The sequence below is a fragment of the Thunnus maccoyii genome, chromosome 8 (genome assembly GCF_910596095.1).
Source record: "Thunnus maccoyii chromosome 8, fThuMac1.1, whole genome shotgun sequence".
NCBI classification, from domain to species: domain Eukaryota; kingdom Metazoa; phylum Chordata; class Actinopteri; order Scombriformes; family Scombridae; genus Thunnus; species Thunnus maccoyii.
In genome coordinates this window covers 27,666,186-27,954,543 of record NC_056540.1, presented here as the reverse complement: position 1 = coordinate 27,954,543, position 288,358 = coordinate 27,666,186, and the positions used below count along the sequence as shown (strand labels likewise).

General features: G+C 39.1%; 8 protein-coding genes across 24 annotated transcripts; 6 read left to right on the top strand and 2 right to left on the bottom strand.

Moving 5' to 3' along the window:
* Window positions 1-66,131: 66,131 nt before the first annotated feature.
* LOC121901315 (transmembrane O-methyltransferase homolog) lies at window positions 66,132-73,409 on the bottom strand. Of its 3 annotated transcripts, none has more exons than XM_042418030.1 (5): window positions 73,274-73,407; window positions 70,767-70,883; window positions 68,627-68,921; window positions 66,750-66,946; window positions 66,132-66,640 (listed from the first exon to the last, which is right to left on the bottom strand). In XM_042418030.1, the coding sequence occupies exons 3-5, from the start codon at window positions 68,880-68,882 to the stop codon at window positions 66,296-66,298; spliced, it is 798 nt and encodes a 265-aa protein (XP_042273964.1). In that variant the 5' UTR covers window positions 68,883-68,921; window positions 70,767-70,883; window positions 73,274-73,407; the 3' UTR covers window positions 66,132-66,295. The 3 variants fall into 3 exon arrangements, with proteins under 3 accessions (XP_042273964.1, XP_042273965.1, XP_042273966.1); XM_042418031.1 differs by having other exon boundaries at window positions 70,767-70,804; XM_042418032.1 differs by lacking the exon at window positions 70,767-70,883 and having other exon boundaries at window positions 73,274-73,409.
* A 227-nt stretch (window positions 73,410-73,636) lies between these two features.
* Window positions 73,637-179,229, top strand: LOC121901312 (LIM and calponin homology domains-containing protein 1-like). Of its 10 annotated transcripts, none has more exons than XM_042418018.1 (28): window positions 73,637-74,222; window positions 113,011-113,081; window positions 117,520-117,589; window positions 125,558-125,664; window positions 131,990-132,020; window positions 135,559-135,669; window positions 138,010-138,208; window positions 144,651-144,909; window positions 146,734-146,991; window positions 148,964-149,353; window positions 150,675-150,710; window positions 152,893-153,019; window positions 153,332-153,489; window positions 153,797-154,277; window positions 155,818-156,132; window positions 156,939-157,041; window positions 157,204-157,298; window positions 157,398-157,497; window positions 158,964-158,992; window positions 159,988-160,101; window positions 162,379-162,471; window positions 162,675-162,839; window positions 162,995-163,089; window positions 163,997-164,158; window positions 164,948-165,043; window positions 165,763-165,871; window positions 166,672-166,774; window positions 178,781-179,229. In XM_042418018.1, the coding sequence occupies exons 1-28, from the start codon at window positions 74,121-74,123 to the stop codon at window positions 178,861-178,863; spliced, it is 4,062 nt and encodes a 1,353-aa protein (XP_042273952.1). In that variant the 5' UTR covers window positions 73,637-74,120; the 3' UTR covers window positions 178,864-179,229. The 10 variants fall into 10 exon arrangements, with proteins under 10 accessions (XP_042273952.1, XP_042273954.1, XP_042273953.1 ...); XM_042418020.1 differs by lacking the exon at window positions 178,781-179,229 and adding an exon at window positions 167,686-169,868; XM_042418019.1 differs by lacking the exon at window positions 150,675-150,710 and having other exon boundaries at window positions 178,781-179,228.
* phox2bb (paired like homeobox 2Bb) lies at window positions 172,273-174,262 on the bottom strand. The gene is made up of 3 exons (XM_042418028.1): window positions 174,022-174,262; window positions 173,186-173,373; window positions 172,273-172,725 (listed from the first exon to the last, which is right to left on the bottom strand). Exons 1-3 carry the CDS (start codon window positions 174,260-174,262, stop codon window positions 172,297-172,299), a joined length of 858 nt encoding a protein of 285 aa, XP_042273962.1. The 3' UTR covers window positions 172,273-172,296.
* A 38,305-nt stretch (window positions 179,230-217,534) lies between the features above and the next one.
* tmem33 (transmembrane protein 33) lies at window positions 217,535-225,133 on the top strand. Its single transcript, XM_042419896.1, has 8 exons — window positions 217,535-217,628; window positions 219,551-219,618; window positions 220,829-220,923; window positions 221,071-221,258; window positions 221,827-221,894; window positions 222,200-222,333; window positions 222,708-222,791; window positions 223,908-225,133. The coding sequence occupies exons 2-8, from the start codon at window positions 219,571-219,573 to the stop codon at window positions 224,035-224,037; spliced, it is 747 nt and encodes a 248-aa protein (XP_042275830.1). The 5' UTR covers window positions 217,535-217,628; window positions 219,551-219,570; the 3' UTR covers window positions 224,038-225,133.
* Window positions 225,134-225,594: 461 nt separating this feature from the next.
* On the top strand, window positions 225,595-233,511 carry LOC121901926 (Bardet-Biedl syndrome 7 protein-like). Of its 3 annotated transcripts, XM_042419027.1 has the most exons (20): window positions 225,595-225,737; window positions 225,909-226,107; window positions 226,292-226,357; window positions 226,511-226,573; window positions 226,674-226,849; window positions 226,979-227,165; window positions 227,264-227,336; window positions 227,653-227,760; window positions 228,039-228,169; window positions 229,279-229,363; window positions 229,619-229,721; window positions 229,827-230,019; window positions 230,145-230,219; window positions 230,313-230,381; window positions 230,640-230,779; window positions 231,026-231,190; window positions 232,012-232,121; window positions 232,241-232,344; window positions 232,500-232,623; window positions 232,881-233,511. In XM_042419027.1, the coding sequence occupies exons 2-20, from the start codon at window positions 226,072-226,074 to the stop codon at window positions 233,012-233,014; spliced, it is 2,142 nt and encodes a 713-aa protein (XP_042274961.1). In that variant the 5' UTR covers window positions 225,595-225,737; window positions 225,909-226,071; the 3' UTR covers window positions 233,015-233,511. The 3 variants fall into 3 exon arrangements, with proteins under 3 accessions (XP_042274961.1, XP_042274962.1, XP_042274960.1); XM_042419028.1 differs by having other exon boundaries at window positions 225,595-226,107; window positions 230,316-230,381; XM_042419026.1 differs by having other exon boundaries at window positions 225,595-226,107.
* Window positions 233,512-234,507: 996 nt separating this feature from the next.
* Window positions 234,508-242,326, top strand: LOC121901927 (Bardet-Biedl syndrome 7 protein-like). 2 transcript variants are annotated; one of them, XM_042419029.1, is made up of 19 exons: window positions 234,508-234,854; window positions 236,789-236,854; window positions 237,008-237,070; window positions 237,171-237,346; window positions 237,476-237,662; window positions 237,756-237,828; window positions 237,945-238,052; window positions 238,319-238,449; window positions 239,172-239,256; window positions 239,415-239,517; window positions 239,623-239,800; window positions 239,931-240,005; window positions 240,102-240,158; window positions 240,398-240,537; window positions 240,883-241,047; window positions 241,172-241,281; window positions 241,401-241,504; window positions 241,660-241,783; window positions 242,055-242,326. In XM_042419029.1, exons 1-19 carry the CDS (start codon window positions 234,819-234,821, stop codon window positions 242,186-242,188), a joined length of 2,115 nt encoding a protein of 704 aa, XP_042274963.1. In that variant the 5' UTR covers window positions 234,508-234,818; the 3' UTR covers window positions 242,189-242,326. The 2 variants fall into 2 exon arrangements, with proteins under 2 accessions (XP_042274963.1, XP_042274964.1); XM_042419030.1 differs by lacking the exon at window positions 234,508-234,854 and adding an exon at window positions 235,008-236,218.
* A 678-nt stretch (window positions 242,327-243,004) lies between these two features.
* On the top strand, window positions 243,005-247,209 carry ccna2 (cyclin A2). 2 transcript variants are annotated; one of them, XM_042419681.1, is made up of 9 exons: window positions 243,005-243,112; window positions 243,232-243,670; window positions 244,532-244,796; window positions 244,968-245,074; window positions 245,205-245,428; window positions 245,703-245,907; window positions 246,075-246,188; window positions 246,338-246,471; window positions 246,630-247,209. In XM_042419681.1, exons 2-9 carry the CDS (start codon window positions 243,455-243,457, stop codon window positions 246,679-246,681), a joined length of 1,317 nt encoding a protein of 438 aa, XP_042275615.1. In that variant the 5' UTR covers window positions 243,005-243,112; window positions 243,232-243,454; the 3' UTR covers window positions 246,682-247,209. The 2 variants fall into 2 exon arrangements, with proteins under 2 accessions (XP_042275615.1, XP_042275616.1); XM_042419682.1 differs by having other exon boundaries at window positions 243,015-243,112; window positions 243,392-243,670.
* Window positions 247,210-250,186: 2,977 nt separating this feature from the next.
* anxa5a (annexin A5a) lies at window positions 250,187-283,280 on the top strand. 2 transcript variants are annotated; one of them, XM_042419041.1, is made up of 14 exons: window positions 250,187-250,340; window positions 257,209-257,426; window positions 257,580-257,614; window positions 262,345-262,429; window positions 265,052-265,146; window positions 268,537-268,650; window positions 272,183-272,273; window positions 273,869-273,948; window positions 274,355-274,405; window positions 275,896-275,989; window positions 277,761-277,856; window positions 278,058-278,116; window positions 279,699-279,821; window positions 281,787-283,280. In XM_042419041.1, the coding sequence occupies exons 3-14, from the start codon at window positions 257,612-257,614 to the stop codon at window positions 281,844-281,846; spliced, it is 951 nt and encodes a 316-aa protein (XP_042274975.1). In that variant the 5' UTR covers window positions 250,187-250,340; window positions 257,209-257,426; window positions 257,580-257,611; the 3' UTR covers window positions 281,847-283,280. The 2 variants fall into 2 exon arrangements, with proteins under 2 accessions (XP_042274975.1, XP_042274977.1); XM_042419043.1 differs by lacking the exons at window positions 250,187-250,340; window positions 257,209-257,426; window positions 257,580-257,614 and adding an exon at window positions 260,136-260,255.
* Window positions 283,281-288,358: the final 5,078 nt, after the last annotated feature.

The window sequence follows — 288,358 nt, the reverse complement described above, 5'->3', positions numbered from 1 at the left end:
TTTAGTCTGACTTTGTGCTCATGCTGATCCAAACTAACTACTGTCTATTGTCCAGTCTCAAAAACAAAACTGTAGTACAAGAAGAAAAGCCACTTGGATTATTTACACACCAAATGTAATTTAGAGATTTCGATCACACTACTTGCTGTAAGACAAATGGTTGTCACATCTCAAGAAAAAAAAAAAAAAAAGCATACTTACACTCCATAAAAGACACACTGCGAGCTTGACGCCGCTATCATTGAAGAGCGCTGCAAGTGATGCAGCGTTATCATAACCTGCTCACAGCTGCTTTACAAGGAAGACAAATGAGGTATGCTAAAGCTTATATTGCAGTCTGCCAAGTGAACAGATGACTAATGTTAATGTTCACTGTCTGTGACAACGACGTATCACTGTGAATTCCCTCGACTCATGAGCTCTCTCTGAGCACCGCAGTCAGGTAGACGGCGGACAGGGTTAGGGCTTTATGCACGGCTTTACGGCTTTATAGCGAGTATCTGCTCATTGTTCAGCTGTCCATCTGCAACTTCCCTGTTCTGGTTCACTCTCAACGCTCTCATAGTGTGGTTTTCGGCCACGGCAGTAGCTGTTTTTCAGAGAAAAAGCTGTGAAAACCCAAAGCACACTACCTGCTCAGCATCGAACGGCAAACACTGCTGGGTGTGTAAATAAGTAACTGTTTGCTAAAAAGTTCAACAACAACAAAAGTTATGCCTTCAGTGTTGTGTTCAAACTTTTTTCGGCTGCCCCCAAATGGCCAAAAAAATCAGTTGAGTCAGTAAAGTGTTACTAATGGCAGTTATGGCCTCTAGAAGCTGGATCCAAATAAATCCAGACCATGAAGTGGCAAAAGGAAAAACATGTCTTCATCTATAGGTCGAGTGTGGCATTTAATAGATACATTTCCAGGCACTCAAGAAGATTGTAGAAATGAAAAGCCTTTATTTAATACAGGCTGATACATCATGAAAATACACCAACATGTTTTGGTCCACTCATGTTCATCACAGTGTCTAGAGGACAGAAGAAGAGCTCCTGATCTTTTTCTACTTATATAGTTTTCCCCAATAGCCACATTCACGACCTGTTAAATGCGTATTAGTGGCACTTGTAAAAGTATTGTGTCATGTAATAATATACCAGGACAAACACTTGAAACAGCACGATAGTATCATAATATGAAGTATAGCAGCTTCTTTCTCCAGTAAAGTGGTCCAGTATTTATTGACATCATCAAAGTGTGAATCTGTGTAACCTTGTAAGTGTAGAGCAGAGCTGCTGGAAAGAAGTGCGTCTGCTTAGTAGACGGAAATGAAGGCTAAAACTGAAACAAACATTAATTAAATTTTTCTCTACATGCAGGTGGAGAGAGAGTGGACTAGAGGGAAGCAACCAAAAGGGATTTCATCTTTTAATCATTGAAGACGCCAGGCCTGCAAGGATATAGGCTATTCGATGAGTTTTTAAAGGCCACGTTATCTAAGTATAATGAGCGAGTTAAAACTGGACACAGGTTTGTTTGGGAAAAGTTTTTTTACTGTATTGTAGGCTTGTTCTTGGAAATGGCTGTTCATTAACGTATAATCACTGTAAAGCTATTCTACTGAGACAAATGATCAGGAGTTCAAACTTTTATTGCCACACAAGCGAAATAAATTGCTTTGACATTTAGGGTAATAATCTGACACATTTTCATGTAAAAATGTTGGTTTTTCTTCTTACTGTGACTGATCGGTCTAACACAACAGTAAATTGAATCTACAACAAGCTCACTAAAGCCTTTAGTGTCAGACTACAATCACTGCATCATTTAAGGTCGGAGGAAATTGCAACAGAATGACCAAATACCAATCTGCTTACTGTGTGCGTTGAGCTGAAAGTTGCCTAAAGCTCTGGTTAGACAAATAAAACCTTTGCACCAATCAAGATCCAATCTGAGTAAATTACAAGTAAATCTTATGTTGCTTCTTGTAACTGCACAGAGTATAAAGTCTCTAAATGATCACATAAAGACTTTCCTTAAACAGTTCGTCTTTTCAGAATAACTGCTATTAGCCCTGCAGCACACAGGAAAATAAGGCAGTAAGGAGGATATAGATCAGAAAACGCACTATACATGATCCGTTATTTAACTTTAATTAGGCTTTATACTAAATTTGTGAACCACAAATGTATTTTTCATTCAATAATATCTTATCGGTCATTAATAAATGGGTGATTAATCCTTAAATAAGCTTTAAGACAGCAGAGAGAGTGTATTAGGCGTATTAGATATTACATTGTTTGTTTATAGAGAAAAAATGACATTCACAATCATATTATATTACCGTCCAATGTTACCTAACACAGGAGAACATAACAACCATCATGGTTTCAAAGAACATTGTTGAATGTGAAGAATGCAACAATATTTTTTAATGGTTATTTTTGAATTTTTCAATAAATACAGGTCAAATTTAACCCAGAACACCCTCTCTGCACAAAAATATCCGCTGCACAAAAGTTTAAAATATTTCTATTTTTGTATTTTCTGGGTCACTTTTGAAAAAAGTCATAAAATTTCAGGTTTAAAAATAGTGTTAAGGGTATTTTTACTGCTCTCAACTGTAAAAATTGGTCAAATTTGTAAGGTTAAAGGAACAGTTCAGCATTTTGGGAAATATGTTTATTTGCTTTCTCACTGAGATTTTGACAAGAAGATTGATAATAATTTCATATCTTCAATTCAATATGAAACAGTCGATTATCTTGGCTTAGAATACACATTGAGTCTCTGTTGGTTACCTGGCAGTCACTGGAAGTCACTGCTCCCCTGTAAAACCGCAACTTGTCAATTTTACACTATTAGTGAGCTTTAGAGTTGCTGGTAGCTTCGTAGCTAATGTACAGAAATGACACTGGTATCAATCTTCTCATCTAACTCCAGCAAGAAAACAAATATTTCTTTAATAGTGAACAGTTACCAGGCTTGGTGGAGTTGTGCAGACTGGCTTCTCAATATAATAAGGGATGAATCTGCTGGTGCACAAGATTTTTTATTTATATTCCAGCAAGAGCAATGTTTGTTTGAGATACACAGCAGATAAATCGAAGAATAATTGGAGACTTTCATGTCTCAAAAGACAAACAAAAGTTCCATTTACAAAAAAAAAACCCAAACATCTATTTTTGTAAAGAGCAGATTTGAAGAGAAAGACATCCTAGAGTTGGACACATTCTTTGACTGACACAGGGTTTCTGGGAGGTGCAGTGCAAAAAGACCACAACATGTCAGCTGAGTAAGACGTCGCCAGAATGAAAAGAGACTTTCTAGAGTGCTGTTTTAAAACTTCAGACTAGAAATGAAAGTCAAAGAGAACATTTCTGACTGCTGTAATGCACAGCTACGGAACAATGACTTCCAGGTAAAGACATTTACTACAGAGAAAAAAAAGAGTCTTTAGGAGTGCTGCTTGTAAAATTCAGCATTTTAAATTGCCTCCTGTTGATTTGATCCAAACTCCCTCTCTGCCCCTCTGCTGTTGTCTCCCCCCTTCACTGAATAACTTGCATTCCCCAGTCGCTGCATTGCGGCGTATTATGTAGCATGAGCACAGGCAAAGGCCTGGCAGTGCATGAATAGGGTCAGTTAGATTTCAAACCTCTCCCGATGAAAAGAGCCCTGGCTGCGGTTGGAGACACTGGAGCTGCTCCCAGCAGCTCCACAAAGGCTAGCTTTCAAAAAAGAAAGGAGATGAGGGAAGGGTTCGAAGGGTTTTTTTTTTTTTTCTTCTTCTTCTTTCTTTTACTTCATCTTCCATACAACCAAGGATAGAGGAGTTGTTGGAGAGTGGGAGAAAGAGAGAGAGTAGTGCGAAGAAAGAGGATGTGAGTGCCAGAGAGAACCACAAAGAGAAAGAGAGGATCAGCATATTGCTAGAGAGGGACAGAAAAGATTTGAAGGTGATGTTAGAATTAACGTACATAAAGGGAGTAGTAATTAGAGAAAAGGGGTAAAGGTTGAAGAGATACAGAGGAACATTATATGGCCAAAAGTATGTGGACATGTGTGTCTTTGTGGCTGAGGAGGGTCTTTTTCTTGTTTCAACATGACAAAACCCCCATGCAAAAAGAGATGAACTTGACAGGTCTGTACAGAGCTCTGCCCCATCTAACACCTTGGGGGAGAAACAGAATGTGATCTGCGAACTAGTTCCTGTTGTCCAACGAGACTGTCCTCACAAGAAAGATGAAAGTGTTCGTCGTTTGTTCAAATGCCTAAAATAATGCGTAGGTTTACATTTGCGTGACCTCTAGCAGCCGTGTGAATTGTGACTCCTGCCAGTCAGAAAACAAAGGCAGAAGTAGTCTTGTTATTAGCACCCCAATGTTTTGTGGTGAGGATGTCGGGGTGGATGGATAGGTCAACAAATCGTGTGTGGCTTGGACGCAGGAGGCTGTCGCTCATCTCCAGTCAACGCTGTTTTCTTTCAATAATCATCTCTAACCTTAAAGATATATAAGATCTTATAAGATAAGTCTGTCTTAACACCATATTCAGACCGCTGAAGCCTCATATTACCTTCAAATAAACATTTACATACATTTTTGCACAAAATGAGGACTGCATTTTGTCCCCCATCACTTACATTGTAAGTACATTTGGAGGGGATCTTTTAATGGCCAGTATTAGCTAAAGGAATTATTACAGAAAGCAAAAACTCTTTTAGTGTTCATTTGGGCACCTGAATGTTGTTTTACGACAGACTTAACAAAATTGTGAACCTATCCTTTAACCAAGTAGTTTTGCCTGATCCTAACCAGGCTTAATAAAAGCTGTAGAAGATCACAAAACAGTATTATGAATAGTTTTGTAAGAGTAATTTATAAGGATTTTGGAGGGCAGTTACAAACAATTACGTCCTCTCAAAAAGGGACATCAGATCAAAAAAAGCTAACGTGTCATTTTCAAAGGCAACGACAAACTGTATATTTTATTTAACTTAATGATCCAACAGCAAACTGCCCGACCTCACTAATGGTCTTGTGGCTGAATTGGAGGTTTTTATGGCAACAGATTAACATCCATGGCTTTGGAATGAGAAGTTCAGCTATTATATATGGGCGTCATGTTTGTGTCTGTCCACACACTTTCGCCCATGAAGAGTAAATTAAAACCACAAAGAGAGGATTCATTAGGGAGCAGGAATACCAAAGACAGGAGGGCGAAAAAGAGGAAGCGACTAACAAAAAGAGGAGATACTGTAAATGAGGAGATCTGAGTGGCAGAGAGAGAGGCACAAAGAGGGCTTTTGCAAGACAGCGGGAGATATGCAAGGAAGGAAATGAGGATTCAAAGAGAAAGAGTAATGAGTATTGAGTCAGGTATTGTTGTGAGAGTGGGAGTACTAAAAAGAAAAGAGAGAAACTAAAAGAGACGAAGAGATGTGAAGGGAAGATGGGAGATGTGGTAAATTGAGCTGGAGAGAAGGGGAAGAGAGAGAGAGAGACAGTGAGATGACAATAGCGAGTAAAAGGAAAAGGGCCAGCGTAAGAGAAGGAGGGAGCAGGGGTGACGACATGTAAAAGGGAAGACGAGGGAGAGAGAGAGAGAGGGAGAGAGAGAGAGAGAGGGAGAGGGAACCAAATGAGAGGGTTGAGAGAGTGAGAGCGAGGGGAGAGGCTCCACTGCATGTCTGAGAAACCCTGCTGTAAAATGCCAGCTCACACAAAAGAACAGGTGTTTGGCGGTTTAAGGTTTCAGGCAGAGGGAACTGATGGGATAACAGGGATGTTGACATTCACGGATGACAAAGGAGGGCCTGTTCATGGACGTTATGTTGTTTTAAGGGAAAATATGCATAAAAGATTAAGGCATTATGAGCCATATGACGATGACAACTATGAAATGTTATTCACTGGATATCTCGGGCTAGATCTTTATTACAGTCTGACAAATCCTGACATATAAGGGCCTTATATAAGCATACAGAGAGTACAAAAAGGCTGATGCGTGTCTCATTCAGTAACTGTGTTATTTGCATCCATCAGCTCGAGCCCAAAAGTGCTGCAGAAACAATGCAAGTGGGTTTTCTGGCTTCACATTGAGCTGCCTTTTAGAGGTATTGCTTTCTGTCTAGGTGATAGTTGAATAATCTTGGGTCCAGAGGGAAATTCAATACCTTGAATAGTACAGCCCCCGAGGGGAACAAATTACTGTTTTAAGTGTCACATGCTGACAGGTGAGAGGCCCGGCCTTCACAGCTCATTTATTGCAGCTCTTTGTCAAATGTTATTGTCCATTTTGCGAGCCGAGGGCACCGTGTGTTCTTGCTTTTGCTGCTGATGTGTGCAATAATGTTTGTTTGTGTATTCCTTGCATAACGATGATACTGTTACAGTATGACCATACAGTATATAAGGATGATAATCATAAACACATCAGGGATGGGGTTAAGTGCTTCACTTGGGATGGGACAATGCATCCAACACTCTTAGTTGCAAGCTTACGCTCTTTTTTTAACTTTTGCAAACTCACCGCAGGTTCCATTACCGAGGTGAATGTCAACCTCAATAACAAAATACATCCATCTGTCGAAGAAATGAAGAAAACGAACCGCCGGATGATTTTTCTCATTAAAAACATCTTCAAGTTGTGTCTTTTCATTGACGCCTTTATGTTTGTTGTCTCCATCTGCTCGCAGTGACCTGAAACGGAGCTTAATGTCAGCGAGCTGAGAAAGGCTAAGCTGAGAAATATGAACTTTGAAATATGATTCTTGTCATTTCTGGTAATGATATATGCCAGAGTGTATCATTGTCTATGTTAAGGTAAGGCATTAGCCTGAAGTCGCTTGATGCATCAGAATCAGAATCAATTTAATTGCCCTTTACAAAATGGGAAGAGATTTGCTCCAAATGTTAGTCCATAACTATCCACGAGATAATCAAGAATGTGAAAAATTAGTGACACACACTCCTTCCATCCCACTGACATCTATATGTATAAAGATAGATGACATAATATAGAGGTAAATTACTGTGTAGTGATATTGAATTTGATAGCAATCCGACTTTCTTACATATCGATCGTACTTATGAGACAAGATGGGGAATAATGACTGTAAGCTTCTGATTTTTTGTTGTTGTTTTGCTCGTTTCTGAAATATAATGTTTTGGAAAAGAACTGACAGCGCACACAATGTCATAAAATGCAATAAAGCCAAACAAACAGCGTAAATATACAATAAAAGACACCCAATGGATACTAGATTCAATTTAATAAACATACCATATATCAACCAATATCAAGCAAAGACAAATCCGGTTACTTCACTGACATGGTGTGCTTGTCTTTGTGTCAGTTCGCCTGGTTCCTGCCTATTCGAAAACATAAAGATATGAGTGGTTTTATTACCACATACTTAATTTTCTACAACAAACTACAATTCATTGTAAAGCTGAAAGAATTCCTGAATCAAAAAACTAGGAACAACTCTGACAGTTGATTAATCATTTAAAAGATTTATTACAGATTATCTAATATCAATTTGGTAAGGAAATTGCTAATCTTTGAGTTTGGGAGTTTTGACAAAACACATTATTTAAAGACATTATCTTCATCTCAAAGAATTTCAACAGGCTTTTGTTCACTATTGTCTGACATTTCATAGATTAAATTAATCATACTCTGTTGAAAAAGTTTTTCTGAGACCAAGAAGACGATAGACAGTACTGGTTCTATTCATCATACAAAAGTTATGTCTAGTCCTTGAATATGCATAGTACAAGTTCTACTTTTTCAAACATAACATCCAGAAAAACATCTCACAGTAATAAGGCACATGGTTAATGGTTATTTTAGTCTTGAGCATGACTTGATTCAGTCTGGTCTCTGGCTGACCTTGGATCCAACCCACTTTGGGCCTGATCTGGCCTGGATCAGGTAGTTCTACTTCTAACTTCAACTCAACTAAGGTGGCTGCAGTCCCAGCTACCTGAGCAGGAGGCACAGCCAGTTTACCCCATGGACTTCGGCCCTGCAGTCTAAATTTCTACCAAATCATGTGGCCTGGCCTAGATACACATGAAATGTAACGGCCTGAGGCTCCTATTTTGTACCATTCTCTTGCCTAACCATATTTCAGGCTTATTCTCACAAGGGCAAGATATGTCCCTCCCAGGCACAAAGCAGCAAAGTGGTGTAGACGGAGGGTACCCAGCAGAGTCGGCTGTCAGGTGCGACAAATTAATGGCAAATCTAACTCGGCGCTGCTGCCAGGCAGGCAGGGGTGGCAGCTGTTCGACGAGAGACTCACTCTCACTGCAACACACATTAATGTGGCATGGAAACTTGTTTCAGGCATCACTGAGACGATGTTTACGAGCTCTGATTTCTCCTGAAAGGTGAAGCATGGACGCAGGGGGAGCAGAGACCAGCTGTCGGTGATGCCCGATGGATTTGAGTCAGCAAAGAGTCTCGGCTGTTAATGATTGCTCTCAAGGATGGTTTCACACCTCAAAAGGTGACAATCCATGGTTACAACATATGGCCTCAAGTAAAAAATATAAACTCTGAAGTTGTTTTTTTTTAATATGACAATCTTGTCAGGTATTTTTGAGTCAAAGCAACCACGACTTTGATTTGAAATATCTTTTTTGGTGATAACAATCTAAAATGCCTTCAAATGTCATGGTTTTCCCCCTACTCTTGCCATTTATATCCCTTTGCTCTCTGACTTTCATTCATCCAACCACAGTTTACAGAGACAAACCACTGAAACAGTGAGCGTTGTCGTCATAAGTTCACTGAGTTTGAAATCGTACCCGGGCGCCCGCCCCCTTCCTCTGTCTCTGCGCCACTGCCACTGAAATGTGTTTGTCTGATTGCTTCTGAAAGCCTGCACTGACCTGAAAACAACTTCCAAAATTATAAATAACCCCCCCTCCCCTCCTTTAATCCAGTGGATGCATGATGGGAAAGTGGCCCCCTCGTTCACACATCCAATCAAAGTCTTTAGAAAGATCAAAGGTGTCTCTGGACACTAATGCAAATCTCTAAAGATTAACACCGGATGAAACCACTGTGGAATTTTCAGCAACTCCGAGTTAAACCCTGAAACCTACTGACAAGAAAAAGAGAAGTCAATAGCAGCAACAGAGCCCAACTTGAAATGATAGACCCTTTCCAGTGCTAAACTAAATAGCCACTATCCCTTTACTTAATGCTGTTTCATGTTTCAAAGGCATTTAGCTGCACTTCCATTCGGCATTTTCATTCATTTCATGTCTGCGCTTCCTGAAACATTTGCTCATTTTCTGTATTCCGACATTATTCGCTTTTATAAACTACTGTTTTATGTATAACTTCGCTTTTGTCTTGAACTTTAATAAAACATCAGTCGTCACGTAAAAAAAAAAAAAACTTTTATGATGCTCTTATTAATCCGGTAGTTTATGATGAATAATAAAGAGCAGAACCACTGAACATAATGAGATGCATCAAGTCAACATTGACTTTCAGATGGCTAAAAATGACTGAAAAAAACAATTTTAATTTCTCTAAAGTTGCCACGACTGTAATAGAATCTATTAAACATTAATTATAATGTGTAACACTCACATAATTGTAGGAGCCGTGACTGGATTTATTGTGAATGTACAATGAATTATAAGTGGGTAATGTTGTGATGGTTTATATTTTGGTTATTTTGGTTGTTTACTTGTTATTGCAAAATCAGGATAACTGATGTAATCAGGTCACATGGATATGGGCAGTGATATTCATATAATTAATATAAGCACCTGTTCACCTGCATGGCGGCTGGTAAGGAAGAGAAGGAAGGAGTTGGTCGCCGTATTTTTTTGTTTATCACTGTTTTTGCTTACATATTTTTGTTATCTCAGCCCGTCTTTTTGGTAACGCACAAATAAGACCCTCCCTCAGCCTCTCAGCAACTTTTTTACTTTGTTTCCAGTAGTCGCTACAATAATGTTAATGAAAAGATCAGTAAACCGTGACCATTTGGATCTAAATTCACATTATTGAGACTTTGACAGACAGATAATCTACTGTAATAAGTTGGTTATATTCTATTTACAGATATAACTGACATAAAGCCTCATAACTCTAGTTTTACATTCAGATAGTGTCGGTTTTTGTGTGCAGACTTCACAGTTTTAAACATTTTAAATGAACAAAAGTAATCAAATCACCAGGTTCTGAAAGCCTCGTGTGTTCCTTGTTCTTGGGAAACCATGATTTCTCTTTTCATTGTTGAAAATTGGACCTTTGTTCTCATCTTTCTTCATCACACCTCTGCTTTTGTAAGTGTCGTTTCTAATTCTGGGTTCTTTTTTCTTCTGTCCGACCCTCTACAGGGTTCTGAATCCATTCAAAACACAGCAGGATGTGACGTAGCTATATTTAGAAACAAAATCCTCGGCTAATGGATTTCAGGACTGCATTCAAAAAGTTATACCTCTGATGTAGCACTTGATCAATCTATTGCTGAATTCTATCCAGCCTCCTTTCAAACCTCATTATGTTATACAAAATGCAACATCTGAACTCTTCAGAGGTGTAAGTGTGCCTGTTTGTGCACATTTGAAGCTCAGTAAATGCATGCAGCAGTGATTCCCCTGCAGTGTCCTGACCGGTGCAATTTCCAAAAGGCCCGGGTGAGAGAGTTGTGCACTCACTCATCCGTTAAGTGAACACCCAATCGCGGGTCTGAACTGGTGCACTAGCTAAGTTACAAGTTGTGACAAGCTCAGATGGCTCCCTGACTCTCAGGCCACGGTATTTATTAAAGTCTATTCAGCTCTGTGTCTTGCAAAAATAAACAGAGTGCCAGGCTGCTGGAGAAAGTGCTGACAGTGAGCATACTTTATCCAGGTTGGAATAGAATGGGGCTGAGGCTTATAGCCCCTAGGATACCGAGCCAGCGGGGGGAAGAGCGAAGCACTACTGACTCTGCAGACGGAGCCCTAGCGGTCCGACTACGTGAGCAGACCTTCTCCTTTCCAGTTGACTTCAGGGGCAGTCATTTGCAGAATGAAATGGTTGTGTTGCTGGAGAGAGAAAGAGCGAGAGGGAATGTGGGGGGGGGGGAGATTATGAGATAGAAAAAGGGAGAGAGAGTTGAAGAGCACCGTGCTCTCCTGCCAAAGAGGGTAATGAGGAGAGGAGCCGCAGAGAGCGGAGAGTTACTGAGCGGTTCATTGACATGCTAAAAGTCAAAGGTGAAGTAAAAATCTCTTGTTAAGCCTGTGGCTCGCCTTTTTAAGCACAGTGGTGTAATGATGTGAACCCTTGCATCAAACCTCACTGCTACTGCTTGTCCTCCGCCATGACTCGGGTAAATCCAGGAGGGAATATTGAGTATCACGAAGAAAGCTGAAAACAAACAGCTAGTCCCTTTAGCCTCAAAGTTCAAATTCAAAGAGCTTTCAGAGAGCAACAGCAACTGATATTTGCAAGATTAAACAAGGCCAAGGTGCATTGTGGGCCTTCATATCACATACACATGCTAAATTGATATCTTGATAATATTCACAAAATACAGGATAATATACATGAGCATAAGCATGTGTTTGCATTTCTTTTCATGCTAATGTGCTATTTCGTTATTGTCCTTCCTTTCACAATCAACCATTGACATGAGTCGCCATGCCGAATTTCATAACACACGGAGAAACAAGTGGTTCACTTCGGTTCATGTTAACCAAATTGTAGGTCATGAACTGAGTTCCCGGTCTAATAATCTTAACTGCAGGGAATCGACATTTTTGGCATGTGTTCCTCTGTATCTGTGTTTGCATTTGCTGAAGACTACAGTATGTGTGTATACATACTGAATCGAAGCCACCCACTTCCCTTTTCCACAACAAGATCGAACAACAACATCGAGATTAAAGGTCGACTCCATCTGCATTTTTTTCCGGGTTGTTCAAATGGAAATACCGTTAGCAAAAAGCAGCGACGTGAGTTACAGCGCCAATGCCCCGACCCCCCCACACACACACACACAAGCAGTTCACTGACAGTGTCATCCTAACTTACTCACTCGCTGTATGTTAGAACACGAAAAATTGTCCAAATATACTACGAGCAATGCCGAGCGTGTGAGATGTTTATAAATGCGCAGGACAGAGCAGAGTGACAGACAGCTGCCGAGGCGGGAGCTCTGGAGAAGAGAGCAGAGAGCAGAGCCGGAGCTTCGGGACGAATAACACCCGCAAGTCACTCTGGATTCTGCTCTGATCTGGAGCCATTTACTGGCGAGAGGAGAGCTCAGAGTTTATTTTTAAATTTTGAGCAGCAGCAAATGTGAGTGCTCGGTCCATCTCTGTAGCTAGCGGCTAGGGGGGCTAGAGGGGTTTATATGTAGAAACATCATCATGCAGAATCCTACATCAAATCACGTGGGAAAAAGTTTTCAGAAGGGCTTGGGACATATGTACCAGAATTTCTGACCAGATTTGAATATGTATGGGACACTACTGGGAAGCTACAGAATGATTAAAAAACAAAAACTCAAAAAAAATAAATAGATAAAATGGTGGATGTACCCTTGAAGTTTTTAAGATGATAAAATTGGCTAAACTTTTCAGCCAGCAACTAAAGAAGTTAAAAGGATGGGGTCAGGGCGGGGGGGTTAAGAGTGAGAAACACGGGACTGTCTCACTAGAAACAGGTTTGTGTCCTGTGTCAGACATTTGTTAGGTTTAGGTTACTAAAACACTTGTTAATCTTGCAGTAATTACGTTTTTTGTCACTCGGGGAAACAGAAAGAAGCTGTAAACGCAACTTAAACATATCATTTTTATAAGATGATGTGGCAAACTTGTTAGCAAACTTATTACTCACTGAGCAGACACAGAGCACGTTCATTTGGAGTCGTGTCTCAGTCCACCTGATAGATGTAAGTCCAACTAAATTTGTCTGCAGTTTGGTGCTGGGCAGTTAGCATACCATCTTTTTTTTTAGAGCTTTTTCTCTGAAAACCACTGCCCTCTGCATCAGGAAATGATGCTGACGAGAGCGGTGAGAGTAAACCACAACTATAGGCTAAAGTTGCAGACGAGAAAACCCAAAACAATGAGCTGAAAGAGGCTAAAACACTGAAGATGTAAATTATCTTCCTATCACTATTTTTTTTTTTTTAAATATTGCTTATAGAAACTTTAAGCAAATACTTTGAGCTTCCTAAAAAGAACAATAGCAATGTTTATCATGCTTTAGTTGTCATGACTGGATTTGGAAGGAGAAGCAAACGAAAAAGATTAACAGTGAATGTTGTGCAACTATGTTCAGTATGAAAACAATTTCTGCTGGCAAAGAACTGTGTGCAGATATGTTGACTATAAAAGAGCCCTTGTTATGTTAATAATAAAAAGAATTTGGGCAGCATTGCATTTCCTGTTAAATGTATTGGCTAATAGAAATTGGAATGTGCACATAACTTTAAGGTGCAGGGTGATGTTGTTGCTATCAAACACATGCAGTTATGTCAGTTTTAAATGTATAAATCTGTCCATTATGATTTAGTCATCACTTGTCTTTTCAAAGACTCTGCATCACCTCCTTTGCCCACCAGAGATTTTCACTATAGGTCAAAATATGCTCAAGGGTGCTGCTTGAAGCAAACACTTCTGCTGCATCTGCTTTGTCGTGTTCATTCTGGCATGTGGTACTTCACGCTTGGCATCCGGCGTTTTTGGGGCTGTGGTGAACACCAAACTGATGTACGCATTTCTTCACTCGCTCCACTGGCTGGGTTGCCTCATCTGGCAGATTTAACCAACAAACATCTGCCTCGCTCTACCCCTGAAAATGAATGACAGCCAGCAAATGTGCTGCTTTGTCTGCAAACCACCTTAAGATTCACTGTTGCTGGTTCAAATCCAAAACCGGAATCTAAATTAGGTGCTGGAACTGGAGCTTGGCCGCTGCTGGTTTCATTTCGGAAATTATTAAATTGCCTTTGAGCTTAAATTAAATTGCAGTTGAGCTGTTGTTCAAAACACCAGAAACATTGACTTGCAAATAAGTTATTTGATTCACTGCTGGGTTTGGTTTGGTGAAGATTTTAGGCTGTGAAGAGTGATTTACATTAAGGAATAATCAAAAAATGTGGATCCTTGCTCAGACAAAAAAAGAAAACAGAAAAAACCTTTACAAAACTTTCAGCATTTTCACAAGCCAAAAAGTATCAAATTCAGTTGTAATTAAATTTTAGATGAAACTGAGAAGTTAGAAGCTGCAGTGTTGATCTGTTGCAGAGTGTGTGGGTGGGAGACCCTGAGGGAAGAGGATTTACACGGGGGAAACCAGAATCATCGGAATTCAATTTCAAGATCAGGGGGTGATGACCCCACTTTTAGGGAGAGCCTCAGGAGAAGGGCTTAGAGATTGGCTGCCCACACTCGACTCCCACCAGCTTTCCTCCCAACACACACACACACGTGTGTGTACTCATCATCCTGTGGTATCTGTGGAGGGTTAATCACTTCCTGAGACCTTGGGCTGTGGGGCTGACTCGGGCCAAGATTGTGCTCCAGCATTTAAAACAACATCTCTGTCTATTCATCTCAATCTATTTGTATTTGTCTGTGTCTGTCTTCCTGTCTTCCTCCTTTTTAATCCTCAAGCCAAGACTCCCAGTTCTGCGTTTACGTAACTGAAAGGCCAGTCTTTCACATTTTATGTTTTGTATTCACAGGAAAGGAGGAAACTTCAGCCAAAAGATAACTGCCATTGCTGAAAGCACAGATAGGGAGTTAGATGACCCAGCCAGGCTCAATGCCCCACTGTATTCCTGTACTGTGTTGTATTCTTTCTCTCTCTCACTTTCCTCCTCTCCCTAGTGGCCTCCTCCACTCAGGTTGTGAATACTGATGCAGGCTGTGTGGGCATGATGGGAAATGTCAATTGGAGAAAACTGGCGAGCCTGCTTGTGGCGGCTGAGGCCATTCCTCTGCAGACCTCGCTGTTTGCACTGCCCTCAAGAGGATCAAGGCGACTCTGCAAAGCATCGTCCTGCCACAAGAGCAAAGGTTACAGCCAGACAGGAAGTGAATGACTTCCCTTTGACATTGCAGCTCAAAAATGCTTAAAATAAACTGATCAGGTGAAGCTGGGTCAAAATCCCTCATGAAGACAAAACAGCAAAGTATGCAAAACAGACTTATAAACCTTGGACTGGATTGTACAAAAAGGGGTAGAACTTAAAATTAGCAACGTATTGCAAAGGTAGAACCTCTGGCTCTTGATTTGATAGTTTTAAGGAAAAATTACTGAGTCCATATGTGACATGCAATAATGGTTGTCTTGTTGTTTTGTGTGTGTTTTGAGCCTCTTGTGTTGGCTTATAACACCAACTTCTGTTGTCTTTTGAATGTGTTGTTCCATCAGCTGTTGTAGCTTGTCATAAATATCATGTATGGTTTTATATAATTGATTTATAACTTTCTCATAATCAGAATAAGAACACAAGGTGATAGAAATTTGTGAAATTTACATTTGTAATTGGCACGGCTCTCAAGCAAGTAGAAACACGTGATAGGCTACACACACTAAAAACATGAATTAAATTGGATTTTATGGCCTTGTAAGAAGTAGCACTGTTTGGTGATAATGTTTATGCAGCTAAGACAAATAAAGCAGCTGAAACAAATTATTTTTTAATGATATTTGTCTTGGCCAGAGATAGTTTGCAATATATAGACATTTTTTATAGGTTGTTTTTGCGTTTATGCTGTATCCTGCTGAGACTGTCCTCCTGAGTAAAATGACAGCATCAGTTGTTTGTTAAATGTCACCTGTTTTTTTTGGCTAAGAACATATGTGTACATTTAACTGACAAATACCTTTAGCAGCCATGTAAATTATAACTCTACTGTCTAGTGCAATGGTGGAATTAGCGTGATGTTTTTGCACAGACGAGACAAGATTTCATACTCTAGAGAAGAGATCAAACTGGATGGATAACACAAGACACCGCTGTTGGCTTCCCATTTTCCCACCAATGGTTAACCTTAGTTTTTTTTTAACCATGACCATCTTTCCCTACAGATATTTTTGTGCTTAAACCTAACCAAATATTTACGATAGCGGTAGCGGATGAGAAAATGCTAATGTGAATCTTTCGTAACAGTTTTGTCGAGAAATAATTGCAATAAATCTTGTATTATGTAAATTGTTTTGGATGGCAGTCACAGATTACATATTTTGAAGTGCAGTTTGGAGTACTTGTTGATGTTGAGTCATTTAGCTAAATCTCGAACATTTATATCATCATGTCACTATCTGTGTACTGTCTCTGATAAATGTAGAAACAAATGAAAGTAACGTAAAGAAATATTTGGAACAATCTAGATTATACAGAAGTGACAGAGGAACCTTTTAAATGACCGTGTTTGAAGTAAATGTTTCTGAGGGCATTTCAATGTGCGCGTCTTCACATTCACTGCAGTAAACAATCAAAACCAGGTCACAGTTTGACCACATATTTAGGGTAATTTTAAAAGAGGAAGAACATCAGTTACACTATCGTTTATGCGCGGCTGAAGAAAGTACTTTGGCAAAACCACAAACAAACACACTGCAAAAGAGCGAATGGATTTCATTGTGAAATCCAAAACATGAGCCTGTCACCGGCTGTACGGACTTGGGAGCGATTGAAGCTTATTCATTCATAAATCTTGAAAGGAAAGCATGCACACACAACATATGGAAGTGTTTTTCCTGAACCAGGTCCACATGGTAGCACTATTATCCACGGCAGCATGACATGCTTAAAGCTGGGAGAGGCAGGAGGCTTTGGGTCTCTGCGCTCAACAGAAATGATTTTTTAGACACTGGTATCTGATGGAGGGAGAGGAACCCAGCACCACAGCTATCTCAAGAGCCCCTCCACATATGGAGGCAATTATATAAAATGGTGTTCTCCGGCAATTCCCCTCAGTTGAAAAGAAATCACTGAAATTCTTCTCCCGGTCTCTCTCCTCTGTCCGTTCTCCTACTATTAGCCCAGACATGCAGCGGTACACCGTCCTCATGTCTGCAGAGCCTCTTCTTGATCATTATTTCTTTCTCTGCAGCAGTGCCCAGCTCATAATTAGAGGTTCTCAAGGTCTTATTTCAAATTTTAAGACAAAAAACTTGTACCCTGGTGGTACAGTATATCTGCAAGGCTTCGACTTTCAAATACCCTTGTCTACCACTGCCGAATTAATTATCCTGCCCTCCGTTTAAAATTTATTATTCACATGAAGCCATGACAAGGTATCAGTTCACTTAGATTAGTATTTCATTATACTGTATTTGATTTCAGACATTGAATGTTTACAGTAGGTAAGTGATGGGTCTATCGATATTGCAATAACTGCATTTTTTATGTAGAATTTACAGTGACCTGAGATAAAAACACAACATTTCACAAAATGGAAAAGGTAGGGACAACAACTGTTTGTGACTGGACCGAACCCAAGTAAACTCATGGTACAATCAAAGTTGGTCAGTGATACTATACAGAGGTAAACTCTATAGTATCACTGACCAATCTTGATTCCATAAACTCTGAATTAACTTGGGTTCAGTCCATTCACAAACAAGAATCTTTGTCCCTACCTTTTCTGTTGTGTTGAACCTATAGTTCATTTGCTCTGTTCTGAATCAGTGGATGAGTTGGTAAACTTGGTGTATTTCCCCCTTGGTTCAGTTTCTTTTCACACAGAAACAAATTCAAACGAACTAAAATACATCACTTCGAGCCATGTGAGAAGGTTTACCCCACTCATTGGTTAGTTGTGTCTGTGGTGGGAAGGAAGACACAGGAAGAAGGTCTCATCTGCTAAATGTCAAAAATGCAATGCTCAAACTTGTAGGGTAAGCCTTATAGTTGGGTCAAATTGAGGTTGGATCACATTCCCATTTCCCCAACAAAGCACTCCAGAGTTTCTTTGGGACTGGACCAAGACCACATCCTCAAAGGGTCTCAGTGCAATTGTTGTTCTGTCCAAACAAATTGCATCAAGGAGGAAAACAAACCAGAGTCCGATCCAACCAGACTAAATAACACAGGTTTGAAAACACCCCAAGACACTGTTATGTTTTGTCCAATATTGTGCTTTGTACCTCAGGGCCACTGTAAGACCTGGTGTATGTGTAGAATTGATAATAGCTAAATATAAACAAGAAAACAGAAACGCATGTTCTTCTTCCGTTTACTGTTACACTGGGACCATAGCATTATCACCATCTACTGCCAAAAAGGAGATTAGCTGTCCATTCCATAGCCCTCAACTTCCACAGTGGCAGTTTGGTCATTTATTTTGCCTGTTAATACACCATAAATGTGTTTAAACATAGAGTTAATCAGGAGAATGAGCAAACAGCTGCAAGAGAAAAAGATGAAGAGAGCATTCAAGTATGCAGAGTCTCTGTGAGGAAGTACTGCATCAGCCTACCGTGCAGTATGTGAAAGGATATTGCTGTTTTGTCATTAACATGAATTATTTATTACTACTATAATGATCAGCCAGTATGCCATGCAGCTCCTAAATTCTTCTGTTATGTAATCCAAGGTGTATTTTCTGTAAATTCTATGAAAATCTTTTTTATCAATAAAATATAATGGTTTAATCTATACTAGATCAGTGGTACCAGTATAAGAATCCATTCTACTGGACCAGATTTCTTAGTTTTAAAAGACTACACAGTCATATTGAGAAGCCTCCTGTGTTTTAATTTGGATGCTCTGTGGCTGAACTATCACCGTCAGAGGAAAATACTGAATCAAAGAAGACGGGATTGAAAATAAAATGGAGTCATGACTTCATCCTTGCTGCAGTGTGACCCTGTGACTTGCCTCAAAAGCGATGGAGGCAGAACATAATACATCTGATTGAAATTACAGGTGTGAGACTCACTCTCAGTCACCTCACAGTAAGACTTCACTTTCATCATGCTGCTCATACTGTATAAGAAGAGGGGGAAAAAAAGCTGTGTGGGGAAGATGTCACCGCCTCACAGGTCAACAAACAGTTGAACTACATTCTGCAGCAGTTTAGTGGAGGTTCAATGAATCCGTGTTAACTCTTGGTATAGATCGACTATGATGGAAATGGAATAGACGTGTGTGGAATACTTCATTTTTCAAATATAGTCCATTACAGATCCCAGATTTTTAAATTTTGTTTGGCTAAAAATACAATCTGATGCATATTTGGCCAAATTAATGTAATTAATCTAATACAATCTATCTATACATGTATGTTTTCAACCCTGCAAGTTCCACCTCACATGTTCTTATGTTAACAATGGACTGAATAACTATTAAGCACTCTGAGCACTTTAAACCGACAGAGAATAACCACTCAACTCTGCAGCTCTGTGCAGCATTTTAGCCTCTTTTAGCTCATTGTTTTGGTTGTACAGCCCATAAAGTTTGTTTTCATCAACCTCATTTATTTACTTCAGTTAAATCTAGTGACCAGCTGGTGAAGAAAGACGATCACGCTAAAGATAGAGGTGTTTTTGTCAGAAGTTGGTGGAGAAAAACAAAACACAACAAGAAACAGAGGAGTAGAAACACAATTCCAAATGAATGATAATGTTGCTGGATGTGTAAATATATGACATTATGCTAACACAGCTATACCAACTTTAAAGGGTTATTGAGCTGTATGTTTTTCAGCTTGCTTTTGCCCCAAACTGCCAAAAAACAGTAAAGTAATGCAACTTTAAATATACTGTTCTCTTTTTACTACTGAGATGAGCTGACTTTACCTTCCACTTCATTTTCTACCTCCCTGAAGCTTTAGAAGCTAATATTGCCAAGGATTTTTGAAAATTGTCTGAATAGATTCAATAGAGTAAAGAAAATTTGACCTCATGTAAGGAAGATAGTCATTTTAAAATTAATTTCAAGGTTATTGTTGGTATTAATTTTAAGAATACAACCTGTGCATCTTCTCTCCATGCTGTCGTGACTATTTTGAGCCGCACAAAGCCAGACAACCGCAGTTCCTCTGGACATTAATATTCACCAGTATCTGCTTCAAAGAAAATCCCTTTACAAATCCAGGAATGTATCTCATGTGGATTTCAGGCTTTGACATTTCACCAATGTGAATGTCCCCCTGGCTTAACGGCTTGAAAAGTGCATCTTCAGCGCTTCATAGTATGTATTATTCCCCCTTATTTGCCAAGTGAAGTCTGTATAGGTTATATATAATTCATTTTTGTTCTCCAGCTAAGGCAAGGTCAGATCTATTTGGATAGCATTTCAACAGCAACTAATATAAATATGTATTATTGAGGCGAGCTTTTCAGAATTCCGCTTTTCCTTTTTTACTGTACACACATGTCAATCATATAGTATGGTGGTTAAAAAAACAAGCAATATTCACTGACTGCATAATGAGTTTCACCTCTAGAACTAAGCAGCATTGGTGCTCGAATCGTGTTTGTTTATTATGCATTTGTAGATGTTTTTCCTCTGACAGAAATATATTTAATGCACTTAGTAAATGAAGTGATTCTGAGTCTGAATTGTTGAAATAACCATTTAACTCCACTGCAAATTAGATACCAAGGTCACGAATGAATAACAGGTTCGGGTGTGATTAAAATTAAGAAATAATTGGATGCATGTTGACTCCTGGGTCAACCCATTTGCTATTATAAGAGGTGTATTTACATTTGCTCTTTGCTTCAGTGATATCAAACAGTCAAGGCCCCTCTGGGTGAACCCACTCCACCACCACTATAATCTATAATCTGCTTTTCCAGTGTCTGACACATTTTCTATCCTAAGGACTTCCTGTTAGAAAAAAAAAAATCTAAACAAAGGCAATGAAACCCCCAGCCCCATCATTGTATTTACCCTTTTCTTCTTTTTTTTTTTGCAAGACCTAAGCCTATGTCCCACTTTGGCTACCCTACAGGGCTAGTGTGAAAAAAGAAAAAAACTCCCATCGATCACTGGGCACACGTGTCAAGATTGCCCTAATAAAATCGAGGTGTAAATAATGTAGGGAGCAGATATGGCGCGCAGCACCATTTGCTGTGTGGAGATATAGGCTATAAAAACACAGCAGCACTGTTTGTCTCAATGTGAGTTGCTTTACTTTCCTGATTGCCACCGCGCCATCATTTCAGCAAAATTCCACTCTGAAATCCAGATTTTCAATGTGTTGAGATGAGATGTTTCGTTAACATTCGATGACAGTTTTTGCCCAATATTTTCATATTAGGTAAAGGAGACTTACAGTATGTGAGACTTGTGCATGCTTTTAATGCTGCTTTGTCCACAATAATAAATAATAAACACATTTCAATCGAATCTAAACAGATGCGAGTGCAGAGTAAAATAGATTTCAGTTAGCCATGCAATTTCAGAAAGTCTAGGTATTCATCATTGCATGTTTCCTTTAAAAGCCTGTTTATTCAGTAAGGAAAAGGAGTTAATAGGAAAATACCTTGATGAAGTGTAAGTAGAAAAATCAGTAATGCATTTTCTTGCCGTACTGTTTACATTCTTTTCACAACTATGATCCTCTCAGCACTAATATAGTCACTGAGGTATTAAACTTCTGCAGAGCTCAAGGCCTCTGCAACCTTTGACACAAATACTGCCTGACCCCAGAAGCCAATGAAAATCACAAACACTCTCAGAAAAAAAGCCTGTTACTTTCCATCTCATTGTTTCTAACCAGTGAACCTGATGGGATGGACATTGTGATATGCAGAGTAGGTGCTTTGATATATGTCTCCCTGTCAAAATTCATACCCTTCAGAATGCTGTCTGCACTGCGCTGCGTGAGTGTTTTCTCCGAGCACAATGGAGATGTCACACAGGGATATGTGGAAAGCTACGGCCCCCGTTCTCTGCCCCTGGAGCCCCTGGAGAACACAGGAGGAAACCCCTCACTGATAAAAAACAATACCTCCCCTTCCCCTCCACTACTGTGAAGTGCGCTCTTGTGGGTGCCTACTGTATGTGATGATAATGAGAGCAGGAAGGAAGGCAATGACTTTGTAAGTGACTAGGAACTGATATACGAGGGCCTGGTTAATTGGTGACTTTTATGAGGTGATGCATATCGTGTTGCCCTGTTACATGAGGTCTGACTGAGTTCCAGTCGCCCCCGTTCACATGATGTATTTATGACTAAACGTAATTTTCTCTATGACATATTTATGATAGTAACTTTAGTTACTTAGTTCATGTACACATGGGTCTGCAGAGTCCTGTTCCTGTGGGAGCTGTGCTTTGCCTTTCAGCGTTTAGGACAGAAAGACAGAGGGGCCATCATAAATCACACAGCATGACAGCATGACATTCAAATAATTACATTAATCTATAATGCAATTAATTCAGGAGGTGAATGCCAAACTGGGATTTCTACCAATTTGGTAGTTGTCAACCAAACACGTACTCCTGTCATAAAAGTAAAATGTGAAATTAATAAAGAGATAAAGCATATTTATTGTTTAATACAACATATTTTTGTATTTTTGGCCATTGTTTTTATTTGTTCTATCATAAAACTGTATTCACCCAGTTCATTGCTGATATCTGCATGTTGACATCTCTGCAACAAAGTCCAACAGAAACATGAGTCCACAGTTCAGCCAAATTATCTAAACCACTGTATTTGGAAGTAAAACTTAACCCTTCCAAAATGTTGGAAATAATTCCTCATTGCACAGGACGACTTAGTGCACAATTTTGGCAAATATGGTACATCAAAGTTGAACCAGGACACTGGTCTGAAAACTGTGATTTTTGGGTAATAATTTTACCGTTCAGTTTTTCCTCCGAATAACTTTGGCTAACCTGGAGGCTATTTTTAAGATCTATATCATTGTGTGACTACTTGTGTTTGTTGACTGGTCTGTCTGACTTCCTGTTAGCCATGTTCTTAGATGATCATCATCTAAGATCATCATCCAAGAACATGTCTCAGATCTCAATGTTTAATGTTGTTATTACTGCCAATAGGACAAGTCATGCAAATTAAATGATCACATAGGTTGTTTGTACCTGCACTCCAGAACAACCCATTGGAGCATAAAATGCCGCTTTCCAAAAATGTTACTAATCACTGTTAAAAAATAATTATGTTTTATGGTGTTACAACACTGTGGTTTAAGTCTGGTTCGGTTTAGGCACAAAAACCACTTGGTTAGGGTTAGAGAAAGATCATGGTTTGTGTTAAAATGTTCGCTTGAAATGTGGTCACTACCTCCTTAAAGTTAGGTAGTTCATCATCATGGCAACGGTAAACACAACGTTATGTTTTTTTTAAAAATATCCTGACTCACGGTTGGAAACAGGAAGTGTACAGCGGTCTCCTGAAGCTACGGCTGCTAGATGGCGTCTGTCACTCAAACGTAACTATAGGTCATATATTTTGGCAACTAAATTTACAAACTACAGGGTCGTTTTTCTTGGGAGGACAGGCTCAAATAGGAATAATGGCAAAAATTAAAACACAAGTTGTCATGAAGACAACTTCAGAAATTTTAAATTACTTAAGATAGTGAAACATTTCACATTTAGAGGGTGTAATCTTGCATATTTGAGAAGAAATGTGGATATTTTCTTCACTCTTCTTTCAGTGAGCAAGAAAACTTTGACAAACTGAAGCTAAAACAGACAGAATGTTCTACGTTAGTATCATAAAATACTGCTGTGAGACCATTGACTCTGGATTACCAACCAGGAAAAAATGGCAGCTGCCCAGAGCCCCAGATCTTCGTGGGTCCCGAAAAGCTCTAGACTTACTAAGTATTAACTGGTTTTGCTAATTTAATTGAAGTCGGTCATGGCTATAAGACAGAAAATCCTCCCTTAGTTCTCGGTTTTCCATCATTGACAAAAAAAAATACTGTATGTGTGGGCAAAATCAAAATGGGCGACGGAACAGTTGGCTACAGTTTATGTAGAAGCATGAATCATACAACATGTTGCTGTCGATCTTCCTCTACAGTACACAGCTAAGGCACATAGTCTCATCAACACAACTCAAATTAAAAAAGACTGACACTCTTTTCAGACACGATGCCATGAATCAGAGAGCAAATAGAACCGGCACAACCAAACGAGCCTCTCTTGTGCTCTCTATTTCTTTGCCAAAGAAAATAAACGTCCTATAAAAATTCAAAGCATCACTGGAGGAGCTGCTCTCTATCATCATTTGGGGAAGAGGTAGTAGCAGCCAACAAGAGCTGTATGATGCCTTTGAGTCTGTTGCTCTCCTGCAACCTCAGGGCCAAAGAAAACTCCCAGGTAACAGCCTGTGGATTGTACCTTCACCTGGCTGAGGATATAACATGTACATTCATGAAGCTGAACAGCTCATACCTGACTGCTCAGACAAGGCACTCTTTCACCCCACTGCTTGTTTCCTCGACCAGAAAACTCCCACTGGAGAGATCGTTAGATGAGTCAAGGTCATTTTTAGGAGGACCATGAAAAGTCAGTTGGTTTGTATAATTTATAGTTTCATGCTATTCTGCTTTGGCTCCTCTGCTTCTAATTGTTGCTGAATACTATAAATCAATCATATAAAAAAAAGTTATGTTAGTATACTTCTTTAAAATCCAATGTAAGAGAGATTTACTGTAGTTTTGTTGTTAGTAGAGTTTTTTCTATGTGAAATATTGCCAATTCCCAGCCGTTATACAAGTGCATGACTGGCAACCTGCACAGGAATTTTTCAAGAATCAATGACCCTGGGCTGAAGTGAGTGAAAAGAGTGAATAATATAGAAATGTGAATAAATATACTTTCTGTTGCTTGCTTGCACCTACAGGTATACTTAACTCACAACTCACAATAAATGTTTTTTTTTTGGTCAACTAGAGACAGTGGAAACAAGCTGTAAACACAACACTGAATCACCTGAAAAAAGCTGATATGGCGAACACGTTAGGAAAAACAATCTATTTACACATCGGGAGCAAGTAGCAACATCAGAATTAATTTGAAGTTGTGTTTCTGGCCACCTGATGAATTAAAGTCCAACACTCCCTACATACCACACCCTAGTTTCAGCTCTGTTTCCTCTTCCTCTCTCTGAGCTACTGTATGCTCCTCTACATTCACCAGCTAGACTCTAACATTGTCTGCCACATGGTGTTGGACATTTGGTTTTCATAGTTGTTTTTTTTTTGCTTAAAACAGTGAGTGAATCAAAAGAGTAAGGTCCATAAAACCAATAACAATGCTCTGTGAAGAGATTATGCATAGTCATTTGATCCATTATTAATATTATAGTAATTATTATAGAAGGTTTAAATAAATTATTGGTATTTATGTTAAAGGTAAATATACTAAAACTATACAAAAACAATCCTTAACTGTAACTACCAAATTAGTACTAAGACTGGCAGTGTGCTCAATTTATACTCCTACATTGCTAAAAAGTGAACCAATTTATTCACAACTAGTAATATATTGGGCTGAAAGTAAACTTAGTACAGTTTACTTTTTTCCATGAATTTCTCTGTTAATGGATCCTGAATCAACCCCCTGTGAAATCAATAACACTCAGCAGGATATCATTAAAAATTAATTTGTTCTCAGATTTTTTTCTGAATGCACCATAAACAAGCCACTTTAAAAAAAAATAAAAAAACTCACAGTGACTCATCTGATGTTGCCCGGTCGAGATGTTGTATAGAGCTCAGAGTCTAAAAACACTTCCTTGGCAACCTTAGAGCACAAGGTTTGCCCAATACGACCGTGAATATTTTAGGAATCACCGCTGCTGGAAAATAACACCGAGACATAAAGATGTCTCTTTCAGAATGTTATTTTGCTGCATGCTGGGAAATATGGAAAGTCGGTCGACAGGGTGCCAGCGAGAGAAAATCTCAAAGCAACAGGATTGAAGGCAGCATGTAATCACAAATTTGATGTGTATAAAACCTTGTGGAGTTGATCGTGTTGGTGTAAGAAGCAGCAAAATCTAACTCAACACAAATTGGGCAACATGCAGAATCATAAACAATTCGCCATGTGAAGGTAAACACGAAAGTTCACGACTTTACTATCACAATGCATTGTAAGACGGCTTTGTGAGGGCAAACTACGTGACCCCCGCACAATGAGATGTGACACAACAGCGCCGTCAATCATAAGGCGAAATGTTTCACTGCAGTCCATTGGTGGTCTGCCGGGTAGGCATTGGGGTAACAGGCTCCTGCGTGGACGCCAAAGTCGTTTGTGTCGAGCAGGCGCCAGCTGGTCGTGACTACTGTAATCTCTGCCATTGATTAAATGGGTTCCCAAGTCTTAGGGGGTATCCGCCTCCTGATGAACTAAGACCACAGTGGAGAGGCCTGGCAAATGGATGAAGGCTAACACGTCCAGGCTGCTTTCTAATGTTGTCTGGTGGGGCTGTTGGTGTGAAAGACATTGGCGCTGGCAGCCCCAGTGAGATATTACCTGCTGTGTGGGTCTATAGGACAGGGGGATTTCTAAAGACAGCAGCTGGATGGGTAGTATGAAAAGAGGTTTAGAGAAATACTGACAAAGCATAAGAACGGACAAGGAGCAACTGCTGGGTGCCGCCTTTCTGCAGAGCCATTAAGGAATATTTCAAATTCCTTTGAATACCTAGACTGGTATTGACAGATGAGCAAAGAAAAGAGAGAAAAGCGAGCAGATCTCTTATCCATCGTCAATGCAAGAATGAAATGACAAATCAAATATCTAAGTCTAAAAACAAATGTAGAGCAGTGATTCTGAACCTGCAAGATGGGACCACCGCAAGGGGTCACACGGTAAATCTGAGGGATTGTGAGGGAAAGTAAAAATAAAATACATTTCTGCTACACAGAATAATAGCTTTTTTCTGACTTTTCTCAAATCTTTATTTTGAAAAGAGAGAGTTTATTCTCTAAACATAATAAAAATGAATCAATTGGATTAAGGAATATCACTCTTTGGCTGATAGACATATGCAGCTTATGAAAAGGGGTCACATTGCTTGCTATAAAAGGTTGGGAACCATATAGAGGATGTCCTCAAAGCAAAATGAAGTTGGTGAAATAGTGGCACTAAAGGAGAGGTTCACATTTTCTCAAGTATAGCTTAAAACAATACTCACATGCCAATATGTACACTAAAATAGCTCGCTGTAATCATTCCTCTTCTCCTTACAGAGAACTTTTTCTATGTACATATGGGGACTTGAGTATACTCTTCCTCTTTCTCACCTCTGAAAAAACTAAACTACAGAGCTACAACACTTAACAGTCAAACAATTTCTCTGAAAGTCTAACAGTAAAGTCTACCGAATTGCAAAAATCATTACACTTTAAGGGGCATTTTGTAATCTATAACCTCTATCAAATGTTAATAACAATGACAGAACATTTCGACTCCTAGACAAGTCTCTTTTCCAGCCCCCACACTCCTTGCATACCCTTGAGCTATAATGGCCTGTAATTGATGCACATTATAAAGTCATATTTTCACAACAGAGGGGTAAGCTAATTACAAGCTGAAGTCCAACATAAACGTCTAGTGAAAAGGTAATATGTCACCATGAAAAATAGAGTAATAATAACACTGCCATGTGTTTTGACTTTCTTTTTTTTGTTGTTTGTAGCTAAAATGTTTGTCATTTCACTGAGCCTGTGCAAGTGCAGAAAGGTTATGAGTTTGCTTTAGGTCTTTCTCTGATCGCCAGAAATAATCTAGCGGGCAAAGTAATTGTTAAAGGTGCAGTGTGTAGAATCAAGTGGCATCTCGTGGAATGGACTTGGCAGAAATGGAATATAATATTCATAAGCATGTTTAAATCAGTGTATAATCACCTGAAAGTAAGAATCGTTGTGTTTTGTCATTGAATGAGCTTACCTTTAGAATGAGCCCTTTATTTCTACATGGGGAATGGGTTCTCTTCCACGGAGGCCACCATGTTGCACCGCCATGTTTCTACAGTAGCCCAGAACAAACAAACCAAACACTGGCTCTAGAGAGGGCCTTTTGCATTTCCCACAAGTTTTGTGGCCACCATAGGTTCTACACATTTGGAGGGAGGGGGGGGGGGGGGGGGGTATTCAGTTTATTGCAATCTGCAACTTCACCACTAGATGCCACTGAATCCTACACACTGCACCTTTAAGCCGTCTGTATTGATCGAAATCCCTATCAAACCCCGTAGAGATAAATAGTTGTTTTCTTTTGCTTTTCTTTTTTTTTGCTCTGCAGCAATAAAAACATTGCTTATTGTCCCCTTAAAAAATTGCAGTACACTACACTACAGTATGGTTTGATGTCCTAATTCACACAGCTATGGCACTGAGCGGCCATACAATTTCTTCTGAAGAGTACACCGGTGAGAGCCAATACATCACACCAGCCTGCTGACTTGAAATTCGAGTGATGGCGAGGGCTGATGTGCCTGGGGAGGAGGGGAAGGAAGGGGGGGGGGACAGTTTTCCTCAGGGCTTACCTGAACCGTCAGATGCAGCGGACGACAGGCTTCTCCATCTAACAGCCTCTCGCTCTAATAACTGCAAGTCCCATCTCAGTGAAAGCCCGCCGCGTGACTGATCAATGTCGACAGGTAGTTTCAAGGCCGATGCTCATATTGCCCAGAACAGGGAGCAGCACATTTTCCTGAGGGCTCAGCTGTATCTGCCTGTTACATTATATAATAAACTTTTTTTTTGTGTAGCACTTTTCCAAACGCAATTTCAAAGTGCTTTATAGACAATAAAGCCAGGGGGGGTATTAGGTAAAATACAGATGTATGCGCTTTTGGATATATTAATGCAGATCAAATCTTTTAAAACTGCCACAGCACTTTTCAAATCATAAAACTAAACATTTCAACTGTAACTTTAGCTTGAAGTTATGGTTATTATCAAAGATTATGACAGCAGCTACATATTAAAATATAACTCTGGATGTATTTGGTGTCTAAACAAACTCATAACTTAAACCTGAGCAAGTACAACCAAAAAGCAAACATCTTCAGCCTGTGCAAGATGAGTAAAAATAATCCTCTGGTCATGCACTTTTCCTGGTTCCCACTTTCTTTGCTATGAAAATTATGGGCAGACACTCAGGCTGCCAACTTCAATACCCATCTCAATAAGCAACACGTCATACGGTCAGGCAGAAAACACCCACCATTGGCTGGCCACAGTTTCCATGGAGACCACAGTCTCCTTTCCCTCCTGAGAAAGCGTAAACAGTGAGTGAACATGAGACGATTCATATAAATTGTTTCCTAATCTTGTTATTTCTCATTTCCATGCTGTAATGGATATTGGATTACAAGTATGGTGGGAGTGCAGGGAGGAAGGGCTGCAAAAAACGAGAAGTTTTCATAATTTGACATGATTTCACTGGAGTGCATGGTATGCTGCAGTATGGTCTGTCATATACTGCTGATTTGTTGTGAAGTGCTTACATATACAGTAGTTTAGTGAACACATGAGGCTTATACAGACAACAGATCATAACTGTTATGAATTAATTATAGATTAAGAGTAACCTCATTATTATATTTTTGAAGCCAGCGATATTTTTTTAGAGCAGCTGTCAGTTTCTCATTAGGCTCAGATTATGCATTGAAGAGACACTTAGAGTATATCATCTAAAATGTGGTGATTAAATATATACCAAACCTGTCTCCCTTGAAATGACAATCATATACTACAACTTTGCAACAGAAAATACATTTTGAAAGTAACATAATACTGCCAAATTTATTTTTCTATCAATATAATGTAGAAATGTTTTTACTGAACATATCTGTAAAGTTGAAAAACGCTCATACGCAGAACGCAGATATTTGATTTGTTTTCCCACAATATCCATTCACGGCAACTACAGTGTGATTAACATTTTTATGGTTATGTTTAGGCATTCACAGTTTGGTTAAGGCTAAGGAAAGATCGTGGTCTTGGTTAAATATTGAAAAAGTCAACAGTGACTTGAAGCGTGAGACTAAACATAGCACTTCTTTCACCTGAAAAAACGTGTTTGAACACAAACAGCCAATTACATTTCCTTGAAAATGTAATGGGCAAAGCAAATAAGTAGGATATAAACATCATTTTTTATACAGTATCTACATCAAAGCCTCTAATTCTGAAAGTCAAATCATTCTTTTTTTCCCCTCAGTGAACTCCTTTTTATAGGTCCTATGTAATATCATATAAATCACCTTGGTTTGCGGGGGGTTGAGGATGAGATATGGATTCCCAACACTCCTGCTTCTGTCAAGCAAGCTTGACCTATTTGGACCACAGTAATCTCGGACTCTTTTGTGTCGCTTTTGATGACACTTTACCTACAAACCCTTTTTTTCTGAACTGAAACACAAGACAGAGGGGTTAGCCGCTTCACGGCTCCTGCATTTGCTGGTCTGCTGGATTTCAAAAGGAAGAGCTATCTTTGCACTCCAGAAGCAAAACGTCCCCAGGTCAGGGCTCTATATCATGTCTAGATATGAAAAGACTGTCAGTGGGGTAGGGGCCCATGAAATAAACACCTCTTGACCACTGGCACCCTTTGCATTCATTATGATTCTGTGACATGCACACTGGCTCTGTCATATGAGAAAGCACATACAGTATTAATTAATGGAATTACAACACACTGTAAGCTGGACACATCCTCCTAATGCTAAAGCTAATTTTCAAAGTGCTGGGCTAAGCTTGTTTTCTGCTTATGCAGGTGGTGAAATGATGCCACTTATAGACTACAGTACCATTCATCATGCTTTGCACTCCCGTGTTAGGGAGAGGGGTTTTCCTGCTGGGAGAAAGCAGAGGTTATATTGGTGGTTCATGGTGTGCATTCACATAACACCGAAAGCCACTACAGCTCAGTGAACTAGAAACTACTGTATTTTACTGCTCCCACTGCATGCTCACATTTCCATTTGTTTCCTGATGTTCTGTTGGTGCAGATTAAGCTGCATGGTATGACTATGTTAATCCTCAGCATTACATCATCTTGTTTGTGTTGAGAGTAATGTGTCTGACTTGATGAAGTGAATCCAATCTTTTGTGCTTCTGCAGAATAAAAACAGCAGCGATGGATTTTACAAATCCAATTAGTAGTTTCTGCCTGGCTCTCACTGCTGATTGTAAGAGCTCGCTTTTGTATATTAATGGCACAAAGTAATTAGTGAAGTGAAGACAGTCCATTACAATCATTATTGTTATCATCTAATCAGGGATATTACTTATAGAGGGAAGAGGCTAACTGTTCCTCAAGGACATGTGTGGATCATTAATAAGATCAGGGGCGGATCAGCTTGTCCTATCTGACTTTTGGTACTTTCAACAAAATCCAATGGAACAGGGAAGTTAAATTTAATTCTCCTCACTTTTTGTGTATAGAAATATATAAGATAAGATTCAAGATTCAGTAACATATTGGACCATTTAAATGAAATGTAGGGGGCGTTGTCACTGCAGTTAAATAAAGAAAACCTTTTTTTTTTCATAATTTTGTCCAAAATCAAAATAAACACTAAAAATACACATACAGAGATCTTAATTCAATTGATTCAAGTTGTCAGAAAGTTCTTAAATTGTGCTTGTATAGGCCATATCACTCATCTGGTGCTCCAAGTCAGAATTTCCTCTACAATTTATCTGCAAGTCCCTCTTCACCAGGGTCCAGTAATAGCATCAAATTAGCAAACAGATAAGCAGGAGAGGAGATACAACAGCACCTAAAATGCATAAGCTCACCCACACAATCACACCTCCTCCACTTTGTTTACAGTTTTTTTTTTTTTTTGCTCCACTCCATCCCTTCACAGTTTAATCCCACTGCCTGTCTCATTGATTTATGTTTATTACGTTAGTGGCAACTGGGTTGCAGAGTGGAAGAGGTCTGGGATTAACGAGACCAGTGATAAGAGTGCAACAGAACCTGCGTCTCTGTATTTAATAGCTCCTGCAATGGGGTGCTACAGCTTGTGGAGCCCTTGGGATTTCATTACACAAAGACAAATGGATGATCCACAGCTGAATTTTGGGAGTGGGGAGGGCAAGATGGGAGTGTGGGGGGGGGAGGGGGGCAGGCAATTAGCCTAATCAGTGGTAGCATGTCTCAAGTGGCGTGGAAGCATTCAATGAAGCGACCTAGTGAGAGGCGGCACACAACAAAGGAAATGGCACATTTGTCCTCCTCTGGTAACTGCAAACTATGGCAAAAGATCAGAGCGGGGAAAGTGAATTTTTCATCGGTGCGACCACAATGGCTGGTGGAGGCCACAATACAACAGAGGCTGTCTCTTTTTTCCCAGCCACATGTGAGTTTTGGCAAGGAGACAGAAGCAAGACTGGGTCAAAACCTAGTAAATGGCTGTAACCGTGTATGGTCAATGTGTAAAACTGTGGTCAATTTTTTTACAGGGATAGTCAGTGGTAGTGTCTATAATGTGAATTCCTGGATATTAAATGTTCATCAGCAAGTTTCTGTAGTGGTTCCAGTAATATTTGTGGTTAAAGTGTACTGAAGTGGCATATCACATGACATGGTTAAGCAACATTTGAGTAAAGAAAAAGGTTACAAATGCAGTTGCAAGAACAGTGCTTTCCACTCGTATCGTGGGGTGTTTGATTTAAACAAGAACTTATTCTAATTTTTATTATAACTATTCTAATTAACTGTAAAAATATGGTCTCAATCATATGTTTACATAGGATTAGCATGCCAGGCTAACAGTCCATCAGCAGCCTCTTAAAACAAACCACAGATTCAGCAAATCTGATGGAATTAGAAAGACTGTTCCAAAGTTTAAGAACTACAGTACAATCACAAAAGCATGGTCACCTCTGGATTTAAAATGGGTACAGGGAACAACAATTCTACCATATATTCAGGGGCCAGGCCATGCAAGGACTTGTACGTACAGTAATTAGTAAAATTTTGAAGTCAGTTCTGTGTTTTACTGGAAGCTAATGAAGAGAAGCAAGAATTGGGTTGATGTGGGACCGACGACTAGTTTTTGTTAACAGCATCGCCGCTGCATTTTGCACGATTTTGCAGATGCCGGGCTCATCCTGTACTCATGAGGAGGTTTCAGAAATATGGTAATTGCTCCCTCAAAGCGTACTATGGCATTAAAATGAAAACAACTCAAACAGCATTGAATTACTAATCAGAGCTTTATGGGGGGAATGTAAACTCTATGGCTGGCAGGGCAAATTGGAAACATTTCTACTTTTAGATTTTAAACATTTGTCATAAAAATAGTCTAATAAAGGAACTGTGATTTATTTTTTAACCACACAATTACAAGCAGGCAGTAGTAAGAGATACAAAGACCGTCAGAATTACGATTTATGAGCATTTTTGGAGAGGTTTTAGAGAGAAAAACAGTCTACAGGCTTGTAGGAATGCACAATCCATATCTTGCTAAATTACATATAATCCACATGTATGAGAAAACTTTGCCAGAAGTTCTGTGAGGGAACTGCTCTGACTTCATAGGTCTCCTTTTCATATTTTGTACACACTTACCAGCAAGTGTTGCTCTCAGCTGTTGAATCTCTTTAGAATTAAAATGTTGATTTTTCAAGGTTTTTTTTCCCCATGTTCTTTGATAACACTAAAGACCAAACCAATATTGTGCATAGCGGAGAAGAAAAGAAAAACCTCTCTGTTGTGTAAGAGCCATGGTCGAAGCACATCTCACTGTGTTATATTTGAGCTCAGCCTTTGAAGTCATAAGTCTGCTAATGCTTCCTGTTGGACCAGAGCTTCAAGAGCTTGTTTTAATTGCTCCCAGAGAAAGAGGTTAATGGTTAAGGAGTAACAGATTCTATGTAAAGGGGATTACAGTTATCAGAATACAAAATATTGGCAGCTGTATTCTGTTAGGGACTGTAAGAAATTCTTTCTCTTACTCATCTCTTATGTCCTGGGCTAGCATGTGCTGTTTTAAGTCTGTATCCTTTGGGATCTGCAGGCCAAGAATTTGACTAAAAGTAATCAGATTGTGTTACTGAGTTTGTTTTCAGCAGCCCATTAGTTTAGCATCGCTAATTTTACCCATATGTAAGAATACAAGGGCTTGTAACCAGTTTGAATGACCAGAGCAGCTGAAAAAATCTAAACTGGATAAGATGCAACACATACTGACAATAACAACCATCAAGTACCCTCAAACAAGGCACCTTTTTCCCAGTTTCTCAATGACCAGGAATGGATCTTCTTGTTCAGATAATGAATGAATATAAACTAAAAATATACATCGGTTACAGGAATGAAAAAGTGCATACAGTATATGTTCAGCAAACAATGTCTGGAATTAATAAAAGTTAAAATAATCATGCTGCATTTATTTGGCAGGTTCAAAAAATGTGTTACTTTTTATTGTACATGCAACTTATGTACTTATTGAACATTCAAAACAAATCAATATTACAATCAAAGCATCAGCAGTGGTAAAAGATTCCACCATTAAAAGGTTTTATGGAAATACATAGAATGGCAAGCATAAAATCAATAAGTGCACACATGCACTCACCACAGGGAGTCATTAGGAGCATCTGAACTGAATTCCCTCACACACATCAAGCGTGCTGAAACACAATAGACTTTAAATCCTGTTTTTGAACAGCTGACTTGACATGGGGCGGCTTATTGCCATTGTGTTGACACAAATTTACTTCAACAGTAGAGCTGAGGGGAGATCAAATGTAGTCCCCTCCTAATCATACGTTATCCTGCTAGCTTAATGACCTGTGTAACGTGACATTACGACCATGAGTATTGACAACGAGGAGCACTCTTAATCTCATTTTTCACTCAGACACAAGCATGGACACCAATAGGATGCAGCTGGTGTTGAGGAATTGCCCTTCGAGCAGAATCCAATATGAGTAACATTATGAATAACATTATTATGTTTTATGTTGTGCACAGAGCACTACAAAAAGCCGAGTCAATTTTCAGTTGACTCCAACTTGAGGACTCCATCTTCAATCTGGCTCATGATGGATTTGATCTTAAAGTTAAGGCCTGTCATTCCACTCATGGTTTAGACTAGAATTCAACTGTAAACTGAAGGAATGCATTACATGTTGTGTTTGTATCTCCAAAATGTGATTCTTTCACATAATTTAACTATTTTCCCATTCAGATCCAGCAGATTACTAAACTTCTAGATGTCTAAAAACATAAATCTCCTGCACAAACAAAGCCAGTGATGGGATGAATGTCTTACAGTAGAGAATAGTCATAATGCTATTACAGATTGGTATAGCGTGGAAATTTGATGATGAAAAAGTGTCCTAAACACTCTATTTGAATGCTGTTCCTATCCTTTCCTGTGCACAATTTTTTCAGCTGACAAGGAATTGCATAATGCGCAGAGAAAGCATGACCAGACAGTTGCATCTTGTTAGTGCTGCTCCAAACATGTGAACTTCCCCACCATGCCAGATGTTAATTAGATAATCAATCTCCACTAAGCTGTAGCGGTCTAAGGCCTTGGTGGAGTATTTTTTTTTTATTTTTTATCATTGGCACTATGTCAGCAGCAGCTATCCTGTCCTCATTTCCTCCCTTCAGTAAGCTGCAAAGTTCAGGGAGTTACAGTGGAGGATTTATCTGTGTGAATCTCTCAGGCTCGCAATAGGAAAGGAAAAAAAAAAAACCCAGTAAAGGCTCAGAGATGGACAGATACAAATGGGTGGCAGCACCTTTCCCAGTGATTTATATATCTTTACAGGACAGTTCACTGGGGGAATGCACCTCTTCTGATATCTGCTACCTTTGACCCTCAGCCAAGGTTTTACAAGTTATCTTGTCAGGAACCCTGGGAGACTTTTATCCTGCCCTCCGCAGCCTAAACTCTAATGGCAGATGTTTATGAAACAGGCTTGCTTCCCCCCACTCAGCTGCCCTGATGGAATTCAGGTGGCAGGAGCTAACAACATATGGAAAGCCCATTAGAGACTGCATTAGAAACGACCTTTTAAGCCCTGTGTGTGCGCTATATTTCATCATTTGGACATTACCTGCATAGAAGCATTGGACTCGGTTTGAGCCTGACTGGATTAGCATGTCTATTGATGTCTGAATTCGAAGGAAAACTCAGACGTGTTGTCTGTCCCATGTTGAAGAGATAAAAAGAAACACATTATGTTTGTAATTGTGTGAGAAACGGGTTAAGTTCTGAAGTCATAGAGAGCAGAGTTTAGGTTGAAGGAAGGGCTTGTGTCCATATACGTACTTTTTTTTATTAGTCTTTATTAAACAAGGACCATGCACAAAAACATCAATCTCAAAATGATAAGAGATGATTTATGCCAGATTTAGCTATTAGCTAATTTCCATCTGCGTTCCCTGGGCAGGTATACACAGAACAATCACCAGACACTAAAAACATTCATTTACATGCAACACTATTACATAGTCTCTATCACACTAACAATTATACAGACAAATTTACAAGCACACACAACCAGCACATTCATCCAGTACAACAATTACATTACAATTCATTTCAACTAAAACAGCATTTTAAATTGCAGATACAGGCTTTTGTGAGTTTTAAGTTTGGGGATGATTCATTACATCCAAGCTACACAGTTTCTGGGAAAAGGTGGTCAGATTTTTGGAACGAGTCAATATAAATTCAACCAAAAAGTACCTTTTACTTTTATAGCAATTGCTTTTATTCTATTTTTTCTCAAATAAATCAAACTTGTAAGAAGCAACAGTGTTTTTTTCTGTAGCACTTGAGTTTGAGAGAAACAATGACCCTGCTGAATTAATATTACATTTTCTAGATAGCTGTGCAACATTCAGCAGAAAACAAAACTGAACAAAGCATCTGTACTTCTATAAACCAGCAGACCTCTTTTAACACAAATCAGATTACCCCTGCATGTGCTTTCATTTTTGGACTCTTATACAGAGACTCATTTGCATCTGCAGGCCAAACATGAATGTCAAACTGAACTCTCTGGCTCATTAATAATAAAATGGAACATCTAGATCCCAAAGCTTGTGTGGCATTTTTGGCAATTAACGGACTGACTGTTGTAATTTCAAATGCTGCCCTTAGGGGTCCAATATGCATATGATAAATATTTAAATGAAACTGCAGTCAACAATCAGCCTGGGAGAGCCAGATTTAGGCAGAAGCTATTTAGCCAGTGTCAGTCACTATGAATCTTTAACTGTGAACCTGGTTACCCTGTAGCCAAGCAAGATTCATAAATGTGTAGAAGTACTCTCATCAGCATATTCTAGTGCAATAGAATATATGCAGGATAGGAGTTTTAAATTAATTGTGGCCTTGGTTTCACTGGAAAGTGTAACTGCACTTTATTACATTTTATTTAATCTTTATTTGTCCATAGTGTTTTTTCCTTTAGCAGGTTCACCTTCACAGAGTTACACACCTTCATTCTGTGAGTAACCACATGCTTACTGTACTTACTGCTGTATTGCAGCTGCTGAGGGTAACATACTGTGTCAACAGCCTCTTGAGCAAGGCGTGTTTAAGGATTTAAACAAGCAGCGTTTTGTGTCCCACAGTGCATGTTATATTTTACTATAGATATATATCTAATGTAATGGTTTATATGATTAATTGATGGTAATTTGCTCATTATGTTGCTGTAAATTAACACCAGTATGTTTATTGAACCTGTGAATTCTGTTTTACCACCTTTACCATAATAATGTTTATATTATTCATATTGGTGCTTATTGTCTGTTTAGTTTTTCTGTTTATACTGTAGTTTCTCTGTGTAATTGTCTTTACTTTCTTTGCTAATGTGATTACTATTAACCATGCAGAACAAACTTCTGTACTGTCTTACTATTTACTGAGTGCTCTTTAGGCATACTTTGCAAGTGTACAGGTCCTGAAACATGGAAACGAAAATGAAACATTTCACCAGTAAATTGCATGGAGCAGGCGTTTAGCAACTATCACACCGAAGGACACCAAAGTAATAAGACAGCAGATCTAACAGCCAGATTTCATTTCATTTTGGGGTTGACTGGGGAGTGATGCTTTTCTCTATTGCAGCCTCTCTTTAGAAAGATCATTCTTAGATGTAAACCTTTCTTATAGTGCAATTTTAAATAAACAGCAGACTGACTTTCTCTCAACAAAACATCAAAGTCCTCATATATGCATGTGTGTGTTTATACCTCCCTCCCAGTGGAGCTATTCCTCCAGGCTGCTGCTGCTGCTGCAAATAAGACGATGTTCTTAAGTCAACCTGCCTGGTTGAACAACGGTTAGAATTTAAAACACTACTTACATCTGTTGTCTGACATTCAGCATATAGTGATAGCAATATGCCTGCAGGCCATACCCAACAGTGCAGTTGGCTTTATTTTACAGAACTGGAACTCCCCCATTTAGAATTTCTAAGCACTATAAATGCTTAGTAGCATGCTAAAAGGTACTTATAAACATATTTGAGGAAACAGTGTTTTAAAGGGGACCTAACATGCTTTGCATGATTTTCTGTTATTTCTATACTGTTAAGATGCCCGGTTCCAAAACTAGAGGTGAACGAATGTAAAAATGCTCCCTAAATGCTCCCTAAAAGTCATGGCGGTCCGTTCCATAGCCTTTATTGCTATGGCTTTTCCACAGGTTGTTCATGTTGTCCACTTGCATATTTCGGATGGGATTCGGGCCAAAAATGTACAGACGTATTTGAGAAGTTTTCATTTCAAGTAAAGAACGGGAAAAATAAGTCAAATCCTACTACTGTCTGTTTACGTAACCTCTAGAGCCGCGGGGCAGCTTCAGGGACCTAACCAATCAGAACAGAGTGGGCTCTTCGGGAGGGGAGCCTTAAAGAGACAAGAGCTGAAACATACTGTTTTAGACAGAGGCAGAGGATTTTTTGAACTGTAAATCATGCATAGATATACCAGTAGACCCCAGAATATAAATATAGACCTGGAAATGTGCATGATACGTCCCCTGAGACATGCATTAACAATTAAAAAATACTTAAAAACATAGTCATAATTTAATATAGTTAACAGTTAACAGAGTCACGTGTTGAAACAGTGACAGTTATGAATATACTTAATGTTACAATGTAAAATTGTTGTAAGGAATCATTTGATTAATTATTCATACATTTACTAAAAGGACATTTTTCCATCTTCAGCAACTATGAATTACTTTTCAGGCTTGTGTTGTTGAAAAAATCTGTTTTCATACAACAATGTCAGTGAACACGAACATTTACAAATAATTCATATTTCTACTGCTGTCAAGTATTAAAATTAAACATTTATTACAGCATGTATTCTCTAATGGTCTTCCATATATTAATTCAAAGTCATTACACACTTTGTGTGAAGTGTTCATGTCCTCTCTCTCTTCTGGTCAGTAAGTAGCACCTTTTTTTCCAGGATAAATGTTATTGTAAACCTTGTTGCCTAGCAAACGTAACTCCTGGTTCTTCAAAGGGCTTCATACTATTAATATTACATTCAATAAAGTAGTGTTGACCATAATATTAACATATATTGCTATTTCTACTGGAGAGACATTGATGTTGACAATGATAAGCATCAGCTTAGCTTAGCATAAAGATTGGAAGAAAGGGTAGCTAGCCTGATTTTCTCCAAAGTTCGAAAACAGATGTACCAGCACCGCTAAAGCTCACTAAGTGACAAATTGTATCTGCAATTTGTTGTTATTTGGTGTAACAAGTTGAGCTTTAACAGGGAGTATTATGCTGTAACTATTTCTTTGCAGAGAAATAGGTACAGGCTTTATGGGAAATGTGGTCTCATCATGGTTCTTTAAGTTCCAAAAATTAAAAAAAGATGAGAACTAAAATATTTCCAGCTATTTCTGTGATGTGCAGTATACTTATTATCATAGGAAGTGATTACATATGAATCTTTCATTAGGAAGTAGTTTTAAAAAAATGCAATTTTTTTCCTCGACTTGCAATTATTGCAAATACCTTCAATTTTACTGCAAAAAAATCACATAAAACTTTGCAAATTGCATCACAATTTTTGAGTAAAGCGGCTGCAAAATCAAGCATTTTTGATTCCAACTATCACAAAAACACTCATAAGGCAAAGATAATGATTGTTATATCAATAAAGTGGTATCAATATTCTCAACTAACTCTAACTCTAACTAATTTACCAGAATAGTGAATTACTCCTTTCATCTAAACAGGTATAGGACAATCCTCTAACACCATGTATGTAATTTTAGATTGAAAATTGGTGTCTTGCAATTATTTTCTCTGGAAAATCAAATGAGAAACTATTTATGGATAAAATAAGAGGGGAATGAAGCCTGTTTTAAGTTAACTGCTCATGCACTTGTTGAGATCACAGATACGAAGCAAAGATCACACATCAACAGTAATTCTCATGGATTAAATCATCCACCTTTTTTTACTCCATTTGTTTTGCTTTTTGCTTATTTGATTCAGAGAAATGAAAATAAACAAAACCAGGAATCAGATATCACCGCAGTGCAACAGTATTTCCCAAATGTGACACCATCTGTTTGGCTAGCTCCCTGTAAATGATCATTTCACTGGACTGTCAACAAACTAAGAAAATATCTTGTTTCCTCTGCTTAGACACACCAAGGGGTGAGTGGTGAGCTTGTTATCTGTGGCACAACAACTTCAATCTATTCGAACTGTGTCTTGTGTGTTCCTGTACTCCTGGCTGTTGAAAAAAACATGATGATATTGCTTAAGAAAGACGCAGGCTCGTCCTCCCTGGGGTTACTGGTGTCTAGATATTATCCATGTTTCCCTCTCTGTCAATGCAGCTTCCATTGTTTACCAGGAGAGCGTAACACAAAGCACAGTATGAGGCAGTGTACCCGTTCAAAAGATGGGCGAGGAAGTCAGTACCAACTGTGCAGTGAATGCCATTATCTATGGTCTGCATATTGAGAGGCACCAAGGGCATCAACAAGAGCGTGTTGTGTGTTTTGCCATGCTGTGAGCTGCCTTTCAACGCATTTCCAAGGGCAGCGTTGGAAATGCTCTATAGGGGCCCAGAGATAGAAAACAATATTCTCAATAGGCCATCAGCTCATGTTCTTTTCTCAGTAGTGAGAGAGAGTGATAGAGAAAGAGAGAGAGAAAGACAGACAGAGAGAGAGAGAGAGAGAGAGAGAGAGAGAGAGAGAGAGAGAGTGAAACTGCCATGACCTTTAAAATTCACAGAGGAGAGGAGCTCCCCTTGGGGCTCTCAAGAGCGTTACAGCCTGAGGACAATATCCAATTCCAGTGTAGTTTAACCGTGTCAAGGGAGGCCTTGAGTGCGTAATATCTGGTATTACTCCCACTGAACTTGAACAAAGAGGTGTTTTGTGTCATAAACAAACTCAATGCTTTGTGTCACAAACAACCTCAATGATAGTGTTTACAAAAAAAGATAAGAGATAGACCAAAGTTATTTTAAAAATGAATCAGTAGTAACAATGAAACTGGATTTACAAATGTGTAGCCTATGTGTCAAATTAGTCTTTTTTTTTTTTTTCCCTGAAATGTTACCAGGTCTTGAGGTGGGCAATTGGCAGTACAGATTTTCCAAAAAAAATCAATCCCTGCTCCCATTCACATGACCCCATGCAGAGAATGTTCCTTCCTATTTAGACTGCATGTGTGAAAGGGGCTCTAGTAACATTTCAAGGAAAATGGAAAGGAAATGGCTGTGTTGTGAATGAAAGCAGTAACATTGCAGGGACAAGCATCTGAGCATCTGTCTGACGAGAGACACTTTCACGTGGCGCGAGCGAACTGATCACAAGACATGACGTGTGGATGACATACTGCGAGTTGGGCTGTGCTTGGTTTTGGCTCATCTGTTTTCAACATGGCGGCCGTGTTACAAACCTTCTCATATTACAGCTAAACAGTATACTAAAATATGTTTCTGGAAACATTTGAAGCAAGAAATAGGCAATGCGGTAACAGAATTTTGATTCATATTTGATCAGGACTGCCTACTTTGACAGTTTGATCTGAGTTTCTTGAGTTTCGCCCTCTTCTTCTGTTGAGTTTTATGATGGTTGGCATCCATAAGTGTTGCATTACCGCCATCTGCTGGACTTCCTTGCCCATCTATTCTGGCATTGCCATATTATGTGTGAAAAGGCGCAAGACGGAAATGTTCCTGAATATTAACTACATGTGTGAATAGTGAAAGTCACTAGCATTGCCTGAAAGGTTATCCCAGTAATTTACCGGGACTTATGCGTGAAAGAGGCTTAAGTATGTTGAGTCTACAAGTGTAGTGTCTACTATAGTGTTTATCAGTAGAATAAGACAGGATCAGGTAGGATGGTTACTGATTTTAATAGCGGTAGTAAGGCACCTGCTCCGTCATGGCATACAGGCAATTCCAACAATACAAGTCACTTCCTGCCTTTTTCCTATAGTGCATTAGCCCACAGCACTACCTAGTGCTTATGTCTTCCTATAACCACCCTCCGCTTCACGTCGGGTGGTTCCTCGCCTACACGTCGTGCCTTAAAACCATTTAACACACACCTACTCATTGATTATCCCTTACTTAATGCAGAAATGTATTGCACTATGGATTCCTGGGCTCCCTTGACTCTTTTTCTGAAAACATGGTGCTATACATCCACATTCACTGTGGGCGTGAAGTGTTGGCAGCAATAGCTGATGCTAGGTTATCACCTGTGTCTGGCAGAGTATAAAAGATCTGCTGTCCTTCTGAGCCCAGCAATGAAGTAATAGTGCTTGTCTCCTTGCCTCTGGCCATGCATTTCCACTTGCACCAATAACAAGAAGGCATTCTCAAACATCCTCACCTGCAATTCTTGAAAGGAATTGCTGGCTCTCCCAGGCATGGCAGGAAAAGGTCTGGAAATGGTGCATTCACGGCCATTGTCACTTAAAACTTTTGCTAGTCCATCTCATTGCCAGTTTGTAGTGTTTATCAGTGGAATAAGACAGGATCAGATAGGACGGTTACTGATTTTAATAACAATAGCAAGGCACATGCTCCATCATGGCGTACAGGCAACTGGAACAACAGAAGTCACTTCCTGCCTTTTTCCTTATAGTGAATTAGCCCACAGCACTGCCTTATGGTATAATGTAGAATACAGCAATTACTCGCTGAACACATCTACCGCCAGAGCTCCAGTCGTCACAGACCAGATGTTCAGTCGTATGGTTTATGCTCTTTCCTGACTATCAAAAAGAAAAAAAAAACTATGCAAGTTGGTGGAAACAATCTTTAGCTAACAATGTAACAAAGTTTAGCTGCCATGTAACTGAGACAGTAAGGGTTGCTATAGTAACAGGGTGTTAAACTGAAACCAACAGCTTATCAACCAGTTTAATCTACATAAGGTGATCAGAAGATCAATTATTTTTTTTCTCAAACATCAAGTAGTGTTTTGTTTTACAGCCAGCAGTTTTCACCTTTTTTATCTTTCTTGTATTAAATGGATCAATGTCAATGTGCTCAGTGTCAGAAAAACTCCATCAGATAGGCCATTAGAAAGGTTGAGCTCACTTTCCACTCTGTGCAGTACATCTAATTCAATGTTTCAACACATTTAAAATATGTGACATTTGACGGACAAAATGATGGATAGCATTAAGCGGTAACACAAGTGTTTTTGTAAGTCTGCACCAATCATTTATGCTGTCCTTCAGCATAGTTTGTTTCCTCCCTGCAGAAGAGGCTGTTAGCTGCCATTCATTCTTGTGCAATATGAAAAACAGTTTCCACAAAGTGAGATGATTCATCACAGGAAACATTAAGCTGTAATTTGCGTCAGGTCAGAGTTCCTGTTTTGTTGTTATTTGATTATGAGACCGTTGACTGTTTTCATATGAGTGCTGCATTAAATCCTTGTTCACTTACTGTCAATCAAAAAGCACACACAGTAAGACCAGGAAATAAGCCCTTAAAAACATGCTGTTGCCTTACATACCTGACTTTATAACAAAATTAACATGCAAAACTATGACTGTTTAGAATATAGTGAGCATACAAATGGACAGCAGAGATGTGCCACGCTGCATGGGTGTTTTAGGCTTTTGTATATGTTTTGTTATAAGGCTTTTTAGGGGGTGAAAACATGTCACAATTGGAATCCATTGTAAGTGATACTATTTCAGGGTGACTACAATTGCTGTAGTCTATGAAGGTCCAGATTCTCCACTTCTAACAGCCCCCATTTTAAGCCTAAAGGAGCTGGGTGTTTGTTTGGATGAAGCATCACATTATGAGGGCTTATGAGAGATAAAATAATCACAATTCTAATGATAACCCTAATGTGTATGGTGACGTATGTATTGTTATTAACATAATGCTGAAAACAAAGAGAAGGGCAGCATTACTGTGTGCAATTCTGCTTTGACTGGAAAGTAAGATGAAGAAAGAAGAATATAGGGGCTACAGATGGCTGGGAAGAGACCATAATCTCAGCAAAGTCTCAGTGAAGACTGCTGCAATATGTAAAATACTGTTCTAATAAGGGTGAAACAAGTTCACAACAGTTTATAACAAATATTTTGACAGCAGCCATGTAGGAACTGCTCTGACTCCAAGACCGCCAAATTTCTAACATGCCAGAAATCCAAACAATCCATACAACAGCCATTTGAGCAATTAGGTGTCGCAACCTCCTTAAAACTGAACCCATGGCCCATGAATATAGCCTTTATCGTGCCAAGGAAGATTTGTTTTCACAGCCTGTACAGAAACATACAGATATCAACACAACAACATACCAATACACACAATACATAAACACATACTACTCCTGCCTGGATCCCAAGCCATACCCAGATACTGTATATATACACACATGGTTGTATAGTCTGCATCTATCGAGGCAGTTTGTTCAGGACGGCTTTGGAAGAAGGGACTTATGCCAAAACAAGCTCTTTTCCATTTCAGAGTCCTGCATCCACAAGCAGGCGACAGCAGTGTGATCTGTGGATTGAGGGGGTGATCAGGATCATTTGCTATTATGAGAGTGCAATGGTTCTGTTGTTCATGTCTGAGAGATTCGGGGTTGGGAGGCAGATGATTTTGGAGGTTTTTGCTGGAGATAGTTCAGGGTTGAATATGGGAATAATCCATACAGTGTCTGCCTAGCTTTACACATTAGCCATATGTTAGAATACAGAAATACTTTTCCAATATTGTGTAAATGTGTTTGCAAATATTTTGCTCCACAGTACATCGCCTTCATTAAAATGACTGTACACTTACACAAACATTCATTTTATTCATATCCTCGTGTTCTTTCCTTGTCAGCAGTGCACAGAGAGGTGACCCTGCCTTGTCCCTTTGCAAGCTATGGATATCTGAAAGTAATTACAAGCAGCAGAACTAGTAGTGACTACACATGGAAGACAAAGAGGGTGCACTGTGGTGGTCAACATTAAGAGCATTAACGCTGCCCCCACATCTCATCATTATCCCAGTGCAATCTAAAGCTCAATAAAATGCAAATCACAATCACTGCTGTTCCCTCTTCGGGAGATTTATACATTAAAGTGCAGCAGTAAAAGGAATCCACTGAGGTTTAAGGTCATGTTGAAAGAGTGTAGAGTAATGGAATATAGAATGAGCAAGATGGGTGATTAAATTAGCTCTATACTGTGCACTATACTGTTTGGTATCAGGTGTTTTAATCAGCTTAGAAGGCTGTGTGTGACTGGTGATTTACACACTTCATATATATATGATTTACTCCAGTGCCATGCTCATCTTTTCTCATTAGGGAGGGAATTTCTTCAGGCCTCTCTACATGTTCCTATATAAGAGACAACAAGGGGAGCACTGACAGCATTTAGGAGTCAATCACTTTCCAGAGAGCTTGTTTAACAGGCATAGAAATAGGGAAATTATTTGTTTTATCACTAATCTCTATTGGTGTGCCAACTTTTTTTTTTTTTTTTATTTAAATGCCTCTATGATCCACTGAAACTGTACACACATTAGCATACTGCCCCCCAGCCCCTCATCCCCCACCCCCATCCTGGCCTTTGAGGAGCTATGCTTTCTTACTTTCACATATAATCCAATTCATTATTGTTGGCCCCCCTCGGTACACTCAGCTGTCAGCGGAGACAAAAGCCCTGCCAAATATGGATGCGTTTTTGTTCCCTTGGATTTGTGCTGCCCTCCCCTGGGGATACTGCACCCCCCCCCCTCCACTCACCCCTCTCATCTCCCCCCATATACACTCACACCCTCCACCTCCCCCTGCTCAGGAGGGGTGAAAAAATACCTGGGGCTGTTCATTGTGTCACCTCTTCCATGGGTGGAAATGGCATTCAGAAAGGAGGGCAAATTCTTTTGAGGGTCATGCTAATTGAATGTAAAAAAAAAAAAAAAAAAAAAAAAAGTTGCTGTACTCAAAGGAAAGTGGAGATCCAAAGGAAGATATTAACTATTGATTTATGAATATGGGATGCAAGGAGGGGCTTGATTACGATGGGGGAATGTTTTTCATTTTTCAAATTGAATTCATAAATGTTTCAATGCACTGCTAATTCAGTGTGTGCAGAGACATAATACACAACCTCATACAAACACAGTATTTATTCAAATCTATGTTTGGCAATTTTGTGGCTCAAAATAGCCAACCCTGTCTGCTACAAAATACACTTAGATTTGTTTTTGATTTTGGAGGAAACATAAGTGCTGCCTGGAACATGTTTTTCCCAACCAGGGTTTGCTTCCTACATCCCATGTGTTAAAAGATTCGCTCCTCAAATGCTCGATTAAGGTTGAGAAAAGATTGTGGTTTTGGTTAAATATTTAAAAAGCAGACGATGTCACTTCTGACTTTTTCAGTGATTAACAGAGGCCACAATATTTCTGTAACCACAAACAAGGGCTTTGAGTTGCCTAACTGTAACCATAGAAACATTAATTAAGCTTTAATTACCAGGGGTTGACATAGTGGGAGGAAAAATTAAATATGCTGACAGTTATGTTGTCAATATCAATGTTTCCATGTTATGCTGATAGAATATGTAACCCTGGCGGCATTATGTTCCCTAAAATGTGTTTACTTATGCCAATTAGTTGTTTATGAATATGATTTTTAAGAGTGGTTGAAAAGGGAGTAATTAATCTCTGGCAACTAGTTTTTGAAAGCCTCTAAATAATAAGGATGCCAAAGGGATGACAGAAGCAAAATATGCTCTGCTTGGAAGTCTAGTTTGTTCTTGATGGTCTGTTCACTTGCTGCTGTTTAGGAGCTCACTGTGATGTTTTGATTCATCACTTCCACTGGCAGAAGAAGAAGCCAGATATCTGACACCACACTTTCAGTTTGGTATACAAGGCGGATTTAGACAGAGGATTTACACTGTCTCAATTAATGATAGTCTTTCTGAATACTGTGTGATTTTAGCTGATAAAACTATCTTGCCTTGTGCAGTTTTATGTAAGCAGGTAAATGAGGACCAAATACCATTTTACAGCACGTTTAACACAAAAGTATCACCTGCATTAACTTCTGAGGATTCCTAATGAAACTTCCTCCAAAAGCAAACATATCTTTTGTCCAAAAGAGACTCGTCAACAGAACACTGTCAGTCACAGCTCTTCAGTTTCTGCAGATGTTAGCTCTCTGTAGCTGCACTGCTACCAATTACTCGGCATGAGTGATAGGTGGTGGTGTGGAGGGCTTGGACATGCACCAGGGTCACCGGTGCTGGGTCTCAATTAACCACACAGCTACACATGGGATCTGCCATGGCCCTTATCTCGTATTTATAGAATAACACAGAGACAAACACAGAGCACAGTCAAGAGGCAAGACCCATGAGGTCAGCTGTTGTTACTGCTGGATATTTGCAGCTGCTGCACAGGGACGGTAAAGAAAAAAGAAAACTCGACAGAAAAGTTTAGATGGAAAATGTAAGGAAGCTGAGGCTTAGTTTCTTTGCTTGTTAGTCTCCTTTTGTTTGGTTCAAATCCATGTTGGAAGAATTAACTTTGTTATTTTTTCGAATCATTTGTTTAGGTTCATGCTGCAAATGAGCAAAGACTTGGAAACAACAACATCTGAAACACAAATGGACTCACAAGAAGTTTTTACTGAACAGATTTTGGAAACTCATTTTTGCAGTAGGAGAGAGTCAATCTCCTCCATGTCTTTAATGGATACTGGGACTGCTGATTGTATTTATGTGTTTTTGGTTGTTTTTGTTTTGTTTTTTTGTGGGACGTCAATTTGAGAAGTCCAGTTGTAAATCAGTCATGATATACAGTATCTATCCACTTTGTCAGTAAAGGGCTACGTATCATGCATATTTCCATATTTTACTCTTGGGCTCTACTGGAATATCTTTGCATGATTTACAGTTAAAAAACTCCTTATTTATCTTATACCGACTCTTCATGCAGCCCTTCAGTTCAGTTTCTGTCTGAAACAGGCTGTCTTTTAAGGCATGAACAAACAACCTGATGTCATTACAAGGTGGAAGTAGAGCTAACAGTGTTCAGAGCAGGATAAAGCCTGAGCTTTTGCCTTGCAGGGAGTATTTTTTACATACGTTTAAGCTTTAACTATGTTTAACAGAGACATCCAACATCGTAAGAGTATAAAAATAACAGAAAATCACAAAAAGCATTTTATGTCTCCTTTAAACCACATTAATTGATGAAAACAAGAGGTACTTTTCCACCTGAATTCACTTGATCAGTCTGTTTTATTGAAAGAGTAGATCATCACATTCTTTGTAAAACCAAAGTGGTGCAAATGTAAAAGAGCGAAACCCCCATTTAGGTAATCTGAATAATATTCAGAAATGTGTTTTAGTGCTTCATGTGGCTCCTCAATCAAATTAAAAATATATTGTCTTCTTTTTTTCTCCTCTTTTTAGCAAAACTTCAACTATATCAGAATATTAAAATACCCTTTGTAAGTGTTTGCAGAGAATACTGACATGTTGCAAAGTTCACGTACCATTCATTGCAGTTTGAACAGTGGCAGATATTGTACTGTTACTGCACCAAACAGCAACATCCCATCTTATCCTAGTAAACAACAGATGTTTAGTCCAATATTAAAAGAAATATGGCAATTTCTCCTCTGAATAATCTCCCTCTTGCACATGAGTTTCAACATAATGAGCTTCAGCAGATTAAAAATTGTAATCCATGTGCTAATGGCCATGGCATTTTTTGTCGTGCTTCATTATGGAGATTTAATGCAGACAGAGGAGCTTTCAAATCACTTTTTATGACAAGTGAAACGCAATCAAAGCTTTCATTAAGAGGTTCGTTAGGTGACTCTTAAGGCTTTGTGGGATTCGATTTGCATCTTAAAATATAAGAACTAACAGCGCAAAACACACAGCATGCATGCAGATTGGTCTAATTATAGTAGCTTCTGTCTTCTTGAACGTCCACAGATTATAATGGTGTCTGCACTTGACAAGAATAGCTACATAACATATGATAATGTGTAGCACTGCGAATAATATGAAAAACAAGGTCGAGCCCCATATTCTACTTGTGACAGCAGGATGCTTTGTGATTCCAAATGCTCTGTGAATACTAAACAAGCTTCTATACAATGAGCACTTGATTGGATTCATATAGTTGCCCTCTAACACACTTTCACAATTGCCTTTCAGGAGCTGTAAAAGGAATATGCATGTGGGTAAGTTGAAAGCTTACAAACCACAGAAGAAAAACGTTACGGTTCCAGTGACAACCTGTTATGTTAAAAGGCCAGTTTGTATATCAGTGAAGCTACTTTTACAAGAGGCAGAAAGGCTGAACTCAGAAACAAAGCAACTGTAACCTGGTTTATATGGAAATACACTGTAGCTACCCGACACACAGAGTATTTTATCGTTTTGAATGACAAAGTGGGACTGCAACAGAGGCAAGCTTTACATTTCTCCTAAGTGAGGTGGATGCATTTGAACAGTGTCACCTTCATTTATTCGGAGGTGAAAAAACACAACTTTAGAGATAAATGCAAACCGAGAACAGGGGATTTACTAAAGCTCTAGAGCAGCTTCCTCCCACACATCATCACATTCATACAGTGAAACGGCCATGTAATGTCCCAGAACAATGCCTGCACAATAACCTTGCAATAGCAAAACATCTGGTACAGTGTAATATACGCAATGTGCAATAACATATAATAGGCTTTCCACTTATTGTCAAGCAGGTTGTATATGCAGTACATGTATGCGTAGGTACATGTACATTGACACCCTACAGTAGGTATATAAAGTAAATCATGACATTAACCGTACAATATATTTCACCACTCTTTGCACTATTTGTAAACCTGTACATACAGTTACAGTTATTTTACTGTAAACTGCAATTTACAGTAAAAAACATGACCTAAGTATAGACTCTGTACTGTATTTTCTTTATGTCTATGTGTATCCTCCTGTACATCTGTACTGTGTATAAGTACTACTACTGTAAACTAGAAAATGTCTTGTGTGCTTAAACATACTTGGCCAGTAAAGTTAATTCTGATTCTAAATTTTAAGATCTTGAGATCTTTTTGTTTACATGGTATCATTATCATTTAACAAGTATATTCCATGTGCAGTTTACTTGAATCAAATCAAAAAATGTCTGGGTAATGATGAACATCAGATGTTTTTACCTCTTGCTGCTAAACGTCCTAATTTTCCCCTGCAGTTTTATTGTTAATGATGGGGTTACCATCGTTAGGGTTAGAAAATAAGACCTACTGTAGACTTAGAGCCGGGCGTATGAAGTGCCTTTAATAAAAATCGAGGTAAAGTAAAGATTTAGTTCATTGTTAAGTTGTCATAAAACAGCTTCACTTGCCCATTACTGAGCCTGAACTCACACATCTCAAAAATTTGAGCAACAATTTACGCTAAAAGCCCAAATTGCTACTACATGATCAAAGGGCTTTTGTTCAAATTTCATCAGTGGCTTTCAGAAACACAGTGCAATGATTTCCATTTCATTTTATTAGAGTGATATACTTTTTAGAATGTCATTATGTGTTATGAATGAGTGTAATGGTGTTTTATTCTGCAATCTCGAGGGTGCATGAACAGAAAAGTGCTATGTCTTGAAAGTGATTTATGAATACATTTTTATTATTACTACTGAACTTATCGTTCCATCTGTTGCATTTGTATTGTGCTGGGCAATTATTCACTGTAAGCTGTAAAACTGGCCATGGAGGATGAAACACTGATGTAAAACACTGAAACCCTAAACAAAGATACCTAGAACAAAACAATGGGTGCTTGGTCTACTCTATAATAAATTCAGTAGTTGCTATATCTGCAATGCTTCATTCTCATAAAAAATACAATAAATATATTGTTTGGTCAGAAATTGCACACAACCTACATAGAGTTTTACAATAAATGACTTGATGATTGATGTTATCAAGTTCTAACTGCACGTTGGTAAATGTTAATTTATTAAAACCTTTATTTTTGTGCGCACATCCACTTGATTAAAGGAGAACCTGAAATACTGCAGCATGATGACCTTCTACCTCCCAGCAGCAGTGGAGGGAGAAAATAGGAGAAAAAGTATTCTGTTTTAAACTAGCCTTGACAGGTTTGACTTTTCAAATGGAAGAAAAAGCACTTGCCTGATGAAATTCTGCAAGAGGGAAAAGCACGAAGCATGTGGTGCTTTCTTTCATTAAAATCCGTGTTTTACAAAAAAAAAAAAAAACTCGGAAAGAGACAGAAAGGACAGGATTCTTTAAAAGGACCACATAGACAGTAAAAAGCAGATGCTAACATGTCAGCAACTCCCACATTCCCCTCATCCTGACAAGATGCAGCCAACAAGATATGATGCTCACCATTTACAGTTAAAATTTCCCCCCAAGCCATATAAGTGCTATTGAGGATACTGTACCTTTGAAGTATAATAGACTCACGGATAGCTTTAATGGCGTGAAATGTGCCACAGTGCAGTTACACCCCCACAGATGTACAGACCTGTCAGAAAAATCACCCAAATCAGGTCAGTTTTGCACTCAAGGCAAATGGACAACTCTGGCCCAGACAGATTTAATCAGTGTCTGATTTACAACCTCGAACCACTTAATGTGCCAGTGCCACGTTCACATCACATTCTCATTTGTTTTCCTATCAAATAACTACAATAAATCTGTGGAAAAAAAAGGGAACATTGTGGATTGGAGGGTTTTTTTCCCCTCTGTACTCTCAGCTCACTCACAAAGCATAATGACCACGGGGGACAGAGATAGTAAAAGGAAATCTAATATTATTGTACCAAACATATTGTGAAACTAGGCATTAGTGTAAGGACATTAGTATATATTATGGACCTGGATTTTGACATCTCATTACCAGCAGTCACGTGCTCAGAGAGCCTTGAATAACAAAATTATCTTACAGCCACCGATGAAGTTACAAAAACTTTTTCATTTGTTTTGTTTTCAGGATGCGGTTTGCTTGTTGCTGAACAGCATGAACTTAAAACAACAAAATCAAAAGTTGCATTAACTTTCTGTGTCAGATGGTGCAATTGTTTCATGTTTTCTTTTTCTATGATCACAACATATTGAGCTCCATCCATCTGCTGATGAAGATCAATGCGATATAATTGAAAGCTCTATAAGAGCTACTGAATTGACCACATGGTGAGATTGTTTTCTCTACTGCTGTTTTCAAGGTCAAGAATTAACTTTGAACCTCAGCATTTTATCTTATATAAACAAGAAGTCCATAAAGAGCTCAGAGAAAAAATGGAAGTCTGAACATCTACATTTCCGTGTCAACTGGGAAAACTATGTGCTGATGAATCACGTGATACGATAGAAAGATCCAGAACAGCTACCTTGTGGTGAGATTATGATCTCTTTATGATCTCCATTTAAAGAAACACTTCAACATTTTGAAAAATACATTTTTTCACTTCTTGCTTAGAGTTAGTTAACAAGACTGTTGCCACTCTCATGTGTGTATGGTAAATATGAAACTACAGCCGATTAGCTTAGCTTAGCTTAGCTTAGTTCAAAGACTGGAAACAGGGTGGGCAGCTAGCAATCTTTCTGGCTCAGTCGAAAAGTAACAAAGCATACCATAAATCAGAATGTCTAAATAACAAGTTGTAGTTGTTGTTTTATGTGTGCGAGAGTTGGCTTCCTGTATCGAAGTCTAAAGCGAAGTCTAAAGATAGTCGCTGCATCCGGCCAAGAAGATACAGAGTGACACATAATCCCCATGAAAGCTTGCTGAGAGTTTCCGCTTTTTATGCTAGGCTAAGCTAACTGGCTTCTGCGTGTGTCCTTAAACTAAAAGGACAAATATGAGAGTGGTATCGATCTCATCTAACTCTCGGCAGGAAACCAAATAAATGTATTTCCAAAAATGTTGAACTATCCCCTTTAAGCTTTGATTTCTGGGGATCACAAAATAATTATTCTTTAGTCACTGGAAAATGAATTGACAATAAATCGATTTGACAAAACATTTACAATATTCTGTGATCACAAAATAAATGATAACACAAACTGTTCTCTTGATCCCCAAAAATATTTATTTGATGCAGAACACACGCACATCTCTCATGTCCAGGTGTCGAGTCCAAAAAAATTGTAGATACTCTCTGCATCCCAAGGACTCACAACACTGTAAAATGCTCCCTTTTAAGAACATTATTCTTCAGTGCATTTAGAAATACCTCTGTAGCCTTTCTAAATACAATAGGAGCATTTTACAATGTTACGGGCCCTTGGGAAGCCGAAAGCTTCCATATGAATCACCTGATGGTCAAATCTCACAGTAACATACTTAATGCACCAGATCACACTATGGCTCATACCCACAGGCAGGTTCACATCCAGCAAACATGAGCACACAATCACACACACACACACACACACACACACCTGAAGTCACATCAGTAAACAGACTTAGAGCAGTGCCAGCAGCTCCATTGTTAGAGATTTGATCAGCTGTGCTGTTGTTGTGATCCAAACCCATTCGTGTCCTAATGAAAAGTCCATTTGGACGACAAGCAATGTGGCCTCCTCTTCTCATGTGGGCTTATAAAATGAGGGTCCGCACAAGGGATTGAGGAACACTGCATTCTCAATAAAATGAAAGAGACCATGGTGATGCATCAGATTAGATATTCACAGCAGCCATTAGTGGCTGTGTGCAGGGGAATCTGAACAGAAATCACATGGAATACCACCAGAAAATAGGATGGACAGTGAAAAAAGAGAGGGCCGTGGAAGTGGATTCATGCCATTAGGGATTCTTAGAGATGGCCTCAATTCAAGTCTGTTGGTCAGAAATGAAGGAACAATACAATTTAAATTTCATATAATGCTGTGGCGCTACCAACTACAACTGGGACAGTCATGGAACACATGGTGCTTATTCTGCTTCAAGGCTTAATATATCTATGGCTACTTCAGCGGTAATAGACTCATGGGAAATAAACTCAGCAGCTTCATAACTGTTTTTGCTCCACCCATGGCGGTTTGTTGGAATTACTCTCCATTTTAAAATAAGGTCATTATGGCCTGTTCTTTGGGACAGGATGAAGTATGTAGGAGGTGTGGGTGTTGCCTTTGCCCCTTAAACATTTTAAATATAAGACCCTCTACCCTCTAATGGAAATCTGCCAGATTTAGAGAAATAATTTGGTAATTTGGTAGCCACTCAATCTGACTCTTTCTTTCAAAGCCGGGAACAGACTTAATCTTATATCCCTGTGTTAAATTGTTCGGTTATCTCTTGTTACATAAGCTACTAAGTATATGACAAAAAAATATTTTAATCCCATTTTTTTCTCTTCCTGTGAAACGTTAAAATATTTTCGATTACTCATCCTGAACTCTGTGACGCACATGAATACATAAATGCATCCAATTATATGTGATTTGGGATGACTAGCTAACCCTGTCCATCATGTAAAACTGTCCTGGATGTTATTTGACATTTCTGAAAAGCCTGGTTTTGCTCTTATTTATTCATTGCCCACTTTTGAGAGAGCCAATCACATGTGGGGGATTTGATTTAAATCCCACATATTCTTTTTTTACTCTTTTTTATGTGACTCACGTCACATTGCAGAATCTTGAGACAATCGAACAGATGTTTCACTAAGATTTTGATATTACTGAAACCTTTAGTAGAAACTGCATAATGACTATTTCCACCCGACATTCAGGTTTGTTTTAGTCTTAATAAACACAGAGATGAAACACTGGAAAGTAGTTACCTTATGATTAGAGTTAGGCTGCTTACATTTGTGGCCAATTTGTTGTTGTCATTATTGCTCAGGGCCATTGCCCATTTCCAGTCATATATATGAAACTAAATAATCATAATAAACTACGCGATTGGAGGACAACCGAGTAAATCTTTTACCACCACACACTGTCTGATTTTATCTTTGTCTCTCAAATGGTCTAGACTTGGTTCACACCCAAATCATAACACCTCAGCAATCATAATAAAGGCTCAAGCCATTGACAGGTTTTTGGATGGATCAAACAGAAACAGTGAAAGTGCAACATGCAGCATTAATTAATCAACTGTATCCCTGTCGAATGAATTACCATTATCACATTAATTGTGTAACATTGGAATAATCACTGAGAGCTCTAAGTCTCTGTAGTCTGCCACAGATTGCTGTAACAACACCTTCCTCGTGTGTTGTGCTGTGAGAGGCACTCAATTTAGAAGCCGATGGAGGCTGCAAGTCTTTCCACCAATGGTTTTGTTTGTTTATAACTTAATTATTCCACTTAGGCCTCAAAATGAATGTAATAAAGACCTTTTGATGTGACATGTAGCAACTTCAAGTTTTACAAACAACATATTTCTTTCTCTTTCTCTCTAAAATTAGGAATATTGGTGATGGAGAATGTGCAATGTACATTTTCAGTCAAATAATCCCCTCCTATCATCTGCTGTGAGAACTTTTTAGTGGCTATTCATTTCTTATTTCCCCGGTAACTTATAGATCAATAAATTCACATTTCTCCAACCCACCTTTTTGTGTGTATTTTGTGCTGAAATCGATACACCCTTAGTGGGCTTTGAAAGGTTGATGATGCAGAAACACAATTGATCCATTAATAAAACAGTCGAGTCCAATCCATAACGAACAAGGGAATGAACATTATGCTACATGCATTCACAGGCGCGCGCACACACACACACACACACACTACAGGAACACAATCTATTTTTCAACTCTTGGCCAAGCAAATGCTTGAATAATACATAAAAGGTCAATGATAATAAGATGCCCTGTCGATGTACGTTTATTGAAGTAATTGCACTTGTTCCATCCCTTCACCAAGACTATTCCCCCTCCACCTCCCTCATCGATCCTCTCTTTATGTCCTATATCTCTCTTTATCTCTCTTTGCTGCATGGGACAAATCACACCAGAAAGTGGCAGTGCAAAATTACTTTGCCTCTTGTTACGATTATATGCTGAAATAACTGTAGTTATAGTAAATCTAAATAAGTAGCTCCACTTACTTTTTGCAGGTGAAAAGGCATCACAACATACAAAAGCCTAAAACCAAAAGTAGAAAATTTCCTTAGTGCGGTAAAAGCCTGAAGTGTCAACAAATTGATAAAATTTATCATCACATTTTAAACCTGTAGCCTACTCCTTCCACACATTGAAAGTAAAGCAAAGATAGCAGAGCATTAATGTCATTTTTGAAGTTGTACACAGCCAGTTGTACACATCCCAGCTACAATTTTAAAAAATATACCATAAATCACCTTTGTGACACAGTTTCAACAAAAAAATAATGTTTTGATTTGACAAAATAGTAATAATCTTTACTCAAGGCCTAGGTCTACCAACTTATTCTGGGACTTTCAACCAATTATCTGTCTTCATTAGTGGATGCAGAATTAGGATTTATTGAAATGACACTCTGAAAACACATATGTACATTACATATCAGTAATTTTTAACAATCCATTGGGTAATTTGTATTTGTAGAAGTGAATTTTGATACATCCTTTCACCTAGAAAACCAAGTTTCCAATATTTAACCTTGCCTTTGCATTGATCAAGTGTGACACTGCACACCAAAAATCACTGAGTTAAAATTAACAATATAGCGCCAATACAGCATTGAGTAAACCTTACCCAGTAGCAATCTGCTATTTTGACCCAGTGTTACACACAACAAGCTTTAGCTAAAAACTGTGTAAGTTTAAAAAAGAGTAGAGGAGATTATAACAGGCTTCAGTTTAGGTAATTAACCCAACGGTATAATAAAAATTAACACTAAAACTGTGTCAAAACAGCCCCTTGTCTTGAGTGGCTTTCTGTGTAACATTAACCCAGTAATGGGTTGGTGGTGTTCCTATACCACATGGCTACCAGTTAGCTAACGTTTCTTTGCTCAATATTTTGGCAATGATTATACATGTTGACGCTAAGGTTATTTTGGAGGACATGTTTTGCATTTGACAAATGACAATGAAAAGTGACAGGAAAGGTGGGGGAGAGATGTAAGGTGATGACTTGCAACTAAATTAAGTCCCCCAGTCGCTATCGAAACAGAGGGATTGCAGTACACTAGCCTATGCAATGTTGATTTACCAGTTTTGTAGATAAATAGTCAGGTGTCAAGAAAGCTAGCAAACTAATCAAGCTTGGTATGTATAAGCTTGCTAGGTTGGCATGTTGCTAACTTCATTCACTTTCTCGATACTGTGAATTCTTCAGCATTATAAATTTCATTTTGGGAGAACAACTGTATGAATTCCTAAATTACACTCTTTCTTGAATGTTACAAGAATGTTGAATTTAATCATCACAATAATACAAAAAACAGATATAATTGTGAATAACATTGGAAATATATTAGCATATATTTAGCGTGCATACTGTGATTATAAAACAAGTAAAATACTGTAAGATCTAAACAGGACTAGGATTTTTTTGCGTTTATTTTTAATGAAGCTATATTGTCAACATTTCATATCACAATTAAAATGTAAGAGGACAGCAGTAGTGCTTGTCCAATTTTCTCTCAGCAACGCATTAGTGCTCTTAATGTCTGAAGTATGAGACATGGACAGCGTGTCTTGCTTCTCCCCAAAAATAAAAATCTCAAGCATAGGAGGTCTCTTCAACTTGGAGCAGAGAAACTACATTCTGAGAGGCTTTGGCCCTCTTAAGACAGCGCATGGTGGGAGGTCTATTTTCTCTCAATCTTCCCTCTCTCCACTGAGAGGGTGCATGTGTGTGAATGTATATGTGTTGTGTGTGTGGTGGTTGAAGTCTGGGTCAGAGGCGGGTGGTAGAGTCACTTCACACTGTCAGATCCTTACACAGATTAAAAGAGAGAACTTGAGTGTTTTTATTTTTCAATAGCTGACACTCATCAAAATGACAGGAAGTAAAGGAGCAGGTCATAAAGACCTACTGAATTTGAGCCTTCCTTTATCAAATATGTGTATTTGTGTGATTAAGTTAACAGCAACACTGTTTGTAACTGATCTTTATTGTTTATTTAATCTATTTAGAAATTACACATGTCATATCAGTGGCATATTTGCACTCCTGATAACCTGTGAACAAAATGAGGAGGGAGGGACAGGACAAGATGAAGCAGCCATTTCACAATCATGTGGCGATTAAAGGGGCCATATTATGCTTTTTGTGGATTTCTATCATTTAAATACTGTTATAATGTCAGATTTCTGTGTTAAACATGGTCAAAGTTCCCAAACTTGAGGTGAATGTATGTAAATATGCCATCTTCAATTCATAAGCCAGGGCTTGATCCTGCTCTGAATGCTTTGTTTGTAGAGTTACATCTACTTCCCCAACAAAGTGATGTCAGACGGTTCGCACATGCTCACAAACAGCCATACGCTCTGTAGCCTGCGTTGCTAAGGTTGTTGTCAAGGGTGTTTCACAGGTTGTTTACATGTGCAGCCATAGATTGAATGATGATAAATAGATAAATAAATACTGTAGGCAGAAACATAGATAAAACTTGGAGAACTGTAAACTTTTAAATTCCACTGTAATATCTTAAGATTACACAGCAGTCAGTCTAAAAATACGACTGTTTCCTCACTCCTAGAAAGATGACATGTTGGAGAAACAACACTTTCAAGTGACAACAGTCAAATGTGAGGGTGCGGCATCATTACACAATGATGAAGTGAACAGAATGAAGTGTATGTGTGTGGTGGGGTGTGTATGGTGTGTATGGGGATCACAGTGTACCAAAATAGAAGTCCTTTGGTGTCTGGAGAAGCCATCAAGAGGCTCCTTTCTCCTTTTGCTCTGCCTACTCAAGTTGATGAACCAGGAGAAGAGGGGGAGGCTTTGTTCCTTCAATGACTGAGAGGAAACATGGTGTGAATTTGAAATTACTTTGCTGTAAACAGAGGTTTATGCTGCTATAGGAAATACTGATGTAAAAAGAATTCTCACAAATTAAGTGACTTAGTGGATTAGAGGATCTACTGGATACCATTCTTATTAGAAAATAGACAGCATTAGTTGTTTGTTCAAATGCCAAGATGGCTTGTATTTACAAGAGACTGTCCAAAAGCATTTGTTTACATTCAAGTGACAAAGTCCTCAAGCAGCAGGCGGAATGACTCTTGTCTATCAGGAGCAAAAAAAAGAAGTGTTATGTCGTTATTGAGAGTCTGCAGAGATGAGGTCGGGGTGGATGGATGGGTCAACAAAGGGTCATAAGACCACTGTTTGTTTCCAGTTTCATAGAGAGCCTCAACGTCGGTTTCTTTTAACTATGAACATGATCAATACGGGGGCAGCTGTGGCTCAGGAGGTTGAGCAGGTCATCCACTAATCAGACATCAGACATCAACTAATGTGGTCCCTTCCTTAACCTTAACCAAGTGGTTATTATTGTAACCATGACGATGGAAAACCCCTAACCTTAAGCATATGGTTGTCAGATCGGGAAAAGGTTTTTATTTTGAAAAAGTGATTTGTTACAGTTTCGGAAGACACTGACAAACATGTTGGCCTGTTGATCAGATCAGTATATGCTTCAATGTATTGTTTCAGAGGACAATGATAGACGACATATATATTCTTGTTGTTTCACAACTACTGAATAAGGACCTCTTGTGGCCTCATGAATTGTGTTAGCGTAACTTCACATCCTGTTTCTTACCAACAGTCAATATCGCTTTCTTTTACTCATGACCAAGACTTATCCTTAATCTTCAAGTTTTTGTATGTATTAATAATTTTTTATTGCCAGTGAGTGAACAGGTAGTAATGTAAAAAATGGGACCTTCCCCGACTTTCTTGGTTGCCTGTAACAGTCTGTGGACTGATTTCTATGTGCAGGCCCCGGGTCAGATTTTCAGCGAAAATCCAACGGAAGTGACATTTTTGACCGGCGTAATGACACAACAACACTGCAACAAACAAAAACTGTTCTATCCAACTAGAAACACCCTGCAGATATTACCTCTCCCGCTAATGAAACAGCTAGCTGCCGTTTAATTAACTGTCCTCATCCTCAACTGTGTATTATCTCCATGTTTAATTCATAATAGTCAACAATTTACACCCCGTCTTCTGACTCTCTTTTTCTCTGTCTGTCTCTTTCTCTTGCTCTTTTTAACTGCACTAAACCCTGTAAGTTTGTATAATTTTAGACATTACAACATTCATCACGCTGTTGTGTAACAGCTGTGACCTCGAGTCACGACCCATCCCGAGGCTCCTGGAAATATTGCATTTAATTAAATCTTGTTATTGCACAAATATTATTTATTTAAATCCTGCACTAAATTGTCTTTAAACCATGTAATGGCTTCCCAGCTGCTATAAAAGCCTAGGCAGTGCCATTAGGATCTAATTTAGAAAACTCCACCTGATTTCTTCCCGGAAGAAAACATGTCTACCTCCTCATTTAAGATTCAGTGGATCATTATAGACATTATAGCCATTTGGGTTGAAAGTGTTGATCGTATTACAAAAAAAAAGAACATCTATTTCTTAATTGGAAACATTGAAATTGGGCTCTGAGAGTAAATATCACAATATGCACAAGAGGGAGTGTGTATCTTTGCCTTGGATCATCCTCTTCATCATGAATAAATCAACATGAATAAATCAAAATCAACAGCGTTTACATCACAAATTGAAAGGTTAACTAAGACTTCTGTTTTAGTATGAACTGAGCTGTCCTAGGGTGAAGAGAAAATATGTAAAAACGTGTGGCATTTCCTCTTAAATGCTTGTTCTGTTGAGATCAGTTCGATGCCTGAGTTTTTATGTTTCTTAAAGCTGAGAGCGCCATCAAGTGGTTATTCTATACTGCGTTATCCAACTAGAAACACCCTGCAGATATTAGCTCTCCAGCTAATGAAACAGCTAGCTGCCTCCATTGACCACAACACATTTCACAACAAAGGCGCATACATACAGCGGTCGGTGGGGGGGCTGACTGACTGGGACTGAGAGATGCTTTGCTGAAACACGGTGCAAAACACAACGTTAGAGATCTTTTATGTAATTATGAGAAGTGTAAGCGAGGAAAAAGACGTCACATGCAATAGTTGTGAGCACGAGGATGTTGACTACAGCTTATTTAACAGCCACAGGTGTCACTAATGAGAAGGAATTTCTGATTCCTACATAAAGAACCTTTAACCAAGTTGTTTTTGTGTCTAAAACATACTAAACCTCAAGCATAGCAGGGGCATTTTTGTCAGAGCCATATGTAATGGTTTTGGAAAGCACTGACAAACTATGTTGTCAGAAGGGTAGATGTTACAGTTGCAGTGTATTGATTTATCAACAAAAATGTACAATTTTGTTTCATTTGTCCTTCTCATAGTGCTGTGCTCTACTTGTAACAAGGGACAGATTATCACACTTATGACATACACAATCTGTACGTTTGATGAAATTATGTAAATCAACACAAATGTAAATGATGTGACAAAAATCAAACATACTGTCAAACCTCTGCTTTAAGTTTAGTGGCATAAGATCATGGATGGAATAATACCCAACACAGTATGAAAGATGAGCATAACATTCTCTGCATAACTTTGACACACACAGTCACTGAAAAAGTTTCTGTCTCGGTTGTGAATTTATCCTAGTGAATGGCTGTCCAGAGGTTCCCAGCACTGCGATGTGGGGTGTTTGGGTATGAAGGCTGGGCCTTTGTGCAGAGAGCCCGGGGGCAGCAGAGCGTGGCTCTTTTAGGGTTTGATTTATAATTGAAAGCTGTGTTTACATCCGCTCTCCAGCCTCCATAGCACAGAGTGCAGTTCATAGCTTGATGAAGGAGGAACCCAGAAATTGAACCCATTAAAATAGGAATTTTTAGGAAACCGGAGGAAGGGGGCGGAGGTTTCGGTTGGTCATAGAGCATGGTGTTTACATTTGGTTGTACATCATTGTGTACACTAGTGGTGCTCTGAAAGGAGGGCAAGGAAATGTTAAATCACCTCTGACAGCTGAGAAATTGACCACGTCTTGGCTCTAACACTTGTGTTGTGGGACGTTGGGAGAGTATCTGAGCTGAGATGGTGGTGGAAGCTAATGAGGAATCATTACAGTTGGTCCACTTTGTATAATTACATACACACATTGGCCATTTGGGGATGCGCTGGGTAGAGCTAATATGATTGTAATGCTGCTAGTTTCTCTAAAATGCCTGCTAGAATCACAGTCATTATCTCATAGTAGATTAGAAGCTGTTGAAGGGAAAGACAGACAAATATGCAAATATGACCATAAAAAAAGGTTAACAGAAATATAGTATGCATAGGCAGGTTTGCATTAAGGCCATTAATATGTGATTAATAGGGCATCTATAAATCTAAATATTCCTGCTTTTCTTTTCAATTGTGCACATCTGTTTAGGGGTACAGAATGGAAGGTTAAGTCAAATTTTATTTATTACCTATCTGCCATGTTGCTTTTCTAAATTAAAAGGGATTATCAGTTTAGGAATGCAATCCAGAAACTTGCAGTGAAGTCAACAAAGTCTTTACCAAAGCTAGAAAATGAAATTTAAAGGAATTGAAAGATATGAAGACTTTCATTCCAAAACACAAATTGTAAACCCTTTTCAGTGGATAAAAAAAAAAAAAAATCCTCACAGATGATTATACCCACCCTGAATGTTGCTATTTTCCAAATGAAATGCTCCAGATTGCTAATTAGTGATAATAATATTCAGTATTTTGACTTTCATGCAAGCAATCACTTCCTTAGATTGGGCGTCACCTTTTTTCCAAATGGTACATATCTTAATTTAGAGTTAAAGTAGTTCTATTTTGATACTGATTATGAAACTAACTTTGTGTACTAATGAGTTGGTTGTTTCTGCTTCAGCAGTTCTCCATAATAGAAGTAATATTACCAGTGGAGGAGCAGACAATAACCCATATGCCTGTGGTCTCTTTCTTATTAATTCAGATCGAACAGCAAATCCATGTGACCTTGTAGTGCAGATGGTTGGACAGTTATGTCTGACAGCAGTCAGTGTTCAGCTGATACACAAGGAATGAGCCAAACATATCAGAGTTTGCTGGAAATCTATTGTTTCCCCTCAAACACCAACATCCTATTCAACAAATGCACCACTTCCCCTTTTGTGCAAATAGTGGTCTATGTATGAGTTTATAAAGTATTCATGCAGCTCGTCAAATCTGCCATTACAGCTCTGAGCTCCATTACCTGCTTTTCTGTGTGGAAACATTCACAGTGAACAGTTCAACTGGATGGATTTGCAAAGTTCACATCCTTGACTGTGTATTATCACCATGTTTAATTCATAATAGTTAACAATTTACACCCCCTCTTCTGACTCTCTTTGTCTCTGTCTGTCTCTTTCTCTTGCTCGTTTAAACTGCACTAAACCCTGTAAGTTTGTATAATTTTAGACATTACAACATTCATCACGCTGTTGTGTAACAATTGTGACCTCGAGTCAGGACCCACCCCGGGGCTCCTGGAAATATTGCATTTAATTAAATCCTGTTATTGCACAAATATTATTTATTTAAATCCTGCACTAAATTGTCTTTAAACCATGTAATGGCTTCCCGGCTGCTATAAAAGCCAAGGCAGTGCCATTAGGATCTAATTTAGAAAACTCCATCTGATTTCTACCCAGAAGAAAACACTGCTACCTCCTCATTTAAGATTCAGTGGATCATTATAGACATTAAAGCCACTTTGGTTGAAAGTGTTGATCTTATTACAAAAAGGGTGTAAAAAAAAAAAGAACATCTTTTTCTAAATTATAAACACTGAAATTGGGCTCTGAAAGTAAAAATCATAATATGCACACAAAGGAGTGTGTATCTTTGCTTTGGATCATCCTCTTCATCATGAATAAATCAGGAAACATAAGTGTTTACATCACAAATTCAAAGGTTAACTAAGACTGCTGTTTTAGTATGAACTGAGCTGTCCTAGGGTGCAGAAAAAAAATATGTAAAAAAGTGTGGCATCTCCCTTTAAATGCTTGCTTTGTCAAAACCACTTTGATGCCTGAGTTTTTATATTTCCTAAAGCAGAGAGCGCCATCAAGTGGTTATTCTGTGCTCAACATCTACTTATTTCTTTCTTTGTTTCTTTTGTTGTGAAGAGAGGTCTTGGTGGAAGCACGTTTGGGATTTTCTCAATATCACATGCACAACTAAGTTGAATTCAGCATCTCCTATACCTGTGTGTTATTGTCATCACTGTGTTCATAGTTTGTTTGTCATTTGAGTGCCTTAAATGATAACTATGCAGATAGAATAAACTAAATCATATTATACTTTGCTGCAAATGAAATCCAACAATCTTAGCAGTCGATTCAAAGATACTGTTGTATTATTGAAGACTGTAGATTAATTTGTAGCACGTTTACTATTATTCAGAGCAACCTTGTAATATATAACATGCATTTCATTATTATTATTATTATTATTAATAATAATAATAACAACAACAACACTAATAATAGCTGACAGCTGAAATAACTTGCACAGCATTGCTGCAAATACAACACACTTGTTCAGCATCCTCATCTGTACAACTTCGCAGAATTTGGTTACCATGGTATATTACAGTTAGGAGATATGGCAGTTAATAAGTAGTATGGTGGTGTTTTACTCATGACCACAGGGTGGGGCTATTGGTGTCATGATTCAGTATGTTGTGCAAATTCACAGAGGACTTGTGTACCAAGTGTCATTTTATTTTTGACAACATATTTGCAGAAATATCATGTTATAATGTGCGTTATTATGGGTAGACTTACATCAAATGTTACACACTTGTGCAGTGTGGCTTTATGTACAAGATTCCCAAATTTGGTTGCAATCCATTTTAGCATTGAAGAGTTCTGACCCGTTAAGGGCATCATCCACACCTTCAAAAACCAATTGCAGACAAACAGTAAGTGTTACCCATAAATGAACTCATGAGTTTTGTCTGGGGTCATCTAAATATGGTATTTACCAAGTTTGGTGAAAATTAGATGAAATATGTGCCAACAGAAGCAAAAAATCCTAAATGGTGGAAAATATTTCCAGGCACAAATGGGCGCAGCCCACATCAGTTGAATCAGCATTGTCCAAGGAATACTCTGTGCAAATATTGTTTTGATTCACCTCACGGTCATGAGTTATGTAAAACACACAATAACTGACCACATGGTGGCGCTATTGGTTCCATGTTTTCATATGTTCAGCATTTCCACATGGGACACCTGTCCATGTAGTATGAATACTTCAGCACTTTTAGTGTTTGAGATACCACCTTGCAAACATAATCCCATAGACTTCCTGTTTTAGGGTTTTTGGTTTTGTTTGTTGCTGATGAGACATTGTAGTGTTGCTTGGGTATTTGAGTTGTATTCATGTTTATTCTGTGGTGGTTCTATGCAGGTTGGTTTCTTTTTTTTTTTTGGGGGGGGGGGGGGGGTTCTTTTGCTGTGTTCCCTCCTATGTTCCTGTGCTTGCTTTGCCCATCTACACACCTGCCCTGTATCATTAATAAACATTTGAAGAACATTTGAGCCATATATTTTATGAGAAGCACAAAACATTTTACTGTGTTTGTTTCCTTAAGTTATCCAAGCTAGAAAAAGATTAAACATTAAACAGCAATTCAAAAAACTGTCGTAAACCATTTATTCAGCACACAGGTCTCACACATAAGTAATACTCAAGAAGGTACAGTGGTTATGGTTGATAAAGTACACAAAGAAAGAAAGCACACACACACACACACACACACACACACACACACACACACACACACACACACACACTTCTTTAGACTCTCTGGTTGACGTTTATGCTAGTTCTTTCCTTCTGGAAGAAGATCTCTGTCATAAACTGAAGCTCTGTCTTGATGCAGTAACAGTCTGGTTTTGCTCTGATATAATCCACAATTCCTCTCAGACTTTCAGCTCTTGGGTCCCTGATGATCAGAAGAACAGAGCAGCCAGAGGGGCAGAGGAGCTCTTCTCTCTCCAGGGCCAGCAGGTCTGTAAGGTACTGCTGGGGGTCATGGTCCATCAGCACCAGATTGAAACCCTCACTGTTCCCTTGATCAGGTTCAAGAAATGGATGCAATGTTGGGATGCTCTCATCTGAACTACATGTCAACACCTGGAACTGCAAAAAGAGCACGAGTTAGAATTCCTCTTTTAAATCTGTTCTTGTTTACCACCTTGTCTGTTATGCGGATGTGATAAACTGAAAAGCTAATCTACCCTGAGCGTACCTGGGAGTGTTTGAAGCCCGCCACCAGTATGATTTCCTCTCCTAGCTCTGATGTGAAAGGGTCCAGCTCCACTGTGATCAGTCTGCCAACAGGGGACAACAGACGCAGCAGGCGGACAGAGCTGTAGCCGCAGTGCATCCCCAGCTCCAGCACCCTAGACGGGCAAATTTGCCTCACCACCTCATCCAGCGCCTCGCCTGAGTCAACAGGACAGGGCTGGTGTTGATTTCTTTGAGTAATTAATGAAGTATCAAAAGGATCTAGTGGTCATTTAGGATCATAAATGTTGCGCCAGGAAGGTGGAATATATGAAAATCAGTGCCCTTCTTATTTTAAACTTGACAGACTAATATTGCAAGTATGTTCCATTAAATTAAAACTTGGATTATTAGGTGTGGATTGATATACTGTGGATATAGAAGCACCAGTTTTATCTTAACCTTTTTTTTTTTTTTAATTATTATTAGTTATCAATATTATTACATGCAAGGAAGTGAAGACTGACAGATAAACAATGTGTCATGTAGAATCACTTTTCAATTCACTATGTTAAAGCAAATTTCAAAAGTTACAGACTTTTAGAGAGACTAACAGAGCTTTTTTGATGATTTGTGATCCGTAAACATATTTATAGAAATATCATAAATTGCAGTTGTCACAGTGGTTTAACTCATAGCTAATTCATGAAAACATTTGTTTTATTTTGTTCTACTTAAACTTGAACTTGAGCTACATTAAGAGAAAATCCAATGTGAAATACAGTATGTTGCAAGACTGTCATGTGATGGACAGGTGAAATGCAATGCACAAACGACACAGTGAGTTTGTAGCAATAAATGAAAAACTGATCATAATTCCATATCAGTCAAATCTTGGTCTAATATATGTGACTCCTTTGATTAATAGATTCACATCTTTATATCATGGACGGTTATTCAAGGTGTCAACTTGCATCTGGATTGCAAATAAATAAGCTTTAAACATTGACTTGCAACTTGTTTATATTGACTCCAGACTTGAATCTTAATAATGACTTACAAACAGTAACAGTTGTTCAAGGATTGGTAAGGCACTGTGAACATTCCTGCAAAGCAAAGTTTTGATTTTTTTCAACTTCCCCGAATGCTCCAATGTATCACAGTGTGCACCTGCCCGCTGTTATGGAATTTTCCATCTTTAGGGGTTACAAATTGGGTTATATTGGGTCAAGCGTGAGCCTTGAGGTCACAGAGTGAACAACATTAAGTCTTACAGAGAGAGACACTGCCTCTCCTTGGATATGCAGCTATCTGGGTATTTGGGAAAACTTGAGCCATTGTGATAAAGAGTGAACCTGCGTTGTCCCGGTAACCAAGGTCAGGAAGATGGCCTAGACACCACAGATAGGTGATTGCGAAGATTTACATTGGCATAACCAGACAGTGCTGACATAAACCTGAAAGAACCATGCAGTGTGACCAGAACTAACACGGGTAAAGTGCAGTTCCTTGTTTAGAAACTAGTGAACAATTTTTTCATATTGTAGGCTGTCAGACCTTCAGAAGGCAGAACGGGAAGAGACAGCTTCTTGTGCAGAACACCTTGATGTTTACTGTTTCAGTTCTCAGCTTGGCCAAGTGTTTCAATAAACTCAGCTGACATCAAGACTCCGGTACACTTTCTTCTACCTGAGGTGTTGACCAATGCTCGGAATTTCTACACAACACCCACCACAAGAGTGTGACACTGAATCAAAACACAATAAACTGCACTGGTATCTCAGCAGCCTCCACTGGATCTGTACCCAACATTACAGCCTTTGGTTTAAGAGACTTCAAGGACAATTTCTTGTATCATAAATGCACATGATAAATAAAGCGATTCTTATGCATACTGACCAATTTGTGGACCGATGCAGAGAGAAGGATGTGTGTCAGCATAGAGGTCAAAGGTCTCCAGGACGCTGTCAGCATTGCCGTGGGTGCATTCGGAGAACACAAAGGCGTGGGTGCTCCTTACACACACTCTTCCTCGCACCAGTCTCAGTGCCCAGGCCAGAGCTCGATGGCACAGTGTGGCAACTTTGACACGATAGCGGCTGGATAAAATGATGATGGCAGGAAGCAGCGGGATGGAAACGACCGTCAGCCACATTTGAATAGCTGTGGAGAAGACGGTAGGAGGCCTCAAAATCTGTGGATGAAAAGAGGAGAAGTTGAGATCAGTCTGTGGACCTCCAACGTGTGACTGATTTGAGGAATGTAATATTTGCCTTTTGAAAAAAGCCAGCCATTGCGTATTATTTAGACTTTATTAAAGTCTGATAACCAATTTTGGCTCATTTACAGCTCTTATGAAATACCAGATTTTACTCTTGGCATATGAATTGAGCAAGAAAAGAAAAAAAATCTTACTGAAAGCAAAAAGCACCTTCATTTTCAGCAGTTTTAGCCAATAATTTGTCATATTTGATAAGATATTTTGTGGTTGTGTTTTGTAAAATAAAGAAAATACTCTGTAAAGTCCCAAAAGGAAAAATGGAAGTTTGGAAATCTACAGTAAACTCAGTCCACTGATGAAGACTATGCCATATGGTTGAAAGCTCCAGGAGAAGCTAGTGGACCTAGAGCTGAGATTGTATCTTGTCATGTACAGGTTAAGTATTTCATATTTTACACTTATTATTTTGTATATGTGTGTTTCCAATTCAGAGTTGCTTCTTGATACCCGACACCACATTATTAAAAAAAACAGATAACATTTAGGATTGATTGATTGATTGAAAGGCAGCAGTACAATACATATTCAGTACAGGGTATCCCACCCATTCAATAATTAATACATGAATCAATCCTACAATATACAGCATAAATCCATATGTATGCCCAAACGGCTTAATCTATACCTAAATAAGTCAAAATCAATCAGACTTAAAAACCATATGTTCTCCTAATGCATGAACAATTAAAACAAACAAAATGTGTAATTAGGAACTAATGCAACTCAACTTAAATAGTTATATTTAGGACCAGCTGCTACTCAGCCAACTCTTTAGGGAGGACTTAAAGTTTCCAGCAGAGCTAATCGACTTAAGGCCTGCAGGTAACCCATTCCACGTAACAGCTGCTGAATATAAAAACCAGTCAGAGGACTACATTGAGGAAGCTATGACTTGTAATTTTTTAGCAGACAGCAAAAAAATGACAAAAACACTGGTCTCTGGCACCCCCTGCAGGCACAATGTGGTATTATTTTGGTGTAAATCATGGAGGGAAAAGAGTCAGTAGGTTTTACTTACAAACAAACACTAAAGCAACTAATCTGCTGTTATGTCTCAAGTATCCTTTGAGAGTCCAACCACCACCACCAACACTCAGATTTTATATATTTGCCCTAAATGGGTCAACAGTATTTTTTTAAATTAACTCTCAATATAATAAATATCCCACACTGCCTCCTTGGTTTCTGAATGATATAAACCTCCTGTCAGTAACATAAAGGAAACTGCATTTCTCTTGCACGTGAAAACATCATTTTGTGAGTTGTGTGTCTTTGGGGTTCCATAGATTTACCACATTTTCACATTTTACAGGAAAACAGGGAAAAGAAACACCTAAATGCACATTTTCAGTATTAAACATACCAAACGTAACACAATAGAACGATGGTTGAAAAAGTAAAGCAGCAGCCGAGCTATAAAGCTACATATAATTCATATTAATATTCTTTTTTGCAAAACCCCTCCATGTTTTATTCTTATTCATCTTTACTACAGGCACCATCATGTATTCACCGTCTACTGTATCTTGCAATAAATAAAAAATGACTGAATATACAACGGTATCATAACATTTCTAACAGTGTAACATCAATACACATATCTAATAAATGGTGTTTTAGATTAAAATTGTAAGAGGATTCTGGGTATTCTAGTAGCTTATTAGGAAAATAAAGAAAATGAAAAATTGAACAAGGACATTGAACTACTTTCTTGATACAGAAGTAATAACACGATAACAGTAGCAGAGTAGTACTTGCCAAACCGCAGCGTTGCTCGTCCAGGTTAAGAGTGTGTCCTGTCAAACACAGATGGGACTGTCACTCTGTTAAGTCAAGTACACTATAGGTGATCAGCATATGAAAACAGCGTACCCACTGAAAGACAAACCATGATGTTATTTTAGACATAGGCTAGATCTTATCGGACAAAGTCAACTTGAAAGAAAACGAAAAAGGAAGGAAAGGAAATAGATGCCTGTGTGATAGAAGACAGGAGAGGTGAGTGAGTACATCTTCAGTACAAAAGGAAATGAAAATTTCCTGTCTGGGAAGCTGCTCCTCCCATTTTTTAAGCACTGCTGCGTTATTCCACAAGAGGTCAGCAAACATGTAAGAATATAACACCTGTGCAGGTCAGACGCTTGATTGGCATCCTCTAACTATGGGGCCTCATATGGTAAAGTGGTTAAAAATGGTGAAATTATTTGTGTGCGGCCTTTCTTTTTGAGAAATCTGCCCAATTAAGCTGACTTACTATGTAAACTGTTTATTTTTAATTATTTCACTGACCAAAGATGGATTGTGTTTCACTCAAAATGCAGTTAGAAATGTCTAATGACTAATGGAAGCAGTATGAAAACAGAGATAAAGACATTTTCTTAATAGTATGCTTTAGTTTATTGCCTTAGGATGATACAGGAGGTCATAGTTGACTCTGTTTCGCTTCTGCTCTACATCAGTGAACTCTTTGCTCTCTCAGTTGCTCCACATAGTGAAAGTGGGTGTGAGATCCCCAGTGTGTTGCTGCCCTCATTGGCTGGTGGTGGAGTGGCACTGCTCTGTGTATTTTTGGCCATTCGAGCGAATCATACTGCGGCGTGCAAGTCCCTGTCAGTCCAGCTGCGTCAAGTTAGCCAGGAGCAGCCGGTTTATTACCGGAAGCGAAGCCATTCTGCAATTAAAATAAGAGCATAAGCGGATGGCTGAAGGGGTGGGTGGAAGCCTCAGTAACCTGTTTTATAGCCTTCATTTGTCAACTCAGACATTAGTTGCCTGTGCATTTTCACTGACAACTACCAACAATGCCTGTAAACCACACATCCATGCCGTAAACCTTATATTAGGTCGGCTTGTATCAGCATGGTTTTCCTAAAGATCAATACGTTAGTCAGACTTTGAAAGTCCTCACAGGTCGTTTAACAACTTTTATGTAATGGAGAACAGATATATGCAATTTTTGGTTACCTTCCTGTTTCATTTGAACCGCAGAGATATGGAAAGTATGCAAAGATAAGTTAAATAATGAAATTTAGTGGCTAATTCTCAGTTTTTTCAGTACTTACACTTATGAAAGAGTGTTAAACGTTGTAGCAAAAGCCTTAATGTCGTTTAAACCCATCTTCATATTTGTGAAACCTTTATTTTGACCCCCCCCCCCATCCATACCACATTAGACCAAGTCCAGATCAAAAACCTCTATACTTAGACTTGTCAAGTCTGGACTAGATTACCAAGGAGACTCCAGAGACTCATTAAAACAGTTTCATATTTGTGAAACATTTATTCTATTTGTGAGAAATGAAGAAGGCAAAAAAAAGGGGGGGCTGATTTCACTGATGTTGCAGCTAGAAATTCACAGCAGGATTCCACATCTTTCCATTTTTCATTTCATTGGTTTTGACCATGTAGAGTTTTTTCACTTAAAAGCAAAGACAGTAAAATTATTTTTATCTTATGAAAAGCATTTACACAACATATTTTTAGCGTAAATGTTCTAATCTGTTTAATGTGGTCTCGGTGGGAAAAAGGCAGTAAAATCCTTTTTTTCATTTTTCATAAGCAAACTAAAGATTTAACACAACTGGAAGTGAATTTGAACAGCGTTAAAGCTTTTGCTCTGATGTCTAACACTCTTTCATAAGTGTGAGTGGTGAAAAAACGGTTAATCCGCCACTAAATATAAATAAAATACACCTTAACCACCGTTTCGTCAAAATTTGGACGCCTCACCTCCGGTTCGGTGGTCTGTTCGGTTTGAGAAAAAAAGTTACAAGCAGGGAAACTGTTCAAAGCCCTTTCCCATCCTGTAGCCCATGTTATACTTTTCATTTCAGTTGAAAAGAGGAGACTTTAATGAATATGAAAATGTCTTTAAATCGGCTGTTAGTGTTGTCAAACGACCTCCTGCAAGTTTTGGACAGTGACGTTATTTACCATTGAGATAAACACATGCTTGAGCTAGCTGCTAATTAGCTAATTAATAATTCTGTGACTCGAATGTCACTATCTTAAAATTAACCGTTAGCTAATGTTAAAATCACAGGTGTGAAAAGGAGGCCAGGGACAAACTGAGGCTAACTGTTAGCTGTTAGCGATGGCTTGTGAGATAACGTTTCCTAGCAACCATCTATGCTAGCCAGATAACTTAAGATATATTAGCCTATGGATGAATTACTAACACAGTGTTAGTAGCTGCCTTCTGTGGTTCTGACTTACAGTTTTAGTTGACAGCCACACTAGAAAATGCATTACTATTTTGTACTTACACCAAGATTTCAAAGTGTCCTTATCATTCTCAGTAGCCTGCTGTCCAATTCCCTGTACGGTGTTACACCATATTTGGTGACCCATCAGATTCTGTGACCTGCAGTGTTGGTACCCAGATCCTTAAATAAAAGTATCAATTCCACAATGTAAAACTACTTCGTTACAAGTAAAAATCATGCAGAATCCTACTTAAGTAAAAGTATAGAGGTATTACCAGCTAGATTTATTTGAAGTACTAAACCCTGATTTTCTGCAACATTAGTACTTTTACTTTACTTTAAGTAGGATTTTAAATCCAGGAATTTCACTCGTAATGAAGTATTTTTTACATTGTGGTATTGATACTTTTACTTTTACTTACTACTACCGAGTGCTACTTCCAACACTGCAGGTCACAGAATCTGATGGGTAACCAAATACGGTGAAACACCTGTTAGCTTGCGTTAGCTAACCAGGTTAACGCTAACGTTAGTTGACTAGGTAAATAACGGTTGTTAGCTGATGGGTGTCAAAACAAAACAAGTACGGTGCCTGATCGTTGCAAGCTTTTATTTCGAGTGCCCTCCCCGGAAACCGTGCATGTGACTGTGGCTAACTTGACGCTGATGTCTGCCCACAGACTCCAACTGGAGCGATACTGGAGAGCAGCAACTGGTCCGTTCGCCTCGCCGGTGCTGCTGCTGCTGCTGCTGCTGCGACACCTACAACCGACGGAGGAGAACAAGCTGACTGACGCGGTTCACGACTAATTTCGTTGGAATAACGCGGCACAGAGCTGTTTTTTTTATTTTTTATTTTTACACATTTTACAGCCTTTAATACTTGGAGAGCAGAGCTTCTTCGCCAATGGCAAGTCCGGTTGCAGACATAGGACAGTCTCATCAGCATCACCCTGTGACCGAGTCGGCCGCAGACTCCGCTTTTCAAGAGGCGCAGAAATGGATCGAGGTGAGTCACTGAATATCAACGAAGAGCCCGTTTAATGTATCAACACTTCTGCACTTTGCTTCCCTTTTGTGTAAGTGTTTTGTTGTCGTTATGTGGCCTTAGTTACTGGTTTGCAACCTCTACCTGCAGCGCCTTCTCCTTTATACGCCTGTTTGATTTTTATTGCTTCGTCACCTGTTGAAAGGTGAGCCAAACTGCAATAATTCAATTAACAAAAAAACCCCAATTATGTCTTTGAAGTTTCTGTGTTGGGTTACAGGGTGTCTGTTGCTCAGTGGGGGTATTTATAGCGACTATGTTTAATTTAATAGTATTTTAATCCAATCTGCCATATAACATTCTTGTAGTAGTCCAATAGGGACTTGCGTCAGTGAAACTCAAGTTAATAACTACCATATTGCTCCCAAAACAGAAAGTTATACGAATAACCTCTATTGATTCAGCATATCTGCAATCATTTTGTAATGTTCAGTATAAGATATTAAATGTTTATACTAGACCCTCCTGAGTGTTACAGCAGGCTCTCCGTTGCTTTTGGTGAGGGCTATTGTACAGTGGCTGTGGCTGCTGTGGGGCCTGGTGCGTGTTTGGCTGAAAACAATGAATGCATCATGTGGAATGGATTTTTGCCTCATTGCGAGCCTGGTGAACAATAATCACACAAACGAGGTTTTGTTCTGGGAGAATTTCAATCACGACACTCGCCTGCCCCCGTTGCATTTGACTTTGTCATCCTGCAGTGAGCTGCCCTCTTGTCAGCCCTTCAAAACACTGATGACTGGCTGATTATGTATATGTGTGTGCTTCTGGTGGAATGCAGTCACAGCTTTGTAGGTTTACATAAAGGCTTAAATATGTGATTTTTAAGCCCACTGTGGCACAGAGAGAGCTTTTTTTTTAAGTGATTGATTCAGAGCAGCAGGGGCATAGATAGGAATTATGGAGCCTCTTTACAGGAAAGGACTCTTGGACCCCCCCATACTCCTCTCTAATTTACATTTCCTAATCAATCATTTGACAAGTTGAGTGCAGACAAAACCTCATTACATTAATTCCTGTGTGTCTCAGTGAACTGGACACCTTCTGTATTTGTTTTGGAGGACTTTTTGTTTGTAGTTTTGTAGTTTTTAGTGGTTTTAAAGACAGAAGTTAAAGCCACAGTCTCTTTATTTGCTCTTTATTTTGCATCCCTGCATTTTTAATCTTTGTGATCAGCTACCACATTACATTTATACTGGTGGGACTGTCCTACCGGCTATTTATCCTATCATTTGATATGAATTTATACATCATATAGTCAAATTTATCACAGCTACAACTTGACTCACAGCCTTTGTATTACTAATAAGACTGTAACAGTAATTTTACACACTTTTTAAAAGGTCTGCTGTTTCTTTTATACATCTGCCCAGACTTGTATTTTGACATTTATAATCCTGTGTTTCTTCCTAAAACTTATTACATTAACTTGTGTACATATTAACATGCTCTTTTCAAACAAATGCAAGTGTGTGCAACCTTGAAAAAAATATTTAAAAATGATAAATCCTCTTTAACAGTGTCAGGCGCCATTACAGGCCTATTTAGCAGGACCAAACTCCTCGGAGGCCCATATCACATCTTTAAAAAGCCACTACTGACCTAGAATCTCCGAGGCAGATGGGACTGAGAGCTGAAAAGGCGGGAGGGAAGTGATACCACTCCTGCGTTGTTGTTCTTCTATCACCCTTCTCCCGTGGGGGCTGATATCATTACCTACACACACACACACACACACTCATGGTAACGGTCCTTCAGTCACCTCAGGGAGGCAGAGACAGGACACTGGTTTCTGAATGAATGGAACAAGACAAAGCCTCGGTTAGCATCCCAGTGGCCGATGTTTCACTGTATTCACATGCTGTATCGTACTGTATATGATGTCAGGACCTCAGGCTTGGGGTTATGACAACAGGTTTCCTGTTTGCCATGTTTTGTCAGTGACAAATCAGAGAGCGCTAAAAAACTCCATCTATCATCCTCGCAGCTGTAACTTGTGTGCTTTGTGTCGTGCACTTCGTCAGCTGAGGTGTAAAGTAATAATCGCACCTATTAATATCATGTCCAACATGTCGTGGAGGAAATAAAGACCGGCACTAGATATCTTAATTGAGAAGGCATATATTTGAATCTTCTGACCTTCTTCATACACAAAAACATCAGATACCATAGACTTGACATGAAGTGACTTGTTTGATTTCAGGGCCTGTTCAGACTACGTGTGTTTGGGATGATTTTTCATTACAAGGAGCAGTTACTCTCTAATTTTGGTTTGTTTTGGCAGGTGAAAATAATTTGAATTCTGTTCTTGACTCGGTAACCACACAGAGACTCTTTAGACTGCTGTTGAAAACCAGATTTATGCTGCTCTGTCAACGCGTTCTGGGGGTCCCTCCATAGTTCCAGTTTAGGAGGAACTGATTTATAGTTCAGCGTAACAGGACATGTATGTGTACTACATTATCAGGCATTCATTATGTACCTGAAGTAATCGTTTACACACGGCATAGAGCGAGGCTTGCGCTGGAAATGACTTTGCCAGATAACAAATTTGAAATTAATCTGGCGTTGCTGAAAGGTAAAAGATGACTGAATCTTCAGTTTGCTTCATGTTGTCTTTGCTTTAAACGATCTCTTCCAGCATTAAAAAAAAACATGTAGGAGAAAACATGAGCTGACTTAGCACGTGGAATAACAATAGCCGAAGCATACAGTAGATGCATTTTTGAGGAAGCGCATGTCGCAACCAAATGTTAAACTACATTTCCCACCAAGATCTGTTTCAGAAATAATCCCTAATTGGGAGAAAGAATTTTTTTTCTTCTTCTTTTGTTATAAAGTAACTTACCCATATTTTACACTTTGATTTATGAAATAATGTGTCATCATGGGAACCAAGCTTAGACAAATGGGATCCAACAGTGCTGCCTGTAAAACCCAACGCCATGACGCATCATTCACACCTGCACTCAATACTTCCTCGAAGGCCACTTCCTCTCACCATCTCCTCAATAACACTGTCACTAATGACAGTGTTTAGGCTCCTCTGAACTTCAGAAGAGGACTGACTGGCCCTTTGAGGGTGGAAACCTTCAGTCGGTTAGGCTGATTGATTTGCGTCTTATAGCCACAGGGTGTTAGCATGAACGGAAACCCAGTGGAATTATCTCACTGGTTCTTTTCTTGTCACATATCTTAGTGGTGTGATGAATGGTCTTTCTTCTTAACTGTGATCGAGGACTATTGTGCTTGCAGGCAAATTCATATCAAAGCGTAAATGTGAGAAAGTATTTCTCTTAAGAGTTGTGTTATTTCATCACTTGTTTCGTTTTGATTAAAGACATTTCTGGAGGAAATATATCCAACTGATAAATGAACATGAAGAATATGTATTGGAACAAATGGAAAAAAAAATGTAATCAAGAAAAACAAACCGGGATTAGCATGTGGGGTGTAATAAGATATCTTGTCAGTTTTAAGCGTTTTAAGCAGTTTCATGTTGGTCGCTGGTGTCCTTGGGGAGTCGGTCATATAAAATGAATCAAGTCCATATAAACTGGAAGTTTAGCCTCGCTGCCAGGGAGGCTGTCTTGTAAAGCTTAGAAAAGACGACATGATTTAAAACCCAAAGTTGGCAGCTGTTTTTCAAGATTGTGGGGCAGGTCACCTTGGATCTTCACTGTGATTTGTGAGTGTAGTTTATTCACATCTTTTGCCTCCTGACTGAGGCTCAGACCAGTGGTAACTATCCTAACAATCATGATGGAATCTGGACAAATCATCTTGTTTTAGCTGGTCAGTGATATCTCAGTAGGTGCTTCTGTGTCTATATATGAACAGAAATCAGCCATTAAATGTTTGATACTGAGTCCTTTCACAGTCATTTTACAATGTCTTCAATATCTTCCATATCTTCTCATCTGATCGTATGTTTAAAATGTTACATTGTGGTTTAAGTATCTGCTGGTGGTACTCAACTTCTTAGCTCTGTTATGTGTCCAAAATGTATAATCTAAATAATATTCTTTGGCAAGAGGTCTTTTCCAGAGCTTGTTTCATCTTGTTCAGTGTCTCGTTTCCATTAGTTCTGTATTTCCTAAGTATCTCTCTCTCTACCCTGAACCCCCACCCCCTTCTGTCTAAGTCATGGCATGTTTAGGGGGCTGTGAATAATACAGCGTTCCATTGTGACAAGCCTGAAAGGGAAAGTGATATCATCTACATGTCTGTGGCTGATATGATTGTACTCAACAGTCAAATCACCAGACCGATCTATGTTATTAGATTCTCTTTTCAGTGAATATCACTGTGACAGGATATCTAATCCTCATTCCGCTGTTCACAGTGTTCGAATCATCTTGGGACTTGGGGTGTGAGGGCTTTCGATATTTGTGTAGTGTAGTCATGTTTATGGAGAAGGCACAACACAAAAAATGAGTTCAAAACTGCACAATACAGCTACAACCAGCATATAACCTTGTTTGATATTTGTTATTCTTTGAAGAAGTCCTGTGCACAGGGGAAATGGAAGATATTCAATAGACACTCGTCTACAATACCAAACATGTTTGTAAGGTAATTGATTGAAACCTAAGTGAAATCCTGACAATCAGGACCAACCTCATCTGACTGGAATGAGATACGGCATATCTAATTAAAGTGGTAAACAGGATTAGACTTGATGACGGCTTCTGGTGTTTGCTGTGGAAACTTTGAATTAAATGGCCAGGAAATGATGAACCAAGCTAATAAAATGGGGGAAAAAATTAGAGTTTTTAAATCACCACAGCAACCAAAAGCACAAGTTTTGTTTTGGTGCTTGTGTTGTGGTGGGAGAGAGGCTACTCTGCATTACGAGGGAACGCTGGTGCATACTGGCTGCCGTTCGTCTTTGCTAAATAGACATTTGACTGTGAACTTCACTGCTTGTGTGATTAATGTGGCCTTCCTGCATTTTGCTCGAACTTTTTATGTTTCTCTGTTTTCTGTCTGTGTGTTTTGATTGCTCCCTGAGCTGGAATACGTGACTTCAAACTGTTGGACTTTGGATTAACTAAAGTGAACTACTGCCTATCTTCTCTACGGGGATTTATGGATTTTGGATTGTCCAACGTAAAATGCTTCCTACCTGCTCTACTGGGATCCCTTTTCTCCGGAGCACAGTGGCTGTCTCTTTCTCCAGCCTTCCCACTCAGGTGTGCCACAAAGCCCCGTCCGGTTCACCTGCACTCTCTATCAGTGTGGAAATCACCCAGAGCTGCGTTGTTACTGACAGACTCTACTAACTGGGGTTTTTTCTTCAACTGGAGCTCCCCTTCATGTATGCTGTAATGATCTGCACGGTGTGACTATAACTGTGGCCGTTACCAACACTGCAATTCTGCCTGAACAACGCAACTGCTTTAATTATGATGTCCTACATCGCCACAATGCTAGAATTTGCGCAGCTTCCTAATACACCCAACAAGGGGTTTTTAAACCCGCTGCCAAGAGTTTGGGATTTAAAGAAACAGACCTCATTACATCCATAGAGGCTTGCGCCGCAAAATATGGAGTGGATCACAGTGTACTGCAGAGTTTGCAAAGACTTCCATCCTCAGCTCTGTCTCCTGCCACCATGGAGTTATTTAATACACAATCTCTTACCAATAAATCCCTCCTCATCCATGACCACATCTTGGACAAGGGGCTTGATTTCATGTGCTTAACTGAAACCTGACATAAACCAGGAGACTACTCTGTGCATAATGAGGTCTGCCCTCCTGGCTATAGTTACATGGAAAAAGCCTGCAGCTCTGGGCGTGGTGGTGGTTTAGAAATCATACAAAGGGATGAACTGAAAGTGTGTCCCTTGCCAATGCCTGATCTTTCTTCTATTGAATTCCTTTCTCTAAAATGTAAATCTCCATAATCCATGATGGTGCTTCTCACCGACTGCCACCCACAAATCAAACTCATCTTTCCTCCCTGAGATACACAACCTCCTCACCTCACTCTGCTCCATGTCAACCAACATTGTCATTGTTGGTGATATGAATATACTTGTCGACAACCCTTCCTGTCATTTTTCGGTGGAGTTCCTGAGTCTGATTGAATGACTTGGCCTGAAGCAGCATGTTGATGTCCCAACTCACACCAAGGGGCACATACTTGACCTGGTCATCACTGACTCCCCATCAGTAACCCACAGGTCTATGATCTGGGTGTATCCAACCACAAGGTGGTCTCAATGGATTTGACATTCTTGTCACTCTCTACTAAACCTAAGCATTAAATGCTTTTTCGGAACTGAAAAGTATTGACTCAGTTATCATGACTATGGACCTCCAGCACATCACTTGCCTAGCTTCGGCATCAGTGGATGAACTAGTGGGACTCTACAATACATCTCTAAGCAGTGTCTTTGATGTTCATGCCCCTGTCAAGACGCGTGAGGTCAATTTTTCACACTCCACTCCCTGGTTCACTCATGACCTGCAGAAAATAAAAGCAGCTGAACGTGTCCTGAAATAACACTTAGGCGCTCTGGGCTCACTGTCCATAAACTTGCCCTCTGTGAACATCAAAGAACTTACTCAAAGTCCCTTAATGTTGCTCGGTCACAGTTCTATTCCAATCTACTTAATAATCATCCTGGCAACCCAAAGCATCTTTTTTCCACCATAAATCATCTCCTGAAGCCCCTGTTGAGGCCACAGAAGAGTGATGTAACAGCTTCAGTGACTTTTTCAGAGCCAAGGTCAACAATATCCGCTCTCTGATGCCCAGCTCTTCCTCTCTGCCTCATCCTGTCATCGACCCTCTGTCTGGGGGCTCACTGTCTCTAATCCATTTTACTGGCGTCAAGCAGAGCCACATTGAGGAAATCCTCAGGAAGATGGAAACCCTGTACTTGTGCCCTGGACCCCATTCCCACAGCTTTGCTCAAATCATACATCCCCATTCTTAGTCCCCTGATCACCCAAACTGTCAACCTCTCCCTTCAAACTGGTATTGTTCCATTTGCCCTCAAGGTCACAGTCATCCACCCCCTCCTCAAGAAGCACGCTACGGACCCAGAAGTTCTTGTCAGCTACAGACCTATCTCAAACCTCCCTTTCCTGTCCAAGGTGTCGGAAAAGGTAGTTGCTTCTAAGCGTCAGGACCACCTTAAACACAACAACTTATTTGAAAAATTTCAATCAGGTTTTCATTCAGCACACAGCACTGAAACAGCTCTGCTCAGGGCTGTGAATGACCTGCTGAGGGCAGCTGACACAGGGTCCCCTTCTCTCCTGATTCTCCTTGACCTGAGTGCTACATTTGACACTGTGGATCACACTCTCCTCTTATAGCGTCTCCACACCACCATTGGACTGTCAAACTCTACACTTAAGTGGTTTCAGCCCTACCTTTCCGGTAGGACTGAGTATGTCTCAATGGGAGCGAGCAATGTAACTGGTCTAGATCGTTCCCTGTCACATGTGGTGTTTGGCAAGGATTGATTCTCGGCCCAATCCTGTTTACCCTCTACATGCTCTCCCTTGGATGTGTCATCAGCAGACATGGGACGTCTTTTCGTTACTAAACTGATGAAACCCAGCTGTACATCAAGCCCTTCTGCAGCCATGTCTTGCCTCAGCACCAGTCTTAAGGAGATAAAGGCCTGGATGGGCACAGATTTCCTCCAGTTAAACAGCAGCAAAACTGAAGCTCTCTTTATTAGCACTCCACACCAGATTCACTCATCCCCCATACCTCATCTCACCATCGGCGGCCAGGACCTCCTCCTTTCCTCCTCAGTCACTAATCTGGGTGTCAGGTCTGACCCTCAACTGATTTTTGATGACCATATAAGACATCTATGCAAAACATCTTTCTACCATCTCAAAAACATCTTTGAACTCCACCCCTCTCTCACCCTGTCAGATGCAGAGAAACCTGTCCATGCCTTTATCTCCTCAAGACTGGACTACTGCAGTGCGCTCTTTACAGGGATCCCTGGCAGCAGAATCCAGAAGCTCCAGTACATTCAGAACAGCGGTGCCAGGATCCTGATGAGAGTGCAAAAACACAAACATATAGGCCTAACACCAATTCTGTTTTCATTGTACTGGCTCTCTGTCTCCTTCAGGATTGACTACAAAGTCCCGTTACTCACATACAAATCCATCAATTGACATGCGCCTCCATGCCTCTACCTACAGGAACTGATCATACCACAAACCTCCACCTGCATTCTCAGATCTGCCAGCAGCTTGCTCTTCCAGGCCCCCAGTACTCAGGAAGGCTTTTTCATCTTAGTTCTGTTGTGTGTTGTGTTTTGTGATAAAACTGCCAAAACAGAAATTACATCCATCTTGTTTATCTCCTTCATTAAAATGAGAGGGAAAGCAAGCCTTTGTTGAGAGATGTCAGAGAAAGGGACTGTGATGTATGGATGTTTTTCAGTGCTTCTTTGCTGACACAGTTTGTGTATATTTGTACAAAATATATATTTTGTTTTTCCAAAACTGTATATATACACACACATATATATATATATATATAAAATACTTTAGTGATTAGAACAACTTTAATTTGGGCAACAGCTAATAACCATATTGTTGAAACTGTGCTTGTTGCATCATAATGCTTCACCTCTTTTAAAACTGACACATACTGAACTTATAATTGGCAATTGTGATGAGGTACTTCAACGTTCTTTTTGAAGCACATTTTAGTTTTTGCTCCACAGAAACTGTTGATGTATACACACAGGCAAACAATCATTGTCTGATTTTCAAAGAGCGTCATGATAGCCTGCTGGTGTTTAATGAAATTGGCCCCTAACCAAAAGGTCAGGAGGTCTATATTACAGAAGTTAATGCACATCTGTCAACAGCTATTTGTCCTGTCAAAACGTCGTTGAGCATCAGCTTTATGCCTGTACTATAAAATGTCTTTGCCTCGCTGGATGTTATGACAGCAACATCTTTTGAAATGCAATGCCACACACCTCTCTATTTGGCCCCGGGCTGTTTTGGAAAGCCAGTGTGCCATGTGCATAGAAAGATACGTAGTCTCTCCAGAACCCTTCCATGATGTCATTCACAGTTTGGGGGCATTGTCATTCTTTCCTATGAGCAGACTGATAAGTTAGGTGTTGAGCTTTTCCTGTCACTTTTTCTCAAAGTACATGAGTTGCATTGCTATGACTACAAGCCATGGAGGAATGTAATTTTAGAAGGAAGTATCTGTCAGAGCGGGGTTTAGGGTAGATGGAGGATGTCCACCTCATCATTCACCTTAATGCTCTGATGAGCTGGAAATCCACGGTCTACCACAAACCCCCTTTCTCACTCTGCAGCTTGAATGATGAGCTTAGAGTACACAGTTAAGTGTATTATTCCAGGATGAGAATTAAGTTACATGGACATGATTAATTTCAGCTGCATAAGACTTTGGTTTATCTGCATTCAAAGCTATGTTTCTGCCATTGATTGTCAGTATGTTTATGGGCATAGTTAAATACAGTCATTTTAATGCAGCTCACTCAAATGTATAGATTGAGAAATAATCTGATTTATGTTAGTTAAATCAGAGTAAGTAACTGAAGTAAAGTCCTCGAGTAAGGATATAGACAGTTTAGTCAATTGAAATGTAGTTTCTCTCTTTCTTGATCCACAAGTGTAGAGAGTGGCACAAGATGCTGCTAATCATGATCTTGAACATGTTACATAAGCTTGTTGAATTAACCACAGTTTCACTAGTTCAGCATTTATCCGTGTTGACGACATCGCTTGATTGAACAACTCACAACATGTTCTGCTCAACTGGGCTGTGGCTGATAAAATTGCAATACAAAATCGGATGCTGTAGTGTATACAATTCAGTCCTCTGCCAGTACATAAATCACTACTGCATAGCTCCAATCACTCACAGAAATGAGAAATCCCTGAAAGTAAGATGCTAATCACTAATCCTTTGGTTATGATCCTCTTAATCTCAGCAGAAGCCTTCTGTTCAGTCCTAGTGAAGCAGGGAAAAGAGCTGGCGTGTTGACACAGTGGCATTAGTGAAACAACAAGCATTAGGGATAAGATGTTTCAGAAAAGCAGACTGATGGTGTTGCTATTTACTCTAGCATGCTTTTTTTTTATTATATCAGTCACTTAATTCAACTATATTTTCAAACTTGAGGCATCTTCTGGCCAAAGTTTGTCAAATATAGTCAGATGCTTCCATGTATGTTTCTATATTTCAGAAGATTTAGACAGCTTGTAAAGAAAATGTTCATGGAATACAAACAAAAGTCCATGTAGTACAACAATGATGCAGTTGTCAGCAAATGCCTGCCAGTCTGGGACCAGATGGGTCTTTATGGACACACAAGCACGTTTGGGGTGAGAGGTGATCATGTGGTGGATTACAAAAGTAGATGGGAGATTAGCGCCCTCCCTCTCAACTAGGCATGCATGTCCAGTGTAGGAAATTTTAAAAAATATTTGGTTAAAACACATACAATACACATTTTCTAACTACAATAATATGCACATGAAAAGCAAAACAATGCAGGCCTATTCCCTTTCAACAGTTAAGATTTTATCTAGGAAGAGCCATCAGTATAAACCACTAGATGACAGTATAAGATAATGATCTTGAGATCATGACAATATTTAATGAACTTGATCTAATTAAATCTATCAAAAGTTCTGGTTGGGGGATAATGTCATATTCAGATCTCCTACAAGTCAAAACCAGTCTAACTTCGATAATTTCATCTTTGTCGGTCTGATGCATTACATACCACACCTTCAGGTGTTTCACAAAATTACAGACCAGTAGCTACAAGTACTGTCAAAAGAGTCAAAATAAGTGTAATAGTCCTTCTTTATTGATGCAGTTCTGGAAATAAACTTCAGTTGAATTTTTCAGTACGCTTTATTTCATCTCCAAATTTAGCGCTGCTGACGATTTGAGCATGGATGAAATAACATTATAGACTCGACTATCCAGCATCGTATCATTGGTTAGTGGACTGAAAAAATATGTTCTAAATTTGGGACGAAAAAGCTTACTTCACTTAGAGCTCAGTAACGTTAGTCTACGGCTAACACTAATGTTAGCTAACACGCCAGACCAAACGCGTTTTAAAGTCCCTAGCGTTAGCATTAATGTTACTTTTGGTGACGATAAGCTGAATACTTTTTAACCTGTTGACTTGCTTTAACAAAGTCGTGATTACCTCTTAGCTGTCGGAGGCTATGTTTGGGTGGGTGAGTCCTGCATGCTTTATAGAAGAGGAGAGTCGTCTTATTCACCTCTTCAACACAAAGCCAGTCTATTTTCCATTTTTCAATTGTAGAAGCAGCAATCAAGGCCCAGAATTTGAGTTGCTTTCTTCAACAGGTAACAGACGGAGCTTTTTTAATGAGGTACCGGTTCATTGCAGCAGCTAACTTCACTGCAGGTGCAGATTTGCATGGCCTCTGCCAGGTATTGTAACAGCAGCGTAGTGTGAAAAACAACGCTGTTTGTGTGAGTGTGTGTGTGTTAGAGACGGAAATGGAAATTAAATGAATTGAATGAAAATAAAATGATGGCTTAATGTAGGATTAGGATATTGGCCTAAACTGGAAATGTAAAATTATTCAAATCGAAATCTTGGCAATTTTTTGGTTGTCTTGTCTTTTCCCATTTACGGCAGCTGATCTTGAAGGCTTTTCATGTAGGTGTGTCCTGCCTGTAGCTGATTTGTATAATGCCCTTCCTCTCAAGGAGCTTTCAAATAGAGCAGTGAATGTGTTGGCTGCTGTTCCAATGAGGTCAAAGTGGATATTCGAAAGCTCTACCTGTCAGTAAATAGACAGCAGAGCAAATAAGGAAGCGCACATACAAGAAAAGATCTTCTGTAGCTAGAGCCAAATGGCTCCGCATATCTAGTAAAATCCACTGGTGCTTCATTTCACAACCAAATATATTCAAATGAGGTTGGCCACTTGACTAAATGAAAGCAATATTATCCAGTTAGGCTGATGATAACTTATCCAAAAGAATAATCCTACATGATAAATTCTGCCCTTGCATACTCAGTAGGAATGTGTTTATATAAGGAGGAATGATTAATGGCTTGTCCAAAGATTTGTGGAGAAAGACCTGTATTAAGTGAGGCTGTGCTGTGGGCGTAAGAGTGGATTTCTTGACTCAAAATGAAAAAAAGGATTAACTGTGATCTTGTGTGAGAGAGGATGCTTATCGGTTTCTAGAATGTTTAAAAGTTCAAAGTTGAATTTGCAAGAACTTGTTAATTAAAAAAGAGTGAGACCATGATGTCGTTATTTAATAAAACCTGTTACCACTGTGACCCTGAAAGAGATAAGCGGTGTAGACCAATAGACAAGTGGAATTGTAAAGAGCCAAGAGCAGAGCACCAAGAATATTTCTGCTTTTCACTCTGGATGACTCTTTGACTTTCTGCATTTGTGTGTGTGTGTGTGTGTGTGTGTGTGTGTGTGTTAGTGCCTGATATTGCAAGTCTGTCTGTGACAAGGTGAACATACTCATCTTTTTTAGCTGTCAGGTCTGTGTGTTTATACACTGAAGGAGAAAAAGAAGCGTTCAAGGAGGAGAGAGCAAGGCAGCCTGGCACTTAAACTGCAGTGCGACACACACACTCACACACACACACAAACAATAAGCACAACAGAGTGAAGGAGGCACAGCCGGCTTTGTGCCAGGCCTGCACAGCCGCTCTCTGCAGGGAAGCTGTTAACAGTAGTTGTTAGTTGCTACACTAGTCAGTGCACCTAAAGCTTACTCTAGATGGATGATAACAGCATGTTACAATAAGGAAGTTTGCCATTTGAAAGTACATTTCAAGCGTGTAAACAATACTTTTATCCAGAATACATTTGAATAGTTGAGTAGGTTAAAGCGGCAATATGCAGGTTTTTCATGTACAGTAAATCTACATCATTATATCTTTGTGTTTCCTGTGTACACATGCAGAAATCCCCCTTTTTTTGCCTGGAATTGGCTTTTTTTTAGCAGTGGTTGATGTGGCCATTAGTAGCCTGGGTTGTAGCAAGCATGACATTGACTTTCGGCACCCTAATGAAGGATGTAAGATAATTTTATCCTAGAATAATGATGAGACATTAATAGGGAAAAAGCTAATTAGCCAAAGAAACTTTCCCTCTGTCGGTCTCTGCACAAACTGCAGCTGCTTTAGTAGAGATATTGCCATTAATAATCCTTTAAAAGAAAAATGAAGCCACTCCAAGCCACTCTTCCAGTAGACGTTATTATGTAGTCCTATGCATTTTGGTGTGCTTCCCCTTCGTGAAACCGCAACATGTCCAAAGTGCCCTGGAGTTGTTTTCAGTTGATGATTTTCTTTTGAACTAACCATAAAATGAAGGCTTTTTAAGTTTTTTTTTGAAGAGCACCTTTTTTAAGTGGCTTCCCTTTTCATTAAGGAGCAGCCACAAACCAAAGATATCCTTCAAAAAGACACGAAAATTCAGTCGAGAAACTCCCTGTCACTACGTTTATCTGACATTTGAAGCTCTGGTTTTGTGGAGCAGATGGAGGGAGAAAGCAGCCATACCTGGAATCTATCTGTGGAGTCACCACCTCTTCTGGGTTACCTCCTCTGGACCCGTTCAGGGACTCAAACCATTCAGTCACAAGCCTGTTCTCTAATCTTACCGGCTGTGCCTCCTCTGTCATGTTATCTGCCATCACTCTATTGATTGCCCCTTATTCACAGGCAATGTGGGTCGCTTTGCATGCCTCCTGTTTAACTCAGATTTATTGATTGTTTTGTGGGCTTTAGGCTGAAAAGGTCACAGGTTCAAGTTCTTGAAAATTTGGTTATGATTAGTATCCAAATTGAAAAGAAATGAGATGGAAGGAGTGACTTCCTGTCAGAGTTGTACAGTATACCGTCACTTTGAAAGGTGTTAAAAAACAACAACAAAAATAACTTCTCTTCCTCCCCCAGATGGTGGTAGTTTATGTGCTGTTACTCGCCCTTCTTCCTGCACCCTGCTTTATTTGGAACCGTCCTTAACTAGCAAATGGGACTGTTTGATGGATAGGACAAGACTGATGTTTCTCCACCGTCCAGGGGATGTTTCTAATTGGGTCATGCAGGCTGAAAACTGGAAAAACTGGTTTCCTAGTTTTCTGAGTTGGGGCACTGGGGAGCTGGACTCCTTCTGACTATCAGGGGAACTAATGCAACCTCTACTGGATGGCAGGCTGACTTGACAGTTGTGTAGCAACAGTGTGCGACTGTATTATGAAAAAAGACCCCGCTGCCTTTCTTCTCTCTGGCTCTTAGCTTACTCTGTTTTACTGTACATGACCTTTTTAAAAGCACTGTTTTATTGTATTGTGTCCTTTAAATTACACTATAGAGTAGAATAGAATAGAGCTGCAACAATTAGCCGATTAATTGATTGACAGAAAATTAATTTTTATTATCACTGTGAGTCCTTTTTTAAGAAAAAATGTCCAAATTCTCCTATTCCAGCTCCACAAATGTGAATATTTGCTGGTTTATTTAGTCTTCTATGACCCTAAACTAAATATCTTTAGGTTATGGACTGTTTGACGGGACAAAAGAAGAAATTTGAGGACGTCGCCTTGGGCTTCGGGGAACTGTGATTGACATTTTTCACCATTTTTTGACATTTTATAGACAAAACAGATTACTCAATAATGAAAATAAGTCCTAATCATGAACAGTATACCCAAGGATTTGACTTGACTGTTCCTTAATTGTTCTTTGCCTAAAGTGTAAATGTAATGATTAATCCACGTTCATTTGGAGCTGAACTGCCTTCTTCATGTTGGCTTGGATTCACTTCTCATGGGGAGCGTTCAGCTTCAATTCAGATTGTTTCAGCATTTTTTCAGAATGAAAAGTGACAATATCTCGTAGCAGGTAGATGAATCTACCTCAGCTGTCTCGTCTCAGTTCATAGAAAGATATTTCCTGTCGTTTCGAGCAAAACAGTGAAATTGTTAAACTCAATGTGAGATTTTTTTTTTACCGCAGAGAACTGGATGACTCAGGTCCGCCATGAATGGAGGGTTTTAGTACTGAGGGGGGCGGCTGTCATTGTCTCACACACAGAGTCTCATACACATGATTCTATGCCCACTCACCCCGACATTCCTAAACCCCTCAATCCCCGGCCCATTCAGACGCTTTTACACACACACACACACACACACAAACACACACACACACACACATATCCAGATCATGGTCCCTTTTGGGGACATTACATAGACTTACATTCATTTCATGGAGCCTTACCCTAACCCTAACCCTTACCACTACTTGCCTAACCCTAACCCTTACCCTAACCTTAACCACTGACCCGTAAATCATCTTTTTCCCAATTAGGGACCCAATTGGAAAAGCTGTCTCCAATTAACTGGTCTTAAGAAATTTGTCCCCAAAAGTAGCCTATGACAGACCACACACCCACACACACACTCACACACAGCTCCCCAGCTGTTTGCCCCTACCAACAATGTGTGCTGTCACCACACTCTGGAAAGTGACACAATCGTCTCTCAGCTGACTAGCATTTGTCTGGACTGGGCTGCATGATGCAGCACTGCTGTCATAAGTGTATTTCTGCCAAATCAGAGGTGAAAATCTGTACAGCCAATATGGCACATATTTTTGTGTATCTGCAGACTACAGGATTTAATTTCATAATGCATCATGATTTGTTTTTACAAATAATGTTTAAGATGAGTCTATATTCCTGTACATAAATCCATCTTCAATAATATAACTACTTTACTGAAAGTCTTTCATTCACAAGTATAATAGTAATAGCTACTACAATATTCAGGTGGATGAATTTGATGAAATATATATGAGAAGGATGAAATAGAATAACTGCCGTTTTAAGGAGGATGGATAACGTGCATGTTCCTGTCCCCCACCCCACTCTTATGCTGCCCTAGCTGACCCTTATTACGTATTCAGCTAAAACCATTAACAATATTTGCATGAGAATAACCGTCTGCTTTCTTTCTTTTTCTCACATTTTTTTTTTTGCCTGCTGTTCTGTTAGATTTAACAATCATGGTGCAATAATTCTGAACCTTTTTCACAGGAGATTACAATGAAAACAATATCATACTATAGATTTATCAGTTAGCCACTGAGACATAGAGTAGAGGTTGCTACAGTAGTTCACTTCCAAAACCTCTCTGACTTATAAATAATGAACGTGACAAGGAAAGTATATAGCTGTGAGGACTCTAATGTAGATTCTCACCCCTCAGTTTGTGTTTTGGATCACGGTGTATGAAAGAGAGTGGGATTTATTGCGTGTTTTCAGGTCTAGCTACCAGTTACATGCTCCGATGAATTCCTATCATCCGTCTGCACTTGTCAAAGACGTCACTACTGAACTTGAGGTTTTAGTTGGCTGGGATGGAACCATGTCTCCCTAAGTAGAGTGTCAGCAGATGTAAAATAGTAAACCTGTCTGTCAAATCATTCCGACACTCCGTTGCACCTAGACAAAAATGTACTGTCCTTTTTTGGTCTTTTATTAGTAGTTCTTTTTCTTGAGCAATGAAATATGAAATGGCCTGTAGACTTTATACCATGTACAAAACAGCAGTTCTCCAATAAATACCCAGATTATGAAAACATTTAGGCTACTGTATCTGTGGTGTATCTCCTTCATTTGTTGTTCTGTATACCTGGTGTCTGGTAGATCTTTTCTGGGATCAGTCTTTGTGCATCAGATTCAACAATGCTTTTTTTTGATACTGGAGGCATCAACGGCAATTGAGCAGAATAGGGGAGAAAAAAAAGTGGGTAATTAGTGAATGAAACCACCATGACTGAATCCATAAATAGCTCCACCTGCTGTACAGAAACATTAACCTCATTGTTTGATATACAAGTATTCTTTGGGTATTGAAGTGCTGAAATAGAGGACTTAGCAGTAGATAAAGAGATGACCAAAAAAAGATAAAAAACAAAACACAGGCAGCAGGGTACCTCAAGAAGAAACACATGAACAAATGATCATTACACATCACACACAACTCAAGATGACACAAAAGCCAATTTTAAAAAGATGGGTCTTCAATTGTTTTTTTAAAGCTTCTACAGAGACTGCTGACTGTCTATGTACAGGAAGAGAGTTCCATAGTGTTGGAGCCACAAATGCAAAGGCACGATTACCTTTAGTTTTCAGCCAAGAGCGAGGGACAGCCAGTAGGTCCTGGTTGGATGACCTAAGTGACCTACTGGCAATGTAGGGATGGATAAGATCCATGATGTACTCAGGTGCCTGTCCATGCAGGGCTTTATACATAGTAACAAGAACCTTAAAATGGATCCTAAAACAGATGGGAAGCCAGTGCAAAGAACTTCAAATAGGAGTGATATGAGTCATCCTGCTGGACCTGGTTAACAGCCTTGCAGCAGCATTTTGGTTCAGAGATGTTGATCAAGACCAGTTTGACATGCCATAACAAAACAGGATCTTGCAGATTACTATGTAAATAAATTAAATTGTCACATCCAACCAGTTCCTATGATTTACTTCATTGGAAGTGTTGAGTTAAAGTGAAGTGAAAACCTGTTAGTGTGTACCCACAACCAGTAGCACTGTATCAGTAATGAGACAGACAAACCCAAACAAATTGCAAGCAGAAATCTCCAAATCTGAAGCAAAATGTACTAAAAAAGCAAAGAATTGACAAATGACTTTAAAATATGAACTTAGATCCTCTTCAGCCTTCACAAATATACTGCATATCCAGATCCAGGCTGCAGATATGATCAGGCTTGAGGAGGCAGGCTTTTCTACCTATTGTGATTTTAATGCACTAATGCATTATCTTGTAAAATTGCAATCTAAATTTAGTATGCTAATGTTTTTTGTTACTTTTGGGTCATTGGTGAAGCTAAGCCACTGGTGAAATCCATTAAATTTGCAGCTTTATGTGCATCTGTGACAGGGATAGACAGAGAGCAGGAGAGGAAGAGAGAGGGACAACCAGAATAGAATTTTAATAAAATCATTCTTGATATCACTATTTTCCCCTAAATATTTGATACATGATTGTTATCACATCAATTACAATATAGCAACCATTCTTTCAACTTGACAACCAAAAGCTGATAGCTGGTTACAAGGCCGGCAACCAGTTCTAAACTGTCAGTTGTCTCAGCTGGACACTGCCACTGCTCGGGTGAAGGGTTCAGATTTCCACTGGGCTCAACCATGCTGAAAATGCAAGCATTCACTGTAGTGAGGGGGATAAAAGCATCCACTAAATGTCATGTTTGACTTGTACAGTAGGAGCCCTGTTCTCTCCGACTGCAGCAGGTCAGCCTCTGTGTAAAGGCAGCAGGCAGGGGTCTCTTGAGGCTGCTTCAGGCCTGGACCACAGCCAGCCCTGCAATTTATCAAGACTATTTGTTAAATGCTGGCAACAATTTAATCATGACAGGGCATTTAGCAATTTCCTCTGAAGTCCAAATTAAAAAGTAGACTAGCTTTTTTGTAGCTTTGTTGGATAACTTGATGACGATGCACTCAGGAGTGATCCCTTTACCAGCAGATTCACTTAACTTGATCTAATTTAGAGGTCATTATACACTATATATCTGGCCAAAGTGTCCTTGATCAAAACACAAGCTCTTCATTTGTCGCAAGTCTCTCTAGTTAAGAGTGTCAACTGAATACCTGCGATGGAATGGCTTAGTTTACAGTACTGGTCTCTTGAGTGCTGTTATCCCCATCAGCTTGCTGGTAGCAGGGGATAAACTCTAATCCTGACTAATCTAACCACCTGCACCTCCTTCTTTTAGGGGTGAGCATGACAGCTTCCCTTGGTGGTCCGAGTCCAGCTTTAACACTATCATTAAAAGGACACGGGAAGCTTTGCCGCATATGTTGCCTTACCACTTTGACCTTGACCTTTTGAAAAGCTTGTTATTGGTTGCCTACAATGTTTGCATTCCAAAAATGTAAAGAAAAAATTCACTTCACCTGATGTATGGTACAACATCTGTCTCCATCAATTATGTGTGTTGTTCTACTAAATTAAAATTTTCATTGCAATTTAATAAACTAAAGTGTCAATTTGACACCCACAATAACCTCAGGAGCCCAATATTACAGCAACTTGTAATCATGCACCATGGAGGGAGAGAAGTACACTGATTTATTTACAGCAGACCACAGCAGGTAATTGTACCCATGAGAAACTTTAACAGGAGCGCAGGTATCCAGAAATATTTGCCCCGAGAGCAGCTTAATTGCCTGTAGTTGCCGCAGTATATTTGCCTGATTCTGCTTACATTTAGCCCTCTGGTGGCAGAACACAGCCAAATCACCAACACTCACACGCCACAAAGAAGAATTACTGAAATCAGTAGGTAGGAACAAAAAACATTCACAACACTTTACTCACATTGGTACATTAATTGAGATCCTATGTCATTGTGTAGTCACAAGACAAGTTGCAGTTGTGTGGAAGATCACAACTTCAGGATTTTTTTTTTTTTTTTTAGCTTAGACTACTCTTCTGTACTCTTACCAGCCTGATGTTATTGCTTTCCCCTTCTTCACAGGTAGCCCACAGCTGAAAGCAAGAAGTTCATGGCCCTTCTGTGTTGAAAGGCTTTCAGGGAATTCACTGTTCTTAAATTAGGTAGACAAGACAGGTTGAGGGATCACAATAAAAAAACACATCAGATGCATTAGACATCATAGATTGATAACTGTAAGAATATCCAAGGTGGTGTTTTCTTTTAAACTTAATCAGCTCATGTAGGGATTGTATGTTGCTTTAGATGAGGCTACCGGTTAAATGCGATCAGTGTTGACTTGAATTATTAGATCAAAATTTATCTCTAGCTTTGTTTTTGTCTTTGGTTGATGTAATCTTACTCTGTTTTCATGGTTCTTAAATAAAATGATATTACAGATATTACATTTTTCTGTGTTAAGCAAATTGACCACCAAAGTTATCTATTCCATTTTCACATTCAGAGTTCTTTTATTATCATTTTTACATTGTGTACTTACTCAGCAGTAGACTCCTTATGTTCAGTGATATAATCAGTTATTCAAACAGCTACTAAGTAACTTATGCAATGTGAGCAAAGCCTAAGCTTCATAGATTTAAGGCATATTAACTGTTGTGAAACTATTCGGACTTTGCAAAGTAATTCAAATAAGTTCTCTTTTCAGAGCTTTATTACAACAGTAATGTTAATCCTACTGCCCAACCTGAGCAATCATCAGTCCATCCTGAATAGCTTACAGTATTTGCAAGTGTGCTGGCGTGTGTGTAGGCATTATGAGTAATATCAGTAAGTGCAACCATGTAAATAAGTGAAGGATATTGGTTTTTCATGTTCCTACGATGGAAATGAAAACTTGATCTCATAACAATTTCCCTATTAAAATTTCCTTTTAGTGCATTTTTAGGGTTTAGCTCACAATCACAGAACATTCTTGTTTTTGTCACATGGATTTAGAGGGGGCCTAACCTCTAACCTCTTTATCACAGACTCCCATGTGTAGTGTTTTTCTGTTGTTTTTCCTGTCTAACACAAAGTAGTTTGTGTTGATTTTTGGCATTTTGTGATTTGGCCGGCTTTCCCCTCCACAGCATCATAGAATTGTGTTTAGTTTGTTGCTCAGAGACACATTGGTTTCCAGTTGACACACATCAGCTCTGGCTCAAAATTGTGACATTGAAATTACAGTCTCAGTAACTGTTATTCCACCTTTCCATTGTGCTTTGCTCCATGGCACTTCAACATTGTGAATTAGGTTATATGGAACAACATTTTACTTAATTATACCTATAGAACATCTATTTTATGGGTTTGGGAGAATGTTGATGACATCGTGATCTACACTATCTCACCCTTACTTACCCTTCTAAAGAATTTAGGCAGGGAGGTCTGTTATTCTGTCCTCCATGGAAGATACTGTAAAGGTCCTTGGATTCTTTCTTAAAACCCCTGAACCCCTGGGGAGAGGCACAATGGCAGGATTTCTGTGCATTTGGGGTAAGGAAAGCCTGGCTCCAGTGCTTCCTTTTCCTAATAGGAGCTCACTGCTAACTTGGACTGACAGATGCCCCCTGTTCCCAGGGGTGACAGAGGGGCTTAGCGTTGGGAAACAGGGATTCTATTACATTCCACTTATACTTTTAAGTGAAATTAAGTCCTAAATGTGGTGTAAAGAAGGAATTTCAGAGCTTTAAATTTTTAAAAAAAATGTCTAATTTGCTTTCTTATCCTGTAGTGTCCTCCTGTGGCAGCATTATTCAAAGAGAATATTGGATTTATAAATCTTTAGTTGGCTAACTAGTGTTTTTGGTTGTGGTTCAGAATTCAAAGTATGTGACTGAGAATGAATGTGACAATACAGCTTAATCATTTGCACTTTGTTCATCTGCAGAATTGAAATGAAGATCCTCACATCACTGTATACCCTCAGATTAATGCCAGCTATGTCTCAAATGCGGTGTGATTGAAAGTGTAGATTTAACAGTTTATTATTTGGGTGTTGAAAGTATTTTGTTGTTGAAAACTTGAAGATATCCTAAATTTGGCAATATTTGTGAAATTTGCAAATTAATATAGACATCAAGTTGCTTGTCATGCTCAAAAATGTTTATTTCTTATTTGATTGTGTATTCATCTTCATATGTTTCTAAGTTTATTTATATATTTTCTTTTCAAATACCGGTAGCCTGTTCATTGAAGATATAATGGAAGCCGAATTGCAATGAAATTGGTGTTGAATTGCTCTTTAACATGAGTACTGGCATGACTAGTGTCTCATACGTCCAACACTTGTGAGTGTGTTGTAAACACAGTGATTAACCCCCATTGTGCTCCGCTGTTGACACAGTATGTCAGTGAAGCTCCTGATTAGTTCAGCCTTGCTGAGGACAAATCTTTGTAATGACGAGAGGGCACGGCATGTCTGAACATGTGCGCATAAGAGAACAGAATCTTATCACGTTGAAAGTGTAGAAGGATTTTTGTTTGTTTTGGCTGGCATATAGACCTCCATTTCTTAAAATGACAGCATGAAGATGAATCTAGCTGTTATTATCTATCCTGTATTTACTAAGATCCAAGGTCTGTTGCCTGGATACTGTGCTGAGCATGGTGCACTTCGCAAGCACACTGCCAAATCTTATGTTGCTGTCAGCCTCCAAGAAAATAACACTTGGGTTACACTATTTCACTATTTTTTTTAAAGTCACTAAGTAAAAACTCTTAAACTGAAGCTTAAACCCCACTACCATTGCATTAATATTGTCTTTGGATATGTAGTGATTCAAAATGATTGCAATAAATGTCAGTGATACTAATCTGGTACCTGCTATAATTAGGTGAAGATAGAGGTCTCATGAAAGTACTTGACAGTGAAAGTGATAGTAATCTCATGCAAATCAAACTCCTAATTAGGGCTGTCGCAATACCTGCAATATTGCAATACTACACTATACACAAGATAACCGCGGTGGATGGCAAGCAACCGCCACAACCGAGCTATGTTCATGTTTTTTCTTTTTTTTTATGAGGCTAGGCCCATCTTGTTTTACACTTCACTGCGTGTGTAGTGAATGTTCAGCGGCTCCCCGGGTCCGGTCCGGCAGCTCCAGAGGATCCCGTCCACTGTGCACAGCATCTGGCACTCTGAGTTCTCGTTTGTGGGGCTCCAGGGAACCTTGTGCGAGCCTCCCGCAGCTAGCATGCAGGCTAACAAGCTAAGCTAGCGTCCAGCCCTCATAACAGAACTGGGCTTGGGGTGAGCTGACCGGGAGTCGGTGCTGATGCTCGATAGATAAAAACACACCTGTATGAATACTTTGTCTCGATTATATGTTTAAACTCTCCTGGGTCACCGCGCGGCAAGCAGGCTGCCATTTAACCTACAAGGTAAAGTAGTTTTACAATCTAAAGGTGCGTCTAGCCAGACTCCATTCATAAAGCCCAGGTTGAATGGGACTCGGATGTAGGCCAACGTTGTTTCCTTCCACAACATGATTTAAAGTGTTTTCTGTGTTCGTCAGGTACTGCTGCTTCATTCGGCCGTCACATAATCAGACATCACACTACATACCACATACATATTTGTCCTTTGTGTGATTTCCATACTCAGTAATGAAACATTAGGACAGAGGAGAAATGGCCGTACTTCTCACTTGATATATTACCTCAGTAAACACTTTCCTAATGAGTTTATGGTCTCAATAGCTAGTTTCAAGTTATCTTCAATACAGCATGATAAGCTACTAACATTGAATAAAATTGATAATAAATTGGGGTATGCTTTTGGGCGTTGCTACTTTGTGATTGACAAGTCGCCACCACAGCAACAATGTTGGGTATGTATCGTAACCCCATGACTATACCCCCTTTGACTATAGGTGTAGCCCTCTAAGAGCTTTCACTATTTCATGGCGTGTTTTCAGTTCATGAAAGTTAATTGGGACATTTTGGTCGCCTAAAAAATTCTTGTTCAGCATTCGGTTGTACTAAAAGACCATCTAAGGAGTCAGCTGTTCAGTTTTTCTGGTAAATACATTTTGTTTTAAGCCCGTTTTTCGCTTACCTGAATTAGCATCCCAATTAATATCACAGTTAACATGAATAATGGATGCACTTTGCTAACCAAGCTAGCTAGTGCTAGCATTAGGGTTAGCTCCACCCTCTCGTAATATTCTGTAATCTCCAAACATGGTCACTTCTGGCTCCAAAAAACCAAGATGACGACGGCCAAAATGCTCCACAACGGTAGTCCACAAACCAGTGGGTGACGTCATGGTGGTTACATCTACTTCTTTTATACAGTGTATGCCTATGCCACAGTAACACATTACGGTCAAGAAATACGAAAAGGAAGGAAATGCTCAAATATTTTTGTGTATATAGTAGACAAGTCTATAATCAGAACCCTGAATGGGCCCCTGTGCTCAATAAAAGCACCTTTTAAATATGGCTGATTGAACACTGGCGTCAAGATGTCCATCCCAGCAGGTCAAGGCCGGTCGTCTGCCTGTCTGTCTGACTGTGGCTCCCAGTGTGGCCGATGGCTTGTTGTTGCCCTCGGCCTCAGGGAGACTGTAGCAGGCAGGATATTGGAGACTAGCGGAGGCCCCTGGAAAAAGCCCCACTGCTCAGGAAGCTAAGCTCAGAGAGCTGGTGTCGACACGGAGGCTCTTTGTTTCTGATCTTACAGAGCTGTGGGGGGTTGTCACTAAAATCCTGGTAGGTATGGGATGTATGGTAAGTTACTGGCGTGCTTTGTGTTGGTTAATGTTTAAAATCGGTAACCAACAGAGTTGGGTTGTTTTTGATCTATGTAGCTTTACACAAGGAGCTTAGTTGTTGGAGGGGCTATCCTGCAACCCAGGGGTTTTCAAAGTCTGACACCGTGATAATTTGTGATAATTTTGTTTTTTTGTATGTCAACAGGTTTTCAACACAGGGCAAATGTCTGCATATGAATGGATAGAGGAGAGTGAAAGTATTCTGAGAATCAGTAATGTCATAAAAAAATATTGATAGTTAATATGAATGGATTCTATTATTCTTTATTCCTTATTATTCTTTGTTCCTTCTGTTAGTATTTGTTCTCCACACAGTAGTCTTTCATATATTCATTCACACTTTAACTTCCTGTGTCTAATTTCACTGAAAATGTGTGTGAGATGATCTGGGTTAGTAGAATGGGGATTTGTAACTGCACACCCAGGGTAATGGCTAAATTGAAGAGGCGGCATTTGTGCCACTGAGAGGAGTTGAGAGGACCCTGGAGTGTGTACTGGGTGGAGGGGTTTGAAGGTTCAATCCCCCTCACACACATCTCTTTGGTCAAAGTGGGGCAATACAATGAAGGCCCTGTGTGGATCTGTCCTTGTCCCACCCAACTGGTCTCCCTGATCTTCTAAAGGGACATTGTTGGTGAGATCAGACGGTTTCCCTTCAACCCCACTCCCTTCTCAGCAGCTTTTACCTGGTGGCAGACTAGCTCTGCAGAGAGAGCAGAAAGTTATCAAAACTTTAAAGGCTCATTTTGTGAGTCAGATGTTCAGTAAACAAAATAATCCAACACCAAAACTCAAAAGGACTTTGAGTCACACAACCTCAATCATGATCATCTGGGGAAAAAACACACAAAAAAGCTGATTATACATTTATAACTCAAACTCTCAGTTATGAATATGAATATATCTATAATGTATATTGCCAAAGATTAGGCCTTTAAGACAAAAAAAAGCAATATTTGAAAATCTAATAAACAGTATACCCCTGTTTCTCTTAAAAATGACACATGTGAGCAAGGGCAACTTTGCATATGCGACAGCTTTCTCTGCTGCAGCTACACTCTGTCGTTTAGACTGATAGGAGGGGTGTACTTTTATTCAGCCAAGTGCAGTTGGACACACATTTTATTCCCAATTTTCAGCTTCATGCCAGAAATGTCTTGTCAGATGAGGAGTGACATATTTCAAACTGTGGATATTGCATTGCCAAATAAAGGTTTTAAGACTCACTAGCTACATACACAGATCAAATTCTTACAAAGCTCTGTTTCACTGCTCACTGGTGCTTTGGACAAAGAGCAACTGCTGAATCACATAGGTAATTACTGTATACTGTGCCAGTGTTGGTTATAGTATTACTTTTATGGATTTCATTTGCAGAAGCTAAACTGTCATGGCACTTGTAAATTTCATACCTACTGTATACACACATAAATCTTTGGATCTAGCATTGTATTGGCTTACAAATAGAATTAAGTGTGACTGCATCTGCTCCAATCCCACTCCTACACACACTCACGCACATGCAGATATATGAAATGGTGAATGACTTGGCAGGAAAGTCACAACTGTCAGCATCACCTTTGCAGCCAAAATAGGACAATGTAATCATTTGCAACCTGCTGTTGACCCCCCACCTTATTTCATGTCTGACCCTAGTCAAAGTTTCCTTTTTAGCACAGGTCCCCTTCCCTCTCCTTTATCCTCGACAACTGCCAAGCCATCCTCAAGCCAAATGCTCCTTCCTTTCCCCTCATGTGGGCTCAAGGCCCTGCCAAACCTGGAAGAGAATGGGGAGAAAGACGTGGGAGGGAATGGGGGTGGAAGTGAGTAGCACCAATGGGGGCCAGGAGTGGGGTTAATCCACAACCCAAACATTGTTCCATCATCTAATCAGGGTGGAAATGGGACGGACTGGCTGGAATACTAACATTTAGCTCAGGGCTAGCCCATTTTAGTCGCAGGAAATTTGGCTTGTTTAATCAGAGGGGGCTTATCAAGACTCGGGGGGGACAAGAGACATAAAGAAGTGAACCGGCGTCGGAATTCAGACTGTTAAAGCTCTTAAGAAAACAAGTTTGGAAGAAAGCAGTCTCCTCCGTCTGAATGCCAGGTGTATGGTTTGAATGCAAAGTGCTCATTGTCGTAGTCAAAGGCTGATATTTGTTAGCTAATTCAGAAAAATGCATTATATTTTTGATCTTTCAGAGATTTAAAAAGTTTCTGCACTACTTTGGTGCTTTGGTTAGCCCACTCGATTCTCATAGACAATAGCATTGGGCAAGCCTCAGTAGAAATGGCCCAGTTTGGCATATGAATGGCTTCAGTGTGGGAGTGTGTGGCACACTTGCTAAGCTGTTTTAGCCTCATTCAGTAATAATCTCTGCCACAATGTGGTAGACTCACTTGCAAATAATTTTTTTTTATGCTGTGGATTATCTTTGAATTTATATGAATAACATTTTATGAAATAAACCTGTAGAATGAATAACATGCAAGAATATTTCAGTTTGGGGTTTATATAAGATCTATACTGTTGAATATATAAATCAACTCATCCCTTAAACAAGAACTGGGAACCCCCCAATCAAAAACAACCACTGCAGTACATGTATACAGAAAAAACTTGTGAACACATTGACTGGACCAGATGATGAACTGGGTCACAGCAATTAATTAGCACAGTGGGGTGGTAGTCTGCACTGCTTAAAGCTAGCTAAGTGAGTTTTTAATACAGTTCAAGGTTGACAGCTAGTTTTGGTAATATATAAAAACCAGGCAGGCGGGACAAGGTGAGAGCTTGTGTTAGTGTTTGACTCTGAGAGTGAGGCTGTGGCTATCTCCAGAAGGTGTACGTACCAGTACAGGCCCAGTATATACCAAACACACAAAAAAAAAACCTGTAAAAAAAATGATAATTTATTATCTTTTAAAATCTAAATACCGTAATAAATCTATACTGATGTCTTTACTTCTTTGCTTCCCTAATGTCCTCTGTGTTGCGTAACACATTTTCATACTTCCATGAAGCTGTCGGATTTGCACCAGCAGAGATGCGTTCTTGAACTCCTAGCTCTTGCCTTAGCATCGAATACTACATCTGTATTGCTCTTAAATTAAGGCTCCTGAACAGAAGAATATGGAGACATTCCAAAGTTGACCTTCTTGTTTAGTTTTGAGCTTCCTCAAGCTGTGAGTTTATGTGAACATTGGCGTAAGGCCATTCTACTTTTCATCTTTCGTGTGAAAGGAAACGGAGAACAAGAACCGCTTCCCCTGCCAAACCTAGAAATATAACAAGGGTCAAAGCTTGTTCTATAATCAGCTGAGAACCACTGAAACATTACAAATAACTAAATTGTTGTCTATGCTGGAGTCCCAAAGGAACTTCCTCCTAAAATGAAATCTCACTGCTTCATGATCTTGTCACTATCCTTTGCTTGCAGTCATTTTCTTTTCATTATTATTTGAAAAGAAAAAAAAACTAATATTTTCTTCTGCTTTTGAAATTGTGTGCAAACTGGCAGCTCTTTAAATGTATAAAAATTGTATTTGGTTTACAGTCACAGATTGCATTGATTTCCATCATTGCTCCATCAATAGCAGTATACAATCAGAGATTTTTAAGGGACAGCTGCCATGGTACAATCTGAACTGGCTGAACAATCTCCATTGTCTCCTGGTGCCAATGCTCTTAATACTGGTCTCAAAGTGGAAATAATTATTTATGTGGCAATAATTTGTTGTTGTAAAAATGCTACTTTTAAGAATGTAGTTGGCTGTCAATATAGGAAAAGTTGGGTGTTAAATTTGTAATGTTCTAGGAATTAGAACACAGTGGACAAAAAGGTTTCCTTGCAGGATTTTTTTTTGACAGCACTCCTCACGTGGCTCCCAATTAACATCATGTGTTAAACTCCCTTTGACATACACCATTTGATTGATGCCGGAAAGGCTGAGAACGCACCTGTGTGACGATCTTTTAAAGGTGATTCCCAACATACTTGGATGACATGTGTCACCAGCAAATTAGCGGTTTAGCAGTAGCTTGTCTACACTCCCTTACTGACAAAGACAAAGAGAGACAAAAGAACAAATGATCAAAGGAGGCAGAGTTGTAATTTGACCTTTGCACTTGTGTCTCAATGAAGCATGGATAATATTGATGTATCACATGGCTCTCTTCTCCCCTGAGCTGTCTTTGATTCATTGCTCCGTTGAAGCGAGATGCAAAAGCCGAGCCAAGTCTGGAAAATTTCTCGCACTCCGAGTTCCTCCACTTGTCTTTGGGAATTGCTGTCATAGATTGTTAAGTTGAATATGACAGCGTGTGTGTGTATGTGAGAGTGTGTATGTAAGTCGGTGCATACATTTCTTTCTAATCGGGAGCAGGTGACAGACTGTCTAGTTTACGTTTTTCTGCAGGGATTAATAAGATAAAAACACTTAATGCTATATTGATAAGCGTTAATGACTGCATCAGACTTTATCTGTAGTGAGATATAACAGCACTGCAGACATTGGCTAGTAAGAACTCAGGTATAGTAAACTCTCAAGGATACAAGATTGAGGCAGCTTTCATCCTCACTGCTGCCAGGCCTCATGTGGGCTTTTTGAATTAGAAGGTCACTTTCTATTCACTGAAAAAATAGAGATCTTAATTTTTCGTGCCCATATACTGTAACTTGGGAAAAGGGTCGGCCTAATTGAGTTTGAAAATTTCATTTATGCAACATGTCAAAAAGAACCACTATGTAAGCATTCTGTAATGTGTTGTGGATTATATTCTGTTTTTTCTGTTATGTTAGCCTGGAACTAAACCCTCAAGGTAAGTTACTCGGTGAGGTTATCTGCAAAACAGCTGCATCTACATAAAAATCCGATTCGATTTTTAGGAAGATAATTCACCGTAATCCTGACAAGAACAGCATTGTTTCAAACAGATGACCAGCTAACGGTCAGAGCATTTTTATAGTGATATAAACAGCTCAAGATTTCAAGTTTGACGTAATATCGTTACAATTATAAAACGCCGCTACAAAGCAATGTCGTATTAGTCAGCATGATAATAAGCTGCATCTGTCTCCTTTCAAGAGGTCTGGCAATGATCACTTTGATATGTGAGGTTTTTAAAGTAGCATGAGACAAAAAAAACGCAGCTCAAAGCGATCGCATTATGTAAGCCCCGTTGCAGGTGCGCAGGTGAATATCAAAGAATATTTTATGTCAAGAACTGTCTTGAAAATCATGACAACATATTAAATACAAACTACATTGTCAAGTGTTTGTGTTACTTCAAAGTTAATCTTTTTTTTTTTTTTTTTTGTCTCCCGTTATGTTATTTTGTCTACTCCCTCTTTTGTCCATATTTAATTTGGGTTTCATTTTTTATTTTGAGCATATATTAACTCTTATTTTCACATATGCTCTCTGTTAAAACAGTGATATGTTTTTCATCCATTATATAAAGGTCTATGATGTCATGTTGATGTTAGAGAATACATAAAGCCACATATGGACCATACTTCCAGGTGGTCTCCAGATTTACAACGTGAACCCAGCAGACGGACATTCATTCAGAGCTCGTCAGTTCCTTTTGACAGACAGCGGGCCGGTCTCCAGAGATGAAGGTGTGACATTGAAAACAGCTCCACGGACCGGTGCATCTGACAGACCACTAGTCCCCCGGGTGCTGTTATTGACGCTTCTGATTTAGCATGTGACTGACCACAAATTTGAATTATTTACAATACTTGGGTCATTACAGTGTGCTGACTTTGCTTCTTTAAGTTTAAATATTTATTTGGACCATTTTGTGTCTTCAAGAAGAAAATGTCTCATTGGTTGGGTTAAACTTTTATCAGTATCTAAATCTGAATACTGTATGCTATAAATACAAAAATAAAGAGAAATATAGAGTAGCTCACTGTCATAATGAAGTGCCCTTCGGCCTTTATGATGAATGAATACACTATTAGTAACTCCCTGTCAGTGTCAGCTATAACTACAATTTCACATATAAATGTAATGTGATTTCTGCATAGATGAAAACAGTGTGTCTTGCTGAGTAGGAGCAAATACATGACTAATCAGGGGTTGTGTAAGGTTTCCCACGCCAGATGACTCTCAGGATCCGCCGTGTGCCTGAGAACATTTGTGCTTCTCTGACTAAAAATGAAAGAAGCAACAGAAAACGTTCATGTTTTAAATAAAGCAAATGACGAATCGAGCAGCAGAAACCCTCCTCGCATTCTTCAGTGTGTTTATAGGATAAACCGCAGTGTATTGTAAGATGCTGTAAAACTCGTGTCCAGTGAAAAAAACGCTGACAATCTCGCAATCTGGTAGTTCACACTTAAAATTAAAACATTGTAAGATCGCAAAGTCCCTTTTGCTTCTGTTTAACCGATGTGGCTCGGAGTGATTATTCTCCGGTCTTGAACAACACATGTCTTTCTTTCCCTTTTTTATTGTGCTCTCCATGACTACAAATAAACATCATTCATTGTTGCTGCCTACAACGTGTGGTTGGCACATGTGAATGGTAAACTTGTGGTAATCCAGTACAAAGGTCTTGTATTAAACTCTGTGTCCCACGCATTATTCTTCACACGTTTCACTTCTGTCAGAAGATTATGCAATAGTTTTGTAGCTTAATGTTCTTTGAGTTAGTGTTAGGACCTTTCCTCTGACAGGTCATTATTCTTGTTACTTCAGGGTGGTCGCACAAGATGGTTGCCATTACAAGTTTTAGTGTATTAAATATGGCCATCTATCACAACAGATTGAGCACAAATAGCCTGCTGTCATCAAATCAGCCCTAAAAATATTCCCCTCAGAAGCCACGGTCCGACTCTGGGATTACTCTGTTGCGGTCCAGTGCTGATTCCACAGTATAATACCATGCCAATTATGTTCTATTAACTGTCATTACCTGTGATGATCCGTGTTTCATAACAGTCTTTTGTTCATTGTCTCCGGCCCGGGCAGCGAATCCGCTGTGGTTCCAGTTAGGCTCAATTGATTTAAAACTTCGGCTGCTTCCTCAGAACAGTCTGTCTCAACTCCCGCCAAAAAGAAAAAACTGGTGCGTCTGCAGTCGGCCTCCTGTAAACACATGCTGACATCAAATATTTGCACTGATGTGTTTTGTAGGCGCGTGGGTGAATGAGTGAATGCTTTTCATATGTGTGGCCTCAACGGGGGGTCCATGAATCTTTTTGTGTTTGTGTCAGTTGATAAAATACGACCAGTTAGAGTTGACTTGCATGTGGCACTTGACTGTGCGAATGCGCTTGTCTGATCATTCCTCTGGCTCCCTACTACAGTATGTGCTCGACTGTATCTGCTGGCGTCAGTGTCTCTAGATCAGTCTGACATGGTGAATGGTTGGATCTGCAACTGATTGTGGGTGATTTAGCGGTGATGGTGATCTGCCATGCAGGCTTTAGAAGCATGATCCAATATTAGTCCAAATTTTATAAAAACCTCCGCCAACTCAGTGAAACCTCAGGATGCATGCTAAAATTAAGCAACGTGGAAAAATATACAAACTATTCTGTTTTCCAGGCTCACATTGGTCCCAGATGCCTGAAGCACCTCAGTCTGCTTTCTGGAAGGGAGAGTTTATATCATGATGATACTTTATTACCTTTTAATGTAACAAACTGTGTAATATTGCATGTTATCATGACGATCATTAAACATTCCTGACCAAAAACAGCAACAATTTTTAAGTTGTGTTATTTATTAAGAGTTAACCACTCAAACTCAGCTAATCTGCTTTATCAGGATTGTGTGGGTGTGGTTTAATTGCCATCAGTTATTGATTCAAAAGATGCCAATTTCTTCTTCAAGTATGCAGTATCACCTTTTTTTTCCCAATTGAGCCCTGCTGTTTTTAAAACTGAGAAGAAGACAAAACATAAGTATAGAAATGTCTCATTTCAAATAACCAAAAATGTTCTTACATCGGCCAAAAATGTAGTTCATGTAGGAACCCATTTCTCACAGAAGTTGATTGAGAAATTAAGTTGTCAGGACTTATTAAGGTTGAAATGGACTTTTTTTTTTTGCTCACATTTTATTGTACATTATAAAACATAAGAAACTGACTTGTTTAAATATTCTCCCCCTCCAATTCCCAGCTCTCCCCTTTTCCCTCCCTCAGGCTATCCTCCAACATGCCAGCACACTGAGCACAGAGCAAACAGTCCATATAGACACAATAGAGGATCCCCGTGGTGGTGGCAGCTAGTGAAAAGGTCCGGATGATTGATCGTAGGCAGATACCACTACTGACCTTTGGCTGAACTTGTTGAAGCTCCATGAGTTGAGGGCACCCCCAGCCAGAGGGCCCCCCCCCCCCCCTCATATGAAGAGTCAGATGTTACCAATTTTAATGCTGTTGTTTGTCTTCGGACATTTTTTTTTTTCATCAAATCCTACTTCTCAGAAAGTCAGAAGCAAGATTTTTATCTGTTTTATGATGATAAAAACTTGGCAGGTGACTCGCTGCTTCTGTGCCAGAGCAGTGTTTTGCCTGGTCATGAAACTGTTTAGATTTAGATTCTGCAGCACTGAACGAATTTAGTGGTTTTATTGTTCGGTCTCTTGCTTGAAGAGACACACATCTGCACAAATCATGCATCAGCAGTATTGTTTGTTTCTATTCCCCTGGCTCAAGTCATCAATTTTGTATCACTGAATGGCACAGGTTGCGCACTGTTGTTTTTGTACCGTTAATCAGAACCAAAAGCATTTACAGATTAAGCTTTCTTGCCAAATTGAATTAACGAGATTATTGGCCGACAGCCAGAAGACGTGTTTACATGTGTTCTTGAACTTGGACGCATAGTGTTGGGATTCTTTCAGGATTATGCAACACACTTAAGAAAACATCCTGTAAAGAAGAATGCTTATGACTACAAAGCAGGCGTGTAACTATAAAGCAGGCGTGCGGGTTGGGAGCACATGTCTCTCTGTTTATATTCGCTAGCCCTTGAGTTAACAGCTGTCAACTCTTTCACACACTTTGCCTCAGGGCCTTGAAGTAAAGTAGTGCTTTTCCCCCAAGTCACAGAAACACGCCTGACTCTAAACCTTGAATTATTGGTCGTTAATTTGGGATAGGTAGCCGTCCAGTGCAGGGCTTCTAAGATTAGTGCTGCGATGCAATGGATCTGTTTTCATTGGATGTCCCTCAAGGTGGAAGGATTGCAGTAAGCTAGTTCAGACAGGGAGAGGTAAAAGCACTGATACAGTCATGGATTTGATTGCTGTTTGAAGGAATGCTCTTTATTTGGATGATGTGTTGGCTGAATATGCGGTATAGATTTTTCAGCTGTATCCTGTTCTAAAAATGGTATTTTTCTTTGCAATATTATTTCAGTAAATTGTCTTTGAGCTGTGATCCTCTGCCAGATAATATTTGACTTTATTGGAGTCTCTTTTCATCACATCGATGTTTTATCTTAGAACATAAAAGCTACGTCTCCTGAGAGTTTCCAACGGAGAACTTCATAGGCTTGTCTATTTTATAATTCACCAAAGTAAAAAGTAGATTCACACACTACTGCTCCCTCGGGGAAACGCTATTTGGCTAAAGCCAAGTTTGCTTCTGCAAAGTTCATTCATGCATTTTCCAAACTAACAGAGACTTCCTTTCTTTGTGGATACCAAAGTGATAATGATGGCCGCTTTGGACATCAATCCATGAGAATGACTTTGGTCTGGACATGAAGTGTTTCCAAGAAGAAAAAAAAAAGGCCAGCATCGTTTGATTGTTTGTGAAACAATGTGAGCGACATTCCACTGGAAACAACAAAGGCGACACATTCCTCTTTTTAATTGAGTCCCCATATGACCCTGCGGTGGTTTGAAAACGCTGTTTGGACCCAGAAGATTCCAGCATCTTTAACATGCATTTTTTTCCAATGAGGTGTTTGTTTTACTCAATATGCTCAGTATACACTAGATTACTGTAGTGCACTTAAATGTATACATTTTATTTGATGACACTTTTTTATTTCCACTAGAGGTATTTCATTCACTATATCAAGTGAGATTGTGTTTATCCAAGCAGAACATTTGCTTTTGAGATCAACAAATGGTAATTCTTATTCTGGATGATAGAATTTATTGTATTTTATTCTAGTTTGGCCAGTGCATGTGTGTGTGTTACCCTTCCACATAACATTTGTTAAAGGTAAAGTCAGCAATTCTAATCCAATACACCTTTTGTCAAATTCAGCAAATATTTCCTCACGGTCCGCTAGCTGGTGTCCGGTGCTCATACACATCAGTGGCTCTGTAAATGGACATGTAAACACAGTGGCTCGGAGCAACACTACTCCGGCCATTCAGCAACAGGGGGCATTCGTGCTCGCGCGCAGGACAGAGGGAAGTCATCAGAGCAGCTGTCTGTGATGACATGACAGTCTTTCGTCTCCAGCACTCGTTGAATGGTGGGGAGGGCTGGCGAACTGGAGAGAGAGAGAAAGGCCGTGGCCAATTCACACAGGAAGTGTTTTCTCACGGAACAGATACGCTTCCATTTTATTAAATGTATCAATCCACACTGAATCCCAGACAGTCTCACAGAGACCTCCCGTTTTTTTACGCTCCAAGTCTGTTTCTGTTGAGTTTAGTGAAGCATGATCTGAGCAGGCAGCTGTTTAAATCACACACATATCCCACTGTATCTGTGTTTTCAACTTATTAACCATATCAGTGAATCAATAAATACAAACACTGTCAATTTCTTCCTGTGGAGCCGACATGCAAACTATTTTGGTTCAGTATATTTCTGCTATCAGTCAGCCTGGTGAAGGCAGTTTGGCCGGCCGCTGTCCTCTCAGCTCCCCGAGAGCTGCAGCTGACAGACGGCTGCGGCTGCGGACACAGACGTTGAACGCAGGCCGAGTGAGAAGCAGGAAGGCTGCAGAGAGGCGGAGAGTGTGGATTGACTGTTGTGTTCACATGAGACAATTTTTGCTCGTGATGTGTGACAGGAACAGAAGTGACTCTACAGCTGACGCATCGCTCTGAATTCCACCATATTTCTCTTTCAGCCGTTGCCTTGGCAATGCCTGTTCATGAATTTTCGGGGGCGGATCTTCTGAAGGAGCATGAAGAGAGGGGTGTATTTGTTTGGGTGTTTAGTTCAAATATCAACAGTCTTTCTTCAGAATGATTGACTTTGCCTTAAATAGAGAAACCCATGTTAATTTTCATGCACCCAAATGTGTGTTGCCTCTAACTTAAGTGTTCCCTCTGACCAGACGGGAGTTTCATGTGCTCTTCAGCTCAGGGACAACACTTATGGGAGCAACAGATGTACATGAGTCAAGATCCTTAGCAGCTCTGCAGTCACTGCCAAACAGAGCAGCATGATAATGAGAAAAACGAATCCCTGCCATTTTCTACAGCTCAGACCTTGTCATGGCCAGAAGAGAAATATGTAATTTATGTTAATATGCATGAACCCCAAAGGACAGAATATTAATTGACCTAACCCTTAAGACACTGGTTTCCACCAAATTTGTTTGGGCCCACTAGAGACCCAAGAAATGAATTTTGGGATTTATTGGATGTGGGGAAAAGTTATTAGGTATAGAGTGTAGTAGTATAGAGTATGAGAAGTTTCTGTGTTTTTCCAGTTGGCACCTTATACAATACCCACCTGTAGGAAAATTATAAGCCTCACTTGTTGGCGGAGCTGTAATCTCTCCTTGTAAAGGTGGTGTGACACTTTAATCTCTCCATGCACTCACACTCATTGACAAGGTTGGCGAGGCGCTGACCTAGTTGTTAGAGAGACTGTAGTGTAACTGTAGCACGCAGGTTCCATCCCATCATGTTTCCCCTCACTGTTTTTTTTCTGTCTGTGAACAAGACATCAAAACCTGACCATATTTGCTGTATTGTGAGGCGTATAACCGAAACATGTCAAAGCAGTTAAAGGTCATCCCAGCGAGCACAGCATTAAGTCATCTGACACATTTATTGAGGAGCTCCTAAATCAAGGTCATCTGCTCAGTTGCAGTTTTTTTTTAAGCTGCAGATATAAAAGTATCCAGGCCACTGGATCTTCACTGAGATCAGGCATGAAACTCTTATGAACAAAACCAGGGAACGCTGTTCATTTATAACGACGACCTGAGAATGTTTTCCCTCATGTACAAGACTACAGAAAGGTATTTTGTAATGTCATTCTCAGATATGTAAAATACAGAAATGAGTCTACTGTCACACAAAATATTGGACTATTTGCATCACAAACATTTCTCTGTGTCAGATGTGGACACAGAATTAATCTCATTGACTAAGTTAAACCTCAGCGGCAGAGCCAAGTAACATTAGACCGAAGCCTGGTGGAAAAGGCAAGAAGTAAGTGGGGAGGAAGATAATTACCATGAATCCTGCTGCTCTTGCTTATAATTGAGAAAATGCAGTCTAGCTGCATTAGGCTGTGTGTGTGTGTGAGCTAGTCTGTCTAATCTTCTTGTCTAAGCCTATAAATGTTTATGTATAGTTTGACATTTCTTCAATATCATGCCAAGAGTTAGATAAGGAGATCTAGATGTCCATTCGATATGAAGCTTGAACTAGAAACTGGTTAGCTTAGCTTAGCATAAAGACTGAAAACAGGGGGAAACAGCTAGCCTGACTCTGTTCAGAGGTAGCAAAAACTGCCCACCACAACCTCTAATGCTCACTAATTAACACATTAAATCTAACGTCTGTTACAAAAATTACACTTTGTGGTTCTACAGAGGTTTAGTGGGTGTAAAAGTTTAGGAAGTCATTGCACCTGGCCATGAAATAGTCTAGCACATAACTCTTGTGCTACAAATTCTTTTTGTCTTTTACACTACAAGATATAACATGTTAATTAGTGAGCTTTATAGGTGCTGGTGGATGGATTTTGACAGATGTCGAGCTATTCCTTTAAAATGTAGTTAGCTAGCCTGCTGGGCTGTCCTGACCTTCAGAGGTCATGAATACATTGTCAGGAATAGATGAAAAAAATGCAGTCAATACAGAGAGGCCGCTCAGCTAGCTCTGCCAATTTATGTTTAATTCAATAATATTATGTCTTCCTCCAGAGGAAGTCCATTAACTGTAATCATAGAATGTGGGTTTCGTGGACCATATGTTTGTGCTGTGAGGCAGATCTTTAGGCCTCACACTCAGACCTCACTCATCACTTCCGCGCTGTCAACGCCAGACACACAAAGCCCCGCTCACAAGTGCTGCCGCAGTAGGGAATAGTGGCAGCGAATAGCTAAATGTCAACATACTGAGAAAATCTGTGCCACTTTCTTTTCTCTGTTTGTCTCTCTTAATCTGCCTCTCCGTCTGTCTAACTCCAAACACCAAACACGACACCTCACGGCCCTCCCAGAAGCAGAAACGAGACTTACTGTTGGTCTAGTTGCTGACATACAGCAGTCCATTTCTTTTGTAACAGGTCCAGGCTCCCCGACAAGCCAAGAAGCTGACAGTAATACACAGCCGGCCCAGACACTCTACATTTCCTCACTTTTTTTTTTTTCTGCAGCTGTGCAAATACATGTGAAGAAACTCTCAGGAAATTTAATTTTGTAATTGTTTTGGCTTCCAGACCCAGCAGTCCAAAGGGGTCCCCTCTTTTATTATGGCCAAATGTCTGCCAGTATTTGTGAGAATCTAAGTAGGCTTGGTACTGAGAGTCTTGCAACAGCTGATATGTTGGAGTGGTGGGCACGTCTTTCACTCATGCTGTTTATTTTTGCACTTGAGATGTCATGTTAAGTCTCATAAATAAAGGTGAAAGGTCAAAACTTCTGCCGAATGTCAATCCGTGACATAAACTTTCACCTGCACCTGAACCTTATACATTTTTGGAGCGCGTACAAGTTTTCTGCCCCAGGGTTTTGTGCGCTGAAATGTCTCACAACACAAAAAGAAGCATTTGTATGTGTTGCAATATTTGTTCAAGAATAACATGCATGCATGACAATGTACTGTAGTCATGCAAATACATGCAAACAGGCGGCTTCTCCTCCTCAGAGGGTCTGAACAACTATTACCCAATAAATCCCCTGTCACAACTCATTAGCTTGCCAGAGCCATTCGGGCAGGATGATTGGGGCTTATGTCAAGCTTGTTAGCGTTTAGCACTGTTAACCAGAGAGGGACTTGATATACGGCCGGCAGCTCTTTGTACAACTCTCCATACCATTCTCAGGATTTACTGTGAAGGAAGGACGTGAAAGGAGTGTGAATAAAGGTCGTGCTTGTTTCTTGTTTCCAAGTGGAGTTTGTGTGTCTAGACTTTACATTCATAGACTGACGTTTTTGTTTTTTTTTTGCTCTGAAGGCCTCTTGTTGTCATGATTTGTCTAACTCACTTGTTTTGTTCCCTCTGTAGGCTGTGACAGGAAGATGCTTTGGTGACAAAGATTTCAGAGGAGGTTTGGAGAACGGGATACTGCTATGCGAGTAAGTTCTGAATATATATCATTTCTATGTTATTGTAGTGATTGTAAAATAGCTATTAATTTGATTTAATTTTATTTGAGGCATTGCGTTCATGTTGTTTTAGGCAGTGACTTTAGGCGGTCTTTTATTAATTAAATAGCAAAGGTCCATTTAAACACACACAGATTACAGACTCTGCCTTCATCAGTGTGTGTTTGTTTCAGGATCATCGTGTCCCGACAGTTTATGAGAAGCGAGAAGCAATCATGTCTACAATAATGACATATAATTCAGTGTTTATAGGATAAACATCAGCAGCCGCACAGGGTTTTGTTTGAGCGCACTTTGTAGCAGCACTATGGCCCAGTGATCAGAGAGACCGAGGTCCTGTTAAATTGTTCTCCAGGGGCGACGCTCGTCCGCCCACTCGTAATGAGTCGAGGTGGTGAAACGAGACTAGAAACACACAGACACTTGCGCTCACTGTCTTCCACATTCTTCTGTGCCAAGTTCAGTTACACAAGCCCAGTGTTAACAATATCTTTATTGTGAATACAGACATCAGAACCCTTTTAAAAGTGTCCCCACTGGGTTTGAAATTTCTGGAATATCATGGAAAAATCTAGAGGTTTTACTCCAGGCTATGAAAATTGGGAGATTATGTGTTAATCACACACTTTGAAAGCAGTATTAACAAACATTATGTCAGGGAAGTGATTCTACTTAGGGTTAGGGTTAGGCTAGTGTTGAAACAAGAGAAAATGAAAATGAATCGCCAATAACTGATAAATGAATCATTTAAGTTATGTGTTAAACATAAATGCTTCTAGGTGTCAAACTTCTCCAGTGTGAAGATTTGCTACTTTTCTCCATTTTATATCATTATAAATTAAATATCTTTTGAGCTGTAGGTTGATTTAATAGGTTAAGGTTGAATTAATATAATGTAGGGCTGGATGATATGGCCAAAAATGTTATCATGATGTGTTTTTATATGTATTTAATAATAATAATGCTGAATTTACAGTTTTAAGAGTATTCTCTTCAGGACTGAACCCTGAAGAAACCAGAAAATTAATTATGGTTTATAATATACAATTATTTATTATCAGAATGAATAGGTGACAAACATTTAAACACTGAATAATAAAATAGAATAATAAATATGTAAACAACTGCTGTCATTCCCATCACAGCAGATGTCTTGTTTCAAAGGCCTCTCGAACATTTTAGAGGTAGCATGCTAAACGTTGATTAAAGAACATAAAATAAAAGTATGATTACGCTGCTGTAAATTCTTTGAATACTGCACATTCTTGGCAACTTCACTACAAGTTTCTTAATGCAAGTAGCTGACCTCGTTAGCTAAACTTGAGGTACATTTTGCATAGGCTGTCTGTTGATGGTGCGAGCTAGCAGATTAGCATGTTAGCCACAGGCTTGTTAGCCCGGCGTTATCATTGATCCTTTCCCGCGCCTCAGCCGCGTCCTCAGCCACGCAACGCTGGTGTTTGGTCAGGAAGTCGCCAGCCTTCCAAACAGATGATAGCCCCCCCCCCCATGTCATGTTACCTTTTTTGTCAACCGTTTCCTACTTTGGAGGATAAACGAGTTCACTTTCACCGTCGCTCCATTATTTTCCTCTTTTCAGAGGACATCCATTTTCTTCACCTGTAGCCATGGGCCAGTAGCTCAAACAATGCTTTATGGTAGGAAATGGGCGTGATGTGCCAGCCAAAAACTGCAGACTGATTGGCTGTTGTCGTGTTTATTTCTGCTGTGTGATAGGCTGCTAGATCTACCCATATCAAGTAAAAAATGTCCAAAGTTTTTCATCGTTATCGATATCGTATCATTTAGCAGATCCTCTCTTCTAGAGATCCACAGATTGTTAATGAGTAACTGATCTGTTTCCTGATCCGTTCCGAATGTTTAGGCAGCGCTGGGCGGTATGACCAAAAAATTGTATCACAGTATTTTTTAAGATTTATTTATTTATTTATTTTCATGACCGGGCCTTTATAAAGGTATATAGTGGCTTATTCTACTGTCAGGAGTACGTAGAGTTTACATGTTCCTGAGTCTGAATGAGTTTAAACACAGAAACTAGCCGCCTGTAGCTGGATTATGGCTAACTGCATAGCGATCAATATCTGGGGCAGTTTGCCGGCTAACGAAACCACCCACAAATTCATCCATGCACGTCAGTGCCTCATGTATGAGGCTGACTTTCACTGCGGTTAGACTGTAAGGAAACTAAAAAAACTAAGTGCAATGATGGATTATTCCGTGGACTACTATATATACGATCATAAGTCATATCACTTTGAACGGCCAAGTGTATTTATTTGAGCAGGAGTACACAGACCAGAGATAAAACAACTGGAAGAAGAAAAATGAAGAATGGAGGCAGAAGGGCAACGGGACAGTCAGGAAAGTCAACGTACAGTTACGGTTACCTCAGAGAAACCGCTGGTGTTCCTGCAGTCACTGCTCTCCCGAAGAGTGAAGAGGAAAACGTTCTCTGCAGTGGGACCTGTTGCTGCCAGACACGGAAAATCTAGAAGTGTCCATGGATTAGAGTTATCCCAGCTGTGTAACTACTACAAATGGATTTACAGTGTTTATCAACATTGTCGCCCTGGAGATTGTTTCATCTCCACAAAATCAACTATTAAGAAAAGAGCGAGGCCGGCTGGAACAAATGTTCAGCTCCTCACAGTAAGAAAAATGCGATTACGACACATTACTGTCTGAGCAATTACAATATGCAAGTCCATCATCCAGCAGCTGCAAGCTGTTCAGCGTGTATCTGGTCATTTTATCCTTGCAATTTTATTTCATCTGTTAAGTTACTACTTCTCTAGCGTGAACAGACACTAAGTTATCAGCCTCACACATAAACAAACTGATGTGCAAACTGCCCTGGATGTAGCCTAGTTCCCTATGCGGTTAGCCACAAGGCTGCTACAAGTGGCTAGTTCCTGTGTTTACCTTCATTCAGCCTCACAAACAAACTTTTGAAGCGACTCGTGTAAAAATCATGTTTATTTCTGAAGCAGTAGGAGGCTGACGGAGGTTGCCCCGATAACCATCATTATACGCGAGGCCTCATTCACCCCACTCCTAATCTGGATCTCCGGAATCTCAATTACGGAGCTACCTGGCTAGCTAGCTAGCTGCGCCCAGTATACCGTTCGGCCCAGCACTACATTTAGGTTACTCGTGTGATTTAATCATCTACCTTACGTCATCCTGTCTTAACGCCACACAAGCATTTAGTCAAGTAATGCACTTAAATCGTGTCTAAACAGCAGAGGAGAGAGCAGACTGGACTTCCTGTGTGATGCTTGTTTTGAATCTCACTCAATTCCACAAGCTAAACACACTCTAACCTCCTCCACATTTCCTTATCTCCACTTGTCCTCATATATTTATTTTATCTCGAACTGTGTGTTTTGAGTTTATTAAAGCTTGATATCAGATTTTTTCCCCCCGAAACCTTTCGGTAAATCCAAGTCACTTGACCATCTGATACTAATCAATCATACGTGGAGAAACTAATTATAGAAAAGGTGAGGACATAGTGGAAAACCCACTTTTTTGTAATTTGGAAAAAAAAAGAGCACTGCAACATTATTCTCCTTCTAGGTGTTTTTTTTTTTTAAAGAGTGGGAACACTGTCTTCACTGTTGCTATTGCTCACTTTCTCCACCAACACAAATTTTTATGGAGCACTGAGAACACCTCTCCTGGGGTCATTGAAAGTTATTCTGGGAAACACACACCAGGAAATCTCTAACTTAAGTAAAAGTGGATGAGGCAGGCTGAGGAAAATTACAGCACTTCATCACAAAATAACTGCTGGAATGCCATGAACATCACAGGGCCGCTGATATCTAATACCGCAAAAGTATCCAAGGGTGGGTTTTTTCCCTCACAGGGCTGAATCTCATTACAGCGCTTCCTCTGATGAAAACGCACACAAAAGACAAAACTGGAGACAGAGAGAGGGGAAGAGCATGAGAGGCGGGAACTCTGAAACTGCCTGTTCATGACTGCAGTTGCAAGAATATACTGTTTCTAAAAAAAATGTGTTCACCTCTGTGTATGATAGGAGAGAGATGACAACAGTAACATACCTCTTCACATGTGTTTTTTATATGAAATGTACTGGAAATAGATAACAGCTCCCAGTGGGTGAAAGCAGCACTGATTCTCAACTCTGATTTAGAATCTGTCGTTATTAAACTTCCAGACGCCACTGTGGGACACTCAAAAATGTTTCTTTCTCCCTTTTTTTTTGTTCCCCCTCTTTTCTCTAAAGAGACACAAATACAGTTTCACACACTTCATCTGTCTCGCCTGCAAGTTATTTCACTCTGCTTGTGATGCATTTCAATTCAGTTTGTGTTGTAACTTGATTTTTTTCTTTTTTGCTCCGACTGTCTATTGTCAGGTTGCTGAGCTCAATTAAACCCGGCCTGGTGAAGAAAATCAACAGACTTCCAACACCTATAGCTGGACTGGTGAGTCTTTAGATTATCCTTTTCTTCTCCATGCTATCTCCTCCTTATCACATTCCTTTATGTCTGCATGCTTTGTCTCTTCCTCCCCTCTCTTTTATATCAATGTCTGGATCCCTCTCCAGGGATACTTTTGATTTCTACTCTGATTTAGTGCTGTCTAACCTTAAAAACTTGCTGTAATCTGTTGTCACTTCCCTTGAATAAAGTGCCAGAACTGCATATGTGTCTGCAGGGTGGCACAGCGGTATCATAGTCATCATCACATGCTTTGTAACTTAAGATTATGGCTCTGATACCTGTGCAGCTTTCCAAAGCAGAAAGGTAGCCTTTTATAAAGTATAACACCATATATACTCACCGGCCACAGAAAGGTGATACTTCTACTATGTGTTTATTATTGAGGTCGTAGTGGGTGGTGGTGGTGTACTGGGGTGCATTATATTGAATGGTGTTCCCCTTTTGTCCACTCCATTAACATGCATGAGAAGGGCAAAGTATTAGGAGTGCTTTTCAGTATAATGCACGCTAGCATACCACCATCACCCACTACGACCTCAATAATAAACATAAAGTAGAAATATCACCTTTCTGACAATGTCAACAACCAGCCTCAGGTAACCAGCCAGAAGCAGACAGGCAGGGGTGCTGCAGCGGCCTGCAGCAAGAAAGCTGGACCAGAATCAACTTTTGGAGAAACACAACCCATAACAGCCGGTGATCAGACTGATTATTGTAGTTTTAAAAAATTTCCATATGTTGTCATGTATGAAAAGGCCCAAAGTGAACACTGTAAGCAGACTACTTGATTACTAGAAGCGAATAATTCTTTCTGTCCCAAACTTTCTGATCCATAAAAGCAGTTGATCACAGTAACCGTGATCACTATAAGCGGTTTCCAAATTGCAGTTACCTTTTTTCCTTTGCCAGTGTGGTGTAGGAATGTTGGATACTATTGAACATAAGTTTCACCCAAGGCAACGATTGGAGACATACACTGACAATCATGTGACATGCAGATTTACATTTAAAGCTAGCAGGTACTGAGGGTTTGATTACAGATAAATGCAGGTGTACAAGCTCAGTTTCAGTCCCCACAGCCAAGGTGTCCATCAGCATCCGTGTGTGACACTGAGGCCTTTAATGGCTGACTTGTTGTACATAGTCAGTTTGGTTTGGAGTGAGCTAGATTGTCTGTTGACTGTGAAATATTTTGGGTCATAGCATCAGCTTAAAATATCTTCAGGACCTTATTGCAGGGCTCAACATCCCTTAATATCTTCTCATTATTTTTTTGTTTGTTTGTTTGTCTGTTTGTTTTTTGACTAAGCAGAATTAGTTTGATCCATTATTATTTTTTCATCTGAGCAGAGCGAAATCACTTTCCGGTCCCAAAAGCTGAACTGAACATTGTGCATTGTTGTCTGCGGTTTTATTTAAGAATCTTAAGTTCTGGCTCTGAATGAGAGCCTGTGAATTTCAGTGGACCTGAACACTGATACATTTCACTAAAGTACAGTGTAATACAGTGGAGCCCTTTCATGGCGACCTAAGACCTTGATCTGGATGAAGTGGCCTTTCAGGACCAGGACTGACATGTAAACAGAGGCTAACGGAAAGTTGATAGCATTGGAGCTCATGCTTAACGTTCTTCCATCTTTCTTTCCTTCCTGACTCACGCTCTACTGAACTCACCACTGTCAATAAAGGCTCTTCATGTTAGAATTTAATTTTATATCTTGATAATCTCGTTGAGAGAACAGGACACACTAAGCTCCAGTGCGAGCTTACATTACAAAAGTAAAGATCAAGAAAAAAAAAAACAATGACTTTAGCATAGATTTGTAGAGTAGGAGGAGCCGCTTTAAACTATATACTCAGTAGTATTTAATAGGACTCCCAGATAGTGTAACGATCCTATAGGTTCATGTTATGATCAGCCAGTTCCAATTTTTCCAACTTTGTTTCTGAGAAATAACATTTTGTACATGATTTTGACGGATGGCTAAGAATACGACTATACCCATGAGCCTCGGCAGCCGCTGCTATGGAGAAGAAACCAGTCACAGGTGCGATTCAGAGCAGTAATGAATTCAAAACGCTTTGTCATTGAAGTTGTTAACAAAATATTCTAAGATCGATGCCGAATTCATTCAAAAGTGACAGAAATTAAAACTGAACTGATTTACATTGTAAAATCATTTTTCTCAACATGGTCATCTTTATCTTCCAGCTGCCGTTAGAGGCACACATGCTTGGCGATTGGCTGTTTATTGCCAACATGCACCTTGGGAGTCCTAGTAAACTTCTACCCCTAAATTTTTATATACAGCCTTGTACTTTTTTTTTAAAGACATGTTTTTAGGTATTTTTTGTCTTTTAGTAGAGAAGCAGACAGGAAACAAGGGGAGAGAGAGAGGCGTATGACATGCAACAAGGGTCCCGAGCTGGAGTCCAACCATGTTATGTGACATGTGCTGTAACCATTCAGCTACCAGGGAGCTTTGTACCTTTGACTGTTTGTCAAAGAACCAGATATTTTCTAACACAGCTGTTCATGTTTTGTACTGATGATTTATCAGTGAGAGTTTTATGCCGATCCAAGCTGTAGAAGTGCTCAAACAGTGAGTCACATAACGTGGTCTATAGGAAAACTTCATGTAGTTTTTACTTCTGGAACCACCTGAAATAGCTCCTCTCACTTCACAACTCGATTTCAAATTGTACATTTTGTTGTGCAAAATAGGTGTTTATCATCATGACATATTGAATGCTTGCTCTGACGCTCTAAAAAGTCACTATTCAGGTTTTTTCATGGTTTGGAAGCAAAGATTTCTCACCTCACCTTGTGAAATTGTAGCATCATCATTTACACCAACCTGAGGCCACATCAGTGTGATTAAAGTTGCTTCATTTCCTCAGTCACGCTGATAGAAGTTAAAGTAGGATTGCTTTCATCAAATTTTGGACGAATCCTTATGGTCAGTAATGACAGACAGACAATTGAGCTTGAAAACGTGGTGATGGTGTAAACGAGGGGTGCAGGTGATACGACTGATGATTTGGTGCAGTGTTTAGAGACAAAAAATGTAAAGGGAGCTGGGTATCATTTGGATCACAGCATGACAGAACAGAGGAGGAAGTTTGGGTTGGGCTGAAATGGCTTTTCTTATCTCATGGCGTTACTAATGGCTGCCAATGAGCCTTCTCTGGCTTTTTACAAGTGTCGGCTCATTACACAGCTACATTCCTCACCATACAATGACTGCTATAATAACAATGATTATCCTGATTCAGTACTCCGTCTTGGTAATGCTTCAGCTATGAATGGATGAACATAAATTCAGTTTGCTTTATTAACTTTCTTTTTTTTTTCCTGTACGATCCGACAGATTTTTGGACTATTTTCAGTGAAATCCATCAGTTTCCATGAATATAATATTACTCCGTTGCCTAATGGACTCTAATCAGTGCATCTGCACTGGTTGACGGCCTTGTCTTTTTTGGTTGTTTGTTTGTTGTAAAGGCTTTTAAAGGGCTGTCATAAAACCATTAGAACACAGTGCTTCTTTCCTGCCCGGGAACATTACACTAAAAAACTAATGACCTTACAAGTTGTTTAATGGAGTGTTTAGTTCTAGTTTTCTTAAAATAAATCAAAACTTTACCATAATCGAAGGAGGAAATTATATATGAATTATCCCTCTACACTTTAGAATTTCACTCAATATTTATATCAACAGCAGGTGGACACCATGCTATCTCAAACATCGGTGATTGATGCATGTAACAGCAATGTTATAAAACTAACTAATTGGCCCAAAGGGGACATACAGTAACAGGACAAAAAAACATGGCATGTCCATTACTAATTTGCCCAAAGGACCAAATGAAGACAACATGTTTACAATAGAAATTTGATTTGATCTAGATTAACATATAAAAGGTTATAAAAAGACACCTGTTTGTTTTTCCTGTTGTTGTTCTTCCTGTCTAAACAATGTCCCCCGTTATATTTAAGTATCATAACTCTGCCTCTTAGCTTCTCGCGGCTTTGTGGGGATTTTTTTTTTCCTTCCCCTTGGCTGTGATTGGGAGAGGTGAGAAACATATAAACAAGGGGTCTGCTGTTATCTGGCCCATCATAATAAAACACGGGCTACTCCCCCTTCCTCTTCCTGTTTGGGGGCTAATGGGAAAATGGGTCTCTGAGGAGTTGTGGCTGTTTTACCTCAGTGCTTTGGCAGCTCGGCCTGTGTGGTTCAGTGTTTGTCTGAACAGGTTGGTTGTTGCGCGCTCTGTTTCCAGCAGTCTCCGGGTCGGCTGGCATGTTCACGTTTTACAGTGTGTAAATAGACAAGCTCTGCGAGTTCAATGGTAGTAATTCACATGCTCAGAAAGGTGTTTTCCAGACATCAAGTATAAAGCAAGGGGGCAACAGGCATTTATGTTACTTTTCAGTGATGCATATGTAAACAAACAAAGCTTCGGGCTGTTATGTAAATCCCCTGTAATTCCAGTTTTGGGTTGTTTCAGTTTTTGTTTTCATTTGAGGGATCGTATGCTTCATTAGTATCACGAGATAATTTAACTGCCAAGTTAAGGAGCTACATCTGGAGACATGATAAGCAAAATAAAATGTATATTAATGTAAATAATATTTTTGTTCTATATATTTTATTCTCACAGTCGCCTGCTTCGGAAAAATGGAATTGATTCTTATCTAAAGAAGATCAATAAAAAATAAAAAGAAATAAAAGCTAACATGAATGTGTATTATAGCCTGACCCGATACTGGATTTTTGAGGCTGATATTGATATTTGAGAGTTTTAAATAATCTCAGAACAATATGTCGACTGATAGTCATTTTTCACATAACAGCATAATCAAACATTAAGGATCCCTTGAATTTTTTCTCTTAAAAATTGTGACTACGATGTATATTGAGCATAACATTAAACTTATGAGTTTTCTCTGGTCGAAAAACTATGTATGCATGGGCAACACTCTTGCTAAAGTACCACTGACATCTCTTTGGCATCTCCGCTCTGCAGTTTCTTGTTACTTATCAGACGACACACACACACAGATATCTGCAATTAGCTAATATCTGCCAGTTTATTGGTCTAACTGTAGTGTGCAATCATGGAGATGCATGTTAACACAAATATTATTTGTCTTCCGTTTTTCAGAGCAACGCATACAGCACACGGGTTCGTTTAATTTGAGGCACAGTGCAGCTTGGTTGAGTTCTCATCTTCACATCGTTCCTGTTTTATTTATTAGTTGTATCCTTGGCAGGAGAAAAACAAATGAGAAACATATATCTTGTTGAAAGCCAAGTGTCTTGTTTCCTCACGGTGACCAGCTTTGCTTTGGATTCTGTCAAGGTCCAAAAATTAGGGTCTGAACATCGATCCTCCTCCCTTAGGAGCCTTGGTGGTCTTATCATGGTAGTCAGGTATCAATCACAATGAGTGTTGTGTTAAAAGGAATCTAACACTCACATCCACATACTGTCCATATTCACAAAGCTATATATTTGGTTTTTTTTGTTTTTTTAAAACTTTTTTCTACTTTTATTTCCTTTTTTTACCAACCATTTACTACTGAACAAATATTAAGCTTTGGTTGTTAATGCCGTTATACTGTATGGCTCTCGGTGATTGTTATTTACACACATTGTGCTGTAATTCATTATTTAATTTTATCATTTGTTTCACCACAATACTGGTATTTCCACAGCGGGAATGACTTCCGCCCAAATTTATTATGACTTCACTTTTTTTTTTACCAGAGTTGACAGAGGTTTTGTGTCGGAGTCGACGTTCTACTTCCCAGTCCTTGTACAAACACATTCAGCTGTCAATCACTTCTTTGCGGTAGATTCCCAGTTTCCTGTGGCAGTGACCTTCAAATCACCACAAAGTTATGCTCACTTCTTTACACACACACACACACACAGTTACTGGAAAATAGAGGAAAATGTTGATGTATACTCTTTAGATGTATGGTGTCATTAGTGGTTGCTTATCATACAGCTGCCAGTACCTACAGTTGAAGATTGTCTGATAACCTTTACTATATGTTTGCAGGGAGGGTTAACTGAGCAACACACATCAAAAACTGAGAGCCGTCCAACTCATCCTCTGTCCTCCACTGTTAGCCAGCAGCTCTGATTATCGCAAGTACAGATTAAACAAGCTTGCCAAAAGACATAATCATGAAGCATGTTCAGTGTTTTACTTCGCCCTTTCCAGATTTTTCCCGTTCTTTAGGATTTTCCAGGCAGAAATGTTGTTCAACAAGTGTCCAAGTTTTTGCACAAGTGGGGGGATAAGTGCATATCAAGCGGTCCATGAGCAAAATTAAGTTATAATTCACCATTCTTACCACAAAATCCCATTCAACGGATATTTGGGTTCTAGTTGGATCTGTTTACTTGGATTCTTGACACAAAAAAGTTTGGGAGTCCAAGTTACAGGCTGTCCTCACCCTAAGGGAGTCCCCTCATTGTTCCAAATCATAGCTCACATCTGAGTTCTGGGAAATGCTCTTTAAGAAAGTCTACGCTGATATTGAGTGCAACTTGACTGAAAGCCATTTATTTTGAGGCCAAACATGACCTTTATCGGTAGTGTGTGTGTGTGTGTGTGTGTGTATGTGTGTGTGAGACCTAGTTAATCTCAATGTAGGTGTGTTCTCCCTGGAGTAAAACTGTCAAAGAAGTAAGTGTATGTATGTGTGTGTGTGTGTGTGTGTGTGTGTGTATGGCTGGGTGGGGTTGCGTCACCAGTGATGGCGCTGTCCCAAAAACACAGGAAGCCGTAGGGTGGGTTTGGAGTGGGTGTTTTGCTACAAATAAAAAAAAAAAAAGATTGTGAGAACAAGTGTTTCCAAGTTTGTGTGTGTGTGTGTGTTTACTTGTTTGTATCCATGCATATATTCTTGCACCAGCTACATGTGTACATCTAAATAAGGCTTATAGTTTTGTGTGTTCATACTCTAGAAACAATGTATATTTGAACCAGCACTTGTGTGTGTGGAGATGTGTGGATGTGGATGTAAGCACATTGTATTTCTGTTTTGGTATGTGAGAGAGATAGAGTGCTTGGGACATTGAGGGTGGAGAGGAAATGGTGACACCCTGAGATAGAGAGAGAGAGAGAGAGAGAGGGAGAGGGAAGGGCTTTGGCTGTGGCCCTCTGAACGATAGAAAGACAGAAACAAAGGGAGAGAGAACCTGGGAACAGGAGAGGAGAGTTCGGCTCAGGTTGCATCCAACAAAGACTTTTTTCAGAGAGCGGAGGGGAGAGAAGGGAGAGAAGACTTGAGAAGATGGGGAAAGAGAGTGAAGTGTAGAGAAGAAGAGAAGGAAGTCATGTTTGAGGAGAAGCAGGTGAAGGAAGACATAAAGAGGACACAGGGGACCCTTGAAGGAGGTAAAAAGTGAAGAGTTGGAGTAAGCTGAGAGAGGAGACGTAAGAAAGCCGAACACAAAACCCTGGTGGTGTCACGTTTCTGTCAAGCAGGTATCCTGATTTTCATGTTGTGCAGAAACTGTATTTGTGTGTGTGTGTGTGTGTGTGTGTGTGTGTGTGTGTGTGTGTGTGTGTGTTTGCATGTTTGTATACAGGACGGAGAAAGAAGAACTAACTCTCCTAAAATCAGTAAAATGAATTGCTCAAACTTTTGTCATGTGTTTTCATACTTCTGCATCTCTATATCCATGTCTAATGGTGTGTAACATACTTAACAAGCCAGACTTTTACTTTCTCCTCTTGGTTTGGCAGCGGTGTGTTTTCTGCAGTAATTATATGATGTAAATTAAATCAGATCGGCAGAGAGAGTCATAGTGTCATGGGTACGTGTGATTTAAAGCCCTGCGCCTGACCTGACCTCCCTTTGACTTCTGTCTCTGCCAACAGCATATTTATCCTGATGAAACATTGTTTTTGTGTTGTGTGCAGGACAACTTGAGTGTGTTTCTGCGTGGCTGTGAGGAATTGGGACTGAAGGGCTCCCAGCTGTTTGACCCTGGAGACCTGCAGGACACGTCGACACGCCCCACCGCCAAGTAAGACTCAAAGCTTCAGTGTTACCTTACTGCTTAATGCGTGCATGTGTGCATGTGTGCATGTGTGTGTGTGTCTTTCAGTTTTGTTCCAAAGCACAGAATCTTCCATTTCAACAAGTTCGGGCCAAACTTGTTAGGAAAGACTCCGTATGTAACGTAGTAACCACTGTAGTAATTCTGACATGTATAAAATAAGAGTTTGCCAACATTTACAGGCAGCTGCGTTTGAATGGATTGTTATAAATATGAAGAAATCAAACCTCAAATCAAAACTAAGCAAATCTACTTTCTTGGCTGCTTCGTGTTAGGATGAGGATAGTTTAAAAATTCAGTTGAAACATTGTACAAAAGGATTTGACATTACCTGAGATGACGCTCTTAGTGAATTCAAGTCATCTGTAAAGGAGTTTAGTTCTTAAAGGCCCCATGAAATAGAAGATACATGTTCCCAGTTTTAATCCTGTGTCCCTGTGTTAACTGTTCATTTATCTCTTGTTATATGCAAAATATATGTAAAAAAAAATCAGTATCGGATTATTTTTTTTACATCAAAACCTCAAAACCATCTTTTCTCTTCCTGTAAAATGGTTTGAAATGTTTGATGACACATCCTGCACTCAGGGGCGTTTACTAATGTTGAATCCAATGAAAATGCTTTCTTGAATTTGTTTGTGTGTGTGTGTGTTTTCATCCAGCGCTATTGGCTACTGTAAACGGCAATCAATACCCGCAACAAGTCCCGAACTAGCTTTGTGTTTTTACCAGAAACATGTAAATATGAGGAATCGAATAGAACTCTTACATCCGTTTCATGGGGCCTTTAATCAAATATGTTTGTCATCACTTGAGAAATGGGCTATTCTTACACTTTTAACCGAATAATGAACGTAAACATTTTTGTTTGTACTGTTTTTATGCTGCCCTCTTGGTCAAGTCTGTCTTTCAAAAAAATGTATTAATCAAATTTTATCTTATTGAATACAAGTTTAAGATTGTTGTGCTTTTACTGCACAAAACAGCAAGAGGGTGCTGTTCTTCCAAAGCAAAATGATGTCAAGATTTTAGAGTTTCTGCTACTGGTAGATACTTATGCTCTTCAGTGAAGCAAAAAAAAAAAAAAGGAAAACGATGAGGCTTTGGGAACAAGAAGCAGCAGTGTTTTTCTGACAAGAAGTGTTTGATAAGTGCAGTCTTTCTTTAGTGTGGTGTGGGGGATGAAATATGGTGGTATATAAACAATATGTAAACAAACAGCAGTGAAAGATGTATGTTCGGTGGCAAAATGTTCATGATAACTATTTTATACCCTAGATCCTTCATATTATTTTTAAAAAATCCCAACAATAAATGAAGGCTTGTATTTTAATAAGAGAACACAGAACAACAGTTTTTTTGATAATGAACACCTCAATCGAGTGTTAATAGCTTGTCTTTATTACTGATTGTTTGCTTCTTTGTGTGTCAGTCGTTGACAGTCACCCAGTCTGTTATTCTCTGCATCAGACAATCAAATAGTTCACTGCCAACACAAATAAGTAAATGAGAGTCAATGGAATAATTGTATGAGCCTGTGTCAGTGAAGCAACAATAGCACATCTGTTAGACACAACCGGTCTCTGTCCAAACACAACACAAGGGTTTGCATCACACACTGAACCGTGACTCCTACTTTGTTGCTTGGTAACAAAGCCAAGTGCATGTAGATTTATATTTATATAGTGTACGTGTGGGTGTGTTTGTGTGTGTGTGTGGCATGTGATGTCCTCATGCTAGCTGTGCATCAACAAGGTTTCATTCACAGAAGGGTTTAGAAAGGTGCTGCTGGAGACGGAGCGAGAGAGAGAGAGAGAGAGGGGGGACAGTGCTAATCTTAGCTGGTCTCAAGAGGAGCCGCTTGACTGGTTCTGTCAGGACAAGGAATCCTTTGGTAGCACTGAGGTGTGTGTATGTGTGTGTGTGTGTGTGTGTATGTGTATGTGTGTGTGTGTGTGTGTGTGTGTGTGTGTATACACTGATGTTTATACAGCTTTTGTTTCCGAGCATAAGTTTACAAGAGTAAACATCATTCTGTTGCATTGATTCAGCTCCAGTTTAAATGGGACACTGGTGTTTGTTTGTCAAAGTTCATTTACTGTTGCCTTGTGCTTTATTTATGTTTCTCCAACAATCATGTCCTTTTCCAACTTTTTGGTTTCAAAAATACAAATATTTTTGTCAAACCTTGCGTGACAGTAACTGCCAGCACACAAGAGACCCTGCCAATAGACATGGATGTGTCATTAAAGTTTATAAAGTGATATATTTGGATGTTTTGGGGGGGTTTTTTTCAGATCATTGACATAAGTCAAAGGAATAATATGTGTGTTCAGGCTTTTAAAGTATCAACTTAAATGAAATCGAAATAACACGTAATTTGAACAAATGAATTTGAACACAACCCGCATAGTTTATCCTAAAATACTGAACACCAGATTTCACTGCCTTCTTTTTTCTCTATGAGAAACCGGGTGAGACGTGTTCACGGCCGGTTGCAAATTGACTCGACGTCATTGGCTTCATGCAGAGTTCAATCAGATTGAAATCTTTCTGGAACAAGACTGTGTGGTTCTTCAGTGTCCAGCTAGTTTGAGAGAGGGGTTCGGATCATTCAGGGAAAAATATGCATATCTACACTTCTTGCCCGCACTTTTTTCATGTCCAATTTGCATTCGCCTCAGCTCATGAGTCAATACTGCCACATGAAATCCAGTCTAACTGCATTTTGTTCATTTGCACCGCTCTCGCTGCCTCCCTTTAGTGACAAGCTAACGTTACTAGGTCGCGGCGTTAAAAGTTGGCAAACACACAAGTTTAGGAGTTCAGGAAAGAACACCAGGCATGGACTGTTGCACTTATACACATGAAAATTTGAATTTGAAATAACGATAACAGATAAAATATTTAATTTTCCTCATGTTTGTATGTAATGTGTGCTATTTGTAAATGCTTATTACAACTGTAATAATTATAACTGTAATGGATTGTCTTGCTCTATGGCAAGCAAGGATATTTTCATACTAAACAAATATGAATGTGCTCACTCTAGAAATATAATGAATATACTATATGGACAATATGTACACAATTATCACAAAGTTGAAAAGAAACATTGGCGTCATTGTTTTAGTGTCCTTGTGTTCGTTCCAGAGGTTATGTAACCATGTGTCATACAGGATGCCATTTTCTCGCAGCTCGTACCCATGACAGGAAGCCCTCCAGTCTTCGGGCAGGTGTTTACTCATCTAGGAAGCAGCTTTGGACCGGGAGGCGTAAAGATAGGCAGGTTCTGGTACACTATGAGCTCAGGCCTGAAATATCTCCCGTTCCTCTGCGTGTAGATGGAAAGAGATCGATTTCCAAGATAAGTGACAGTTTGCCTGGCAGAGTCAAGGAGAGGAGAGGAGAGAGTGGCTGTGTTTCCATTCAGCTGTCTAATAAATTGAAAACGCTGGAAGAAATAAAATACAAATTAAATGTGTTTTTCTCAGCTGGGTCGAATTAAATATGATGAAAGTCAGAAATGCATGTCCACAAGAAAACATCTTTCAGGATTAGTAATGATCAGTATTGAGTAACTGTTACTCTTAGCTGTCAGTAAGTACGGGAAAATATTTCGGTGCTTTCATCTAAAAGAAATACACCTGGTCATATTAGCAGTAATAATTCTTCAACTTCTCACCAGGCAACATAAAGCCTAAAATGGACAATTCTTGGAGGTTTTTCTTGACAGATATTTAACAAAAAAAAAAAACATTTCAGGACTTCCAAAACCAGATAGGCAGGAGTTTTTTTATGTGCTGAAACGTACAGATTGTGCCAAGCCTGCATTAAATAGTTATTCAAAAAATGCACTTCCTTTTGAAATATGTTGTACTTTTACTGATAAAACATTTGTTGGATGTGACGTAAGTTTTTGAAATATTATAAACATTAAATTGTAAAAATGTGTGGATGAAGACACAGCTGGTAAAAAGAGAACTTTAGGCGCAAAAAAACATCACTCAGCATTTCATAAAAATCTGACCACTTTGTAAAAATATTTTGTCAACGAAAAATGTAATCTGACTTTTTTAAAAAGGTCTGTAAAATAATGTTTCCTCCAATAATGATTCTATAATACTTTTGTTATTCATTTGGTCACATTTACATACAGTACATTTATATATCTATGGTTTCCCTAAAGAAAGAGTGAGAATAACACCAATAGTCTACTGTATATCGCATATTTTCAAGTATGTTATCTCTAAAGAATATCACAGAGGTTTATACTGACTGGGGCCCGTAACTGTGATCTAATACCTCGTGGAATCTGTTGTGTTTGCTCGTCAGGTTTGCTTCTACAAGGTAACAGCAGAGAAAAGCAACCTGTCTCCATGTTTATTTAGTCAGCTGACAGAAAGAGAGGATGAGGACGAGGGAGGGGGGGGGGGGGGGGGGGATTTACAGATCATCCCCTCCAGCTACTTTCACCTCGATCTTCTTCTCCTCCTCCTTTCTTTCTTTCTTTTCTCAGGTCACTGCTGTCATGGAAAAGCCACGCAACTGCAATTTGGGTTTCACTTGAGTGTGTTGAGTGAGTTTGTCTTTGTGACCGTTAAGCCCCTGAAACTAGTTATAAACAGTCTTATAATATATACAGTAAATTCAGAAATAAAACTGAGTCAAATGCACATGAGATTCTTACACTTTGCAGATATTTTTGTAGCTTTTGTGCAACAACAGTATTATTCTATGGTGTAACTCATAGACATTAAAGAAACCTCAACTTCTACACACATCTATGTGCATATGGTAGACGAGGTAATGCAGTATATCATCCATGTTGGCTATCTTTTATTCATAACAGATGATGCTGGTTGCTGCAGTGCAGTGTATAAGAACACCTGTTGTTCGTATTCATCTCTTGGACATATATAGTAACTGTTATCCATAGTTTTCCTTAAAAGGTTCTGTATTTTCCATGTATGGAAACCTGTATGCATAAAAGCAATTCCTAACCCATGGAAGGCAATGTGTTTTCCATAGATGATGGTTTATTTTGGATATAAACTGATCTGTTGTTCATATTTGTAAGTAACCTATAAAAAATAAGATCTTACAATGTGATTTATTATCTATATTTAAGGCAACCTGCAAAGATAATGAGAAAGCCACTGTCATACACACTTTAGCCAGGCTGCTCAGTTAGCACCAGAAAGACCACGTCACCCCGCCTTGGCTACTCTCCATTGGTCGCTTGTCAATACAGCGTGAATTCTGATAATTTATTGATCTCCTATAAGGCTGGTGTCGGGCTAGCACTTGGTAAAATTGCAGAGCATTAAACCCAGTGAGCCCGAGTACAATCTTAGAGTTTTTTTGGTCATAATCCAGTCTGAGGCCTGACTTCTCTTTTTAAGGGTGCGTAGACTCTGGCAGTGGCAGGTCATTCCTGCCTGAGGTCATCAAGCTAGAGGACTCATTTTTCTGCCTCAACTCTGTCTTGAGAACACTATTTAAGACTTGTTTTCTTGAACCTTTGACCTGACTAAGATATCCAGATCTTAACAGTCACAGATAAGGAATGATGGAATTTGTTGTTGCTGTATCTCTGTCTTTATGTGTCTATAAAAGTCTATTTCTCTGGTGCTAATCTGTCTCCCTCTCTTAGCCTAGAAATATGTTTTTCCACAACACAAGTGTATGTTGGGGTCAGTTTTACAACTGCTTCTTTCCACTTCCCATTTATAGCTTCAAGTGGTGATCCGCAAGATCCACATCTTTTCATTTTGGCAACATCTGTGGTGCTAAGTGGCCACTGCTGTGGTGTTTCTGCACTGCACCTCCCCTCTCACTTGGCAGTCAAACCATCTGGCCACTGTGACATTTTTCTCCTCTAAATTTCTGTGGAAGAAAGATAGTCTTTGTGAACAGTGAACGCTGGTGCAAAATGGCAGCTCTAGGAAGACACCTTTGCTCTTCATCCTGAGGCACTAACACCGAAACTGCATTTAATCCTTTAAATCTTTAATAGCTTCCATCAAATTTAAGTGCAGTTGTGCTGCAGATGGTCAATAAATATGAAATAAATACATCACCGAACAGCAAATGAGATGCAGAGATGCAATTGTAGTGTCTGTAAGTTCAGCCTGTGTGGGCTACTGTCACTGTAGATTCCTGCATATGTACAAAAGGTTTTGTTGTTGATGCTGTTTTGTGTGGGTATGTGGGAGCTGTTGAGTTTTATATATTTCATTAAATATCAACATCTCACTCTTTGTCTCTCTCTCTGTCTTATTCTCCTCAGGGGAAGTGACTGCAGCCGAAAGCTAAAAAATGTAAGTGATGCCTCTGGATTACAGTGGGGTGATTTGTTTGTGTGCTAAATGTATGTTTGAGTGGAAGCTGTTATTATAGCCTAGTGTTTTCTGTTTGTGCTGTGGCCGTCACTCTTTTCTTACAGCTGTTCTTATCATGTCTGTTTCAGCTTTACCGATTCTTTTCACTCTGTCTTTATGCACTGTATTATTCTAACACATTAGATAGAATACTTTCTATTCTGTCTACACTGTCTGTGCCCATCATAACTCACTTTTTGCATTGTTCTACTTGTATCCATCCTATCTTTAATCGTTTTATTCTATGTACTGGCTCTCTGTACTGTCTCTTCTAGCTATATGTATTATGTTGATATGTCTGTTCAGGATTTTCCAGCTTTATTTGTCCTGCCTATTATACTTATTGTCTGTCATCTGTCTGTTTTGTCTCTCTCTCTCTTCTTAGTTAGTCTCTTCTCACCTTGTCTATTTACATACATCATCACTTACTTATTCTTCCTGTATTAGCTCTGCCTGGTCTGCCCCTTTGTAGTTTTATTTCATTTTATTTGTCCTTCAGCTATTCTTGTCTCTATTTGTTTGATTTCAAATATTTGAATTCCAGTCATGTTTTACCAGCTCTGTCCTCTTCTACTGCATATTCTACCAGGTTTACTTCTTTCTATTCTGGTTATTTGAGGTCTCTGTGTTTATTCACTCAGTCTGTTTTGTCTATTTACGCTCAAACGCACCTCAACATCCTCTTCTTTTTTCTAATAATTCTGCTTTAAGAAGTAGAACACACAATTTCTAGCCCTGCCCACTCTGCAGTCAATGCTCTCTCTCTCTCTCTTTCTCTCTTTCTCTGTCTCTCTCCCTCTCTGTGATGCTGGTGTGCACCGTACAAGTAAATGTGTGGAGCTGCAGAGCTGGCCCGGGCTGCTAGCTCATTTAGCTGACTACACACAGGGACACTCAGCATCACGTTAGCCTTTGTAAATAGCAGCAATAGCAGATGACCCACTAACCATCGCATTAGCCAGGACCTGCTATTACACTATGGATCTGTTCTGCAGACTGAGGATTTGACAGCTGCTGTTTCTGCAGCTCATCACATATTCAAAGAAGGGGGAACTGCACCGAGAGGAATTTGCTGATGTGGTGAAAAAGGTGTTGTATAGAAAACAGATGTAAGGTTAAAGTAACGTGAGATCGTTGCATGGATTGGTGGGATATTGTTGATGTCATGAAATCATCATTCAGTAGGAGCAGGTGTTAAAAGGGCCGATTGCGTGTGAGAATCCGAAAGGGTACATGTACCGTTTCTGGTTTGCGGATTGATTGAGATGTGCTTAAATGTGTGCATGCAGAGACTTGTGTGTATGTGTTTGTTTTTTTGGTTTATTCATGCCCTTGTGTATATGGATCACTCACACATGTGTGCACATGAAACAAAGAGATGATTGTGGTTTTTTTCAGTGGAACCTCTTTGACAGGTCTTTCCACAAGTGCCAGAGTAGACAGCTGCTGAAACTGAAGAGGCAAAGCTAGTGTGACGATGCACTGTAATGATCTCTTCACTGTCAGGCCCATTGTTTATATCTGTGTCAGTCAAAATTCCACTGAAGTGTTCTCAAACAATGCTTTTCTGTAAGCTACTGTAACTCCGGTGCCAGTGTCCCAAGTTTCGGTTTTTGTACGGTTGTGGTTGTTGTCGGTTTAGTGTTGCACATCTGAATCACGCAGGCACGGTTGTGGCATGTTTTCACCATTGTGTTCGTGCAGTTGGGATCAATATGGATGCGTTTAAAGCGCACTAGCGAGCAACTGAAACACATTTGGTGATGACCCACTTCTAACAGGAGCTGGCCTGGATGTTATCATTACACTGGTGACAAACCCTGCTGCTCAGGATGCTAAATTGTGCAGATAATGAACCACGGCCACAGTAGGTGCCTTATGGCTACAGCACTGTACGTTTATATTAGTGGCATCCCTTGCAGTAACAAAATATCAAATAAAACATCATTTACATGTCATTAGATGAAGATGAATGCCAATCGAATGCTTTAATCTACATTTGATCAGACTTCTAGTGTCACACAGAAAATGACTCTTCAGCTTTGTGCTTCTTCCGATTAGCAGGCCGGCTCTTCCTCGATGCGTGTTTGAACGGCAGAGTGTGTTTACAGTGACAGTATGACTGAAATAAACACATTAAGCCATGCTGAGCTTTCTTATCAAAGCAATCCCAGTGGAGAGCCGGTTGACATGGACACAGTAAATATAGCTGGGAACACTTTGCCAACAGTGCTAAAGGTGCAGCTCTGTGTGAGCTCCCTTGGCTGGAGTCATTCTGTGCATTTTGCATTTTAGGCATTTAGCTGACTCAAAAAATGGACTTACAATGAATGTAGAAAGCTGCAGTTCACATTGCAGTGTTACTACGGGACATTAGATGACAAGCAAGAGTCAGAAGCATAGACGCTTTCTACTGCAGATTGTATACAAGCGCCGTGTTTGAAGGAGATGAGAGTGACCTGATAATTTATGCGGTGACGGCTAAGCTTGCTAACAGGCAAATATAAATCACTTCAGGCCCTCAAGGGATAGTGTATATTAGCAGGTCTTGTCATGTTTGTGCAGGAAGCCTCAGCTAACATGTAACTTCTTTGGAAATGACTGGATTGTGATGACCAGGAAACCAGATTGTATTGTTTTGTAGAGGAAGAAGTGAAAGGAACAGAGTGCAGAACGGTTTGAGGTGTGAAGTGTGTGCACTCTTACCTTCCTTCAATACAACCATTAAGCTATATGAGCTGACAAAATATTATTCATAGCCATTTCACCTATTTAGAAGATAAGTGGAAAGTTTCATGTGTTTGCCTGTATTCCTACATGTAAATATGCCCATTTGATTTAATTGTTCATTTTTCCCATTACATAACAGTACCCTAATGTTATGCAATTTTACTCATTTTGTGGTAAAGGCTGGTCAAGCTCCTAACAAACTGGCTCAGTTTACATTGAATTGTTTGTTGTGACACTGTAATTGACAGTATATCTTGATCCAGGGTGTCATTAGACCTTGGACTGCAGTGGGGAACTGAATGAATGAATTCAGGGTTTCTGGATGACTTGTGTTGCTGTTCTTTTGAAAAGGAAGACAGTCAGCCTAAACAGTTTTTTCTGTTAGTGTTTTCTGAATGAGGTTACACCAGAGGTCTTAATTTGGTGATGACTAAAATAGTAAGATTTTGTTATCTTTTATTGATTAATGAATGTGGACAACACAAACATACACAAACACACATTTACATTATCATACTTTTACACAAGTTGAACATGTAAACAAAGTGTAATGAGAGTGCATATCTGCCATTATTGTAAATGGGAGATTCAGTGGGCTTTTACACGTTTTACTGCATCTAATGAGCTATTGACTTTCTGTCCACAGTTATTCTTCATGGTTTTCTTTCTCAGCAACATGATGTGCAGTTTTCTCATCTCATGTTGTCAATCTCTGACTAAAAAGAATAAAATACGCTATTTTCTTTAGGTTCTAATCACCATCTACTGGTTGGGTCGTGCTGCCAACGGCTGTACCTCCTACAACGGGCCCACGCTGGACCTGAAAGAGTTTGAGGGCCTGCTGTCACAGATGCGAAAGGTTCGGCAAGTCATGTTTAGTATAAATCTAAACTACAGGAACAACACAGTCAGTAGTTGATCATGAAGTTGTGTTAAAAAGCTCCTAGCAACCACAGATGATGAGGTATAAGTGATGGAGAAGCTGCTCAGTCCTGTAAGCAGAGGATCACATGTTTGATCCCTGCGGAAACCAAATCACAAAGTTACATGGAGCAAGGACACACAAATTGTGGGATGCACTGGTGCATTGAGTAAATGACTTCTAAGAAATCATCTCAGGTAAAGGACAACACCCTCATCCTAGATTCAGTCATGACCTCTGTTAAATTGGACTCAAGTGTCAATCATCTGGACCTGGTTCTACCTTTTTGCTGACACAAAGAGACAGGAAATTACCATTAGCTAGCCCCCAAGACACACATACACACACACACACAAACAATTATACACACACATACTCATATGACAACCACTCATTACCATGATGTCACCCCCATGCAATTTATTCCACAATGTGACGTCCCTTTGCTGTTCTATAAAACTGAGAAACCACTGCCAACTCAGCAAAATAACTTTCCCAGATGTCCACACGTTGCAGTTGAACAAAATAAAGCCACGTTTCCATGAAACAGAAAAGGTATTCAGTATTTCCCCTAGGTGGACTGCATTGGGGTGGCGGTAGCCTCAGGTGGGGGTCAGGCGGGGGGATTCGATGCAAAACTTGGGAGAGACTTAGCAGCCACACATCTCTCTCTTCTACGTTTCTCTGTTTAGCGTCGTCAGGTAGGCCGTTTGTTGCTAACCTTGGTGCTAACCCCCTTGACTTTTCCAGCAGGTGGGGAAACAACAGACGTGACTTTTCTTTATCTTGAGAAGCTGCAGCATTTAACTGACACACTGTAGACTGTATTGTACATTTACTTCCAGAGTTGTCACCTATTGACAACTTACTGCCGACCTTTTCCTCTGCTCCACTCGTCACTTTTCTGCCGTTCACGCTAGCTCAACTACTCATTTGATATGCACACACATTGCATACTGCCCTACTGCTTAACAGGAGCTCCGCTACCAAGAGTTTCCCAGGCAGTGACACAGGTAGACTCATATTTCGGCACAGCGCTGCACAGAGGCTCCCAAACACTACGGATGTCCAAATAAATGGGTATTTAGTGTTATTTTTGGCATTAAAAAAAAGATTTATTTGGCCTGATGGGGGTTCTCATTGGCCTGGTGGTCCGCCAGGCCTGTGCAATTATAGAGGAAATACTGATATTATTAATAACGAGGGACTCAAGGAAAGCACATAAGGTGCACGCATTCAGGATTAAATTGGCACTTCCAAGTTCTTCCCAGCTCTTTTAGAGATGATGAAATGGAAGCTGGACCTCACAAAAATGATGATTGAAATGCAAGAAGCAGGTGAATGTGGTGTGGTGTAGCTGCACTTTTTGCTGCTCACTGATCGTAGCTTAGGATAAGTACATCAGTTAAAAGGTTTGTTCACCCAAATTAAGAAAAAAGATATTTTTTTTCTCACATAGCACTAGTGGTATCTCGCCTTGCAGATTTTATTTGTCCAAAAATCTCAAATAAAACCAAAACTATCTGCATAGCTAGATAAGGTAAGAAATGTTTCCTTTTTTAAATGTGGGTAAATTCAAACCCTTTTAAATATAATGTATGGGTTTGGGGTTTTACGTTTAGGCAACAAGAATAGTTTGGTTAGCGTTGGGGTAACATTCTGGCAGTGGTTCAATTTAAAAACTGAAATTCGTCATTACTTCCCCAAGTGCATTGGGTGTATGAAAGAGATGCAGTGAGTGAAATACAGAAATCCTGTAGTTTGTAATTGCATAACAGACTATACAGGGGTCAGGAACAGGACGTGTTTTACTAGACAGGAAAGGCTTTTCCCCCACCTTCCATTAGCCGCATAGACATGTTTCAACTGCAGACAGGCCGAGGGAGGGGTCCCTGAGGTGAAGAGAGAATGACAGAGAGGGATTCAAGCAGAGAAAAGGATGACATAACACAAAGTAAGGCAGAAGGAGAAAGAGCGAGAAGGCTAGAGAAAGTTCATCTGCAAAGGACAAGAGAAGTAAATGAGATTTTATAGGTTCCATTGATGTTGGAGAACTGCAGAGTTACAGTGTGATGTTTGTGGTGATGAGGACATGAGCAAACTCTTCAGATATTGTTTGACCAGATACAAATTCAGTTAATGTTCATGCAAAGGGAATTCCTTCTCAATATACATGTACTGAGCACCAGATTTTATGTCTCTTCCCTTTTGTCTATGTGCATTTTACACACATTTGTGCATTTGATGCAACCTGGGTGTGTTTGCATAAATGTTCAGGAGGTGGAGGAGGCAGAGAGCCCTAAACGCAGCATCCGGGACAGTGGCTACATCGACTGCTGGGACTCTGAACGCAGTGACTCTCTCTCCCCGCCACGCCACGGCCGCGAGGACTCGTTCGACAGCCTGGACTCCTTCGGCTCACGCTCACGACAGACCCCGTCGCCAGACGTCCTGGTCGCCCGCGGCAGCAGCGATGGTAGGAAACTTATTTCACAATCTTATATTCACATAGAACTCAATACCTAATACCAATACTGGTTTAAGAGTGATTATGATGGTGTGATCATGTACTTAGAAAGATTGTTCCTCAGATATAAGGCTGGAGGTTAAATCTATTCAATAAGCATTGTGTCACTTCAGCCACGGCCATTTGTCTTGTGGGAGGGAAGTAATTCAGTACGGGCTGCTTTGTTTGTGTTAAATTTAGTGTACAGATACACTATACAGATAAATGAGGTGCATTGTCTTTCCAGTGTTACTGTAGTAAGGTCTGTTGTTGTGCTCCCTGTGTTTTTGCAGGACAACGCCCAGAGCTGGTCAAAGGCTATTTGAAAGAATAAAGTGCCTTTTTTTTAGGCCTTTTTTAAAGCCAAGCTATATGGTCATTGTTTTCATTTTAGCTACATTTCTTGTGCTGTTTGATAAAGCATGTCCTTGAATTAATGCCTGTGTATGCCCTAAACTGCTCAGCACCTATTGTAGAAGTAAAACATTTAAAATATCGAAATATAAAATAGTTTAAAAAAAATGTAAATATTAGGGATCCAGTCTTTTATAACTTTATTAATCCAGGACAAAAACTACATTCACGCCACGTTTCTTTCTTGAAAGCTTCTCGTGTACTTTCTTTGTGTTAGAGTTCATATCAGTGCTAAGATCACTCATATCTGATGTCAGTATGAAATAACTAATATCAAAACGCATGCACGAGCCAAGTTTGAATAACAAATGTGGCCACATCTGTTTCTTATGTCATGGTTACACAGGCTCCTCCAAGATGACATCCTATGACAGACATTCGTCATGTGATGTAAAACACAAGACAGTAGATTTATTTGTCCTAATGGAAACACTGACAACTTCTGATTTAAGTGATTAAATAAAAGTGGTAAGAAGGCTGCATGCATAAGGGTCTGACTCTGATTTGATACAAATCAGGGATTTAAAAAGTGCAATTTCATGTTCATGTAGTAATTTGCAGTTAATACATCTGTGTTCCCTTAGAGGAATAAAATTGGAACAGTTTGAGCTGTAGTTTAAACAATGTGAGACACTGAACCCCTTCCTGCTCAGTTGTAGCTCTGTTGTAGAACATTAGATAAGCGTTTATGATTGAAATACTGATATTAAGATGTTTTCCGACTTTATTGAGCTATTCGCCCACCACACCCCCTCATTGCTTCTATTCATTCAGCTGACTATTCAGTACACAACTATCCCCCCTTCTTTTTTTAGACAAATAACAGAGTGATAAATAAATTCTCCTCCTCCTCTTGATCTTTTTTCTTCCTCATTTTCTTCTCTGATTTTACCATCCCTTTACAAAGTTGCACATTGCAGCAATTCTGTTTTAACGTACAGTAATTGAATCTATTTCTGCATCTGTGTGGGTCTATTTATGTACAGTATGATCTAACGGGCGCCTTAGCCACCGTGCTTGTCGAGGCTCGCTATTCATACTATTCGTGACACCTTTCAGTGAGGATTTCCAGTCCTGCCGTTGACATCGAAACAAAAGTATCTTTGTGCTTCAGTGTTTCAGCCTGTTGTCCTGGACTACGGCTGTTTGATGGCTCTCTTGAAGTGAGGAATGAGATGATGAGTGACAGCGCTAGAAAGAGATGAAGCAGTCTAATGTAGCATGTGACACAAAGAAGAGAAAGAGAAAAGAAGTGTGGTTGTTTGAACGATGGCTGGCAGAGGTTTTTAGATCTGACAGTTGGTGGATTTGTCAAAGATCACTGGATAACAGAAACCGATAGGGTTTCAGTTTAAGAACAAAGAACACGATTCCATATAATGACGCATCCTCATCTTCGTCATAACGACCTAACTCATCGAATGAAGTTTATGAAACGTGACTTCCTTAGTTGAAATATCCTGGCAATAAGATGTGCAGATTTTTTTTAGTTTTCCAAGAATATCTCTTTAGATTTTAAGTATTGTACAAGGAAATTCATGTATGATTGATTTTACCTCCCTCGTCCACTATTTCATGAGTCTCTTATGTCACTTGTCATGAAAACAGGCTCATGCTCTCTGTAAGGATTCTCCCAGCCAACTTTCCATAAAGGCTGTGCAGTAACAATACCAGATAGGTATTTCTCACTTTTATTTCTAACTCTTCTTTTCTAGATTTCTCCCTAAATTATCCTCTATTTGTTTTTAGGTGGTTGTTTCAGTGTTTGCTGTGAGATTCAAAAGCTAATAGACTCAACAGGTATTAACATATACACAGAGCTACACTGGTGCATACAATAAAGAATCACTGACACTAAAGCTGAATATAAAGATCAGATTGCGTGCATTTTATCTTTATATGTTGCTGTGTCTTTCAGTATATAATAACCTTGTTTTCACAGAAGTGGGAAGACATGATATTAAGTTTTTCAATACAAGCACAGACTGCAAACAGCTGTGCAGGTTTTTTTTATGCCATGTGCTGAAGTCAAAAATGGGTTGGTTGCATATACAGTAAATACTTCGTGATGCCAAGCTGACTATATGCTGTCATTGAAAGCTGTTGATCGCCCCGCTGTGTTTGAATGTAACCCTTTTAAACTTTAATGACAGCCTATAAAAGGTTACAGCAGTCATCACAAAGCGTAATGTACGTTTCATCTCTGAACTGCATGTGGGAAAACAAAGAGCACAGCCAAGCATCCTGTCTGACTGTGTTTTTGTTTTGAGGGAAGTGCAAAGGAAACTTCCATCTCCGAAGCCAAAGCTGCTGTCACCAAGAGTCATTCTACCCAAAAATGTAGTTATTGTTTTAGAAGTTGATGTTAGCTTCCTAGAAGTGAGGAAAAAAATGCACTTCTGTAGCATTTACTGTTAAAAACAAAGCGATTAACCCTGTCATTTGGTAATTTATTTTCTCATCCTTGCAGATAAGCAGCTATAGGTTTCGATATGAGATATCTAGACTTTGGTGTCAGTTATTCTAAATAAAAGAACAAAGCTTGTTAAACAGTCACATTTTTGTACTTAGTTCAACAGTCACACAAGAAGAAGTCCATAAAAAGACTGAGAGACACCACTTACACCTCCTAAATTAGCCTTAATAGACTAGAATGTAAAGCTGCCAAAAGACACTATTTTATACCCTCTTACTCTTAATGCAAGCGTTGTCACGTTCACTCCACCAATATATATAACCCACAGCTGATAAGTCACATTGTCAAGCTGCTTGTATCCCCGTACACCCGCATTTCATCGAAAGCAGCAATCTCAGTTACTTTAAAATTAAGGAATTAATTACTAACTGATGAAAAAATGAGGAGGCAGGTTTGAGAAGTGGGCATACCAAAGAACTAAATACCACACTTAATAAAAGAATACTCCTGGAATGCTTTGAACATTACAGATTGATGATATATTGCAACATAAGAGTATCTGAAGTTGGAATTTGCTTTAGATATTTGTTGGATTTATTACTGTCAGGTCCACTTGGTGGTTCAGTCACGTTAAGGGGGGATAAAGATGTTGGTCAAAGGCCAAAATCTACATATGTGGTTCAACAGTTTATAGAAATCTGCATGTCTGATAATATTTATATGTCCTTTCCACTGTTCTGGTTATCACAATATAAGAGTTCAGATCAGATCCAGGAGGCACAGACAAGAGAACAGGATAACAATGCAGTTATCAGCCAATCACATGGCGCCTTCAGTACACCTAAAACAGGAGCATCCAGTTATTAACATGCATCCAAACCCTGCCCAGCCTGGTTTTCCCTGCCCTGACCTTAAGTCTTTTCTCTATTGAGCTCTGTAAACTGACTTCACCCTGATAGTAATTAGGGGACAGGGAGAAGAGTTTAATTCAATCTCCAAAAGAAATTCAATATTGGCAGTGCTCTTTTGTTTGGGCCAAGTTTTGTAGATGGATACAGTGTTGATAAAAGAGGCACTTTGTGCTTCTGTTGCTCCTACAGTACAGCCTGTCCTACTCTTTTTTCTATTTTTGCAAGACAACACCCATTGCTAGTTAACAGCTGTTTGAAAGAATAAACAGAGAAATGTCCTTGAGATGGTTTTCACTGTCTGTTAAAAAAATAAACAAAAAAAAAAATCCCTGAAGTCCAGCAGGAAGTTTTTCTATTACATCAGTTATCATATCTGTGAAGGGTTTTAACACTGCGTCACTGCTACATGCCTTCATGCTCAGTTCCAAGTCGCTGCTCATATCCGACTGTTCGTATCTGTCCAGGACTCAACTCCCATCCAATGTCATCAGGAAGTGACAGAGATGTAAAAACATGGTCACTTTTCAATGTGGTTAAGATCAGCATTAAAAATGTGACTCCCTACAGACTTTTGCTGCTCATCCGGCTTAGAAAGATCTGTGTCATATAATTGGAAAAAAAAGACAAAAAGACATCTTACTTTGCAGCATGAATACAATCCCAGAAAGTGTCATCATTTATTTCACTTTAATGCTCTTAGAAGTTTTGTGGGTATCACTATCATCTTTTCAGTTATTTAACTAGACTCCACTGCTTTTACATTTCCTGTAGTATGACTGCATGTTGATGATTATTGATATGAATAGGTTTCTGTGAAGCCCTGGTACAGTATGGCACTGAACCATGATAAACGTTCCCTCGAGCTTCAGTGTTACCATATGTGCAAAGAGAGGAGATCGCCCCATGAAGACATATGTTGTTCCTTAGAGATGGATAGACTTGGATACTAGAGTCACTCATGTTTCCAATTGATGGGTTAAGAGTCATAATTGAACCATTCATTGTTGGAAGTGCAGATACCCCGAGGCCTCTTCTGGACCTTGATCTGTCAATCTTTTATACCACATAAAAATGAAGAAGTCTATTGATAGAAGAAGAGGTTTTCACAAGTTCAAAATACGACGTTTGTTTCCACTGGGAGTTGTGGCTGCATCCATATGTATCCGTTCAAAAGTTAAGGTTTAGATCTAGTTGAAATAGGTCATAGATCGAGTACACACACATTCAAAGGGAGAGGAATTCCAGTAGCACATGTGCTGACCATCTTGGAGAGGAATTTTTGGAGACCTTGAGTAAGGCGAGAGCGAAGGTATCTATTACCTGCTGTTGTTCATATTGCATTTGGGCTAGCATTAGCAAAAAAAAAGCTAAATTAAGGTGGAAATGACTGGTGTACTAATGGCACATCACTGGAATTGTTGTGACCTTCATCCTCATTTCTTTGTTCTGTATATACGCTGAGGATCGCACAATAACATCTCGCAAAGGAATTTAAGACGCCAAGCAGGGAAAGTCCTTGAGCGATGCACTTCTGCAAAGCCAGGTGTTGCCACTGACATTAAAGAGCTAATAATGTGTTTAAAATCTGATACAGACAGACACAGTGGCATCCTAAGTGAATTCTTCCGAATAGTAGGCTAGAATTTAGACAGCAGATGCTGCACAATACAAATTTAGTGATGATTTATGTGTCTTGCTTTGTTTCATAAAAAACAGCCCATCAACCTGCTAGGTGTTGATTTATGTTCAGCCACTGGAATGCGCTACATATAATGATATGTAACAGCAACTGTAATGTTTTGTAGGCCTATATAATGTAACAGCACGGTAAGGTTTTTTTGCAGATTTAAAGTGATATTTAATTCAGAGATTAGCAATCTGGGGTAGTCACCATGAGATTCCTCATTTAAGTGTGTCTCTGTTCAATTTATTTTAAGATTTATTCTCTCTGTCTGTCTCTTCCTCCCTTTCTATCTCTCTCTCTCTCTCTCTCTCACTCTGACAATGACTCAGCAACCTGGGTGCGTCTTGCTCACTGGGATGTTTAAAGGGGAATCACGGTTCATTTTAAAACATAGTATCATTTAGAGGGTAATTGAACATATCAGAGACATTGTTGCTACTAGACTACTGTGTAATCACTGTTCATTTGAATAGGACAATTAAGGGAGTATAGAATTGCAAAGAAATATGCTGTCTAAATAATCTTAACACAGAGTTACTTTGTTTTCCATTCCAGTAATCGGAGCCTGTTCTTTATAGACTTTAAGTAATGGAAATCAAATATGCCACCTGTTCAAGTATGAGCAGTCACTTCAGTATTATGATGACTTGCTTCCTCAATAACGTTTAAAAGTAATTCCACATACTAAGCCTTTATTCAATGACTCCTAGCAAAAAATTAAAATTAACTCCTTTTAATTGTAATAAATTCGTCTAAATCATGCAAAGAAGCTCTACTTACCTTTCACTGTCTCCTGAATAATACGATTATTTTTAAAATGGCTGCTGTTTTTCTCTTAACAGAACAAATATTGTATGGTGATTGTGGAATACAGTTTGTGGAAGTGCATCTGCAAACCTAAAACTATGACCAAATCAACCGCAGGTATAGTAAAAGGTCCATGAAACCAATAAAAATCTTCATTACCTCTTCTTCTCCCCTTAACAGGCCGCGGCAGCGACTCAGAGTCCGACGGCGCCCCCCACAGGAAGATGCCAGACGTCCGTAAAGACGACATGTTGGCACGGCGGACCTCAGTCAGCGAGCCCCGAACCGCCATGCCCTTCAACCAGTACCTGCCCAACAAGAGCAACCAGAGCGGATATGTGCCAACCCCACTACGCAAGAAGAAGAACGACAAAGAGGATGCAGGACGCAAGAGCTGGAGTACTGCCACTTCCCCTATAGGGGGAGACAGACCTTTCAGGTGAGTGTGACTTTAATGAGAAACTTAAAAATGACAGAATTAAGCAGCATAATGATTGAGCTTTTCTTGTCTATTTGGGTAATTCAAAACGTAATGGAATTTTAAAAAAAAGTAGTAAAAAAGAGTCATGTTTCACTGATTGAATGTTGTCCTATGCAGCTGAACTCTGTACTAAGTCTGTGAATGCTTATACACTTAACCACTTTATATTGAAAAAATATTTCTCCTCCAGGTTTTGCATATGAAGCTTGAATTTCAAGGTTCTTTGAGCAATACATAAGAAATATATAATAAATATACTGTTAGGTATTCCTGTTTTTGTTCTCAGAATATTAACATCCTATTTCCTAGACAAAACAATTATTTGTCTTAAGCTTTCCTGTATGAATTTGTTATAATCCTTGACATAGGTACATTTTACATTTGATAATATTTGATTTAAAGATGGGTTGGACCACCAGAGCTGAGCCAGTAGAGGTCCTGAATGTTGCTGGTGGTTGTCAGGAGGAGGAGGAGTGTAGTTGTGTTATGAACCGGTTATTTGAGGATAGTTTGTGCTACTATGACCTTGTTTCAACCAGAAAATGATTGCTGCAATTTATTTGGCAGAGAAATTTAGGTATTTCTGCTTTTAGCTGACAATGCAGTTTGATCAGAGAAAGTCTTATAATAAATATGTAATAAATATGATCTAGCATCCATCTGACATGTTTTGTGTCTTTAAGTTTGCATGAGAAATGTTAGACACAAAGAAGTAAAATATGGCTGGAGGTAGACCATGAAGTAGTTACCAGAATTGACGAAACAAATGATATCTTCCTTATTTTTCACTACTTCACTATGTTAGTACACATCGACATCCTCTGTAGGTCATCTTGTGTTGTTTATTCATTTCGCAACAATAGATGTCTCTTGTGTCAAATTACAGATGTCTGGAATCAGACTTTTCAACTGTTGATTATTTTTCTCTGTCCAGTTCTGTACATATGGGAGTGGCTGATGGAGGCCAGATGTGCATTTTCATTGGCTCCGACTCTGATTGAAGCAAAAGTGTGAAATATGCCACATAGACAAAAATGAGGCAGATTTAGGTCTAAAGGTCTTATTGGCATTTATTGGTTTGGCATGTCATCATAAGAACACTGGGATCACGGATTTCATTTTGTGAAATATTTCATCGTTGTCTTGGCTCTTCTTGTAGAAGTTTCAAATATCTGCTTGCTAAGTAGATTCCTTGATGTTCTTTGATCAGTCATAGTATCAGTATGTGCAGTATTAGTGGTGTGTATAGCGTATGGTTGTGTCAGGGTTCGACTGATATTAGTTTTTGAAGGCTGATATTTTGAGGTTTTACGTATCGTAATTTAGCTGCATTGACGGACAACGGCAGGAGATTGAAGATATTTGTTTAAAGGCCATATTTATAATATCTGCATATTTCTAAGCAGCATTTTCGAGTGGGTGGATATACTGTAGTGATTACTTCATGTGCATTGTGCATCACCCACTGTGTGCTGCTAATTTATCACTCATTTCTCCTGTTAACTTCATCCATCATGGTGTTACATCAAAATTCATGTATTAATTGATTTTTGCATTTATTGTTATTATTTTTTTTCTCCTCCATCTCCTTCCTTTGCATTGTGTGCCATGCTGTTTCCCCTCTTTGTGTCTTCTACCTCTTATCCCTCACCACATTCATGCTTGTTCCATGTCTTGTGACCATCATGTTGTGGTTGTCCTCATGTCTTTGTTGCTTATTTTGCTCCAATGTGATTACGCCTTACTTTCCTGTGTGATGCATGTAACTGGGCGATATAACAGTCTAATTGAGGTCCCCAGCATAGTCGCCCCACCTCCAGTGTCCCCCAGTCTGTCCCCCACCCTGCCCCCTGAACCCCAGACACAGATTGAGAAGGAGAGCCAGAGGAAAGGGGAGTGGACTCCCTCCACAGCTTGCATTGAGGTCCATACAGCAGGCTTGAGGAGGAGCAGTGAGCCTCTACCCTGTAGCCTCCCCCAGCCCTATGCAGAGCCCCCCAGTGAGGCTGTAAATCACCTGACGGTCACCTCTGAGCAAAGGTCTTAGTTCATGTTTTTCTCAGTTCCCCAAATCAGCAGCCAAATTGTCTTTTCATAGTCATAATTCTCATTCATAGTTCCTTCCTCTAAATGAATCAATCTTAAAGCTAATTGATTGTCTTACAGAATTTGAAATTTCTTGTTAATATTTTCCTAATGATAAATTGTTGATATTGCTTTTGTTTATTTTTCCATGTTGTCCTTAATATTGGCCATAAATTAAGTCAGCAGTGCAGGTTTTTATTTTAGCTCATCATTTCTTTTATTTAAGGGTCATTCAAACCCCTAGACATCTAGCCATGTAGATAAAAAAGTTTAAGCTTTGAAATATATGCTTCTGAGACCCCTGCCTGCACCATCATACACTGCTGGAATTTTGTTTGTGCCACTCAAAAGACAGAAAAATTATATTTGAAAATCTCAACAATAGTACGTGTCTCCAAAAACAATGTCTCAGTTACTTAGGATAATCCACAGACTGCTGAGAAGAATTTTCACACCATCTGGTCCTTTTCCTCTTTGGCATTGCCATGGCCAGTTCATTGTTTCCATTAGAGTTAACAAGTTACATGAAGGACATATCGGTATCCAGGGTCTTTATCAAGCAGGCGAGCCTGGGGCCACAACTTTTACAATTGGTGTCAGGTAGCAAGGTGAGGATTATGAGCTGTCATGAGAAAAGTGTTGTATATTTACAGTTCAGAAGTCCAGTGCGATCGTAATGTCCCCCTCTTGTATCAGTTTAGTTCTCTGATGTTATTTCACAATCCAGCCACAATCCAGCTTTATCCGGTGTTATTTCCTAGTCAAGAAGAGGTTTCATTCACAGTCCTGTTAGAGAGTTATTAGAGTCACACCCCCAGTTTCCAGCTTTTTCTGGCAAATGTTATGGCACTGATTTGATTGTCAGTGTTTCAAGGGAGTGAAAAGAATCCTCACCAGAAATCTTTTTGTTGTGATTTATAGCTGCGTTCCAAGGGAACAGGGGATTTTGTACGATGTTTCTAAAAGACTCTGATATGTGCTGCTGCTTTAGTTGGTAACAGCTTACATTTTCCAGAAGATAACTGAGACTGGAATTTGTGCATTTTAGCACTGCCAGGAGTTAACGCTGCTAAGTGGTTGTATCACATCAGCATATCAGTGTTTCTAGTTTTCCAGCAAATTGTGTGGTCAAAGCTGTGTGAGCTGACATTGAGCTCCGTGGTGGTGGTGGTGGTGTGTTAGCTGTTTATTGTGTTTCTTAGCTTGAGTAGAAATGGAGAGTGAGGTGTAACATTTTGTGGGGTGAATATTTATTTTTATTTTCACCAGAGACTCAGCTGAGAGACAAAAATATTAAATGAGGTATTCTGAATAGATAAACTCTAAATCTAGAAATAAAACAAGCTCGGACCAAGAAACACAATTGAGTGCCTTGTAGTTTCCAATAATATTGCGATAGGCCATTCTTTCTAGACTACTGTTGAACTCTTGGGACAAAACCGTGCATACCTTAAAATACAAACCATACATACAGCACATACACACAAATATGTGTCTACGCACACAAACACATTCACAGGGAACATGAACATGCGGCCCACCCTAAGGATGTAAGGAAATGAGGCCTTTTTCCTTCCCTGACCCTGAGCAGGCTGGGACTGAGTCTGGCCCTTTCACTGCCGGCAGCTGGCCAGTCTCTCCCTCCCTGCCATGCATTCTGGGAATTTACAGTCGAATAATAAGCCTCCCTGAAAGTAGCTGTTCATCACAGGATAACAAACAACAGAGCGTTCAGTGAATTTTGGTTTGTGACTCAAATTTGTTTTCCCGTCCAGTCTGCACTGAAGGGATTTGTGACCTTGCTATACTATTTTCTCAGATTTATGTCTTCAAAAACCTCCATTTAGGCTCCTCCAGAGGAATGCTGTCTGATGATATAGGATGATAACCAGGCAGCAATACGTTTAGTTTGCTCTGCTCTCTGCAGTACTCCAGCTCGCTCGTGCTCAGAGGAACTCTTCCACCATCCGTCGACCCTAGCGGCAAACGCTACGGCAGCATCTGCGGTTGCAACAAGCCCCCTCAACACATCTGGGAAACATCCACCTGTGACAGACCGAGAGGAGGCAGGAGCGAAGAAGGGAGACGTCGGTGCCCCGTCAGTCGCAGATGCAGACGATAAGCGGGCCCGTCGTACGCTGACGACACCCAAACACGTCACCATCCCGAGCCCCTCTCACTTCCTTCCTGTGCCCGCCGCCATGGCAACCACTACAGCTGCACCAACGGATACAGGACGACGGAAGGGAAGGGCGCTGAGTGAAAGTGACAACCCACAAGGAGGGACATCTTGGTTGGACAGCAATCTTCCAGCAACGTGAGCCCCGTCTAGCAACTACACTAAATGTTATGAATTTCTACCGCGTTTTCATGATCCTTTTTGAATATTCTATCTGAACATGTGACCTTGACCTCAGATGGCAATGGATGACAACTACCTAAAGATTGCATGACCTTATTTACATGTATGCAAGTTGATACTGTTTGCCAAACAGCAGTTGTTATTGTACACAGGATGCATGGAAACTCTGAAAAACATATTTTTTCTCATTTCCTTGCTTTTTTTCTGTAAAGAAATTTGGAGAAGAATGAAGACGTCTGAGAATGTGGTCTTAACAATTAACAACGCATGACCTTAACTGACAATCTTTGACCTCTTCAGGAGACCCAGTGAGGGAATAACTCCAATGGATGCTGAATTGCATTTAAACAAATTTGACCTACTTTCATTTTTATGATCCATAATACATTTGGCGAATCTTGCACACATGTACTGTACGTGTTTAAATGCATAAATTGATCCAGCCATAATGCAGTCACACCTTGAACATAGAGTTTATTCCAATAATGACAAAATAAATAATGGTGTTGGCTTTAATGCAAGCCATTGTATCAGAAGCAGACATCCTCCTACAAAAAGTCATTTTTCAAAACAATCTATCTGGTTTTGATTTAGTGAAGCTCTTTATTAAGTCTCCTTTTTTCTCTTGTGGTAAGCGACCACAGGCCACACTTTCTCTCACACCCCTGTAACATCACAGAGGCGGCTCTATAAAAAAAAAGACTGTGTGAAGACCTTTTGTGGTTAAGGCCAAACCTACAAGTGGTGGTCACAGACAGAAAGAAAGCCACATCCTCTTGATGTTGCTCTCGTGCTGTCTAATAAAAGATGCATGTGCTTTTTTTTAAATAGTCATGTGTCAGCTACATTCTAAGATTGTTGCCATATGCATTTGTTTTATGCTAGCAGTGTTTTGGTTTGCAGTGCTGCAGTAAACTTCTCTTCTGCTCTGCCTGTGTTTTGGGTAAGACTGCCCCCTTGTGCTTGGTTTGAGGTGCATCATTAAAACCTAGAAACTGACAAATACATCTGTGCATAGACAAAAAACCACCAGGCAGACTTGTTTAAAACATTATTCATGAAACTATTCTGGTACATATTATCTGTTTAAACTGTCATGAACTAACTCATTGTCTGTTGTAATCACAACACAGTGTACTATTACTCACTAGCTAACTATCAGACATTTCATAGCAGCATTTTGTTATTCACATGGATGAATGATGTGTTTCTCTATTGAATGAACCTGTGTTCATTTGTGATTGTGCTCTCTCTCCACGCTCGCCGCCTTCTGTAGATTCAGCCACACAGATAGTGTGTCAGGTGACCCACAGTAAGTTGTCTTTTCACCACTCAGCTGCATGGCCGAGCGCCGCTGTGCACTACAAACAAGTCATTTAATTACTCATTTAGTGTTACAGTTAAATTGTTCCTTATGCATGTGGGAAAATCTGCCAACAGAATGAGGTCATTATAAAAACAGTCCAAGTGAATGTTCCAGCAGTAAAGGTTTATTCTTGTTTGTTGGTACCATCAGCCAATATTTTGTGCCAGTATCGATTATTTTTTACATTTGACCATTTTCATGTTAGAAAAATTAGGAGGGTACACTTCTGCCATGTTTTAAAGGCCTTTAGACCCTCATGTGATAAATCCTCCACTGAATTTCTGTAATTAGTTCGTTCATGCATCTATTAATTCATTAAAAAAAAAAGAATTAATGGAACAAAATAACAAAATACTGCATGTAAAGGCAGTAAAACTTCTGAAGTTTACACACGTAGGTATATATGGTCATACAGTCATTCACAGCCAGTGTATAGATTCAGAAAAATCTTATGTAAACAAAGACAACTCTTTCAAGAAGTTAATTGGATACAGATATAATGTTTCCAAATTAAGCAGATTTTCCCACTTGTATTACCTAAATTAACAGTAAGTTAGATGACTTGTGATGGACATTTTTGTCAACATGCTCTAACAATGTCAAACAATGTCCATGGCTCTAAATATTGCCCCTGACCCCTTTACTAAAATCATTAGATCTGAAATCCAAAAGAAAAATGTCATGTTTATAATAAATGTAGTGGACGTGCTTTCATGCCTTTTTGGCTCAGTACAATCCAAATGGGCCTGCAGTCTTGGCTGTGAAGAGGAATTAAACTGTGCTGCTCCAGCATCATCTCAAAGCTTCTGCCAGCTATATGTTTTATGTAACATAACCTTAACCACTCTCTCTACACCCCGCCCCTTCATCCTGCAGAACAGGTAAATCATGTCATATTACGATAACATTCATGCTGCTTAAAGCTGATGCAAAAAAGTGCAGCTTTGCCTGAAGCAGGAGAGAGGATTCATAAAGAAGAAATGACATGTTTGTTTAAAATTGTTTATTTTAGAGGAGCAGATCAAGTTATTCAGTCAAGCTACAGTCCACAGATTATACCTGTGCCTTTATTTTTATATCAAAACTTTTTTAGATGACGTTACATGTCAGTCATCTCTTGGGTTGAAAACACTCTCCTGCTTTGAGTTCCTTTGGTCCAGCCAGTGGCTGCCATAAAACATTTGTTAGTGTGAGCAAGACTCAGAAAATTGTAATCTTCATCATCACTCCTTTTACAACATGCAGTGTTGAAAATGCATTTTGCAATTTTCTCAGTCTCACTCACCAAAACAATATCTATACTAAACAACATTTACAGGACTACTAAGTTATATGAGAATGTATTGACATCGCCCACTCTAGCACACAATACAGCTGAATGCTCCTAACTGTATGGCTGTACTGAAAATAGATGCTTTAACATTATTGACTGAACAAATATAGTTTTCTGAAACATCTCGGTGCCTTTATGAAGGTCATACTGGTTGTTGCATCTCATAGACTCACACATACTCACACCAGAATGTTACTAAAAGCTTTACAGCAACCTGCTCCTGAAGCTCATATCTTCAAATGCCCCATCAAATGGCATCTTTATGTCCTTATGTTATACATTTCCTGTTGAGTGTAAGTATAAACCAAAGGCAAATTACCTTGAGGAAGAGAGAGAGTTTGAGTTGGTAGGAGGGTCACAATGGTGGAATTTTTTAAAAGATGTGTGATGATTTATTGATTATAAATACTTAAGCCTACTGTGTCAGCATGAGGTAATAAGTGAAGATGCAGTTTTCCAGGAAGTTCAAGTCCTCATTACATGAGGTCTTTAAAGAATGCATAACATTTTGGAATCTGTACTCATCCATTGATTACAGGTTATTCTCTTTTCCTTATCCTTACAGTTCCACAGGACTGCATGAAATGGATAAATATGCCAAAGTACAACCATACATGCAGATATACTTTACTTACAGTACAACACATTCAGGAGAATTCATGGTGTCATCGGCAGCAATATGAAGGATAAAAAATCTTAGGGAAAAAAAAACATGTCGTATCCTGGCAACGACTCGTCAACACGTTTTTCATTATCCATATTTTCTGTGTCTCTCTCTTCTTTCCTTCTCCCCAGGAGTGTGAGTATGATCGACATGCGTGGTGAGGAGGAGGCCATCTTGCAGCCCCACAGTCAGGTGCGTCATGAACTGATGCACAACCAGTACAACAGGATGAAGGAAGAGGAGGATCACTGGCAGGATGTGAGTGTCTCAGATTCTTCCTACTTTTACTTGTCTTTCTTTTTGTGTACTTTATTATTTTGTTATTTTTTTTAATGGGCCTTGGATTAGGTAGATTTATTTTGTTGTTGAGGTTTATCAGATATATGCAGTGATTTTAGTGCCTGCAGGCTTAAGCACAGACTCTTTTTTTTGCCATGCCCCAGTTAAACAACTTAAATCAGTTTCCGAGGGCTACAGCAGTGCTTCAGGTCTCATAACGCTGCTGAGCCAAGACCTCGGGATTTGTTTCATGTGGAACTGAAACACTTCCAATCTGTTTGTGTGTGTCAGGACCTGGCCCGATGGAAAAATCGAAGGAGGAGTATTTCCCAGGACCTGATCAAGAAGGAAGAGGAGAGAAAAACGATGGAGCGGTTGATGACAGGAGACGGCTGTATCTCCCAAAGGAGGAGAAGCATCAAAACCTACAGAGAGATAGTGGAGGACAAGTAGGTTAAATTCACACTAACAAATGACAAGACTCAGTTAGAACAGTAGAGTAGGTACAGAATAATTCTGTATAAGGGACGTTAAGTTATTAACAGAGCGGAGAAGTTTTTGCTCATTTTGAACCCCGTTAGTGGACGTCAAGGTGTTCAAATAAGTATGTTTCCAACTAAAACTGAGACTGTAGTTTTCCCCTTTGTTCCAATGTAGCTCTACAATATGGTTTGAAACTCAAATTGTGTCTTATCAGTTGACTCACCTTTTACACAGCTGTTTTGCTTTATCCCCTTCCTTCCCTCTTTTCACCAGGGAGCGTCGTGAGGAGGAGCTGCGGGTGGCTTACAGGAGAGCCAGAACCCCAGAGGAGGCGTCTATCATCCTCCAACGTTACGCCCAGCGTTTCTCCATCAGCGAGTCAGTGCTGGAACGCCTGCAGCTGCCAAAGCTCCTGGACCGCAGCGTATCCGCTGACCCCTCCTTCCCTTGCTCACCCTTCCCCCTCTCCCTGTCCTCCTCCCCAACGACCCCAGAACCCTTTGACACGGACCCCAACGGGCCCATGAGGTATCTGCGGCAGCAGTCCGCCCCGGCTCCAAAGTTCACATCTACACTGGAGGCGCGAATCGAGGAGTTTCCCAAAGACTCGTCCGCGCACCACCGGCCCCAGATTCGCTCACACTCGTCTGAGCCACCATCTACCCGAGCCCTGTCGCCCAAACCGGTGCCTTTGCTGACACCCAAGCCTTACTTCCAGCCCCGGCCCGCAGTGGCTGAACCATGTCCCAGCAAGGTGAGCCTGACCGAAGCACGTCATTATCTCAATAGAGAAGTCAAGTATACCAATAACATTACCAGGATTATGGGACCACTTCCCAACCATAAAAATGATGATGCATGCTTAGTGCTTAGTACAGTTTGGATTACAGCATCCTTCAAATGCCTTGTGGGTCCTTGCCTTGTCAAATGTCTTGGTTGTTATAGTAAAATCTGCCCAATAGAGTAATATCCCACAGTGTTACATGTTCCCTACATGGTGATGATACAGATCTCTTCATCAATCCTATAATTCGATTAGTGTAGCCACAGCAGCTCTTCAGTAGGCATGGTCGAGGTCTTGACCACTTTACATGTGGTTACTTCCCAGTGTTGGCTGCCCTCCTCACAGGCTGGTGGATAAATTCCCTTCCAGCTCTCTTGGCATTTACATTAGAATGCCACAGAACCGCCATGGTGATGAGCCGGCTGGTTTCTAGGAAAACTTCCCCTCCCAGTGGAAGCATGTCATGTTTCAATTTAGCTCAAAGTGCTCTCAACAGGATCCATTTCCTCTTCTTCTGGAAAAATTGCCAAATGGGAATATTCAAAATGAGATCTTATGTTTTGGTGTGGCGCGGAGGGAGGGGGAGTTATTACCAGACCAGATGGAGCAGAGCGCTTTTCTGGAATGTCTTGTCAGGAGTCTGAGCGGAGCCCGGCTTTGAATGGAGCCCTCTGTTCCCTATTGACTTAAGAAGTTGACAAGTAGGGCCCTCTCAATGTGAAGTGGGCTCCCAGCGGACAAAGAGGGCCCACACAGGCTGCTAGGAGAGGGATGAGAAGGTGGAGGTGGAGGGGGGCGCACAGAGAGCCTGCATTCACCCAACTCCACTACTGTGTCTTAAGTTACCGCTCACTAGGAGCTCCCCGTACATATATTAGTGCCTCTTTGTCGTAGAGGCCAGGGTGGTGTTATGGGCTAGATGAATAGCTAATAACGAACAGAGAGGAGTGACTGGTAATGACCGCAAATGAGGGCAGTGGGTTTTTAGCCATGAGGTTTGTTTTAATTTTTTATTTGTCATTTAAAAGAGTTAGAACAGTTTGGTTAAAACAGATATGCAGGCAAATATTTCTTCCAGATATTTCATACCTATAAATCGATTTTTAAATCACGTAGTCATATATAGTAAGAAAAAACTGGAAAATAAGCAAAACTTAAAAGATTATCAACATTATTAATTTCTTACTGAATTTACTTATATTGACTAAAAATTTCATATAGAATTAAACCAAGAATAGCTGCAAATTATCGTCAAAAGAGAGGTTTCCTCATCCGGTCAGCCAATCACAGTCAAACTGTGATTAGGACAAATATGTCAGAAGTGAGCTAATACATGGCAGGACTGCTGTATGTTTTTAAGAGGCTGCATGCAGTTTATCATGTTACAGGTTTTTGAGCGCCCCTGTTGCAAGATACTGTTTAGCTGTTTCTTAGATGACTTTCATGGCATGTATAAGGGGACATAGGACATGTATAAACCAAACGGTAAACCTGTTCTCTTCTGATCTAGGCGGATGGTTTGCTCCGAGTCAATGGCAACATAGGAAGTGACGATGTTCCCACCACACCTGAGAGTCAAGGAAGGGAATCCCCTCCTCATTTCCAACCCTCCCCCTCCAAAACCAGCAACAGCACTGTGGACGCTCCCTCGTCAGCAGCCTCGCCCACACACACTACACACACCTCCGCCGGAGGAGGAAGCCCAGTGTCAACAAAGGCCGTGGAGGCAACGGGTGGCACGGAGTCGTCATCTGAAGGCATCATCGAAGAAGGGAAAGTTATACAGCATTCAACGCCACCGAGCAGGCCCACCTCACTCCCAACGGTCAGGATTAGGATCTTTATAGTTGGATACAGTGAAACGTGGAAATAAAACAGTGAATTAAGTGTATTTCCTTTAGAGAAGATCATTTTTTTGTGCATCTTGGAAAGAAAAAATATCAATAATTTAAAAAACAGGTGTTTAGTTAGTGTTAAAGAAAGATACTAAAATTAAAATATTCTGCTCTTCTGTCAACAACAATTTTATAGATACCGTATCATTTTTGTCTACAATTTTTTGTCATTACTTCCCCAGTAAGATTATGGCTATAGTAACTTATAGTGTACAGTCCATACAGTACATATGTGATTTGTAGTTCTCAATCAAAAGCCAAATGGTGATTGGTTGGACCCAGTTTAGGTTTAGTAGCACAAACTCTAGTAATATTCGCCACAGCTAAATATCAGTTCTCTGGTAGAGTCCCACAACACTGAAGCAAAACTCCAAGTTTGTTTAATTTGCTACTGAAAACACTCTCCATTGGTCTTTATATACAAGCATTTATTTAACATGTTTAGTATGACTGACATCTGCAAAGGGGTACATCTAATATATCACAAACAGAACACAGGTTCATTTCCTTTTCTTGATAGAAATTAGCATGAAAAAAAACTATTTGTTTATGTATATCTAACTATAGCGATGCAATCTGCTCTTTATCTTTGGTTGTATTATAGTATCTTTAAAAATGTCAGTTTGTCTAAGAAAATTTACCTCTTCAAGTCCTCTTGAGCTGCAAAGCTTTACTTTGATTCCAGGCCTCTTTTTGTTGTCAGTAACCTTGAAAACAATCTGTACCTTTTTTATAGGAATTGCAGAAACCAGAAGAAAGCTTCGTGCAGAGTGGAGGTCAGTCAGCAGCTGCTCCAGAGGAGGAAAAGTCAAATGCTGCAGATCAACAACCACCTGCAGGTCTGAGCAGCATGCTGCTATACTGACCCCTAGTGGTTGCACAAGACTTGTATTGTTGCAGTTCAGGGACAAGTGTAATTGATCTCAGGAAAGTTTGAAAGAAAAGTGAATAGTTTTGATTTGGTTTTAACATTTGTGATAAAAATGTTAATGTGTTTTCAGAAACTAAACAAAAACAAGAAAAGACTGAACTAAAAATCTCCAACCTTGAGCAGTCAGGAGTCAGCACACAAGAAAGTCAGCCAGTAACCTCACAGGTGAGACTGCCGACTCAGCTGATAAAAAACATCTGTCACTTAACATATCCAGAGAGTTAGACCATCAGCTTTTTATCAATCCTGTAAATCTGCCTCCAGCCTTGCAGTTCCCTGGAGTGGTCACAAAGAAAGGAGAATGTACCAATTTTAGCTGCTCTGAGATCATCTGGATACGACCCGCCAAGCGAAACAACAGAAGGTGAGTGAACTCCTGACGTCAAATACCAAACTAGCAGCTTCTTTTCCATACATCTTCTTGTTTTCTAAGTTTGAATAGCATATCCTCTTTGCTGGCTTTTTCCCTTTTTGCCTCTCAACCTTGCACTCTTTCTGTTTTGCTGTTGTACCGCAAGATGTTAGAATAAGAGTTAAGGGGGTGGTCAATAATTGTGTATCAACCTATTTCGGCAACATTACTGAGGCAACTTCCTGCCTCACCATTCTCAAGTCACAATTATCTCTAATTGGTATTTACATTAAAGTCTTTTTTTTTCAATTTTCACAATGTAGATGGATACAGAAGCTAATGAGAACTAAGATTGACCAAAAAATTGCTGCTTTGTTGTCATTATTCATACTTTTTAGCTCTCAAATTCTTATTGTCTTGAAACTCTAGCGGAGTAGAAAACACTGACTTTTTTTAAAATTGGAATTACAACTTCTTAAAAGACTTTTAAAGATTGTTTTTCTAATTACAGTTCATTTAGCCTACAGAATCACAGCTGTAAAAGCCTTCCCCAATTACACTTTTCCAATTCTCTGGATGTCCATTCCAACACCTGGTTTTGACATCTGTCTATCCCTTATTGCTCTCCTTTTTCCCTCCCTTCCCTCTTTTCCTTCCACCCACATATTTTTTATTTCGCTATAGACTTTGCAAACAGTGTCAGGTCTCCGTTGGCAACCAGCAACCCTAAGTTACGCTGGGACTTCTTCGCTCCACCAGGTAAACCCTTTCATTCATCGGTGGAGCTCATGTTTCTGCCCTCGGAGTGCTGGAATGCACAGGGTTTCCCTGCCGCTCCTCCAAGGGCCGGGCAACAGCCCCTCAGTCCTCATTGTTTTTAATTCATTTCCAGATAATCAGTGATGTTTTGAATGTGTTTTGATGTTTCTCATTTGTACTACAACTATGTGTGTTAAAGGTGTAAGTCATCAGTATGTTGTTACTGTTAGAATTGATTTAACTTTGGTTAATATTGGTATCATCTTGTTGATTCGGATGTTCTGTTGGGAAAAAATCCAGTGAAATAGGTCACCTGTGACAGTTTCTGAAAATTTACATTGCAAGGTTTTCCACCAAAAGCTACATTAGGTTTACCTCAGTTTTGAAAAGAGTTTTAATGTATAGCTGAATACATAAAACATAAAGATAAAATCAAGATAAAAGGACACTGTAACTACACCATATCTAATTATGTCATTAATCAACTCTAGATGTTGCTTATTCATTGCTTTTGATAGACTTCAGTTTTCTGTCTTTCTCCTTTTCTTTCATCTCCATCTTTACTCCTCAGGATCTTAAACCTCAGCTTTGCCATGTTCTCAGTTTATTAAACATATGTCCCATCATAAATGGCTTTGAGATTGTACACTTACATCCAAAATGCTTGCTTGTTTTAAATTGTATTTTAAGCAATGTACCCTCTCACACTTACTCTACAGAGGAAACGGAGAAGGATCGCCGTGGCAACGTGAGTAAAAAGCATCATCTTCATTTTTTTATATTTTGTGGTCAGACTCGAAAAACACCCTTTTTACTGCTTCTCATCTGGCTTATCATCTCCTGGGTTATAATGGGTACCAGAAGTTTAATTTCTCTGTGTACAGAAATATAAGACAGGAAATACATAAAAAAGAATAGAAAGTAAGAAAAATGACAAATTTCTGCAGGTAAGATAAAAAAAAAAATCTCCAGGAGCTTATAAATAGGCCCTCACCTGAACAGAAACATAATATAAGAATAAGAAAACAAAATGACTTTATGTTTGCATGTAAACCTTTTTATTAGCAGACATGTAACATCCTGTATAATATTAATTTAGAGACATGTCTCATATCTCAAAATCCTATAAAGTGTTGTGTAGGCAGCAATTCTAGCTTAACTAGAATCCATAATGTCAGTCTGTGTTGACTCGGTAATCATTCTCTAACATCAGGGATTAGCTTTTAGGACAGTTTTGGCTCAAATTGTGAACTCGCTCTATCACACTGCAGGACACTCAGCTATATACAGTATCATATGACACGCAGCTGTTGATGTAGCATGCCAGATGAAGATGCTGTAGACAATGGCTGAGACTGCTTTCATTTTCATTTGAGCTCACCTCTCTCTTTCTCTGTCTTCTCTCTCCTTAGTAGGAGTCCTTTGGCTAGCATTGGAGTAGTGCTGTTGTGGTAGACCAACTATTTCTGTCTCCTCCCTTCCCTTCTTTCTCCTGTGGTGGATGTGTGTGCACATTGGTGTTGATCTGTGTGTATGTGTGCGTTTGTCGGGGCCTTATCTATCTTTTCTATCGGTCTGTCACCGGGTTCGTGGTTGGGTGAGAGTGTGTGTGTGTGTGTTTGCGTGTGAATGGCGGTTTGTGGGTGGGTGTGAATGTGCGCATGAATATTTGTGTGCCGTGTGTGTTTATGCATGTCGATGTGTGTGGGTGTGTGTTTATGTGTGTGTGCCGGGGTCTATTAGGTGTCAGTCCCGGTGTTGCCTCAGGCCAGGCGGGGTGACCGCTGGTCTTGGGACCCGGATGAGGAGCGAAAGCGTCAGAAAAGGTGGCAGCAAGAGCAGGAGCGCATGCTGCAGGTACATAGTATACCTCAAAGGGCAGAGCATGGCACATGAGACCGCCAGGAGTTCAGTTCTTTATGTAGAGCGAGGCACCTGCCCGACCAGAATGAGGTGCAAATTTAGGTTTTAGCTGTACAAACAATTTTTAGAAAAGAAAATAGTCAGTTGAGGTAAACCAACCCCCTGCAACAAAAAGCTTCATACTCTTGCTATTACGTTTTTTAATGGTAATCTGATCTCTGAGCACATAATTTCAAGTTCAGCCACAAACTTGGGGAAAGATGATTATTAGCTATTTAGCATAAAATGGCTCCACTTTTCATGAGAATTTGACAAGTGTGTCAGAAACTCATGAAAGTTATAGGTAAGATTAAGAAGTGTTTTATTACCGAGTGCAGCAGTGGATAACCATGTTTAGAGGTTAGAGTATGACTGGAATAGCCATTTTAATATTATGTTTCAGCATTTCAGAAAGATTGGTTTTAATATTAGAACAGAGGCTCTCCTGGCTCTTAAACTGCCTTAAAGCCTTGAACTGAAATTGAATCTCAACTGGTACAGCAGCCCATGTTATTGGATTTGGATCGGAGTTGAGTTAGATCAAAGCAAATTGCAAATGTTTTGTTTAAAATTGTCAAAAGGTTCTGGGATGGCTTGTTAATAAAAGCATGAATCGATGCGAGGCATGTTATGCTAGTAGGCACTGATTTGGTGATCTGCAGGTCAGAAAACATCTGTCAAGGATAGAAATGAGCTAAGTTTGGTTGAAAATTGAAAGAAGTTTTTTAGAAGTCTAGGATACTTAAAACAGTTGTTTGAACAGCATTTAAATGACAACATTTCCTTTAAAATGTTGTTGAAACAATTTTATATGTAACCTTGACATCTAAAAAACATATCAACCAAATGTAGGCGGGTTCCAGCCTAGACATCCTGACTGGCAAAACACCAAATCCCTGCTTAGTGGGATATTTAACTGCTTACCAAACTCCATTCAGCCAAATCCTGAAAGTGAATTCAAACACAGTTTTTTCGGTAAAAAGCAGCCGCTGTGTGACAGTCACTGACTTGCTCAGCTCAGAATCAGATGGATTAACCACATTTCATTGCTACTCGCAAAGCTTTCGTCCATATTTGTTTTGTATTCAGCATATCCTCCTCCAAAGACACACCCCAGCTGCTCCTATACACACTCTGACCACCGGAGGGCGATTTTGTGCAGTTGGAAGAACCTCTAGCTCGGTTTCTTTCCCCTCACTGTCTCCATCTCATGCACATAAGCAAACACAGACGAGGACGTTGTCCAAGGTTGCTGCTGTTGCTGCTGCCCAAGTCACCCTCTCTCTCCTCAACCAATGAGAGCTGCATCTCAAGTCCACATATTTTTTTTTTAACCTTCAAAAGATTCATAGATATGTATAATATACTGGTCTCATCCACAGTATAATCTTGAAATAAATAAATCTTAAAAACAAAAGTGATGAGAAGAGATTTCTCTCTGGGGTTGTTTCAGGACTGCTTGAGATGAAATGCCCTGAAATGGATGAGTGTGCTTGTTTCCTCCCTGGTTGATTCTGTGTTGTCTCTGCGCCTCAATCTTGGTCTTTCATCTGTCTTGCCTAAGTTGCTTTCTCTCTGAATCTTTGATCTATAATTCTGACCTACTGACAGGCTTCCTACACAAGTCTGAAAAGAGTGAAACCTTATATTTATAATGTTTGTGCTTGTGTAGAATAATCTCAAGTGTCAGAGGGACGGGTGATGTTACCCGGTTGCAATTACAGCAGCGTACATCAAGGGAAAGTCATGAAAAATTTAAGGCGGCTTTTGAAAATGGAAATTGTGTAGGAACCCTGTGTTCAGCAGGTTCTGCATGCTCTGCTTTTGCCTTTTGTCTGCACTGCCTGCTTCTGGTCTCCTTTGTTTGCTTTTTATCCCTGACAAGCAAATATCAGATCTGAGCAAGTGTTTAGCCAGAACAGAGAACTACCTTTGGATTCATTAATCCTCTCTAAATCAAGGCTTATATTTGAAGTACTTACGTTGGGCATCTTACAATCAAATCTTGTATAGCCTACTGAGCAGGCAGTATGTACAAGGAGGGAATTTTATCATTGACTCTGATTCAGAACAAGCAAAGATTTTAGATCTTCTCAAAGCCCTTTTGATGCCAGTTATCTATCTATGTATCAGCTCTGTTTTCCTGCCAATACAACCACCTGCAGATAGTTTAGTCTCCCTGTTCGTTGAGGCTTTGTGCTGTATGTCATGTGTCTGTTGCCATGGTAACAGGAGAAGTACCGGCGCGAGCAGGAGAAGCTGAAGGAGGAGTGGGAGAAAGCTCAGAGGGAAGTGGCAGAGGAGGAGAGGAAGTACCATGAGGAGGTGGGTGTGTGTGTTTATGCTTCAGGGCACATGTTGCCACTGATATGTGTTTTTCTGTGTTGTTTTGATCTTTTTTTTTGATATAAAGTACACTAAAATGTGTCTATCAGTCGGCAAATACACCCTTCTTTTAGATTTTAAAAATGCACAATAGTCAGTCATACATGCATGTTTACAAATCACCCACTCTTCAATCACGACAGGAGCGTAGGATACTGGAAGAGACTGTGACGCCTCTGACTCCCCGTTCATCAGCCCTGCCCTCCCCCAGCCGGGGGGAGCTCTCCTCCACCTCGGAGCCTCATGACACCATCGTCCGCTCACTCGCCGACTGGGAACGCAAGCAGGAAATGCTGGAGAGGCAGTCGGTGAATAGCTCATTGATTGACTATGGTTGATTCATTAGTTTGTGAGATGCTTCCATTAATTTTGTATCAGTGGCTAGAATTACATGAGCGGGCACATTGTTTTTAGATTGGTTGGATCAGCTAACCGTTTCGCTGTTTCTGATTGGTTGACACAGAGGGGAAGCACAGAGAGCGTGGAATGGAAACGAAGAGAAAACGACAGGACCAGTGACATCAGCACTGCTGACGACAGCATGAAAACAGGCAGAAGGTTTGTGAGCTGTGTCACAGGATACGGCGACAGTAAATGTTGCATTTCATCACACTGACAGTGGCTAAAATGAGGCTCTGAAGCCTCGAGAGACAATTCCACCTGTCAGTATTGTTTTTTATTGTCTTAATATATGAAGTTTGTTACCAACCACCAACCAAACAAACAAGCTCAAAAGATGGAAACTTCTGAGAGGTTGGAAGAATGTTCAGAGAAGTTGAAAAGTTTAGATTTTAAATTATAAAACAGCTGCTTTTATAGATTAATATTTATCATGCTAAAATTTTATGGACACCTGCAAGATAAACATTAAAATGTCCTCGGTATCTGTGGTTTGATTTCTTGTGCAACTGGACTTTTCACATTTTATGAGTAAAATTTGAGGCTGTTTCTAGAGTGGAAACAGTCAGTCTATTAATTGATTATCTGTCACTGGACAGACAAATAATCTGCAAATAATCTGACAATCAATTTACTGTAATTTTTCAAGAAAAAAACAGCCAAACATTCCCCAGTTCCAGCTTCTCAACTGAGAGGATGTGCTGCTTTTCTTTCCCTTATATGATTTTGGACTGTTGGTTGGACAAAAGCAAGTTGATGACGTCACCACAGACTTTACACAAATTGTGATACGTTTTTCCCTATTTTGGAGTAAATAATTAATCGATAATAAAAATAATTGATAGTTGCAGCCCCGGCTTTCTCTCAACTTCATGTGCCTCTAATATGCTTTTGCAAGTATTTTTGGGAAGGGTTCAATCTCTGTGCAGGTTTCCATCATAATGGATCTCTGTGGGATTAATCAAATAAAAGTGAAATAAACAATGAAAAGCATAAATACATGATCTGACATGAGCATGTACGACAGGTAATAGAAATGATCGTGTTTTATTTCTGTGATCGTCAGCTCGGTGAGTCAGAGCAGCAGTCAGGTTGAGATGTTCGGCCACAGTCTGCAGAACGGCCAAAAGCCTCCCTCGATGCCGGCCAAAACCTCGACTCCAGTCAAGAAACAACAAGATCTTACAGCAGACAGCAACAAGCCCAGCCGGCCTTCAGGAGACCGCAGGTGTGTGTGTGTGTGTGTCTGTGAATGTGAGAAAGAGAGTTCAGACTCTCACTTTTAAGTTTGACTCCCATTTGTGTCCCTCTTAAATATGAAAGTTTGGTGCATATTGTTGGAAAAATACTTAAAAATGCCCTTAACTGTCAGAGTTGGAAATCAGCAAGATACAGTCAACCAAAGTTTACAGCTTCAATAAGTAACTGTTATCACAGCCAGGAAACTCCTCAAGAATGTTTCTGTTACATCTGTTACACATTTTGTCTAATAAAAGACAGAACATGACGTGACACGAATTCTTAAAATATGTTTTTTATTCCAAGATGAAAAGTTGTTGCTGCATAATTTTTAATTTGACCTTTTTTTGAAACACTGAAATCATCCTTTGCTTTCACATTTCACATTTGATCTCAGGTTTAAATACATATTTTAAAGGACTAGAACAACCAGCAGGACTTTGGTTGTGGATCTTCTAGTAAAACCTTCAGTGAACTTGTTTGACCAGCAGGTGGCGTCTTGTACCTGTGTTTCCCCTCATAGTTTTCCTCTACATAAAGCAACAGTACCGCTTGACAAGAAAAACACTGATTATCATTAGAATCATATGCTGCATTAACACATAACATTACATTTTAAAGAATAAAGTAGGATTGATGTTTTATCCGAACATTACTGAATAGATTCCGGTCGTGTAGTTCATCCCGGCTTGGATTGGTTCATGTCTGTGTCTGGCAGCCAATAGAGAAGCTGTGGCTGTGAGTCATCATCATGTTGCATGTTGCTGTCCATTTCCAGGAGCAGCCCCATTGATAATAACATGGGCCGCAGCTCATCGAAGCCCCCCGCAGCATGTCCACCACCTCCAGACACAGTGCCTCCAGCACCCAATAGGTACTGCATCACAAACAGCCCACATGGAGGGAAGAGGGGAAAGGAGGGGGGGGGGGTTGGGGGTGGAGGGGGGAGGTGCTCATTTCTGCATTGTCATTTTCTGCTTCGCTGCCTGTATTTCTCCACCCATCTCATATCATCTAACAGCAAGGACTCTCCAACCTTCCAGGAATATCGATATAATAAAAGGAGCGTGGAGTCAGAGACGAGCAGAGGGTTATTTATTAATCTTATTTGTTTGTTTTACAGGGAGCATACTCATAAACATCGCTGCAAATGTGACAGAGTTTACCATCTGCAGTCCAAGACCAGATTTCATTAAAATACAATACAAATTTTATTTTAAATATTTGGAAAAACAGGAAACAGTGGAAACAAGAATACATGTAGGATAATGTCCATGATGGAACAGCAAGAACAAGAACCCTGATCAGTAGAAATACAGACAAAAACTATAAAGGCATCGACTGTCAAGCTACTTATGGGATATACATCACCAAACAAGTTTTCACTGCAAAGATGGTGGAAAGGTAGAAGATACTATCTGACCTGTAGATCAAGATATGAGATTGTTGAAGAGTTCCAATATAATTAAATACACCGACTGACCTTTTTGTATTTACTGTCAAAGTAGCTTAACTGGCCAGTCCACGACACCCTTTACAATCCTTTTCTAGTGTCATAGGTCGTGTGTTTCCATCCGTTTCTCTCTCCCGCAGGTCCGTCAGTGGGAAGAAGCTGTGCTCCAGCTGTGGGCAGCCATTAGGGAAGGGGGCGGCAATGATCATAGAGACCCTCAGCCTCTACTTCCACATTCATTGCTTTAAGGTTAGTGTGCAGAGAGAGAACTTATCCTCCCATGAGTGCTTTTGTCATCAAAGATCCAGTTTGTTTGTGTTTTTTCTTCATTTAACGGTCCATTATGAGCATGAATTGTACTTGAGCAGCGGAGTTTAAATGTGTAAACACAATAAAAGGATAAGGCTGAAGATGTTTTATGTATTTCTTGTTGTCAACAAATAGCATTAAAGGACCAGAACTAATAACAGAACTATAAGTATTTTCTGTGGAGCCAAAACCTGATATATCTTATTCCTGTATTAAAAACACATCAACAGGCCACTACATTGCACTGGGTGACATGTTTCTTTATTACTATGAACATAAACACTGTAGATAATTATAAGTCAGTCCCACATACACGGTCCTGCTGCTGTGAATACTTACTAGAGCACCGAATGTGTATTAATCCACAGCTGAAAGTAGTCCCCACCAAATGGAAAATTTACTCTTGTTTGAATGACCTTTGCTAAAAGCCACAGTGTCCAACTGTTTGAGAAATGACTGAACCTTTTATAGAAATGAAACTATATATTTGTGACTTGTTTTAAAAGATTTATGTCTTCAGTGGGAACTAATGGGCTTTGGGCGAGGATCCACAGGCGGGGTTGAGAAGTCAAAGTATCGATAGATGGACTTATTGTTTGTTTTGATCCTTTTGTGATATTTGTTGATGATGGGAAACATAGAATAATACCAGCCTTTAAGATTCACCTGTAATAGCACCTAATAAATAATCTCTCTGTTTCTCTCTCTGTGTGTCTTTATGTCTCGCTCTCTGTCCTCAGTGCGGAGTGTGTAAGGGACAGTTAGGCGACACGACCACGGGGACGGACGTCCGAATTAGGAACGGCCTCCTCAACTGCCACCAGTGCTACATCCGCTCCCGCTGTGAGTCCCTCCACCTCCCCTCTCTCACATGTCTCCCCCTTTATCTCTCAACCACTGTCTGTTCTGCATCTCACTTTTTTTGTCTCGTTTCCATCCATCCGCAACATAAAGGAATAATCAATGTGGTCGCTTTCTTGCAGCTGAGTCCAAGCGTATAAAACACCATTATGAATATCAAAAAGCAGAACCACCACAACTTTCATGTTAGATAATGCTCACAAAGAGAGAAGTTAATCATCCTCTAACATTAGAATAAGAGAAAGGTGTTATTGTTCCTTATTGTTTGCTAATGTCGGCCATATTTCTTTTATTCCTTGATGAATAAATGCAGTTTTCAATAAGGCAACACAGCACCAGCAGTAAATATGTGTCTGATTTATTGTTTTCAAAGTAAACGCGACAGCATTTTCTGATAAAGACGCGTGGTGTATTTCGAACCCTACATTCTTTATTGCAGCCCCGCTGTGAGGCTGATCAGACTTGTGTATTTTAATCTAAAAATCCGACTGAGTGCAGCTTTAATAAAGAAAGTGTCAGACACAGTGAAGCAGTGATGAATGGAGGGATGAAGCCGCATCAGGTGAAAGGCGCAGAGAGGGAGAGAAACCGGTGATGATGTAAGTCGGGCGAGGACGACAGTAACTTTGCAACCTTTTCACCTTGCCCGCACAAGAGCCAAATTTCATGTTTTTACTTTTAGATAACCTCTCAGCAGCTGTTATCATTTAGGGATCAGAAAACAGCGAAATCAAATCAGAGACTCAATCAAAAGACCGTTAAGTCCCGAGCTAAGAGGGTTTTCTCTCATTACAGCCGCATGTCCTTGAACTCAAGATCCCAGAAAAACAATTGTGGTTTTTTAAAAACTGTGGCTTCCCTTCTCTGTCTCTCTCTCTCTTTTTCCTTTCAAGCGGCCGGACAGCCAACCACGTTGTGACGCTCGACAGAAAAGCACAAGGAAGAAATCTCATCCCTGTTTAACCAGATTATCTGCAAATCATGTCCTTCAAAGCGTGTCGGGATATTTGCATCCTCCGCAGCTCAATAACCAACGAAGACTCATCATGTGGGCCAAAACAGAGATCTGGGGACAGTCAAAAAAAAAAAAAAAAAAAAAAAAAAATTCTTTGTGTGTATGTCACCTGATATGTGAGTGAAATGAATCAAACTCTGGATTTGATTGGTCCTCGTAACATCACACAGACTCTGTTTTATCATGCAGCGAGAGAGCGAGAGAGAGAGACTGTTCGGGGGGTTGGCGGCCATTTTAACATCCTTCAGTGAAAACATTTACAGATGCTTCAAACACAGGAAGGCTGTGTCAACGTCCTGTGTTGTCAAAATGAACACGAAGAGAATTCAACGGTGTTCGGGTCTCGGTTCAGAGAAGTAGAATCAGATTCTACTTTCCTGGTTTGGAAAAGAAATGTGAATATTCACCATTCAGTTCCATTAAATGGAAATGCAGTATATCACAATTACTTAAACGCTTTTTTATCATTTAAGACACATTTTCTTAATTTGGAACGATGGAATTAAAAGAAAACCGAACGTGGCGTCGAGCAGCTGAGATTGGTATTTTTAATTTCTCATAACAGGCTGGATCTGAAAAATATGAATAATTTTATGCCCCTTCAATGAAGTGTGAGATTAAAAACAAAAGGTTATGAACACAGTTCATTTATAAAGAGCAATAAAGGTCACTATAAACCCCGTATTTAGGTCCACAGACACAATATATCCAGTAAATCACTATTTTTTGATCCTTTAGCCCACACAGTGACCTCCTGTGTCTCTCATTCTGTGCTCAAAATAAAATTAGCTTCTGATATAAATACATATTATGAATGTAGTTTCATCATTAGGGCAATAACATGACTTGTGAGCTGTTTTTTGTGCTTTGGGTCACATCAGGTTGTTCCTCGGCCAGCCTGTCAGCTTGGAAAGTCAGGACTTTAATGTGCCTTAGGAAAGCAAGGTGATGCAAGAAAGAAACACCAGCTGTATGGTGTTTTATTTCTTTTTTTTATTATTATTATTATTATTAATTTTTTTTTTTTTTTGGGTGGAGGGAGGGATTTGGCCAAATTTGAACTTTTAAACTGCAGACTTTTAAAGGCTGCAGCCCTCCTTTACATCACGCTTTACTTCAGTTGATAAGTACTGTTTATTTTCTCATAAACAAACACCCTTAATTCCGTTTTCCCCCTGTGATTCCTCTGTGATTTGCAGTGATAAAACCAGTGCAAAGGAGTAAACTTGTTGTCTATTTGGAAAAATGCACAGTATAGATTATATACTGCAGGGGAAAACACTGATTTAATTTTGAATGTTGTTTTATTCTAGGGCAATATAGACTTCTGTATGCTATTAATTGAGGTAATTTTGATAATTGCTCAGTGGTAGGATTCATTCATAAAAGTTTAAAAAATAAAAAAATAAACAAAAACATAAATATCATCAATACATGTTACATCTAGTTAATCAGCAGAGGTAATATGAACACACATACCAGCAGTTGCACCTGTGCAATATTTGGTTGGATGAAACTAAAGATCTGTGCCGCCAGCTGGACATTTTAAGTCACTTGCTTCTTTTTTTTTTTCTGAACTTGTATGAGAAGAGCTCGGTTATGTATTGTGGATGTAAAAAAAAAAAATGCACGTTTAAGCCTAAAACCAAATGATTTGCTGTATGAAAGCAAACTAGCAGCCTCCTCCTCTTCCTCCTCCTCCTCCTCCTCCTCCTCCTCCTCAACTGCGTCCTATAGCCAAGCTTTTCCTCCGGGTTCATTTCTCTGATCTACAGTATTTTTAAGCTTCTGTTCTAATTGTGTATTTTCTTTTTTTTTTTTTATCCTCATTTAGTTAATGAATAAATCTCGGCTGAGTCTCTTATAGCGGGATCTTTGAGACGGAGCTCTATATTCAGACGGTCTTCTTAACAGGATAGTTGGGGAATGAAAAACCTTTTACGTCTGTTCTGTATTTATTGTAATATTCACCTGAACACTATCCGAAATATAGATTAATTTGATGTTTAAATGCAATGGCATTTATAGCATACTGTATGTTTATAAATAAAATGTTATAAATTAAAAATGTGCAGCTGTGTTTTCATTTTTGCAAAATACATAATAATAATAAATACTTAATATATTTGCAACAGCAGCTTTAATCTGTCTCTGGCTCCTTCAACAAGCTGGAAATATGTAGAAATTAGAGGAAACTCAATGTCAGGTATGTTTTTAACTATGTAAATAGGGTGGATGGGGTTAGATCTTAATTAATTAATAATTAGCGTTTTGGTTGGACGTCGTAGAGATGACTGGTTGAGGTTAGGTGTGATAAAACTTGGGTTCAGGTTAAGGTAAGGGTAGAATCGATGGGAAAACGACACAAAGACTGGTGTTACACCTAATTCTGTGACCTGAGAAGCAAGTTCACCTGTTACCATGTTGCCTAAATAGTGTATCCAGTATTTAAACAGGAGTCATAAAATCTGGTAGCTGTTATTTCAAAATTATGACCCCATAATCTTCAGATTGGGTCACAAATTTTGATAGCTGTTACCAAACATTGTGACCCCAGATATACACAAATTGAGCTCTGACAGCAGAAACCGGTGGTCAGTATCAATAAAGGTTTGCTTGTAGAGCTCTAACACCTCACCTGCCGATATCTGATCAAATATCAACACGTTTCCTGTAGTTGATCCTCCAGCATCACAGAATAAGAAACACCTTATTTTACATTTACACCTCAAATCATTCCCATCTTGAGATTTAAATTATGATTTTCCTAAAATAGTTTTAAAAATAAATGTTTACGGGTGTAAATTTTCCATTTTTTCCCTCCGGATCTAAATATTTTCTCCAATCAGGTGACGTTTCCTTGGTGTTAATGGAGCAGTTTTCAAATTCTGTCTCATTTCAGTAAACTGGTCTTATGTCTGCATTGAAATGAAGAGAAATTATTTTAACCTAAATGCAACAGGTTAAATAAATAAATTAATTAAACCTTGAAGACTGAATAAATTGTGTGCTGCGCTGTCCGTGGTGCTGAAATCATCGAGCCTCTTGGAAACGACCCTCAACGAACAACATTGTCCTTCAAGAGCAACACTTAAGAAGATTGTTTATAAATCGTAATATTACATATTTTTAAACCTCTGAATTCCAACAGGAATAATAACTTCACTCGTTTTCCTAATGTTTCCAAAGAAAACATGACAAACCAACTTGCACTATTATTTTTTTTTTTATCATCAACAACCATTTCAATGGTACACCTGGAAAACTATGTGCACATGTAGAAATATTTCCTTCTTAAATATAAGCATTCATTACCTACATATAAATAACTTTCAGATCCCGGACAAAACATGTTACATAATGCTCACAAAATGGGAGGGAAATCATTGTAAAATCAGACAAAGAGACAACATGCAAATTATATAGAAATAAATACAATGTTTGCATCCATTCCCTTTTTTCTTTTTGTTTTTTACCCAAAATAAATTCTTCCGAGGGAATTTTGTAAAACATCAAAAAGACTTGTATGATCGATCTACGAGGGAGTATGGCCTATGGTTCAACTATAGGAGACAATAATACGTATTAACACTATACAATTTGAGCCACAAAAACACTGCCGTAGAAAGACACACAAAACATACAGATTCCTGTCAGAGGTGAACATTGCAGTAGTTTGTGCCTTTTTTTCTCGAGGAAACAATTGTGTTTATATCGATAATTTAAAGAAACTAAACTCTCAGCAGCCCTGGAAAGAAAAGAAAAAAAAACGCAGCTGTAAGAGGCTACTTCCACACAGCAGGTTGTGTCTACAGAGAACAGAAAAGCAAAATGCGTCAGCGTCTGGTTGGATATTTGTCGTTAAACACCTTGCATTGTGTGTGTGTGTGTGTGAGAGAGAGAGAGAGAGAAGGAGAGAGAGAGAGAGAGAGAGAGAGAGGGAAAGAGAGAGAGCATCCGCAGTCATGGATATTAAACGTCTCTCTACCAAACAAAGCAGCTGTTGAACTCTGACATTATAATGTGACAAAAAGAGGCTCCTTTGCTCACTGATGGCACGATGCGTTTCCAGTGCGCAGACGTCTGTGTTTGCTCATTATCAGAACAGGAAAAAAATATTCATCTTAACAAGTCACATAAATCCAGTATTGAGTCTTAAAATGTGTTTTTTTTTCTTAAAACAAGAGGAATGTTGTGAATTACAGTGATCTGCCTTATTCTGCCTTTTTTTTTTCAGGACACGAAGAAACAAAAGGAAACATTTCAACTTGTTTTAAGAAAAAGACAAAAACGTGACTTGTGAAGATGGATATTTCTACAGCCAAAGTGTCAACTGACCACAAGAAACGGCGCAAGGCATAAAAACAAAATAACAGAGTTGTCATCTTCTTTTTAACTGCTTTATATTGTCCTTAAGTCTGTCTTGAGCAATTGCTTTTCAGTCTCCGGAGGAGGAAACTTCTCTCTTTTCCTCTGCTGTGGAGCTTCATTAGAACATGCTGGTCTTTACTAATGTAGCTTTGGCCCCGTTCTGTCTTTGCAAAGACGACAGTACGCTGGCGAATGGCCCGCCCAATGAGTCCGGGATGGAGGTGATGGTCCCCGGGGCGGGGGCCCAGCCTTGGCTCGGTGCTGTCACCCCCATTCCGGTGGACACGGAGGTCTTCACTTGGTCCACCTGTCCGTTCCCGGTGGTGTTAACTTGGCCTCCGGTGGGGCTCGGTCCGCCGCAGTTGGAGGTGGGCACGGGGTTCGGGCCCGGTCCTCCTGTGCTATCGGGGTCGGTAGATTTGGTGTCTTTGCTGTCTTCGTCTCTGGAGTCGGACTTCTTCCCAGAATTGGACTTGGCAGCCGCTGCGGCCGCTGCAGCTGCCCGCTCTTGCTTGCGGAACTTGGCACGCCGGTTTTGAAACCACACCTGGATAATTGAGAAAGAATACAAGTAGAAGAGTTAAACAACCATTAGTGTTTGATTTGTGCTTAAATCAATCAATCACTGCTAATCTAAAACTATATATCAGCTCAGTTATGATCACATAAGGCTCTTTAGTAGAGGTGATGTTAATTGTAGCTTATTCATTTTGCTTATAAATGCGTTTTGGGGTTAAAATGTCTAAAAGTGTCCATAAAGAAGAACAGCAACTCTTTATTTTGCGCATTACTATACAACAGTGTGTCAAATGGTGCATTGGAGGCCAGCAGTGCACCGTGTTAAAGCAGTAAAGTGTTTATTTCACTAAAATTTACGGAAAATGAGTGATTTGATGTTGAAATGTTTCCTAATTTGCATCATAAATCCACTCGTGCGTAATTGTAGCGTAATCGTGCGTAAAGGGAGCAGGTTGGCGCCTGTTGTTGGAGAGCCGGTGGCTGTTTACCTGCACTCTGGCTTCAGTCAGATCGATTTTGAGTGCCAGCTCCTCTCTGGTGTAGATATCCGGGTAGTGTGTTTCAGCAAAAACCCGCTCCAGCTCCTTCAGCTGGGCGCTGGTGAAAGTGGTCCGGATGCGCCTCTGCTTTCTCTTCTCGTTCAGTCCGCCGTGGTCCGTGAAGAGTTTGTAGGGAACTGTAAACGAAATGAAATGTCACCGTTAGACGTGCTGTGGTCTTATCTGTGCAGTAATGGGAAGATATGAGCGTGTGTAATAGCGATGTTGTCAAATGGAAGTAAATTCAAATTCGATATTTTGTATAAAATCCAGTTAAGGGCGCTGGGCTAGAGCCTTCAATTCTATTATGCCTTTGATTACCTGTGAATTAGTTCTGAATTGATAACGTTGCTGACCTGTGATGCGGTTAATTGTAATGTTAAACTAATTGTTGCTCCTCAGATTGAAGCTCAAGTTTGAAAACTTGTCATAATGTTCCCATCCGCCCCGCTTGTTGCTACTGTAACTCCAATTCGGTGTCAATAATGAGCTTTAGTCTTTGGTTATCTAATTATTTTCGAAGCTTTATGTCTCATCGCAAAGTAAATAAATTATGCCTATCATTTTGGCAGCTTAAGATAATTCTGTTGGCGGTTTTGGGTGTGACTGGGATAGTATAACCCCGTAACCGAATTACCGCTTGCCTGCAATCGCTTCTAACGTGATAAATTCTTTCATTTATGTAAGCAAATTTCGTTTGGTAAATACTAAACACATTTCCATTTTCAAATGCAATCAAGGCGTCCTATAATACGCCTGGTTGAGGCTCCGGAGCCGCTGCTTACCTGCGGCGTACGGGCTGCTCTGGTGGTCCCGCAGGGTCCCCAGGCTGCAGGACCCCGGCGTGAGGGACGGACAGCCGGAGGTGGCCCCGAAAGTGGTCCTGATGGGATTGTACTGAAACCCACTGGCTTGACTGCACGAACTGAAGTCCGCATAGGCCGATGCCAAGCTCGATGTGTCCATCCCGGCCATACATGACTCGTAGGCAGAGGAATTTAGGTAAGAATACTCCATTTTATACATTTGAGAAGGCTCGGTGGAGTTAGAAAGCTGCACTTCCCGGGAAAAAATGTCAAACAAAAAAAACCCCCAAAAAAATTGGGTTAGAAAGAAAAAAAATAATAAAAAACCAAACTGAGGAGGACGCGCGGTCTGAGTTGGGGGGGAAAGATGACTTGTTTGGTTTGAACTGGTTGGAAGGAGGCTGGACGGTGGGTAGATGTTCACTGCTCAGCGCCTGCTCCAAAACTGGCCTCCTTTATAGGAACCTAGCCCTGTTTTATGAAAAGCCCCCTAAGAGCCGCCTAGCCCGAGGTCTCTAGAGCATATAGTCCTCATAATAAACTTGGCTCTTTCCGCTTGGACAATAGCAAAGCGTTTGGTCTTATTGCTAGCGCTTTTTTACATGACAATAACTCATCAGTCTATTGGGCTGGCACTGGGGGCCCGGGCTGTCCAACCTCCCTATCATTGATCCCCTGCATCTCTAATTAGAATTTAATACCACGCCATTACGCAGCCCTCCACCACCACCACCGCCACCCCTCTACCCATCCACCCCACTCCTCTCCAACCACCATCTTGCCCTTTAATTCAATCACACCACTTGGAAATAATGAAAGTTGGGTGACGATTCTCCCTGATCCAATTTTCTCCAAGCTTTTAAGCCTTTTAAGCGACCGTATACCTTGGGCAGGATTTCACATAGTATTCCCCCTCTGCTTCTCTTTCTGCCCGTCTGCTCCGACTGTTTTCACTCGCTTTTTTTTTTTTTATTTGTCTGGTGATCCTCTGCATGGTTTTTCTGCACTGAAGCAGCAAAACATGTACATTTTTTCTCCGGTATATAACGAGTTGTTTTGTCGTTTAGGTTTATGGATATCTTGAGGTTGATATACTCTTTTTTGACAAATAAAAATATGCAACTTCGGTGACAGCTGCAGGTGTGACAGGTTACAGATTCAAATGCAACTGGTTTTAATCATATTTTCAGTGTGTGATCCGTGTTTTTATGCTATTTACACTAAAGCAAAGTCTCTCACACACACTGAGAAAAAATAAGATTTTAACACTGAACACGCAGATAAATGACTCATTCAGGTGATTTTTTTAAAAAAAAAATGTTTTTACATGCTATGACATTTTAAAATATATATATATATTTAATCAGTAACTTTGGCTTTTAAATCTAGTCATTGCTAGTAAATGCTTCATGACCGTGTAGAAGCTGAACTTACAAGTAAATAAATGAAAGTTATGGCTGTGTACGTGCAAGTAATTAACTAATCCACCAGCTTCGTTTTTTATGGCAATATTGGCCACTTGTTTTTGCCAAATAAACAAAACGTTTCCCACAATTCTCCCCCTCTGTACTGCTGGAGCATAATCTCTGCTAAACTTCCGGGTGTGTTTTTTAGGATTCAAATGAGTTTGTAATTGTCTTTATTACTTTCATTATTCCGTTTATTTGGCAAATAACATCTTTCTAATGAAAGTAACGAACTGGCGAGGCAGTCATCGGACCTCTTAGGCTCACAATATTGGCTGAGTGGTTAATTTGGTTTGTGTAATAAGGTGAAGCGTTTTGTATGGCGCTTACACCGAGTGTGTGTTTCTTTTTTTCTTTTTTCTTTTTTTCTTTCATTGGACCGAGTTCAAGTCCTCGTGTTTGAAGCTGCGGGTTTTTTCTCTTCCAAATGATCAAAAAACACAAAAAGGCGCAACAGGAATTCTGATGCATCAATTAGATTTAGCAGATGAGTGTTTGATGTTTCAATTTGTTCACCACTGGTCGTGTTTCACTGACTGATCTGCCTGCTAATGTTTCTTATTCTGAGGCTCTCCATCGAAAAATCACCATAATATTCCAGTAATAGCGGCTGAGAATATGATGCTCGCTGGTATGAGTGTATTTGAACATTAGATATTACAAACTTTGGTCTTAAAACCTATTAGATTATATTAAAAGATTATAATAGATCTCTTGCTTTGAACGGTTTCTATAATCTCTGATTTATTTTATTACTTTCACACTCATCTCATCTTTTCATCATTATTAAGGAGCTGGAGAAATATTACATTAACATGTTTAATTAAAAAAAGATGTGATTATATCCACGCAGATGCTTTGAAAAAAATCACATAACAGGCTGCTTTTGGTAAAACACGTGCAGGTTTTTATATATTTCTCTATGAAAAAGTGATTGAATCATTTATAGATCTCAGATATGTCGATATCTGTGAGGAACTATCTGCCTTTTTTGCGATATTGTCACTAAATATGTCTGGGAAATAAAATTGTATTTGATCAAATGTTCATTTAAAGGCTGAAAATAACAACATTTTTTATAAATTGTATATTTTGTCATTTTCAGGCTGCAAGGTGCAGCTCTCACATCATCTGAGCCGCTCGCATTTGCCATCAATTATGTTTTTTTCTCCACAATTGCTGACGTGTTGCAGTGTGTTTCTCCCTTTTCTTTCGTGTGTACATTGTCTTTTTCAGAGATCAATGAGAGCAAAAAAAAAAAAAAAAAAAAAAAGAAGTTAATTCTTTCTTGACACAACCCGGTCCCTATTATGTAAATGTTTTCTTTTTTTATTTCCCCCTTTCTACACACGAGCTGGGACCCAAAAGTTGTACCAAATGGTTAATTTGATTATTGAAACCAAAGAGCCAAATGGTTCACCGTCCTCCCTCCACGCGTCTGGCAGCGAGAAAAGAAACCATCTCTGGGAATTAATCTAATAACGCTCAAAGAAACGAGAAGTCTTTTCTGATATTTCGCCGAGGCAAATACAATTATAGCTTTTAGCCATCGGTTTCTTTCACTGAAGCCGCTCTTTATTCTTGCGGTCTATAGTCCCTCCACCATAGTCCACCAGCTATTGAAACGCCTCCCTTTTATAGTTTCAACATCTTTTAATTCTTTCAGCTGGTGCGGGAGGGACGAGGAGTTTGATGTTTTGATGTGAGAATATTAAATCCGAAAGGCTGCAGTCTGAGTTGATTTACAAAAAAATGACATTTTAGCTTTTGCAAGATGCAAAACGTGCAGACAGCTTTAACCAGACGCACAGGCTTCTGGTGGCTGCAGGTCGGTGAGCGCTCACCGTTTCCAAACAGCAAACAATGCTGCAAACAGTGATTTACAGTAACATAATGGTCCTTTAATTCAAGTAAATCGGTAGTTAATTTGTAATTATGTGGCAAATAAAGGGCTTCAACCATATGCCTTCACTTAAATAAATCAGGAAAATGCGATGTGTGCAAGACCTTAAATTCCCCTGGCAAGTGCCGGACAATAGCCGGGATATGGGAGGAACTCCTCTCCATTTAGTGAGCACTATCGTTGCTCAGCAATATAGGAATGCGGGTCGACAGGAGGGACAAAAAGAGGAACAAAATGCCATTGTCTCTGGATGGATTGGATGGATCCACTCCCCCGAAAAGGCAAAGAAACAGAGGAGGATAAAGAGAGAGAGAGCGATGGGAGGGTCCCGCTGTCACATTTCACCTACAATGTCTCACTCCTCCGCCCGAGGAAATCCTACGCTTATCAAAACGGTTATTAATAAGGCCGCGTGTTGCAGGGGAGGGGCTCGGGAGCAGATAAAAAAATCATTTTGGGGATGCTCTTGTGGCAATTTAGTGTGATGTCTCAATTTGACAGGATGGATAAAGGCTAGGGTCTCGCTTTCACCTGGAAAATGCTGGAGAAAAAAAAGTCTGAAATAACATCACCAGAATGGATGAAAGGGTGACCTTACAGTTCCAGATGTACAATAACAAACACTGCGGGATTAGAAAAAGTACATTTTCATCCAAAAGACTCATACATCTTCCAGACAACCTTTTTGTGTTCTGCTGCAATTTTAAAATCGAAAACTCCAGACAAGCAAGAAAAAAAAAAGCCAAACATCTGAGTTAAAGGTGTTCCAGGCCGGTGCGTAAAAGGCGCATCGTGTTTCCAAGTGCACAGATGGAAAGTGACATCTGGAGAAGAGGCAAATTCAATTAGAAGCTGGTGTCTTCTCTCGGTGTCTGCAGGAAAGAAAAAAAAAAAACGTGCAGCACAAAAGATATCAGTGTTTCAGCCTGCTGCGTGCAGACGTGCAGAAGTCATGTTGTTATTGTTGTTACATTTTTACGTATTTTCACCTGATGCGTCCTCATTCAGATTTTTGCCACAAATCCGAGGTCGTTGTGCGCCTTGGTGAAGGTGATAGGCAGGATGTAGAGAAAGATAAACTCACCTGATCTCCAGTTTTATCCAGTTTTTGTGGAAAATAGAGTTTATACATCTTTGCAGCTTTTTATGAAAATGATATTTGGGGCCACATTGATAAGAATATAAGATGAAGGGGGGGAAGTAGATTATTAATCAATCTTTTATTGAGGAAAAAGTATAAAAAATAAAATGATTAATTTACAGATTCTACAAGGAAATGTTTAAATATTTGACTCTGATAGTCTACAGGCTGTGCTGTGTGTGATATCCTCCTCTTATCTCCCATTAACTCATCCCGTTTGTTTTCCAGATGCTGCAGCTCCAAGCACAGCACGGCTCATCTCTGCTGGCCGCTCCGAGCCCTCTGAGTCTTTATCTGCGCTTCCCAAGTGACCAAGAGACCAGCCAGTGGATTAACATAAAAATCTTATTCCGGGGGATAAGATTAGGAAACATTTTACCCTCAAACGCGGCCTTGGCACGGGCGAGAGCCAGGCAAGGAATCAATTACTAAATTACTCCAACCTCTAAGTCGACATTAACGCAGAGAAATGCCATCGACCGGTTCTAAAATAAGATTTCGCAAAGATGTGATCATTAAATCTCTTGCCAGTGTTCAAGAATTTGATTCATAAAATCGTCTGAAATGAGATGGAATTAAATTCTTATCGGAGCTCTTGTCATCGTTTCATCCCGCGCTGTTTAACGTTGGTCAATGGCCTTCATGAGATTTCCCCTGTAAATAAACTTGTAATTGAATCCGCCTCTCCACGACACATTGTTTGGTTGTTATTAATTTTGCAGCCACGCAGGCGGACTGATGGAGCATGCAGGACCGAGTCTGGCCCTGGATGTTACTGCAGATTCTCTCTAACACGTTTATATTCACACACACACACACACACACACACCAAACCAACATTGTGTTTTTTAGAGCCGTTTAAGCTGCAACATGCTTTAAAGGAGGAAACCATCTAAAACATCATCTGTCATTTTTTTTTTTTTTTTTTTTTTTCTGTTTTCTGGCCTCTTGCATTTCACCCCCAGTGGGGTCAAGGCATATTTTATTTAGCATAGTCTACTGGCATCACCCCCCCCCACCCTACCCCACACACACCCCCCAGCATTAGCAATTGACAATTATTAGCCCCAGCCTCATAAATCAGCTGCGTGACCCGTTATTATTGTTGAATTGAATAGCTGTTGGGGAAGTGAGGGTCAGTGTCATTAACTTGGCCCCCCTTCCCTCCCGCTCCACCCCCCCCCCCCCCCCCCCCCCCCCCCCCACACACACACACACACACCACCCTCGGGCCCCCTGAAGGCATTTGGCCCTCTATACAAGGACCTGCTGGCTAATAATGCCGTGTGGTCGGCCTAAAAGCTTAATCACACATGCATTAAGCGGCAGACAGCGGCCTTTTGTGCGCACGTAGGTTTACTGGAATTAAGCGATTAATGGTCATCTGAGCGGCAGGCGACAAGGCGGCGCATCGAGGATGATGGAGCGGTTTTTAATGTCAAAAAAAAAAAAAGAAGGGAAAGAGAGAGAGATCGGCCAGTAGGAGCGGAGGCGTCAGGCTGAAAGGAAGCAGGGAGGGAGGGCAGCAATTACAGTAGACCGTGTCTCCCAATCCATCATAAAACGTCAAGGTCATTGTGAATTATATTGATTATTATACAACACATTGTAATGTTTATTACACCCCCCCTCCCCCCCCCCCCCCCCCCCCCCCCCCCTCCCTCCTCCCTCCTCCCTCTGACATTATAATATGCAAAATATACCACATGTAAACACCTGCTATCAATTTCTAAAGCTGCTAATTTGTCTCGCCTCATGCACCCCCCCTTCTCCCAATTTCATATTCTTTTGATGTGTTATGACTAAACACGTGGCCTCAATAGTACATTATTTTGCCCTCAGCCTCCATCTGCATAAACCATCAAGCAGCTTTTCTCTGAATTATTATTTCCATATAGTCAAAAGAGTCCCAACAAGGGCCTCCAGTGATCATAACATGGCTTTATATAGACCCAGACAGTCAAGAACACAATCATTTATCAATAATTGAACACATGCTTAATTGTAGAGACTTGGGCTGCTTGTTGACAGTCAGTAATTTGATATAAAAAACTATTTTTATCAGTATCACAACAGGACAAATTGCTTAAAAACAGGTTAAAAATAAAGTAAACGCCTGCTAGTGTTTTCATGTGTTTTTGGCTGATTACTGGGTGCTTGATTGACATCTTGAAAGAGGAAGACTGCACACAAACTGGCTTGTTTCATAAACTTCTTTATTCAAACTTTGTGCTGAATCAAAGCCTGATGTTTCAGCTTACAGCTTACATCTTCATCAGGGGCCAAATGGGAATAATGGGTTGAAAACCACTTTATATACGTTTTCAAGCATCACACACACGGCATCCTATAGGATAATTACATCATTCAATAATCAGGCCATAATCTGTGTCAACTGTATTGTTACCTGTCACATTGTTGCACCAACCAGCCAAAAGAACAAACAAACAAACAAACAAAAAACAAAATCCAGTATAATTTCCAACAAATTGTATTGCAGCTAAATGATAACAGTTGACCTGCTTGATTGACATAACTAACTTATGTTGCACTTGCTTGGGTAGAACAACGTAAAGCTCCTGCACAACCATCATACATCCACACAGGTGTTTTTACTTATGTTCCCTGATTAAACCTCTCGTTAGGATCTCGTGAGCGAATACAAACTGGGTTTGATTGATATTTCACTCACTGTCCTGTTAGTTACTGTATGTTGGACCTGTAAGTGTGGAACAGTTTGCATCTTAATCATTTATATTACTGCAGAGAGTTTGGTGACATCTGTTAATTCCTATCTACTTCAACCCGAGCAGAGGGAAGACCTCTCAGCTACTGTATGTGCACACAACTTATATGAACTCTGAGCTTGTTAAACCAGTTAATGTCTCGGTTTGTCTGCACTCTGCAACTGTGCACAGGTGATAGACCTCTTAAATATACCTTCAATTAAGGGATTTAATGTAAGAGCCAACTGAAGGCTGAACTTTAAGATCACATTAGGTTGATTTTATTTTTAAAGTTATTTATTTCAGGCACATTTGATCTTTATCTGAATCATTTTGAAAAGTTTAATGGAGTTTTAAGTCCAATATTAAGGGGTTGACTTGTCTAGTTTTGATTTTTCAATATGCGCAGAACAAAACTTGTAAAATGTTGTTCAACGTTATCGTTCAAAAACCACAAATGATTTATTTTAAAATGGATTAGTTTGCTTTTCAGTGAACTGTTTTAAAACCTGAATAAAACTACAGACCTGTTTTTTATTAATATACACTTAAAGGCATTCTCTACACTCTAAATCATAACTAATGACAGAAATAGTCAAACATATATATAGAACATAAATTTCCAGTGGTAGTTCAGGCATTAATCTAAAAATAAATATGACAATAAATATAGATTGTGGAAGAATTTCCTGTTTTCTCTCAATTCATTTGAGTGAAGTTCACTCACAATAAACTAGTTAACACAACAAGATTTCATGTTTTGTTTAGTTTGATGTACCAATGTGCTTCAGATTATATGAATCTGTTTAGATTCAACACGCTTTTATACTGTGACCCTTAAGACTTACCTTCCTGTTGATATGACAAAATACTGATTTCAACCCTTCTTTTTCTTCTTCTCCCTTTTTTCTCTCCTCCTTTCTTTCCTTCCTCCTCCCTTCTTCTCCCTTTCTCCTTCTGTGTTGTAATTACCAACAACTTGATTTCATATTTAGAGCTATTTTACTGAATATAAGTTCCTATTTGCACAGCTTACTACTTTACTAAAACATATTTCATATGTTAAAACCAAAAGAGAAATGTAGTAATTAAAAGTATTTAGGTGAAAATTGTTGATAATTCATTAATTGAATACTGTAGCCCTATATATATGTTTGTCTCATCACTCTGATACTAGTCTTTTGTGAATATGGAGATTTGTTTGAAGAAAAATAAACTTTATGAATTTCTTCAAGCTTTCTCTTTCCAGAAGATAAATGTTGGAAGGTTTTATTATCTGATGTTTATTTCTTCATGTTTCTCAAAGTGCTTCATGACAGCCAGTGATGTCAATAATAATCTGCAGGTTTACTTTCATGCCAGTAAACTGTTTTATGAAAGCAGGCGGCACATTTTTGACCCGTGTGTTTAAATACGTTGAAACTCTTGAATTTCTGTTTGTTTGTCAGAATTTATAGTGAACCACATTCTCCTTTGACCGCCAGATACCCGACGTCATCATCTCTCTCGTCACTTACAGAAACCTCAAATTAGTGAACTGCCTATTGGACACGAGGAAGTCAACTTCCTTGAATTTCATGCACACTTTGTCACTATTGCTCCCCCTCAGGAAAGCCATCCATATTGATGGCAGAGGGTGAATTATATTAACGTGACCACCATCCAATGGCAGCGTCTGTTGATCAATCAAACCTAATTTGATTGGATGGAATCCTTAAAGAACCGCCAGATGGGAGCCATCAGAGTCTGTCCACTGCAGACTCTGATCCACTTCCTGTTCCCAGAAGGCCTCTCTCTGCGCTTTGAAGGATGATGCTGCACCACAGAGCTGGAAGAGATAGATTCGGCATTCGGTCTGCAATCAATACATGTGGATGCTGAATTGCTGGTACATACGGTAGCTGCACAAAAATGTTTTCTGATGTTGTCGTGAAAAATTTGTGTTAGTGGCTCAAAGATGCTTGTTAGAGGATGTTAACATAAATAGTGCCCATTTTTTCTCATTTCTGCGTCTGTAGCACAGTCAAGCAAATGAAGCAATGACAACACTATTAAAGGATAAGACTGGTGATATTTTATATTCTTCATATTATTAACAAGACATATTGTCAAGACCAAAACCAACAACATCTGAGCTTCACTGTCGTCCAACACATTTGGACTGGCAGACATCTTCCTTCATTACAATGTAGTTTATTTTGACTCAGTCCTGCTGCCGTAAACACTCACTTACACACCAAATCCACCACTGGAAATAGTCCTCAACAAATGTACCATTAACTCCTGTTTGAGAAGGTCTCCCTCCGCTCAAAAATGTGTTCTTCTTGTTACTACAGTTGGATGTTTGAGCTTCATTGTGCAGAGTTTCTCTGTGCTCATTGAAAATTTGAGTTTAATGCATGTACTTGTCAGCATGATTCGTGACATCACAACTAGTTTGGAGCCAATTTTGGTCCAATATGCAACTTATGCAGGTGTGATGTGGAAATTTGAAAACTCCAGTGCACAAACACTTAGAATGAACTTTTCAGTGAAGTAAAAGACAACTTGTATCCAGCAATTAAACACTTAAAATGAATTATATTTGCATATTCATAGATTCAGAATGAATCAATGAGGGAGAAGGAGTAGATGCCATTTTAAGGTGGTAATTGAATGTTTTTTTTAACCATATTAGAAATAAAATATTATTTCAAGCGGAGTATTTCTATGTGTTAAAATATGTCTGGAGGGGATGTTTAATGATTTACATCTTCAGTAGGAACAAATGGGCAAAGACAAGTTTAGAAAGCACTGAGAGACAGACACTGCATTGTTGTTTCTGTCCTATTTTAATGAGATTTGTTGACAATAAGAATAATATTTTACATGAATTTCAGTGGCAGCAGGGCTGAATTTCCCTCAGGTTTAAGACTCAAACATTGTCAATTAGCAAATGAAGCAATGGCAACAACTGAACTAAAAGCTCTGGTTGCCATCTGAGCTGCACCATAAGAGACTCCGATTCACTGAGCTTTCTCTCTATCTCTTCTATTTCTATGCCATGTATCTTCCCTCCTCTACCTCCCCTGTGGAAGCTTGACGTGACAAATAGCTGGATCTGCACTTTTCTGCAGCAAAACCAACATGCCCCTCATCATCGCTGGGTGCAAATTTGATCAGAACACACCCAGAATCCCCCGGCTGCCTGATGATGAATTGGCATATTAGGAACGATGTTTATGCATCAGGCCAGCACTCTACGGCAAATGACAGTAAATTGCCTCTCAGACAAATCTCTGGTCTGGGATTCCACTGAGTCTGGGATGAATTGAACCTTCTTCGTGGATCCCACGGGTTCCAGGAAACCTTGTCAAAAAGAGCAGGTGATGACTTGTCCTTAATCAGATGGGATTTGCATAGTTTATGCAAAATTAGTCATTTTCAACTCATTTGGTGGCTATGAAGGTGAAATTACAAAACCAAAGTGCACAACAGTACTTCAAAGTACTCACACTGTTCAATGAAAGAAAGATGGAAGTAAAGTCAACCATATATTGACTACAAACTACTGCATTTTGTAAATTTATTCTGGCATTTGTTAAAAATGAAACCTAAATGCACAGAAGCACTTTGTTGCTATCGGTTTAAAGAATCAGAGCAGTTACATTCATCTACAAATTACCATTACTGTAAATTTACCTTTTAATACACTCTGTCAAATGTTCCCGCCCTTTGATTGAGTGAGCTTGTGAAGTCAGGAGTTGGATCCTTGGCTGTTCATATAGCCTTTATATGAATTAACGTCAGTGTAAGCTGGTCTAGCTCGGCCTGGTCCGGGTCCAGATTGAAGCCACAGAATGAAAACCAATAGCCCTGGGCTGATATAGAGTAACAGTGAGAAGACGGAAGGAACCATAAGAGGAGCAATAAAGCTAATGTGATCAAAGAAAATGGCTCTCTGAATAGAGGTGGGATGAAAGCCATATCCCTGAAATCTGGGTTCACAGGCCCTGGCAGAGGTGACAGCATGATGAAGTTTCTATTGGATTTTCTGAGAGTAGAGGCAAAGTAGCCTTAAACCACTACCACTCACGTGTTGGATATGAAATTGATAGGCTGTATGTGTTCATGAGAAAAATTACATTGGTAGACTTGGTAAGATTGTGAGTCGGTCTATATTAAGTATAAATAACAGATTGGAAAAATACATTAGACATGTACACATTAACTAACTGTATTAATGTCTTCAGTGTTGCCAGGTGCAAGATAATTTAGCTCTTTGTGGGATGTGCAATCTATTTCTAAAATTACCCTAATGTATGATAATTCAAACATGTCATAGTTTATTTTTCCAATAATAGTAAAATGGTATGAAGCTAAATAAAGCTAAAATAGTCATTCAGAAGTATTCAGATCCTTTACTTCAGTAAAAGTACCAATACAGCTTAAGTAAAAGTACATGTATTAGTATAAGTACAAGTATTAGCTGCAAAATGCACTTAAAGTATTAAAGGTAAAGTACTCATTTCATCCCTCTGACTGATATATTATTATATATGACATCATTAGATTATTAATACTGTAGCATCAGTGTTAGAGCAGCATGTTACTGTTGTAGCTGCTGGAGGTGGAGCTAGTTTCAACTACTTTACATACAGTTGACTAGTTTAGTCCAGTGGTTCCCAACCTAGGGGTCGGGCCCCTCCAAAGGATTACTAGATAAATCTGAGGGGTCATGGGATGATTAATGGGAGAGAAAAGAAGAAAAAACAAAGTTCTGATACACAAATTTATTTTCAGTTTTTGGACTTTTTCTCTAATCTTTGATTTTTGGTGAAATATTGGATCATTTAAACATTTATTGAAATTAAACCATGTTAGAAGTTTAGAGGGAAAAATCACTATTTTTGTGGAGCTGTTAACAACTAGACATCTGAAATGTGACCCCGACTACACACTGCTTTTTGTAAGACGTCAAAAGCCAAAAAGATTAGAAACCACTGGTTTCATCTTTGACAATGTGTTGTATTTTAATGGGGAATGAGGAAAGCATAATTTCATATTAAATCAAATCAATAAATAACCACAGCAGAGAGAGGTCTATTCCATTAAAGTCAATACAAACCACGTAAAATCAAAAAGATGGTGCAGGATTTCTTCTTGGTCACTGTGTGCAGTGCTTCTCACCTGCAGTGCACTCACTGCTGCCACTTGTGGCTGGTAGAATATCAATACTACAGGAAAACAATATTAAAACCACTTCTGAGGTGAGTCTTCCCATGGCACATTTTATGAGCCACAGATATTAAATAGAGAAGAGCATGATACAAACACAACTGTATGGTAACTATTTCTGTAATGTATTATGGAAAACTGACCTTTAATCTGGTATTTTTGCTTTAAATGTTTTTGTTATTGTCATGTGTTTTTTGTGGGATGGTTTATGGTAGAAAAATGCTACACCTAGTGTCAGAGACGAGTACAGTGAACCTGTTAAACCCACACTCACAGAGCACTTTATTAGGAACACCTGTGCATTTGAATGCACTCCAGTACACCACCACTATAGATAACTCAATAATAAACATAAAGTAGACGTCAACAAAAACTGAAAATGTATAAGCTTCATAAAAGTAGAATTTATGGCAGAGCTGTTGTATTGGATTGCATTAAATTGCACAGGTGTTCCTTATAAAGTGCTTGGTGAGTGCAGGTATTCTGGGTGCACTGCAGTCTAAATTTGAATGTGCCCTGAAATGCAGCAATTCTGGAGTCTTTGTACAATTATTTGTTTTGTTTTTTTCAGATAGCACCACTGACAGGAATAAAAGGGATATTATTGACATCATAATCCAAAATTACAGATGTAAAATGCCATTTGTTGTAACAGTAAACTGAAAAGTAGTATCTGTAGTAATATTATTTGAATGGATTTTGACTGTTCTGCATCTGCAGTTTTTGATGAAAAAAATAATTGAGAAGAAATTACTCTTTTTCTCTTTCAAAAAACTGCTTTTGAGTTGTTCTTCAGCAAGGAACTTAACAGCTGTTTTGTCTCTTAATTTCTTTGTGCTAGCAACACATATTAGCATGTTAGAATGCTAATAATGCTAGTGTTTTGGATGCTAGGATGGTAGAATGCTAACATACACTTAGTGTGCTAACTTGCTATAATTTAGCATTTGAGTGCAACATGTTTATGTTTAGCTTAATAGCATGTTAGCAATAACCTCAAAGTACAACTGAGGCTGACTATAATGCAGAGCTGACGATGAAGAGGTGTCCTGTTGTGAACTGTGTTGTAAAAGTGTTGAGTGTGAAGCTAGATGAAAAGTCAGGTTCACAAAAATCATGATCATGAATGTTTGTACCATTTCATGACAATCTATCCAATAGTAGGCCTAAACCGCTGTATCCATGCCAAAGAAACGTACTCGAAGCTAAAAATTCTTGTTATTTTGACATTTATGAAAAATATGATGGCAAGTTGGATGAGCTCATATCAAGAACAGACGATTGGTTTATTATTGTAGCATAGTAACACCTTTTCATTTATTTCACTGTTTTGTGAAATAAATGAGGCATTATGGGTTCAATTTGATAACAATAATGGCAGAAATCAGTACTTACGGTACTTTTCTTATTTTTGCTGCTACAAATGGATTAATTGTTCATTTCCTTTATGGAAAGTAGCATATACATCATGTTTGTTTGTTTTTTTCTACAGTAAGTTGTCTATCTGGTGGAATAACACAGATACAGATTAATATTCTGTCAAATGCTTTCATGAAGTACTGAGTTATGTTACCTGCTTACACTGAATATCTTACTCTGAGTTATTCTCTATATGAAAACATAACTCTGAAGCTCCTTTTGATGGGTTTTGATTCTTGTTTTGATGCTTTACAATAAAAACAAAGTGGTAAGGCAACAGTCATCATCATTTTTGATTTATGGTATTTATTGGCCGTCGGCAGTATATAACACCCAGAGGCAACGGCTTGGGTGTGTCGAGGTCTTGTTTAGCCCTTTATTCAAAAGCAATCACAAAATGCCCACCAGTTTGCAACCAGCGTTTGTCCGCCCTCTCCTTCCCCTGGCTGTGTTTGCAGGTTTGCATCTGAATCAGGGGTTTGGCGGGGGCCCGAGCGCTCGGCCACGTGGACCAGATTGATGTCATTGTCTCGGCACACTGACCTTTGCTGTAATACCCACGGCAGACATCACAAACTCTCACATCAATTTAGTCCAATTGGATGTGGCATGTCTTGGCTAACTCAATTTGTGGAGAAATGCACCTGTCTCTGCCTTCCCTCCCTATAGATTTACTCGAGGGGAGGGGGGTGGGGTGGGGGTGGGGGGGGGGGGGGGTGGAGGTGGTGTTGCAGGGGAAGAGAAAGGGAGAGTGAGGGGAGGGTTTTTGGAGTGGAGTTGGCTGCTGATCCACTACCCCCCCCCCCCCCCACACCCACACCCTCCTCCTCACCCCCTCACCCCAAAAAACCCTCACATACATGCATATAAACACCAACTTCTTCCTTTTTCTCTTGGATCTTTTCCCTCTGCCATACTTTGCAGATGTCTGCAGCAGCACACACCCAGAAGACTCTTTGTGTGTGTGAGTGTGTGTGTGTTTGTGTGTGTGTGTGTGTGTGTGTGTGTGTGTGTGTGTGTGTGTGTGTGTGTGTGTGTGTGTGTAAGTGTGTAAGTGTGTGTGTGTGTCTGTGTGTGTGTGTGTGTGTGTGTGTGTGTTTTCCAAGGTCTGGGCAGAAGAGCGTCTGGGAGGAGCAGAAGGAGAGCCATTAGCCTGGCTGTAATCAGATTAGAGCGACGTTAAAGGGGGATGTGAATTTAAACAGCCAGCAGAGAGAAGAAGAGGAAAAGTTAGAGGTGTTATTAAGGTTGTTCATTACTCATATGCTGTGAGTGTCTGTGTGTGTGCATGTGTGTGTCTGTGTGTGTGTGTGTGTGTGTGTGTGTGTGAGTGAAGCATATGTTACAGTATGGAGTGCAAGGTCATTTTTCTATGCAGCATATGTGTGCTCTATGTGTCCATACAGTACATAGGGTTCATGTTGCTGTATGTATGTATTCATGACAGCCTTTTACTTTAGGTGTACATGTGTGATATGAGCGTGTGTGTGTATGTGTGTGTGTGTTTTATGCAAAGCAAGCAAGCTGTCAGAGATGAATAATACGTGTTGGGATCTGAGCATTAGGTAATGAGCAGCATGCTGTGAGGTGAGGCATAAGCCCTCCATCTGCACTGATACTGTTTACTTGCAACCACACATACACACACACACACACACACACACACATTTGTTCTACTACCCTTGTGAAGACCAAATAAAATAAAAACTGAATCCCAACCTGATGCTTCATTTTTAAGTCAACATTAAATTCAGTGTGAACTGCAAGGGGTTGTTCATATAGTAGAAATCCTCCTAGACAATTATCTACAAATGCAACTTCTTTTAGGCCATTGTTTGGGTTTTATGTCACATTTACTGTATAGTTCAGTCTCACAGCACTCATCAACCAGTGAAAAAGCTCTGATAAACCCACTGTATGCTACCTGCTCAGCACCGTACGACAGACAAAGTTAGAGACTAGCTAGTGAAAAAAGTGGGATGGCCCACCTGTTTTACATGTTTTTTGAGTTGGTGGAGACCAAAACAGAACAAAAAACAAGGGGGTGAAGGGCCGCTATCTACTGCAGGTAATACACTGACTATGGATAAGTACCTCATATAACCCCACTTTGAAAAATGTGAAATATCCCTTTAAATAGGCGATTGTTTGCTAACAAGTTAGCCATAAAACTTTATAAGGCCATATTATGTCAGGGATGTGTGTTTGTTACTGGCAAAAAATAATAATTATCACAGCCTTAAACTTTAACGTACACTCAAGTGCGAAATGTTCTGGAGTTCAAGTAGAATGTCCTTATTTTTTAGGGTATTTTACATCTTTCTATTTTTAGTGTCCTCATAAGACATGAACAAACACATTTACTTCATATTAACCCTTGTAAGAGAAAGTATTCCCTTTGAACAATGCACATTTTGGTATTGTGTAAGACCTTTAAAACCTCACATGCATGACTGAACATGCACATGCTCACAAACGGATGTTGAGATAACATTTGCAGGCCTTATGGATTTTCCCTGCAGTGGTATTGACAGGCGAGTCAATAAGCCAGCAGGGTAAAGACAAACCTAACCTTACTATTCACTTAACATTGACTGGACTGGAATTTCCTGGACGACACAGTGAAAAGAGCACACTACACGTCAAAATACCAAAATACCCGCCCCATATGTCAAAATGTTAGTGCTGATCATGTGACGAGTGTCAAAACGTTTCAACATGGCTAAGTGTGTTGCTGCTGAGAAAGAGAAATCACAAAATTTGCCTTTTGGGAAGTGTGTTTGTGCTTGAAGGAGTGCAAAATATTATGGAAAATATTGCATGTGGATATAAATTCAGAACATGAGGCTATATTATAAAAATATCATTTTAATAATTCAATGATCTTGATTGGAAAACAATATCAGTTTTGATTACTGCTCTCTGAACCTATAAATTTAAATTGATACAAATTTAAGTTGAATCTTTTGAGTATCAAATGTTCTTCACCTGTAGACTCGAAAAGTATTTGTAAAAGTTTTGTAGTGTCTCATTGACAGAGTGGTGGCCATAATCAGCACTAATAGATTCCAACTAAAACTACAACTTTGGTCCAGACTGAAATTTCTCAACAGATATTGGATGGATTGACATGAAATTTGGTCCAGACATTCATGTTCCCCACAAGATGAATTGTAATATTTTGATGACTCTTTTAATCCAGCGCCATCAATACGTCAAACTCAGTTTGTCCGATATTTTGGTTTATCAGCAAATACCTGCAAAACTAATGACATTCAATCAGCCTCAACCCTACTTTGTGTTTAGTGCTAATTAGCAGATGTTAGCATGGTAACATGCTATACTAAGATGTTGAACCCTGTAAACATCAGCATGTTATGAGTATGTTTAGCTCAAAGCACCGTTGTGCCTAATGTTGTGTTCCAGACATCTCAGAACTTGAAATATCCGACATCCTGCTTGAGAAGGCATGATGGAACGGCTCTCAAAGTTGGAGCTCTGATTAGGATCATTGCCAGTTTCATGCACCCCAACTTCACCGAGAAGCAGATGATCTGATGTCAATATGGCAGCGTCCACAGAGGTGAACATGGAGGTCAACACCATGAATGGTAAGTAATCAACTTAATCTTAACATATAGTAATTTCCCCTGCCTAAAAAAACTGTAAATAAAATGATATAATATGAGATAGAAACATTTATCTGTGTATAATAATTTTAATTGCCAGACGGACGTTTCGGGCAAGACGCTATTCAAGATGCTTCATTTTCACTACTTTAAGGATTCAGCACCCTGCTTTATTATTGTGAGTGGAGCATGTTGTATATATAATGATGTCAAAATTAATCATAAACATTGTGAATATTCATATACTGCCTGCCATAAGAAGACGAGTTTCTCACAGTCAACCATGTTGATTGTTTGCATTTGGTGTTGTGAGTCGTGGAACAATTTGAGCTCAGAATTCATAATTTTCAACATGGAAATTTTCGACTTCCAACCTGAATGGACTGCCTGGAAAGTACAGCCTCACAGAGCCGCTTTCAAGACTGTAGACTCTTGAAAACAGTGATTGTTTGGAACATATTGAGCATATGGGTGGACAGTGGAGAAGTGGATTGTATTACAGGAGTTGTTTGAGAGGTTTTTGTGGATATTCACCATTTGAATCTGTTGTAATTTAATTCGAGCTGCTGCTCTCTGTCAGTGTTGAAACTACAAACTTTTTACAACCACAATTCAAGCTTACATTGGGAGTGTGTTAGATTTTGGTCAGAATGTCACTTGAACCCAACAGTGAAAGAAGAAAGTTCAACCTCTGGAAGTTGTCAAAAGGCATTCTGGAAAATGTAGGAGATCACAAACTGAAGCAGAATTGGATGACACAGGCTGATGAAAAGTGGGTTCACCACAAGAGTAAATTACAGCACCTCATTACAAAATTACATTACATTTTGATTCATTTCTGAGGTGCCTAAACATGTTATATTCACTCATGCAAGATTGTGCATGATATGCATGCACGCACACACAGTCACGTAATCACACATACAAACAAGTTTTTCTCTCTCTTGTTCCCAAAGGTCCAGTCAGTGACCTATTACAGCCAGGCTGCAAAGAGTGACCCCCACTGCCCCCTCACACCACCACAAACACCCGTCCCTTTGCCCCATTCCCCGTCCGAATGCTGAGGCATCACTGCTCCTGAGCACACAGTCTTGTAGCACCCCCTGACCCCGCGCTGTCCCCCATTATAGAGCAGTCAGAAAGCTTTTAGGGGCTCCGGTAACGCTGAAAGATTGATGGCGTAAAATGGGGTGGAGGAGGGGGGAAGAGCAGGTGGTTAAGAAGAGAATGTCCTGCTTAATGGGTTGCCAGGAATGTAATTCAATAATTATGAAAAGTGACTCAGGAGAGCTGGCTGGATGGATGGATGGCTACTGAGGGAAGCAGGGAGGCTGCCGGACCTCTGCACATGCCTGAGCATCCTCAGCTTCCTGGTCCAGCAGAAACAGGTGAACAGAAAGGTCTTTCACTTATTCAGCCTTGATTTGAACGGACTAGCAGGGTCGGAGCCAGGATTCGTCAGCACGACCTTACTCTCCCTAAAACATGTTTGACTGACACCACAAAACTCACTTCATATTTGTTCATTTAGCCCAACTGTTCAGGGATATTTTCTATAAATTTTATGTTTCAAATGATTCTCCACACAGCCAGGAATATAACTCTTGCAATTCTTTGCTACTGTTGCTATTCTTCATTTCTCATGTTACATATATGTAGTTTGATAATCCTGGCAGATTCATACTCAAAATTCTTTGTAACAGCACACTTCTCATTTCCAGCCAGGGACCATCAATTTACAGACTGAAAACTGACAACTATTGGCAGATTTTCTTAACTGTTACTGTAGCCGGATAACTAAAGGTAGCATTTGTTCCAAGAGTTCTTTCATTTTTATTTGTCCTTTATTTAACCAGGTAAAAATCTCGCTAAGATTAAGATCGCTTTTCAAAGAGAGATTTGATCAAGAAGGTGACATTAAAACATTGATATAATAATATAACAGGACAAGACTTACTATCACAGCTACAAAAGAGTAAAAACAACATCCAGTTAAGATGCATATACAGGTGTAAGTTTTGAAGATCCTTTAAAACTGACTTCAATTCAGCAACAGTAATGACAATTTTAAGTCCTTCTGAGGCATATTTAAAAGCTTTTTCACTCAATTCCATCCTCACTGTCCACAGGTAAAGAGGAACCGGCAGGAGAGATTTAAAAGTCAACAAATAGGAAGGTCTGTGCACATACAGTTTTTTAGTGACTTGTCTTAAAAAATAAAAGGATCTTAAGGGACCAGTGTGTAAGATTAAGGACCTATTGGCAGAAATTGAATATAATATTCATAATTCATTGTGTTTTCATTACCTTAGAATGAGCCCTTTATATCTACATAGAGAGCGGGTCCTCTTCCAGGGAGCCCGCCATGTTGCACCGCCATGTTCTACAGTAGCCCAGAACAGACAAACCAAACGCTGGCTCTAGAGAAGGCCTTTCGCGTTCTTCACGAGTTTCGCGGTCACCGTAGGTTCTTCTACATGCTTGAAAGGGAGGGCTTGAGGGGAGGAGTATTCAGTTCTGCAACCTCACCTCTAGATGCCTCTAAATCCTACACACTGCACCATTAAATATGCACTTACGCTATGCTACATACTGTAGGCTCCATTAAAACATGCTAAAAGAAAGAGGCTAAAGCTGCATGTCCCAGGAAAACAGGTATTGAAATCAAGAAACGGCAATGTTCTTGTACAGCAGTATTATAAGTATGACCAGATTATTATTTCATAATATCTGAATACTTTTTGGCTGCTTGGCTTACGTAGTTGGACAAGTGAGACAGACATTAAATTTGTGTGTTATTGTTTGCATTTTCAAACAGTATGTTTCAGTTTCAACGTTACTAGAGAAAAGTCTGTGAGGATGTGGACTAACCAGTCTGTATGGCAAATGTAACACTTCCATAGCTAATATAGTAGCACCCAGGACCTGCTTCCACACAGTGGATGTGCCAGTTGTGAATGGGGCTTTTTTACGTAACCTGTCACCACACAAAATAATGTAGTTAGCTAATGATATGTTAACTCTTGGCCTTGCTGTGCTAGTAGTTAGCTAGTTAGCCAAACATGCTAATGTTTTCAGCTTACATAACAGCAGATTAACAGACTGTTGCTCTTCATTTCTTTGGTTTTGGGGAGGCAAAAAAAACCAAAAACATGACTCTCAAAACCATAGACATATATACATAGACGCCACATTGACCTCTTCGGCCTGTTGCTGAGATACATCAACGTCGCCGCCATATTTGACTGGGCAAGACTGGCCTGTAAACAAATACAAGTAAACGAGGGAGCTGCAGTTTTTCTGGATAAAAAGCGTTAACGTTTACATTTCTCCAATTTGAATAAGTTGTTTTTATATTCAAGGGTTTATGATCTATGTGGAGTATTTAGATTATAAACCCTTGAATATAAAAACCTATCACCTGCTGACACACCTGTAGTCCTTAGTTACGATTGCTAAGCTATGATTGGACATTTAATGTTCTGAGAGTTAAGCCAACAGTTTTCCTTCATTTTATTTGAATTCAACTTCATTTTTTGCCTAAAAACCGACAGATTTTTAAAAAAAAATTGACACTAATGAAGCCTTTGAAACACACTAGGTGTAATTTTCCTGTATTTGTAGAAAGTTAACACCTCCTCAGATTGTTCAAGTATACTGTGGACATGATCTCAATGTCTTCAGTGGTAGTTACAGCCATGAAAACAAAGACCAAACATGTGCTCCAAATACATAAGATTGCAGTTGAATAATAAATAAATGAAATAAATAAATAAAATGACCCAAGGTTTATTATTCAATATCTTGAATATAGATTTTTCAAACTGTAAAGATGGTATCACTTTCTAAAACAAGGACTAAAATTACCTTTTAGATTTTCATAAAGAATTATAATTTTGTTTTGTTTCATCTTACCAATTGCTTTAAAGAGTAAGCACCTCTGGGTGGGTAGAAACACTTTGGCATATTTAAGTTTCACAGGGTGCAAGACACCCTATTAGCCAATCAAGCTGCACTTTCACAGAGGAATTTAAAGTTTTGAGTGATTAAGTTTGAGCAGATGATTAAAAAGTACCTACAAGCAGTGTTGTTGCTTTTTCTCCCAGATGTGAATAAAGTGTGAACCTGACCTTATTGTAGCCTAAAGTAACTGTAGGTATATATTTATATTTCTGTTGTTATTGTCCATTTTTTAAAAATATGTTAATGTCAAACACATTATTCATGTTTGTGCGACTGTTTTTTTCAAAATCACATTTCAGGATGGATTTCTTCAGCTGCCCATGTTTACTGTCTGAGTTCACTGATTGAATCAAAGCTATTGGTTTGCCTCAAACTCTGTGTGTCATCAATATTTCACAGAGCAGATGCAAACCACTGCAGACCTGCTGCATCGCTGTGTAGCCTAGAGTGAGTATAAGCCTGTAAGTATATTTTTAGTCCTTTTTTTAAAACTGTCAGAATCATTTACTCAATAAAAGAAACAGAAATCTGTGTTTAGAACTGAAGCTATGATCATACCACTGTGTACAGCAGATGTTTTGTTCATTATATGAGTAAAAAACAGAAAAGAATATCAACTGCTGCTGATTGCAATATTGTAGTTTTTTTGTTTTTGTGTTTAAAAGTTGACATCGCAATTTATCTGATGAATGAGCTTCAAAACTTTTGCAACTTTCAGATTTGTTAAGCCAAAGTAAGACATGTACTCACTGAGAAAATTGGCTTTATTATTTTGTGCTCCGTAAAAATGTCATTTTGCCTTTTTTAGTCATGTCAACAGTGATACTGTATCGCTAAAATGGTATTTTTATGTACTGTACACCGCCTCTGTTCTACATTTCAATATATAACGGTTTTACTAACTGAATGTAACAGGCACACAATAAAATATCATCTGTGCAGGAGGAGTATTTTGCAGTTTTGATGTGATTTTGAAACTGTAGCATATACATCTGACCCCAGTATGTCAATAAACCCCCTTTACCAGTTGGTGAAAGTCTTCCCATCAACTCTTCCTCATCCTTCATCTATTTCATCTTCCTCCGCCTCCCCTCTGTCTACCCAGGGTCTACTTTTGCTCTGTGTCTTCTTACTTTTGCTCTCCAAGATGTATTGATAATTTCCAGCAAAAATACGATTTCAGTTTATTCTACAGAGCAAAAAATCTAATAGCTGAGTCCTCAATCCAATTGTGTTTTACCGGAGTGGAGAACAATAAACAGGGAGGAGAGCTCCGTTCCACCATGAGATTATTGTTCAAAAGAGATCTGATATGATTACAGGAAGCAATAGATGATAATTACATCAGAACATGACTTTTCCTCAGCGAACACTTATATTCATCTGGGTTATGCATTGGTCCAAAACTGAAATGTGGCAATGCATGAGATGACATGGTCTGCTATAGTCTGAGGAACTGGCAGAGGGGATGGGGGGGGGGGGGGGTTGAGGTGGTGTTTGCAGTCATTGCAGGGTCATGAGGCCAGAGCGTAGGACATTTATGCTGTTCTTCATTCAAAACTTCAAAATATAAATATCATTGCCTATATTTTATTCAAAAAAATATTTGCAAAATTTTTTGTAATTGATTAACCATTAAAGTGATTTTTAAAGAAAAAAATGCAAAGTATTTGCTGGTTGCGGATATATGCTGGTTTTTTTAGTCTTCTGTGTTTGTAAATTTAGTATCTTTGAGTGTTTTGGACCAAACAGGCTATTTGAATATGAACCCTGTGAAAATGTGATTTGGCATTTTTCACTTTTTCCTGACATTTTAGATACCAAAATGTATGAAAATAATAGTCAGATTAATCCATACTAAAACAATCTTGCAGCTGTATGTACAGTATTTTGTAGCACAATATACTGTGACACAGAACCATGATTAAAACAAAATATTTTTTTCTTAAAAACTTCAAAAACTGACCTCTAAGTAAATGTGTACGGAACATAATTAAAGGCTCAACTTGTGGATATTTTACTATATACATTCAAGGTATGTTTATGTACATTAGTGAAGAGTTTGAGTCACAGATCTCTGCCAATCATAATTTAAAATATGGACCAATATTCACAAACATGACCAATGTAAACAAAGCTTTTACAACAGCAGAAAACAGACTTGGTGTTAGTCTATGTATTTGTGCAAAATGTAGGTTATAGACATCAATAGAAATGTTATCACTGATGTTAAGTTTTACCTTGTTTATGAAAAATGTTTTTGTGAAACTCTCACTGATCCATGTTGTTATGATGCTACCTGTATGTTGCTCTGGCTCTGCCTCCACTGCCAATCCCTCAAAAAGTTGGCAACACATTCGCTAAACAAAACCTGGGAAGAAAAAGCTAAATAAACAAAAAAAAAACAAAAACAATTTGGAATAATGACACTCACAGTTTGCCAGGCTCTGCTGTTTGGTAAAGAACGAGCAGTGGTGAGGGCCAGGCGCTGAAAGATGGCCACTTTTACAAGGCAAGACAATGCAAAAGAAAAATAACAAAACTGGCCAACTTTGATGGCCCCTGAATATATTGGGCACTCTGCCTCGGCTGTGTGTGTTTGTGTGTGTGTGTGTGTGTGTGTGTGCCTGCAGCAGCGGGTGGGGGGCAGAAGGGTTAAGTAGGATAGAAGGCACCCATACTTCAGATTGGCAGCAAGCTGCCGCAAGGATAATCTAATCAGAGGATGCAATTCAATTAGCCAAGGGTCTCTGGGGCCACGGAGCCAGGCAGCCGGTGGCAGCGCTGCTACCGAAGGGGCTGCTGCCTCCACACCCGACACCCCGACGCTAGCCTCCGCCGGGGCCCTGGCCGCTCCGCATGAATGCAGATGAAATTTGAAATATGAAAATCTCTAATAATTTATGGAAGTTGTCAGGAACACAGAGCCAAGCTGCTGCTAGCCGAGGGGAGAGAGAGGGGGGGTGAGGGGGGAGGAGGGGAGAGGGGTGTTATTTTCTATGGAGGTAAAATTGTCTTACAGCTGCTGCTGCTGCTGTGTGAATAGTAACACTATAACACATATTTCAATGCAGTGTGTCTGTACTGTAATGAGAAATACTGCTATGTTCTTTCCATTTTAGTGTTTGTTGTGTTTACCGTACATTGTTAAAAAATCCAAGTGTACAATATCAAAAAACATGCAAATATCATGTAGAGAAGGACTATTTAATTTCTGATAAAGCTTAAGTTTTGTGTCATGATTTTTTGTTTGACAACAGGGAATAAAATATGATTCACATGATTATACAGTTGATCTTGTGTTCTTTGTTTCTTAATTGAAAAAGAAAAACTATCACTTGGCTTTCAACAAGGCCTTCACAACTTTGGCCCTTTTTTATGCTGTAAACTGTAAAAAAATTGCAATTTTTTCAGTTTGTTTAGTCTTATTGAGTCTTTTATATATATGTACAGTCTATTTATGGAATAGTCTGTTGTGTCTTACTGTAAACATCTTGTTTTCTTTCATCAAATGAAAAAAAAAAATCTTGTGCCATGAGACTATTTTAGAGGTCCACTGTGTAGAATTTAGTGGCATCTAGCAGAACGGACTTGGCAAAAGGGAATATAATATTTATAAGTATGTTTTAATTAATTAAGGTTAGAATCGTGTTTTCAATACCTTAGAATGAGCCCTTTATATCTACATAGAGAGCGGGTCCTCTTCCAGGGAGTCCGCCATGTTGCACTGCCATGTTCTACAGTAGCCCAGAACAGACAAACCAAACACTGGTTCTAGAGAGGGACTTTCACATTTTTTTGTGAGTTTTGTGGTCACCCTAGGTTCTCCTACACGCTAGGAAGGGGAGGGGTATTCAGTTAGTTGCAATCTACAACCTCACCGCTAGATGCCACTAAATCTTACACACTGGTCCTTTAATGTTTTTCCAAAACAATTCAACATGTACTAAGATTATTCTGATTGTTAGCATCTTACAGCAAGACAGAATCTGGAAGATCGCACCACAAGAATGAAGATAATTGACATTTACTTGCTGAAAATTCTTGAAACCAGTTGATTTGTTTTGGAAATATATTTTTAAAAAATTATTTCACTGCACCGGCAAATTTGTTCACTTTTTCTAAAGGAGCATTTTGGGAAATACTGTACATTGGCTGGTTTTCTTGCAGAGTTAGATGAGAAAGTTGATCATGTTTGTACAGTATAAGTTAAGCTATAGAGCTTGGAGCCAGTTAGCTTAGCTTAGCATAAAGACTGGAAACAGGGGGAAACAGCTAGCCTAATTCCATCTGAAGGTTAAAAATAAAATCCACCTACCAGCACCTCTACAGCTTACTAATAAATGAATGAGAAATTTTATATCTCATTTGTTTAATCCGTACAAAAAACAAAGTGTAAAAACAACATTTGGTGTGATGAGAGTTACATGGTGGTCTGTATTTTAGCCAGAAGACCTGGTCAAGAAAAAGTCCAGCATTACTGTGACCGAGCTTTAGAGGTGCTGGTAGACAATGTTTTCTTTTACCCTTTGGACAGAGCCAGGCTAGCTGTTTCCTACTGTTTCCGGCCTTTATGCTAAGCTAAGCTAACCAGCTACTGACTGCATCTTAATATTAAAGGAACTACTTTAACTCTCAACTAGAAAGCTACTATACATATTCCCTAAAATGTCAAACTGCTCCCTAACTAAGAAATTAAGAGCTCCATAATAGACTAACATTCCTTTGAAAGATGAAGATTTCTGCAGTGTACATTATATATGTTGCTCATACACCGTTAAATGTAATCATTAAATCCGTCCCTATACTACTGAACGCACATTTATAGTACAGATTTTTCTCGTCCTCCTCTTTCTTCCATATGTGTGTCACACAGCTGACATGCAGCTCCTCAGGAAAGGAGAAGAAGCTGATGAGAGCTGGAGTTGTGGGGGAGGGTGGAGGGGTGAGACAGGATGAGATAGAAGATGGAGGGAGAAACCACACCACAGAGAGCGGAGGAGAGAGAGAGAGAAGCTCTTAGACAGATTATTGCTCATTAGAGGCTGCCTTGCACCGTACCATTATGTCAGGAGGAATCCTTTTTCATTTGCACAAATTTGCCTGGAATTTTTCTTATTTAGCCTGGCCTCCATTATCAGAGCTGGAAATCAGATTAGCCTATGATTATTCTCTGGCTCGCTTGCCAACATTTCCCCATGCAGCCAACGCCGGTGGCTTGGATTTGTCTTGGCCTTTTGTTAACCTCTGCCCACCAACAATGCTCACAACAACAGCTGCGATATGAAATAATTCAGTGGTGGATAATGGCTCAGCCTGAGAGCCCACTCAAGATTAGATTTGTTCGTGCTGTACACAAACAGATGTTTTCCAGGTTAGTCATGTAGAGAACATCGGAAGTCATATCCCCTGTTTAAATTTGGACGTATAATGATTCTATATGAATAAAGCGTGTCTTGAACTTTGTGTATTTGTTGGAAATGGGAGAGAGGGACGTATAAACGTGACTATCAAACCCAGTTGCCACTTGCAGAAGTACCGAAGAGGAACAGGTGGAATGGTTTCCCATTGCTAAATAATCACTCCAATTAAGCAATTATAATCCAAGGCAGAATCAAGTTATGGATACCCCATGAATAAGCCCCCCTGCACTAATCACAAATCAATAAAGACACATTTGACTGTTGTGCTTTCATTAACCTATTGCTTTTGAACTCACACAGATTTTGTGTGGCTTTAATTGGCTGTAAAGCAATAAGGTGTAATTTGTTGATAGTTAGGCCATTTTAGGTTCATTAGTAAATAGTGTAAGTCGTTGATTCTAATCATGAAACTTAATAACGAGTGTAAGCGGGGATAAGAGTGAACACCATGCAGCCTCAGACCTCCTCACTGTCATCATTTTCAGTTCTGTAAACCCAGTTTTTGTTTTTTTATTGAGATAACCACTGTGTCCTATAACACTAAGGTTAGCTTTAATGTTAACTTTAACTTCTTAGTGAAAACTGTTGAGCCTGTTTTCAGATTTTGTGTCAGTTCCTGAGATTTGTTTATGATTCTCATTGTAGGTCTGCAGTGTCTCGCATCAAAACTAAAATCTTTGTGGCTGTCAACTCTTGCTGAGAAGTTTTGGTAATTTTTGATACTTATATTTACACTGCAACTTGTTATTTGATTGATCTGAATGCAGTGGTGGAATAGAACAAAGTGCATTTACTCAAGTACTGTACTACTGTGTAATTTTTTTGTTTTTTTTAGGGGGGATTGTTTTGCAATAATATTTTATATAGTTTTCAGTAATGAAAACAAAACACAGTGGATATACAAATCAATAGTAATCACATCAATATCTTATGTGTACTTTTGAGAACTTGTACTTTACTTGAGTATTTCTGTTTTATGCCACTTTATACTTCTACTCTGTTACATTTCAGCAGGAAATATTGTAGGCTACTTATTACTCCACTACATTTATCTCACAGCTATGGTTGCTTTTCAGATCTAGATTTTGTTAAAAAAAAAAAAAAAAAAAAAAAGATGATGTATTTTATATGTATTTTTTGTATTTGTAATTAATTTAATTCACATTGTAAATATCTGTTTTCACTTTGACATTAAAAGGTCCCTTTCTGTTCATCAGTGTCGAAAAAAGCCCCATTACTGATAAATCCCCTTTAATTCAATGTTTTAATACAATAAAACATGAAACCTTCCAGTGGGGGATGAAAACTTTTACACACACAGTATAGCTGTATGTGTATGACACTGAGTGGGGCCACTTTGCATATTGAGTACTTTTACTTTTGATACTTTGCAAGACTTTGACTTGAAATGGAATATTTTTATACTGTGCCACTTTTATTTATGTAAAAACATCTCAGTACCACTTCCACCACTGTCTGAATGTAAAGGTACATAAAGTATGTATGGTATGATGACACTAATAGTATGTTACAATGACTTTTTATTCTCCAACCCAAAAGCTAAGTCTGTCTCATCATATCATTGCTGTGCTGGTATCCCCAGAACTCTTCATGAGCTGAGACAGCAACAGCCCTGTTCTCATCTTTGTCACAATACACTTTTCAGTTAATGCAATGGGTTTTTCAGTGGTTTATTGATTTTAAGACCTATATAAGAACACTTAATCTTTCAGTTTATCTCAAAAATACTGAAGAATCATCAAATTTAGAGGCACATAGTACTTCAAAATACTATTTTTGAAAAATTCTTTTAGGGCTGTAGATTTGAAACTTGGACTTTAGATTTAAGTCACCAAAATCTGGATTTTAGGACTTGACCTCGACTTGTCTGCTGTGAGTGTCAAGTTGAGTTGACTTGAAAGCAAAAACCTGATCAGTTTTGAGCCTGTAGAGCAATAAAAGTTGATCTTACCAATCTCCCTCCATTCACCATAGAAATGTATGTTGCAGGTTACTGGGAAGTTTATTTATTTCAGTTATTTTTGATTAAATATTTATCCATGCCTTTTGCTCTTTGCTCTCTCAATGCTCTATAAAAACAGCTTTGAAAGGGAAATGTTCAAATCCACTAGACTTCTGCCATGTCAGTGAGTGTGTCAGTACACTAAGACCTAAATGATAGCCCTTTGAAAATGTGATGGTAACATCTCAAGGGTTGTTTTTTTTCAGATGCAGAATCAATCTGTACAGTTTACTTATGAAATCTTGAGACTTCCCCTGAAAATACTTAAAAACAGCTCTTCAATATCAGATCATGTATGTGCAGAAATCAAAAGAACAAAGGGCAGGTTCTGGAAATTTTGTTGACACTTTGGTAGATTTATTTTCATGACACCACCACCATGTATATAGAAATGACAAAAGATAATACATGTTTTATTGCAGTTACAGTGCAGACTAATATGATTGAATTAGGCGGGGCATTGTATTTAAAAAAGTATTATTGAACTTTGAAGACACAACCAACAAAACCACAACATTTCAGACTTTTACTGCCTTTGAGAAGCTTGATTTCATTTTATTTTAATGAATCAGCCCAACACCTGGAAAGTCAAATGTAGCAACATATGCAGGGTCTGAAACCAATCGAAGATGGTTAAAGAAGGTATTTTTCCCCCCTTTGATCTCTGTGGACCCTGCAGGGTAAAGATGATCATCAGGCCATCAGTCTGTGGCCCCACCACTCTCTCGGACCTCCATCCTGCCAACTCCAGCCAGGAGGGTCTGCAGGACATCGTGTAGCCATGCTGGAGTCACTGAAAGCTGGCTTGGTAGGAGCAGATTGTTGCCTAATTGTGCTTTTCAGAGCTGCTGTGCGCTGGGGGTTACAACAGGGCTGCATGCGGTCTGGGGCCACAGCAGTGGACGCAGAACCGATGGCATCCAACCTAGCAGGGTCTCATTGATCTGCTGAAGCAAAGGTCACCACAGTTATGCATCTGTAGGCTGGCTGATGGCCACCAGAGTTGCACTAGAGAGGTCGAGTGACTCAGTTCAGGCAAAGAGGAGCCACTAATCGCTTTCTTGTGGTCAACTTTTTTTTGGCTCGTGATGATTTCTAGCGTGTGTGAAAAGCAGCCTGCAGATCTCATTTCCAGTTTGGTTCATCCGCTTCCCTTTTTCCCATTATGCATCCAGAGACTGGATGATCCATCTCTCCCTCTTTCTGTCTCTCTCTCTCTCTCTCCATATCCTTCGTCCCTGCACCCCCACCAGCCCCCTCCAGCACTCCACCAGCCAACCCCTGCTATTTTCACCCCACACACATCCGTCGCTGCACTTATCCAGCCTCAGACGGCTGCTGGCTCGATAGCTAAACGGATTATCCAACAACAGAGCACCTCTCCTTCTCCCTCTCTTCCTCTCCCTCTCCTCCTCTCTGTCTCTCTCCCTCTCTCCATGCACTCCTCCAGCCGTGGGTCCTCGGAGGCGGAGGGGCCCTATTGAGCGGGGCCCAGGCTCTCCACTAGCCAGGCTCTTTATTGAGGCGTCTATGGGGCTTTATGCTGCCAGCGCTCGGCCTTGCCCTCACCATCATCAATCATCCTCGGCTCCAGGGCTGCTATCACTGCCCAAACAGGCGGCCAATCACAGCCCTCCAGGAAGCTCTATAGGAGATGGAGGGAGAGAAGCAGAGAGGAGAAAAATAAAGAATCACTCTGTTTCTGTTGCTGCCAGTCTTGAGTCTGATTTGATTGACATCCCCTCTACCTTCTGGGTGCATGACAACACCGCTGATATTAACTGAAATTAGTCTGTGTGGCATTTGATTGGATCATAAAGTGAGAGTCTGAGTCATGAAAGCACATATAACCATGTTACAATAACAATAAAAATGATTATAGGCAGTTTGGCAGCAATAACAAAGCCTTGTATGAAAGATCTATATTAATCTTATAAGTTTGAATTTTAGAAGATGGGTTCAGTATACAAATATTGCAGCAAAACTCCCCAAAGGAAAGAAGGAATATTATAGTGATACCGTGACAGATAAAACCTGATATGGTGACTGTAAACTCTCTAATGAGTGCCATGGCCACACTACAAGTTTCCATAGGAAGAAGAGTCATTTTAAAGTGTAGAATTTGTATTGTAAAGCTCACTTTTCCTCTTTTTCATCAAGCCTCAACAGGCTTAACTTTTTTAATAACGATTTTTTTTCCCTTTTCTTTCTTTCTTTTTTTTTTTGCCCCATCTCACTCTGTCTCTCTCTGCAGTCCTGAGCTCTCATCCTGCTCCAGGAGGAATAGGCGGAATCTGATTACAGACCTATTTTACAGCAGACGCCGGGGCGCAATAAAGGGAGAGAGCACGGAAACGGGACTCGGCCCATCAATTAGATCTCTATTAGCAGCCAATGCAGACCTCACCTCAGGAAACGCCGGGGCCCTGAAATTAAACAATTCTTCAAGCCCGACAAGCCAGTCAACTCTGCTATATGTTTGAGAAAGGAGGGGGAGACAAACTGTCCTGCAATAAATGTTATAAAAATCATAAAAAATATGGAAACAGGAACATAGTCGTGGTAATAAAAAAGAAAAATAAGACCTATAAATGATTATTTGAATAATATATAAATGTTATATTGATAGAATATTGGATATTTTGAAAGCCATAAAGTACAATAAGGTTAAAAACATCAGTATTGATTACAGACACAATATGAGGCCTGTAGCTGGTTTTATACACCCAATTCGTGTATGATACTTAAAAACGTACAATACTGCACTATCAAAACTACAATAAAGTATATTATAGCAATGTTACAATGGCTTTTCCTCTGGGTTCCTTGTCCTATAACCTCCGTCCGGTGCCATTAATCTCCAACTGTTGACCCGCTGACCTGAGGCGGGACAAAATGTCAATATTGGATAATTAGCCTCAGCATTAAAGCCATTTAGAGAGGACTTCTAGAGAAGCATCTGCATAGTCATTAATTCATAATTGCCTTTTGAGGAAATTAAAAGTTTTTTTTCTTTGCAATTGTCCAGATTTCATTCTAGGTCGCCTCCAACGAGCTGCTACGAGATCCCATTGGTAGATAATTGGGTTTAGATCTGTGTTAGTCAATGGGATGCGGTATTTCCATGTTGACAGGCCTTTATTGGCAGAACGTGAAGGGATACTGGATCAGCTGCAGGCCATAGACTCCTATATGTTTATGGGTCCTAATCTGGTTTGTTACACCCGGTAACCTGGTAAGAAAGGCCGGTATTACTGGAATGATATCTGGCACCAGTAGATGTCAGTAGTTTTGTTATGCTGAAGAGGTAACTGTCATCCTGTTGCTGTTACTGTTCATATTTGTTTACAAAAAAAGCAAACACAAATTAATCTAATAGTGTCCAAGTAAACAGTAAATCAGACCATTAAATAACCTATATGTGTTTTACATTATTATAGACATGTCCAGTCATGTTTATGCCGTTTTTAATACGTCTCACATTCCCAGTTTGGGGTAAATAGCAGTTGGTTTTATAATGTTTGAGGTTGATTCATTTCATGATCTGACGCAAGACCACGAGTCCTCTCTTAACAATCTTCGCCTGTTTCTCAGTACTGTGGCACGTATTTCTCTATTTGCTCAATCAAAGGATGGCCATTTATCATCAAGAAGGACAGCTTCGTATTTTCTACCTTGCCCGCTCGGTTCCACAACCAAATTCAGCATTTTTATGGAAAACTGCAGTCATTTTGATTGATGAAATCCAAAGATGTCCAAAACAATCCGGGGGATCCCCAACTGTGGCGCACCGGCGGGGTGCTCCAGTGTTGTCATTGTTCCTCAGAAAGAAAGGAGCGCGTCCGGAGAACACCAGGGGAAAAAATCACGATTTTCAGTTCAAAAGGGCCAGAAAAGCAGCATTTCTTTACAGGCAGTGGGAAAGTGGAGGAAAACCTTTTCCACTTGCAGGCGAAAACAATACTTGCTTGGCTTTTTCCTCTTGATGCATTCAGCTATAAAGGCATGGGCTAATAGAAACAGGCCAGAATAATGAATAGATTATTTTACTGTGAGGGTTGATGTTATTTGTGTTCCAGCCTGCCAGCTGAATAGCTGGTGCAACACACACACACACCCCCCGCATTCATCCGATTTGCGCATATAGCCTCATTGTGTGTCATGTAGCTGCGAAAAGTAAAATAACTATTCCTTAAAACTGATTTCAGGCCAGCGCTGCACATTGCTTTTATTTACCCGGGCTTGTCTTGTTTGCAGTGATTCATAATGTCACAAGAAATGTCACCTGTCTGGCCTAATTGGCACCTTCTGTTATTAATACCAGGAGTGTGGCTTCCTTTTGCACCCGCGGAAATAAGCCTAGGCCTATATTGCGTACTTAATACGGCGTCACCCAAAGGGAGATTCAATAAATCTCCCTTTAACGGCGTTTTCCCTCAAAACTCCTTCAGGCGAGTGGAGGCCGTGTCAAGATGCGATTGTGCGCCAGTGCTTAGGACCAGCTGCTCCCAGGACAGACAAGCCCTTGTCAATTAGGCAGTGACAAGCAGGTCCTCCAACTGCCTGCAGGCGCTCCACCAGCCAGCAGTGTACAGTCCCCGCAATTAGTATCAATTTCTGTCGAGACCTCCTTGGAGCGCGCAGACACAGGCCGGGTAAATGGCCAAACATTGTCCAAATAACACCATGAGCCACAAATGACAACGTGTAATGGGCCAGTGTTAACCGCACGGCGCGCTGTGGAGAAAGAAAAACGTTTGAATTTAGGAAGAACAGGACTTGGTCACAGTCTAAAATAAATCCACAAACAGTTTACCTGCAGCGTTGTGTTTATTGTTGGAAGAATAATATTGGATTATGATTATATTTCAGATTTCATTTGAATATAACTAATCAGCACTCTGGCTGGAACCATTTGGCAATAAGGACTTTTATTAATTAGCCTGTTGAACAATACAAAAATATAAATAATTATTACAATCATATGTACATTTTCTAATCAGAGCATTCTTTATGAAGGGATTATGTTGTTTTGTTAATGGTTAATAAAGCATATCCTATTGTTTTATAGATCCTAAGAACATATTATGGGCTGTTGGGTTGTGAAAGAAAAAGCTGCAGATGATCTGAACCAAAACCCAATCATATTAACCTTTACAACATTTAAACCCTTTATTAATGACTGTTAACATTTCTAATTGATGGCTTAGTAAATTAAACATTCTTTAAATGGATTACCAACATTTATGCATAAAACACGAGCATATCTGACTCGAGCTTGATTACAATTTTGGGTACCAAAAAGGTCCCCCTTTATAAAGGGATTTTAAGTTGTAACTAATTGCTTTATTAGCCTAATAAATGATTTACCATTGCTTTATAGATCAGAACCATTAATAAGATCAAATTTGAGGTTGCCAGGTTGTGAAAATCCCTTTGGCTGGCGGTTATTCTGTCTATTTGGTAAATTATGGTAATTCATTAATAAATGATCATAGATTTCTCATTTTCTAATAAGCCATAAAGTCTGTTTTCGCAACTTGGCAACCAAAAAGTATCAGCATATGATTTATTAAACATTAATAAAGCAATTACTTACAATGTATAAACCCTTTATAAAGTGTGTTTTATCAAAAAAAAATGGAGCCCAGTTTGATTTACAGTAACAGCAGCTAAGAGACGTTGGAGGCAACCCGAACTCGGTGGCTTATTGCTGAGACCAAACGAGGAGTTTTTGGTCCTATGAGAGAGTAAATAAATGTCAAGCCAGCACTGTCACAACACTGACAACCCATAGAAGGATTGCTCACCAAGCCCCTTTTGTACATGGTGTCACCGCTAGCAGCTGGTGGTGGCATTCCCGGGCCTTGGACGCTGCCCTTTGGCCCCTGGGGGGTTGGACTCCGGACAGGGCGGTCCAGCAGTCTCCACAGCGCCGTGATAGCTCGGGTCAGCGGGGCCAAGTTTCCAGCGGGAGAAGCTGGGGCAAAGTCGGCGAACAAAAACCCCAAAGCTCACCAGGCCAGTGGGATCATTAGTATGAGCGTTTGTTTAACTAATTAGCAAGCTGGGCAGTCAGAGGGAGGCTTGTATAGGCTACATGGATGTCATATATGGCAAGGTATGGACATCCGTCATTCTGCGTCAACACTGGATGAAAGCAGTTTTCAGACTGTGACTGAAGAGCTGGAATCCAGGAAAGATTGTATGGTGTTGATTTGAAAGCCAGAGCCTCGGGACATTAAGGCCTAGTGTTAGTTTACCAAATAATTCATCCCATCAGCCAAATTATGATGTCCAGACCGTAATTGTCCCTTCGTCTGGTCGCCAATATTAATAACAGGAGAATGAGGGAGTTTGCACTTGCAAACAGTAAGGCGTTATTTTCGAGGAAGTATAGTTCCGCAGGGTTCAAAGTACAGGATGGGGACAGGGCAGCGCACTGAAGTTCAAGAACAGTGCAAACAGCACATGCCAACAAAAGGAGACACAGAGCATTCAGCTGTGGTAGGGCAGAAAAAGTGAGGGGGGAGATGGGGGGGCTGCGGGTCCCGCGTTAAATATGGGAAAGTTTGGGGAACGGGGTCGAAAGGTCAAGAAAAGTCAACAAGAGAGCAGTCTTGATGACAGAAGGAATTTAATATCAAAAATACATAAATCTCCAAGTGAGGGCAGGCGCATAATGGGCACAATGGAGGCGAGTGTTAGAGTCAACACAGATTTGTTGTTGGCGATTAAATGGATCGGGCCAAGTTGTTAACATTTAACACAAAACGTTGGCACTAGAATAGAGGTTGAGCAGAATGGAAGGGGGTTCCCTGGATGGAGCCGGGCAGTCGTGACATGCAGAAAGACAGCTCATGTGTGGGGAGAGAGCTGGCGCTATCGTAAGACGTTTGCAAGTACGCACCAATGCAGCAAGTAAAGTTTTTGAAATAAAACGATCTGAAGTCCCATCAAAGTTTGATGTATGTCTGTGAAAGTAAAGCTGCCTGTTGATCATTTGATGCCCTGTTCCAAATGGTTGTGCCTGAGTCTTCTACATAGGTGAAATAAAGGGTGCACTCAAGTGTCGTTGCGTATTTACGCACGAATTTTACGCGTTTGAATCATTAGGCGTCCTCAAGGATGTAGGTTACTGAAGGGTAAACCGAAGTCAGCTTGTTGAATCACAGTGTCACAGCGTGGTTATCCATCATATTGTACGATGTAGAGATGAATATTCCCATCCTGCAGGAAATAGACCGACGTTTGTCTCCACATTCCCCCTGACTGCTGTGCCACACTGGACGCACTGCTGAGAACTCTGTCTGACCTTCGCCCTCGCCCCTGCGAAGCCCTGCAAGTTCCACGGCAGTCGCAAACAACTCTGAATTCCATAATTCTTCACGAAAAGGCACTATTAGGGAAAAAATCCTTCCTTTTTGACAATTTAATAGTGCAAACTAATCATCTGGTTGACACGGGCCATTCATCTCCTCACAGACAGACAAAGACAAGGCCTTTTCCATAGGTTCGTCTGGATCCTGCAGTCAGACCACGCTCTATTTTGAGATCAAGTGCACAATAAAAGCATTGTGACTGCTTAATGGCTATGTTTGTGAAGCCACCCAAAACCCAGTGTATTAAATGCATTTTTTTGCAAAGAATGAAAAATAGGCTAACGTGGACTAACGGCCGCAGAAATGAGAATAAAGCTGTTACCATGCCTACAAAACTTTGGTTGGAGGCTTAAAGCAATCAAAACATGAAACAAAAGAAAAGATTGAGGATAAAAACTGGGCGCCACAAAATTGCTTAAACCCCCCAAGTTATGAATTCGTTTCTGAATCAATTTAGCGGTGCAGGCATTTTCCAAACATCCTCTTGCGGGAGTAACAAGACAGAGAAATTGATCCGGTGAGACCTCACCTCTCGGTGCGCCTCAATAAAAGAGACATCAGCCTCTCTCGACGACTGTATAATTTTTAATATATATGCAATAAATGTTCAATTTGTTTCCAGAAATGACGGGAAATAATAACGTCAAATTTTAAAGCCATCCATTACAGCCAAACAATGCTCATGCATACGTGCTCTAACGCGGAGTGCTTTGATTAATTCACATTTTGATTGTGTTTGATAAAGCAATAACGTTACAGCGCTTGACTTTAGACCAATTGGACCATTTCCCTCTTGAAAAATAAAAGATATGATGGTGGCTGTGTTTTGATTTTTTTTTTTTTTATGATATCAATATTTAATTTATTGAGACTGTAGATTCCTTTTTTTTTTTGGAGCCATTTCTGTTTGTGGTCCTAGAGGGGTCTGCTAATCTCCAGAGGTCCTTAAGGGTGAATTTCCACTCAAATGATCCAAATTATGAATGACATCTAATTATAGGTGTCAGCTTATTTCCCATAGTGGTAGTCATTTAACAATTCAATACTTAATCCTCAGACACAAAGATCCTCTATAGAATAGAAACATAAATTTCATCTAATTGGCTCTTATTGGTCTGAAAATTCTGCCCTGTTCTAGAAATTCATCCATTTTTTTGATTAAATTAGATTAGTTCATTGCAGGCTTTAAATGGCACCTTTTAATTCTAGTGGAAAATGTAAAATTCAGCAGTTACTCCTCAGACAGAAGATACACACGTTGCTATAATGTTTCCAGATGTCCTAACACCACTGATGTACCCCCATGAAAAAGAACAAAAACTATTCCTACAAGTGATACCCAAGGATGGAAATGACCACTTAATATACAGTAATGTCACTTTTGCCTGTAGGAATATTAACATTATGATTTGGGAGATATATTTTAAAAATCCACTGAATAAAAGGTCACAGAGCCGCATTAAAAGTCCTGATAGGTATAAAATAATAAACATGTTTTCAGTCTGATTACAGCACATAGATAGTGTAGATATGCTCAGATGAAAACAGTGCAGGTAGAGGGAAGTGTGTGGGGGTCTTGGATCACTGTAGACCTTGACACAAAATGCATTAAGTTGGCTGATCTCTCTCAAACCATTTGATTAATTCACTCCCATTCAAGCCCAAGCGAGCAAGGAGTGGAGGGACGAGACCAATGACATAATAGGCTCTGTCAAACAGCCTTGCAAAACGCCCAGACCATTTGTGGTGACAATCCTGATGCCATCAGTTCCATTATAGGCCCCCATTCAACCCAGAAACAAACATGGCTTTACTCCTTAAAAAAGGGAAAAGTCAGCTTTCTGGTGGATCCGCTCTGCTTTCTATGTCTATAGCTTTTGGCTCAAAGCTCGCTGTGGGCATCAGATTCTCTCCAGTCATTAAGCAAGGATCATCAGCAAGGATAAAATAAAAACAACTAAAGAGAACTACAGGCATTAGGATTTAAGTAATGTCATCCTAAATCATGCAGAAAGCTAATTTACAAGTGTTTTTTAGATAAATAAAAAGATTTCTGTGAAGGTTTTGTTTTTGCACCTGTGCAGAGACAAGTGTTCTCACACCTTATAGATGCTGTTAAGGTTATTTAATTTGTATTTTACAAAAGTCTTTTAGTCTATAAATGCATTGAACACAAAGTGAAGACCTTGATGAAGAAATAGAGGCACATGATCAGAGCCTTATATCTAAAATGGATGACTTGCATGCAAGGTAAAAGCTAAGAGGCCGAGAGCCTGCTGGAATCGGGTCTCTGTGTGCATATAACAGCCATATTTGAGATGACAGAACAGCATCCAGTCCTGTCATCATCATGAGAGAGAACAAAGACAAAGTCCCAAAACAAGTCACAAAATGTCTCTTAGTTAGATTTTTTTTTTTCTTGGTGTCAATTTCCTGAAAGATCCACAGAGTCACCATGTTGAACTTTGATATTTGAGCATATGAAGCAGCAGCATGATAAAGGTTTTAACTTCATTATGTAAGAGGAAAAAAAGCAACAAAACAATTTTGGAAAATATTGCATGATCAGATAAAAAAAATAATGGAGCATCATGTTTGTTTTGCTCATCATCTTAATAGCAACATCCTACTTTTCCTCTTTCCTAAAAACAAAGCATGAATATACTGAGATGGAAAAACTGGAACTAGAAAAAAAAGCCAAATTAACACAGAATATTACAAACTTTCAACATGACACTGAAGTAAACAATCAAAAAGAGATGCAGAAAGAAAAATGAGAAGCTTACCCTCCACTCTACAGAAAATATTATTCTCAAGAGGAATAAATGTTGGAGGATTTCAATGACTTCAAACTATTTTCTCTAAATTCAGCTTCGTGTATCAGTTTGGTGTAAAAGTAAAAGCTTGTTCTGCCGAGCATCAGCTGAATGCATTCACACTAAATCACTATTCTTTTTGCTTTTTTTTTTTAAAGACCCAAAGCAAATGAAACTGTGAGTATAAAAACTTAATTCACAGAGATTTCAGTTACATCTGAACCCATCATCAACTATCCCTGAACGGTCTTGTGACTTACATGTGAAACGCCTTCTCACATCAGACAACAAAGAGATAAAAGGCAGAGAAAGCTGTTGATAACTCGCTTTATTGTTTCTTTAACCAGTTTGAGGGAAATTCACCGTGTCCTTCTTTTCCTCCCTATCAAACCAGCTCTTTCTTCCCGCTTGTCCCGATTTTCATCCCCTTCTACACCCTGTTTGTTTTGGCAGAACAGAGTCCCGGACTGAGATTACACGACGGTTTATTTCTTTTGAGAAGGCTTTCACTTTGGTCTGTCACTCACTTTCTTTCTTTTCTTTATATACATATATTTTTTTTTCTTGAAACCTGCTGAAGCAGAAGATTAAAGGCGGAATAAAGCGAGAGCAGGTTGAGAAGATTTTGTTGTTGTAAGAATGTAAGAATGTGGAGGAAAAAAGATGGTTTACATCAAATAAAAAAGATCATTATTATTAGTATTTATTGTAGCAGTAATAGCATAGTGACAGTCGTAACAGTCCTCAGTATTTCAGTAGTAATAACAATAATAATATCTCATTATTATGGAGTTCACAGACATTCTCAGCTTAAATATAGTGTAATATCAGTATCTGATTCTGATTTAATTTAAAATTTTCAAGATATTATTTAAAAATAATAATTATAGACTGTTAATTTAGATTGAGCTCTTTGTTGTTTAAATATAAATGTATCCTATTTGCCGTCTGTTGTAGAACTTGACCGATGTTCAGAGAAGAAGAAAATCTCTAAATTGCTTTGAAAACGAGGTGATTTCTCTCACAGGGTTCATTCTTTTGATAAAATTGTCAACATTAACGTATCATTTTATATTAGACATTCATCTTCAATAGTTATAGTAAGTAAATCATTTGTATTTTGGTCAAAACGGCCCATTTTAAGACGACAAAGTGGGATATTACTGGCAGAAAATTCATTGCAATATTAGTAATGTTCCTTTAATATTCCGTCATTAATATTTTGTGCAGCTGGTTGCTTTCAGCAGTACGGGAGACCTTCTTTCTGGCATCAGTGTAAACAAGCACTACTGTAATATTTGCTGCAAGACGATTTATATCTAGTTCCGGCTGTATTTCTTTCTGAAAAAGTATCAAAGGATCAAACATTTCCTCCTCAGCCTGTTGTCTCATTTAAATTCTCACCTTGAGCTCTCTAGTGACCGGTAATGGTCCAAGAGGAGCTGACGCTTTAAAAAAAATCATCACGGTCTATTCTCACTTGTACGCTACAGTTTGTCGAGTTTTGTCATGCCCAACAAATTATGCGACATTGTAAAAAGCAGAAAACAGACAGAATTTTTTTGTTTTGTTATTTTTAGCAGGCAGGCAGAATGATGAGTTAAACATAAAAATGCATGCACGGCAGGACGCTGCAGCCTTACTTACTCTGTGTGTGCTGTGTGCTGAGTCTCCGCAGTTTAATTAGGCTACAAGCCACAATTTTCCAATCGCAGATAGTGTCAAAAAATCTGCGACTATTTCTCAGAGATTCCCTTTAACAAGTGGAAACTTAGTGTCCTCCTGCACCATTTTATACATGATGAGCCGTCAGTAATGGGATTATTAAACAAAAACGTTTCAGGCGCTGGCGTTAACCTTTTTTAATGCCTAATTAGGTTTTGCAAAGAAATAATTAGATTCTACAGTGCTTACACTGCCTATATTTTCAAATGGCATCTGCAGCAAACACATCACCCTGCGACACTCTTGCCAATAATCTTCGGATATACGCGCTACTGTAGCAGTCAGATGTATGATTTTAAAACATGTTGGGACCAAATAAGGTGCACTTAAAGCTAAAATAATTATCCAACACAGGCTATAGGCCAACATGCAGAAGTCCCTTAGTCTGGTCGAGTGCGCCCTCTTTTGGTAGCCAACCAAATAACATTTAAATAAACTAAAAGAAGATGCAAATATTCGATAAATCTTCTATTTTCAATCGATACTTTGAATACCAGGAAGCCTCATAGTCTTCAACAATCAAATATAGCTCTTAAACAGCGGGAAACTTTTAAAAAAAGAGGTGTCAGAGAGTCGGCTGCTAGTCGACTAATGTGGGCGTTGACCATTGCGCATGCGCACACTGCTTTCTTTTTTCCTGCGTCTTTTGATGCACTAAAGATATTCGGCAAAAAATAACTTCCGTGTTTCTCTGTGGATCTTCACAGAAGCATCTTTATACAGCTTAGACAAAGCTAATGGAGATAAAAAGGTTATAACTATATGTCGGGACAAACAAATGAATGCATACACAAAACAAAAGCCAAATATCAACAGATAGGCCTAAAAAACTCTGACAACATTATTTGTTAAAAAACTAATACCAAGCTGCTGTATGTTCAAACTGAACTTGGAAAAACTGTTTTTAAATACTTTGCTTATTACAGATGGAATGAATTGCAAAAAAAAACATCGATGTTAATAAATCTCTTATCCCCTTTGAAGTCTTAAAACATTATACTCAGGTGCTCTGAATGACACTTAACATGGAAATAAAATCTAACAACTCTATTTGAGTGTCAGGTCAACTATTACTGTGAATTTTATATACAAATAGTGCAACGATGTGTGGGAATGTAAAGACTGCTGGAATCTATAAATAAATAAATCACCTTTTTATATATAATGGGTGGTTTGTGTACAAGTATGCATAGATAGATAGATAGATAGATAGATAAAGTAGATAGATACATAAAGTAGATAGATAGATAGATAGATAGATAGATAGATAAAGTAGATAGATAGATAGATAGATAGATAGATAGATAGATAGATAGATAGATAGATAGATAGATAAAGTAGATAGATAGATCTATCTATCTACTTTATTAATCCCAAAGGGAAATTAAAATGTTACAGCAGCCACTTCACATCAATCAAAATACAAAAATAATGAGGTAGGTGAAAGAAACAAATGCAATTAAAAGCTAAATTACATACAATGACTAAACAGGCTAATTCAAATATAAAAATTAATAGAATGACTAAAAATAGCCCTCTGACTGATATTATATATGACGTCATTAGATGACTAATACTGAAGCATCAATATTAGAGCAGCATGTTACTCTTGTAGCTGCTGAAGGTGGAGATAGTTTCAACTACTTTATATACCGTTAGCTAGTTAGTATTGTTCCCAAACTATGGGTCGGGCCCCTATTGGTGAAATATTGGATCATTTGAACATTTAGTGAAATGAAACCACATGAGAAGTTTAAAGGGAAAAATCACTATTTGGTGGAGCTGTTAACAACTCATAGACATGTGAAATGTGACCCCGACTACACACTGCTTTTTGTAAGACGTCAAAAGCCAAAAAGGTTGTAAACCACTGGTTTCATCTTTAACAAGGTGTTGTATTTTAAAAGCTTGTTATATCATCTATTGTGTCAAACGTTAATCTGAAAAGTAACTAAAGCTGTCACTTAAATGTATTGGAGTGGAAGTATAAAGTAGCATCAAAAGAAAATACTCAAGTAAAATACAAGCACCTCAAAACTGAGGTGGTTGATTGATTGATTCTTATATTTTTGAGATACTGGTATGTTTTGAAATGTTTCTTCCTCCCTCAAACTGTGTATCTGAACAAGTCACTGATGTCGAACCTGTTTGAAATATGAAGGTTGACTTACTCGAGGATGTCAGCTGAAGCAGCAGGTCTTTCATGAGATACAATTTCATCTTGGCAGCTGACTTTTGATGAGAGGGATGTAAAATTAACGACTAGATTGAATTATGTTGTTTTCTAGTTTGGTTGATTCGTGCTGATCGTTAAGAGAACCAGAGTGAAAGTCTGGGCCTTTCAGTAAATTTGCTTCCAGTATTCATGAGAAAACATTCCAAATACACAAACATGCTAAAACAACACATCATACCTGCTAATAGAGGTGACCTAGCACTAGACCTCTAGCACAGGTTCATCCTTCACCCTGTTGGAGCAGTTACTCTCCACCTCTGTTTATTTGGCTCATGAAGCTGGTCTTGTTGCATGTATTTCTTTGTCCACTAGAGGGCAGTGTTGAGTGTGATGCTGCAGCTATTATAATACATCCATGCTGCAGCCTCATGGCTCTATACGTTCCCTCTGAAGTGTCGCGATAGTTTACAGTTTTCCTCCTTTTCGCTGAAGAAGGTCAGCTGATCACTTACTTCTGTGGTGTGACCTGTCACTGTGAGCGGAGCACCCAGCGGAATAGTACGACGTTGTAACACTGGTAAGCCATATGCTCTATTAACGCTAAATATGTATATATATTATAAATCGGGACTCTTCACCCTGTGCGAGCTTCTTTTAACAGCCGGGACAGCTAACGTTAGTACGCGTTACCTGGGTAACGAATGAAAGGCTAAGTAGCTAACGCGTAGCTCACATGCTAGTAACGATAGTAACAGAATATTCTAGACCTACCGGCTGCTAGCGTTAGCTGACATCACGTTAGCATTAATGAAGCACCGGCAAGTCTTTCACGTTACACTCGTTGGACCGGACTTCTCATTAATTTTATAGCAGCGAGCTAGCTTTTTCCGCTTGCATCTCAATACTCATTTTATAAAAGTAGTCATGACTTACTGTAACTAGCGTTGGTGAGCTAAGCTAGTGTAGCTACATCTTCCACCTCGGCTAAGAGCAAATGATGGACGTTAAGTGAAAAGGACAGGTTCACAATTGTTCAAGTCTGTCTTAAAACAACAGTGAGGTGCGAAAATGAACACAGAAACAGGTTTTCCTCGCTGTAATCGTTCCTTCTTTTCATACTGGCTATTAAAAGATCCCCTTCAAATGTGCCTTCAGTGTAACGTTAAGTGATGGGGGGTCAAAATCCATCGTCTGTCGACGGTCGCATTGTGTGCAAAAAAAGGCATGTAGAAGTTGACGTGAAGCTTATATGAGGCTTCAGCAGTCTGAGTTAGTCTTATTAAGTGGATATCTGCAACATGTACAGTCTGTGTAGTATCAAACTAATTTCCCTGTTGAGCTGCGATGGAAGTATAGTGACAAAAAGAGGGACTTTGGCACTAAAAAGACTGTAACGTTGAAAGATATCTAACTGATTTGGCCGGCTGAACCTTCATATTGGCTTCAGATAAAATTTTAAATAGTTTTTGTCCAGAAGGAGGATGGTGGATTTTGTCCCCCATCACTTATATTGTAATTTCATTATGAATGGATCTTCTAATGGTCAGTATAAACAGGAGAAGTGATTATGGGAAGTAAAGCATGTTTCAGTGTGCAGCTGGGCACCTGACTGTTGCTTTAAGACAAACTTGACCCCGTCCTTTAAGTTAATATTTAAAAAGTAGTGTCATCTCTGGTGTTAGTTACTCATTTAATAATAATCTGTTAGGATGTCATACAATATGGTTAAAAACGTGCACTACTATTTCCTTAAACCCAAGGTGACATCTTCACATTACTGCTTTTGTTTGTCCAAAACCCAAAGATACTCAATTTGATATAATCATTAGACAAATAAAAGCATCAAATGCTTATGACGGAGAGACTAGAATTAGGTAATGTTTGGCTTTTTTGCTTGAAAAAATAATTTAAAAATTAGTCCAGTATGAAATAGTTGCTGGTTCATTTTCTGTCACTTGATTAATCAACTTATCACTTCATTTTAAGGCTAACAATTACTGTAATTACATTATTGATTAATTTTCAATGGCGAATAATGTTGATCACTTTCTCCCAAAGCCCAAGGTGACATCCTCAAATGACTTCTTTTGTCTCGACCAACACAACCACAAACCCACAACCCAAAGATAATCAGTTCACACTCACAGGGGACTAAATATACACATTTAGGAAGGTGGAATCAGATCATTCATTCAAATATTCTTATTAAAAAATGACTCAAAGTGATTATTTGATTATCAAAATAATTGACAATTAATTTAGTAGTTGGCAACTAATCTATCAACTGTTGCAGCTCTACTTCAGCTTTTTAATCACTAACACCAGTGGTAAAATCTCGCCAGGTGAGATTCCTATAAGAAACTGACCCATGACTGTGCGTTAAGTTGTAGGTTAGTCATGTTACAGCAGCTAACAAGTAGTTGTGACTCCTGCTGGTACTATGTAACAAGCCAATATTGCTTCATAATGTGACTTTTTTTCTTCTTTTTCTTTCAACAGAGCGACCCACACTCCCAAAGATGGCAGACACCAACCAACAAAGCACTCCTCCCCAGCTAGGGCCTGTGGTAAGTTGGCTGTTTGAAACGCACAGTTACATCAAGCCACTATTTCATCACATTATAAAAGGAGCGCTCCACTGATTTTAAACACATAAATATACTCGACTTATGTAGCACTACTGAGTCTGTGAAAACAGTTGTATAATGTCTTCTGTGTGAAACTGTTCACCACATGAATGCACTAGAGGGAGCTTTTTAAAGTCTAAGAAAAAAGCCCCCGATGATGGATTGGAGTTTAAAAGTTGTGGGTGTTTACCAGGCAGTGACGGTCAAATGAAACACGTTACTGAGTTGCATTGTGGAAATTTTTTGGATAATTAGTTTCTGGAGCTTTACCAAGTCTGTGGATTTAGATCTTAAAGTCGGGATATCTCAGCAGCAAGTCTCTTTTTACAAATGTTCTGCAGTGCCCAGCTCTAATCACGTTTTATCACTGTATACTGATGCTGTTATAACTTCTATGGAAATTCAGCATTCAGTGTTAAATTGATATAGTCTTAGTATAAACTGAACATTTCCACAGGTAGCATTTATTTCAAGGCTATAGTACTGGATTACTTTACGTTATGCAGGACGTAAATGTGTCCATCATTCACAATTTTCAAATACTTACATTTTACCTGAAAGGAAAACGATTTCATGTTTTCCGATGTAGGACTTGTGCACCAATGTAGCTCAGTTTTGAACACTGATTCTGATATTTTTGAGATACTGCTATGTTTTGAAATCTTTCTTCCTTCCTCAAACTGTGTATCTGAATTAGTCAGTGATGTAGAACCTGTTTGAAATATGAACTTACTCAACCATGTCAGCTGAAGCAGCGGGGTCATGAGGTACGATTTCATCTCGTTAGCTGAGTTTTGATGAGGGGGTCATAAAATTAACAACTAGATTGAATTAAGTTGTTTTCTACTTTAGCTGATTTATGCTGACCGTTTAGAGAACCAGACTGAAGGTCTGAGCCTTTCAGTCAATCTGTTTCCAGTATTCATGAGAAAAAACAGAAGGCCCGGCCTGTCATTTCAAATGCCCAAACATGCTAAAACACATCATATCTGCTAATAAAGGCAACCTAGCACTAGACCTCTAGCACAGGTACATCCTTCACCCTGTTAGACACTATCATAAATGATGGAGCAGGTTCAACAAGTAGCGTCTTGTGTCCTTTAAACTTTTATGTGCCTCAAACTCCTGAACGTACTTTTTTCTTCCACAGCAATTTTTAATGAGCAACAAGCTGGAAACTGCAATGTGGCTATCACGGCTCTTCACTGTGTACTGCTCAATAATGTTTATTCTACCAGTCTTGGGGTGAGTACACACAGTGAAATTGTGAAAAGACAATATTCTGTACATGTTGATTAGATTGAAGAGCGACAGCAACGCACTGCTGTCATTCTCTTGTGCGTTTTTTTTTTCCACCCCGCATAGATATTTGTCACCGCTTGTTTATTTCAGACCCTATGCAGCAGCTAACTTCTACCAGCGGGCTTTGTTAGCGAACGCTCTCACCAGTGCCCTTCGCTTGCACCAGAGGCTTCCTCGCTTCCAGTTGAGCAGAGCTTTCCTTGCCCAGGCTCTTCAGGAGGATAGCTGCCATTACCTGCTTTACTCACTCATCCTGGTCAACTCTTATCCCATCACAAGTATCCTTTCACCCTCAAATACAGGGAAAAGATACATGGATTGTGTTGCTACAGTAACACTATCTACTTGGTTCAAATTGGGAAATCATACAGAGATACTATTTACAAGACAGTTCATTTGGAGGTTTTCATTGTATCGATCACGGTGTTGTGTTGTAAAGATTGCCTACTAGGATTTCATAGTTAAGGTCGATATTTAAAAGGTTTAAACAATAAAGATGTTCCACTCTATCATGTTGGTGCAGTCATAATGCTGCAGGTGTTTGTGGAAGTTTCTTGTTTAAAACAAAATCTTCAATTGCCAGTGACTCACTTCCTCTTTAATGTCAGGTTGATTTGTTACTTAAATTTGTTTCACTTGTTGCTGAGATGTTTTTCTGTAGACAGTGTATGTAGAGTTAATAAGGATGCATGTTTAAATGTCACCAAATAACATGATTTTATTCATTAAAAGATAGAATCATATTTCATCATTTAAAATTATGCAGCCCTACAATAGTATCCATATTAAAATATGTTTGAAGGCTTACTGTGTATTTTTATGGTGATCCTTAACATTTATCTCCAGTGAGCATCTTCCCAGTCTTCCTCTTCTCATTGCTTCATGCAACTACCTACACAAAAAAAGTCCTTGATGTAAGTAAGAGACAGCAGTCACCTGCTGTGACTTGTATTGCTGTTTATGAATAATTTATGACACAAAGCTATTTGAGGAACTTTGTTTATCACTCATGTGGGGCATTACCACCAGCTAAATGGTCTTTTAATTATCTACTCAATCAACCAGTCACTGCTCAGAGACCTCAGTACATCCTAAAAATCTAGTAAAAGCTGCTGATTGATGATGTGATTTCCTCTATGTGTGTTGCTCTGGGTGACAAAGGGATGTATCTGTAACTCACTGCAAACTTAAACCCTTTAAATCTTTTTTTATTTTGCAGTCCATGGGCCCCAGCAGCCTAATGTTCATCAGAAACCTCCTGGACAAACTTACATCCAATCAACAGAACATTCTCAAGTTCATCGCCTGCAACGAGATCTTCTTGATGCCAGCCACTGTTTTCATGCTCTTCAGGTTCTGACATTGCTGATCTTTACTAAAATATTTTCTATTGCACTGGAATGTCATTACATTATCTACTAATATGTGCACCTGTATCATTGACAATGTACTGGGAGAACAATTGTTAATTGTTATTTTAGATATTTTACAAACCAAACCTGTTTTCACTTGTGGTCAAAACTTTTAAGATCACGCCATATCTGAAGTTATAATGGAAGAGAAAGGGGTGGGGTTTTTCTATAGATACACAAAAATCCAATTGCTTTAAATCTTAACGTGTACCTCCAGTCAAAAATGTGTTTTTCTGTGCTCACCTTAAGTTTAAGTTGTAAGTGCAAGACTCTGCTGCTTTTTACTTATTTTAGTTGTTCATATCTTGTCAACAGTGGCCAGGGAAGCTTGCTGCTGCCTTTCATTTACTATCGATTCCTCACTCTTCGCTACACATCCAGAAGAAACCCGTACTGCCGGTAAGTTGTTTAATACAGTTTTATCACAAAGTATAGCTATACAAAATATGGTAAAGTCAGTCAAAACTAACATCAAGCACACACAGCTCACTCACAGTTCAACGTCTTTTCCAGCAGACCTTGTTCACTCAAACTGACATTTCAACAAACCTCTAAATGCACATAAATACAGAGTATGTTGTGCATGAGTGAGGAGACAGATTGTAACATTATGCTGCAGTAAATCCGCTAAAGCTGGTCACATGAAGAGAGAGCAAGTACTAGTGACTATTTATTGAATCAGGGATGACAACTGATTATTAGAAATCAGGCTTGACTATTGCAAATTATCATTCTCTTTTTTCTAAATTGATGTAAAAGTTATTAAACAAAAACCAATTGAAGTACATCAAGAACAATTTCAGTAGAACAAATAACTAAACTGACAATAACATAAACTGAAAGGGTGTGAAAGTGCGAAAGGTTTGGAGAAACAATCACTGCATTTACACTCAGTTTTCTCCAGTAAACTGATTTCTTATTTACTTTCATGTAAATGTAATCAGGGTAATTAATCAGAGAAACCTGGTTTTCTGAGCTAGATGTCTCTGCCATGTATACATGTAACTGGTTTTTATTTGGCTGTTTACAAGTACACATGTGCTTGACAAAAGACTGAGGACGGAGAAAGCATAATGGAGCGTCTGCATAAAAGGAAAGATCATTACACAGAGTGATGTGTTCTCATATTGAAAATAAGTCCACCCAAAGTCTGACTAAAACTGAAAGTAACACAAAGCATCCTGTGGAAGTCTAAATAAGTCAGTTTAAAGTTGGCGTATTTGTGAAATTCACTTTTGCAGAGGAAGAGCTCTGCTCTGTCTGTCTGCTTCTCATTGTGCCATCAGTCTGCTCTGACACACACACTCCCAAAAAAAAGTCAGAGGGCAGCGTCTTCTATCACTATACAGTTGAAATCAGTAAGCCACGCTTTCAAAATAAGGTCAGGAGTAGAGGAGAAATCTGATTACTAATCTGCTAAGTGCTGCTTAAGTGTTGCTGTGTAATTCGACTTTACAGGGCCTGTGAGAGTTGAGAATTAAACTAATCTTTTTTTCTTTTTTTTTTAACCCTCAGCACCCTGTTCACAGAGCTGCGAATTCTTCTGGAGCACTTCATCATGAAGCCTGCCTGCCCCGCCTTCTTCAGGAGGATGTGCCTCAGCAGTATCGCCTTCATCAGCCGCCTCGCCCCCACGGGGGTCTGATAACATCACACAAAAGTTTTTTTTTTTGTTTGTTTTCTTTATGTTTTGTTTTACCACCATTTAGGATGTGACTTAAACTTTGATGGGGAACAGACAATGCCATCAACAGAAGGAACTGTTTTTTGAATGTCAACTTAATAGTCTGTGCTCCAGCTTCTCTGTACGTTCGAGTACAGCTGAAGACCAGCCAGTAATGCACTGAAGTCTCATGGTGATTTTTTTTTTTCTCCCATCTTCTTAATGTGACCTCATTCAAGCAGTGGACACCCCTCACTTTGTTACGTTCACTGAATGGAGCACAGCAGACATCAGCTGTCTTCTGTATGTATCAGCTGTTATTGTTCTTTCCTTTTTATGTCCTTATTTATTCATGAAAATTGCTTATTCTATGATGAAACATTAACATTCTGAGATTAGTAACTTAAATGAAAATGTGCTTATACATAATTAAAACTTTTCATTTTTTTAATAATCATGTTGTGTTTGATGGGACGGAGGATGGGATTTGTGTGCAGTTTATATTTAGTCTAGTTTCTTTTTTATGTACAAAGCACCTGATGCTCTGATTTGTCTAAATGCCTGACTTTAAATGTATTATATCAATGCCATCAAATCAAAAAAACATGCTAAATCTGTGTAGGTATGATATCAAAATGGGTTTAAAATTGAGAAACAAAACATCTGCTGTATTTTATAGAATGTTATAAGGTAGCAGACATTTTGCTGTCATATAATTGCACAATGCATGTCATGCAGAAAGTGAAAAGTGTACTGCTTTCGAATGCATTCTGGCCTTGTTTCTCAGTTTGATAACTGTTTTGAATTTGCTTCAATCACTCATTTGTTGCTACTGTAGTTTTCTCGCTTATCGCATGCTCTGATTTCTTTCTGCCATGTTAAATGTGTTTATTTGCCTACAGACAAACCACGTTTTTAAGACAAAAATAAAATGATCTCTTAGTTTAACCAATAAAATATTAAAGAACAGTAATGTGGTTTGTCAGTTCTTGTAATTACTATGGTTAATTTTAGCATCATTATGAACAAATCATTAAATCTTAACTGAGAAATCCAAGTGTCTGGATACTCTAAAATACTTCATGTTTCTGTGCTGTCAACCCATGTGTGTTTCCCATTTATTTATTTAACCTTTTTTTTATGTGTAACCATAATATAAAAATGAAGCTGCATCATTAAATTTATTTTAAAAATGTAGCACCATAGAAAGACATGTATCCAAAAACAAACAAAAAAATAATGTAATGATAAAAACACACACCAGAGAACAAACACTGAGGTCTAATCTGTGATTAAATGTATTTATTTTTTTTTTAAACATTGAGATGTAAATATTCTTTTTTAGATTATATGCATTTCATTGCTTTCAAAAAAATTAAAAGACCAATTTAAAATTCATGAAAACAGGTCTAATGTTAATATTGCCACATCTATGAATGCATCAACGTTGTATTTATAGTCTTCTATTAAAACTTAAGCGATTCAACCAATCAGGATGCAGCTTCAATTTCTCTCATTCAGTCTCCACCAGTGGCGTCACAGCTTGTTACGGGATGCAACGTTGCCACTGGCAACGGTAGCTGCGTTTCATCGGGGTTTCAAGTGTTGTATTTACTGTTTGAGCCTAATGTTCGTGTGTAAGAGGGAGTTTTTGGTAACATGCGCTGACAGTAGTTTGCTTGGTGTGTTTTTATTTCGCTCAGTAGATTTTTTTAGTGATTCTTTTCTCTTCTTCAAAGCAGCCAGCTGGCGTGCGAATAAATCGTGTTAGCCAATTAGCTTGCTAGCTAACGTTAGCACGTCTAGCTAATCTTCTTGCTTAGATAATCCAAGTCTATCTTTCCCACTAACAGCGTTTACTCATTCTTATGGAAATTTTGCCTGCAAGTTGTGAATGACGACTGTCTACGGTGGACTGCCACTTCTTATCGGTACAGTTTCATAGACGGACAACATACCTGGAAGATTTGCACCATACTTTTCCTACTAAGATAAGACATCCACTGGAGAAAGAAGATGGAGATCCATCTAAATCGAGTTGACTATATGCAGGTAACGTTAATACCAAGTACAGTCGCTGGTCGCTTGTTCTTTTATTTCGATTATTGAATTTTAACTATTTACAACGGTATCATACTAGTGCTTACTATATAATGTACATTCAGGGTATTTCTCTCACGTAAAGCTGTCAGGCTTTGTTATAATTAATATTTTTCCATCTGCTCTTTCCTCTCAGGTTGGTGTAACATCCCAGAAAACTATGAGGCTGCTCCCAGCACTTGGAAAAAAGGCAACCCAGAAGGTATTGTTAATCTGTCAAAGCGACACCACAGTTTACACACTAATCTAAACTGATTATATTGTGTAACATTCTTACTTTGAGTATTTTTTGTTCATTACATAGCTGTTTGATATTACAGCCTTATGGCAGTTGACTGGTATTGCTTTGTTTCAGGTTGCTATTGCTGATCATGATGGTATAGTTACATGTTTTGGAATGAAGAAGGGCGAAGCAGTGGTGAGTATCTTCTTTGGGTTGAGATGTTTCTTCCATTGTTGAACAGCCAATGGTACACAAATATGTTTCTAATATCAAGAAACTTGACTTTGTGTTGCAGCCTGTGTTTAAAACACTTCCAGGACAGAAAATAGCCAGAATGGACCTTGGAGGAGCTGCAGGAACTCCACAGGAGAAGATCTTTGTCTGTTCTGGTTCTCAGGTCCGAGGATTTACCAAGAAAGGCAAACAGTTTCTCACCTTTGAAGCCAACCTCACTGAGAACATTAACGCCATGTAGGAACCACTTCTCTTCATTTTGATCAAAAGTCAACTGAACATTTTATAATTTGATGACTTTATAGTTCAGATAAATCCGAAAACTAAAATGCTGGCTTGTGTCAAACTGTGTGATCTCTTTTCCAGGCATGTCTCAGGCGCTGACCTTTTTGTGTGTGCAAGTTACATCTACAACCACTACTGTGACTGCAAGGACCAAGACTACTACCTCTCTGGAGACAAAATCAATGACATCACATGTTTGTCCTCAGAGAACCTGACTCGCCTCGTCCCGGTCCTGGCGTGCCAAGATCGGGTTCTCAGGGTCTTGCAGGTAGACTGAGCTCATATTTACTCATATGTGTTGTTCCAGACACATTGAATGAAACATCTTATTCCAAGTTGTTTGTCTCTTCTTTAAATATTCCATAGGGATCTGAGCTTGCCTATGACATTGAAGTTCCTGGCCCTCCATCTGTCTTGGAGCTGTACAACAAAGATGGAGGTGAGTAAGCCACTGTTTGTGCTGTTGGCTCTTTCTCTGCATTAGAGATAACATTACAGTCAGCTAGTATAATTTACAAGTTAACTATTTCCTCACTCATATGCAAACAAGTATCTCTTAGAGCACATATTTTTTTTTAATTATTGGAACACACTTTATTTTTGTATACATCAAATTTATCATTGAACGTGACCAAACACAGTGTCAATAACTAGCACAAATCACTAATAAAACTTTACCAGCAGAATAATACATGAGACTAACTAAGACTAATAAGAATAGAACTGAAATTGTGTGAATGATTTTTTTTCAACAGGAGAGGAAATCCTCTATGGAACCACAGATGGAAAAATAGGATTGGTTCAGATTGATGAGAGCTCAGCTGCGACCAAATGGGAGATCGACAACGACAAAAAGAAAGGAGGTATGTTATTTATGGAACCAGAGTACTTAATATACCAGCTTGTTTAATACAAATCTGTTACATTGATACCAACCATTTTCCACAGCATAGAAAATTAACTTTAGGAAATGGATGCACCATCAGAGTCTTTATGGTTTTTTTGCGATGTTAAAATTACTGTAAGACACTACTGCCCCCGACCTCATCAGTTTTAGTGTCCAAAACTGAGTCTAAACATACAATTCTGGCCACTCAATCCACCCCTCACAACATAGTCACACTTTTCTGTTTTCTATCAGGAATTCTCTGCATTGACACGTATGATATCATTGGAGACGGATTGAATGACATCGTGGTGGGCAGGGATGATGGGACGGTCGAGGTTTATGGTTTCGACAACGCGAGTGAGCCCATGTTACGTTTTGAGCACGTGAGTTGTTACTGCTTTGCACAGCTCATCAAAACAGAACTGTTAATGTTTAATGCAATTCATTAATTCAGTATTTCAGTATCCTGAAACTATTTTGAATTGTACTTACATGCTGCTCTGCTTAAAGACAAACCTGTATGTCCCTTTACTTGCAGTGGTTAAATTGGGCTGGGGTTGTCCAGAGCTCAGCCCCAGAATATAGGCTCTTCTACGTCATCAGGGGACGCTTAACTTCACACATCTTCAACAATGTTTATATTTTTACACTTTTCTTGGTCTTAATAATTCAAACAATGACTAAAACACATTTTCTTCCTAGCTGTAGAGAACATGGCCTTAAATGAGTTGATGTAAGAACTTGCGAGTGTCAGAACTTTCACAGAGTTTCCCTTCTCTGTCAATGGGTTTCCTTAAAAGCTGCCTAGCAGATCAGCAACCTCAGTCACTTGTCAGTCAGTCAGACAGCACAGATGGCAGAGTGGAAAGGTAGGGAGAAAAATAGCTCAGAAATTGACAGGTTAAATGACAGAATGTAAATTGCTCTGATATTCTGCTTAAACAATGTTTTGACTTTACAAAGTGATACTAGAACTTTAATGCAAGATAGTTTGCGACAGATTGCCTCCTGTCTTTGGTAGCTAACTGTTACATTGAGCTAGCTGGCATTTTCAATCTGTTGTCAGATTTGTCATCATCATGTCATGCCATCAGTGCATAATGTCACTTAATATATTCACTTTCCTTTGTCAGTTCTCCTCATTGAAATGCAGAGTTGAGCAGAGCAGGGCAGGTGATGAGAGAGGAGCAGAGGAGCTTGGACAGGAGAGGGGAGCAGTGTAGGAGCAGCAAGTGAGAACTTACCGGAGTGCTGGTGTAGAAATCAATGTGATCATTTCACCTAGTTTTGCACACTGCCAACAGTATCTAGAATGACTTTGATCAGCATTTTAGTGTTCAGAGCAGAGGGTTATCTCACCTTGTTATTTTTATTTTATTTACAGTTTATCAAATGATATCAATCAGATTTTGTAGTCTCTGCATACACACATGTGCACCAATGGCAACCCTGAAACCTGACGGACAAAGTTTCCTTTCTTACTCTGCTACAGGTGTTGTCAGAGAGCGTGACCTCCATCCAGGGTGGCTGTGTGGGGAAAGAGTCCTATGATGAGGTCTTGACTGCCACTTACACAGGTTAAATTATTAATATTTCACCAAACAGTGCAACCTGAGTTCTGTGTCTGCAATTTTACCTCAGTGAAGAAAAAGTGTCTGTGCTGCCTGTCAAACTTCCCATTTATCTGTCTGATCTAATTCTCAAAGATTATTGCTTTAAATGTTCAGCATCTACTATGGGTCTCTTAAACACAACAGTTGCAATTAAGTAAATAGTAGAAAGAGATGTGACATGTACAGCATACTCTGCAATATTGTCATTACCTCTTCCAGGATGGGTGACTGGTTTGACCACTGAGCCCCAGAAGGCTGAAGCGGGCCCCGGAGACGAGGTCAGGATGAGTAAAGAGACCCAGTCCAAAGTGGAAGCACTCAGGTACCAGTTTTGCTCTTATTATAGAGAATATTCTTGCGCACTAATAGTTCAACTATGGTTTCAAAACAAAGCTGTTCTTCAGGTCAGTATATTCTTCTCTTCCAGGGCGGAGTTGGAGCAGCTGCAGGTCAAAGTCCTGCAGGGCCGTGAACAGTACCAGCAGACCTCTCAGTCCAGTACAGCTGTCTCTGCTGTGCCCGTCTTCAGCATCAATGACAAGTTCACCCTCTGCCAGGACGATGCCAGCTACAGCCTCACCCTAGAGGTGCAGACTGCCATCGACAACCTGCTGCTCCAGGTACACTCAGCACTAAATCCCTGTGGTTGCATCCTCTGGTGAAAGTAGACCTTGCAAGACTTGAAGAAGGCATGCTGTTAATCCCAGATATAAATGTTACTTAAAGATCCTCTTCTCCTGTGCAGAGCGACGTTCCCATAGACTTGCTGGATGTGGATAAGAACTCCGCCGTTGTCAGCTTCAGTGAATGTGACTCAGAGGTGAGCTGTGTCGACTGTTGACACAGAACGTAGATACCAACTTAATCACAACCTGTCTAATGCTCTACTGACTCTTACTGACACTTTTTCCAGCAGCCTAATGGGAACTTCCTCCTGGCCACGTACAGATGTCAGGCCAACACTACCAGACTTGAGCTCAAGGTAACACTTGCATCAAAACTCTGCATATTGTGGCATTTCTGTTACTACGTTAAGTCAAAGTGTTATTCCTTTAACTCTATGCAATGTGTTTAAGCAACTGTTTAAAAAAGACATAAGTGTGTACTATAAGTGTACTATAGTGGACTTCCTTTGTGGGATTATAGTTGTCATGATGTCATAGACTGTTCTCAGCTGTGTCTTGTACTTATTACATCAACGCTTTACCAAGAATAACGTGTGTCCTCTATAATGCTGTAGGTGAGGTCCATTGAGGGACAGTATGGCACCCTGCAGGCTTATGTTACCCCCAGACTGCAACCCAAGACCTGCCAGGTCCGCCAGTACCAGATTAAACCTTTATCTCTTCACCAGCGGACACACAGCATAGACCAAGACAGGTAAAGATACATTAAATGATAATAATTTAGACTGAGATTTGAAATGGCTATGTATTCCTACCTTGAAGCTGTTTTTCAATGTTATTCTTGTGTTTTGCAAAAACTCAAATGCAAAGGTTTGGATTGTTTTGAGGCATAAAATCAGATTAATGTCAATCCCACAGAAATGTTAATGTGGTTTCAGACTTCTTTAGAGGCATAATGGACATTTGTCCCTCTGATTCTGTCTCTCTGTCTGTCACACAGGCCCATGAACAGGCTCAGTCTGGTTGGACAGTTCAGTTTTGCAGAGATTCACTCTTGGGTGGTTTTCTGTTTGCCAGAGGTGCCAGAGAAAACACCAGCAGGAGAGAACATCACTTTCTATTTCCACAACACTTTCCTCGGCACGCAGCTTGAAGCCACCTACTGGTAAATGTGGGCACACAGTAGGACAGATCTAGGTTTGCATATAAATTCATGGAAGAGATTATCAGTAGAGATGCACCGATCAATCAGCCGCTGATGGAAAAAGGCCAGTTTTCAGCTGTTCAGCCATGTCTGGTGACCGGCACTGATCAGTCTCATATGTCCAATTTTCTGCCGGTCAAAATTTCCGCACATAGCCGCACCAAGATTCATGTCACGTGCACAGCAGCAGCAGCTGTGGAAGTTCTTCAGCATGAGTGAAGAAGACAGACAGCTCGCAATTTGTAATACCTGTCCAAAATAGGCCATGGAGGAACAACTTTGATAACATTTTGATAACATTTGAAACAACTATAACTTAATCAGACACTTAAAAAACCCTAGTGAACATGCCCAATCTCAAGAAGAAAAATGTAAGTTATTTAAATAATTAATGAACATACAATTGAATTTCAGTATTCCATTAAAGAAATGTTACAAAAATGTTTATTTAAGCTGTCAATTATAGTTCTTAGAAAGAAAGGAAATATATAAAGAAAGAAATAAAATCTTTCTTTCTTATTAAATTCTTATGAAGAAAGAAAATCGGAATCAGCAGGTCAGACTTTAAAAAGATCAGAAATTTGTATTGGCCAAGACAATTACAGTCAGTGCATCTCTAATTATCAGGGAGGTGACAAGTGGTTATAAAATTTCATATTCTGTATGATGCTGCTAGAAAAGTGTAATACTAAATATTTACACAGTTCATTTGAACTTTTCAATGGGAATTGATGTTGAAATCTACTTGGAATCAAACATCCTTTTCTGATTTGTAATTTTAGCAAAGGAGAGGGTCACTTCAAGTCCGACAACATCTCTACCATTTCCATACTGAGTGATGTTCTTTCGAAGGAAGCTACCAAACGGAAAATCAATCTGAACATTTCATATGGTAGGTTAAATTTGTTATTATTCTATTTTAATGCCTGCTCATAGGATTTCTCAATGAATGATCTGTGGTAAATTAAATCTTGCTCCACTTGCGTCTTTGTTTGTTTATCAATCTTCCAGATATCAGTGATGACTCTGTGAGTCACACTCTTAAGATGATCCATCCAAAACTGGAGTACCAGTTGTTGCTGGCTAGAAAAGTTCAGCTTATTGATGCACTTAAAGTAAGTGTTGGTTAGATGTGTCATACAGAAAAAAAACATCCCTGGAGCTAAATCATCACTCTCACATTATACTGTCTGTCCATAAATCCACCTTTAGTTCATAGAAATTCTGAAGTTCATCACTTACTTGCCTCTACTTCCTCTCCACTTTGTAGGAGCTTCAGGTTCACGAGGGGAATGCAGATTTTCTCATCCCAGAGTATCGCAACATCTTGGATGAGTCCACTAATCTCCTGGAGGAGTACAAGAAGCAGCCGGCACACCTTGAGAGGCTTTATGGTGTGGTATTTTTTCACTTTTAACAGCCATTGTTCTCACTGACTCATCCAGAGACACTTTTAACTGACTGACTCAGTAGGCATTCAGTTGCATTTTGGAAAATCAGCATTGAGGAATATATCATTGTATTGTATGTCATTATTTCATAATTTCTAAAATTGTAAAACAGGATTACTTATTACTGTACATTTATTTGTCTTGAATCATGAAGTAGAGCTTGTTGGCTAGTGGTAATTGATATTTTTTTCTTCCTATAGGCATGATCACAGACCTCTTCATCGACAAATTCAAGTTCAAAGGCCAGAATGTGAAAACCAAGGTGTCCTCACTGCTGGAGATACTGGACAATTATGATTTGAATTCCCTGTTAGATTTTTTCAGTGAGGCATAATGTTATCTCTGTCTTTATTTGGGATATTTTTGTATTGTAAATACAACAGTTTTGTTTTATGATGGTTAGCAGTGTCAATGTCATGTTGTCATTTAGATACTGTTCATTCTATCTGTGGTTTACTATATTTAAATATTTATCATGTCTCTCAATAGCATTTAAAAACAAATGTGGTGATTAATAAACCACCACAGTGATGTCAGGATGATCCCTTGTTATTATTAGTGTCTGAGCTTTTGTTGAGGTTTGAAATGTACAAGAGTTAAAAGCACATGGAATGTATGTTTTTATATTATAACTACTATATACTATATAACTTATTTACTATAGAACAGTTCCTGTCTTTATAGTCCATAAGATTTTATTTTTTAAATAAAAATGAGATCTTATTTGTAACCTTTTTAAGATTCATAATTTAAGGAGGCTGATGGAAAGTTTAGATGCTACTTGGATGGGAAATTGTGCAGAAAGTAAAGGGCTTGTATGATACCATGAAACACACGTGACATATATTGAATCAGTTTTCCACACAACATGCTAAAGCCTTTATTTATTAGATTATCATATCCACAAAAACTGGACTGGGTTAATAAATCATTTACCTTGCTCGCTTTCTAATACTCGTGTTGTCTTACAATTACTTGAATGCTTTACTTCCCATTAATACTCTATACTTATACTTCACTTCACATTACACAGAAACGTGTTGTATTTTACTGTATTTATTTGATAGCTGTTACTTAACAGATTAGTATTTTCAATACATAGCATATGATCAGTTTATAAAATATGCCTGTTTATACTGTTAATTTAACAGTCCACTGACATGCTGCTTACATGTTAATGCATCAGTAAACACGTGAAATAATTTACTCAAGTGCTGTACTTAAGTACATTTTTGAGGTACTTTACTTGGGTATTTCCATTTTGCGCTGTTCTATACTTCCACTCCACTACATTTCAGAGGGAAATATTTTTCAATGTGCATCCTAATATTCAAAAGCTCTCCGTCATTATGCTTCAAATGAGAAAAGATTCACTATTACAGTACTTAACATCTGTGTATAACAGAATGTTAGTTTCTTTCATGTTGTTGGTGTATTTACTTACTCACACCTCACATCAACGGTATTAATTTTGAAGCAGCAATACTGAAGGCCAATCAAGGAGCCCGATCCAAACAGGCTAACGGGCACTGCACTAGTGTATCCAAAAACAAACAAACAAACTTGTAATGATAATGGAAAGACACACATACACGCCAGAGAATAAATACTGAGGTCTAATCAGGAATTAGATTTTTTTTTTGTTTTTAATAAATTGAGATGTAGGCTAAATATTCAATGGAAATATTAGATTGTATACACACCGTTACAGAGATAATAGTTACACGATTGTGTATTTCCATGTCTTTTTGTTTCATTAAAACTTAAGCGGGTCAATCAGGACGCAGCGTCAATATCCGTCATTCATTCTCCCCCACTGGCGTCACAGCTTGTTGCCACTGGCAACGGTCACTGCGTTACATCGGGTTTTGAAGTGTTGTATTTACTGTTTGAACTTAATGTTCGTGTGTAAGATAGAGTTTTTTGTAACATACGGCGACAGTAGTTTGTTTGGTGTGTTTTTATTTCACTCAGTAGATTTCTTTAGTGATTCTTTTCTCTTCTTCAAAGTCGTGAATGATGACTGTCAACGATGGACTGCCACTTCTTATCGGTACAGTTTTATAGACGGATAACCTACCCGGACGATTTGCACAATACTTTTCCCCCTAAAAAAATACATCCAGTGGAGAAAGAAGATGGAGATCCATCTAAATCCAGTTGATTATATCCAGGTAATACTAAGTACAGTCACTGGTTCTATGTCTACGTGCTCCGCCCTCTAACAGGGTTCACTATTGGTTTACCCTACCTGAGAAAGATCTTTGCACTCACCGCCCAATCAGGGGGAAGCACCCTCCTCCTAGAAAGCTCCAGTGCACTCACTGCTCTTCTCCCTTTTTCACTCCCTTTTGAGAATGGATTATCACCTGTGAATTTCATTTCACCATTCGGTGTCGCAGAAGAAGTCATCATGTCTACTAGCAAGTCCTGTGTCTTGTGTGCCTCGCCTATGCCTCCAGTGGATTTGCATGAAGCCTGTTTCTGCTGCCTGGGTTGGCGGCACCAGGATGAGGCTGTCTCTTGCTCTGCGTGCCTCGTGCTCCTCTGGGAGGAATGCAAGCGGTGATGCAAGTTCACCAAGCCCATCTGCTCCCTCCATGCTAGTCCAGCTCTGGCTGCGAAGAGTGCAATGACTTGGTCCAAGCGAGGGACGACTACAACGAGGATAAAGAACATCATGTCCACAAAGAGGAAGACCCTGCTTTCCTCTTCAAAGAGGACAACCTGCCAGCAGCCCACTGCTACCTGCTTGATGACCTGCCCGGCCTGTTCACCTTGGCAGCCATCAGGATGGCAACCCCACTGCCACCACAGCCACCCTCCAAAGCTCCTGCCAAGGATTTCACCATAGGCCTCCTTACCCAGCCACGCAGGAAGCCTCGCCTTTGTGTCATCTTTCCCAAGATGGTGCCCATCTTTGGCTACTACTCTCCGCTAAGCCCCATTTACGGGCCATATTCCACTGTTGAGGGCTGGGAATGGGACAAGGGAGTGCCTTCCATTGAGGATGCAGTCAGGGTCTGCCTCCTCCCCTCCACGTCCCTCTGGCCAGGCGGTTAGCCATTGCTCCCGTCCAAGAGGGATAGAGTAATGGCCAGCTTCCTCAATCGCTGTTACACTAGTGCTGCTCAAATGCTAGCACTGGATAACAATATGGCTTTCCTGGCAGGATCTCTGGACCGCTTCCAGAGGACTGAGCTGATGGCACCAGAGATAATGGAGGTGCAGACAGCAGTGGCCACCCTCCTCAGCATGTCCCATTGATGGCGGCCACACCATGTGTGCCACTCAGGTGAGGCACAGGCACCTCTGGCTGGGCCTGTCTTCCCTGAAGGAGTGTGAACAGCGCCTGCTGATGAACATGCCGCTTTCCACAGAGTCACTCTTTGGCCCATACATCCAGACCATGATTGATTGACTGGACATGGCCTAGAAGGCACCAGAGCAGCTGGGCTCGCATCACCAGCAGTAGCAGCAGCGGAGTTGCCAATGTTGCTGTCCCGGGGAGATGTCCAGCAACAGGTCCATCACCAGTGTAAGCCATTTCGGTCCTGCCCAGCCATTCCTGCCTCGCCATTGCAAACCTGGTCACAGTGGGGGTGTCGGGCCTGTTTGTATTGTTGCCTCTGGCTGGAGGCAACAACCATACATACAACCATATTACAGTAAAGGGCATTGCCCCACTCATTACATGGTCCTAAAAAGCAATCTCCGCTAAAAATACATGCTTAGGGTATTTTTGGCGGTGCACTGTGTGGGGGGACCTCGTCTGGAGTAGACTGAGGTGTCTTGGTAAGTGTCCAGCTTGTTGCTAGCTTTTTTCAGTCTGGTGTAAGACCTTCAGGCAGGCAGTGCTCAACCGCTGGACTGCTGCTGTTTCTTCGTCGTGGCTGGGTTCGCACTAGTATCGGTGCGGGCACAGCTGAAAGTACATCTCATCCCTAACAGCCTTCGCCTTAGGTTTTAACCAATACAAAGCCTGTGAGAGGGTAGAGCATGTACCACATAGAAATATGTAGTTACCTGGATGTAACTCTAGTTCTCTCATGTAACTCTGTCAGGCTTTGTTATGATTAATGTTTTTCCTTCTGCTCTTTCCTCTCAGGTTGGTGTAACATCCCAGAAAACTATGAGGCTGATCCCACCACCTGGAAAAAGGGCAACCCAGAAGGTATTGTTAATCTGTCAAAGCGACACCAGAGTTTACACACTAATCTAAACTGATTATAGTGTGTAACATACTTACTTTGAGGGTTTTTTGTTCATCATATAGCTGTTTGATATTACAGCCTTATGGCAGTTGACTGGTATCGCTTTGTTTCAGGTTGCTATTGCTGATCACAATGGTATAGTTACATGTTTTAGAATGAAGAAGGGCGGAGCAGTGGTGAGTATTTTCATTGGGTTGAGACGTTCTTTCTGTTGTTGAACAGCCAATGGTACACAAATATGTTTCTAATATCAAGGAACTTGACTTTGTGTCGCAGTCAGGGTTTAAAACACCTCCAGGACAGAAAATAGTCAGAATGGACCTTGGAGGAGCTGCAGGAACTCCACAGAAGAAGATCTTTGTCTGTTCTGGTTCTCAGGTCCGAGGATTTAACAAGAAAGGCAAACAGTTTCTCACCTTTGAAGCCAACCTCACTGAGAACATTAACGCCATGTAGGAACCACTTCTCTTCATTTTGATCAAAAGTCAACTGAACATTTTATAATTTGATGACTTTATAGTTCAGATAAATCCAAAACCTACAATGCTGGCTTGTGTCAAACTGTGTGATCTCTTTTCCAGGCATGTCTCAGGCATTGACCTTTTTGTGTGTGCAAGTTACTTCTACAACCACTACTGTGACTGCAAGGACCAAGACTACTACCTCTCTGGAGACAAAATCAATGACATCACATGTTTGTCCTCAAAGAACCTGACTCGCCTCGTACCGGTCCTGGCGTGCCAAGATCGGGTTCTCAGGGTCTTGCAGGTAGACCAAGCTCATATTTACCCATGTTGTTCCAGACACAGTGAATGAAGCATGTTATTCCAAGTTGTTTGTCTCTTTTTTAAAATTCTGTAGGGATCTGAGCTTGCCTATGACATTGAAGTTCCTGGCCCTCCATCTGTCTTGGAGCTGTACAACAAAGATGGAGGTGAGTAAGCCACTGTTTGTGCTGTTGGCTCTTCCTCTGCATTAAAGATAACATTACAGTCAACTAGTATAATTTAATAAGAACAGAACAGAAATTGTGTGAATGATTTTTTACAGGAGAGGAAATCCTCTATGGAACCACAGATGGAAAAATAGGATTGGTTCAGATTGGTGAGAGCTCAGCTGCGACCAAATGGGAGATTGATAATGACAAAAAGAAAGGAGGTATGTTATTTATGGAACCAGAGTACTTAATATACCAGAGTGTTAAATACAAATCTATGTTACATTAATAGCAACCAATTTTCCACAGCATAGAAAATTAACTTCAGGAAATGGACGCACCATCAGAGTGTTTATATTTTTTTGTGATGTTAAAATTACTGTAAGACACTACTGCCCCCGACCTCATCAGTTTTAGTGTCCAAAACCGAGTCTAAACATATAATTCTGGCCACTCAGCTCAGTCACACTTTTCTGTCTCCTATCAGGAATTCTCTGTATTGACACGTATGATATCATTGGAGATGGATTGAATGACATCTTGGTGGGCAGGGATGATGGGACGGTTGAGGTTTATGGTTTCGACAATGCAAGTGAGCCCACATTACGCTTTGAGCACGTGAGTTGTTACTGCTTTGCACTGCTCATCAAAACAGAACTGTTCAGTCACTCCAATTTTTCATGCAATTCATTAATTCAATCCAATGTGTTATTTTGAAATTCTGATGCAAATAATTGTGTAGAAAAACTGTGCCCACTCAGATCACAACTTTTATTGGAATATTTAACAACAGATTCACATTAAAAAAAAAGGTTTGTCAGTATCCTGAAACTATTTTAAATTGTACTTACATGCTGTTCTGCTTAAAGACAAACCTGTATGTCTGTCCAATACTTGTCTTTGACCTTTGAGCCCCTTCATTTGTGCTATACAAATAAACTTACCTTCAAGTCAAGTATCCCTTACTTGTTGTACTTACCTGACTGCTGGAGTAGAAATTAATTTAAATATTTCACCTGGTTTTGAGCTCTGCCAACAGTATCTAGAATGACTTCCATCAGCATTTTAGTGTTCAGAGCAGAGGGTTATCTCACCTTGTTGCCTTTGACGTATTTATTCAAACCGGTGTCTATTGATTGTAATTTTGTGTATTTTTAAGGTCTTTTGTTGCTTACTTTTTTTTTGTTTCTTTTGCACTCTTTTCATGGTATTATTTTTTAACAATTTTACTCTTGTGAAGCACTTCATGACCTTGCTCTGTGAAAGGTGCTATACTAAATAACCTTTATCTACTTACTTACTTATTGACGGACAAGGTTTCCTTCCTTTCCCTGCCACAGGTGTTGTCAGAGAGCGTGACCTCCATCCAGGGTGGCTGTGTGGGGAAAGAGTCCTATGATGAGGTCTTGACTGCCACTTATACAGGTTAAATTATTAATATTTCACCAAACAGTGTACATAGAGTTCTGTGTCTTCAGTTTTACCTCAGTGAAGAAAAGGTGTCTGTGCTGCCTGTCAAACGCCTGTAGAAAGAGATGTGACATGTATAGCATACTCTGAATTACTGTCATTACCTCTTCCAGGATGGGTGACTGGTTTGACCACTGAGCTCCAGAAGGCTGAAGCGGGCCCCGGAGACGAGGTCACGATGAGTGAAGAGACCCAGTCCAAAGTGGAATCACTCAGGTACCAGTTTTTTTCTCATTATAGAGAATATTCTTGTGCACTAATGGTTCAACTATTGTTTCAAAACAAAGCTGTTCTTCAGGTCAGTATATTATTCTCCTCCAGGGCGGAGTTGGAGCAGCTGCAGATCGAAGTCCTGCAGGGCTGTGAAGAGTACCAGCAGACCTCTCAGTCTAGTACAGCTGTCTTCAGCATCAATGACAAGTTCACCCTCTGTCAGGACGATGCCAGCTACAGCCTCACCCTAGAGGTGCAGACTGCCATCGACAACCTGCTGCTCCAGGTACACTCAGCACTAAATCCCTGTGGTTACATCCTCTGCTGACAGTAGAACTTGTACTGCAAGACTTGAAGAAGGCATGCTGTTAATCCCAGATATAAATGTTATTTAAAGATCCTCTTCTGCTGTGCAGAGCGACGTTCCCATAGACTTGCTGGATGTGGATAAGAACTCAGCTGTTGTCAGCTTCAGTGAATGTGACTCAGAGGTGAGCTGTGTTGACTGTTGACACAGAACATAAATACCAACTTAATCACAACCTGTCTAATGCTCTATTGACTCTTACTGACTCTTTTTCCAACAGAACTTCATCCTGTTCACATACAGATGTCAGGCCAACACTACCAGACTTGAGCTCAAGGTAACACTTGCATCAAAACTCTATTGTGGCATTTCTGTTACTACGTTAAGTCAAAGTGTTATTCCTTTAACCCTATACAATGTGTCTAACTAACTGTCTAAAAAAGACATAATACTATAGTGGACTTCCTTTGTGGGATTATAGTTGTCATGATGTCATAGACTGTTCTCAGCTGTGTCTTGTACTTATTACATCAACGCTTTACTAAGAATAACGTGTGTCCTCCAAAATTGCTGTAGGTGAGATCCATTGAGGGACAGTATGGCACCCTGCAGGCTTATGTTACCCCCAGACTGCAACCCAAGACCTGCCATGTCCGCCAGTACCAGATTAAACCTTTATCTCTTCACCAGCGGACACACAGCATAGACCAAGACAGGTAAAGATACATTAAATGATAATAATTTAGACTGAGATTTGAAATGGCAATGTATTCCTACTTTGAAGCTGTTTTTCAATGTTATTCTTGTGTTTTGCAAAAACTCAAATGCAAAGGTTTGGATTGTTTTGAGGCATAAAATCAGATTAATGCCAATCCCACTGAAATGTTGGTGTCAGACTTCTGTATTGCTGCCAACATCTTATATTTGTTCAGAATGAATGAGGTGAAATAAAAATGTAATTCATTCTGATTATTAGATTACTTGAAATGTGGATTCAGGCTGGATTTAGAGGCATAATGGACATTTGTCCCTCTGATTCTGTCTCTCTGTCTGTCACACAGGCCCATGAACAGGCTCAGTCTGGTTGGACAGTTCAGTTTTGCAGAGATTCACTCTTGGGTGGTTTTCTGTTTGCCAGAGGTGCCAGAGAAAACACCAGCAAGAGAGAACATCACTTTCTATTTCCACAACACTTTCCTCGGCACGCAGCTTGAAGCCACCTACTGGTAAATGTGGGCACACAGTAGTACAGATCAAGGATTGCATATAAGTGAATGAAAGAGGTTAGCAGGTAGCTGATAAGTGGTTATGAAATTGGAATTGATGTTGAAATCTACTTTTTTTTTTTAGCAAAGGGGAGGGTCACTTCAAGTCCGACAACATCTCTACCATTTCCATACTGAGTGATGTTCTTTCGAAGGAAGCTACCAAACGGAAAATACATCTGAACATTTTACATGGTAGGGTAAATTTGTTATTATTCTAGTTTAATGCCTGCTTATAGGATTTCTCAATGAATGATCTGTGGCAAATTAAATCTTGCTCCACTTGCCTCTTTGTTTGTGTATCAATCTTCCAGATATCAGTGATGACTCTGTGAGTCACACTCTTAAGATGATCCATCCAAAACTGGAGTACCAGTTGTTGCTGGCTAGAAAAGTTCAGCTTATTGATGCACTTAAAGTAAGTGTTGGTTAGATATGTCATACAGAAAAAAAACATCCCTGGAGCTAAATCATCACTCTCACATTATACTGTCTGTCCATAAATCCACCTTTGGTTCAAAGAAAATCTTAAGTTCTTCACTTACTTGCCTCTACTTCCTCTCCAATTTGTAGGAGCTTCAGGTTCACGAGGGGAATGCAGATTTTCTCATCCCAGAGTATCGCAACATCTTGGATGAGTCCACTAATCTCCTGGAGGAGTACAAGAAGCAGCCGGCACACCTTGAGAGGCTTTATGGTGTGGTATTTTTTCACTTTTAACAGCCATTGTTCTCACTGACTCATCCAGAGACACTTTTAACTGACTGACTCAGTAGGCATTCAGTTGCATTTTGAAAAATCAGCACTGAGGAAAATATCATTGTATTTTTTTGCCAAATTTGTTTTTCATTGTTTAATAATTTCTAAAATTGTAAAACAGGATTACTTATTACTGTATATTTATTTGTCTTGAATCATGAAGTAGAGCTTGTTGGCTAGTGGTAATTGATATTTTTTTCTTCCTATAGGCATGATCACAGACCTCTTCATCGACAAATTCAAGTTCAAAGGCCAGAACGTGAAAACCAAGGTGTCCTCACTGCTGGAGATACTGGACAATTATGATTTGAATTCCCTGTTAGATTTTTTCAGTGAGGCATAATGTCATCTCTGTCTTTATTTGGGATATTTTTGTATTGTAAATACAACAGTTTTGTTTTATGATGGTTAGCAGTGTTTCTTAATAGCATTTAAAAACAAGTGCGGTGATTAATAAACCACTACAGTGATGTCAGGATGATCCCTTGTTATTATTAGTGTCTGAGATTTTGTTGAAGTTTGAAATTGAAGAGTTAAAAGCACATGGAATATATGTTTTTATATTATAACTACTATAGAAAGGTTCCCATCTTTGTAGTCAACAAGCTTTTTTTTAAAAAAATGAAAAATGAGATCTTTTGATTCATCATTTGAGGCAGCTGATGGAAAGTTTAAAAGCTACTTGAATGGGAAATTTGTTAATTCAAAAAAACACCAAAATTAACTTAAATTTGATGGAAACTTTGAGTATGTTGTCTTGTCAATAATGCTTTTAATAATAATAATACATTTTATATATACCACACTTTTCTGTCATAGTATGGCACATCAAAGTGCCACAGTATTAATAACATAGAACACACAACATAAAGAAAATAATAATAAGAGTTGAGATGAAAAAGCTTCCCTGAATAGAAAGGTTTTAGGTTTTTTATTATTGTTGTTGTTTTATTTCGAATCATATATGGTTAAGAGCACTTCAAACTGCAGCACGGGTACTTGTTTGTACTGTCTGTGTCGGTACAGCTGTTCCTCCTGTGTAACGTTTGTCCATACTACGACTTTACATTCAAATATGTCAAACCGGTTTTGAATTTGTAATTATGCGAACTTTGTACCCTCTCGCCTCCCGTATTTCTAGTACGTCACTGCCTGTGCGGTCTGTGATTGGTCCGTTTCAATCCTCGCGGGCTACTTGAACTGAGAGAAAGCAACATCTCTCCGTGTCTCTGTATAGATGGACCGAGGCTAGCGAGCGTCCCTGCAGGTTGGTAGTCATTTCTAAATTTTCGAATATGGCGACTTAAGAAAAATCACATGTTCTGATTGTCGATATTGTGCCGCCAGTTGTGCATTTTTTCTTTTTGTCTGCTTTGTTTTTTTTAGCCTCGCAGTTCCGAGTGTCGTTGCCATCTCAACAGCTTAGTTTTGACTGTGAACGGTAGCAGCTAACTTAACGTAACGTTCACTAGCCTCGATATAATAGTCCGATCTCTTGCAGCTTAAACACGCTTTTTACGTGTTTGTTTTTTATATCATACAACAGCACACACCAGCTGTAGTATCTTCACGTGGAGAGAGGGCATTTTTTTTTGTTTTGAGGGGAAACATGTCAGGAGCTAACAGAGGACAGGGAAGCGCGGCGAGCGACTTCCACAACCAAGAAAACATGCTATCAAGACTGAGAGGCTCCATAAAACCCCGAGCTGTTGCTGCTGAGAACCAAGAAAACCTTCCACCGAAACAAGCCGCCGCCAGAACCGTCCTGGGAGCCCTGCAGAACAACCAGCGGAGCAAAACTCAGAACCTGCGCGGCACGAAACAGGTCGGTTTGGGGTTGACAATGCTAAGTAGCTCGCCTGGCTGCAGCTAGTGTTTGCTAAGGATGCCTGTGTGCCATTGTCAGTTTTGGAGGAAAGAAACTTCAGTTATCACTTAACTCAAATGTTGGGATAAAGCGACTTTTCTGCCAATTTTAACCTTCATTTATATTCTTGTACACTCTATTACAAGCTTGCAATCTTCATTTAAACACAGCTACATCTGTTATCCGGGTGTCCGCCATTTTAATATCTCCATTTGTGTAATACTTTATGATCTCATTGTTCTATTCAGCTCCTTTTATTATTTAATTAGACAAACTCACCAGCTTGTCCCGTGATTTTTCAGTATTTTTTATGTAAAAGAGCTTCTCCCGCCCTCCTCACTGACAGTTGTGAATACATCTTGTATCGAATACAAGTGCTCTCTATTTCTGAGACATCTATTGTTGCAGGTTTCCAAAAAACTAGGTGCAAACTCATTTTCATTTATCCCACATGCACTAAACACCATAAATTCTTTGTTTCCCACACAGCTTGGTGTTTTTTTTTTATCATTATTAGTTTTTCTGTTACATTATATTTCAATATAACTTGTCTCAATCTTCCCTCTTTTTTTTTTTGTAATTTCAAATATCTTTTTATATTAAATGGAACTAGAGCTTGAAGAAGCCAAATTTCACATCAGTCTTGCCACCTGCTGTGTTACTGTGCATGTGACAATAAAATCTCTTGAATCTTGAACCCTCTTTTATTCAATATTGCATTATAGTACCAGCACGGTAATATCTGTCTTTTTATCCCATCTTAATGCAAAAATTTCCCTTTTTGTGGGACAAAGATCTGACCTTGTGTTGTGCTTCCAGGAGTCATCACAGCCTTTGTCCTGTAAAAATGAAGACTCTGGCAAAAGCTGCTTTGAGAAACCATCCTCCAAGCAGCCTGCTTTCCAGATCCACGTGGATGAGCCTGATGGCGCATGCACCAAGAAGCAGCGGCAGCCGGTGGTCGAAGCTGTCAAATCAAAGTGCATCTCTGAGGACTCTCCCCTGGCAATTGACAATGCTGTGGCACGGCTTCGACAGCCCCTGGCCACAATTGATATTCCATCAGCAATGGATGTCAGTTTTGGTAGGTTATGAATACTTGACATGTTTAATGTTCAGAAATTGTCTTATTTCTGACACTTGCAATCAGAACACATCTATTAAATACACCAGGATTTTGTTTGATTTCCCTGTCTGAAATTAAGACTGCAAACAAGATTTTCCTTGCACTAAATGTTAACTTTTCTTCGTTCAGACTCTCCCATGGACATGTCTGTGGTTGAGGGGGAGGAGAAACCTGTCAATGTAAATGAAGTCCCAGAGTATGCTGCTGAAATCCACACATATCTGAGGGAAATGGAGGTGAGACATTGAGACAAGTGAATTTAAAATCTTGACTAGAAACCACATTTCTGCCTGTGTATCTGAAGTGTGTGTGTGAGACTCCTGCCTGTCAAAGGATTCCTACTAACATAGCAGTGTTACCCCACAGGTTAAAAGCAGGCCTAAGGCAGGCTACATGAAGAAGCAACCTGACATCACAAACTGCATGAGGGCCATCCTGGTGGACTGGCTGGTCGAGGTCGGAGAAGAGTACAAGCTTCAGAATGAGACACTTTATCTTGCTGTCAACTACATCGATCGATTCCTCTCTTCAATGTCTGTCCTGAGGGGGAAGCTTCAGCTGGTTGGGACTGCCGCTATGCTGTTGGCTTCGTGAGTATTTAGTTCAGTTTTTTTTCATAAAGGTACTCTAGACAAACTGTCATCTGACTTTAGATTAATTCCCAAGACTGTCTTATAACTTGCTTACTTGAAAGATGATCACACAACATAGACCCTTTTCCACTGGACCTGTACAGCATTGGCTACTAATGTTGAAAAATTAGCAAATGTATTGCTGAACCAAACTGCTGACAAGTTTACACAAAGTAAATGTTAGACTGAGTTTCTGCTGCTTACTCACTATTTAACTCTCTTCCAAATGCAGGAAATTTGAAGAAATCTACCCCCCTGAGGTGGCAGAGTTTGTTTACATCACTGACGACACTTACACCAAGAAGCAGGTGTTAAGAATGGAGCATCTGGTGCTTAAAGTGCTGTCCTTTGATCTGGCAGCGCCAACCATCAACCAGTTTCTCACCCAGTACTTCCTCCAGCAGTCTGTTAACAAAAAGGTGGAGAGCTTGGCAATGGTGAGCATGCAGTAACTTATTTCAAAACTTAAGTTGGCTTTGCAATTTGGATGCATATGAAAAATGTGGTGTTTAAAAGCAAAGATCTCACTCAAATCTTGCACTTAACCTGAAATCATGAGCATTATTTCTGGAATTGCATATAACTCAATCTTGTCTGTTCTCAGTACTTCGGGGAGCTCAGCCTGGTTGACTCGGATCCTTTCTTGAAGTACTTGCCATCACAAACAGCTGCTGCAGCCTACACCCTGGCCAACCACACAGTGTCTGGTGGCTCATGGGTAAGTTTGAGGAAGAATAATTAGAATTTACCTTGTTTTGAATTTGCTGTAAAGTCTAGATTTTATCTGTATCTCCCTGAGGATGATCAAGATTTTAAGGACTAACAAGTGTCCCCCAGAATGAAAACTGACTCTTGTCCTCTCTCCAGCCCAAGTCCTTGATAGAGATGACTGGCTACTCCCTGGAAGATCTGATGCCCTGCATCGAGGATCTGCACCGAACTTACCTCAACGTTGCTCAACACGCCCAGCAGTCTGTCAGGGAGAAGTACAAGGGCTCCAAGTAAGTAGGCTAATAAATTTGACAAACGCATTTCTTGTCTTCAGAACTGTTCCTAGAGGTTTATTATATTTTCCATAGAACTTTCTTGGTGGCTTTGGACTAACATGACATGAATATCCTGTCTGGCAAATGTTCTAAAACACTTGTTTTGTTCGCAGGTACCATGAAGTTTCCCTCATCGAAGCTCCCTCGACATTGATGTTGAACTGACTGCGTCCCCTTGTCCATGAAGACTTGTACGCCCTGTCGTTGTTTTTTTTAAATGATGTGCCACAATTTCAAATAACATAACCTGCTCTTCTTGGAGTAGCGCAGATGTTTAGATTTTTTTTTAATTGTGTTTTTTTATATACTAAATGATACAGTTGGTTAATCAGGCAGTTTTAATGGTTTGACTTTTAATCAGACAGGTCTTTATCACCACTCTGTAAACATGCTGCTTTCATCTACAGTGTCTCATTAGACCTGTGAAGGTACTCAAACCCAGAACCTAACTCCAGCTTTTCCACTTTTTTTAAGGGTTGAGTTTTCTCCTAAGCAGTTATTGTTGCTGGTTTGCCTTTTTCAAAAGGTGTAACCTACAAATATTTGGCCTTGTGGGATACAGATTAAAGTTTTTGTCTGTCATGGAGTCAGCTGTCTCATTACATGGGTCTCTGGGAAGTCAACAGATTTTTCCAGGCATCTTCTGCACTGTAAAATATGGCTCTTGTAAATAAAATTCATTTAAAGATTTTATTTCTGTCTTTGTGGTCACACTGGACACATGGGGGCAGCAGAGGACTAGTTTTGGTACTCTGCAAGTTTGTTCAATGCATAAGAAAAGATAACCTTCAAAAGTGAGAATAGTGTTGGTGGTCAACATCTGTACACACCCTGATTTTCATAGGAATAGTTAAAAGGGTGTATGGTTCATCTTGTTTTATTAGGTGCTTGCACTGGTGAATATTAGGCTCCATAATCTGTGGTTGACATTAAAATCAGGCTCAGGAGTTATGCCATCAAATTGGTATAAAGCTTTTAAATTTAACTCATAGGTTATCATTGACCAATAATGATTTGAGTAAAAAAAAAAAAAAGCTCTTTGCAGTTGTCCACACAAAGTATTTGCATAAAACAAATTAAGGCAGGGAAGGTTTTAAGGAACAGATCTATAGGAGGAAAAGGCAAAAAAAAAATACTTGAAGTAAATTTTATAAGGTATTTGAAGGGTGACTGAGCATCGGTAAAGTACTGATATGAGCAAGAAATTCAATTTGAGGGAGACTCTTGGAAATCATGGCAGTTGCATAGTTTACCTCAGCTGATATGACTTGTTCAAGCCACTTACCCAAAACTGCTTTATTGCATCTAATTTCTAGTGGATGACATGTGAATCAACATGGCAAACAAAGACTGCCATTTTCTGTCTACTAATTAGTATATGACAGAGTAATATTGACATTTCCTACTTTCCATACATCAGTGATTTGATGTTCTCTGTGGAAAATGAAGTAAAGGCAGCCAATGGCGTTGAAAGCGCCTCTCCCTCTCTTCCCCCCCTCTCATGATAAATGGGGAGGCTGGCTTTGTGCGAGGAGTCTGACAGGAGAGGGGGAAGCACAGCTCAGCTGCAGAAAGATTTTCACCATTTCATCTCAGGAGAATGAGCAGCTCAAAGACCATGCAGACTCTCAACAGGTTTGCTTCATCACTGACAGCACTCACCTCTGACTAACTGAAGGATTACACTATGGAAGCAGATGGGAATTCTATAACATAGTCAAACCAGTTGGATACCTGTTTTGCATCTGTTTAACCCCTGAGAAGATCCAAGTGTGTGTGGGGGAAGAGCATTTTAGAAGAGGTGGGGAAGGGTGGGTTGCTGCCTGACCCCATGCCTGCCCCCAGAAAATTTTTGGTGGCGTCCACCTCGATGCCCCTGGCACTGGGCTGGGGCTGGAACCTGACTTTGTACCTGGGGATGCTGCTCGGGCTCCTGATGCTCATGTTGCTTCTTCTCTGGATGCTCCTCAAGCAGCTCAGCAACTCGGTGGCGAAATCCACACTGCAGCCTGTCCGCTCGTTCAGACAGCCTTGCCTTGATCAGAGGTTACAGCATGTGTTGTGAAAAATGGGACAATTCAGCCAAAACGCAGCCAGGACTGAGGCTTATGGGAGTGCGTGAATGTGCCTTTGCAGATTCATGTAAGGAAATGACTTTAAAAAATGATTTGTTATGGACTCAAGTGCTTATATCTCCTCATTATATAATAAAAGCTCATGTTCTTGTTTATAGAAACCACTGTCTATTCTTTTAACATCTTTATATGTTGCTACAGCATCATATTTCTCAGACAAGCATGAAACAGGGAGTCATCTATGTTCTGAGTAATTAAAATATTGTTCTTTTTTTCTTATGCAACATCTATTTCTTTTCATCTCGCCGACAAATTAACACAGCCAAGCTTTAAATTGCTGAGTAAAAGCACAAGCCAAAATTAAATCTGCATCTTTATTCACGCTGATTAAAGCAATGGATTCAAGAGAGCAATTTGCACCTCTCTCATCTCATTGGTGAATTGGCAGGGGGGATATTGAGAATATGCCGCTGATGAAAAATATGAAAGGAGCTCTGTGTGCCAATTGGTCTCTCAACTCGTGTGTCCATGTCAGGGGACAAAGTAAATGGGACCCTTGAGGCAAACGGCTAATATCAACTGTTCAAGAGTTCACCAGTTTAATAGTGTTTGATATTTCTCAGGTATTTACAAGTGGTTACCATACACAGGAAAGGGCATGCATTGAACCTGAAGAGTATTTCTCTCAGTTTGACTTTGTGTGTTTCATTTTTTTTTCTTCAATGATTAGTCGGAGGAGGCCAGGCTGTGTTTGATTGAATAGTCTAAGGGGAATCAATAGCCTCTTAGCCCTGAGGGAAGTGTGTTAATTACACCTCAATACAGCAACACAATAACACAAACACCCATAGTTCAAACAGAGTGCTTGTGAGGCGTCGGTATTGTTAACATTACTGGAGGGCATAAACTCTGGCATATTTCCACTGGGGAAAAGCCATTAGACTAAGTCAAAACGATGAAAATAGTTGCACAAGACATGTTTTCCCCCCTTTTATGTAATCTACTTAGTCTATTCATTTGGAGGCATCTATATTTTGTTGTTTTTGTAGCTGCTGTTAAGAGAATAGTTGGATATTTTGGGAAATGCACTTAATATTTGTTCTCTTGCTGAGAACACTGTGTCTATACGTACTATATGCAGCTGGAGCGAACAGCTGGTTAGTTTAGCTTAGCATAAAGATTGGAAACAGAGGGAAACAGCTAGCTTGGCTCTGTCCAAATGTAAGAAAATTCAGCAACCAGCACCTCTAAAGCTCACTAATTTAACACATCTCCTTTGTTTAATCTGTATGAAAACATCAAATTCCATTACAGTTAGACAGACTAGCTATTTCCCTTTGTTTCCAGTCTTTGTGCTAAGCTAAGCTAACCAGCTGGTGGCTCCAGCTTCATATTCACCTAGTGGTATCAATCTTCTCATTGAACTCTTGTAAAGACAGTGAATGAGTGTATTTTCCAAAATGTCAAACTATTCCTTTCAACATTTTCTCTCACAAATTCTTAATGCTTTGTCTGGAAACTTCACTGCCTCTCCCCTGTTTCCAATCAATACATTTTTTTGAATTCCCTACAATAGGTCTGCACACAGGTTATTTCAAATTTAACAGCTCACTTGTCTTCTCCCTTCAGCAAGAAACCTGAAGATTAATGAGAGCTGTTGTCTGGCTGAGAGCTGTCCTCTGGCACTGGTGGCCTCTATCATCCTCCTCTGATAAAGACAGTGCTGTAATGTCTCTGAAAACAACACAGGTGCAGGTCTAGTATAAATGGAACCAAACATGAAATGAGTGACATATGTTGGAGCTTCCTGCAACCTCTGCAGACTGTACGGGATGTGGTGAGAGATATGAAGATAAGGAATGACAACAACAAAAACGCTCAGCCAGCCTCATTATCTGTATCCAGTTTCTGGGCTTTGGTTGCATTTTTGAGAGTGAGACGGGTATAACGAGGGTATAACGAGGAGACCTGCTTGGAGATAATAAAAGATAAATCAAGGTAAATTATGCCTCTGAGCAGGAGAAAAAAAAAACAATCATGGTTTACAGCTATTTTTTATGGTAGTTGTTTTGAACATTTTTATATAAGTTTAAAAAACACTTGAAAAGGACAAACATGATGTAACTAAATTACCACTGAATGATGAAAATGTTTCCCTGTTTCTTTTCATTAACACAGTAATGTTTGGTTGGTATATGTTGATTTTTTCCCCTTGTGACATTTTAATTTGAAATTTTTCTATTTATTCACATATAATTTGGGCATAGATAATTGTGCCTCTATATAAAATTGTTCATTATGTGTTACTTTGAAAACCATATATAAAGTGCTAATTGCCAGACCTACCTTATGTTGCTGAAGAATGCTGCCAATTAGCCTTCAATTCAATGGTAATGGTGACGTTGGTACCTTTGTCTATGGAATGTATAGATTTTGGTGTCAATTATCTGTGGTCAAAGTAAGGTGGGGCACAAGTATTTGTCATATCAGCAATTCCCCACAGACTTAAACTGAGCTCAAGAATGGATCACTGTATCAAACTGACTAGGCAGCCAGGTTTATTGCGTGTATTTTGGTATCAGATTATTTGCACAGTTGTTTGGAAACATGTACCACTAAAGCATAATATCAACATTTTGGGAAATATGCTTACTTGCTATCTTGTCTACATTTAGATGAGAAGACTGATATCACTCTGTCTGTTAAATAGTAAATGCTGTGCGAAGACAGACTTGAAAAATAGACAGCTAGGTCTACTACTTGTCGTTTTTACATTTAGGGTTTTGTATGGAATAAATATGACATGGTCTATGGGGAAAATGTTTTTTTCACTGGAAAAAAGCAGGAAGATTTGGCAGCAAGCCTGAGCGGCAGCAAGCCTGAGCGGCAGCACCGTATCCATGGATGCATAATAAGAGCTGGATAGGGCACTGCTGCTCAGCCTTGCAGCCAATTTTTCCCAGTGGTCACTTGCAGTATTACAGCCCAAAAGGCATTTTCCCCATAGACCACCACTGTAAAAGAGATGTCTGTAAAACTGTTAACAGGATACCTTGAACTGCAAACAAAATCAATTATGACTCTTTCTATTGTGAACTTTTTATCCATATGGGTTTTATATTTGTAAAACTTTCCTTGTGCTGAAAAAAGCCAATTTAAAATCTGTGATGCCATAACAATGTAAAGTCTATGGGCTGAGCGGGAACTCACGGGCGGGGCCAGCGGGGGAAACACTACTGCGCATATTCAGTGGGCCGCACAACGGAGAAGCAAAACCGGAAGCTAGAAACTTTTTTTGGCATATGTGCCAGCCGAGCTATTCCTATAGGACTGAATGGGCGCCATTTTTAGTAAAGTATCCAGCTCTTATAATACATCCCGATTCTCTTTATACATCCATGCTCCATATAGTCATAAATCACGGATGTGAGAAGGGTATCAATCATCTAACTCTAAGCAAGACAGCAAATAAGCTAACCATATTTCATAAAATCCAACTGGGTTAATCCAGTTGACTGAAGCTTTGAATGTTAAGGTTTTATACTTGATCCTAACTCTAACCCAATCTAAAGTAGCTAATGGGCAATTAGGCTAGCTAACTACCCTACCAGATCTAAGTAGGCACTGTTGTTGCTGATATTGCTACCTAATTTATGTGACAGTAGGCAATGCTAATCTTGCAGGTAGAGTTTCCTACCTGAATGTGACGGTCATTCAAATTGGCCACAGTAGGACTACACTATTGTTCCATGTTGTCATATCAGTAAAAAAAACACTCAGATCTTCAGTCTCAAGCTACATTCTTGATTCTTTATGTCAGGGAAATTCACTGGAAATGGTAAATATCATTCTCAGTCAGCCTCATAAAACTGCCTCAGATATTATGATGTGATTTTCACGTATATTCTCAAAAGGTCCGTAAGGTCAGTTAATATTTGTCAAAATGGAGTCATCTGCATTCAATAATATCTGCCCTCGACATAGAAGAAGATAGCGAACAGAGGCGATCAGTGGTGGCAGGGGAGACCTCTGATTGATGATAGAGCTTATTGTCTGTCAGTCAGCGCCTGACAAATTGAGCTGTCCGCAGCTCTGTATACCACGCTGTCCCGTGGCGCTCTGCTCATGAATTAAAATCTCACAGTGATTCAGTTTTAAAACTGACAACTCAGGGATGATAGCTGGAAGTGAAAGCAACAGTCAGCAGTTTTGCAGGCTCCCCGGCTTGTCTTATAAATCTTGAAAGCATATGTGCTGCTTTTTTTCATATCAAAACAAAATTGAAGTTCCAAGTTTATTCTGGACTTTTGAAATGCTGACAAAACAATCTCACTTACAAGGTCTGTTCAGTAGCTTTTCCTGAGCTTTCTATCATATCAAGATCAAGATGTACTTTGTTTGTCCCCATGGAGAAATTTGTCCTGGACTCTGCACTGCAGTTCAACAATAAATTACCAAAGCAGAGAGTAATAACACAGTCAAAAACAACACACAATAAAAACCAGTAGCACACATCATAAAACCATCATCTTCTCATTATGGTCTTTCTCAGCAGACGGGATTTGCCAGTTTGCCATAAACTGTATAAGAGGTATAGGTATAACTGTAGATGGGCTAGACATTTTCAGCAGCCTATTTAATGCCCCTTTTTCTTTTAGCTTTTGGTGACAAATTTTAAACAAACGCAAATTAATGTAGTTAAAAAATAGCAATGTTTATTGTTTCACTTTTTAAAGAAAAAGATATTTTTGGTCACATATCTGACCCAGGCACATCACAAAGTGCAGAAACAGAATAAAAAAGAGCTATCAATCAATCATAACAAGTGGCAATAACAGTAACTAATAACTGCACTCTGGCTCTCTCTGCTAGTATCTCCATGTACGTCCACTAAGGACCACACAGAGAAATAAAACCTTTTCTTTACCTTTCGCTTGATCCGATCTGTTATTGTGTCTAACCAAGTCTCGCTCACTTGGGATAACGTAAACTACTTTAGCAAAATTGTGATAACAGGGCTGGTATCCTAATCAATTAACATTAAACATGCTGAAATATTGTGTGACAGCATCCTGTGTGGGTCTTGTTAGTGCAGCTCCTGAAAAACAAACACAGAAGAACTGCATGTCTGGAGAAAAATTACTTTTTATTCTTAAACAGAAGCTCCAAAAGTCCAATTCAATGCAAGCCCTGGAGCAGAGAGAGCAGCAGGTGAGCGAACTGTCAATCACAGCTGTCAATCAACGCCCACAGGGCAGACATCAAAGCTGTAAGTCTTCAAATCTTATTACCAGAGAAATAATTACACTTACCATAATGACTTGTTGAAAAACATACTGAGTATTTCTGGAGAGAAATTGATGGGTTCTGACAGAATAACAACAATTATAATAATAATTGTAATAATTATAATAATAACAGCAGCAATAGCCGAGGAAAGACACCAACAGGACTGTAAAGGACCGCGAAGGCTTGGGTTTCCTGCGAGATGAGAAAGCACAAAAAACCCTGGGAAAGAAACCAAGTTAGTAACATGCATTGATGTTACATGAATGCATACAGATGGAGAGGAGGAGGAGGAGAGAGGAGCTCAGTACATTATGGGAAGTTCCCTGGCAGTCTAGGCCTATAGCAGCATAACTAGTGGCTGGTCCAAGGTGAGCCTGGCCGGCCCTAACTATAAGCTTTATCAAAAAGGAAAGTTTTAAGCCCACTCTTAAACGTAGAGAGGGTGTCTGCCTCCCTGGACCGAATCTGGAAGATGGTTCCACAGGAGAGGAGCCTGATAGGTGAAGGTTCTGCCTCCCATACTACTTTTAAAGACTGTAGGAACCACCAGTAAGCCTGCATTCTCTCTTCAAGAAATAATGGTGCCTGACCATTAAGGGCTTTGTAAATTAGGAGAAGGATTTTAAATTCTAATCTAGATTTTACAGGAAGCCAATGTAGCGAAGCTAAAATGGGAGAAATATGATCTTTGTCTAGTTTTTGTTAGTACATGTGCAGCTGCATTCTGGATCAGCTGGAGAGTCTTTAGAGACTTGTTAGGGCAGCCTGATAATAAGAAATTGCAATAATCCAGCCTGGAAGCAACAAATGTGTGGACTAGTTTTTCTGCATCCTTTTGGGACAGGATGTGCCTGATTTTTGCAATATTACGTAAGTGAAAAAAGGCAGTCCTTGAAATTTGATTTATGTGGGAGTTAAAGGACGTATCCTGATCAAAGATAACTCCCAGATTCCTTACGGTGGTGCTGGAGGCCAGGGTAATGAGTACTTATATCATTAGATAATGTGTTTCTAAGGTGTTTAGGGCCAAGCACAATAACTTCAGTTTTATCTGAGTTTACAAGTAGAAAATTGCAGGTCTGCACTCTGATACTGAATATCAGAGTGATATTTATATTGAATATCCAAGGCAGTACATGATCTGCTCATCTTGTTCAGGCTACATGCCTAGATGGACTAACAGACTGATTAAAAAATCTTCATTTAATCTGATGAGTTGATTATTAGCGGCGAGTGCACTTGTTTATTTGCATTTAAAGGAAATTGTCTTCTCATCAGTCTGTGAGGCTGTGAGATGAACCGGCAAGCATCCGTAACTGGATAACCCATGAGATGGTACTCACACTCTCATCTTCTCACAAGTGCTCGCTTTAATTAAGGTTTGCAGGGAAGAGGACAGCAATGATGATATGCGAGCTGCACCATAGCGCTTCGCTCCATCGATTCCTTCGCTCTTATCGGGCGTCAAGCATCTCCTGTCTGTCTCCTGTTTGCCATAACACGCGTTTTCCCCAGATTAATCACGCGAGAATATGCTTTCTTCAGAAATGAAGAGCATGAATCTCAAAGTGAACCATATAGAGGGCAAAAGAGAAACACTACCTAATTAAAAATACTATGTTAAATAAAGTTTCATTTTAAAATGATAAATTATGTAAAATAATGACACCCTCTTGCACAGACTGACTCATGCACTGAACTAATTAGACTAATGTTATTCATCACCTTCAGACATTTGCTTACAAAATGTCATTAAAGGCCCAGTGGTGGAAAGAAACTAAGTACATTTACTCATATTCTGTACTTATAGGTACAATTTTGAGGAACTTGTACTTTACTTGAGTATTTTAATTGTATACAACTTAATACCTCTACTCCACTACAATTCAGAGGGAAATATTGTACTTTTCACTCTGCAATATTTATGTAAAAGCTTTAGTTACTTATTACTTTTCAGATAAAAAATTTACATTAAATAAAATATGATGATCTTATAAATTACACTACATCGTTAAAGATTAAACCTGTGGTTCCCAAAATGTTTTGGCTTTCGACTCCTTTACATAAAATCAATGTGTTGTTTCGGTTCCTTTACTCATTTCCCCTCTAAACTTCTCCCATGTTTTCAAATAAATAACTGGTCAAGGCCTAATGAGGTCAAACTCACCAATATTTCACAAAAAATCAATTAGGGAGAAGTCTGAAATATGAATCCAGATATATCAGAGCCTAGTTTTTACTGCTTTTCTCCCCCATTAATTATCTCACATCCCCTCATATTATGACAATTTGATGGGGTCCCCTAGGTTGGGAAGCACTGGACTAAACTAGCGAACTGTATATAAAGTAGTTCAAACTAACTCCACCTCCAGCAGCTACAACAGTAACATGCTGCTTTATACAAACTGATGCTTCAGTATTAACAATGTAAAGTATTTAATTCATTTAACACATCAGTCATAAGGGCAGATTTTCTGCAAACAAGTACTTTTAATTAATTTAGCTAATAATAGTTGCATTTTTACTTAAGTAGGATTTTAATACAGGACTTTCACTTGTAATTGGGTACTTTTACATTGTGATATTGTCACTTTTACTTAAGTAAAGGATCAAATTTGAAGTACTTGCACTCGAGTATTTCTATTTCATGCCTATTTATACTTTTACTTACAAACAAGACATATGATTAGCTTATAAAATATGATGCATTGTTATACATTAAACTACCCAAAACGTATATAAAATACTTAAACAAATTAGCACCACATTGACCAACTACAACAGTAAAATGCTACTTATACATGAAGGCATCAGTAATAATAATCCAATAATGTACTTCAACTTGAATAGCATTTTCAGGGCTGGACCTGTAACTAAGTATTTTTACTGCATTATTGCTATTTCTATGAAGATTTGAACACTTCTCCCACCACTGATGAGGCCCAAATATATATCATCTATGTTTTTGCATAATAAATAAAGCATTTCAGGAAAATAACCTATTAAAAACAAATATAATGTATATTGACTGTTAACAAAAACATAATGTAAGGCAGGTTGTGTTTGTGTGATGTTTTTATTATCCCTTTGGATTTATTTTTCATCTGTACAATTAATGCTTCCTGTTACTGTACTATCCAGAATTATCATTCACTTTAGAGGTTGATTGTTGTCTATGGAAACTATTTCTCATTAACTGTAATTTACTATATGAGAAACACTGCTTGAAAGGATGATAACTTCTTGAAAATAGCCTCCAATAACCATTTGGATCCTGGGGACACTTAACATGTGGAGAAATATTTAACTCTTGGCACATTTTTTGAAGGTCACATAAAACCAGCTGAATGCATGAGGTCATGAGCTCCTGTTTGACTGACAGCAAGTGAAAGATAACACTGCATGCGGATGAGGAAGTGTCTCTTGTCAGCTTTCCTCTGCAACAGTGCAGCCTCCAGAGGAGCCACTTTTTAAGGACAGAAAGTAAAAGAGCCTCTTCTGGAGCCACAGATCACCTGTGAGGAGAAAGAAGACAGACACCTGTTGGTAAGAAGATAAACTTGTTTCACTTTAGGAGCTAATACAATTGGTGAGTACATTTGATCTGACTCTTTAGACTATAACATGTCTTCAACCAATCATCCAAACCTCCCTTTTCTAATCATAATTGTTTAATCTGTTCCTCCCACTTTCTTTCAGGTTAGAGTGGTTGTTTTCCATCAGCAAAAAGGATGGTAAGTGTTACATTGATTTGTTTTATTTTACAATAAATTAAATATCCTAAAGATACGTTAAATGGCAAGTGAATTTTTGAGAAGCCGTTACTCTTCTTGCATAAAATAGTTGGAATACTGCACCAATATTCAGATGAATGTGGTTTAGCCACGGCAGCAAGCAAAAGGGATGCGTTCACTATTTTCCAAGTCATATGAACACTGAAAGAGGATTTCCTCGCTGTAATCGTTCCTCCTGTTCATACTGGCTATTAAAAGACCCCCTTCAAATGTGCTTTCAATGTAAGCGAAGGAGGCCAAAACGTACAGTGTGTCCACACAGACGTTTTGTGCAAAAATGCATTTAAAAGTTGATCTGAAGCTTATATGAGGCTTCAGAAGTCTGAGTTAGTCATATCAAGTGGATATCTGCCACATTTACAGAATTTTTAGCATCAAATTCCCTCTTCGTGTTTCATCGGACAGTGTTTCCCTGTTGAGCTGTGGTGAAAGAATAGTAACAAAAAGAGGGATTTTGGCACTAAAAAGACTGTACAATTAATAATAATAATAATAATGATAATAACTTTATTTGTATAGCACCTTTCATACAGAAAATGCAGCTCAAAGTGCTGTACAACAAAAGAAATGACATGCAATAAGTGCTTCACATGAAAAAAGACAAAATGAACATAAAAATATGTAAATGCATATAAGATGGAAAATAAAACCCAGTTAATAATAATAATAAGATAAAATAAAGTGAAAACACAATACATAGAATGCGTACTTCAGTGGTGGACTTAATAAGCGAAAACTCAGAAGGTATTTCGCCATGTGTGCACAATCTATAAATCAGCACCCAGGTCTCTGAAGCCATAAGCATAACAGAACCTCCCTTTTCCCACCAGACACAGACTCACCACCAGTCTTGATTAAGTGAAATAAGCCTCTTTCAGCTTACCCCAGAGCGTCTTCCCACGGGTTTAACCTCACCTCTTAAAACCTCGTTTAAAGATATCTACTTGATCTGACTCATTTTGACAGCTGAAGCTTCATTATAGCTTCAGATAAACTTTTAAATACATTTTTGCACAGATGGAGGCTTGGGGATTTTGGCCCCCATTACTTACATTGTAAGTGCACTATAAAGGGATTTCAGCAATGAAAACAATGTTCATTTAAGCACCTGACTATTGTTTTAAGACAGACTTGAGAAATTGTGAACCCAACCCATCCTTTAATGTTTGTGTGATGAAGTGTGTCTTGACTCTTGAAAGGTCAGTGCCCCTTCAAGCCTGCACGATCAGTCTTAAACAATACATATCACAAATAACTGTCAGCACCAGCCTCAGATTTTCATGCAACCCTAAACCATACATTTAATTGAATTCTCATTCCATGAAATCTTCAATTTTGTCCATCTCCTATTAGCACTTACTGCAAAGACCTGAGGTGTGCAGATACTTCGACTTCTAGATGATCCTCAGTTCACAGAAAGCCCTTTCTGCAAAGACACACTCATTAGTAAATGATTAGTAAACATTAGTACAACTCGTGCAGTACTCACATTTGCACAGAACAAGAAGGGGCAGCTTCATTTGATATCCTTGATTTGATTTGATCCTCCTCAGCTTGTTGAGAGACTGTCTGATGAGAATAAGTTGATTTCAGACGTAAAGCCATGGCAAGAACTCATGATGACGGTGGTCTAATTTGTCCCATATTGTATTACCATGTGCATGGAAACTGCAGGTATGAGTGTCTACTGTTTCTTCACTGGGTTTCAATTTCATCAAAGGGCAGTTGGGAGACAGTGTTCCCTGATGGCACTTTGGCTGACAAGAAGGCACACTGATCTCACTGCGCTTTGTGAAAAGTAAATAAACAGCCAGTTTGTGAGACTAGCATTGAGTTTGATAGCTAAAAACATGCATTAAGTCTGTTCCATAGGCCTTGTCAGAGATATTTTCAGTATATTTTCACAATTTGCTGAGTTATTGGAAAAGTCTATTTTTTCCTTTTTGACTTGCTGTTTTATATTTTGAGCAATTACTCTGGATTAATTACGGTTAATTAGATGCCAATCAACAGAAAATTAATTGTGAAGTATTTTGATAATTGAATATTTGTTTTACTAATTTATACCAAAAATGTACCAAATGTTTTCTGTCATTCATGATAGTAAACTGACTATCTATTGGATTTTGGGCTGTTGATCAGACAATGTAAGACATTTGAAGACATCACCATGGGCACTAAGAAATTATAACAGGATATAATGGGAATTATAACATATTTCACTATTTTTTGAAGTTTTATAGACAAAACAATGAATTGATTAATTGAGAAAATAATCAGCAGATTAATTGATAATGAAAACAATTGTTAATTGCATCCCTAATCACCTGTGATAGAAGGAAGGGGTGGGACAGACAGACAGACTTTATTTGCGTGTAGGAAATGTGTGTAGAACAGGGCATCAGTGCAATCCTTGATCTCACAAGAATAAATCAGAGTTTAAAAGAAGAACCAGCTACCATCGAGTTGAGGCTGACTTAAATATTGTTGTGTTGAAAAAAAAAGCTGGAAATATGAGTCAAGGAAACAGAACTTATTGATACAAGACTTTACATCCATTAGGAGTCATCTACATGAGGAGGTCTGACTGTTTTAATATTGAAAAGTTTCTATCTTCATGTCAAATTGTCAAAAAATTATTTATCTAATTTTAGCGAGTCTACAGCCACTCTAGCGGTTCTGCTTTGAGCTACATGCTAACATCAGGATACTAACACCTTCACAATCACAATGTTAACTTAACATAACATAACATAACATAACATAACATAACATAACATAACATAACATAACATAACATAACATAACATAACAGCTAATGTTTAGCAGTTATACACCATTTTTGTTTAGTGTGTTGGCACGCTAACATTAGCTCTAAACACAGTACAGCTGAGGCTGATAGGAATGTCATTAATTTTGAAGGTATTTGGTCTTGAACCAAGATTTGGAAAGAATTAAATTTTCACCTGATGGTGGTGTTAAGTGAATAATAGTCAGAAGACTATCAATATGACCAAAGTCAATATGATTAATCTTTGAATACATGTATGGCAGGACAATCCATTTGATAATTGTTTAGACATGTGAACCAAAAGTGTCAACTTTTCGTCTTGTTGATGTGGACGTCACCTATAACCTGCTGGTGGTGCTAGATAAAAAGTCAGGTGATCACCAAAGTAATTTGGATTCATCATCTGGGTACCTTATCTGTAACCAAATCCATGACAATCCATCCAGTAGTTGTGAAGATATCTCAGTTTGGATCAAAGTGGTGGTCTGATCAACACAGTCACAACACTAGAGTGGCTGAAAATACTTTGTCAGTTTGATATTTGCAAGCTAACATTGATGTCTTTGTAGAAGATGAGTGTTAAATGTTGCAGGAAAGACAGAAAATTGAATAACCAATATGTTCTGACTCACAACATAATGTTTTAAATAAACTGGCTGATTTCATTGTAGAAAAAAGTTGTTTGTTTCTAAAGAGACACCGTGGTGTCACATTTATATGCAGTTTCACAATGTAAGCCAGCAGGATCAAGGCTGTGACAGTGATGTATTAGTAATGTACGACAATATGAGGAAACATCCTCATATAACAGGAAGAGCTTGTTCTCTTGAATACATCATCGCACACAGAAGCTTATCTGTGTGAAAACAGATGACCAACAAAAGAAATAATAAACAGAAACCTTGTCTGAGAGGAAGAAAAGACAATATTCTCTCATTTCTCCCACCTGCGCAGAGTTTGAAACAGCCGAGCCGAGGCAGATGTTTTATTGCTTTTTTTTTTTTTTTTGCAAATGACATTTTCCCGGGAGAACAATCTGAGCACTCACAAGTGAGACATAGCATATTTTTTAAATTACCTGTATGACACAAAGCAGCAGCCAGACTTGATTTCGATTATACTTGCAGTACTTGCCCCAGATTTAAGACAGTTAACGTTCAAAGCCATGTAGGTTTTTGATGGCCTGTAGCAATGTTCTTTAGCAGCAGCCAACAGTCATCTGCAGCAATATTTAGTATCTTAATTTTCTTTATGGTCAAAAAATGAAATATTGTCAGCATCCAGTGGGAAGCACTTAATGCCATTTAGATTAGATTCGATTTTTTTTTAATCATAGAGCACTAAAACCTTCTGTTGAAACAATATGAATTTTATTTTAGCATCTCTTAAAGGTACAGCAACCTACATCACTTATTATTTGACAGGTGAAGCTCATTTACTGCCTTTAAATTGACAATTAATTTGCACATAATGTTAAATTTCATTGAAGGTTTGTTGTTGTTGGTTTCAGATAGCTGTGGTCAGTGAGAAACCTCTTCTTGTTCCTGCAAACAGATGCATACTTGCATGTGTTTTATTGGTTTTATTACATATGTCTTTCATATCATTTTTTAAAACTTCTTGTGTGCATTAATCTCAAACTGTTTTACATTTGTTCTGTCTTATTATCGGCTTGTCAGTCATCTGTAAAGCACTTTGAATTGCACTAACTTGTATGAAAGGTGCTGTACAAATAAAGTTTTGATTGATATAGAGACAGAGTGTTTCTTTACACACCTGTTTCACTGTCATTTACAGCTTTTTCCCCAACCAGGGCATAGAGAAACATAAAGAAAAAGATATTTGTTTATAGGTTATTTGTGTTGCTCTCTTCCCACAGGCGTACAGAGGCAGCGTTAGACCCTTTGTCAACTTCAACGCCAAACACGATGCTGAAATTCTCCATAAAGCCATGAAAGGAATCGGTCAGTTCCCTGAAAATGAGTGCTTGACTCCACGGCTGTTCACTGTAAAGTGGCAGTTGTGTATTTATGTGTTATTAGTATTGATAAATTCAATAGAGTTTGATTAAAAAAGTATAATCAAGATTATTTTTACCATGCAATTTAATGCCTATTGTCCTACCTCCTCTAAAATCCAATATAACAACATAACAGTAATGATGCAGCTGTCAGAGAAGCTTTTACCATTTGTTGTTCTAAACAAGTAGTTCTTCTCCCTTGTATTTGGACTAATTAGAAGAAAGTTTGAGTATCGCCAAGTTTGAAACTTAAACTTTATAACTACAATTCCACAGACATGTCACAGCATTAATTCATTTCCACAAAAGCGGTGCAAGAATACTGCAGTAATGAGCACTCTCCACTTCCTATGGAGTCGAAGTAGAAACAGTAAAAACTGTCAGGTCTATAATGTGATAGCAGAAGCAAAGAGTGGATTCAGAAACAATTCAAACAATTCAAATGAATTGTATGGATTTTTCTATGGCTTATTGGTAGAATGGTGACACAACAGGCAGATGAAGGTCAATTTTAAGTAAAAAATTGAATGTATGGAAAGAAAAGTTATATTTTATGTACAAATATCTAACATTATCAAATGAATATATATTTTATTTTCAGTTAGACATTGTCAGATATTATCAGGGGTACGTTCTGACATTAGGAAAGAAAGGTGACATTAATAGTCAAATCATAATATTTTGGTCCTCACAGTATAATTTTTTTTACTGTAAAAGTGACTTTGCTTCAGTAATACCTACAAACAAATCAGGATGAAGATTAGTGAATAGCCACTGGTTTTTAGCTCCAATTCCATCATGGTCATAGTGAAGAAACTTTAAAGACAAATTCATAAGATCAGTATAATTTCATTTAATGATTACTACCAAACAGCTTACTTATCTAAGGCAATGTGCAGACTGCTATTAAATGCAGCATTCTTATTGGTTTCAATGAGGCTTAACTTTTGCCACAATGCAATATTATCTAACAATGCACTTTGCTGGCCTGTCAAATATGGCAAAACACACATTCTAGGTACAACACTTTGTTCTGTGTGTAGCATTGTGCTTATTCAAGTTTCTGGTTAGCCTTCATACTGAACTCTCTGTTTTTATATAATATCCTCACAGATGCCTGTCACTACATTCCTCCATTGACACAGACTCGTGTGTAATGTGCGCAGGTGTTTTTTTTTTCTTTAAATGTTTTGCTATCTTTAGTCTGAACACGGCTCAAGGCCTTAGAGTTGAATTCCCTGATAAGTAATGTGGATTAGCATTCAAACAGTTTTTGTCTTGTCTAAAAAATGCTTATCTTAATTTGGGTTACTTTTTAATACTTTGACCTTTGACCTCATTCCGCTTTTTGAAAATAGGAACCTGTAATCAGGACGTCCTTCAGTGGTCATGTGGTAGTGGTAGTGTAAATCAATAGGCCTGATGATGCAACAATGAATTACAGGAATATTCAGGCGTAAATATAACTACACAGAGCACCAGCACCTTTTCCCTTTCTTAGATCTTTACATTGACTTCCTGTCTGTCAAGGAATTGATTTTAAAATACTACTGTTGGTTTATAAAGCACTGAATGGTTTAGATCCAAAATACACTGATCATCCAGACCTTTCGGGTCATCTGGGACTAGTCTGCTTTCTGTCCCCAGAGTCAAAACTAAACATGGAGGAGCAGAGTTCAGTTTTTATGCTCCATTCATCTGAAGAAACTCCCAGAAAACCACAGGTCGGCTGCAGTTCTCTTAAACCAAGGCTGAAGATTTTTCTCTTATTAAATCAAATAATTATTCATCTCTTGCACTGCAAGACTTTTATTCTTGTATTTTTTTCTGTTATCTTAGCTCTTTAATTACTGTTTTTAATTATATTTAAATGTCCTTCATGGTGGGTTTTTTTTTTTGCACTTTATCTCGATGTTTTATGTAAAGCACCTTGAATTCTCTTGTTGCTGAAATGTGCTGTACAAATAAACTGGCCTTGCCTTTTGCCTCCTACTCCCACTTTCTGTCAGTTTAGCACTCTCACAATGAAAGTAATTAGAAAATATTCACTTGACAATTAAAAAGGGCAAAGTAAAAGGGGGGAGCACAGTGATGACCTGAGTCAACCTCTGTCATTACAGATCAGTGGGGCTTTGTGCCATAATTATCTTGAACTAATTTAACATTTTGATCCCTCTGAGGAAATATCACGTGCCGCTCTTCTGCTTATTTGTCTATCTGAGCCCTTTTCTCTGAGGGGCTGGTGACTTTCAGGAGGTATTGACTGTTAAATCATCAGCTTTGCCAGTCCCTTTGGATCCTGATCTCCCGCTTTAAGGGGTCGACTCTTCGTTTAGGGGTCAGTTATTCTCAGTCAGGTTTTGCTGAGGAGAGCATGCTTCTGCTGCATGTCGGGTGCGAACAGAACAATGTTGTTTGTGAGAAAAGACATCATTTGCAATGAAAAGCTGATTTTTCTTCTTTATATCTAACTATATTTTAGTCTTTAGTCTTAGTCTATACCCAAAGAAAGAAAACATGCTGGCTTGTGTTTGTTTATCTAATGCTTATTTGATTTCTGGTCCAGGTACAAATGAAGACGTGATCCTGATGCTTCTGACGGCACGCAGCAACGATCAACGCCAGCAAATTAAAGCAGCGTACAAAAAGGCGTATGGAAAGGTAAGATGAGCTGATGGGAATGGAAAAGAGAGCTGATGATACCCAGCAGTCACACTAATGGATGGTTACAGGTCATGTCACTCACTGTGCGCTCCTCTCTCACCAACATTAGCTGGATGATCCTCAATCTGTCTGCACTCAGATATCTGAAAGGTATCTGCTAAAGTGTATTTAACTCAAGTCTATTAGTTTATTAGTTTTCCTTTTTCAATTAACCTTTCATTATTTAGTTTTTTTTTTCCTAATGCAAACCACTAATGGTCAAATCCACTCTGAAACACTGACACGGTCACAAATGAAACCAATCTGAGATTTATCTAAAATCGTTTATTATGGAACGGTAATGTCATGCTGAGAGGTTGCTGCCTCTAGTGTTGGATTGATTGTATTTAATCACATTTACTCGTGTACTGTACTTAAATACAATTTTGCAGTACTTAAATTGTACTTTACTTGAGTATTTATGTTTCATGCTACTTTATACTTCTACTCCACTATAGTTTTAGTGAGAAAAACACTTTTTACTTCACTACATTTATCTGACAGCTTTAGGTTTGTGGTTACTTTTCAGATTAATAATGTGATATAATTAAGTATTATTAATAATAACACCAGTTTATAGAATACAACTTACTGCTAGAGATCAAACCAATGGTTTCAGAGTGCCCTGGTAGCCAATTGGTTACTGTGCATGCCACATAATTGCAATGTCCCTGGTTTGACTCCGACTCGGGACCTTTGTTGCATATCATGCCCCCCTCTCTTCCCTTGTTTCCTGTCTGCTTGTCTATTATCAGCTATCCATTAAAGGTAAAAGCTATATAGCTATACAGCTATATATATATAGCTCTTTTATTTAAATTAAGAGAATTTGTCATTTAATAAAGGCCACAAATTAATACAAATTTGTGAAGGAGAACTTTAATTTAATCTTTTCTCTTACACCATAAACCATCTAATGACTGCTCAGATTTATTTTGTGGCTCTTTGTAGGGGGCAAGAGCCCTATTTGGGAACGCAGATTTCCTAACAGTAAAATGCTATTTACACATTGCTGCATAAGTATTAAAAATCTATGAATGTCATATATAATAATATAGCAGTCACAGGCGGCATTTTCCTGCAAAACAAGTACTGTTTTGATATTTGAGGTACATTTAGCTGATAATACGTCTTTGCTTCTACTGATTTTTGAATGCAGCACTTTTGCTTGTGATGTTGTAGTTTTACATTGTTGTATTTCAACAAGGATCTGAGTACTTTTTACACCTCCAGCTGCCTCTGCTACAATAAGGTTTAATAATAAAATCTAAAACCATCCAAAACATCAAGTTGTTCTCTCATTAAGAATCAAAGAACAAGAGGCGACACTTTGCACCAAGTTTCAACAGTCATTCAGGGAAAAATTAATTGTAGAAGAGCCAGCCAGACCAATTTCTTATAGCCTCTATGGACCAGATGCAAAGCAGTTAGTTATACAAGACCCAGGTATTTTCCGCTCCCTTGCACTTACTGTCAAGTTATTTCATTACCACCTGTAAAAGCAGAAAGTTAATTTGCTTTCTGTGGAGGTTATTTAAAAGAATTTTGCAGACATACTGTAATTGCTGTCTGAAGTGTAAATAGATGAAGCAGTTTGAGAGAAAAAAAAGTGCATCAGAAAGTAGCTCCTGTAAAATCTCTGAATATTACAGCCTTTTATCAAAATGAGCCACTGGATGAGCCCGTTTGCTTTTATCACTTTGTCAGTGTGGTTCTATTGCACATAATAAAATGTGTGATGGCAAAAGAGATACACTTAAAGTACTTATTTACAATAACTTCTGACACCAGAGCCGGTGCCAAAAAGTTAAGATGAAAAATTATATCTAACAGTGCAACAGTTGTACGTCTTAGGAGAGCATGCTGCTGTCTGTCCATTTGTTTTCATTTATGTCTGACATTTATATCCTTCTGTCTAATGCATCTTTTGATTTGACTGATCTGAAGAAGTTAACATATTGTAAAATGACATTAGAATTGGATAATATAACACATTCCTGTAAAGCCTCATATTTTCAGCTGCCAAAGAGCTCATTGTTGGACGTGTCTTTGTATTAAAGAGTTCTGGCCAAGCACAGTAGATTATACAGTCCCCTGGCTGTTTTTGTATTCACAAATATACACAAGCACAAACTCTAAAGAACACACAGATGTGCTATCATTCACTCTTTCCACTGCTCCCATTCTGTGATTAATTACATTTAGAAATCAGTTTTAGACGCAGCCATCTGTGAGTAATATATGATTAGTTGGTAGTTTAAGGAAATATTGCACAGTAAATATATTTTTCTTCTGCAGGTGCAGCTCTTATGATTATCCCCATTCCTCTGAAAATGTCAACAGTGCAGTGAAATCTTACTTATGCCCTTATTTCTTGAACTGAACTGAAATGTTCTTTTCATATGTATTCTATCAAGTCCTCCAAATTAAACAACCAAATGCATCGTTTGACCATGTGCACTTCAGAACTACACATCGGAGCATTTTCTAATCTGGTGCCCCTATCCACAGTAATCGGCAGGACAACATCATTTATCTGGCCTTTCAAAACCGTTCCAAATGATTTTTAACGATGTTTTATGATGTGGCAATGCTGTGGTTAAGGTCTGGTTAGGTCTACGCACAAAAACCACTTGGTTAGGTTTAGGGAATGATCATGGTTTGTGTTAAAATGATCACTTTGTTAAGGTGAAAGAAACATGTGGTGGGTTAAAGGTGCCACTTCCTTAAAGTTAGACAACCTTCATCATCATGGCTACAATAATAACCACAAGATTAAGGTTAGGGGATGATCGCAGTTACATTCTTTTAAAAACTGTTTCAACTCACGGTTGGAAACAGGAAATGTTGCAAAGTCCACCTCCATCCACCCATCCTCCTCCTCCTCCAAATGAGGAAAATTGTCAACTTTTATAGACATCATCTCATCTGCGCCACTGCTCCTGTCACTTAAATGTTACTACTGTAGGCTATATGTCATTTTGGGCAACATTATGACCTACTGAGTTATTTTCCTTGACAGTCTCATTGATTCAAATTAATTTCAGGATAATCTATGGTTTCGCACTACCTGCCTGAAAAGTACAGCCAGCAAACCCTCACCCTTTTTTTTCCTGTCACTATGCTGTTATGATATTGTTACTTTGCTGAAATCCATGATGGTTCATGACTTTAAAGGTTATGGCTATAAATGGAGTCGACTGCATCAGTCGTCCCTTGATTACTATTGATAGCTCATTTGTTTGGTTTCTTTAAAGTTACAGCTTTAATGATGCAAAGTAAAGTTCTATACAAATGCAATTACTATTGTTGTTCTTCTTCTCATCATTTATCATTGTTTGCTTGCAGGATTTGGTCAGTGCACTGAAATCAGAGCTTGGTGGGCTGTTTGAGAGTCTGATTGTGGCCTTGATGACCCCGTCTGTCTCATATGATGCCTCCCAACTGCATAGGGCTCTCAAGGTAACCAATGAAATTCAATCCATTTAAATTCAATTGAAAATATTTAATTTGTCCCTCAAGTGGCAATTTGAGGCAAGTGAGTTTGCAAACTAAGTACAAATACAATTCATTTACACACATAAAGACAATCTAAAAATACAAGTATGACAATGTTGGAAAGAGTTAAAAATACACAAGGATTAATGGCAACGGCAGCTGGCCAACAATATCCAACACCTCAAAGGCACAAGTTATGTAAAAAATGTCAAAAGTGCAAGTGTGTTTCCTCAAATGCTCTCGTTGACCCATTATTGCATTTATAAACATGCAAATGAACACAAATCTTCAGTATAGACACACTTTATTTACTTTTTTATGGGGTTTCTTTTATTCCGACAACTGTTGCAACATACAACAGAGCAACAGATCTTTCTCATGGCAGACGTTTCAACTTGTCAAAGCGTAGCATTGGTACACCAGTCATTATTAATACTGTTAGTTAAACCTGTGATTGACAAGGCAGTGGAACTCTCTTCTGACCATGTTTTAAGCTAAATCATAGACAAGATAGCTAAAGCTCCAATACATATTTTATATTAACAATAAATTATTACCAATCTGCAGCTTGGGAAAGCTTTTGAACCTCTTTTTTTTTTTTTTAGCTCTTTTCTTTGGCTTCAATCCCCTAACAGCAGGCTCTGAATTCATTAGTGCTACCTGCCCAGCACCAAACAGCAGACAGACAAGGTTAGCTGTTGGCAGCTAATTGGTGAATACAGTGGAGCATTTAGCAGTTAGAGCGAGATTTTTCCCTCAGGACTCTGTATAGATCCAAATAGAGCTAAAAGGAGAGTGAATATATGATCATATATTTGTCAGGTGGACAAAAACATGACTCCAAATGAATGAAATGTTTCTAATGTCTGGTTGTGTAAGTAGGCAGTTGTTCGCTAAGATGTTAGACATAACAACTTTATGAGGGGATAATTTCTTAAGTTGTGGGTTTGTTGGCTCATTGTGAAGTTATTTTGCCTCCAAGCAGTTAATATTACGGAGCCCCTACTGTCCCAAAAGGTGATATTTTTTTTTATCTTGTACGAACAATATATTATCTTGTGCGTACAAGATAATTATTTTGTGGGAACAGGTTAATATCCGTACAGTAAAGGCATGATAGGCCTATGCTTTGAAGACCACAGGGGTAAGTTGCATTTACAGCTTTTAATAGTTTATTGATTTCTCAAGTATGTCAGAAACATGGCGGCGTTCATTGCTTTATTTGAACAGTCAATTTGTTATGTTTTTTACGGAGCCCCTAAAGTCCTAAAAGGTGGTATTTTTTTTATCTTGTGCACACAAGTTAATATTATGTGGGAACAAATTATTATCTTGTGGGCACAAGTATAATTTTCTTGTGTGCATAAGATAAAAAAAATACCACCTTTTGGGACTTTAGGGACTCCATACAATATAATCAAATAATGTAATATTGAATTTAAGCATCTGATCCATTTAGCAGAAAAAATATTTTTTTCAAAAAAGTTTTGACAGTGTGCAAATACCTTAGACTATTATCAAATTTGAAAATTCAAAGGCAAGGACACAGAACAATCAATTTGATGCACAACAGATGAACTGAATGATTTTGTCACAGGTGTGAAGTTGTTCAGCGTTGTCATGGCAGTTTTTTACTGTGCTCACATTAATTCAGAAAATTGCTTTAGCAGAAATGAAGCTACTTGTGGTGACTGCCATGAAAACACATTTAGCATTATAAGATTAAATGATCCATCACATGTACTACACTATACTGAAACATATTCCACACTCACTGAACAAAACAAGTCTACACCACAGTGACTGTTGAGATTTTATATGGGAGACAACCTGCTGGTAACACATTATGTGACCCAAGCACTCAATACATGTGCTCCGTAATGAAAATCATATTTCATATGGTGTCATTTTCATAAATTGGATGTGTCTACATGGATCTGCTTCAGATTTATTGAAAGTCAGAGGCTGAGGCTGTTTCTCATTAGAGCTACTCTGGAGACACAAGCACATTTTATTGTCTCTGGTTTGAACTAATGGGGACTCCTCATATATTTAGTCTTCAGTGCTCAATACAGGTTGTAACATCTAGGAAAAGGTTACAGGATAGCCTTGTATATTCAATTTTTTTTAAGGCTTTATCTTACAGGTCCTTTAATTTTATGATAATTTCCTGAAATGTTTCTAAATTATTTGCAGGAAATTAGTGGTTAATTTTTTAGCTCATTTTACAGAAAAGTTGGTACATTTTATAAGAACAAACAGAAAAACATGTTAAGTTGATTTAGTTGGTAAGTATCCTCTCATTATATTTAGATTCTTATGTATTTGCTAATTTGCAAACCCTCTTAATGAATTAGATTCTTAACAATGATTCAACTTAGACCTCAGTGTGTAGTTTTGTGTGTCAAACTACATAGTAGCATATTAGATTCTTTCTTAAAAACTCCATAATGAGGGCATTTTCCACACACTACCAAATTACATAACCCTTTCAAAAAAATGTTTAATTGTGTAACTGTTACTTAGAAAATGAGAAAAAAAATGTCCTGGAAATTAGTAAGAAAGTATGGGATCTGTAAAATAAGGTGTTACGGAAATTATTGCTAGATGCTCACTTATTATTATGTTTTTTGTTGTTTTTTTCCATTTTCTTATAATTTGTACCAAATTGCACCACTGCCTTTGCAAAATGCTCTAAAATTAACTGTTACATACCTGCAAAATACTCAGAAAATGTCCAGGAAATTATTATAAAATTAAAGGACCTGTAAAATAAAGCATTACCAATTTTTCTTCATTTTCATCTACTGAACCTGTAATGTTGCTCAAATACGTAAGATTGCGCATCAAATTGTAACTATATGTATCTGAGCCCACATATCATGGCTTTTTATTGGTGTTATAATCTAGAGCTACAGTATCAGCTCCTGTGTTTTATAGCTTAGGCATTTTATTTCTTGAGGCATAAAGTACTTACAATCAAGGCTCATAAAGTTTGAAGCCTCAGGTTAATAGGTTTATCAAACTCCTGGATCCCCTCATAAATTACAAATGGAACATTTTTTGTTCTCATTATTCTTTAATTAAAGTGCAAAGCATTTAGGACTTGGCCTCCACATTTCCATCATACCTCCTGCTCAATTTGTTTGATATGTCAAACATGTTTTGCTGGAAGGTTAATTATAGCAAAGAGAAGATATTTGGCTATAAGGTACATTTGAGCCTAAAGTCTAATTCTCTACAGTACTGTTTTTTTTTAATGAGTTAATTCATTCCTTAATTGCATACCTCTGTGCTCACAAATTACACTTCTTATTTTCTTCAACCATTTTCCTTTAACATTTTTCAGCTTTAATCTTTTTTTAAATCACTTATATTGCTCTTTTGCAACCAAAGATCAGATATAATGACATAAGAAAAGATAAGATTGCTATGACAACACAAATCCATGTTGCCTCATACTGAGTTCATCCACATATTGTGTTTGGGTTCCCAGGGTGCCGGGACTGATGACGAAGTGCTGATTGAGATCTTGGCTTCCAGGACCGGCGAACAGATTAAAGATATCGTCAAAGTGTACAAGAAAGGTGACTTAGTTCAGCTGTGAAAGAGAGAGACAAAAGCAGATAAAGACGTTTACTGTGACTGTTATTGGTTAGTTACATGTTTATTGTGAGAGGATAAAATGTGACCAAGTAGTTTAATTTTAACATCCACAATATAGAAATATTGTACAAAATTTGTTAAATTGCCTTCCTGAACCACACATATAAGCACTTTCTGATCTGAGTCTATTTATCACCATTGCAAAAATTAAACTTTGGCACCATTATGGTTAAGGTTTGGTTAGGCTTAGGCACAAAAAGGACTAGGAAAAGATCAAGATTTGGGTTAAAATAAGTACTTAATTAAGGTTAGTGGACTTTTGTTGCTATAGTAACAATAATAACCACTTAATTAAGGTTAGGGAATGATTGTGGTCATGATTAAGAGTAACAAAACTAGACTATTGACTTTTGGTAGAAAGCAGTAAACAGCGTCCTTCACTCCTGATGGACAAATGTTATTCTTACAGCTGCTAGAGGGTTTTCTCACTTGAATCTAAACAGAAGCTGTTTTGGGGAATTTGCTGAAATGACTCATGCTGACTTTTTTCTTGAGGGGACAGTCTCCAACCAAATGGTTTACCTAAATGGTTTTATACAATCCAAGACAACAGTGTGTGCCTGCACAGTGTTTTTACGGATTAAACATATCTAAATTAGTTTGCTGGCAGACTGGTGCAATTAAATTGACTTTGTTATAGTATAATTTGACTGAAGATTGTCTTGTCATTGTTCCACTTGAGACATAAGTACAAAATTGCAACACTGCAAGAAACAAAGAGTTCACACAGGGGATGTCCTGGTGACCAAAGGGTCTACGATGCAAACCTCATAACCTCCTACTTTTGATTCCGACTGGGGACTTTAGTTGCATGACGTTTCATCTCTCTCTTTCCCCTCATTTCCTGTCACCTGTCCACTATCCACTATCAAATAAGAGTGCAGAAAGTGGCCTCATGTCAGAGGCAACTAGAATTTTTTGACACGTTTGTTGTGAAAAAAAAATAAATAAAAAAACAGCTGAAATGTTAAGACTACAGTGGGTGTAAATGCTTGACACTGGTGGTTGAAATGTTTTTTTTAACCTATTTCATTTTATAGCATCTATAGTGTTTTCACCAGTATGTAGAAGGTTCAGAAGACTTTCCCTGGTGCACAGTGCTAGTTTACAGCATACGGAACATTTCCCACTGTAATATGGAGCATTTCTGTCATTGGTGGGCAGGTCTTAAGGGAGGTACAGTGTATTCACTGTACCTCCCTTAAGACCTGCCCACTAAAATGTGTCGCTGTAACAAATGTTTCCAACATACCTTACAGCTTAAATTGCAACAAACCGCAATGGAAAATCAACAAAGAAAGACAACAAAGGCACCAAGGGCCAAAAGCAAAGACGCCAGTTTATTTGATCTGGGCAAAAGAGAAGGCCATGCTGTCCATTAGCCGGATAATCAAATCTCTGCTGTCTTCCTGCAAAACAAAAGGGACGACCCACTTGGGTCGATTGCAACTATTAGTGACTGTTGAGAGTGGGAAATGTAAGCAATCTTATGCCCCTGTTCTCCTCTTTCCTCCAGAGTTTGGTAGCAAGCTGGAAAAAGATATCTGCGGTGACACCTCAGGGCACTATCAGAAACTACTGGTGATCCTCCTGCAGGTAGAAGAGGGGTAGGGGGGGTGGGGGGCTGCTGGAAAGACTTACCTTTCCTTTCCTGATAATGTGAGCCTCTAGTGATGCCATTACACAGTCATGAGAGGTTCAGGTGTGGGTTGGGGGGGGGGGCGGGAAGGGAGGGGAGGGAGGGATGATAGCGTACTGCACTGGAGTAGGTTTCTCAAGTGTTTTGTTTACAGACAGAAATATAATCTTCATGGTTGTGAGACACTCAGCGGATAATGTAATCTTCAGGGATTACCTGGGTTGAGAGAGGCTCTGAGCAGGTCTGAGCTCACCGTGTTTCCATCCAGCCTGACCTACTTTTGCTTCCTGTTTGTCCACCTGTCTACCTGTCTGTCTACTTGTGTGTCTTTCTGTCTGATTAAATGCTCATCTGGCTGTGAAGGGGAGCAGGGAGGAGGGAGTAGATGAGGAAAAGATCGAGAAAGATGCTAAGGTAAGAAGCAAGAAAAACTTGGCAAGATCGGGTAATTTTTTTTTTTGCTTCACATATCTTCTGTTGTCACAAATGATCCCTTTTTCTACAATCCTTGTTACTCAATGAACCCTATGTCACAAAGAAGATGTTGCTGTTTGTCCTCTGATCCCTCCTTGTTGTTTACTCCAACCATATCGCCAGACAAGGACGTCAATATTGGACAATTCTGCAAAACCCAGGAATACATTCAACACCAGTGTTTGCTTATGTCCAATTTCTGCAATATCCACTCTTGGTAACAACAGTATGTTTAAGTTTATGGAGGGGTTAAGGTATGGTTTGGGTTAGGCAATGAACACAGTTGGTGTCTGTTGGCTAGTCTGTGACTGAAAGCAAACTTCAGTCTCCCAAATGAGTGTCAACTGTGCTACACGACCTTCCACATCTCCTACCTCCACACCAATATTTTCTGCCTTGCTACATAAATTTATGTATGTACAGTACGACCTGTGATCTAATACTTTACTACCTCCTGCAATGGCACCAATTGTTGGCACTGGACATAAATCGTAAGGTGTGGAGTCATCTAGTATGGATGTAATTTTTAGGATACTGAAAGCCAACCAGCCAGATGAGGTAATATTTGAAATTATAACCTGTGAGAACATTACATCCTTCCTGTTGGGAGCTGTAAAGTGGTCCAACAGATTGTTTTTGCAAATTGATGGCTAAAAATCACCCTTAAAAACTGCTGCGTTTCATTGTTTACAATAACTACTATAATTACTATAATTAATAACTACTTCAATGGTATAAATATTAAAATATAATATGGCATTAATGTGGCAATAGTCCATCTATGATAAAATGCAAGATACAGCAGCTTTAAAAAAAATCGTATAGAATTCAATTTCATCATCTTCCTCAAAATGTCAACATGTTAGAGATATAGAGTCGTATTTGTGAGATTGCTCTCCAAGATGCAGTAAAGTTAAAGGCCAAGAAAGCATTGAACGAATCACAGTGCTCACTGAAGAATAGTCAATAGGATAAATGACTTATAGGATGTAAGCCTCTGGGAATATCTGGGAACAATATCATTACTGATATTGAGCTGTGAATTGGGATCCAATAACAATATGTTTCTTGTAACAACACTTTTACCAAAGTGCTGAACTGCTCTGTGATCAAACCAACAGAAATAAACAATGGGCAAGTAATTAAAAAACAAAATACATTATTTATATGAATGAATTGTTATTTCTTCATTTGATCAAATGATAAAACATGCTAGTTATCTGACCATGACATGAGAATGCTTATACCAAAGTACCATCTTCATTTTTGGTACAAGCAAAGCAGAACCTGATATCCAGATTTCTCTCTAATACCACAGGCAAAACTGAAAAACAAAACTTTTCTGTGCTGTTTTGGCATCGGAAGTCATTTTTCTGCACAAGGCTGCTACTGTGTGTGTGTGTGATACAAATTTGTATCTGCTTTTACAGGACTTGTATGCTGCTGGGGAGGGCAAGTTTGGCACAGATGAGGAAAAATTCATCACAATTCTTGGCAACAGAAGCGAAGAGCATCTCAGAAAAGGTGAGAGTGAGTTTGTGCCAAGCAGGATTTGAATTTTGTGATCTGTATTAGATGTAAGAAGCCTGCTGATACATATATTACCATCCACTTTATGTTATACTTTATTTTTTCGCCTACGGACAAATAGTCACCCTTCCATAGTCATTCAAAAACTTTTGAAAGGTCAGTTACTGTTCAATTTGATGTTAAGAGAGAGCAAAATAGATGACTTAAACGACTTTGAATGAGGTATCATTGTTGCTAACAGATAGTTCACACATCTCAGGAGGAAGAATACATCCTTGAATTTCAATTGATCTGTTTTCACACAAGTAGGAAAATAATACATGAGGCAAAATGCAAAAATACCTTTGTGCAGGGGAGGCTGAAACAACACAAAAACCTAGACTCATAACTTCAGATTATGAGGAAAAAGTAGCAAGTTTGTAGAGTTCATAAAGAATGGTCATATACAACAACCGTAAGCCCCACGGCGGTCCTGAGGGCAAAAATTGCTCAGAGAAGAAAATAGCAAGAACTTGTTCGAGCTGGCAAGTCAGCCAGATGCTGACTGAGTGCACAACTCACTGAAAAATCAAAGTGGACAGACTCTAGCAGCAAAAGGCCAGTCAAATCAGCTAATGGTTTAGATAAAGTGGGAATGTGAACAGGACTGTGCAGTGACCACTGGAGGAACTGTATCTTAGAGTACTGTACATCTGCATCAACAAACCCTCATACCTAAACAACAAAATAGGTCTCTTGTTAGTGTCTTCCAAAATAATCCAATCATTGTTCCAAAATCTACTATTTCTATAGTTATGGTTTGTAAAGTTTAGGCAACTAAAACTACTTAGTTAAAGTTAAAGAAACATGCCATCATGGTTAAATTCAACTAATATTAACTGTCAATGTGAGAAGGAACATGAACTGCTGTCTTCAGTGTTAAAGTCAGACACCTTGTTGAACCAACTGTTCACACCAACCTCTTCCCTAAAATGTTTTATATAACGACATCTCGCTACTACTTTACTTTGCTTGTCAAGAAAGCTTGAAGATTGAAGCTTGAAGGTCATTTTATGTGTTTAAACACATGACCAATGCTGTTGTTTTTCTGGTGAGGACACATTCGTTTTGCATTCGCTCCAATGTTCAGTGTTTCAGCAACTTGGCCATGAAGTACTCACCATCTTAGTCTGGTTCAGGAGCATGACAGTGACAGTTCACTCTGATGGCCTGTCTCTGGATCTAAACCAACAGCTTGTCAAAGATATGTTGTTTCAAGCCACTGAAATAAGCAGCATTTACACATTGTTTCAGCCATCCATTAGTAATAGGTGGCTTGTGTTCTAGATACAACCATATACTTTTGTCCAAGTTGTCACAGCAGTGAACCAAACTTCTACTAGAGTTTGCAAAATTCACCGCTAAATAATAAAAAAGTAGAGTTTTCTAATATGTGTGATCCTCAAGTGGTGAAGGTGGTTGTAGTGTTACCTTGTTGAATCCATGCATAAAGCAATGTTGCTTTCTGATTATGACTTACCTAATAAAGTGGATTGGGTATGACACAGGTAATAAAAACAGAACAGTATAATAAAATGCAATTTACACAACACAATTAAAGTAACACATTAATGTAGAAAGCAAAGGGAAACTAAGCACTCAAAGAGAAAAATCTTGTTCACAAGTACACTGCGTCTGTAATGTGTTACATTTTAATACTGAAGAGAGTTTTTTCCACTCCACAGGGAACATCAAAGTCTCACTGTGGTTGTTTTGTTCTCTGCAGTGTTTGATGCCTACAAGAAGCTCTCTGGCTCTGACATAGAGGACAGTATTGAGGGAGAGACTACTGGGAATCTGGAGGACTTATTGCTAGCTGTTGGTAAGACCTGTGATCTATCAGGATGATAATTGACTGACCATAAACAGAGGACAAAGAACAGTGATCCCTGTTGGGCCTCTGTGTTTTTGTCTGACATGCATATTACAATGAAATACAGCATAAGATTACACTTGACAACAGGAATCAGTTTCAATCTTATATCAGATTAACATGACAAACATGTTTTTTTCCCCTCCATAGTGAAATGTACCAGGAGTGTCCCAGCTTTTTTTGCTGAATCACTATACAAATCCATGAGGGTAGGTATCAGCATCCCCCAGCATCCCACTCTAGTTCTTCATATTCCAGCGTATGCCTTGTTTTCTAATGGTTAAGCTCACTACCTGGAAAAAAAATACACTCAGTCTAGGATTTTTGACATAAAAATAAAGAAAATTAACTTGTTTCATTTATCTGATGCCTTGCAGTCTCATGGGGGCATGACTAATTTTTTTGGTAACAACAAGCTTTAAACTCAACATTCACATTTTACCACCTTACAAAATTGGTATGGCACATCTGTTAGCTAAATGTTGAATATTTAAACATCCAGCAGACACAGAACAACATTAGCATACATGTGGAGTCTTGTTTCTGTCCACCTGATGAATGAAAGTAAAACTTTAGTTCTGTTCCTGGTTTCCAATAACTCCTGCCTCTTTAGCTGCTAAATACTCCACTATGTTCACCAGCTGGATGTTAACTGTGTCTGCTTGCTGTTTGGTGCTGAGCAGGTAGTGTACAGTGAGTGGAAAATAGATGCCTGCTGCATCTGAAAACAATCAAGTTATTCCTTTATTTGATCAAACAATCAAGCTTGCTAGATATCCAACCATGATATGAGAAAGCTTATACCAAAGCAAAGAAGAAGAATAAATAGGATAAATGACTTATATGATGTAAGCCTCTGGGAATATCTGGAAACAATATCATTACTGATATTGAGCTGTGAATTGGGATCCAATAATAATAAACATGAAGTGATCCTACATGTTTCTTGTAACAACACTTCTACAAAAGTGCTGAACTGCTCTGTGATGAATGATGAAACATGCTAGTTATCTGACCATGACATGAGAACGCTTATACCAAAGTACCATCTTCATTTTGGTATAAGTAAAGCAGAACCTGATATCCAGGATTTCTCTCTAATACCAAAGGCAAAACTGAAAAACAACCTTTTTCTGTGCAGTTTTGACATCAGTGCTGCATCTGAAAACAATGTTATGAGAAGAGCGAGACTGAAAGTTGAGGGTCAGAAATCTCAAACAATGAGCTGAAAGATGCTTTAGAGCTGAGTGGAAACTGCAAGGTCGGGTGATAATTCTCTCTGCGTTCATCACTACGAGCGACCCTTTTCACATACAAATAATCATGTGATCAACTGTTGACATAAGATATTGATTATAGCCACCAGCCAAAAACATACCAGTGGTTTTGCATGTTTTATCTGCTACTTTACATCACGGCTCACCATTTTACAGTCAATACTGATGTATTTTAGATTTGTGACTGTGTGACTGATTTTTCCTACTGTGCAAGACAGCCATTGATGCATAATATTTTAATATTAATAATATTAATAAGTCCACTTTATGTATAGAGTCATTTGAGTTTTTGAAAGACTAACTTTAGAGTTTTTTCTCTATGGTACATTTACAATAGCACTATACCATATGAAATATTGTGGTGTCATAGATTATTTCCCTGGATCTAAAGGAGAAAAATATATATCTGCTGCACTTGAAATAAATAAAAGAAAGGTATTTTACAGTTTTGTTGACTAAAGCTAAATGAAGATGAAGTTTTTCGTATTTCATTAACTCCAGTTTCTGTGTTTAGCGGGCTGGAACTGATGATGACACCCTGATGAGAATAATGGTGTCGAGGAGCGAGGAGGACATGTTGGACATCAGAGCCAGCTTCAAAGAGAAATATGGCACCTCTCTGTACACCACCATCCAGGTATATTCTCAGTAGAACATAAAGTTTCAAACAACCTTTTCAGTGTTTCTGTATATTTGGTTTGTTTTATGATATTTACTAAATAGTCTCATATTTTGCAAATGTATGGCTGTAAGATGTGATGTAATTCTCTTCAGTTTTGCAAAACATACTCATCTAGTCCTCCTCTGCACACATTTAAAGCACCAGCTGGGTTTACTATAGTTGTGCTGCTTATACACCATTGATGTGAGTGCAGTGATGGAGTGGAGACCAGTGATTTACTTTAAATGACTTGTTCAGCGAGATGAGACCACTTCTCTGCTTTTCACACAAGCCGAAGTGAATTAATCTGTTCTCCTGGGGCCAGATGTTCCGACAGTGGAGGGTTATTGCCATTCTCCATTAGAAATCCCAAATACTGAATGCATAAATAAGTATATTAAAAGATAGATGAATACATAAATGAGAAATTAATACTCATATGAATCAATGAAATAAAACAATGTAATGTGTGTTTGCAGCTTTAGTAGTTTTTTTTAGATATTAGACTTTAACTTCTTTATTCTAGTGGCCCATTTCATATCACTTTTTATGACTTTTATGATGATTCTGCTGACATTAATGCAGTAATAGCATTTCTTTCTTTGAATGGTAATACAGTCAAGGATGCTGCTAACTGTAGCTCATGACTTTTTATCAGTGATGGAAGAAGTACTCAGATCCATTACTTAAATAAAAGTAGAAATATCACAACGTAAAAATACTCCATTACAAGTAGAAGTCCTACATTTAAAATCCTACTTAAGTAAAAGTTGTATTACCAGGTAAATTTCCTTAAAGTGCTAAAAGTAAAAGTAATTGTTTTGCAGAAAATACGGGCTGTGATTATATTAAATACGTTTAATAGAGTAGATTATTAATACTGATGAATCAGTGCATAAGAAGCATTTTGTTGTCATTATTTGAGCTTCAGGACTTTATAAGAGTCGGAAGATAAATCTGAGGGAGCGTGAGATTATAATTTGTGTAGGAAAGACAACAAACAAAGCTAAGATACATAAATTTGGATTCATTTTCCAGAACTTTTCTCTCATCATTTTTATGACATATTGGAACTTTACTCTTTGAGTTTTGTTTATTTTAAAAGAAGTTTAGAGTAGCAAACAACTCATAGACATCTGAAACATAACAAGGAGACACAACTACACACTGATTTTATGTGGAGTTTGGGAACCACTGATTTAATCGTAAATGATGCAGCGTAAATTAAAAGCTTGTCTTAATTCCATGTAAAATGTTACATTGTTTCTGATGCTGTAAATAAAAAAATAGTAAGTTGAAAAAGGTTCACAACCCAAGCTAGCTAGCTGATTAGCTTTGTGGCGTCTCTCGTCCTGTTGAGCTAAATAAACGGAGAGGTTACTAACACATCTGTGCATTGCATTAATTTATACCTGTGACTTGTTGACTCATTTAGAATTTGTTTACAAGCCGGCTACAATAATGAGCTATACAACTAACATGAGCTAGTTATTGGCTAAATTTTGGTAGAATTTACTGAGCCTGCTTACAAAGGCTAGGGACATGTGATCATCTGATTGGTGACAACATCATTACATTACACTCATTTGGCAGTCGCTTTTGTCCAAAGTGACTTACATTTCCTCCCCCACATACGAGCAATTTTGGGTTCATTGTCTTTGCTGGAGGACACTTCGACATGTGGAGAGGAGGAGCGGGAGATCCAGCCGCCAATCTCGTGGTTAATGGCTGCAACATATGTCACTGTGAAATACAATCGTCATTGGAAAAACATACCATAGGGCATTTTGAATGAAAAATGACTACAATGAAAAACAAATAACACCATTAAAACTCCAATTAAGTGAAAAGATCTTAGTCAGTTGTGATACAAATCTATTAAAAGTGTGTTTATGTGGATAGTGAAACTTTATACACGTAATAAATGTCTTTTTTTTGCAGGAGGACACCAGTGGAGATTACCAGAAGGCCTTGCTTTACCTTTGCGGTGGAAATGATTAATGCTGTTTTACGACGTGTTCAGCAGCACTGAAGGATGAGCCACCGTGGTGCTGCGAGACAAAGCTACTATTGATTGAGAGTTGTTGATTCTTTCTGACTTTAGCTTGCTATTGATTGAATTAGTGTGAATTACCCGCTTGTCATTCTGACATATGACAATATCTGCTACGTGACTAGCATTCACTTAAAAGTTATCTAGTTTTTCTTTAATGTCAGATACAATTTTATCAGAAAACAGCTCAAACCAACACACATATTGAGCAAAGTTGATGTTTTGAATAATTGTAACCATGTTTGAAATACTTAAATATTTGGTTCATTTTTGAAATACCTAGATTGTCTTTCTTTTTCTTGTCAAATTTACACACAATTAGTTAGTTGTTTACCTTATTTGTGCACAGTGCTCACTGCATGTGTTAAATGCAACTTAGAAAATACAATACTGCTGCTGAATTATTAAAAACTACATGTCGACAGTGCACCGGCTCTCATTAATTACAAATGAACTGCTGATCCCGACTTGAATTGCAATGCGGCTGTCAGTGATCAATAAGTAATGGGACGATATTAGACATTTGTTGACTCATATAGAGACATCTAGTGCCTCCATATCTTTCTGCATGATGGCGCATGTTGTCAAACAAACTGGGTCTTTATATCAATAGATAGGACATGGCTTCGCTTTGCTGGAGTTGCACCACATGGTGGCAGCAAAGCCTGTAATTGTGATGCATTCTGAGACATGATGAGTGATGTTAAAGTAAGACTTCAAAAAGAGTAACAGTTTAAACTTATTGACTTTATTAGTTATGATTTTCCTACTTGAATTGGTAGAAAACTCACTGTGGAAAATGATGTTTTATTGTCTTGTGGATAACTTTGTGCAAATGTCCCTGTAATGCATCTGAACTAGAATTTAAAAATAAAGTTCTGAGGTTTGTTAGGCCTGAGGTTTTACTAATTACATATTATCCAGTTATTTGCACCATTTTATCTCTATGATTCTAGTTAAATGCACAGAGATCCAAGACAGGGTGATCTTCGAGGGAGCACACCAATTAGAGTAGCGAGTTTGTTTACTCCCACACAGCTATGTAAATGACTATCTGAGTTTGGATTCATAAATTCATCCTAATGATCACTTAGACGCAGACTTGTATTACATAAAATTAACCCAAGTGATTTTTCACAGGTGTCTGCGTAATTCAGAGCCCCTCCTTGCATTTAACAAATCTCCATCTGCCAGACGTTGTGTTACTCAAAAACCACCTGAAGGTTCAAGTTGGAAAACGTTTTCATGTATTGGCATGCTTTCCCTTGGAGGTTGCTGCTCTCTTTGCAGACATGTATTCAATCCAGATCCCTGCAAAAAGACTCGTAAATTGATGTTACTTTCGCTCTGTATCTATAGTCACAGTGGAATTTCTCTCGCTGTCTGAGCTTGTTTTTATGGCGATTAAGCTACTATATTATTTTGTTTCAAATATGCTGTGGCTCAAGATAAGTATGATGTTTTGCAAATGTATATTTTGTTTACAGAATAAATGTTAAGACTCAGTTTGAACAGGTTGACGGTTATTTTTACTTTTAGCAATTTTCTAAACATATCTAATGTCTCCCAAAAGGTTAAACAGAAGCAAAATAAAGTAAATAGAAATACCATTATAATACCACATATTAGACATATATTATGATGTCTTCAACCAAAAGAATACGGGAAAAAAAATAGAGCAATTAGGTTAAAATAAAGGACAGAATTTTTCACATGTTTCAATGATCCTTTTTACTGGACTTTCAAAAAAATACTCACAATGAATAAATTCATACAAGAAGACTCCTAAAATTGGGAAAGGACTGGAAACATTTAATTTATATATGTGGCATTTATCCAATTATATGATCCAGCTGTTGATAGCAGTCATCTAATTTTAATGAGGTACACCTGCTGAGTTGAGACATTCCAGTTTTAATGCTGCAAACTAACCTGATTGGACAAATTTCAGTGATTCTTTAATGAGGAAGTTAATCAGGGCGAGTTCATGATGCGTTTACTGAACCTACTGAAAAGTCATTACCCTTAAAGGATATGGCTGGCGATTTTCTTTTTTTTTTTATTATTGCCAACAAATCTAATGTGCAGAGCGAAACCAACAATGAATTGATCCCATTTATTTATTTATAAGTATTGTGTGTGCCTTATACGTCTTACTCCTCTGTGCTTTAGTCCTCCATTGTTGTCCAAAAACTATTAAAAACACAGTGATGAGCCACACCGTTGCACTGGGTGACATGTTTCTTTGCTCCCGAAGAGTTTTGGGCTCAAAACATGATTGCTATTATTAGTCTTTGGAGCTGTTTCTAAACAAACTAACATGCCCAAACTCTTCATGATGAAAAAACATGTCACCCAGTGCAACAGGCTCACTGACATGTTATCAATAGTATTTGGACAACAACGGAGGTCTACGGAACAGAAGAATAAGATATATCAGAGTTTGGATACACACACAATACTTGTAAGTAGATCAATTCATTGTTAGTTTGGCACGTTAGATTTGTTGACAATAAGAACAATATAAAAAATTGCCAGCCTTATTTTTTGAATGTAGCCACAAAAAATAAAAAAACAAAGTAAGATAATACAATCTGTATCAAATTTGTAATGGTCATATTAGTACATAGATACATTACTGAAACTCATGTGCAAACATAAACACATCCAGAAGCATACTGAACAGAGGCTCCACAAGTTCCCATAAACTAGTTTCTACAAGAAACATACAACCTTACACATAAAAAACACTATAATTTTATCCCTGTGTTTGTTATTTCTTAACAGGTGCAATATCTAATATCTCAACTGTGCCATAACACAAAAGCACTATAACATGTCTATAGTTTGGGTGGTTGATGCAGTTGTTCATCAATAGGAATGACTCAGCATGTAGGTGGCCAGTGGCTGAGAGCTCTGGTTGTCATTAGTCATGTTCTGTGCTAGAAGCTCATTTGCTGTAAACAAGCCCCCTGCATCACATTTCACTCTCAAATAAATATGATAAAGTATTATTATTATTACACAGTTTAGAGTGGTTATGTTACTTCCTTACCAGATATTCCTGGTGAATGTTATGTTAAGTCATGCATATTATGAAAATTAGATTTTTGTCATTAACAAGCCAATTAATGCTGCAGCAGGTAGATACTGATTTCTTCTGTTTCTTGATCCGTGCTGACTAGCATTAGCAACATCACACACTTATCAGTCTCATTTTACACTAACAATGCAATAGTTGTGGTGTTTCATTAATTCCCTTCAGCTCTCTGTAACTTTGGCTGCTTCGAGCCTAAAGCTCTTTATAAAGAAAATGCCCACATACAAAGGCATTCATAGGAGCATGTAATCTGGGGTGTACACACACACACACACACACACACACACACACACACTGTGCCAAATCTCCTTAGTGTCAATGGTGCTGGGATGTGTTCTCGCTGTGTTTGGTGTGACCAAGGCCCACATCTCTCAGCCAATCAGGAGCCACAGGCAGTCAGGCCACCTGTAAGTCCACACCATCCACAGTCCACTCAGGGAGAATGCTTCTGGCTCGGAAAACAGAAAATGAACAGATTTAAAGCATCATGAAGTGCTAAACCTGGAAGAATGGTGGGGAATGATGCTAGAAAACTGCCTCCACCAAACTCAGAGTCATTAACAGTCTTGATCCAATCCTGAATATCTAACACCTCAACACTTGAGCCCCTTTAAACTTCTAACACTTTGTTGATTGTTGCACTACTTTCTTGTTGTTTATAGTATTTCTTATGTGCTTGTCTACTTCAAATAGCTCCTTTCTTGAATAATTAAATCCTTCGGTCTACTGCTCTTTCTTATTGCACTTGCACCTGGTTGGCTACTTGAGAATTTGTACCACAGCTCTTCTTGCCTCACTTGTAAGTAGTTCTGGATAAAAGTGTCTGCCAAATGACAAAATGTAAATGTAAATATCTACTACCCAAAGTAACAGAAAATAGTTCTAACCATAGTGGTATCATACATGTTTCCAGTCCAATAGAGGATTTATGTGTGATGCCATCGCTCAGTATCAGTTCAGTGTTTCCTATATAGTACATAGGCACAGAGTACAGGTATGGAAATCAGGGTTGTAAGGAAAACCAGGGAGGCCAAAAACATGTGAGTTATTGCAATTAACTTTTGCCTTTTTATTTAATCTGATCACGGTAATGTCAAAAATATAAACACTTCACAATGATTATAACATCATGGGGTTAATTTATTGCTGTCTTATCATAGATGGTATTCCAAAAGCTATCATCTTTTGAAAAAAGTATCATTGGAGATATGAATAAAAGTCCCTTCTTGGTAGGGATGCAGCCACAACATGGCAGAGGTCAACACTTTACTACCTCACAGATGGCTCTCAGGTGACTCCACATGTTCACTACAACGAGGCCACATCAGAGGTCTCCAGCTCTTTGGAAACAGTTTTGATGAACAGATAGAATCAATTACACACTAGTTATATTTTGGTGCTGTTTTTGACTGATAACTGATGTCAGCTTTTTAGTTGACTAACCAAAGGAAATGCACACTGTGTCGAAAACATATACTGTTGATGAATTCTAGTGGTGTTTTGGCTACATTCACACTTTAAATATTAGTTCAAAAGTTAATGAATCAGCCTCTACTAAAAACTAAAGATACATCCAACACAATACCTAAAAACCAAAACTCTTGTGGTTGAAATTGTTTTTGAACATCTTCATCTCCATAGCTTTAAATATCACAACTTTTTTGAGGACTGAGTTAGTACTGACGGGTATTTAACTGAGCTGCATGCTGGAACAAAGAACCATGTTCCTCTAAAATACCAGTGGCAAAGTAATGACAGTGCAGCGAACAAAACAAAACATACACTCTTTGCTGAAAGCTTTTATTCAATGTGGGCCACATTATCACAATGCAGGTTTGACCCCTGTTGTCTGTTCACTGAGATATACAGTGTACTGCTAGACAGCAATCCATTTAGTGTCTTTTCAGTGGACATAGTTTATACACCGAGACAGCAAAATATGTCATTACAGGACAGAAGGGAGTCAAAGGTGTTTGCTGAAATGTTTTGTTGTTAGCAGACACATTTTTGGTCATAAAAATTGACTTTTGATGGAATTTTAAAACGTTACTGACAATGAACCTCTTCTTTTTAATGTGTCCTGAGTAAATATTATTTTTCAGGTTCTGCCAACATTTGAAAGACCTCTTGGTGTCTACTGCATGACCTATTTCAACAGCCTTGAACATAAAGTCTGTCTTTCTTTTTCTTCTTTAAATCAAATTATTCCCTATACAAACCTGTTAAATTAAGAGTGAGCAGGAGTTCTTGTAATATCTGTTATGGCAAGTGTTTTACTGAGTTATACAAGTTCTTTCTCAGCAGTGCCTTGCATCACATTTCACAAGCTGCCTAGGAGAATCAAAGTCTTGTGTTTTCAGCAGCTGGCGTTTTAATGTCTTGCTTGGAGGAAAACTCCTCCCTAAATATACAGCTATGTATCGTTTTTTTCTCTGGTTTTCACTGCATTTCTGCAGTTATTTTCTGACTGCCCTTTAATTTAGTATTTGTTGCAACCACATTACTTTGGTCTGCCTCATCTACAGTACCTGTAAGCCAAGAATGCAACCTGCAGAGAGCCTGAACTTGATGAATTTCAGCTGAGGGTAAGGCATTATGTGATAGCAGTAGATGAAGCTTAAATCATCAGCAAGAAGAAGAGTTATTCCCATTTCTCAAATCCCAGAATGTCCTGAGGCTGCTCTGTTGTGGTCTACTGAAGCTGCTGTGGGTTTATATAGGTGTGTCATCCTCTTTACTTTACATTATATACATTTAGCTTTTGCTCAGAATAACTTATATAGGAAACAAGAGCTGGATGTCATCTAAAGATCCAAACAACTAAGACCAGTGCTTGTTGAAGATGGATTTCTCTCTGTGTGATTGTTGAATGGTGGTAATGACACTTCTAAAATCCTGAACAACAATCCTGAAACAACAAATGTATATTCAGAAATGCTGTAAAATACACCACCAACAGCTGTTCTTGTACTTGTTACAGGATGAACTTTTTTTCTGAAGGACAACACTTTTTTTGCTGTGGAGTTTTTAAAATCTACCCAACAAAAGATTTGAACTGGCAACCTTCATATTACAAGATGCCCTTTATTAATGGAAAATAGAAATAATACATGAGTATATTTCATCAGTTAATGGATCCAACTCTTCCAAAATTAAAAAAATTGAATGTCCTTAAATATTTTCATCAGTGAATTTAACTTTATAACAACTGATAAACTTTGTCCAGGCTCCTCAGTACTGTTTTTAGTCAATGTTCAGTTTTAAAGTTTTACAAAAATCTATGCTGTGAAGTTGAGACAGAGCAAGTCCCACTGATCATGATATCAATGACAAACATACTGTAATGCTGAAATCTTTGGT

What these genes read in the sequence shown, in the direction of transcription:
- LOC121901927 (XM_042419029.1), top strand. Translation starts at nt 234,819, where the DNA reads ATGGAGATCCATCTAAATCCAGTTGATTATATCCAG. An exon ending in TAATGACAAAAAGAAAGGAG is followed by an intron (nt 238,053 to 238,318) that starts GTATGTTATTTA and finishes GTCTCCTATCAG; the next exon opens with GAATTCTCTGTATTGACACG. An exon ending in TCGACAACCTGCTGCTCCAG is followed by an intron (nt 239,801 to 239,930) that starts GTACACTCAGCA and finishes TCTGCTGTGCAG; the next exon opens with AGCGACGTTCCCATAGACTT.
- LOC121901315 (XM_042418032.1), bottom strand. Translation starts at nt 68,882, where the DNA reads ATGTGGCTGACGGTCGTTTCCATCCCGCTGCTTCCTGCCATCATCATT. An exon ending in CTGCATCGGTCCACAAATTG is followed by an intron (nt 66,947 to 68,626) that starts GTCAGTATGCAT and finishes CTGTTGACTCAG; the next exon opens with GCGAGGCGCTGGATGAGGTG. An exon ending in CGGGCTTCAAACACTCCCAG is followed by an intron (nt 66,641 to 66,749) that starts GTACGCTCAGGG and finishes CTCTTTTTGCAG; the next exon opens with TTCCAGGTGTTGACATGTAG.
- phox2bb (XM_042418028.1), bottom strand. Translation starts at nt 174,262, where the DNA reads ATGTATAAAATGGAGTATTCTTACCTAAATTCCTCTGCCTACGAGTCA. An exon ending in GAGCAGCCCGTACGCCGCAG is followed by an intron (nt 173,374 to 174,021) that starts GTAAGCAGCGGC and finishes TTTCGTTTACAG; the next exon opens with TTCCCTACAAACTCTTCACG. An exon ending in TGACTGAAGCCAGAGTGCAG is followed by an intron (nt 172,726 to 173,185) that starts GTAAACAGCCAC and finishes TCAATTATCCAG; the next exon opens with GTGTGGTTTCAAAACCGGCG.
- tmem33 (XM_042419896.1), top strand. Translation starts at nt 219,571, where the DNA reads ATGGCAGACACCAACCAACAAAGCACTCCTCCCCAGCTAGGGCCTGTG. An exon ending in CAACTCTTATCCCATCACAA is followed by an intron (nt 221,259 to 221,826) that starts GTATCCTTTCAC and finishes ATTTATCTCCAG; the next exon opens with TGAGCATCTTCCCAGTCTTC. An exon ending in ACTGTTTTCATGCTCTTCAG is followed by an intron (nt 222,334 to 222,707) that starts GTTCTGACATTG and finishes TCTTGTCAACAG; the next exon opens with TGGCCAGGGAAGCTTGCTGC.
- LOC121901926 (XM_042419027.1), top strand. Translation starts at nt 226,072, where the DNA reads ATGGAGATCCATCTAAATCGAGTTGACTATATGCAG. An exon ending in ATCGAGTTGACTATATGCAG is followed by an intron (nt 226,108 to 226,291) that starts GTAACGTTAATA and finishes CTTTCCTCTCAG; the next exon opens with GTTGGTGTAACATCCCAGAA. An exon ending in ACACCTTGAGAGGCTTTATG is followed by an intron (nt 232,624 to 232,880) that starts GTGTGGTATTTT and finishes TTCTTCCTATAG; the next exon opens with GCATGATCACAGACCTCTTC.
- anxa5a (XM_042419041.1), top strand. An exon ending in AACTGCATAGGGCTCTCAAG is followed by an intron (nt 268,651 to 272,182) that starts GTAACCAATGAA and finishes TTGGGTTCCCAG; the next exon opens with GGTGCCGGGACTGATGACGA. An exon ending in CGTCAAAGTGTACAAGAAAG is followed by an intron (nt 272,274 to 273,868) that starts GTGACTTAGTTC and finishes TCTTTCCTCCAG; the next exon opens with AGTTTGGTAGCAAGCTGGAA.
- ccna2 (XM_042419681.1), top strand. Translation starts at nt 243,455, where the DNA reads ATGTCAGGAGCTAACAGAGGACAGGGAAGCGCGGCGAGCGACTTCCAC. An exon ending in GCCGCTATGCTGTTGGCTTC is followed by an intron (nt 245,429 to 245,702) that starts GTGAGTATTTAG and finishes TTCCAAATGCAG; the next exon opens with GAAATTTGAAGAAATCTACC. An exon ending in AGGTGGAGAGCTTGGCAATG is followed by an intron (nt 245,908 to 246,074) that starts GTGAGCATGCAG and finishes GTCTGTTCTCAG; the next exon opens with TACTTCGGGGAGCTCAGCCT.
- LOC121901312 (XM_042418018.1), top strand. Translation starts at nt 74,121, where the DNA reads ATGGCAAGTCCGGTTGCAGACATAGGACAGTCTCATCAGCATCACCCT. An exon ending in GCAGCCGAAAGCTAAAAAAT is followed by an intron (nt 132,021 to 135,558) that starts GTAAGTGATGCC and finishes TATTTTCTTTAG; the next exon opens with GTTCTAATCACCATCTACTG. An exon ending in CGCCCGCGGCAGCAGCGATG is followed by an intron (nt 138,209 to 144,650) that starts GTAGGAAACTTA and finishes TCCCCTTAACAG; the next exon opens with GCCGCGGCAGCGACTCAGAG.